At 48.0% G+C, this 269,167-nt stretch overlaps 91 protein-coding genes and 3 non-coding genes across 94 annotated transcripts in view; 53 read left to right on the top strand and 41 right to left on the bottom strand.

Annotated features, from left to right (window-relative positions):
- Nucleotides 1–166, bottom strand: part of LOZ57_002673 (uncharacterized protein) — a gene marked incomplete at both ends in the record, with an annotated part of 536 nt that extends 370 nt beyond the window's left edge. The window contains one exon of the mRNA XM_049251736.1: nt 1–166. This exon is cut by the window's left edge and continues 7 nt beyond it. Coding sequence (XP_049109541.1) covers nt 1–166 — 166 coding nt within the window.
- A 1,579-nt stretch (nt 167–1,745) lies between these two features.
- Nucleotides 1,746–2,719, top strand: LOZ57_002672 (uncharacterized protein; the record flags this gene model as incomplete). The annotated part of the gene is made up of 3 exons (XM_049251735.1): nt 1,746–2,150; nt 2,208–2,558; nt 2,609–2,719. The coding sequence occupies 3 exons, from the start codon at nt 1,746–1,748 to the stop codon at nt 2,717–2,719; spliced, it is 867 nt and encodes a 288-aa protein (XP_049109540.1).
- A 4,559-nt stretch (nt 2,720–7,278) lies between these two features.
- On the top strand, nt 7,279–7,764 carry LOZ57_002671 (uncharacterized protein; the record flags this gene model as incomplete). The annotated part of the gene is made up of 1 exon (XM_049251734.1): nt 7,279–7,764. The coding sequence occupies one exon, from the start codon at nt 7,279–7,281 to the stop codon at nt 7,762–7,764; it is 486 nt and encodes a 161-aa protein (XP_049109539.1).
- Nucleotides 7,765–8,235: 471 nt separating this feature from the next.
- Nucleotides 8,236–10,452, top strand: LOZ57_002670 (uncharacterized protein; the record flags this gene model as incomplete). The annotated part of the gene is made up of 4 exons (XM_049251733.1): nt 8,236–8,434; nt 9,309–9,484; nt 9,532–9,878; nt 9,945–10,452. 4 exons carry the CDS (start codon nt 8,236–8,238, stop codon nt 10,450–10,452), a joined length of 1,230 nt encoding a protein of 409 aa, XP_049109538.1.
- A 2,352-nt stretch (nt 10,453–12,804) lies between these two features.
- LOZ57_002669 (uncharacterized protein) lies at nt 12,805–15,399 on the top strand (the record flags this gene model as incomplete). The annotated part of the gene is made up of 1 exon (XM_049251732.1): nt 12,805–15,399. The coding sequence occupies one exon, from the start codon at nt 12,805–12,807 to the stop codon at nt 15,397–15,399; it is 2,595 nt and encodes an 864-aa protein (XP_049109537.1).
- Nucleotides 15,400–16,436: 1,037 nt separating this feature from the next.
- IRC5 (putative ATPase) lies at nt 16,437–19,251 on the top strand (the record flags this gene model as incomplete). Its single annotated transcript, XM_049251731.1, has 4 exons — nt 16,437–16,652; nt 16,711–17,541; nt 17,595–18,333; nt 18,392–19,251. The coding sequence occupies 4 exons, from the start codon at nt 16,437–16,439 to the stop codon at nt 19,249–19,251; spliced, it is 2,646 nt and encodes an 881-aa protein (XP_049109536.1).
- Nucleotides 19,252–19,513: 262 nt separating this feature from the next.
- Nucleotides 19,514–20,854, bottom strand: END3 (endocytosis defective- protein; the record flags this gene model as incomplete). The annotated part of the gene is made up of 3 exons (XM_049251730.1): nt 19,514–20,253; nt 20,319–20,553; nt 20,615–20,854. 3 exons carry the CDS (start codon nt 20,852–20,854, stop codon nt 19,514–19,516), a joined length of 1,215 nt encoding a protein of 404 aa, XP_049109535.1.
- Nucleotides 20,855–27,107: 6,253 nt separating this feature from the next.
- LOZ57_002666 (uncharacterized protein) lies at nt 27,108–28,052 on the bottom strand (the record flags this gene model as incomplete). The annotated part of the gene is made up of 3 exons (XM_049251729.1): nt 27,108–27,424; nt 27,476–27,531; nt 27,616–28,052. The coding sequence occupies 3 exons, from the start codon at nt 28,050–28,052 to the stop codon at nt 27,108–27,110; spliced, it is 810 nt and encodes a 269-aa protein (XP_049109534.1).
- Nucleotides 28,053–28,564: 512 nt separating this feature from the next.
- On the top strand, nt 28,565–29,819 carry LOZ57_002665 (uncharacterized protein; the record flags this gene model as incomplete). The annotated part of the gene is made up of 3 exons (XM_049251728.1): nt 28,565–28,832; nt 28,900–29,734; nt 29,792–29,819. 3 exons carry the CDS (start codon nt 28,565–28,567, stop codon nt 29,817–29,819), a joined length of 1,131 nt encoding a protein of 376 aa, XP_049109533.1.
- Nucleotides 29,820–31,011: 1,192 nt separating this feature from the next.
- CDC53 (ubiquitin ligase (cullin) of SCF) lies at nt 31,012–33,622 on the top strand (the record flags this gene model as incomplete). The annotated part of the gene is made up of 6 exons (XM_049251727.1): nt 31,012–31,058; nt 31,124–31,193; nt 31,264–31,280; nt 31,334–31,416; nt 31,483–33,380; nt 33,434–33,622. 6 exons carry the CDS (start codon nt 31,012–31,014, stop codon nt 33,620–33,622), a joined length of 2,304 nt encoding a protein of 767 aa, XP_049109532.1.
- Nucleotides 33,623–34,247: 625 nt separating this feature from the next.
- LOZ57_002663 (uncharacterized protein) lies at nt 34,248–37,306 on the bottom strand (the record flags this gene model as incomplete). The annotated part of the gene is made up of 10 exons (XM_049251726.1): nt 34,248–35,699; nt 35,749–35,886; nt 35,949–35,989; nt 36,043–36,214; nt 36,270–36,349; nt 36,406–36,469; nt 36,522–36,549; nt 36,622–36,867; nt 36,955–37,059; nt 37,245–37,306. The coding sequence occupies 10 exons, from the start codon at nt 37,304–37,306 to the stop codon at nt 34,248–34,250; spliced, it is 2,388 nt and encodes a 795-aa protein (XP_049109531.1).
- Nucleotides 37,307–37,918: 612 nt separating this feature from the next.
- On the bottom strand, nt 37,919–39,566 carry HOG1 (MAPK protein hog1; the record flags this gene model as incomplete). Its single annotated transcript, XM_049251725.1, has 9 exons — nt 37,919–38,024; nt 38,085–38,268; nt 38,323–38,401; nt 38,452–38,808; nt 38,868–38,967; nt 39,050–39,093; nt 39,149–39,278; nt 39,389–39,436; nt 39,511–39,566. 9 exons carry the CDS (start codon nt 39,564–39,566, stop codon nt 37,919–37,921), a joined length of 1,104 nt encoding a protein of 367 aa, XP_049109530.1.
- A 6,040-nt stretch (nt 39,567–45,606) lies between these two features.
- On the top strand, nt 45,607–46,163 carry GPA2_2 (Guanine nucleotide-binding protein alpha-2 subunit; the record flags this gene model as incomplete). The annotated part of the gene is made up of 2 exons (XM_049251724.1): nt 45,607–45,736; nt 45,817–46,163. The coding sequence occupies 2 exons, from the start codon at nt 45,607–45,609 to the stop codon at nt 46,161–46,163; spliced, it is 477 nt and encodes a 158-aa protein (XP_049109529.1).
- A 164-nt stretch (nt 46,164–46,327) lies between these two features.
- Nucleotides 46,328–46,985, top strand: GPA2_1 (Guanine nucleotide-binding protein alpha-2 subunit; the record flags this gene model as incomplete). The annotated part of the gene is made up of 4 exons (XM_049251723.1): nt 46,328–46,347; nt 46,402–46,531; nt 46,592–46,830; nt 46,886–46,985. 4 exons carry the CDS (start codon nt 46,328–46,330, stop codon nt 46,983–46,985), a joined length of 489 nt encoding a protein of 162 aa, XP_049109528.1.
- A 1,637-nt stretch (nt 46,986–48,622) lies between these two features.
- On the top strand, nt 48,623–51,671 carry GPH1 (Non-essential glycogen phosphorylase; the record flags this gene model as incomplete). The annotated part of the gene is made up of 8 exons (XM_049251722.1): nt 48,623–48,795; nt 48,852–48,864; nt 48,926–48,961; nt 49,023–49,084; nt 49,138–49,241; nt 49,302–49,379; nt 49,434–51,199; nt 51,258–51,671. The coding sequence occupies 8 exons, from the start codon at nt 48,623–48,625 to the stop codon at nt 51,669–51,671; spliced, it is 2,646 nt and encodes an 881-aa protein (XP_049109527.1).
- Nucleotides 51,672–52,007: 336 nt separating this feature from the next.
- PXA2 (ATP-binding cassette long-chain fatty acid transporter pxa2) lies at nt 52,008–54,328 on the bottom strand (the record flags this gene model as incomplete). The annotated part of the gene is made up of 4 exons (XM_049251721.1): nt 52,008–52,086; nt 52,146–53,043; nt 53,105–53,741; nt 53,810–54,328. 4 exons carry the CDS (start codon nt 54,326–54,328, stop codon nt 52,008–52,010), a joined length of 2,133 nt encoding a protein of 710 aa, XP_049109526.1.
- A 1,077-nt stretch (nt 54,329–55,405) lies between these two features.
- Nucleotides 55,406–57,394, top strand: LOZ57_002657 (uncharacterized protein; the record flags this gene model as incomplete). Its single annotated transcript, XM_049251720.1, has 4 exons — nt 55,406–55,456; nt 55,522–55,898; nt 55,949–56,726; nt 56,849–57,394. The coding sequence occupies 4 exons, from the start codon at nt 55,406–55,408 to the stop codon at nt 57,392–57,394; spliced, it is 1,752 nt and encodes a 583-aa protein (XP_049109525.1).
- A 555-nt stretch (nt 57,395–57,949) lies between these two features.
- On the bottom strand, nt 57,950–61,686 carry MHP1 (Microtubules assembly and stabilization protein; the record flags this gene model as incomplete). The annotated part of the gene is made up of 3 exons (XM_049251719.1): nt 57,950–58,578; nt 58,635–61,505; nt 61,635–61,686. 3 exons carry the CDS (start codon nt 61,684–61,686, stop codon nt 57,950–57,952), a joined length of 3,552 nt encoding a protein of 1,183 aa, XP_049109524.1.
- A 2,725-nt stretch (nt 61,687–64,411) lies between these two features.
- Nucleotides 64,412–65,522, bottom strand: RPL5 (60S ribosomal protein L5; the record flags this gene model as incomplete). The annotated part of the gene is made up of 3 exons (XM_049251718.1): nt 64,412–65,270; nt 65,343–65,380; nt 65,520–65,522. 3 exons carry the CDS (start codon nt 65,520–65,522, stop codon nt 64,412–64,414), a joined length of 900 nt encoding a protein of 299 aa, XP_049109523.1.
- A 321-nt stretch (nt 65,523–65,843) lies between these two features.
- LOZ57_002654 (uncharacterized protein) lies at nt 65,844–66,702 on the bottom strand (the record flags this gene model as incomplete). The annotated part of the gene is made up of 2 exons (XM_049251717.1): nt 65,844–66,599; nt 66,649–66,702. The coding sequence occupies 2 exons, from the start codon at nt 66,700–66,702 to the stop codon at nt 65,844–65,846; spliced, it is 810 nt and encodes a 269-aa protein (XP_049109522.1).
- Nucleotides 66,703–67,091: 389 nt separating this feature from the next.
- Nucleotides 67,092–67,964, top strand: LOZ57_002653 (uncharacterized protein; the record flags this gene model as incomplete). Its single annotated transcript, XM_049251716.1, has 4 exons — nt 67,092–67,254; nt 67,302–67,470; nt 67,525–67,587; nt 67,655–67,964. The coding sequence occupies 4 exons, from the start codon at nt 67,092–67,094 to the stop codon at nt 67,962–67,964; spliced, it is 705 nt and encodes a 234-aa protein (XP_049109521.1).
- Nucleotides 67,965–68,695: 731 nt separating this feature from the next.
- On the top strand, nt 68,696–70,024 carry LOZ57_002652 (uncharacterized protein; the record flags this gene model as incomplete). Its single annotated transcript, XM_049251715.1, has 4 exons — nt 68,696–68,720; nt 68,806–69,380; nt 69,451–69,511; nt 69,567–70,024. The coding sequence occupies 4 exons, from the start codon at nt 68,696–68,698 to the stop codon at nt 70,022–70,024; spliced, it is 1,119 nt and encodes a 372-aa protein (XP_049109520.1).
- Nucleotides 70,025–71,555: 1,531 nt separating this feature from the next.
- Nucleotides 71,556–73,457, bottom strand: LOZ57_002651 (uncharacterized protein; the record flags this gene model as incomplete). The annotated part of the gene is made up of 5 exons (XM_049251714.1): nt 71,556–72,063; nt 72,122–72,876; nt 72,940–73,047; nt 73,103–73,250; nt 73,312–73,457. 5 exons carry the CDS (start codon nt 73,455–73,457, stop codon nt 71,556–71,558), a joined length of 1,665 nt encoding a protein of 554 aa, XP_049109519.1.
- Nucleotides 73,458–77,382: 3,925 nt separating this feature from the next.
- On the bottom strand, nt 77,383–78,963 carry SSU1_1 (Plasma membrane sulfite pump involved in sulfite metabolism; the record flags this gene model as incomplete). The annotated part of the gene is made up of 5 exons (XM_049251713.1): nt 77,383–77,541; nt 77,598–77,883; nt 77,955–78,251; nt 78,322–78,690; nt 78,755–78,963. The coding sequence occupies 5 exons, from the start codon at nt 78,961–78,963 to the stop codon at nt 77,383–77,385; spliced, it is 1,320 nt and encodes a 439-aa protein (XP_049109518.1).
- A 304-nt stretch (nt 78,964–79,267) lies between these two features.
- LOZ57_002649 (uncharacterized protein) lies at nt 79,268–80,369 on the bottom strand (the record flags this gene model as incomplete). The annotated part of the gene is made up of 2 exons (XM_049251712.1): nt 79,268–79,776; nt 79,835–80,369. 2 exons carry the CDS (start codon nt 80,367–80,369, stop codon nt 79,268–79,270), a joined length of 1,044 nt encoding a protein of 347 aa, XP_049109517.1.
- Nucleotides 80,370–80,869: 500 nt separating this feature from the next.
- Nucleotides 80,870–81,922, top strand: LOZ57_002648 (uncharacterized protein; the record flags this gene model as incomplete). The annotated part of the gene is made up of 1 exon (XM_049251711.1): nt 80,870–81,922. One exon carries the CDS (start codon nt 80,870–80,872, stop codon nt 81,920–81,922), a length of 1,053 nt encoding a protein of 350 aa, XP_049109516.1.
- Nucleotides 81,923–89,544: 7,622 nt separating this feature from the next.
- Nucleotides 89,545–91,311, top strand: LOZ57_002647 (uncharacterized protein; the record flags this gene model as incomplete). The annotated part of the gene is made up of 3 exons (XM_049251710.1): nt 89,545–90,140; nt 90,228–90,970; nt 91,052–91,311. 3 exons carry the CDS (start codon nt 89,545–89,547, stop codon nt 91,309–91,311), a joined length of 1,599 nt encoding a protein of 532 aa, XP_049109515.1.
- A 489-nt stretch (nt 91,312–91,800) lies between these two features.
- Nucleotides 91,801–93,129, bottom strand: ARP2 (Arp2/3 complex subunit, actin nucleation center; the record flags this gene model as incomplete). Its single annotated transcript, XM_049251709.1, has 3 exons — nt 91,801–92,567; nt 92,633–92,858; nt 92,923–93,129. The coding sequence occupies 3 exons, from the start codon at nt 93,127–93,129 to the stop codon at nt 91,801–91,803; spliced, it is 1,200 nt and encodes a 399-aa protein (XP_049109514.1).
- Nucleotides 93,130–93,791: 662 nt separating this feature from the next.
- LOZ57_002645 (uncharacterized protein) lies at nt 93,792–95,489 on the bottom strand (the record flags this gene model as incomplete). Its single annotated transcript, XM_049251708.1, has 1 exon — nt 93,792–95,489. One exon carries the CDS (start codon nt 95,487–95,489, stop codon nt 93,792–93,794), a length of 1,698 nt encoding a protein of 565 aa, XP_049109513.1.
- A 1,732-nt stretch (nt 95,490–97,221) lies between these two features.
- LOZ57_002644 (uncharacterized protein) lies at nt 97,222–97,942 on the top strand (the record flags this gene model as incomplete). Its single annotated transcript, XM_049251707.1, has 2 exons — nt 97,222–97,338; nt 97,424–97,942. The coding sequence occupies 2 exons, from the start codon at nt 97,222–97,224 to the stop codon at nt 97,940–97,942; spliced, it is 636 nt and encodes a 211-aa protein (XP_049109512.1).
- A 221-nt stretch (nt 97,943–98,163) lies between these two features.
- On the bottom strand, nt 98,164–99,441 carry RIB1 (GTP cyclohydrolase II; the record flags this gene model as incomplete). The annotated part of the gene is made up of 2 exons (XM_049251706.1): nt 98,164–98,193; nt 98,245–99,441. The coding sequence occupies 2 exons, from the start codon at nt 99,439–99,441 to the stop codon at nt 98,164–98,166; spliced, it is 1,227 nt and encodes a 408-aa protein (XP_049109511.1).
- Nucleotides 99,442–99,980: 539 nt separating this feature from the next.
- On the bottom strand, nt 99,981–101,508 carry LOZ57_002642 (uncharacterized protein; the record flags this gene model as incomplete). The annotated part of the gene is made up of 3 exons (XM_049251705.1): nt 99,981–100,263; nt 100,317–100,824; nt 100,995–101,508. The coding sequence occupies 3 exons, from the start codon at nt 101,506–101,508 to the stop codon at nt 99,981–99,983; spliced, it is 1,305 nt and encodes a 434-aa protein (XP_049109510.1).
- Nucleotides 101,509–101,679: 171 nt separating this feature from the next.
- On the top strand, nt 101,680–103,301 carry PMI1 (Mannose-6-phosphate isomerase; the record flags this gene model as incomplete). The annotated part of the gene is made up of 5 exons (XM_049251704.1): nt 101,680–101,710; nt 101,775–101,795; nt 101,851–101,942; nt 102,004–102,241; nt 102,310–103,301. 5 exons carry the CDS (start codon nt 101,680–101,682, stop codon nt 103,299–103,301), a joined length of 1,374 nt encoding a protein of 457 aa, XP_049109509.1.
- A 979-nt stretch (nt 103,302–104,280) lies between these two features.
- On the top strand, nt 104,281–105,421 carry LOZ57_002640 (uncharacterized protein; the record flags this gene model as incomplete). Its single annotated transcript, XM_049251703.1, has 2 exons — nt 104,281–104,483; nt 104,527–105,421. 2 exons carry the CDS (start codon nt 104,281–104,283, stop codon nt 105,419–105,421), a joined length of 1,098 nt encoding a protein of 365 aa, XP_049109508.1.
- Nucleotides 105,422–106,983: 1,562 nt separating this feature from the next.
- TUB4 (gamma-tubulin) lies at nt 106,984–109,629 on the top strand (the record flags this gene model as incomplete). The annotated part of the gene is made up of 11 exons (XM_049251702.1): nt 106,984–106,991; nt 107,057–107,097; nt 107,231–107,343; nt 107,407–107,460; nt 107,521–107,703; nt 107,757–107,960; nt 108,011–108,097; nt 108,147–108,797; nt 109,243–109,300; nt 109,364–109,514; nt 109,563–109,629. 11 exons carry the CDS (start codon nt 106,984–106,986, stop codon nt 109,627–109,629), a joined length of 1,617 nt encoding a protein of 538 aa, XP_049109507.1.
- Nucleotides 109,630–109,899: 270 nt separating this feature from the next.
- On the bottom strand, nt 109,900–110,576 carry LOZ57_002638 (uncharacterized protein; the record flags this gene model as incomplete). Its single annotated transcript, XM_049251701.1, has 2 exons — nt 109,900–110,502; nt 110,559–110,576. The coding sequence occupies 2 exons, from the start codon at nt 110,574–110,576 to the stop codon at nt 109,900–109,902; spliced, it is 621 nt and encodes a 206-aa protein (XP_049109506.1).
- Nucleotides 110,577–110,825: 249 nt separating this feature from the next.
- On the top strand, nt 110,826–111,959 carry IPI1 (rRNA processing protein; the record flags this gene model as incomplete). The annotated part of the gene is made up of 3 exons (XM_049251700.1): nt 110,826–110,873; nt 110,921–110,993; nt 111,055–111,959. 3 exons carry the CDS (start codon nt 110,826–110,828, stop codon nt 111,957–111,959), a joined length of 1,026 nt encoding a protein of 341 aa, XP_049109505.1.
- A 673-nt stretch (nt 111,960–112,632) lies between these two features.
- LOZ57_002636 (uncharacterized protein) lies at nt 112,633–112,905 on the top strand (the record flags this gene model as incomplete). The annotated part of the gene is made up of 1 exon (XM_049251699.1): nt 112,633–112,905. The coding sequence occupies one exon, from the start codon at nt 112,633–112,635 to the stop codon at nt 112,903–112,905; it is 273 nt and encodes a 90-aa protein (XP_049109504.1).
- A 553-nt stretch (nt 112,906–113,458) lies between these two features.
- LOZ57_002635 (uncharacterized protein) lies at nt 113,459–114,316 on the bottom strand (the record flags this gene model as incomplete). Its single annotated transcript, XM_049251698.1, has 1 exon — nt 113,459–114,316. The coding sequence occupies one exon, from the start codon at nt 114,314–114,316 to the stop codon at nt 113,459–113,461; it is 858 nt and encodes a 285-aa protein (XP_049109503.1).
- Nucleotides 114,317–115,495: 1,179 nt separating this feature from the next.
- On the top strand, nt 115,496–115,584 carry LOZ57_002634. Its single transcript has one exon. It is a non-coding gene; the product is annotated as a tRNA-Arg (tRNA).
- Nucleotides 115,585–118,750: 3,166 nt separating this feature from the next.
- Nucleotides 118,751–119,497, top strand: LOZ57_002633 (uncharacterized protein; the record flags this gene model as incomplete). Its single annotated transcript, XM_049251697.1, has 1 exon — nt 118,751–119,497. The coding sequence occupies one exon, from the start codon at nt 118,751–118,753 to the stop codon at nt 119,495–119,497; it is 747 nt and encodes a 248-aa protein (XP_049109502.1).
- A 2,577-nt stretch (nt 119,498–122,074) lies between these two features.
- On the top strand, nt 122,075–124,235 carry PCL5 (PHO85 cyclin-5; the record flags this gene model as incomplete). Its single annotated transcript, XM_049251696.1, has 2 exons — nt 122,075–122,480; nt 122,548–124,235. The coding sequence occupies 2 exons, from the start codon at nt 122,075–122,077 to the stop codon at nt 124,233–124,235; spliced, it is 2,094 nt and encodes a 697-aa protein (XP_049109501.1).
- Nucleotides 124,236–126,329: 2,094 nt separating this feature from the next.
- LOZ57_002631 (uncharacterized protein) lies at nt 126,330–130,722 on the bottom strand (the record flags this gene model as incomplete). Its single annotated transcript, XM_049251695.1, has 3 exons — nt 126,330–127,944; nt 127,999–130,527; nt 130,583–130,722. 3 exons carry the CDS (start codon nt 130,720–130,722, stop codon nt 126,330–126,332), a joined length of 4,284 nt encoding a protein of 1,427 aa, XP_049109500.1.
- Nucleotides 130,723–131,516: 794 nt separating this feature from the next.
- On the top strand, nt 131,517–132,150 carry LOZ57_002630 (uncharacterized protein; the record flags this gene model as incomplete). The annotated part of the gene is made up of 4 exons (XM_049251694.1): nt 131,517–131,569; nt 131,644–131,732; nt 131,786–131,917; nt 131,972–132,150. The coding sequence occupies 4 exons, from the start codon at nt 131,517–131,519 to the stop codon at nt 132,148–132,150; spliced, it is 453 nt and encodes a 150-aa protein (XP_049109499.1).
- A 774-nt stretch (nt 132,151–132,924) lies between these two features.
- On the top strand, nt 132,925–133,696 carry RPL24 (60S ribosomal protein L24; the record flags this gene model as incomplete). Its single annotated transcript, XM_049251693.1, has 3 exons — nt 132,925–132,975; nt 133,121–133,264; nt 133,412–133,696. The coding sequence occupies 3 exons, from the start codon at nt 132,925–132,927 to the stop codon at nt 133,694–133,696; spliced, it is 480 nt and encodes a 159-aa protein (XP_049109498.1).
- Nucleotides 133,697–134,591: 895 nt separating this feature from the next.
- On the top strand, nt 134,592–135,099 carry rps30a (40S ribosomal protein S30; the record flags this gene model as incomplete). Its single annotated transcript, XM_049251692.1, has 2 exons — nt 134,592–134,651; nt 134,755–135,099. The coding sequence occupies 2 exons, from the start codon at nt 134,592–134,594 to the stop codon at nt 135,097–135,099; spliced, it is 405 nt and encodes a 134-aa protein (XP_049109497.1).
- An 805-nt stretch (nt 135,100–135,904) lies between these two features.
- GNA1 (Glucosamine-phosphate N-acetyltransferase-like protein) lies at nt 135,905–136,520 on the bottom strand (the record flags this gene model as incomplete). The annotated part of the gene is made up of 2 exons (XM_049251691.1): nt 135,905–136,000; nt 136,056–136,520. The coding sequence occupies 2 exons, from the start codon at nt 136,518–136,520 to the stop codon at nt 135,905–135,907; spliced, it is 561 nt and encodes a 186-aa protein (XP_049109496.1).
- Nucleotides 136,521–137,443: 923 nt separating this feature from the next.
- FUM1 (fumarase fum1) lies at nt 137,444–139,403 on the bottom strand (the record flags this gene model as incomplete). Its single annotated transcript, XM_049251690.1, has 6 exons — nt 137,444–137,630; nt 137,692–138,709; nt 138,766–138,881; nt 138,951–138,988; nt 139,053–139,097; nt 139,161–139,403. 6 exons carry the CDS (start codon nt 139,401–139,403, stop codon nt 137,444–137,446), a joined length of 1,647 nt encoding a protein of 548 aa, XP_049109495.1.
- Nucleotides 139,404–140,504: 1,101 nt separating this feature from the next.
- On the top strand, nt 140,505–141,377 carry LOZ57_002625 (uncharacterized protein; the record flags this gene model as incomplete). Its single annotated transcript, XM_049251689.1, has 2 exons — nt 140,505–140,509; nt 140,567–141,377. The coding sequence occupies 2 exons, from the start codon at nt 140,505–140,507 to the stop codon at nt 141,375–141,377; spliced, it is 816 nt and encodes a 271-aa protein (XP_049109494.1).
- Nucleotides 141,378–142,049: 672 nt separating this feature from the next.
- On the top strand, nt 142,050–143,777 carry LOZ57_002624 (uncharacterized protein; the record flags this gene model as incomplete). The annotated part of the gene is made up of 4 exons (XM_049251688.1): nt 142,050–142,080; nt 142,131–142,799; nt 142,852–143,405; nt 143,460–143,777. 4 exons carry the CDS (start codon nt 142,050–142,052, stop codon nt 143,775–143,777), a joined length of 1,572 nt encoding a protein of 523 aa, XP_049109493.1.
- A 524-nt stretch (nt 143,778–144,301) lies between these two features.
- Nucleotides 144,302–145,090, top strand: LOZ57_002623 (uncharacterized protein; the record flags this gene model as incomplete). The annotated part of the gene is made up of 1 exon (XM_049251687.1): nt 144,302–145,090. One exon carries the CDS (start codon nt 144,302–144,304, stop codon nt 145,088–145,090), a length of 789 nt encoding a protein of 262 aa, XP_049109492.1.
- Nucleotides 145,091–145,972: 882 nt separating this feature from the next.
- Nucleotides 145,973–146,709, bottom strand: LOZ57_002622 (uncharacterized protein; the record flags this gene model as incomplete). Its single annotated transcript, XM_049251686.1, has 2 exons — nt 145,973–146,350; nt 146,500–146,709. 2 exons carry the CDS (start codon nt 146,707–146,709, stop codon nt 145,973–145,975), a joined length of 588 nt encoding a protein of 195 aa, XP_049109491.1.
- Nucleotides 146,710–147,374: 665 nt separating this feature from the next.
- UBP6 (deubiquitinating enzyme) lies at nt 147,375–149,225 on the bottom strand (the record flags this gene model as incomplete). The annotated part of the gene is made up of 3 exons (XM_049251685.1): nt 147,375–147,448; nt 147,515–149,149; nt 149,210–149,225. 3 exons carry the CDS (start codon nt 149,223–149,225, stop codon nt 147,375–147,377), a joined length of 1,725 nt encoding a protein of 574 aa, XP_049109490.1.
- A 322-nt stretch (nt 149,226–149,547) lies between these two features.
- Nucleotides 149,548–150,283, top strand: ARC19 (Arp complex subunit; the record flags this gene model as incomplete). The annotated part of the gene is made up of 5 exons (XM_049251684.1): nt 149,548–149,550; nt 149,600–149,926; nt 149,986–150,111; nt 150,181–150,225; nt 150,275–150,283. The coding sequence occupies 5 exons, from the start codon at nt 149,548–149,550 to the stop codon at nt 150,281–150,283; spliced, it is 510 nt and encodes a 169-aa protein (XP_049109489.1).
- A 1,018-nt stretch (nt 150,284–151,301) lies between these two features.
- Nucleotides 151,302–153,816, top strand: LOZ57_002619 (uncharacterized protein; the record flags this gene model as incomplete). The annotated part of the gene is made up of 5 exons (XM_049251683.1): nt 151,302–152,438; nt 152,532–152,972; nt 153,031–153,093; nt 153,152–153,460; nt 153,529–153,816. 5 exons carry the CDS (start codon nt 151,302–151,304, stop codon nt 153,814–153,816), a joined length of 2,238 nt encoding a protein of 745 aa, XP_049109488.1.
- Nucleotides 153,817–154,257: 441 nt separating this feature from the next.
- On the bottom strand, nt 154,258–155,288 carry LOZ57_002618 (uncharacterized protein; the record flags this gene model as incomplete). The annotated part of the gene is made up of 2 exons (XM_049251682.1): nt 154,258–154,761; nt 154,821–155,288. The coding sequence occupies 2 exons, from the start codon at nt 155,286–155,288 to the stop codon at nt 154,258–154,260; spliced, it is 972 nt and encodes a 323-aa protein (XP_049109487.1).
- A 604-nt stretch (nt 155,289–155,892) lies between these two features.
- LOZ57_002617 (uncharacterized protein) lies at nt 155,893–159,097 on the top strand (the record flags this gene model as incomplete). The annotated part of the gene is made up of 7 exons (XM_049251681.1): nt 155,893–156,511; nt 156,589–156,704; nt 156,760–156,910; nt 156,970–157,040; nt 157,213–157,473; nt 158,251–158,391; nt 159,026–159,097. 7 exons carry the CDS (start codon nt 155,893–155,895, stop codon nt 159,095–159,097), a joined length of 1,431 nt encoding a protein of 476 aa, XP_049109486.1.
- Nucleotides 159,098–167,398: 8,301 nt separating this feature from the next.
- LOZ57_002616 (uncharacterized protein) lies at nt 167,399–168,584 on the top strand (the record flags this gene model as incomplete). The annotated part of the gene is made up of 2 exons (XM_049251680.1): nt 167,399–167,596; nt 167,658–168,584. The coding sequence occupies 2 exons, from the start codon at nt 167,399–167,401 to the stop codon at nt 168,582–168,584; spliced, it is 1,125 nt and encodes a 374-aa protein (XP_049109485.1).
- Nucleotides 168,585–171,702: 3,118 nt separating this feature from the next.
- Nucleotides 171,703–175,567, bottom strand: GIN4 (serine/threonine-protein kinase gin4; the record flags this gene model as incomplete). The annotated part of the gene is made up of 5 exons (XM_049251679.1): nt 171,703–171,932; nt 172,000–172,314; nt 172,380–174,271; nt 174,333–175,067; nt 175,122–175,567. The coding sequence occupies 5 exons, from the start codon at nt 175,565–175,567 to the stop codon at nt 171,703–171,705; spliced, it is 3,618 nt and encodes a 1,205-aa protein (XP_049109484.1).
- A 1,626-nt stretch (nt 175,568–177,193) lies between these two features.
- LOZ57_002614 (uncharacterized protein) lies at nt 177,194–178,623 on the top strand (the record flags this gene model as incomplete). The annotated part of the gene is made up of 3 exons (XM_049251678.1): nt 177,194–177,908; nt 177,947–178,275; nt 178,342–178,623. The coding sequence occupies 3 exons, from the start codon at nt 177,194–177,196 to the stop codon at nt 178,621–178,623; spliced, it is 1,326 nt and encodes a 441-aa protein (XP_049109483.1).
- Nucleotides 178,624–179,215: 592 nt separating this feature from the next.
- On the top strand, nt 179,216–179,458 carry LOZ57_002613 (uncharacterized protein; the record flags this gene model as incomplete). Its single annotated transcript, XM_049251677.1, has 1 exon — nt 179,216–179,458. The coding sequence occupies one exon, from the start codon at nt 179,216–179,218 to the stop codon at nt 179,456–179,458; it is 243 nt and encodes an 80-aa protein (XP_049109482.1).
- Nucleotides 179,459–179,735: 277 nt separating this feature from the next.
- On the top strand, nt 179,736–179,807 carry LOZ57_002612. Its single transcript has one exon. It is a non-coding gene; the product is annotated as a tRNA-Met (tRNA).
- Nucleotides 179,808–179,935: 128 nt separating this feature from the next.
- On the bottom strand, nt 179,936–181,146 carry LOZ57_002611 (uncharacterized protein; the record flags this gene model as incomplete). Its single annotated transcript, XM_049251676.1, has 3 exons — nt 179,936–180,375; nt 180,449–181,038; nt 181,109–181,146. The coding sequence occupies 3 exons, from the start codon at nt 181,144–181,146 to the stop codon at nt 179,936–179,938; spliced, it is 1,068 nt and encodes a 355-aa protein (XP_049109481.1).
- A 1,456-nt stretch (nt 181,147–182,602) lies between these two features.
- On the top strand, nt 182,603–184,153 carry LOZ57_002610 (uncharacterized protein; the record flags this gene model as incomplete). The annotated part of the gene is made up of 1 exon (XM_049251675.1): nt 182,603–184,153. The coding sequence occupies one exon, from the start codon at nt 182,603–182,605 to the stop codon at nt 184,151–184,153; it is 1,551 nt and encodes a 516-aa protein (XP_049109480.1).
- A 585-nt stretch (nt 184,154–184,738) lies between these two features.
- On the top strand, nt 184,739–186,364 carry LOZ57_002609 (uncharacterized protein; the record flags this gene model as incomplete). Its single annotated transcript, XM_049251674.1, has 1 exon — nt 184,739–186,364. The coding sequence occupies one exon, from the start codon at nt 184,739–184,741 to the stop codon at nt 186,362–186,364; it is 1,626 nt and encodes a 541-aa protein (XP_049109479.1).
- Nucleotides 186,365–186,522: 158 nt separating this feature from the next.
- On the bottom strand, nt 186,523–187,500 carry LOZ57_002608 (uncharacterized protein; the record flags this gene model as incomplete). Its single annotated transcript, XM_049251673.1, has 1 exon — nt 186,523–187,500. One exon carries the CDS (start codon nt 187,498–187,500, stop codon nt 186,523–186,525), a length of 978 nt encoding a protein of 325 aa, XP_049109478.1.
- An 876-nt stretch (nt 187,501–188,376) lies between these two features.
- GLK1 (glucokinase) lies at nt 188,377–189,990 on the top strand (the record flags this gene model as incomplete). Its single annotated transcript, XM_049251672.1, has 2 exons — nt 188,377–188,571; nt 188,695–189,990. The coding sequence occupies 2 exons, from the start codon at nt 188,377–188,379 to the stop codon at nt 189,988–189,990; spliced, it is 1,491 nt and encodes a 496-aa protein (XP_049109477.1).
- A 460-nt stretch (nt 189,991–190,450) lies between these two features.
- Nucleotides 190,451–191,228, top strand: AHP1 (peroxiredoxin type-2; the record flags this gene model as incomplete). Its single annotated transcript, XM_049251671.1, has 5 exons — nt 190,451–190,500; nt 190,562–190,717; nt 190,774–190,909; nt 190,992–191,129; nt 191,193–191,228. 5 exons carry the CDS (start codon nt 190,451–190,453, stop codon nt 191,226–191,228), a joined length of 516 nt encoding a protein of 171 aa, XP_049109476.1.
- A 365-nt stretch (nt 191,229–191,593) lies between these two features.
- POP1 (Ribonucleases P/MRP protein subunit pop1) lies at nt 191,594–194,388 on the top strand (the record flags this gene model as incomplete). Its single annotated transcript, XM_049251670.1, has 2 exons — nt 191,594–191,953; nt 192,025–194,388. 2 exons carry the CDS (start codon nt 191,594–191,596, stop codon nt 194,386–194,388), a joined length of 2,724 nt encoding a protein of 907 aa, XP_049109475.1.
- Nucleotides 194,389–194,572: 184 nt separating this feature from the next.
- Nucleotides 194,573–195,312, bottom strand: LOZ57_002604 (uncharacterized protein; the record flags this gene model as incomplete). Its single annotated transcript, XM_049251669.1, has 3 exons — nt 194,573–195,043; nt 195,098–195,155; nt 195,251–195,312. 3 exons carry the CDS (start codon nt 195,310–195,312, stop codon nt 194,573–194,575), a joined length of 591 nt encoding a protein of 196 aa, XP_049109474.1.
- Nucleotides 195,313–195,676: 364 nt separating this feature from the next.
- MRS6 (Rab proteins geranylgeranyltransferase component A) lies at nt 195,677–197,557 on the bottom strand (the record flags this gene model as incomplete). Its single annotated transcript, XM_049251668.1, has 4 exons — nt 195,677–196,032; nt 196,236–197,237; nt 197,305–197,423; nt 197,475–197,557. The coding sequence occupies 4 exons, from the start codon at nt 197,555–197,557 to the stop codon at nt 195,677–195,679; spliced, it is 1,560 nt and encodes a 519-aa protein (XP_049109473.1).
- A 715-nt stretch (nt 197,558–198,272) lies between these two features.
- Nucleotides 198,273–198,888, bottom strand: cyp1 (Peptidyl-prolyl cis-trans isomerase-like 1; the record flags this gene model as incomplete). Its single annotated transcript, XM_049251667.1, has 3 exons — nt 198,273–198,686; nt 198,750–198,791; nt 198,856–198,888. The coding sequence occupies 3 exons, from the start codon at nt 198,886–198,888 to the stop codon at nt 198,273–198,275; spliced, it is 489 nt and encodes a 162-aa protein (XP_049109472.1).
- A 312-nt stretch (nt 198,889–199,200) lies between these two features.
- LOZ57_002601 (uncharacterized protein) lies at nt 199,201–201,054 on the top strand (the record flags this gene model as incomplete). The annotated part of the gene is made up of 1 exon (XM_049251666.1): nt 199,201–201,054. One exon carries the CDS (start codon nt 199,201–199,203, stop codon nt 201,052–201,054), a length of 1,854 nt encoding a protein of 617 aa, XP_049109471.1.
- A 181-nt stretch (nt 201,055–201,235) lies between these two features.
- On the bottom strand, nt 201,236–202,438 carry LOZ57_002600 (uncharacterized protein; the record flags this gene model as incomplete). Its single annotated transcript, XM_049251665.1, has 1 exon — nt 201,236–202,438. One exon carries the CDS (start codon nt 202,436–202,438, stop codon nt 201,236–201,238), a length of 1,203 nt encoding a protein of 400 aa, XP_049109470.1.
- Nucleotides 202,439–204,679: 2,241 nt separating this feature from the next.
- LOZ57_002599 (uncharacterized protein) lies at nt 204,680–205,344 on the top strand (the record flags this gene model as incomplete). Its single annotated transcript, XM_049251664.1, has 3 exons — nt 204,680–204,755; nt 204,829–205,118; nt 205,213–205,344. 3 exons carry the CDS (start codon nt 204,680–204,682, stop codon nt 205,342–205,344), a joined length of 498 nt encoding a protein of 165 aa, XP_049109469.1.
- A 261-nt stretch (nt 205,345–205,605) lies between these two features.
- LOZ57_002598 (uncharacterized protein) lies at nt 205,606–207,867 on the bottom strand (the record flags this gene model as incomplete). Its single annotated transcript, XM_049251663.1, has 1 exon — nt 205,606–207,867. One exon carries the CDS (start codon nt 207,865–207,867, stop codon nt 205,606–205,608), a length of 2,262 nt encoding a protein of 753 aa, XP_049109468.1.
- Nucleotides 207,868–210,045: 2,178 nt separating this feature from the next.
- Nucleotides 210,046–211,113, bottom strand: LOZ57_002597 (uncharacterized protein; the record flags this gene model as incomplete). Its single annotated transcript, XM_049251662.1, has 2 exons — nt 210,046–210,999; nt 211,051–211,113. The coding sequence occupies 2 exons, from the start codon at nt 211,111–211,113 to the stop codon at nt 210,046–210,048; spliced, it is 1,017 nt and encodes a 338-aa protein (XP_049109467.1).
- An 813-nt stretch (nt 211,114–211,926) lies between these two features.
- LOZ57_002596 (uncharacterized protein) lies at nt 211,927–212,988 on the top strand (the record flags this gene model as incomplete). Its single annotated transcript, XM_049251661.1, has 1 exon — nt 211,927–212,988. The coding sequence occupies one exon, from the start codon at nt 211,927–211,929 to the stop codon at nt 212,986–212,988; it is 1,062 nt and encodes a 353-aa protein (XP_049109466.1).
- A 271-nt stretch (nt 212,989–213,259) lies between these two features.
- LOZ57_002595 (uncharacterized protein) lies at nt 213,260–214,113 on the bottom strand (the record flags this gene model as incomplete). Its single annotated transcript, XM_049251660.1, has 4 exons — nt 213,260–213,366; nt 213,426–213,591; nt 213,646–213,881; nt 213,948–214,113. 4 exons carry the CDS (start codon nt 214,111–214,113, stop codon nt 213,260–213,262), a joined length of 675 nt encoding a protein of 224 aa, XP_049109465.1.
- Nucleotides 214,114–217,256: 3,143 nt separating this feature from the next.
- Nucleotides 217,257–218,105, top strand: LOZ57_002594 (uncharacterized protein; the record flags this gene model as incomplete). Its single annotated transcript, XM_049251659.1, has 1 exon — nt 217,257–218,105. One exon carries the CDS (start codon nt 217,257–217,259, stop codon nt 218,103–218,105), a length of 849 nt encoding a protein of 282 aa, XP_049109464.1.
- Nucleotides 218,106–219,176: 1,071 nt separating this feature from the next.
- MCM1 (transcription factor of the MADS box) lies at nt 219,177–220,063 on the top strand (the record flags this gene model as incomplete). Its single annotated transcript, XM_049251658.1, has 3 exons — nt 219,177–219,515; nt 219,556–219,690; nt 219,776–220,063. The coding sequence occupies 3 exons, from the start codon at nt 219,177–219,179 to the stop codon at nt 220,061–220,063; spliced, it is 762 nt and encodes a 253-aa protein (XP_049109463.1).
- Nucleotides 220,064–221,226: 1,163 nt separating this feature from the next.
- LOZ57_002592 (uncharacterized protein) lies at nt 221,227–223,197 on the bottom strand (the record flags this gene model as incomplete). Its single annotated transcript, XM_049251657.1, has 4 exons — nt 221,227–222,747; nt 222,806–222,898; nt 222,958–223,095; nt 223,156–223,197. 4 exons carry the CDS (start codon nt 223,195–223,197, stop codon nt 221,227–221,229), a joined length of 1,794 nt encoding a protein of 597 aa, XP_049109462.1.
- Nucleotides 223,198–223,940: 743 nt separating this feature from the next.
- Nucleotides 223,941–224,783, top strand: VMA4 (V-ATPase V1 sector subunit E; the record flags this gene model as incomplete). The annotated part of the gene is made up of 3 exons (XM_049251656.1): nt 223,941–223,973; nt 224,019–224,554; nt 224,633–224,783. 3 exons carry the CDS (start codon nt 223,941–223,943, stop codon nt 224,781–224,783), a joined length of 720 nt encoding a protein of 239 aa, XP_049109461.1.
- A 260-nt stretch (nt 224,784–225,043) lies between these two features.
- LOZ57_002590 (uncharacterized protein) lies at nt 225,044–227,352 on the bottom strand (the record flags this gene model as incomplete). Its single annotated transcript, XM_049251655.1, has 7 exons — nt 225,044–225,691; nt 225,741–225,894; nt 225,953–226,019; nt 226,070–226,202; nt 226,255–226,307; nt 226,358–226,459; nt 226,512–227,352. The coding sequence occupies 7 exons, from the start codon at nt 227,350–227,352 to the stop codon at nt 225,044–225,046; spliced, it is 1,998 nt and encodes a 665-aa protein (XP_049109460.1).
- Nucleotides 227,353–229,474: 2,122 nt separating this feature from the next.
- On the top strand, nt 229,475–234,220 carry DNF1 (phospholipid transporting ATPase; the record flags this gene model as incomplete). The annotated part of the gene is made up of 4 exons (XM_049251654.1): nt 229,475–229,903; nt 229,968–232,973; nt 233,027–233,256; nt 233,311–234,220. 4 exons carry the CDS (start codon nt 229,475–229,477, stop codon nt 234,218–234,220), a joined length of 4,575 nt encoding a protein of 1,524 aa, XP_049109459.1.
- Nucleotides 234,221–244,811: 10,591 nt separating this feature from the next.
- Nucleotides 244,812–247,235, top strand: LOZ57_002588 (uncharacterized protein; the record flags this gene model as incomplete). The annotated part of the gene is made up of 1 exon (XM_049251653.1): nt 244,812–247,235. The coding sequence occupies one exon, from the start codon at nt 244,812–244,814 to the stop codon at nt 247,233–247,235; it is 2,424 nt and encodes an 807-aa protein (XP_049109458.1).
- A 684-nt stretch (nt 247,236–247,919) lies between these two features.
- On the bottom strand, nt 247,920–252,296 carry MRS2 (magnesium ion transporter; the record flags this gene model as incomplete). The annotated part of the gene is made up of 6 exons (XM_049251652.1): nt 247,920–248,523; nt 248,575–249,218; nt 249,279–249,588; nt 250,240–250,264; nt 250,322–252,020; nt 252,087–252,296. The coding sequence occupies 6 exons, from the start codon at nt 252,294–252,296 to the stop codon at nt 247,920–247,922; spliced, it is 3,492 nt and encodes a 1,163-aa protein (XP_049109457.1).
- A 1,132-nt stretch (nt 252,297–253,428) lies between these two features.
- On the top strand, nt 253,429–254,142 carry TIF11 (Translation initiation factor 1A; the record flags this gene model as incomplete). Its single annotated transcript, XM_049251651.1, has 3 exons — nt 253,429–253,449; nt 253,646–253,983; nt 254,052–254,142. 3 exons carry the CDS (start codon nt 253,429–253,431, stop codon nt 254,140–254,142), a joined length of 450 nt encoding a protein of 149 aa, XP_049109456.1.
- Nucleotides 254,143–254,770: 628 nt separating this feature from the next.
- Nucleotides 254,771–258,123, bottom strand: rad16 (DNA repair protein RAD16; the record flags this gene model as incomplete). Its single annotated transcript, XM_049251650.1, has 8 exons — nt 254,771–255,715; nt 255,776–256,892; nt 256,947–257,423; nt 257,474–257,525; nt 257,573–257,643; nt 257,697–257,784; nt 257,852–258,029; nt 258,079–258,123. The coding sequence occupies 8 exons, from the start codon at nt 258,121–258,123 to the stop codon at nt 254,771–254,773; spliced, it is 2,973 nt and encodes a 990-aa protein (XP_049109455.1).
- Nucleotides 258,124–258,812: 689 nt separating this feature from the next.
- LOZ57_002584 (uncharacterized protein) lies at nt 258,813–260,253 on the bottom strand (the record flags this gene model as incomplete). Its single annotated transcript, XM_049251649.1, has 4 exons — nt 258,813–259,666; nt 259,726–259,877; nt 259,934–260,060; nt 260,085–260,253. 4 exons carry the CDS (start codon nt 260,251–260,253, stop codon nt 258,813–258,815), a joined length of 1,302 nt encoding a protein of 433 aa, XP_049109454.1.
- A 3,819-nt stretch (nt 260,254–264,072) lies between these two features.
- Nucleotides 264,073–265,484, top strand: LOZ57_002583 (uncharacterized protein; the record flags this gene model as incomplete). The annotated part of the gene is made up of 2 exons (XM_049251648.1): nt 264,073–264,144; nt 264,264–265,484. The coding sequence occupies 2 exons, from the start codon at nt 264,073–264,075 to the stop codon at nt 265,482–265,484; spliced, it is 1,293 nt and encodes a 430-aa protein (XP_049109453.1).
- A 716-nt stretch (nt 265,485–266,200) lies between these two features.
- LOZ57_002582 (uncharacterized protein) lies at nt 266,201–268,124 on the bottom strand (the record flags this gene model as incomplete). The annotated part of the gene is made up of 5 exons (XM_049251647.1): nt 266,201–266,446; nt 266,470–266,613; nt 266,691–266,928; nt 266,985–267,732; nt 267,809–268,124. The coding sequence occupies 5 exons, from the start codon at nt 268,122–268,124 to the stop codon at nt 266,201–266,203; spliced, it is 1,692 nt and encodes a 563-aa protein (XP_049109452.1).
- Nucleotides 268,125–268,263: 139 nt separating this feature from the next.
- On the top strand, nt 268,264–268,554 carry LOZ57_002581 (uncharacterized protein; the record flags this gene model as incomplete). The annotated part of the gene is made up of 1 exon (XM_049251646.1): nt 268,264–268,554. One exon carries the CDS (start codon nt 268,264–268,266, stop codon nt 268,552–268,554), a length of 291 nt encoding a protein of 96 aa, XP_049109451.1.
- A 155-nt stretch (nt 268,555–268,709) lies between these two features.
- On the bottom strand, nt 268,710–268,799 carry LOZ57_002580. The gene has a single exon. It is a non-coding gene; the product is annotated as a tRNA-Asp (tRNA).
- Between the last annotated feature and the right edge of the window lie 368 nt (nt 268,800–269,167).

Below are 269,167 nucleotides of genomic sequence, written 5' to 3'. Positions count from 1 at the left end.
GATGCGTTTGGCCATGCGCCCTAGCGTATTTAATTCTTTCTTCGAGGATATCCTCGGCTTCCTCTACGAATTGGCCATGAAGATCAATGGTGTCGTCCGGGACGCGACCATTTGAGTTGTTCTCGCGGAAGATGAATTCCGATGCTTGCTTGTTGTATTCCTCCATCTTACGACCGTGGGATTTGCCTTGCTCCGACAACTCTTTGGCCAGAGCGCCATCGCCCGAAGCGTAGGCTTGTTTGGACTAATTCCCGCAGTTATTGTCAGGACCTATGTACTACGTAAACAAGGGAAGGACGGGAAACAAACGCGTTCAAAGCAGGATCCGCGCTTGCTGGCCTCCTGCCTGGCCAAGTCTCTGAGGCGATCATATTCGGCCTCCGCGTCGTTGTTCTGTTCGTGGTTGAAGGCTGGTAGGCGCAAACCTGTTAGTCCCTAGCACCTGTAGGTAAGTAGTTGGAGGCCACTCACCCCTTGTGCCCAGGAATGACACATTATGCGACATGGCAATGGGCAGTAACACGGAGAATCTGCAGTCTCAAATCGCTTCTGGTCGACAGACCGTTTTTTCGCAACGAGATACTTCAAGCTGCCAGGGAGGCGACGTCGGTTGCCAAGTCATCCACTAAGTAACTAACTACGCACTAGTTACGTAACCGTACAAGGCTGCTCTACGACTCTACTCCGTACTCCGTGCTCCATATTATTGCGAAATGTTCAAGATTCGAGCTTCTTAGCGTAGCCTAGGGGTCACAAAACAAAAACCTGTTGGCTCTCTGTACAGAGTACGCCGTCATCAAAGGATCGCGTTTGAATGGCTGACTAATCACTTAAGTTGACTATTGGCACTTCGTTACAGAGTACGGAGTAGTGGAAAATTCCAGCCTAACTACAGAGTACTCCGTACTCCGTAACTACTTATCTTCTACGCAATGCTCACGACATCCACAGCATCAGCCCAGCACCAACATACACGATCAGTGCAATGTGAAAGGTTTGAATCTTGTTGCGTGTCGATTAATCTACTATTATCTAGAAATCTGCCTCCTTTCTTGAAAAATTCATGTGCGTGCGAACAAACCATTATTTTCTAATATTTATTAAAGTTCTCAGACAACATGAAATATGCTAATAATGGGTCCGGAGTATTAAGCGTCTTAGAACGGCTAGCTAGCCCTCTCGATTTTCGCCACTCTCTGGAAGGTGTTTTACCACATGCCTTCTGGATACTACTACCATCCGTGCCCCCTCTGTCAGCATAATGTGAATATTACGCAGCCTGACAGCTACCGAGTCTTGCCAGTGAATCAAAAGGCCGGTAGTCTTATAGAAGAAACTGTCAAACTGACATATGTCCATGTACTCAATGTTGGAGATTACTCTTTCACCCCATACTGCGGTTATCCCGGACCAAGTTACCTTGAAAGAGCATGGCTGTTGCACAAACCATGTCTCCGGCTTGTCAATGGCATTTCGATTATGAAGCTGTATCACTTGCTTGACCTGGTTGAACCAACATTCTGCCTAAAATCGATTCCACCCCCAAGCATACATGGCGCTTTCTACCACCCTGAACCACAGGGAGAATGCATATCCTTACCCAAGACTAGCTCATACCTCACACAGTTAATGCAATTAATAAAGGCGTTCTGGACTGCTTTCACTGTATTCTTCTTTCGAACGCACAAAAGCTTGACTTTAGGGCAGGAATTTCAAGGCTACCAGAAGAAATCCAAAAAATGATCATGGAATATGATATTGGCCGGTTACTATTTATTCTAGAAACAGCGTCTCAGTTAGCGAATGAGAAACTTGACTCCGTTGAAATTCCAGACACCAGACTTACAGTTACTGAGTTGAAGTTACAAACCTCCTCAATACGAATCCATTATATCAACATCGGCAAGAGGTTATATCTGAATCGTGTTTCTGATCCTATTCTTAACGAAACTGAAGGTGGCCAATGGACTGAATATACCCTTGAAGATTACTTTGCTGTCAAAAGTGACGAGATGGGCATTGTGGACATTGCTTTTTCTCAGAAAAACAGGCGCCCATGCTGGATTTTGAACAATCCTGCTGAACCCTTTGACCCTGAGTTTTCTGAAGTAAAAGGTGTGGATATTCGTGGTCTGAGAGTTATTCGAGATGTTTGTGGTTTGAAATCTATGCCTCTTTGCCACGCCCACTAATTTGGCCTTTCAAAGTCTCGTAAATGCCGAGCGATTACTGTATTGAGCCGGACGGGAGGAGAACCCTTCTTCTACAAAACCCCCTATCCTCCCAAAGATGCGTGGGTTGATGCAGGTTTTCCAATAAAGTCGCCACTTGCTCCAACAGATCCTTTCAGTTACGTGTCAAAGGCAACATACATCCCGTTTAAGGATCTGAAAAAGATAGTGTTGTATCTCGACCCTTCTCGTGTTGGGGTTCAAAGGATTGCCCTTGATCGTTCGGGAGACTATGGAGAGCATGTTATACACTTCTCCTCCTCCCCAACATACTTAAAATTTTTGATCTGTGCTGTGGGAATTGGCTTCAATTATCCATGGCTCCAGGTTAGTACCAGCTTCCATAAGTCTCTTTTTGAATATTCTGACATGAATAGTTTGAGGTTAATGGAGAGTGGATACCTCCTATTCATGAACATTGCTTTGTTATTCATGAAGTTGTACTAAGGACGTTGAGGGATTGTGGTGGGGAAGAACCTTTTCAATGATCCCAAATCACATCAGTTTCATCTTAATGCAAAAGAACGATCTTCAAAATACTACCTTTTGCTAAATTATCTAAGAATTTATTTTCGGGAATGACGCCTATTTTGTGTTCTAGAACTAAGGATTGAATTTAGTTGGTAGGTAGTAGTAATAGACGAAGAAGTTGTAGTTTGAAGCTCAATACAAATGGAATATTAATTCCTGAAGAAAAGACAGTGGTAGAGAGTTTCCGCGACGATATTTTTCTCAGTCTCGCAGTTCAACGGATATTGTGCCAGTGGTCGTCCATCTTCCCTGCCCAGCACTTCGTAGAACTGGCATTCCATCACCCCATTTCTAGCAGCGACAAATGCAAAGCCCTTGGGAGCGCTGGCATCATAGGCATGTCGAACCACAAAGCTTTCCTGATCAGGAAATCCCAAAGTCACCGACACTGTCCCAAATACATAAATTGTTTTGCCGTGTATAATCTGTATTTCGTGATAATCCGGTACCGTATTAACGGGAAAAGTCGGCTGATAGCCCGCGCCCAGCTATCATTTTGTTGGTTACCATTGCCTCGCGCTCTAAGCGCCCGCCCCCATAACAGAAAAGAAGAGGGAAAGATAATGCGCCGACAAAGAAATGTGGTAATTTTCTAGAGGGCTTATTATTCTCGTAGGAATGGTTGGGCCAGAGATAACTCCTGAAATATAAAGCGACAGGGGACGCGCGGCACTGGAAACGAGAACGTGGGGGGGAGGGGCATTCGTGGTCCTTGACCACGGTGCTTTTTGAATGGACATAAAGAGCAGTTTAAGGCCAGTACAAAGCATTTTAATTAATAGAACACTTGGGTAATTCAGCCTCAGTGATAGTTATGGGGCCAGCAGATGAAGCACTGACTCTGACATTAACTTGAAAAGAGCTCACCGCGATGAGTAGCAGTGACGATAGCTTAAGTACCTACCCAGTATGGAGTAGCATGCTGCATTCAGAGGCGTGTATTTTTTGTAGCCAGATTCTCATTGTATTTATTCTATTTATTAATGCCTATAATCATGTTTTTGATGATTGTTTGGTATAAGTAGATAGGTTTGCAAGTTCTCTATCCTAAAGTGACAGAGTACGGAGTAGTTAAAGTCAACTACTCCGAGCTCCGTGTGGTTTTTCAAAAATACATGTAAAACCGTAACCCCAATTTCCCAATGCGCTGGCACATTAAAATCGAAGACGACCGCTATTCCTTTTTTGGGGTGGCAGCCCGTGCCTTTGAGCAGAACTGCCCCCCACAATAATCATGTTCAACTTTACTCCATACTACAGATAAACCTTGCTATTAGTTAGAACTCGCACTTTACTAGAGATCCTACGAAGTACTACGGAGTACTCCGTACTCCGTACACCTTGGGCATGATAGGCGTTGGGGTGCGGCACTAGCCGCATCCGGTTAATTATTATCTTGGTAGGTACAGTCTCCTTCCTAGTTAGCTAGCCATCTGATTATGCATACTCCGCACGGAGTACATGCTAGCTATACCTATTTGAAATAGGCCGGCAGCATATCTGTTAAGGATGCATTTTCTTGAAACCATGAGGGTGGATGAGTAAAGTTGATATTTCTGCAGTAGCTACAGAGCGCCTACTGTACCTGGAAATACAATTTTTGAGAGATTCTCTGGGAAGTTTCATATCGCGCTCTCTCTCTTCTGCAGTCTGCCCTATAAGTGTTGTTATGCTTTGAGGTATAGCCGTGACACTCTGTTGATTTGAATATGAGACTTCTACCACACCTTTACTGAGCTAGGGTTTAGGTTGGGCATACAATAAAAAACATATGTAGCTGAAATTTTCAGCCAGAGTCCTGCGTCCAATTGATATTCCTTCTGTGGCTCTGGAAAGCAACTAAATTTCTAAGGCACGAAGTGGATATGGCCTGCTATACTAAGGTATGATGTCCCACAAACGCATCTGTCAAGTTGAGCCAGCCATCCCGTGTGTTGAAGGATAGTGGACTTTGCGGAATGGAATGATACATCACCAATGGAACCTTCGTGGCCAACTGTGGACATGTATAAAAAGGCGCAGGCTTGAAAGAAAAGGCGGGAGTAAGATACAATGTAATCCTTCACAATTCCCACAGATGGCTTCGGGGTCTGTTGTGAGGATGATGCCAGCCGGGACGGAGGCAAAAACAGAATAGGCATGTGAGGGGACCCGTGTACGCGGGCTGCGTGAAACTTGAGCGGGGCGGGGCTCATGGCACGGGAAGGATCGTGACTAACAACAACATGCGTACTCTACTGTACTCCACCTCCAATTGGACAACGGCTAGCAGCACTGGACTTAGCCTATTGTTGCGCCCGACAGAAGGATTGTATATCCAGCCGTCGCGGGCTATTAGCATCGGCAACCGGAAAGGCGAGAAAATGACGACGTCAAACTGATCAGCCCAACAATTCCTGCGGCCACTGGACTCTCTTCATAGCAGCATAGTGCATCCTTCCCCCCATGTTTTCCCCAGCACTTACATAAAAAAAAAATGCTGGAAGTAAAGAGATGGGCCCCGAGGCTTTCAATTCCAGTCTCTATACCTGCGACGTCCGGGTATATAAAGGGCGTTCTGCACTCTCAAGTGTAGCCTGTATCAGCTTTCAATACAGTTCTCTTACATTGCAATCGGTCAGCCCAAGTCTCTTGATTCACAGATATTTGGCTTCCAAAACCTCAACAATGTTTAGCCATTTTATCCTCCTCTTTCTCTCCTTCACCGTGTATGTCTTTGGAAATGCGATACCGGCTACCGAAGAGCTTGCTGTGCCAGCGGCCGGCATTACATGGAGAAGTGTGCCAAAAAAAAATCAGAAAATAGCAATATTATATCGGAGCCCGGTCTTTCAAAAACTGATGCAAGAAGCCGTGGCTAAACGACAAGCGCAGTTTACACCAGACAGGCAAACAGAAGTTAATCGTTTGGTTGATATTATCAAAACCCGCCATACAATCTCTCCAAATAAGCCGCCAATCTTCGACAACGGCCACACTACCGAAACAACTTGTGATCAGGAGCGCCGCCATTGTGGGGGGAAAGTGACGTTCTTTACGCGCAACTCATTGACAAAAGTAATCAACGTTTCCGTGACTCCCAGACCAAATACGGAAATGACCCGACAAAATCACCTCACGACCGGCACCCTAAAGATGCAGCTTATTCAATCAACAGCACGCACGGTTGCTACCTCGACTGGTTGGAAGCTGGGAGGAAAGCTGACTGGGACGGCAAAAGGTATCGGGATTGACCTTTCGGCAGAATATTCTCAGAGCACTGAAAAATCCGAAACGACGACTCAACAGACATGGGATACTATCGATTGTCCGGCCAAACACGAATGTCGATTTGTAACCGTGACCTACTCGGTAACAATCAGCGGCAAATGCAAAGCTAGACCTCGTTGGACGTGTGGCAGTCAGGAAACCTATCCTTGCGAGGGCACTCCGCCACAACAGTCACAAACTAGCAGCTCGATTTCTGGTAAAGTGAAGGGACGTAATCATTGGTGGGGAACCGGAGTCTGCGAACAGTTCCGAAACAGAGCACTGCAATGCAAAAAAACATTGGAAGTCGATTGCCAGGGAACTTTCCCTCTCATCGGAGAGAATGGAAAGGCAGTTTCTCAGATTGCCGCGGTGGCAGTTCCTTTGTGATACGGCGTGGGCGTGGAATAGTAGCTAACTATGTGTCGTACCAAGCATACTTGGATGTTTTTAGACCCCGAGCTGAACAGGACCCACACTGTTAGTTCAACCTTCAGCAGTGTAGTTGTACAGGTAGATAGACAATTCAGCTTGTTTCAGGTCGCGCGTGTTGGGATTTCATCGTGGTTAAGTTTGAACTTCCGTAGCTGTGCCGTAGTTAGTTAACTAAGCATGGGTCCCTGGCCCGATATCGCCCTGATCCTATGTGAAGGCGGGGTAACTAGTTCGTTAGCAACAATCGGCGATCAAAGTGGCTGTGGCTGCAGGGCGACCTAAACGGCCAAGAAGGTGGCCCGCTATTCTGTTTTTCCCCGAATCCCACCAACCGGTGGCCTTCTATTTCTAGAACTCTCGCAGCAAGCACAGCATTGGAATGGAGCCCATGCCACTTCGATGGGCATCAGGTTCTGGAAAGGGGACGCGGAAAATAAAAGCGAAGGCAGGTTCGTGGATACTTATGGTGAGTACAGAAGAAACTTCAAGGTCTAAAATGGTGCCACTACTAGGGTTTGGGTTTCATCTTATCCTTTTGTTTTCGTTCCTCGGTCCATGTTCCATTGCAGAAACACTACGCGATGCCCAGCCCCCAAACGATACTTCTAGAGAATGGTTTGGGCTACCTCGAGGAGCCTTGACAAGAAAGTTATCCTTGAGAAATTGGTAGTGAGCGGTATCGTCTCTATTTTATGCATTCTGAAGCTTGTGTGCTTATATCCATGAAATAGCTTTGGACCTTAATCGCCGCGCCCTGCTAATTGCAACGATGTCATCCATTGGCAGCCCCAGCGTCAGACGTTTTGTTAGGTGACTTGATGTCATAACAGCGATGGCGCTGACCACCGTAACTACTGTTTCACCAAACTCTCTGAGTGTGCTCTCGCCTATTGAGTCTAAGGGTGCTAGGAGCCCTAAACATCGTGCACCTCTGAAAGATCCAAAAAAACCAGAACCTGCGGATGAAGCCGGCCTTAAATGGCCTTGGGAAACCATACCGATTCCAAGTCGTACTCCAAAACAAACGCTGAAAAGTTCCTTGGCTACTTCTCACCCAGCGCCATCCTCAGACCCCCCTACTTGGACGTCGAGGCGCCCCCAAGAAAGTTCTGAATCTTCTTTGACTTCGTCACCAACGCCTTTGTCGATCCCCAACTCCGATTCTGGACTTGATGGCCATTCGGGACTAGCAAATGGATATAATTCTGGAAGCGGGGGACGACAAGTGGCGAGTACAGGAAATTCCTTAGCTCCTAAACTTCCAGTTATACTCACGACATTTCCTTTTCTTGGAGGTTTGGTTGTCGGTTTCCTATGAAATGGATACTTTTCATTTATATATTTCTTTGGGGACAAATACCCCCCCACTTTCAAATACCTTTACCGTTGGACGACCGTTTATGAGTTTGGAGAATTAGACCTTCGCACAGCACTAATTGCTGGAATGAATTAATGGATATATGAAAGCTCATCAGCTGCCACCTGGCCCTGGGTATACGCTTCCACGCACCGGTTGAAATTCAAAAACCCCAAACTCTAAAAAAGATTAGGATCTTGTAACCACTCAATACGTCATGTTATACTGATAACAGCTCAAAATCTACCTCTTCCGCCCCTAGTTGTGAATTTGGATACTCGAAAACCCGAAATTTGAAACTCCTGCAATGGTAATAGAAAAGCTAAGGGGAATTGGCCTTTATATTTGGGATGAATTCGCGGTCTTCATGCCTTGGAAAACAATGCCACGGCTACGTTGCCAGGCAGACCCGTTTTTGATTATCTCGGCAGCATGATGCTAATCCCAGGATTACAATCGGCCAATGACTATCAAGCAGACCAGGCACAACGTGGCTTCAGAGCATTCGACATAGATGACACATTTTGCATGTCAGATATCGACGTGTTTATCCCGATGCCGTTTTACGACCCTTTGCGCACCGCACTTAAACGGATTCGTGTAAGCCTTATCGTGGGCACACGAAAGCGAGGTAGGTTTAACCACTACTCTCAGACAGCGATACCCGTAGCTTTCTAGCGACGGGCATCTGCCAATTGTCAATATGAACCCGTGGCAACAAAATGTCGTATATTCAAAATAAGAAGCTTGGGACAAGTGTTCCGGGCAGAAAATCTCTCAGCCTGCGGAAATAGTACTTATTACGTGCGCAACAGGCACCTCCTTTTTTTTTTTTTTTTTTTTTTTTTTTTTTCGCTTTCCTTCTTTCTCTCGCCTGCAGGCTACCGCAAAGCCACCCTGTTCCCCGAAACCCAAGGCGTGACGAAGTGTGACCAGGCAGTCGCCGTGGTGGCGCGAACTCGTCACATCACGTGCGCCGCCTGCCCCATCACACCGTTCCTGGCGCGCGTCTTCCCGCCTTACCGAGCGTTTATGTCATCCCGCCCATTAGTCACCGACTGCGCTACTCCGTTTTGGGCTCCGGGGCTCGTTCCAGTCTTTGATGTGCTGACATACCAACAGGTAGTTATAACTTGACTGTATCGCTTATAGTCGTTGGTCGAGCTTCTGATTTGGAATCCCCCGACCTGGATTGTCTCAGGTGATCGTCGTCTAGGACCCGCGTGAGTCCGCTATTTAGTTAAGGAACTCCGATAACTCATTTTTATCCACACCCCTGCACCTGGCTGGATAACTAGTCGAAGTTCCGCGGATTGTGCTGAAAGTTTAGTCGCTGATTACATAGTGAGTCACGGCACAGCCTTCTCTAAAGTTTCTCTTCCTGCTTGCTTAAATGGGAATGGCAAGTGTACCCTAGTACGGCGACATACCTTGTCCTTCGATTGAAATGCTATAGCACGAATACGGTTAGGCAGCGTCATTTAGCTACTAATATCTCCACTTAGGGAAACGCTCTATTGCTGTTCGTTGTGAGGCCACTACTCTAAGCGCTGAGAAGCCCTGCGGAAGGACGCGTTTGTTCTTAGAGTTTCAAATGACATTTCTCGCTCTACCCATTCTTCTACTGGTCAATAATGCCATCCGCCAGTTGAATCTGCCCACACTGATGAGCCGCATCGAGGTTACATAATCGTGCTCGATATTGCCGCCCTGTTTACCATTTATAAGGGCCTAATCGCCCTGCTTGTACCTGTGGAAATGTATCAGTCTGATATCTCATCAAAGAATACTACTCAAAGCGACCATATTTCACTCATGTCTGACGCAAGTGGAGATTCTGACTGCTCTAGTCCCCGGGCTGTGGCCTCCACGCCGATCACTGTTGTGGCCGTCATAAAAAAGACGGTCATGTCAGCGGCTTCCAAAAGCAACCGCTTAACAGGAGGGTTAAAACGCCCAAGGTTGGCAATTAAACGTGCGCGCGATCCCCCTAGAAATGAAGCAGGGCAAATTTATTGTGATCACCCTGAATGCCGAAATATTACTCCAACTTTTCGTAGGCCTTGCGAATGGAAGTAAGTACTCCCCCTATGCTCTTACCGCCTGCTTCATCTAGCCTAACAATTCTCACTTTCATACAGTAAACATATGGACAAACATGACAGACCCTATAAATGTTGCAACCCAGATTGCACAAAGCTACCCGGGTTTACATACTCAGGGGGTTTGCTTCGACATCAGCGAGAAGTGCATGACATGCACACGCCGCAAAAAAGGTTAATGTGCCCACACACAGAGTGCAACCGTAGCTCAGGAAAGGGGTTTACCCGGCAAGAGAACCTTAATGAGCACCTGCGACGACTACACAGTAGAGCATCGCAGAAAAATACGATTCTTTCAACCCCCTCAACAAAACGAAGCCCTTCTGGCTCAGAGAAGATACCAGGAAAAGTCTCTGGTTCGGCGTCACCAATTCAACCGGCAAAAAAAAGAAAGCGAACAATGAGCGATCCCGGAAACAGCTCTGGTGTCGATTCCCTGCGCGGCGAAGTCGTTCGCCTTAGAACTGAAATACAGCAGAAAGATTCTCGACTAGATGAGTTAGAGAAAGTCGTCAAAGAGTTGCGGAAGACGATTAAATGTGAATGAGTGAATGCATCTGCAGGTGTTTCTTTTTGGCAGCATAGTCAGCCTGTCTTTCTAGTTATGGGGCTGGACGGGCTTGTATGCGTTCAGCGTTTTTTTGCAGTAACAAGATCGGATGATTGATAAAATGTGGCTGCCTTCTTTTTCGGGAAAAATTTGTGTTTGACTAATTTGGGCGGCCTCGTGAGCAAGCGTTTCCGGCATTATACCCCGTCCGATGCATTCGACAGCGTACTTTTTTTCTGCCTGAAGGCAAATGAATATAACTATTTACTATGTACCCCTTATCCAACATGAGCGGTATCAGGAACGCGGGTTTCTTTGTTTGAAGAGCGATATCATATACTCTGTAGATGAAGCATTGCACTGCCGTTACCTGTATCATTAGACCTGATCATTCTTGCGTAGGGAGGTGTCAATAGCCGGTTGGCTGGTACGGGTGTGATGTTCGTGGTGCATCTAGGGCACCACCTCGCCTAACATGCTGGTCTGCAAGTTGTGCCGCCGTGAGTTGGCGGTTTAAAGGATGTCAGGGGCGCCCCTGCGACTCAAAATGAGGCTCTACAAGGGGCGCCAGATTAGGGTTAGCCAAACTCAACTTCAAGTGACCCCACTCCGGCGCCAAAAACACTTCCCACGACTTGCCACCGTCACAACCCACGGCGTGAAGCTCCAGTCTATCTGTCTTGTTACGAGACTACAAGCCTTGTATGCATACCACGCACACACATGTTCATATGAAGAAACCACCGTCATATTTGACCCTCTCTTTGCGTTCCTGAGTGAAAAAGCGAAGAGGCGACACCGAAAAAACTCGATTTAGCGGTTCCAGGACTGCCTTCGTCCCAAACAAACAAGATATATCTCTTCCTTTTTCCCATAGTCTTTTGTGGATATTGTTTATTGCTGGCACATTTGACTCGACCAACACAAAAAATGGTTTTGCTTATGCGTCGTACACAGGGTTGCGCCCTTTAGGAGCGACGACGTCCCAGTTACTCGTGTCGTCATTTCGTATATCCCAATTTTCTTCGATCCCTAGAAACAGAATGGCTAAGTCGACTATTACTCGTCGAGGCTATCATTCGACAAGCGGAGAGGCTCATTATATCCCCCTTTTTTATACTTAGCTCCTCTTTTGGCCTCACGAGACATTACCAAACCATGCAGTTTTTCCTCCAGCCCTTTAATATAAAAAAAAGCCACGTTTACTACTATTTATTACCTTTAAGTGCAGCTTCTCCTGTGGTGCATACGGTATCCGCCTTTATGAGACTGGAATCGATGAGCAGGCGTACTGATAGCATGGTGGGTAGAGCTTTAGGCAACATTATGATCTCCTGTGTCTGTACAAATGCCAAACGCCTGCTCCAAGCCCCTCAAAACCATATTAAATATTTTGAAGGTTTTTGCTCAATGCAAGCTTGGTATCGATCACCCCAGTCCCTATCCGGGAAGCCGCTACTCGAGGGAATTGAGCTCGATGCAGGACAGGGAAGGGCGTTGGAGGAAACAAAACTGATCCAAGACTGAGTCTATTATCTGTGTTGAGTGGCTCGCTCTTCCTGTAAACTGACGGGGAATTATCTTGCTGCCGTTTTGCAACGGCATCACGCGACGCATGGGTAACATCTTACATCTTGTTTTCAAGGTGAGCTTTTAATATATGAAGCAATCAAGATTTGATTTAGGGTGCCTTCATATGCCTTCGTTTTCTATTTTTACAGGCAGTGTGTCTGAATCACTGACCAAGCTCTTCCTTGGGGTTGAATTCACTCATTGCACATGTTTATAGCATATGGCGCGCACGTTGAATGACAAATTGCCCATACAATAAAAATTCATTGTATTCGTCATCCTTAGCGCATCTCATCACTAATATATGATATCTTTGTTTATATTTCTATCCCCCAAAGGGGGAATATTCCCTTAAATTACGGGAAATCTTTCTGTTCACTCTAATACAAGCGGAATTTTCTAGCATGACAACATTGGCGGCAAGGCAATCCAATATTGGCCCGTTACAGTTACTCAGAGAACCTAGTGAAGATTCAGTCCTTCACTCTACATCCTCTTGACTCTCCTTGATACCTGTTCCTTGAGGATGAGGCATCTTTTGTGATTATTTTTTACCTCTCTATCCTGAGTAACCTTATGCTCATTTAACCATTATTAAAACATAGACTCACATTTTTCCTGAGTTCATACCAACTGCTTATATGTGTTGAAGCTAGTTGGCTGTGCCTTTGCACTCTTCCATTTAAACTAGCTCCCTTTGCAGCCCTGAAAAAAAAAAAAAAAAAGGGAACGGAAGAATAAAATATTCAAAATAGCAAAACACTCGTTGGTGAAACAATGCGTCTTCGAGAGCGGGGCGCTCTTCGCCCACCTGTTCGTTTTGCAGATGACATTATTACGATCCCCCGGTCCGTAACCCGTTCGGTCTCTTCTCCTGGCACATCGCCGTCCCCTTCCGTGTATTCCAGAAACGTGTTTCCGATGAAGACTGAATGTGGTATTAATAACTCCGCTTCTTTCCCTACGTTAGACCATCCTCTCCCGGAGAGTGAGACGCGGTCTAAAGGAGAAAGGTCATTATCAGAGAAGAGAAAAAGAGGACAAGCGGCAGGAATACAGTTTCCGAGAGGCGGCTGCAGGCCTCCTCTCCCAACTCCACCAGATATGACCCCAATGCAAACACAATGTCAACCGCGAGATGAACTAGGAAATAAAATGATGGACTTTGATGGTGATGGCATCGAGCCTGAAGAAGAAAATGTTCTCGATATGTACGAGTTTGAGACGAGTGATGAGGAAGAAGACAATAACATTGTTGAAGAAGGGGATGGGAATAATATTGTGGATTACGGAATTAATCCCGATCACTTTCGTAATGTGGAATGGAGAGACCTTGGGCCCATTCTTCAAACCACGATCATTGAGAACCTGAGCGATCGGTACCACTGGGCACAGATTATGACGCTACTGAAGCTTTCCCCCCAAGACGAAAGAGATGCATTTGAACATATCACGGCACGGGTGGGGCAGGTAGAAAGGGAGAATACGTATCTCAAAGAGATGCGAGATAAGCAGCACAGGGCCCTTCTTCAAATAGATAACAGTTCATTGAAACAATCGCGCGTTCCAGCTCAGCTTATATTCCAGAATAATTCAGAACGTTATCTTCGAGAATTGACCACAGGCTCACGCCCGGATTATTGGATGAGCACAGCAAAGGATGTCGTCGCGGCAAGGTGTTATTTGCGTCGGATCGGCCTCGACCCCAGTCTTGCGGGTCAATGGAGTTCTGGTTTTGCTGAAATCCAGGCGCCATCAGGTAATAACCAATCTGCCGTGGAGGACCTTGTGTGGGTATTTGATCCTAATCACCCGGATGGGATTCAGCAGGATACTGTCTCAGCGATAGGTGCACAAAGCCCCCCACGAAGCAGCCTTCAGCGCCCTAACCCTGTGTCTCAACCTCCACATCCAGTGAATGCTTCAGAACTAACACCGAATATTCGCCCAATTGAGTCTGTAGGGATACCGAAAGACACTGACTTTAAGGAAACAAGTCCCCCTAAGGAGACAGCAGAAACGAAACCATATCGATTATGTTCCTCAGGCAAGGACACAGCCAATGACATCCTTTATAAAAACGAAACACCTTATAATACACCCTTTAGCCCTCGAAGTTATGCTGCATCAGAAGCAAACTCTGAAGATACGATCTTTCGCGTAAGTATCGGTCCAGAAGGCGCTGCGAGGGTTGATAGCTTTTTTGAAATTCCTGTGGAGTTACAACTATTCCCATCCAGTCCGCCATTGCCTTTCGTTAGCTCTGTCTCAACTCCCCAGAGGCAATCTTTTGACCCCATTCCATCCGATTCATTTTCAGAGGCATCGGCAGTATTGAACTTGAAGGAAAATGTAAAGCCAACCTCAACACCGACAAAAGGGAAGCAGAAGCACAAAAAGCCATTGGAGAGAGCACTGTCTGGCTCATGGTGGTACGATCTTCTAGCTTCCAGTTCCGTTCCCTTGACTGCAGAATCCAGTGCTCGAAAGAACCTACAGGATATATTGCTACCTGTCAGGGCAGAAAGTGAAATTCGCCATTTATCCCGGCCAAATACCCATAATCAAGCGTCAACAAAACCCCAAGCCATGCAGCTCCCTATCCGTACCTCACCACTAAAGCAGGCAGGTAATACTAGTTTCTACAACATTAGTGACATACCAACAACACCTCGAGAAGTAGGCTCCGATCAACTTTCAGCCATGCTGGATTCTCCCGACACAAATGGTGAATATAGCGAAGAAGAACAAGGCCAAGCGTCAAATACACTCATTTTGGAAGGGAAGAATGAGTCTAAGAAGGACCCACCAGATTCGCCGGTATCACTTCCACAAGCCCCTATTGAGCTCCTGAACTCTAGACAAGACCATGCTGCCAGTAACGATGACATAATTATGACAGACGAACTGGTACAGATGCTTTTAGAAGCTTCTGCTGTGGTAACAGAAGAGGAAAACATCAGTGCAGAGAGAAAATCCGAAGTCTTAATCTCCGAAACGGAGGTCAACACAACCTCGTCTGTGCTCCAAAATGCAGAGTTCAAGCGTGAGGCTACAGCCAAACAACCCGTGTTTCAACCATCGCAAATGTATTTCAATGGAACAGCACAGAACACCGAAATTGGTGGGCGAGGTGATGATACCCCAGACTTCGACAATCTCAGCTATGAAAAACTACCTGCCAGTGACTCGGAACAGCCTGGAGTGCAGAGCGAGCCAACCTTGCCAGAGTCGTTAAAAATATGCAAGACCAGAAAGCGACAGGGGAAGAGGTCTCCTACAGAGACTCAGAAAAGAAAAAGCTCAAGGCTAAACCCGCCTGGAACGAGAGCCCTGCGCCCACCCAGGTCAAATGTCCAGTACAAATTTTGAATTCTGGTATCTTGGACGATGCAGTTATGTTGGCTGATGTTTTTTTTGTTTGTGATGGTCTCAGTTTTGCTTTGGTTCAACCAATTCTTTTTGTCTTTTGAGTGAATTTGTTTGTGTAAATGTTTCATTCGTCCTTTGAGGTGTCCCTCTCTCCTATGGATTTAAAAAAGGTGGTAGGAAAACTGTAACTTGGTATGGGTTTTGTATTGAGTTAGACTCAGTTTGTCCGTTTGCAGGTCCCCAGGCGTCTTGACTGGTAATTAGTGATTCCAAGTACAGTTGTTATGAGTGTGCAACTGAGATGATGCGGGTTGAACTGTCCCCAGATGTTGCAAAGTGACTTAACAGATCTTGATATTGTATAATCAGATTAAGTTACTGAGTATTACTAATCTATCCACACAACTCTTGCCGGGGCGCCAGGGACGATCATGATATTCTTAGGATGAGGGTCATTGTGTTCAACTAGAGCGAAGTGGACCCGTTGAATGCCGTCAATCGCCTTGACCATTCGCTATCTGCTTTAGGTAACACAATTCATTGGGGAGGCGTCTTACTGATGTCTTAATCAGATTGAGCTTGACTTCTCAATCCTCCATGGCATCATTCTATTGAACCTACTCCGTACTCTGTACACTGCTGCAGTTCTCCAGCCAACTCCCAGGGCTCAAAGATTTGGTCACCTGATAAGTCCCGTGATATATCACCTGACTGACCCGACCAAGGACTTGCTTAGTCAGACGAGTTGGTTAGTTAGTTTACTAGCTTACTAAATGTTTGGCAAGGGTGAGTTAAATTGAATGCCAAACACGTGAACTCGCGTCGCGTTGGTGTGGCGTTTTGTCAAACATCAAATGCTGACCGGCTGAGAAGACAAACATCAAAGTGCTTGTACCTTTCTTGTTTGAAGATAATTTGAATACCTACAAACCAATCTGAGAGTATACATATATGCTAAGTAAGTGTATATCTATAGACATGAAGCATGAATTCTAATGCCTTTTATCCTTGTGTAGGAGATCAATTGAACTAAAGCGATGTCTTCCAATGTATCTGGTCAATCTTCCATATATCTACCTTCCACACCTATCACTAGTCCTTATTCCGGTTCCCCAAAAAAGGAAAATATAACGAACGTGGGAGGTGCTGATAATGACCATGGGGTTTCCAATTTGGGCATCCATTCGGAGGATGACGAGGAAGATATGGACCTCAAGGCTAAAGCGTTGACAAAACTATTAAAGACTAGTTCTGTACGTTGATATTATCCTACACTAGAGATTTTGGTAGATAAACTGACATACTAAGTAGGTTTTCGTTGCAATTATGGCGGAGAAAATGAAGGACCAACGAAAAAGACAACAAGAAGAGGCTCGAAAAGCAGCAGCTAAGAAGAGCGCTGCCGACCAAAAGAAGAAAAAGAAATCAAATGAAGCTACTTCGAGACGAGTGACTAGGGCTAATGAGAAGCAAGCTAAACAGCCCCAGCCCACTGCACCCAGCAAGGACTTGGCTTCAGAGCCGCGTTTACCAAAAGCACTCATCAAAAACCAGGCTAAAGTAGTCATTTCCAGCAACTCCCTTACAAATTATTTCCACAAGGCCGATGTTGGCATACCAGAGAATAACCCAACTGTTCAAGAAGCGCTTGCTCAAGCCGCAGAAGAATTCGAAAGTAAGCCTACTACACTAGGGTCGCAGGAATTAGTGGCAACTCAGCAACCTGCACTGGTCACGGGCGGGCGGATGAGGGACTATCAGCTTGAAGGCTTGGAATGGCTAAAATCCCTGTGGATGAACGGGCTCTGCGGCATTCTTGCAGATGAAATGGGTCTTGGAAAGACAGTGCAAGCCATATCGCTGATTGCGTTTTTCAAGGAACATAAAATCTCTGGACCATTTCTGATCGCAACGCCGCTTAGCACACTAAGCAATTGGGTGAATGAATTTGCTCGATGGACGCCTAAAATCAAAACTGTTTTGTATCATGGAACAAAGGAGGATCGTGCTCAGATTAGACAGCTACGAATGAAAGTACAGGACCAGAAAAACTTCGATTTTCCTGTAGTTTGCACTTCATATGAAATATGCATGAATGACCGGAAATTTCTTGCAGACTACCAATGGAAATACATTATTGTTGTAAGTTGAGGGCTGGTTGCGTTCATAATATCCAGATTCTGACCACTGAGCAGGACGAGGGCCATCGGCTAAAGAACATGAACTGCCGGCTGATACAAGAGTTAATGTTGTATAACTCCGCAAACCGACTCCTGTTGACAGGGACCCCCCTACAGAACAATATTGCGGAGCTGTGGTCGCTTCTTCACTTTTTGCTCCCAGAAGTTTTTAGTGACTTAAACAGCTTTCAAAATTGGTTTGATTTTTCTTCTATCCTCGATTCAACGGCAAAAAAAGATATTGTTGAAAAGAGAAAACAAAATCTGGTGTCAACAATGCATGCAATTCTGAAACCATTCCTGTTGCGCCGAGTGAAGACAGACGTTGAAACAAATTTGCCAAAGAAGCGGGAATATATATTGTATGCCCCTTTGACTCCAGAACAGAAGGAGCTCTATCTTGCAATAGTCCAAGGTACTGGTCGACAATACCTGGAAGGTAAAGCTTTTGACAGACTTGAGCAAAAAAATGCGTCAGGGAGGCCGTCAGGATCCCGAAGTTTGAAACGAAGCTCCACCCAGAGCGGCAGTTCTACCCCGAATAAAAGCATCAGATCCGACCAAAGTTCTACACCCGGCGCCACTCTAAGACGACGTGGAAAACGGAAAACGGATTATAGAGAGATTAGTGATCGAGAGTTTAATGCGAAACTGAGGGAGTTGGAGAATGGGAAGCAAGAAGAGTTCAAAGAGTCGGAACTCAGTGAGGACGAGTTGATAGAGATTGAACGAGTGAAGACTATGCAATTAGCGAGTATGCTGCCTTATTTCTCTACCTGGGATGGGATACACATTACTAACATCACCTACAGGAAAAGAGATTTCTACAAAAAAGCTTCAAAACCCCCTAATGCAGGCTCGTTTGGCTTGCAACTCGCCTCATAATTTTTACTGGCCTTGGGACCAAGATTCTGACGTTGATGAGTCCCTCGTGACAGCCTCTGGTAAAATGCTTCTTCTAGACCGACTTGTTCCCTTTCTGCTATCCAGGGGCCATAAGATCCTGATATTCTCTCAGTTCAAAACACAACTCAACATTCTTCAGGATTGGACATATCTCCGCGATTGGAAGTGTTGCCGCATTGATGGCGATGTTAACCAGTCGGACCGCCAACTCCAGATTGACTCTTTCAATAACGATCCGGATCATAGAATATTTCTTTTAAGTACTCGAGCTGGCGGCCTAGGTATTAACCTTACTGCTGCTGATACAGTCATTCTTTTTGACTCGGACTGGAATCCACAGCTAGATCTCCAAGCTCAAGATCGTGCTCACCGTATTGGACAGACAAAGCCTGTAATCGTCTATAGACTGGCTTCCAGGGGAACAGTTGAGCAAAAACTTTTAGAAAGCGCAGATTCCAAGCGTCGACTTGAGAGACTGGTCATTCAAAAAGGCAAATTCAAGAATTTACTTGACATGTCTTCTACTGAGCAAAAAGACACTGACGAATTACGAAAAATTCTTGAAGGAGATCGGTTGGAGGTATTTGATGTTGGTGCCGGATCTAAGCCAGAGTCGCTCTTATCAAGAAAAGAGCTAGAAATATTAACGGATAGAAGCGAGGAAGCATATAATAGAGCGGAAAATGGTCTAGATAGAAGCGCGAACACGTTTCTGGCAGTTAAGAAAAACCGCGGGGGCGATGTAACGGATATTCTGAAAGAATAGATGGCGCAGCATAACCGCCGTATCGCCATCCCATTCAATATTTGCTTGCAGTTGAAGAAGGATCTTACTCTATAGAATGTACAGTACATACCTATCTAATGCCCAAAGTATGCAATAGAATAAAATATTTAATAAAGCGCGCCGAAACATCTAAACGTTGCGTGAATGTGCTCCTTTTAAAGCGTCAACTAGTATCCAAGAATAAATCTATGAAAGTAGATATATACTATTGCCAACGCTAAAAGACTAAAGACATGATAAACTATCTATTACGCTTCTCCTCTTCAATATCACGGCGTAAGTCTGCCAAAGCTTCATTCCGCTTGGCCTGGTGTGCCTTTAAACCCTCAAGCTGCTCGCCCACAGTCTGCACATCATCTCGTAAACGCTGCAAGTTCTCGCCTTCTTTCACTCTGCCTGTGCCCTCTCTCAATTCTCTCAGCTCTCGCTCCTTATATTCTAACATTTGTAGGGCTTCTTTTTTAATTAATGCCCAATTTGGGCCGCCAGCGGTCCGTCGGCCGTTAGCACGTTCTTCGGCGGCCGTGTTGGCAGCCTCCAGCTTCTTTTCTAGCTCCGCAAGCTCACGTCGCAGCCTAACCTTCTCCCATTCTTCATCTTGAACTGTTCCACTGAAATCAGTTCCCTGGGGCTTATAGCTTGCTCTTCCACCAACACCCAATCGGCTGAGGTATGCGTCCCCAAACTTTGCCTTGCGGCCTGTACTTGTGTCTCCATCATTATTAACACCCCATCGTTTAGCGGTGCGAACGTTGTCAAGCTGGTAATCGATTTTATTTGATTCGAAAGAGGAGCGGAGGGAAGCGGGGATGGTTCGTGGGATGCGATAGCCTTCATGTCTATTGTTGAGTATATGAAGAAATGCGAGGGATGCGTCTTTATTAATAGTAGAAGAGGCGTTTGGATTAACCAGGTTCCAGGCGGAGCGGATGTCTGTGTCAGGTACGGCGAGGGAATCGTAGAGTTGTTGGAGCGAAGAGACTAGCCGCAAGTGTTCATCAGTATACTGAAGCATAAAATGCGACAATAAGATAGGAGTGGCTTACAAGCTAACTCTCCACGGTGATTTTTATTTGCAGAGTATATATCTTCATATTTGGCTTTGTCGCTAGGGCTCATGTACCAATCGAAGCCATCTTTTAAGCCTGGTGTATCGTCGTCGTCCTCTACTCTTTCGAATTGCGGCTGGTGGCCAGATAGTGCTTGTGTAGCCTGGACAAGATGAGCTTTCGACTCTGGGACCAGCCATTCTGGTAGCTGGCGTGGGACGTCTGCTAATTCCTAGTTGGCATGTTGGTCAGCGAGATGCGTAGTCTTCCTTACAGCGCGACATTGCTCATACTCCATTAACGAGATCAAAAATAAGTCTCATAGCCACGCAAAATTCTTCAAAATCCAGCTCTCCATCTCCGTCAACATCTGCAAGATCCCAGACTTTCTCCAGCTGGTCATCCCTTAACCGGCTGTTTCTCAGAACGGTTGCCGCTTGAGCGTTATTCAAGCGGGACTGGCCATTGGAGAGGGAAGAGAAGATTTCCCAATAACGCTCCACCTCCCATTGCTCTATTTTCTTTTCAGACATATTAGAAAAAAGAAAACGACAAATCACTGTGTGGGGCGCATTCTTGACTCCCAAGTCAAAAGCCGTGAAGCAACTATGTCATGGCGGATGTTGCAGATGCTTACATAAGTATTGTTAACTATCCGAGCTTGATAGGGGCTCAAAATAATATGTACTTATCGGACGACACAGGAGCACGTGATGATCATGTGACTGAGCGTCTATAATATTGCGTCTGGTCTTGCTCCTAATGAATGAGACATGGATACTTATAGATGAACATGCTATAATCAAGGCTATGGGAAAAACATATGAAAAATCTCTAGCAAATCTCTGCCAGCTCAATAGACAAAGATAATGAAATTAGTATCATGATTGAGAAGAGAAGATGATGAATCTACAGTTCTTCAGTTTTTTCTTTAAAGATCTGATCATCTGACAAGTCATCTGACTTCTGCTCAACACATCTTTATAGTTTTGACAGTGATGTAGGCAGCAAATCTCTCTCTATTAAATAATTAATATTCATGAGTCTCAATTACTTAACAAATCTTTCAAATTTCTGTCTAGATAAGATCTTTGTTAAGTCATCTGCAGACATATTATTGCTTTCAATTCAGCTAATATTCAATTTCTTATTAGTAACTGCTTGCTGTAATCAGTGATGATGAATATCAATGTGATGAAGCTTAATAATTAGTTATGAAGCTGTTGAAATCAGTAACTGTATTATTTATAAATTATCACATAAAATATCAAAATCTCTTTCTAATTTCAACATAATATTCTTAAATAAGCATTTTCACCACATGGTCTCTTTTGCTGTATAGAATAGTGCTAAAAGCTCAGCTTTTGTTGAAGACATTGTAACAGTCTTTTGTCTGAAGAATTTCCAATTAATTAAGTCTTCAAAGAGCTTGAATATGAAGTTCTGAGAGAAGTGTCTAGATTTCAAATCATCTGCAAAAGAAGAATTACTGACAATTATTAAATGAATGTTAATGATGTCAGTATTATTATTCTCTCTCTGAGTATTCAATCTGTAATCAGCACAGAATTCAAGAGCATAGTACTTTATTGAAAAAGCATATGAGATAATTCTCTCAATTGCTGTATGATGTTCTGATTCTGAATTAATCAAAGTCTCACTTAATTTTGCAGTAGTAAATGAAATATCAGACTGCATTATAATAGCAGTGTAGAGAGCTGAATCAATCTTCTGTTGATAGATATGTATTTGTTGCTTATCTTGTGCCTTCATATAAGAAGCTATATCTGCAGTTATCATTGATGTACATGATGACTTCAACTTTATAAGATTGAATTTATTAGCAATCTTCTCAATATAACTATTCTGACACAGTCAAAGCTTCTGAGCATCTCTATTGCATAAAACACAGATATCTAGAAATCACTCTAGCTCTTCAATCTTTTGAAGTTTATAATACATCTGTAGATTCTTCAATAACTGCTCAAATGTTTCAACATTCTTTCTGTGATATAAAAATACTATGTCATTCATGTAAAAGAAGATAATAATATTCTTATCAACAAATAGATATGATTCTTCATAAATCTGACAGAATTTTAGCTTCTGGAGTGTTGAAGTGAGATCTTCATATCAAAGTTGTGAAGATTCAGAGTGATCATATAAGATATGTAGAATCTTTCAAACATCTCTTTTCTTACTGTAACTCTCTGTCAGTCTGCAATAAACAGATTTATCAAATGAAGCATTAATGAATGCATTAACAGCATCAATCTGAAAGATCTCCATTTTAAAATAAGCTGTTATAGTCATTAAAAGGTGAAATATTCACACAGTAAGTGTAGCAGCATAGATGTTATGTTTATTATTGATATTCAGATCTTCATGAAAAATGAGTCTTGTCTTATAACATTTCAAAAAACTGTTAACATCAAATTTATACATATAAATTCACATTAAAGAAATTGAACATATTTCTTTCAAGCTCTCTACTTCTTCAAAGCATTTCTTTGTTTGTAGCTTCTTCATTTCCACATCCATGATGATCTTAAATCCATCAGCATATGGATGTTGCAACATTGAAAAATAATGCTTCAGAGACTTTGGAAGATTCTCTCTGTAAAGTTTAGAATTTGTAATTGTAAAAGCTGTTAAATAGTCTCTATAAAATGAATTCAATTGCACTGTTTGCTGCAGAATCACTGTATAAGCTGTTCATCTGTCAATTTGATCTGTGTTTTGACATCTTATTCTAGCACTTTGCCTAGAAGATGAAGATTGCTTGTTTGAGCTCACTTCAGCTGAGTTATTCATCACTTCTGTGACAAAATAATTGACTGTTAAAATTCTGTCATTAATGCTCACTGCTTCTGTGGCAGAATGATTGACTATTAATTGTCCATCATTTATGCTCACTGCCTCTGTAGAACTAGTGACAGAAAGTGTAGTAGATGTTATATCTTCAGACAGCTCAACTACAACATCACTCACTGCCCTCATAGCTTTCACAGCAGAATGATTGACTGTGAATGAAAGTTGATTCAGTGTCTCTATTTCAGTCAATGGCATTGTTGAATCATCTGAAAGAGATTGAATATAGATGTCTAGAGCTGATGACTCTGATGTTAACTCTAATGTTGACAATGCACATATCTCTTCTAATTGATCAGTTACTGTCTTAGTCATTGTTTCTATCAATTTTATTGACTGATCAACAGTCTTATGACTTTTATATGATGTATTCTTCTCAGAGTCTTCATCTTTGCTGTCATGCTTGCTCAAGCTTGTCTTGTTAATATCACTTACTTCAACAAAAGATATTGTATCTGGCACAATGAAGCTCTTCTGTAATAAAAATTCACTGCTAATTTCATTAGAATTAAATAGTGTATCTTTGTCAAATATAACATCTCTTGTTAATATAATCTTTCATCATACTGAAATTCAAATGCAAAAAATATTCATTGATTTGTATTCAACAAAATATTTAACTTTCACTCTAGAAGTCAGCTTCTGATTTCTTCCATATTGTGCATTCTTAATTAAAGAATATGCTCTACAGCCAAAAACTCTTATATGTCTAATTTCAGTTAAAGAAGTTGCAGTTCAAAGATATTTCTCTAAGAATTCAAGAGAAGTGTTTCAATCAAGATCTTTAATCAGAATTCTGTTTAAAATATACACTGCAGTCTTGATGCATTCTGGTCACAAATTCTCAGATAAGTTGACTTCAATTCATATTGTACATGCTGCTGTCATTATTAAAGCTTCTGCACACTCTGCAGCTTCATTTTGAGCCAGCATGTAGAATGCTGAATGTTGAACAACTATATTATATGTTCAAGTCAACACTGTCAGTTCTGACTGCATAGAGATCTCTTCATCAATTCAAATAGTCAATATAGTCAATTAATATAAATTGAGAATTACTCTTATCATTTTTGCTGTGCATGTCAAACTTTTGAATTTTTGCTGCATTGTTTCCATGTAGTGTAGATGAGTATAATCACAATATAAGTGAACCACCCATCTATCTTCATTATAATCTGAAGCAAACTGTATGAGATCAACAAACATCTTTATGAATAGATGTATAGATCTTTCTAATGATGTTCTGTGTATAATTTACTTTACTTTTGAAAGAGCACAAGATCTGCACTTCATCATTAGAGAACTCTGAGAGATCTTTTCAAATTTTATGTCAGTAGACATCTTCAGAAGATGAGTCAGAGACTCTCTTTCTAGATGATCAAGTCTCAGATGCCAAATATTCATGATTTCCAGCAAACTAAAGATCAACATCATGATCAGTTTTTTAATTAAATTTCTGCTCAATGAAGCAGTAAAGACACTCTTTGTTATACTGTCTGTTGCAACATTAATAGATCTGTATTCAACAATCATTTTTCTCTCTTTAACAGTCAAATTGAACAAGATATTTCTTGTGCTGATGTAGTAAACTGTAAAAGACTTGTTGTCCAAATAACAATTCTTCACATGCAGCAATCTGTGTGCTACTAGATTTATATAAAAGTCAGGGACATAGAGAATGTTCTTTAGTAATATCTTGCCAGCATCTGCTGATGTTTAAATATAAACTTCAACATCACTGTATCTGTGAATTTTACAATGAGTATTTCCAACAAGCACAATATTCAAAGAATCAGCATTTCAATAGTTTTGAAATCTTGTAAAATCATTGCAAATATGTGCATCTGCACCCCCATCTAATATGAAGCTGTCCCATAATGAATAGAATTCATATTTATTGCTCATATTAGTGAAGTTAAAAACTGTTACAGAAGTGAAGATAGTTGAATTAGAGAATGTCTTGACAACAGCTTTGTTAGCATCATCATCTGTTGCATTGTCTAAAGCACTAACTTCTTCAGTAGTATTTAAATTCTTCAATTTCTTTCAATTTACAATCTTTTTCTTTAATTTTCTTTTGTTCACTGGATTCTTCAATGCTTTATTGATCTTATTATTAATTTTTGGATCCAGTTTCCAGCCCATTGATTAAATAAGTGAATTAAAATATGAGCAGTATGCCCAATCATGTTGCTCTCTGCAAAGATATGTTAAGTTCATATTTCCATTATTCTTTCCCAACAGCTTATTTTGAACTATCTTTTTGATGGAGTATGCTGACAGCTTATTCTGTTGGTCTGGCTCAGAATTCTTCTTTAATGTCTGCTGAAATATTTAAATATGTCTATAAACATCCAGCTCATGCTTTCAATTCAAATTCTCTTCAGTTAGAAGCTTTGACAGATACATATAGAAGAACTCTCTGTAATTCTGAGAGATTGCTCTCAGAAATTGTTTGAAGACAAAAGATTTGTGAATATATTTGCACATATTGTACATGATAGTCTGATTTAATGCTTCTTTATAGTTCAGTAAATATGCTTTAATTACTTAATTCTTTAATTCATCTTCTAGAATTTTGAATCTCTCTACTAGTCTAGCTTTTAATTGAGAAGCATTCATCACATTTCTAGCATATAGAGCTTTCAGATGTTCTTTTGCAGTAGCTTCTATACTGCTCAATTCACTTATTGTAAGAATTTTCAGAGACAGATCTACACAGTCTCTTATTGTCTTCTGTAGCTCTTGCATTGCTAAAACTCTCTTCTTTTAAGTTCTGTATCAATCTCTTTGCATATTTCTTACATGTTTCATATCTGCAGAAGTTGCAGTTTCTTCAGTTTTTTCAGAAGAAAGAAAATTCTCTATAATGAATTTCTGAAGTTCAGAATGCATTTCTTTTGTTGAATTAATGTATGATCACAATCAGTGAAGATTTACTAAATACTTGATGTCTTCAATTCATTCTTCTCAATCATCAGAACTATTCAGCATAACAACTCTTCTAGATGATTCATTCATTTTTAATTAATTATTGAAGTGAGACATTAACTCTAGATTATGGTTTTCTGTAGACTTAGATTGATAAGAATTATATAGATGCATTAGATCTTCATAAACTCCACAATTAAGATTTAAGCTTAAATAGAGAATTCAATGTATGATCTCAAGATACTTAATAGTGATCTCTATTTGTATGAGTAACAAGAGTAAAATAAAGTATCTTGAATGTATCTTTAGATAACAATCAAATTCTTGAAAGAGTTTGGACTCATAACTATTAAATGACACAGAAGCATGTAATGATCATGTGACTGAATGTCTATAATATTGTGTCTGGTCTTGCTTCTAATGAACAAGACATGAATACTTATAAATGAACATGCTATAACTGAGGCTATGGAAAAAACATATGAAAAACCCCTAGCAAACCTCTGCCAGCCCAATAGACAAAGATAATGAAATCAGTACCATGGTCAAGAAGAGGAGGTGGCGAACCTATGGTTCTCCGGTTCCTCCTTTGGAGACCTGGTCACCTGACAAGTCACCTGACTCCTGCTCAACAGTACTACTCCGTACACGTGTCTAATAGATAGTGGAAAACGAGGTTTTGCTTTCATAGATTAATAGCCGAGGCGTCAATACGACTCCTTTAGTAGCTATAGATTATTCATTTTTAGCATCAAGGTATATTATGTTGGATTTGACCTTCAAGTCTATCCGCGTACTCCCTACCCAGCCGCCCTGTGATATGCCTCTAATTAACAAGACCAAATAATAATGTACATGAGCAGAGAGGTCTAAAGAGCACAGAATGGAGTTAATTCACCTGGCACCTAATCAAAAAGATCCAAAGAAGGCTCGAATAGCTAGAACCGTTATCTAGGTGGGCACAGTGTCCACTCATCAAAAACATCATTTTGTTCCCTTTCCATGGTTCAATAGCTTTTGTACCTGTGCAACAGCTCGCTCAACCTCGACATGTAGCTCTGGTGCATCTAACATTTTCGCAAGGGCTTTTCCGTCAGCAATGTCAAGAAGGATTTGCTCGTCCGGCGGCTCCAGTTGGGTGATGGGATCCGGCACAGCCTTTTCGTTGGCTGTTTCGACAGCACTGTTGTCTCGTATAAGACCAGAGTGTCTTGAATAGAGATGCTCCAGGGCGGGGGAGGATATCGGCTGGACGAGACGATGATTGAGGAGAAATTCGAGGTGTTGAGAGCCCCTCAGAGCTAGACACATTGAGCTTGAGAAATTGGCAAAAATAAAAAAACGAGTCCTACCTCTCCAATGTGACCATCCTCGGTATGCTAGGTAAAAAAAAGGTATATTGGGTATTCTAGATGAGGAGCGAACGTCAGACAAACGAGTCTCCAGAAAGTCTATAAAAGAGTCGCTCTCTAGAAGGATATGAAATTCTCACACTGGAATCAGGGCAATTGGTGCTGTCAGCGGAGCCACCCCCAGACTCCACCACATCCTCCTTCGATGCAGGTCCTGGCGCTCTGTTGCAAGCGTTCGAAGCATCCCAAGCACGCGGCTTTCGCGAATCACGTTTTCAGGGTAAAGCAGTTCAATGGGCTTCTGTGACTGCAATTCGTGCGCTTCCCTCCGCGCGTTCAGCGGGGGCACACTTTTGAGGCCCCATTCTTCATATGGGATGCGCTGCAGCACGCGATGGCCGTAGGTGGTCAGGGCTTTTTTCCAGCCTCCATCGGCCTCCTCCCATTTCACCCACGTAGCCGACGCCTTGTTCGTGATTCTGTCGAGGTAGCTAAGTTCTGCCACCGCGCCGGAGGTCTCCTTTTTGCAGTAGAGCAGGGTGCGCCGGGTGGAAATTGGGATCAGAAACAGCCGCATCGCAGGATTTGTCGGGGTGCAGAGCGTGGGTTCAATGGTCCGGGGCGATCTGGAGAGCACAGTCGACTCGAAAAGCAACCATTTTCAGCAGCGCGGCTGTGTTGTCGCGAGATGGACGCCGTGCTGTGCGTTGTGAGGCTTCGCGAAAACTCGCCAGGTCGCGCCCGACGTCATTAACCAGGCTGGCGCGGGAGGCTGGTGGCTGTGGCACAGCGGCCGATGTGCGGCTTGGCGCTCCGGACTCGAGATTGCGGCCAAATCAGGGATGCCTGGCCAGCCCAGCCTGTTTGATTGTCTCCTGGCCGTCGTTCGTTTTATGTTTCATTCTTGAATCGCCTCTTTTTTCTTCTTTCACATCGCCCGTTTTCGCCGCCCGTCCCTGTGTGCAGACACTTGGGAGCACATCCACCGACGCGACCGCACGGCAACTTGAAACCATGTGCCACCGGTATTGGCGACCCCGTCGATAGAATAGCCGCCACCCCCCGCCACAGACTTCTGACAAGACTGCCATGGCTGGGAATGGGGACGCCTCGTTGCGTTCTCAGCTTTCAACAACACGCAGCGGAGGTTCACGACGGACGCCGGAACTGATGCTACTCGATATACCCCTTCCAAGCAGGAAGTCTGGGCAGTCGATGACCCGATCTAGCTTAACTGATGAGAAGCGTTGGGGGCCGACACACCAGAGTGGTCCGAGCTGGCCCTCCAGCGAAAAGCATGAAATCCTCCAGGAACCCCTTCTAAACACAGGATGTCTACCCGTGAGAACTGTTCCTGGTAAGCGCTTTTTGGATATTTTTGACTTGCAAGTTACACTGTAGCTACACGTCGCTAACTGACACAGCGTGGGTGCAAAGTGCATCCCAGGCCAATAAATTGGGCATTTCCCCGCAATCGGCGCCAATTCTACCTGGCGGAGCGCGCGTCGCAGACCACCACTTTTCTATATCGGAAAACGCGAGATATGAAGGGTATGGGATTAGCAATGACGGTCGGCTCCAGTCAAGATGGAAACCGTTTGTTCAGTCCACCCTACACACTCAAACGACGGCAATGAGCGGAGAAAAAGTGGACGACAACTGGTTAGACACGCACTTTGGAGACTATTCTAGACCATGGCAAGGCAAGACTGATGAAACGGATTTGGAGAGCGGGTTCGGCAATATGAGCCTTACTCAGAGGCGGAAAAAATTCACCAAGCGTTTCCAGCGAACCATTCTGCAAAGCCCCATGGTCCCCCTTATTATCCGGCTGACCGTTTTCATATATTCTGTCGCCGCACTAGGCCTTGGAGGCTCCATCCGTCATTACGCTACAAAGTATGACCACCCCCAGGGGCCATCTGCAGAAATGGCAATCATTGTCGATGCAGTGGCTCTTGTTTATCTTGTCTACATTACATACGACGAGTACACGGGAAAACCACTTGGCCTGCGAGCGCCAAAAACTAAAATGAGGCTCCTCTTTTTGGATCTCGTTTTCATTGTTTTTGGGTCAGCAAATTTAAGCTTAGCTTTTGAATCTCTATCGGATGTGACGAGTTCGTGTACATCTGCGAAGGTGAATGACAGGTTTGATCCCAAGAACGATACAATATGCGAAAGACAGAAAGCGCTAGCATCGGTACTGCTTCTTGCATTACTTGCATGGCTAATGACCTTTTCCATCAGCGTCCTCAGGTATGCTAATTTCCTTACTTTTGTAGGCTTCCCAGGTACTAACGGTCCAATGAATAGGGTTGTGGAACGGGTAGCCGCAAAGTAGTTTCTTTCATCCTATAATTTTTCTTTCTGATATCCTACAGTTACGCGCATACTAGAAGGCATAGTAAAGGATATGACGCCCTTATACCCTTTTTTTGTTTATCTTTCTGTCTCTCAGCCTGGCTAGTTACGTTTTCTTGAGTGTATTTTTGAGGCATAATATTCGTTTGCTGTGGCTTCCCTAATTGTTTGGTTATTTCTTACCTGAAGCGAGGCGAAATGGAAAATATATCGATTGTTCTAAAATTATTTTCTTTTTTTGTGATCAAATGTATATCTCCAGAGCAAGAGTTTAACAGAACCACTTTTACATTACGTACAATCAATTATGATCACCACGCCTGCGCCATATGGTGAGCAAAATTAATACGTCAACTTCAATTTCAACATTTCACAGTCCCAATATCTAAATATATTTACTCTTTTCCTTCTCTAATATGGCGCACTAGTAGTATATGGCAGCCATTACTCCATAGATGGTTTTGCTCCGCTTGAAATTCCTGGAGGAAACGTGCCTGGACATTAAAAGCTTGGCCGTCTCTAAACAAGATTGTGCCATAGGAGCAACACAGTTCCAATTAGTATTCTAGTTTAACATTATTCTACTTAGTATAACATGTTTATTTGCTGTGCATTCTGTCCTGTAATTATTTAGCCCAGCATCACGGCCTACAACAGCCTACAAAGGGTGTAAAGAACGTCATCAGGTCAGGCCCCTTATCGATAACGGTAGTGGCGCTAGACCAATTTTACTCTAGCGCAGGAGAGTCAGGTGCGGACGGACGTGAGGTACCGCCAGGTTCACCCACGGCCTTTGAGCGCGGTGTGGTACCGTCAAATACCTCCCAACCTAAATACCCCATCTTCCCAGGCTCCCGACAGGCAATATTGACTCCAACTCCATCACATCTTCACCTCCATTTCTTTTATTCACTCCACTCCTCTCAAGCTGAGACCTACCATATTTTGCAAGGAACGCCAGGAGATCTACCTTCTACTGATCAACTGGCGTACAGCTTGTGTGTTCGTCTCACTTGTTGGGTAGTGACAACTCAGCTTAACCGCAAACCCGTTTTTCTCCTCCGAATAGGTGACCAAATATTGTCTGTATGTTGACTACAGTTCTCCACCTGCTTACTCGCCGTCCTAACTTCGAAAGTCCCTTCTTTCACGCCCAGGCTTGCTTTGCAGGCATGCCGCCCTCCAACATGTTGCCTCAGCAGAAGGAGGCTGTGGAGACGTGAGTGTCCAGATGATCAACTGTTTACCTTTATACCTCACAACCTTACTGATACTGGTATTTAGATGGCTGTTCCTCGAGCAGGGCGTTGAAAGAGTTATGAACGACCTTGAGAGTGGCATAGATATGGCTACAGTACGTCCAATTCAAACTCAATCTGAGCTTATCCCAACGCGTGCCGAATGCTAACCTACGAGATCAATAGTATATGGGCATATACACGTTAGTTTGGGCTGTATTTTACTTCCTTGAAATGCCCCGCTAACTCAATTCAGCGCCGTGCATAACTTTTGCACCTCTCAGAAATTCCAAAGCCCTGCCCACCACTCGTCGAATACAAACCACCGTGGCGGAAAATGTAAGTTCTTGGTTTCATATTTAGTACAAATAAAGAGAAACTGAATACAATTGTGAACCATTTAAGCGCATCTCCTCGGAGAAGAAATTTACACTCCCCTCGGTGACTACCTGACGAGGCATCTAAACGGTATTTATGAAGCCTCTCTCGGCCACTCTGAAGAAGCCCTTTTGGCATTTTATATTCGAGAATGGTCACGTTATACTACTGCGGCAAAATACATAAATCATTTATTCCGATACTTAAACCGACACTGGGTAAAACGAGAGGTCGACGAAGGGAAGAAAGAAATCTTTGACGTATATACTCTTCATCTCGTTAAATGGAGAGAAGATTTTTTCAAGAGAGTGCATGAGAATGTGATGACTGCAGTTTTGAATTTAGTTGAGAAACAACGGAATGGCGAAACTATCGAACAGTCCCAGATCAAAAGCATTGTCGACTCTTTCGTTTCCTTAGGCCTGGATGAGAACGACACATCCAAAACAACCTTAATAGTTTATCAGTTTTACTTTGAAAAACCTTTCATTGAGGCAACCAAACTTTTCTACGAGAATGAGTCGAGAAACTTCGTTGCCGAAAACAGTGTTGTGGAGTACATGAAAAAGGCGGAAGCTAGGCTAGAAGAGGAGCGAGCTCGAGTAGATCTCTACCTACACCCTGATATCACAAAAAACCTGACTGATACTTGTTTGAATGTTCTTGTTTCCGCCCATTCGTTACTACTGCGTGACGAATTCCAAGTACTATTAGATGCTGAGAGGCGGGATGATCTTGCTCGAATGTATAGGCTGCTATCAAAAATTAAAGATGGCCTTGACCCTCTACGAAGCAAGTTTGAGACTCATGTTAGAAGAGCCGGCCTTACCGCTATCGATAAAATTGCTGCTGGTGGTGATAGTGTGGAGCCCAAAGCCTACATCGATGCATTGTTGCAAGTACATTCAAAATACAGAAATATGGTCGAAGCAGCTTTCAACGGAGAGTCAGAATTTGTCAGATCACTAGACAATGCATGTCGCGAGTTTGTGAATCGAAATGCACTCTGTCACACAAGCTCTACGAAATCACCCGAGCTCCTTGCTCGATACACCGACTCCTTACTCAAAAAGGGCGTGAAATCACCAGAGGAATCTGAATATGAAGAATTACTCTCGCAGATTATGACTGTGTTCAAATATATTGAAGATAAGGACGTCTTTCAAAAATTCTATTCGCGAATGCTTGCCAAGCGCCTTGTTCATGTTAGCTCCGTATCTGATGATGCGGAGACTAGTATGATCAGCAAGCTTAAAGAAGCCTGTGGGTTTGAATATACCAACAAACTTCAACGCATGTTCCAGGATATTCAGATTTCCAAGGACTTAAATGCTAGCTATAAAGACTGGGCAGCAAGCACGTTTGACGAAGAGGATCGTAAAAAGATGATTGATCCGCACTTCCAAATTTTAGGAACTGGGTTCTGGCCTTTGAACCCTCCTACTTCTCAATTTATCCCTCCTGCTGAGATCCTGAAGACAACCGAACGATTCAAGAGCTTTTACTGTGATAAACATAGCGGCCGCAAGCTTACATGGCTTTGGCAACTATGCAAAGGCGAACTGAAAGCAAACTATATCAAAAATACGAAGGTTCCATATACTTTCCAAGTTTCAACCTATCAAATGGGAATTCTTTTATTGTATAATGAGCATGACACGCTGGACTACGAAGAAATTGAGAAAGCCACTACACTGTCTTCAGACATACTAGACCCAAATCTTGGCATCTTAGTTAAGGCAAAAGTGCTTCTTCCTACCCCAGAGGATGGCAAGCCCCGTGTTGGAACTTCTTATTCCTTGAATTATGGCTTCAAAGCAAAAAAAATCAAGGTTAATTTGAACATTCAAGTCAAAGCAGAACAGAAAACTGAGGCTGAGGATACACACAAAACGGTTGAAGAAGATCGCAAATTACTGCTCCAGGTTTGCTTTTCTTTCTTTCCTGTAGTTTGTGTCATTGCTAACCCATACAACAGTCTGCAATTGTCCGCATTATGAAGTCCCGCAAGAAATTGAAACATGTACAACTTGTGCAAGAAGTCATTCAACAGGTCAAAGCCCGTTTTCCACCTAAGGTTCCCGATATCAAAAAGAATATCGAGGCATTGATGGAAAAAGAATACATTGAGCGACTGGATGGTGATGAACTAGCATATATTGCCTAGCTGCTCGCTTTTTTTTTTCTTTCAGCTCGCCATGGAAGTTTTATTTGGGACATTTGCTGTGCACTCCCTGGGATTGCATTTTTAAGGAAGTGGAGAGGCAATTCAAGTGATAGTAATTTGTGTATCTTCTGAATTCAGCTATTCAGAGTCATGGTTCCGAGCCGGGTTTCCAGGGAAATGGTGCGTGGTTTTCTTTCAGTACGGCATTAGACATGCCATAGTTTTCATAAAACAAGAAAAGCGTCGAGCATTTGATGCGACCTGAGTTATGGAGTACAGCATCTCTTCTCTTTTATAGTTAATAATGAAAGGCCTACTGGCGACGATTTACTCCATAGCGGCTAAAATAAGGGTAAGGTTTAGTTACTACCTACCCTACCCACTTACTCCGTAGTGATACGGAGAATGCATAAATCGTTCAAGTAGTTCACGCAGACACAATGTCACGGTCCCCAAAAATCATCTTATCCGATAGGACACTGCATTGCAGTGAGTATAAAACCCTTCCAGTACAGAGTACGAGACTACAAATTAAGACCATTATCCATATATGTAAACCCTAAAATATACCGTCATTATATTCATGTACGTACGTATTTACTCGCCCATCCCAAGCAGCCCTTTCTTAATCTTTCGATTCTCCAGCCTCTACTTTATTCTGCTTTGAGATTGCTGCAGGACTGGCTTCAGGAATTGCGGCACGGGATTTATCTTCATCGAGAGTAGATGGGGAAATATTTGCCTTTTTCTCCGAATCTTGAGGAACTCGTGGTTTCTTGGGTGGCTGAGGGTCGGAGCTCGAAGTTTTAGAGGACATATCGGGGGCCAGTGACTTATTTGGGGCATCAGGTGGCAGTTCTGGGACCGATTTAGGGTCCGCGGTGGTAGAGCTAGCTGTTTCGGAAGATGCTGCCGCACTCTGAGAGGTTACGGGAGGGTCTTGTCGCTCGAGAATATTAGTTTTTAACTCTAGCTTCGGCACCTCTGCATCTTCTTCAAGTTCTTTAGGGAGGGAAGTAGGAGCATCCCGATGTTTGTCATCATTGCTCCGCCGTTCCTTGATAACGTCGTCGGCTTGCCAGATAAAACTCCCGTTGGGTAGAGTAGTTGACCCTCTGGGCGTTTGGGTTGGAGATGAGAGAACACTGCCAGGTCTGCTATTGGGGTCTGATCTCTTCTCCTGCCATTCTTTTCTCCGTTCCGTGGCCCAGGAGCCCCACGAACTGAAGTAAGCAGACGCCCGTTGGCCAGCAGCAGCTACACTGGCCTGGGCTTGAGAAAAATCGGCAGCAGTTGGCTTTCGAGGTGCAAAGCCCCACGAGCCAATCGTGGGTGATCGGACGGAGGAGAATGAAGGTCGCGGAGAAGGATCATTGTCCGCTGCCTTGTTGCCTTCCGTCGTTGTCGCCGTTGTCTGCTGCGGGGTTTTCTCGTCTGCCTTTTTGCGTTGGGCTTCGCGCATCGATTCGATGTCGGACCAAAAGGTATTGAATGCAGCCGTTACTCTTTTTTGCCCCGTGACAAGGTGTCTATTCAGTGCTTCTCGACCTTCTCGGACACGTTCATCGAGATGTAGCTCAGATACTTGTTGAGCGAGTCGGCGTTGGATATCATCAAACCCCAATCCACCAGCACATGGGTGACGGGGTTCGACAATAGAGAATAGTAACGAATCTGACGTCAATCGACTGAATAATGAGTAGTTGGAGGTTGTTTGCCAATGCTGTAAAAAGTCAAGATTGAAGTCCACTGCTGGATCTCCGTCGATATCTAATGGCTGTGGCTGAAATGCTGGTGATTTTGGCGTAGTGCTTGATGGTGTTGAAGGGGCCTGGTTGGCGGATTGTTCGTGGTACTTCATGGACGATAGCAAAGCTAGAAGGTATTCTTCAAATTGAAGGCGTATGAACTCTTCAGATCCTAGGTATCCATGTGTCTTGGGGCGATCTGGGTGAGCTTCATCCCACGTCTCATTGATTATCTGCGTAAGAAAATCGATCCATCGTCGATCAGCAGCTGTTAGAGCTAATGCCAATCGTAAAGAAGGAGAAGAAATTGTAATGTTATCTTCGTCAAGCTTCAAAATATTAGCAGATCTTCTTCTAATGGGAGAAATAATGGCATACATTAATCAAAATATCGCTATATCGATCCTTCTGTTGAAGAAGTAATGAGTTGGTAGATCCAACAAGATATGATTTTGTGCCGTGATCAGCGAGGAGGTCAAGTTGTTGTAGAGGAGTGTATGGCCCAAACATGCTTCCCTGATGGTCGCGTTAGTCTAGTGTTAAATGCCTTTGATCAGCGTTGCCTGTCGGTCAATTACCTTCCCAAAAATCTGGAGCGGCAAACCCATATAAGCAAGCACTAGTATCTGGTTAATGAATTTATAGAAAGTTACAGCTGACTGGGTTCCATACATGAACTTCTTTCGCTAGTTCTTAGAGATGTCGGCTTCTCCACGGTTTGCGAGTAAGTATCAAATGCCGGATCGGCGCAGTCGTCAAGATGATCCAGGAGGCCGGGTATCAACGAAATAAGGGAAAACTGTATCATGCATAATCGCTCACACCGAGATCCAAAAAACAGCATCTATGGTCATGTAAGAATTCGAGATTCTTCCCAGATAATGAGAGGTCTGTTTCACCTTTGGCTGTAACAAGAGACATTTAAACAGAACTAAGGTTTGATGCTTAAATTCGTGAATCATTTCTCGTAATGATAGCCCTTAGGTAGTTATTAGCCGAAAGTCACAAGAAACAACGTGTCTGAAAGGATCTAACCAAGATCATGGTCATTTTGGCCCGCTTCGCCATTTAGACAATCCTTAAGGCTCTCCCAAAATTTCTATAGTCCTCCAAGTCAGAAACTCGTCATTGGTAAAAATTAGACAACGCACCTTCAAGATATCGGTGTCCGAGAAGTCCCTAATAGAACATGACAGTCAGAACCCCCAAAAAAGAAATACAAACAAAACAACCACCCGGCGGCCCCCTCACCTCTGCGCAAACCAAGCCGAAGTCACAATCGACAATTTCTCGCGCAGCTGGCCAAAATGCTTCGGCTCGTTGATGATCACCACCACGGCCTTCTGCACGGTGGACCGCGTCACCTCCGGTGGCCGGTTGACCAGCGAGCTCGAGGCCAGCTGGCGCGTGCACGAGATCCCAAACAGCGAGGTCGCCGCCGCGCCGGTCGTCGTCGCGTTGCATCGAAGCGTGAAGTAGGAGAAGTCTTCCGTGGATCTGGGTCAATGGTTTCTTCGTGAGCTAGCTGTCTGGGGTTTGATCCTGGAGTCTGGATTTCTAGGGAGGGAAGGGGAGGAGGCGTACGCGTGGGCGCCGTCGGTCAGGGCCATGAATGGTAGCAGGGACCAGTCGTTCTGGCCCACGGGGTCGGTGCCATCTTCGCAGAAAGATAGTTCTATCTCGGGACCTCTGGGTCATGGTCAGCAGAGAAATTGATAGATGTCAGCGAGTGTGCCCAGCACAGGCCTAAGAAGCAAACGGGCATGCATTGCGGGGAAGAAGGATCCCGAAGAAGCGGGCTTGTTGGTCGTTGTGTGGTAGGTATTTTTTTTTAGATAACGACCAGATAAGACGGAAATAAGGGTCGAACTCACCTCGCATGGTGGAAATCGACAACCAGGAGGATAGGGTCCTGGGAAGTGCGGCGAGTGCCCATATCATTCGAGGTTCTCGTATGCTTTGTTCCAGCTGGACATGGCCGGGAATTCTCAGCAACCCAGAGCATCGTCGCGGCTCGCCTGATAAGTAGATCGGGAGATTGGAGGCGGCTTACTAAGCCAGTTGTACCGGGATGCGGCATCAGACAAGGGGCAGCACAGACACAGTAGTGATACAAATGAGCAAAAATAATATCAGCCTTTTTAAAGAATGTAGGTAAAATGCAGAATTACACAAAGATATCTCTACGTCAGTATTCCTTTTTCCAATTCCTATCCATATAATCCAGCCCCCTTTTCCAGCGACCAAAGTTGAAGATTTCCCCATAAACGGAAAGAGAGCTTACAAGCTCGGGGTATCGCTCCATCGTTACGCTCCTTTGTCAGCGCAGCCTAGGTTGGAAAATTTCAACCAGTCCATCCGTGGAAGTGCAGATAGCAGCGGTTGTAGAGAAACAGACACAAAACACCCCTCCCTTAAAAAACAGATCCCGCACGCTGACCCCGAATTACCGGCTACAGACAATTAATAAATGAACACAATCTTCATGGTCAGGATCTGTAGAGCCGCTGCAAGTACTCTTCTATAGTTTGAGCCTTGGCTTCCCAATTCACAATGGTACCTGGGGGGCAGCGACAGTGGCATCGATAGGGGTACTTTCCGGGCCGTCTTGAGTCCCCTGGTCAACATTGTGGTAGTCGAGAATTTCAGAATACCTAGATTTGAAATGCGTTAGATCTGCCTGGGGTGAGTTGAATGGGAGCTACGACTCGTACATCATAACCTTCCATGAGTCGACGGGCAATTCGGCATCATTGAAAGACCAGTCGAATTTCGATTCCGCCTCAGGTTCATCTGTTGGGTCATGATAAGGGGCTAGGTATTCATGCGCAAGACCTTGAGCAGCGGTGATTCGTTTTTTAGGGTCGAAAACAAGCATCTTCTCTAAGAGGTCAACCGCTGTGTAAAAAGAGTCATTAGTATTAGAACTGTGATTGTGAGGGTCAAAATTACCAAAATGGTCTGCATCTTTGAATTTCTCGCTTAATGGCTGGCGTTCACGCTTGGGCAGAGACTGCACAAATTGAAGGGTCTTCCGAATAGTCAGTAAGGTGTCTGGGAGGATAGCTGAGGAGAAAATACATTTGCACTACAGATAGTTTGAATAACATCATCTGGCGGTGACCCTAGTAATTCTGTGATGATTGAAAACTGGTTCACATGGTCTTTACCAGGAAACAGCGGGCGGCCAGAGAGCATTTCGGCAAAGATACATCCGGCGCTCCATACATCAACCTCGACATCGTATTTCTGCCAAGTAAGCATGATTTCGGGGGCGCGATAATATCTTGTCGACACGTAGCCAGTCATTTGAGGGTCTTGAACGCGGGCCAGGCCAAAGTCACAAATCTTCAGATCGCAATTCTCGTTGATCAGGATATTACTTGGCTTCAGGTCTCTATGAACTACTCCGGCGGAGTGCACGTATTTCAGGCCTCTCTAAAGCTGTCATGAGCATCATTCCAAGCAATACCGTCGATTGAGGGCGGAATAGGTACCAGAATCTGATAGAGAAAATACTGTATAAACTGTTTCTCTAGCGGGCGGGAGGTTAATAGGCGATGTAGATCTGTACCAAGCAATTCGGTGACAAAATAACTGTTGCCTGGTCAGTGCACCCGGATGGGGGTTTAATTCTATGGAATGTAGAGAATTGCGGGGGCGTGCGTAGGCAACGTACATGTCTTCCAGCGGCGAGATGAAAATGTCACTCAAGCTAATAACCTGTGTCGGGTCAGCGCCAAAGCATCCTGTGGAAACAGCGAGTATAGACACCCACGTTTTCGTGACGCAAATGCTTCAGCAACTTGAGTTCTCGATAAGTCCTTTTGGCAAGCACGGGGGTGCTGAACGGCTTCATGATCTTCTTGACGGCGACGGCTTGATTGGTCAATTGGTCTCGAGCAGAGCTGCAGACACGGCATCAGTCGCAATCCACACACACTTCCGCGGGCAAACACGTCGACGTCGCCGGGTGTTTACCGTGCGGGGTGGCGACAGGGGATGGATGGGAGCATACCAAACGAGACCAAAGGCGCCCATTCCAACGGGCTGCAAGTCGGTGTACCTGCGACGCCGGCATTGTCAGTTCTGGAGCAGTAGAAGAGGCGGGATGGCGGAAGGGGAGGCGGCATCGGCTACCTCGTTGTGATCTCGAAGGTGGTGCCGAAGATCTGAGCGCGCACAAACTCCGCCATGTTGAAGACCGATGGAGGAACGCGGGCGTGAATCCCCCGTCACACTCAGCGACACCTCCGTCCACTTCTCGGAAACTCAACTGCGAGGACAAAAAGGACGGAAGCGGGCTTTTGGACGGGCAGTGAAGGAGGTGGTGGTGGTGGTGGTAGTGGTGACGGGCCACGGATCGAGGAGCGGCGGTGGAGAGAGAGCCGACAAAAGAGGTGAAGTGGGGGAGGAAGTGAGGGGGAGGGGAGGGCAAGCAGGCAGGCAGGCAGGCAGGCAGTCAGTGCGGCAAGACAGACGGCGTGAGCATCACTTGCTGGATGGCGAAGCGGACGGCGGGCGTGGTCGTTGGGCGGGAGAGGCAATGCGGGCGATGGGGGGGGGCGGGCAGCGTGGCGGGCGACGGGGCGGTGGGCGGTGGTGGTGGGTGGAAGAGCGAGCGGCGGCGGCGGCGGACAGCAACAACGAGAGCGAGCGAGCGAGCGAGGCCTGGCATTCCGAAACGACGCCAAGCCTGAGTCTGCAGCCCAGGGCTCACCAGCCAACTAATAAGGGTATGCCACCGCCTAGTTCGCCGGCTAGCAGCGAACGAGCGAGAACCATCTCGCAACAGCCGGTCGCAAGTCCCCAGTCCCCAGTCCAGCGCGGGCGGGCGTGCGCTCGCCGGGCCCAGGTACATAGTTACGTACCCCGTACAGCACGTGCCGCCCCGTCACATGGCGCTGTAGTCGCTTGAGCTAACGACGTCACCGCCGGCCGGCCAAGCTCGAGCACAGCAAAGCAGGCCAGCAACGCAAGTCATCTCAACTATAAACTCCGGCCTCCTGCCGTGCAACGCGACTTCTCATTCACCGCCCCACTGCGCGGCCACCACCTGATGGCGTCAGAGGCCAGTCCAACGGCCCGTCTAGGCCCCCCCGCCTGCCAGGCGCGACAGGGGCCGCCGGCGCCATTCGTTGCTCTGCAATCACAATTTCGACGTCGTAGCATCAGCTAGTTCAACTAAAATACACGGGTCCGCCATTGCCCCTGCCGCTACGCTCCAATTTACACGGAGGCGATTGGAAACCGTTGGGGACGCTTCGCCCATGCTTGTCTGCTATGGACCAAGTAGTTACTCAATTAATGCTCGGGGGCACGCCACAGGCGAGTGTTGTGACGTGTAAACACGCCCTCAAAACAAGCTTGTGGCCTGCAGATACCAGTTTCTTCACCTCCATTATTTGCCGCCCGGGCCCTGAACACCTTAACTACCCTCCAGCGTCGGCGACCTATGAGTTAGTTATTGCCCCTCAAAAGGCGTTGCAGGGGCGAGCCGGCAGCCCCTTAGTCAGGGTCATCTGACGGCGATATTTCCGCCCAAGTTCGAACGGCCGCGCTTAGGTAAGAAGCCTCTCTTCCCCCCCCCCCCCCCTTTCACCCCAGGCGAGGCCCAGCCCCAAGGGGCCGCGTCGATTCGGCTCCAGGCGGAATCCTTTCCCACGAATCAAAACCGCCATCCGCGCCCTGGCGAGAAAAACCACTGTGCGCTGGTTCCTGGCCGGGGCTGGCTTGCCTTTCGGTATTATTATTGTCGACGAATTCCCCGATCGAGAGCTGCTTCTCACCACCCGATCTGCCGCCATTCATATCCGAGTCAGTCATATGCCGTGCCCGTTCCTGTTTCCACTACTGCCCGAAAAACTTGATTTCAATCCGCTTTGTTTAAGACGGGGAATATGCCCTCACTTCGGGAAGAAGTTCGAATTGGGCCGGGTCCATGGTCGAATAATGCTTAAACATGCCTTATGCAGAGACACATCAGCATCTTACTGGTCGAAGGATCGGCCGGTGCCGGGGCGGCTGACGACTGAAATCCCTACCCAGGCGTTCAGTGGTTGGCAGGGATCGTCCACGGCCCCATCTACGGCTTCATGGCTGAACAATAATGTTCATCTGGGTGCCTGTACTCCGTATGCTCTGTCTCTTGGTTGTGCATTGTGTGTACCTCACACAATAGCTTCGTTTTCTCGCACTATATAGTTATAGGTGAAAAACGAATAGACGCGCCAATCTCGACAGCTTCAAGTCGCAGTATCTCCCTCTTGGTAGACTACTGTGGCAACGCAAGATACAGATGATATTGGTTCTACCCGTGATCCATTGTTGGCCTAGGATACCCGGGGAAAATTTTTACCTTCTTCCTAAGTAAAAATGAGACTGAACTTAGAGCCCAATCCTTTGTTAGGGTTAGAAGAACAGTGCATCGATGATGAGATATACCTCCTGCAATAATGTTCCGTTTGCCAAATTAAGGCAAACAGACAAGACGTTCCGTAACTGGAGTATATGCAGCTTCCCCTCACGTGGGTATGTGTCTACAAAGATACGAATACGTATTACAATGGCCAGAACCCCAGGCATCTACTATTGACCTAGTAGCAGATCATATTGATTCTCAAGGAGAGCGAAGATCAGGGGAATAAGATTCAGGCCAGAACACTACTGGTGTCACCAAGAAAGCTGAAGGAATAATGTATGCCAACGTTAGTGGTATTAACACGGTAGTTCTAGCCCTGGCAGGATTCGCCCCTGCAGCAAAATCTACAGTGCACTCCGTACCAAGAGCAAAATGAAAATTACAAGTGCAAAAAAGAGACGTTTTCACACACCTACCTCTTAGAATGGCAATGCTGGGTACTGCTGACTCGGACCATACTGACTTTGCTACCAACGACGGGAGGATCAGGATGAAGGCATCCAGGGGCCTGCGAAACCACTCTCTCGGTATCATGCCACCGGGATCATGTGTTTTCTGCACCATCTGTGTCAGGGAACTGATTGTCTAGAGAAGATCGGGGGCATTTTCACGGCCCATGCTCCGAGTGACTAAGTCCACCCGGCTCTAGCGTTACCGCTGCTAGTCCAATAAATGTCCGCAGCAAAGCTGCCGCTGCAGGGTTTGCAGAGGCTTCATAGGGCTGGAACCGTGCAGGCTGGCGAGACACTCCTGTTCATCCCCATTACGTCACCATATGTGCGTGACGCAAACCGTCTAGGTCTGGCGGCTTAGTTCTTGAATGTATAAACACAAGATCTTTGGGAAACCGCTAAAATGCTGGCTTTCTCTCCGCCTAGAAACCCAGGAGATTGTCTGCTGGATTTGTGGTACGATCCTACGACGAAACCATGCCCAGCTTAAACCTCTGAAATATCACTCAAAAGGGGTATGTCCTATACCGATCTAATCGAGCTATAAGACGTTCTATAAGTGTTGTGCAGAGGGCTCGATTCAACCCGGAATTGCGCCCGACTGCCACGCAGGTTTTGCAATTGCAAGATCCTTCGTTCAATGCCGTGGCTGACGAATACTGCTCTTGATGTTTGACAATTGATAGCAAAATATTCGGCGCCCTTCACAAATGTGGCATCTTTGCGACGCAGAATCCTTTTAGTGTGGAGCTGATCTAGTGTTGATGTTGATATATGAAATACGGAGTACGGAATAGTTGGATGGGTGACCACCAGCAAATTCCGGCTGTTGCATGTGATTTATTTTTCCTTTTTTCAACAAATCAGGGATTCATTTGAACTAGTAAAAATTCAATGGCATATTCGCTGTCTAATATGAGCTAGGTAACAACGCATGGCGGGTATTTCTGCGTGTACAACAAAGGGCGTCAAGCTTCAGGATGGAATTGGGGCCACCATTCTTGGCGTGCCACGGCGGAAATTCATGATGTTGTCCCAGGACATTGGGATTGACGAGTAGCGGGGGCGGACTTGAAAGAGACAAGCAATTGTCCCGTCCGCCCAGGCGCGGGAGTCAGCACTGGCCCTGATAGGAGCTTCAAGTCTCGAGGCAACGTACGTCTTAGCTCTAGCGGAGGCCGACTATTAGGAGGTGGCTTGATGGGGAAAGAGACTTGTTTCTCACGGCGAAACAAGCAAAGACAATAATAATAATAATAATATGACTAGTGCACGGCTGAGCAGCACCGACTTCTCGTAGTATGTCGAGAGGACAGGTGCCCAGTCGGTACAACGGTAGCTAGTAGTCAAGTGTGAATGCTAGAAAGGGATAAAGACACTGCCATGCCCACCGGGCGCCATTGGCCACGGTGCTAACTAAACCGCGACGGTGGTGGTGGTGGTGGTGGTGGTGGTGGTGACAGCGAAGGAGCGGACAGACAGCCAGCCAGCGAGCACGCTCCTTCGTCACATGCAGCAGGGCCGTCAAAAACGTCAACGGCAGCACTTGCATGGCCGTGGCCGCAAACGCACAGAGCATGCGTATCGGTGGTACATACCGCGCCCGGTGGGACGCCCGTGCGACTGTCCGTGACGAGGGCTTCTGTCCACGCTGCGCGCGAACGGAGAGGCCGTGCCGGTGCGGCACGCTGCCTGTGCTGCGGCCAGCACGTTTGATGCCCAATCTTAACCAACTACTAAGAATTCTTGCGGGCGCAGGCCCAGCAGCGGAAGGATCCCCCATCAGGGCTGGACAAACACGCAAGTGGCATCCCGAACCACGGGTCGCGGGCGGTCTGTGCAGGACTCGTGGCGTGAAGCTCTAAAACGCCTTGGGTGTCGAATGCGGGTTTATATGCTACAGCCCGCGGGCGCCTTGTACGCATACCGTCAGGCGGCCGTACCGACCCGCGCGTTCTGTTCGTTAGTTACCGTACGCCGCTGCTTGATGTACCGCCGCGTACCGCATTGGCGCTGGCACCGCGGGCCGGCGGGCGTCAGCCGTCCCCCAGCAGGCGCTCTCTCCCGGGCGGGAACCTGGCGGTACAAGGACGGGGGCAGAGCAATCGTGAGCGAGCGGACAAACCCGCCACAGGCCGCCAGCGTCGCCCCAGGATTTGCGCGTACACTGCGCCGTCGCAATTCCTTCGGCGCCGTCATATTAATGATGATAACGTTATCCACGCTGTGCGGGGGAGGCAGCTCGGTGGTGGTGTAGCGGTGCTAGGGCCGGCCAGATTGCGCGCGGCGGGCACGGAGGAATGGTTATGCGGGCTCGCAGCGATGCCCAGCCAATGAAACGCCGCGGCGGGCAGGGCGAGGTCGAAACAATCATCCTCTGGCGCGAAGATCAGGGCGAAAAGGATCGCGACGGTTGCAAGCGCCAGCTCGAAACCCCAGGGTCAGGCGCCCGCGCGGGCAGCCGTCGTCGCCTCGCTCCTGCGCGATGAGCGAGCCAGCGAGCGTAGTTACGGGGCGTGACGGGACAGACGGGCGGCGTGCTGCACCGCGTGCATGCGTACGGCGTTACGTACGGTATGGCGGCTTAGTCAGGGCTGACGGATCGGCCCCCTTTTGCGCGCCGCCGCTGCTACTACTTGCGCTGCCGCCGCCGCCGCCGCCGCTTCGCTCAGCTCAGCACCTCCGCACATCCCACCTGCTGCCCGCTAGTGAGTCGCCTACCAACCTTGCTTCGTCCGCTCGCCGCTCCGCTACTACTGCTGCCTCGCCCTGCCCCGTCTGCGAGCCTCTCCCCGTCTCTCGCTCCCGCCTGCGCCCTCGCGAATCATGCCCTGAGCCTCCCGCCCCCCCGTTCCGCTGCCTTCTAGTCCGCCCTCCCCGTCTCGCTGCCCTCCGGCGCTTCCCCAAATCTCCCCGGCCCCGTCCGTCCACGCCCCCCAGCAGCTGGCTTGCCTGTCCGCCGCCGCCGCTGTTCCTCTGCTCATCGTTCACCAGCCGCTTGCGACGGGACTCTCCTCATTCTACGAATTGCTGATCGAATTGGCACCCCCCGTGCTGTGTAGCGCCGTCCTGAATCGCCGTCGTTTGATACTCCGTGTCTGGCCCCAATCGACCGTCGACCGTCCTGACCGTCCACCCACAACCCGCAGCCAACCACCTCGCGGTGCTATATCGCTAGCCTGACTCTGTGGCCTAACGCCGCCGCGGCTCGCTGCTGCTATCGACCCGGTCGCTTCTCCCTCCCGCCCCATCAACTAACGCTTTCCCATACCACTCTTTGACATCGCGACGAATTTTTTTTTTTCCCGCCCTCCGAACCGTGGGGGTTTTGCACGTTCAAGCTTTGAACTCTCCGTGGTCACGATGGGTGGGTGTCTAAGCTCGGGCCCCGGCCCAAGCTCGGGGGAACAGAAGAAACGAAGCCAGATGATTGATAAAAAGCTGGAGGAGGATTCGAAAAAACTGCGAAGGGAGTGCAAGATATTGCTTTTGGGTATGCTCTAGAGCCTGTCTAGCTGGGGACTCTTGACGAGTCCCAAGCGAATTGTGTCTGACCGCGCTGTTCTGTTACAGGTTCTGGAGAGAGTGGAAAATCGACAATCGTGAAACAAATGAAAATCATTCACCAAAACGGATATACCGTCGAGGAGCTATCCATGTGTCGCTTGACGGTCTACAAAAACCTACTGGAGTGTGCAAAATCGCTGGTGACGGCCATGTATGATTTCGACATGCTGCCGTCGAGTCCAAAAGTCCGCGATTTTATGGATTTTCTGGACGAATACAACATCGATCCTGACCCCAATATTCCTCTCGATCCTAAAATTGGCGACGCTGTGACATACCTCTGGAATGATCCTGTTGTCCCCGCCGTCCTTGACCGCCAGAACGAATTCTATCTGATGGATTCCGCACCCTAGTATGCCAAGACCTCCACCTTACCCCGATGATCTATCACTGATTGCCGATTATTAGCTTTTTTGATGAAGTCAAACGAATTGTAACACCTGAATATATACCCAACGAAGCTGATGTCCTGAGAGCGCGAACGAAGACGACAGGTATCTACGAGACGAGATTTACAATGGGCCAGCTCAGCATTCAGTACGTCCAGGCCCTAGTCTCAGACAAGTATCTTTCTGACAACTTCTTCTTTAGCATGTTCGATGTTGGCGGCCAGCGAAGTGAACGGAAGAAGTGGATTCATTGTTTCGAAAATGTAACATCAATAATATTCTGCGTTGCCTTGAGCGAGTACGATCAGGTACTCCTGGAAGAAAGCAACCAGGTATGGAGCCCACACTTCGCCTTATCCAAAACACTCTTACTCACGCTTTGAACCGTATAGAATCGAATGATGGAAAGCTTAGTCTTATTTGACTCCGTGGTCAACTCACGTTGGTTTATGCGCACTAGTATTGTTTTGTTCCTTAACAAAGTCGACCTTTTCCGGCAGAAGCTTGCCCGCTCCCCTCTCAGCCGCTACTTCCCTGATTATTCAGGGGGAAATGACATCAACCGAGCCGCAAAGTATCTTCTTTGGCGGTTCAATCAAGTCAACCGGGCGCACCTTAACCTCTATCCTCAGTAAGAGATTCCGCTCCCAGTCATGATTCCGAACCTTAAGCTAATTATCTTGCAGCTTAACCCAAGCCACCGATACCTCCAACATCAGACTCGTTTTTGCCGCCGTCAAAGAAACCATTCTACGAAACGCGCTGAAGGATTCTGGGATCTTATAAACTACTTCCGACAACCAGCATCCCTAATCTCTGAGGCTTCCCCAGCCTCGTTTCGGCCATGTTACTTTAATTTCCGTCACCATGCACCCCGTATTTCAAAACGGCACCTCAAATCAAATCTCACCCCGCCCTTTGGCCTCCATATTACAGTAGCCTTTGCTTTTTACTTACCGACGATCCCTTTATTCTTTACCATTCTCATTTGCGGCACTCAGGTTCTGGACGGCGTTATGTGGAGGGCGATAAATTGATTACATTTCCGGCGCCGTGCGGCATGAAACACGCATTCTCTTTGATATCCTGCTTGATCTGTCTATGAAATCTTCTATCTTATTTGTTTTGAAAGCTCAGTCTTGTTTTACTCTTATGTTATTGCGGTACGAGTACGCACACAGTCCCAGTTTTTTTGAGGCGATTGACTCTATACTCCTTGTTAACCACTAAATTCTCGCTATTTTGTCTTCCAATTGTTCTCTATGGTACCACCATGTAATCCTGCATCTGTCTATTATGATTGAGTTACTGGGGAGTCATTATGCGTACTCTTCAAGTCTCATCTTCCTTTTCTACATTACCTTCTTATTGGATTCCCCCGCTGTTTTGAATATCTTCCTCGATAACAGCCGTTTGCCAGGCTGTGCCATGGATGATGCAGTGACGAACTCCGTGGAATACTATTCCCCACCTCATACTCCCAGGATGTAGGGAGGACACCTGGCTGTACTCCTATTAGCTGGTGAATTATATATAGCTAGATAAACAAAAAATAATACTGCGCTGTCTCTATCCTCGCTCTCTCTGTCTCTCTTTTTTTTTCACAATGGCTTCGACCTCGATGTTGCGCGGACAGCCGCCTCGATTGCACCGGCCAAAGGGCGGCGCCGTGTCACTCGCACAGCACAACAGAAGTACTGCCTTCGCAGCGCGCATCACTTGACAGCCGCCTGAAGCCCTTACTCCGCGGCGCAGATGTCATCAGCCGGATCGTTATCGTATTATGTTCCGAGCGGGCGATCCCCGGCGAAGGTTCAAGCCTGGGATGCTTAACTCGCCTGGGCTTGCTCGCCACGACTCACTACTCACTGCTGTGTAAACTTCGTTACTAGCCGCAAACCCGCTCCTTGTCTGGCATCATGGATTGTGCCTTGGAAGCACTTGGGGCCCAGAACCCTTCGAACCCGGAGCGTCAAACCCTGTTCCGGGCCTTGTCCACATGGCCGCCACTATTGGCCCGCAGCGACGTCGATGGCGCGCTCAGGCACCGCGGGTTGATGCCATCACCAGCTCCGTCCTGGCTGTGTCACCGGAACCCCCCGAGTTAGTTAGCTAGCTAGCTAACTACATGATTGCTGCCCGCCCTCGTCTCATACCCTCTTTGTCTTTCCTCTACAACCTCCTGTACCTCTTCGACTCGACTCTATCCCGCAAGCAATTGACCCGCATCAACGTCGCCGCGAGGACCTTTGACGCTCCACACGCCTGCTGTGCAGTGAGTTTCGCCCGTCTTGGCCTTGCTCCATGAGCTCCCACCAGCACCCCTCCCCCTCCCTCTCCAAGCTTCTTCTTCCCCCCATCATCCACCCCCAGCTACTTATCAATTGAGCTCCAGAAAACTCCCCTGCCATTGATCAGGCACAATGACTTCGCCTGTGAGAGAACGCCAGCCTTCAATGGCGGCGCCAATCTCCGAGCTGCAGGGCCCTGTTGGCCCGGGCTTCAGTCGCCCAAAGCACAAGCGCACGTTCACTGGATTCGGGCCCAAAGACATCAAGAAGGTCGAGGCCAGTATTCCAGAGCCGCAGAGAGAAGCGTTAGTATCCCTGCCCGAGGATTGTGTGTTTGCACTGGTGCTGACTGGCTGTATAGATGGCGGAAAGTCGTACGTTCTTGACCTAGTATTCTTAGCTCCGGATGCTAGACGGGAAATTTACCATCTATAGGCACCTCATGGGTTTCGAACAAAAGGTGATTTCGAGGTATGTTCAATGAGGCCGAATCCATTCAATTCGAAATAGCAATGCTGACTGAATTGTATAGAGAGAAGTTGTCCGACATGTGGAAACCACGCTCGCCCGCTCTCTATTCAATTGTGATGAATCGTATGAGCTTCCATGATATGTTACTCGGACAATTGATCTAATGTCATCTTTAGAGCTGCATATTCCGGAACAGCTCTGGCCTTTCGCGACCGTCTCGTCATTGACTGGAATAAGACCCAACAGCGCCAGACCTTTGCGGATCAGAAGCGCGTATACTGTACGTGATCATACTGCTGCTCTTACAGAACTATCTTTATCTGACCTACACGTCTACTAGACCTTTCTCTCGAGTTTTTGATGGGTCGTGCCCTTGATAACGCGATGTTAAACGTCGGATTGAAGGATGTTGCGAAGGGTATTGTCTAACTACGCCACAATTGTCGATCCATGTTGCTAATTGGAAACTCAGATGGTCTTTCCGATCTTGGCTTCCGGATCGAGGACGTAATCGATCAGGAGAACGACGCTGCGTTAGGAAACGGAGGCTTGGGCCGTCTTGCTGCGTGTTTTCTCGACAGTCTGGCAACAATGAACTACCCAGCATGGGGCTACGGCCTGCGTTACCGGTATGGCATTTTCAAACAGGAGATTGTCAATGGGTACCAGATCGAAGTGCCGGACTACTGGTTGGATTTCAATCCTTGGGAATTTCCCCGTCACGATATTACAGTCGATATCCAATTCTATGGTGAAGATAAAAAGTGGCACGATGAAGATGGGAAGTTGATTCATTCCTGGGAAGGTGGTGAAATTGTTCAAGCAGTGGCCTACGATGTTCCAATCCCGGGTTATGATACGCCGACTACGAACAATCTCCGTCTCTGGTCGAGCAAAGCTGCTAGCGGTGAATTTGACTTCCAAAAATTCAATGCAGGTGACTATGAGAGTGCTGTGGCAGATCAACAACGGGCTGAAACCATTTCCGCTGTTCTCTATCCCAATGATAACCTTGATAGAGGCAAGGAGCTGCGATTAAAGCAACAATACTTCTGGTGTGCAGCTTCACTATTTGATATTGTTCGCAGATTTAAGAAAACCAAGAGGTCCTGGAGCGAGTTTCCAGACCAGGTTGCCATTCAGTTGAATGATACACACCCAACCCTTGCCATCGTTGAGCTGCAACGAATCCTAGTTGATCAGGAGGGCTTGGAGTGGGACGAAGCCTGGAGCATTGTCCAAAGCACATTTGGTTATACAAATCATACGGTTCTGCCAGAGGCGTTGGAGAAGTGGTCCGTTGATCTGATTCGACACCTCCTGCCTCGCCATCTATCCATCATCTACGACATCAACATGTCGTTCTTGCAATGGGTTGAGAGAAAGTTCCCCGAAGATCGTGATTTGTTGACCCGCGTGTCCATCATCGAGGAATCTAGCCCCAAAATGGTTCGAATGGCACATCTAGCCATCATTGGTTCTCATAAGGTCAATGGAGTTGCTGAACTTCACTCTGATCTGATTAAAACGACAATCTTCAAAGACTTCGTCCGGATTTACGGCCCTGACAAGTTCGCAAACGTGACAAACGGCATTACCCCGAGGAGATGGCTGCATCAGTCAAATCGCCACTTGTCTGATCTCATTGCTTCTAAATTGGGTGGATACCAATTCTTGAAAGATCTGACATTGCTTGACAAACTGGAGGCATATCTTGACGACAAAAAGTTCAAGACACAGTGGGCTAATGTCAAGTACGAGAATAAAGTCCGACTTGCAAAACATATCTTTGATACCACGTCGGTCAAAGTCAACCCAGCAGCACTGTTTGATATTCAAGTCAAACGTATTCACGAATACAAGAGACAGCAGCTTAACATCTTTGGTGTGATCCACCGCTATTTGAAAATCAAAGCAATGTCCCCACAGGATCGGAAGAAGGTCGTCCCACGCGTTTCAATTTTCGGTGGAAAGGCTGCTCCAGGATATTGGATGGCGAAGACGATCATACATCTCATCAACAAGGTCGGAGATGTGGTCAATAATGATCCTGAAATTGGGGACCTTTTGAAGGTCATTTTTGTCGAAGACTACAACGTCAGCAAGGCCGAAATAATCTGCCCTGCTTCCGATATCAGCGAGCACATCTCCACTGCTGGAATGGAGGCCAGTGGAACTAGTAACATGAAGTTCGTTCTCAATGGTGGGCTGATCATTGGAACTTGTGATGGCGCAAATGTGAGACCCCCTTACGCTCTTGTGGAAAAATTAGTGATACTAACACTTCCCGTCGCAGATCGAGATCACTCGCGAAGTTGGTGAACAAAACATCTTCCTCTTCGGCAATCTCGCAGAAGACGTCGACGACCTTCGCCACGCCCACGTCTACAACCCTTCAACCATGCATTTCGATGCAGACCTGCGTGCTGTCTTCGACTCGATTCGATCCGGAACCTTTGGTAGCGCAGACTCCTTTTCGGCCATCATCAACTCGATCACGGACCACGGCGATTATTACCTCGTGAGCGATGATTTCCACTCGTACATTGAGACACAGAACCTCGTCGATGAGGCATATAAGGATCAGGATGGCTGGGTGGAGAAGAGTATCCAGTGTGTTGCCAGAATGGGTTTCTTCTCCTCAGACAGGGTCATTTCTGAATATGCGGAGAGCATCTGGAACATCGAACCATTGGAGATCTCAGACTAAGCAATGAGTCCTGATAATTCAAAAGCCAAGAGGTTGTCGGATTATGAATTTCGTATGTTGTTTACGGGTTCAAATTTCGCTTTACTATAATTTACTTCTAGTATGAACAGATTGTGTTGTTTTAATGGTTGCTCTCTATCGCATTTCGTATCAATCCAATGAGAAAATTAGATTTTAGAAATGTCAAAATCGAGTATATACACACCCTAACGTGGTTGATAAGCTAATTATATGGAAGGTGGCAAACATGATACTCCACCCCCCGCCATATGCCTTTTGTCTGTACATATCTTCAGAGTACCATGCAAATAGCGAAATGACTATGCGACGCATGTATTATGCTGTAGTAAGCTCGGCGATTCTCTTCTCGATTTCCGGAACCGCACGGAGTTCCAGGTCGATCTCTTCCTTCTCGCTGTTGGTTTTATAAGTTAGTATCATTCCAAGTGAGAGAGAGGTTTTATATCGACATACTCTTCAAGTTTCAACCTTCTCTTCCAGTCCAAATCAGTAAAAACATAATGGCCTTGTCCGTCGAACTGCAAAATCTTCTTATGATATTTCCACAAACTCCGTCGATGCGAAACGGTCATCAAGGTTACTCCAAGTTTCTTTGCAGTTTCGTACATCACCTTCTCTATTTCTAGAGTAACAGAAGAAGTACACTCGTCGAGAATGGCATATTTTGGTTTATGATAAAACAAACGGGCCATGGCGATTCGCTGTTGGAGACCACCGGAAAGCACGTCGCGCCACTCTTCTTCCGCATCCCAGCCACCCGGTCTATCGACAATAGATGGGATCTCAAGGATAGTTAAAATGTCGTAGAGGTCTGAGTCTGTAACTCCTTTTTCATGCATTTCTTTTACGCCATCTGGGTAAAGTACCTGCTGGCGTAGAGTGCCCCGTGATAAGTAAGGGCGTTGTGGTATATAAAATATTTCATCAAAGGATGGTTTCTTCACGACTCCTCCATACACAGGCCATAACCCACCAAGAATTCGGAATAAAGAAGATTTTCCGCAGCCATTAGGGCCGACAATGAGAAGGTGCTCACCGGGGTGCACAGTGAATGAAAGCTTTTCAATAAGTACGTCACCATTAGGGGAAATTATCGGGACATCCGTGAATTCGATGGATTCGCTCTCGGATATTGTTCCACGTTTGCTTAAGACGGCTGCGTGGCCCTCCGTGGACGCAGAAGAAACGAGTTTCTTTTCAAATTTGCCAGCTGAGATATCATCCATAACATCAAGAAGAGAGGTGACTCGTGAGGTGTAACCAGCTAGTTGAGAGATCTCCTTGTAAGAGAACATCACACGTCCGAATGCATCGGAAGATGAAAGCAACATGCGTCGATTGACGACAAAGCCTAATGGTATAGAATTAGTAAAGGTCCCAACGACTGATATTTAGTGTATTTCTCCACTCACTCTCAGTGCGATCGCCCATAGTAGAGGAAACTTGACCGGGAATCTTGAAGAAAACAGGCACGCTGCAAAGCACCAATCCTAAAGCACCCCAAAAATATTTAATAACGAAATCTTCCATAAACCCATGGTACAGTCTCCTTCGGAGGATACGGTTAACGTGTTTTATCAAAGTGAAGTATCCCTTGTCCAACGTATCTTTCTCGGACTCGTGGCCATGATATAGGGCAATTTCCTCGCTGTAGTCGATCAATCTTGTGTGCTGGAAGCGGAATTCTCCTTCCAATTTAGCCTCATCTGCAACGTACTTTCCAAAAGGTGGTGTGAGAGCTCGCATCACATTGGCGGATAATTGAACGAGTAGTGACATGAGAAATAGCCCCTCTCCACCCACACTCTTTGAAAGCGAGTAGTTGTAAATTGCCATGTCAAGAATAGGTTTTGCGAGATTAGAGTACAATTCAGCAAGACTGTTGGAAAACCGGGCTATATCAACGGTGATAAGCTGGTCCGGGTTTTTTATTCGGTCATCAAGGGCAGATATTGTATAGAACGTCATCTTATTTAGATACTCCTCGTGGACGTATTCGGTCAATCGCTTTCTATACTGAAGTGCAAGTTGGCACTGATGATACGATAGCTGTTCCGGTCATGCCTCGAATCAGTATAAAAACCCGGATAACATTCTTCGAGATAAGAAAACAATACCATGGAATTTGTAAATGTGGCCGGGACTGCCACCATCATCCACCAAACCAAACCTAATAAGAACTCCCGTCCCCTCCCTCTGACTAGGCTGCTGACCAGCTTTCCATCGAGCTCTGCCACATACAAACTCAGTAAAGTGCGAAGCACAAGGAAGATAGAATGGCTTAGTAACAGCCTAAACTCTTTGGTCTTCCATCCCGGTATCACAATTCTGAGCAGACGCGCCAAGTTTCTAAAAAACTCCCTATTTAGGCCGATCTTCTTGCGCGGTGAAGCATCTGCGCCCTCCGCATCACCATTATCAAACTTTCGCGTCCCGGGTCGCGCCCTCTTCTCCGCTTGCTGTGATGCTTTTTGTTCCGAAATTGAATTATGAATGCGTTTGACGAGTGCAAGAAAAAGAGTCAGGTAAACGCCTCGGGATATCGTTTTGCGATGCTTGAGGTATTGGCTAGCCAGCTGCGAGGCAAGTCTCCCAATTGCTCGCTCCGCAAGCAGAGGTTTGGTTTGTAAAACCATAGTGCCTGAGCAAACGACGGGGGTACCCGGACTTGAAAGAATGCAAGTAGCCAGCCAGTCTGCAGACTCACCCAGCCGGCGCCTTCATTGTCGTTGTCGAAGAGAGTTGAAGTCCTTTCCTTCGGATTACATGTGACGGCGGCCCGCTTGCCTCTCTAGGGTCCAGCCGCGGATGCTGCTTATGTAATAACAAACTAAGTAACTAGTCAACTGCCAATCTTGGCATATTTGGCAAGTTATTTTTGCTTACTGTAATGACTTCTTCCAACATTAGACAATCCATCATTGTCTTGGTTGCTTTGACAATCAGGGCAAATATCTTTCTGCAAATTGGAAATACCCAATCAATTTGCCATGTAAGAGAGTTTTCTCCTTATCTGAGGCTGCTAGCTTTAAGGCGATGCCAGTGACAACCTCCATACCTGACAAATCTCAGAACTAATATCGGTTCTTGAAGAAGAGAACAATGGTACTCTCATCCTTAGGATGATGTGTATATTTCAGAAAGTCCTGTACGGAGTATATTTTTATGTATGAAGGATGTTTCTCTTCGTCTCGACAAAGAAGCGAAGGAGTTTTCAACTATAAGCAAACTGGCAACCCCTTCGCTTCTTTGTCATGTTCAACCTTGTTTCTTGTTCTTCCGTATTCAGCTTTCTCTGTGAGATCAACAGGGCCCCCTTTGTGAAAGTGGCATCCCTCTAGACAAACATTTAGAATCAGTCAAAATGATTGCTATTGCCTCCAATACCCTGGAGGATTTGGGGGTACATATACTCGGTTTCCCAAATCTGGACATGATAGGAGGCGGTGTTCCTGCTATGCCAAAAATATTGCGTATATATACACGTATGAATATTCATACAATGCATACTGGAATAAGGTCTCGTGTTGTCGTGGAGTTTTCCGCTCTTGCTTGCAAGAATGTTGTCCACTAATAGAAGGCTGGAATTTATATATTCGCTCAAAGCTCGCCAGGCACTCTCTTCTACTACTTTTTGAATCATCCTTTGCATTCGAGATTTTATCGTTTGATTCTTTATTTGGCCCATCACTCGCTGAGTGATCTCCGTCAACATGCCATTTCCGAATATACCAATCGAGCTCTTTGAAAATGTCCTGAGTTATGTATGTTGATCCTTGCCACGGCTCTTCGCATTTTTGGGTTCCATTAACCAGGCTCGATTCCATAGCTTGCACAGCCCGATCTCTTTGCCTTGAGCCAAGTATCCAAAGGTTTCAACGGTGCTATGGTTCCCCGATTATACTCTCACATGATCCTCAAGGTTGACTTGATGAACTTCGCGCCTGTGAGGGATAGCATGCCCAATTACGAAATCTGGCTCGAAGCTCTTCAAGGCCTGGTATCCAATACCCAAAACCAGTGCCACTGGATCCAAAAGCTCACCATTTGTGGTGAATGCACGTTTGGGGAGAATAAAGCAAATGACCTTGGCCCCTATGCCAACTTTGTTTCCCGGTCTACCGGTATTCAAGGTCCTGTGCCTGTCCTCGTGAATAATGTGCTGGGGGTAGCCGTACGGCAGATGGCCAATCTTACCGAACTGGAGTCAGTGAGCCTCCTATATGATAAAGTAGCAGGTACTAACATGATCAAAGATGGCTTTCGGGGTTCCGGCCATCCGACAGCCTTTTTAATGCTTTGCTTTCTCTTCCTCTGACGTCCATTTCCTTCAATGCCGGGCTGATGTTATGTCGCTATAAGCTTAGCTCTCTGTTTAAGCGCGCACCATTTGACTTTCGCGGGGCCAATTTAAGTAAGCTCCAGTCTCTTCATTTTTTCAACATCCATGATCTAGACAGTATAGACACTATTTGTCGCGTTATTCTTTCAGTACGTTACCAACTGAAAGAGCTGAGCCTCCACTTTAGTCGGCCGCTCCCCATGGATGAAACGTTTGAGACTCCTATAGCTGATATTTTACCGCCCTTGCTTCGTGAGCTTCTTGAAAGTGGGCAACCGTTACGGCTTCAACACTTGGGTATATATGGATGTGGTGAAACAGACCTTGCATCCTTATTTCAGGCTATTGATTTCTCCACCATTCAAAGCTTTAGCTTTGTGGCTGGTTCACCGGTCAACTTATATTTGTGGGATAATTTGCGGAGCCGTAGGGTCGCACTCACGACTCTCATGACTGATCAGCCAGGCGAAGGGATATATCATTATTTGCAATCTTTTGGGGGTATGAGGCGATTGTTTCTTCAGTATCTTTCTGCAGATCTTAGAGTATCCCAGCTCTGTGTGCAGCATTGGCACACGCTTCGAACCCTTTTCTTACCTCCTGGCAATCAAACAATGCACAATGTTCAAGCAGCTGCTAGTAGTTGTCCTAACTTGGAAGAACTTGGGTTAGTTGCATACTCAGATCACTTGGTAAGTGCCGCCTGTTCTATTCATTTCCTTCTAGTGACTGGTCGCACAAAAGCTACGATCAGAAAAGCAGGCATCATCTCCCCCTATGTCATATCAAGCTCGCTGACATTTTTACTCTTTAGTACGAGCTTTTTGAAATCCTTGAAACCTGCCATAAATTGAAGTCATTGTTCATATATAACAACTTTAAAGACCCGGATCAGCGAGAGCTCGGCCCCTTGCTTTCCCCCAAAGCCTTCATTAAGAAATTTGTGGAATACTTTGCTCGCGCACCACGCCGGAGGAAGCGTGGGTTCTTTTCTACCTTCTACCATGGCCTTGAGAAGATCACTTTCCATGACGCCTTATGGGTCATGATGCCGACGAACGAAGAGATTGTGAAGGGGTCGCTTTATGACTACATAAGCCACCAACATCACCCTAAGCATCTCAAACCACATGACACACATGTCATTACCGCCATTCATGGTACCAATCATGGGGTGCTTGCTGAAGCTAGGGGTAGAGGTGTGAATCGCTTGCCAGTTCGAGTGTCATGGGACAGATATAGGGACAACGAGACCATAAAGCGGCTTATCGACTATCTCATCGATAGAAACCCCGGGAGAAATCTCTATCCTTACGTTTCGACCAACCTGCTTGTGGAGCCGCGGCTGAGATATCTTTAAGCCGGCGCAAGACCCAGATGACCTGGGGAAGCAAGAGAGAGTTGAGTGCTGTACTTGTGGTGGATCAGGCCTGGACTATATATATATATATATATATGGAGAACAGCAGATACCTTCAAAAGACTTGGATAAAGGACTTTGGGGGTGTGTTAGGCTGAATGCTCGTGCTTCCACAGCCTTTCCTAGGGGACTTTAAGGCTTGGTGGTAGGCAGAGCCGGTGTTGGTCTGTTAAAATAATAATACAGATATGGATTGTATGAGTGTGAATAAGGATTGTAAGTTATATGGTATCAAAGCACTAAACTTGCTAAATGGAGAAAAAACATGAAATCATGATCATACATCAAATATATACAAAAGTGTCCCTGGCTATGTGCACCTATATATACTGATCCAAAAGTAGAAATGCACAAAGACAATAATCAACGTCATAAAGCACATAGAAACTTGAACAGTGCTCATCCTATATAGATTGGAACTAATTCCAAAGTTTATACAATGGTATAAAACAAAATTGAAAATTCCATCCTCGTTATGAAGAACACAACAACAGTTTACCTAGGGCTTCTGAGGCCAGCATTAATCAATGCAACAATTTGGCTATCCTTAAACTCTGCCAGGGCTTCGGGGTCATGCTTCTGCAATTCCACTAGATCTTCAAGGCTGGAAGTGCCCATCTGTTCCAGAATTTCGTTGGTCTCCAAGGCATCTTGGTATTCTCCACTGTGTAACTCTGAATCGGATTCGCTGCTGCGAAGCCGTTCGAGTTTCCTCCGTAACTCGGCGATATTAGGCGGGGATTGTGAAACACCCCCATCGCCGTTATCAAGTTCTGACTGGAAAATATCGTGGCCAAGTCGCTGCCCGAGCCGAAGGACTCGGCCTTCCTCTGAAGTCAGAGCACGAGAGTGAAGTGACGTATTCGAACTTGTCCGCGATAAGCGAACAGCATATCTGTCAACCTCGTCATCCTCTAAACGGCCGTTCTCTGAGCTCAGGCCTCTGTCCGCATGTTCGTCAACGTCGGAGCTCTTGTCTTGGTCGATAGAGGGATTGGAGCACTCCATAGCCGAATTAGCATCCATGGTAGAGTCGGGTTCGGCAGGAAGACGAGTATCGGGAAATTCATCCTCGAATCGCTGGATCATCCTTTGTAATGTGATGTCCAGGAATTGCAATCGTCCTAGTGATACTAGTTAGAACTCACTTCAGCAGCAGGCAATAGAACAGTATACTCACGATAATTAACATCATTGCCAGCCTTGTCCTCACGAACAAGAGCTGGCTGTAGTCGCACGCGTATCCTTCTCGCTGCATTGAGCAAGTTCTTGGACATATCCCGTGACTTTCTATTTACCGGGACGTGACTAACTCGTCTGAGCGGAGTGGACGTGCCGCTATGTATAGGTGATTGGTCGCCTGCAGTATCAGTCCCACCGTAATCTCTGTTGCCTAGGCAGACCCCCAGTGCTTTAACGACACCAGTACCTCCGATCACATAGTCTTCATCTGGTGCTAGCGTTCCGTCATCAACGGCAATGCTTTCATCGTCATCTGCGGGGCCGACAAGATGGGCGAGAATATCGGGAATAGGAACAATGTCTTTCTCAGAAGTTTGGCCATCCGCTGGGCTTGACAGTTGCTCGGCAAGCTCTCCTCGTTCAAGGTTGCGGAGGGAATATGCAACTATTTGCGATGCTAGAGCTTTGACTATTTCGTTATTATCAACGGTGGGCACGTCGATATCCACTGCAATGAGAGTCTTCGACACTCGAACGGCGGCCATAAACGAAGCATAGAGCGCACAGGCTTCTTCTTGAGTAGCTGCATCCTTAGCTGCAGCCAGGGTCTGAATGGCCGTGTTCTCAAGAATACTGATGTGACAAAGTTTTGGGCAATCCGGTAAAATTTCAGCCAAAGCAATAGCCTTTTCAGAAGTAAGTTCGACATCCGCAAGGTGCACCCGTCTCAACTCTGGAAATTTTGGTAGATAGCGGCGTAAAATGCTAAGAGAATCGGGCTGAACGGTAAAGAGGCTGGGGTTATGAGAAAGGTCAATGAATCGGAAATTGGGCAGCCCTATCAGGGCCTGGAACAAGTCACAAAGTGATTTAGGGACAAGCGCACAATCCGCCAGACTAAGAGCGGTGAGGGGAGATGTTTTCTGAAAAGCTGAGATGAGTAGGTCTATGTGTTCGTTCAAGTCATTACCGCCCAGGTCTAGGCCTTCACAGACACCTGCGTTGAAGTACTGCATGACGTGTTCAAGGCCTTCTCTGGTTAGGTTGTTGTTTGCAAGGCCAAATCTCCGTAATTTGATCAACTGTGCCGCAGTGCAAATCTTCTCGACGTCTTCAGTAGAGGGGTTACATTCACTCAGAACCAATTCTTCTAGGCGGCTTCCTGCAAGTCGTTTTGCCAGAGCATTGGAAAACAAGGTCGTGACATTCGCAGCTGGGCTGGCAGATTTTACCATAGATGATGGACTGTTTGTTGGTGGAGGGGGTGAAGGAAATGATATTCCTGAGAGATCGATAGCCTTGAGAGAACGCGACATGTGGATAAAAAGGCTGATGTATCGCCAGCCTTCCGGTCCGATTTTTGGATTATCTTTCAGTGATAATTTTTCAATGGCACCATATCTTTCTGCTTTCCCAAGTTTGTTCACACCCTTTCTTCTGGAGTTCCTTGCCAATCTGGCGGCTTCAACAGACTTTGTAGAGAGCAAGCCAGCGAGAATAACACGAACGCCTTCGTCACTTAACCCGCAGTTTTGTAATATTAGTTTCCGAACGGGAACGATTGCAAGCCAATCACTAAAGGTTACGATGTCTTGGAAAGACATTGTGAACCCAGTAAGGTCGAGGACACCGACGGTGCCTGGAGACTCTGCAAGTGCTGAGGACGGCGATGATATTTGTTCAACAAGCTTCTTGAGTATACCGGTTTCTCGTAACTGACAACATCTTCGATATATCCTTACGGGGTCTGTTGTTGGCTGATCCTGGCCTCGTTGAAAACGGTGAGGTGAGGGTGACTGGCTCGAGTCGTCAAGGTCCAGACGGAGAGGAACACTGCCATTCTCTTCAGCCAATCTCCGTCTCCGTTCCTTTCGCTCTTTTCGTTCTTCCTCAGATTTCTTTTTCTTTTCTTGTTTTCGCGTCGTTTCTTTGGCTGGGGGTTTATTTCCATTTATCGTCGGCGAATCCTGAGGTGGCGCATTGTCGGCGATTCCCGTCAAGGATGGGGATGACGGAGCATGATTCGCGGCTTTGAGAGAAGCAGCCTCCGATCTTTCGGCTGCCTTGAGATCCTGGTTTTCCCTAGCCTTGTTTTTCTCGATATTGTTCGGTTCGCCTTTATTTGACTTCGCGTCATCATCATCAGAAGACCGACGCGATACTCCGGCAATCTCAACGTCCACACAGAACGCAACGCGACGAAGCTTTGCCTGGTTCAGCTCTGGAATTTGGCACCTGTCCCGACTGTGATCTACATTCATAACACGGCGTTGACAGATGCCTCCTCCATGGGGTGCTGTGCGGCCCAATCCTCCACCGCCCGATGCCAATTTTCGAAACGCAGCGTGAAGGAAAGACGAATTCTTAGGCGAGTGGGAGCCAAATGCGCCTGAATGGCCGTCCTTTTCGCTATCTTTTGGAGAAAATGCGGCACCAAACGGGTTCAAAAGCTCGGTGCGAGGAGCTTGTGGCTGTGCCTTTGCGGTGCTGGCCGACTCCTTTGCTGGACCAGGGGAGGGAGGTGTCGAACCTGAGCTAAACTTGGAGCTCAAGTTGGAGATCCAGGAGTTTCTTCTGCTAGAGGGTCCAGGTTTGGGGCTTGGAGATTTGGTGGACGGCGAAATCGATGGGGAGGGCTGAGAAGGAGTGTGTTTGACTTCATCTGACACTGAAGCATCTTTCTTTGCCTTCGCAGTCTGACGACCAGGTGCAGCTACAGTCTGTGAGGCCGTAGTGGAAGCTGCGCGGTCCCTTTTGTCAGGTTTCTGAGGGGGCTTTGGCTTTCCTTCGGGTATCGGGCAGTCTGGGGCAGCGGCAGGTGGTTCATGGCTGATTTTGGAGGGGGCAGATTTGGTCCGGACGAGATTATCTAAAGAGAAAAAAAGCTCCGAATTAGCATTTTGAATGGGCGGTTTAAACATCGGGGAGGAAAAGAGGAACTCAAGATGATCCCAGCCCACATGACTCCAGGAATTTTTTTTTTTTCGGACACACGTACCTTTCTGAGAATGATGCAACCAGCTCACATCTACCGTGTCTGCGCCCTCCATTTTCGCATTCATTGATGGCAGCTAGTCTATGGAGGCGCGTGGGATGTTTATTTCAACAAAAGCGGCGAGGCGACGAAGGCAAAAGAAAGGACGGACAGAACAGACAGCGACTCCGCGTATGACTGTGCTCCGAGGAGGTATAACTGGTCGTCGAGGGCGTCTTGCGATATCAAGGGCTCAGGCTGGGTGCGAATTCGCCATCAGGAGACGAGGAGCGCAACTGTCCATGGCAAGTCACGTACGGTGGCACTGCAGAGCATTATGTTGAGCGCGAGGGCATTTTCTGGAAAAAGAAGAAACGTTGCCTGGGAGCCGTGTCGGTCAAGAGGAAAAACTCAGTGGCTGCGGTGAGATGGAAAGCGAGAGGAGCTGCACACAGAAGAGGCTATTAGTTACGGGAGTCGCTTCGCCAGCCAAAAGGAAGCGTTGAAGCTTCAGCCAGGGCTCGTTTTAGGCCCGCGGCAGGTCAGGCTCGATGAACAACGTCTGGCTCCCCGGTTGGCGGATTTTCTTCGAGCCTGTGCGAACCATGGACTGGCGGCGCGTTGTTTTCTGGACCCTTTTTTTTTTCTTTCTTCTGTGCTGGAGACGGCCGGCTCACGAACCAGTTGGAGCGTTGAGGCGGGCGTGGCCGGGATGACGAAAACCACCAGTCAAACTTGGCGCCCGCGATCAGCCTTGCGCACGCCAGCAGCTGTCTGGAGGCAGAGTTTCGCTCCCTACCGCTAGTTACGCTACTAAGCTCAGCTTGCCTTTGAGCTCCTGTCTGGCCTCCAGCCCCCTCTCATTTCCATGTCTTGTTTTCTTCTTCCCCGGATTTTTGCATGCACCGGACCGGCGGAACAATATTATTCCGGGTGATTACATATCCGCAGTACGCGTATTTTACGCGCTAGCTCTATTTAGGATTAGGCGATACCTTCCGTTCTAGCATACCGCGCATTACGCCGTATTTCGGCCGCCGAAACCTGTCGGACACACTATGCCGGTCTTTCATCGCCGGTAAATTACCGCGCTATTTCAGCTGGGAGGGGCCAGTGGTGCGTTTTTTGCTTCGGCGATGGCTCAACTTCCCGTGTCAGGAGCCATCTGGGCGCCTATGCATGTCTGCTGCAGCCTATGAAAGGAATGACCAAGAACGACCACTAGCATGGCATCCACTTCCTACAGTGACTATATGGCTAGGTATAGAGTACCCCGGGCCTCAAGCATAATATCGACGTCAGAGGAAAGGTCCTTATGACCGCTGTTTAAAGGAGGCAAGAGCTTCTACTATCTGCTTCCTTGCATCTCGGCGCACTTTGCTCAATATAAATGTTGCAGCCTCTCCTGCAGATGATGATGCTACCCCAGGTTGCACTAACTATGTGTGATGCTGGCATTGCCTTTTGGATTATCCCTTGAAATGAATTGCTTCCTAGAGCAAACTGTTGATACCACAGCTTTCTCTTTTTTTCAAAGGCGATACTTGCAACGCTGCCCTACCTATTCTTGAAGATGGTAGGCAGATTTCAATATTCTTCCACGAAGAATATTATCTGAACAATGGGTGTTGTGCCTGCTGGAACTGCACTGTAACATGCTTTATATTCTGCCTACTGCAGAATCCTAGATGTCGATGCTATTCTAGATGCCGATTAACAGCCTCTAGCACCATCAAAAAACTAGAATTTTTGATTTGTCAAATGGAAAGCTTTATTTTCCCCTGCCCTTTGATTTTGTAATGCTGACATGCTACCTGTTGACCAGAGGGTAATCATAGCTTATAGGTATCTTGATTGCCGTCTTGAGACTTTACATACTGTCTAGTATGGGCCTCTACTAGCATCTACTTACTTTCCTACCCAGATGTTACGAAGCAGGCCATCAACTATTCACAATCTGAGCACACACAGCCCCTCGACGTGGCAGTTTCCATACTTTTGGTACTAGTACATGATCTGCAAAAGGAAAGTGAACAAACCTGGGCAAAATATGAAAACAATGTAATGTAAAGGTCCTGAATTCAAGTAGCTCTTCACTGATGTATCTCTTTGAAAGATTTTGTCATATATCATAAGGAACCACTCTCATTCTACCTCTTAGCATAAGTCTAACTAAAAAATGGATACTGTATTTGACCCCCGAGATAATAATTCTGCGTCTTTTTGGTTCACGACAGTTTGCACTTTTTCTATTATTGATGGAATGCCAATAATTGTGGTCGAGAGTTCTTGTTCAGGTCGTTAAACTCAGAAATGTAGACTCCAACCTCCAGAACGAGTAATCTGTTTTGGGTGTTGCACCGTACGGAAAACGTACCAAGAGGACTGTTTTACATGCAAGACGGCATATAGCGCCGGAAGCCCACCCCAGGGTAATGCCAGCTTCTGAGGTCAGGAGACGACTCCACACGAGGGCCACATGCCTGGAAAGAAGCGGTGAGGGGAAACTGGAAACGTTTGATCGAAGGTTACCAATGTAGTGCGTGAGGGGGATTGGGTAAAAGAAATTTGATTGTTGGTGGTAGACAAATGACATGATGGCTTTCTTGCTTGAGTGGGCCATAATGGCTCTGCAGAATGGAAAATATCATCACATTATTCATTCCCCTGAGACCCAGAACCCATGGCTCAAACTCCGTTTAAACAATACATAGCCCATCAAGCCACTACCGGCGGAAACACGCCAAATAACTGCAAAGTCTCCTTTTATTCGTTTTTTGTTCTTCAGGCAGTCAACTCCCTTATGCCAATTCCCGAATCTTCTCCTGGACGCGAACTCTCCTTTCGTCACGAGTCAGCTTCTTGGCCCGGTATTTGAGACTCTCGGCCTTCCATTCTTCCTTGCTCTTCTGGGGGCCGGCCTCATCGTCCTTCTTGAAGGGATCCTCACGGATGGCCTTGTGAGCCTCGGTATACATGTCCTCGAGCTCACCAGCCTCGAACTCGTTGTCAAGGTATTTCTGAAATTGACCCTTGTAGCGCTCCTCGTCGTCATCAGCAAGACCCTCCATGTACTCTGCAACGTGTCCACCGAAAATGTATTTGCGGAGAACCTCAGCGTCAAGTTCCTTGGTTTCGATGTCATAGCCAGGGAAGCGGTTTTCGGAGTGAGGAACGAAGATACCACCATCCGAAGCACCCTTCATGGCGGCGAAGACACGAGCACCGGTCGAAGTGCGGTGCAGACCAACATCGAGGAAGGCCTTGAATGGGCGACGAGTGCCGTCGTCAGTCTCAGCAGCCTCGGTGAGAGTGAACTCGCCCTCTGGCTCCTCAACACCGACGAAGTCCTCATCCAGACCGAGCTTCTTCAAGGTGCGGCGGGCGAGGAGGAGACCGGTAGCGTAAGCAGCAGACCAGTTGGTAAGACCATTCTTGATGCCGTAGCGCTTGAGCTCATGGGCGTAGGCTGCGCAGACGACCTTGTCACCCTCGATTTCGGAGGTGACGATCTGGGTGATGATGTCACGGTTGGTGAAGCGAACGACGAGCCGGTACTTGGGCGAGTTGTACTTGTTTTTCGCCTGGGTGATCAATCGCTTACGGGCATAGTAATCGGTTTTACCCTGTCGGCGACGCTTGAACTTGGTTTGGTAACGGCTAACAAAGATTGCACATCAGTATCGCGTGCCCAAGCCGTAACATCTGAAAAGGAAAAACAATTGTACTCACCTGTAGTAAGCGCTGTTCTTGACAAGCTTTGTGAAAGGCTAGAGAACAGAAACCCCCGAGTCAGCAATTTGCGCTTCAGATCATTTCTTCATCACTCCGAAGCATCTTGCAAAAACTCGCTGCCCCGCAGCACGGTGAATAGTAAAGTAAATGCCATAGCAGGCAATTTCAACTTACCATCTTGCCGGACGTATGCTACCCGTTAAATTGGCAAAATTTCGTTCGGGGTGGTCGACTGATGAGAAAAGGAAAAAGAGTTGTTGAGCCGGGAGAATTGGCGATGCTTTTGTGGGCATCTTCGCTAAATCAGCCAAAGCCAAAGTCAACACTGGGGTCGGCGACGACCAAGACTCTCCAACACCACAACGGAGGATTCACCACCAAATGCTATCATGCCGTATCGCTTTATTATTATTCTATTTTATCGTTCAACCATTATCCGCTGATAGAATTACTGGACTTTAAACGCCATAAGAACATTCAATACATGCTATCAAGCACCTATAGCCGGGCTTTATCCCCGCTATCCAACAGACTCATACCGGTGTATTTCTCCAGTTGCCTTACGGCGTCATCAGTCTTGCCCAGGTTAACTTTGATCGTTTTCATGCCCGCTTTTTTCGCCCACTTTAAATTAATGCCGATATCGTCTAGGAACACGACGTCTTCGGGTGCAATCCCGTCCAAGCCCCTCTTCTCCGCCATTTGTCTCATATTATCCATCGCAAGTTCATAAATCCTCGGGTCTGGTTTCCTTAGTCCACAGTGTGCGCTGGAAATAAAGAAATCAAATGCCGTCTTGACGTCCTTCGTTGCCGAACTCTTGCTGTACGGGTGGTCCTCGGGCAAGATGGTTGTATTTGACAATGCACCCAGGATGAATTTTCCTGACTTTTTGAGCTTCTTGAGTGCGGGGAACATGTACGGGTCTGGCTCCCGTGCCACGCGCATCATTTCCCAAAACATATATTCCGCATCAACTTTAGGAAGAGGAAGGTGAGCAGATGTTGTCGATGATGTGGATGATGCCTGAGGGTTTTTCTTGTTCTTCTGCTCCTGAAATGCCTCCCATAAATGTTGATGCTGAAAGTCACTATTGAAATCCTCGAAGAATCGAGGGCCCAACTCGACCTCTCCTCGCTCTACTCTATGCCATGCGCCATTTGGAGATGTATTCTGGATGGCGTAGTTTATCCATCCAACGGGTATATTATTTGCAAGTTCGTAGTCAAGAATTGCTTGAAATGGAGATACAACCTGTTCATATTAGTGATGCACCTGGATGGTGGTCAGGATGGGAACATACGCAGACACCTCCGATATCAAAAAGTAAGCCCTTTGGGCGGTTGGTAGCAGTCATTGCGTAGGTGGGAAATCCAGAATTTCGTCATCAACGAAGAGAATAATGCTGGCGTTATGATTGTTTTATCTGTCCAGCTCGGCTGGATAAGCCAAGTTCTGCCGAGGTTAAGCAACGCGGAATTTACTTACCCTCCAAACTGCCTAATAGCTAACTACATGATTATTTGGGCACGGGCTGTAACCTAGTATTCTGTATCGACAATCCAAAATAACTTTCAAGCCACTAATGTCTATCTCCGTCTATCTTGATGTTCTGCATCGATGCCATCTACGGAAAACCAAATCCATCACGTGATGTATGGCTTTTGGAAACCATCCAAGGAGATCGTTCGAGACGCGACAAGGACGCGTTTAAAGCTGAACTAGCCAAGAGCCATAGAATTGACTATGGCTCATACAAGAACAATTGCAGAAATAAAATTATCATTCCTTCGGGATCAAGTACGGCTGCTATCTACTCCATTAGAGCCGTCAGAAGAATGGCGAGACTATGGCCCGGAGACTGAACACGATATCTCCGACAAAACGGTAGAAGGTGTATTGCAGAAATGTAAGTCTATTCCATATCATTTTTTTCCAGCTCGCTGATGAATATAGTCAATGTCGCTTTTTCCCAGCACACGCGATCCGTATTCTCAACCCAGGCAGTTCATCATGTTTCGCAGCAGATTGAGAGACTCTATTTAAATGCGGTTGATCCCGATCTAGGAGAGGAACATATACATGAGTTTGTGCTGGTAAAAGGAAGTGATCTTACCGCTCCAGAGTATGTACAAGAATTCGCTGGGTTACTAGGATTCCCGAATTAACTCAGAGGCAGGAGTATCGAAAGGCTTCCAACAGAGTGGATAGGGGAAAACGTTGATGCTAGTGCCATTGAAAGGTAATCGATTATCTCTCCACAGCTATTTACGCACCAAAAACGAATTTTGATGGTAAAATATATATAGGTACAAACAGTTGCGTACGGAACTCATCTCGTTGACCACAACGCGGAAGCAACATCAACGGCGATTAGCTCAGTATAAACAATTAAGAAATTTGCTAGAACCCTTTAGGGAACCAAAAACAAACATCCAGCAAAACCTCGTCACAAAGGATGGCCAATTGGCCGCTGAGCTGGGTCGAATGAGAATGCTTCTGGCAAAAGTAGCCGGTAGGATAAATCAAATCGAACCACAAGATGGCATCATGAATAAGGAGGCCAATACTTCGGTCGATATGGACGCAAAATTAGCCAACATTTTAGATATGACCTGAGGACGTTCCCATGTTCGTCGCTCCGCGTGTCCGTAGCGGACGGTCAAATACCTCTCCCCTACGTGGGCTTAGTGTGCTGGAATGCAGCAGGAATTTCTCACATAATAGGAGATCCCCACCAAGATCTACGGGATCTCTATTTCTAGGAACGTACTAGAAAAGATAGACGTCCGACCGCACTTTTTGCTCCACCAACAAATAGAAAACCCCCACTCCAGAAGCCGAAATACTGCGCAGGCATACCCACGAAATCGTCTTGGAAATCGCCTTAGAAATGGGTCACGCTCACCTATCGTCAAGGCTGCTGGTTTCAAGGAGTCGCTATTCGAGATTACGAGCTCCGTATTTGTGAACCTGTCGGATACAACCCCATTGCCCCGAAGGGTCAATACAATTAAAGATAGCACTGCATAGATGCATTCTGTACACTATAGCAAAATATGTGAATACTTTTACTTGCTGCCGAGCAGCAGCTGATAGCTTCTTGTTGACGCCGACACTGCATGTAGTATGTATGTGCGCTCAGTCAGCGATGTTCAATATAAATATCACTTAACCATGTATCCCTCTCTCATTTCCACCATCACATTTCTCCATCACAGCTCTGCACATCCCAGCCCTATTCTTACATCCTGACTTCCAGTAACCCTAAACTGTTGTTCTGCCTTGCAAGGAGCCTTTTTAGGTAACCTGGGCAGGTTAGTAACAAGCTACCGGCTCGGATAAACAAAATGGCCGATGATGATGGTCCAGAAAGTGAGTGCAACATCAGTGAATAAATTGACTTCTTCTGTTCTTTAAATATGTTCTGGAACAATTAATGATGGAAATGCATTGATAGCCTTTCCTGTCTTCGATCCCGACGTTGCTGTGGATTCCTCCAGTAGCTCTGTTTCGGGGGAGCCTTTCCGTCGGCGCCACCGTCGTAGCCGTGCTTCGGTCACCCAAGAAGATCTGGAGCAGTTTCGCGCCGGTTACTTAGGGGTCAGCCGTGAAACTTTACGCGACATCCAAGTTCAACGCGAAGCACGGGAACAGCTTCCAGTACTTGACGCCGCATTGGCTAACCTGACTATGTCTGCTTCAACCAACACTTCCAACAACGCAAATATCCCGAGCACTGGTCCTAGCACCGGCCCCGCGTTTTCTGGTCTCTTCGACAACGCTGGTAGCCACAACAGCGCCAATATGCCAAATATTCCGCGCCCAAGCCCAGGCTCTTCTGCAGGCAACCCTCACGCCGCTCCGAACGGTATGGCTGGCGGAATGGCGGACATGAACTCAGGAATGCCTATGAATGCTGGACAAGAAATGGATCTCAATTATGTCTATCAAATGATCACTGAGTTGAGTGAGGTCCTCGCCCACAATCGCGACACCACTAGAAACATTATTCGGGCCAGTGAGGAAATTGCAGTAAGTTTATCATTTACTTTTGAACGCTCTCTCACATAAAAAACTTAACTTGTACTAATGTCGGGTTCAGCGACGCGCCGCCGCCGAGGGTACTCTTCCCAGCTTGCAAAACGTCAATGGAGAGCTCACTTGTAAGTATCAACTTATGAGTAAAGGCATTATTGTATTTAGCTCACTACTATTCAGCTGCTCGCATCGCGGACCTTGAGAACGAAGTCGCCAAGCAGAAACGGATTATCGATATCTTGAAATATGAGCAGGACGAGAACATGAAACTTATTGGAGAGTACGAGGATGCCGTCGGAACTATGACTGAACAGATTCGCACCTACTGTTGCAACATCAATGACCATTTCCTGGCCCAGAAAAGTCACTATAACAAAATCCTCCAGGATGAAAAAGACGCCCATCTTGAGAGCCGTTTGGAGAAGGACTACTGGCATGCTCAAACTTTGCGATGTTCAGAAATGATCCGTACCGCCTATCGTATGCGCTGTGAGGAGGACGAGCTTCCTATCCGTATCGTCGCTGGCCTCCAGAACGAGGTGCGCGCCCTTCGTAACGCCCTTGGTATGGAACCCGAAAAGCCCGAGCGGGAATATGGTTGGGAAATTCTCAAGAATGTTCCAGGTGGCAGTGAATAATGGCATGCATGGTAATTTTCATGGCTCTGTTAAGTGGGGCCACTAGGCGGGACAGGGTACATTTCGATAACGGCTGATTGCGGCGTTGAAGGGCTCTTTTCTTGTTTATTCTATGGCATGCTGATACCCTCTTCAAGGCTGGTTGGTTGGTGGGCAAACTACGGGTTGGCGTCTGAAGGTTAGCTCTGGGCATAAACGTCGGTTATCATTCATGTTAACAAAATTTTCATGCGAATTCTATAAGTACTATACAGAAAAAGAAGTAAGTCCGTATTAGGAATCTAATTTGGCCTAAGAATGCCAGATGCTTCGAAATTTAAGAGTGAGTACGGAGTACTTCTCTACAGAAAAACAAACTCCAGACTTCCTTGCATAGTTAGTTGGTCAAGGTATGGGAAGACGCCCCCCTAGTTCATCTTGGCGGCGACTGGAAAGGTCAGAAATGAGCCAACTGCACAATTGTTCATGTTGTCCCTGAGGCCGGAAGCATCGAACGCTTCGGTGAAATGCCCGCGCCGTCTCATTCCCGGTACCATGAGGTAACAGAACAAAACTGCCAGAAGATTGGTACGGTTACACTTGGTCACCGCTGGCCATTCCTAGACGATGTCCAGCGGCATGGGTTCGGACACCAAATGTACCAGCAACAACAGTGGCAGATGGTTTAGGAGGGGAAGAAAAGATGGATTTCAAACAACTAACATGGCAATAAAGTTCCAAAGGCATTTGATTCAAGTGGGGTCTCTAAATTTGGTTTCGGATCGACTCTGTTGTCCCAGGTGGGAAAGGGAGCTGGGCTGTAGTTACGTAGTTACGTATTTATGGCGAAGGTATTGAATCACGTGCCAGGCGTCTGTCGGGCCAGGAAACTGCCGTGCCGCGCGCTAAAACTCCACTCGGTAGTTTTTCATAGCTGCAATAATACCTGCCACTCAACATTAGCAACGCTCTTACGGAGTACTCCGTTATTCTGACTAGCAATCAGATAGTAAAACGGTATACCACCTGCCATCTCACCACACCAAAGTATCCTTAAAAGTGACTATTTTGGTACAGTTTCTACATTCCAGAATCTCCTTATAGTTCTAGCAGCATCCAGTAACCCAACCTGATTATACAAGGTCAAGACCTGCTGAGCCACTGTGCAAGACCTAGAGACAGTTCAACTCACATTAAGCCAGTTGCATACTGGTAACTCCAGTGTTTGGAGCCAGTATTTACCGGTTAGAGCACCTGTGGACCACCTGCCCGGTAGGGACCCGCCAACAGATTGACTACTCTCCGTAACCCGGAGATTTCGCTGGAAGAATAATGGTTTCCAGGAGGGCTACCACAACACCAGCATTCACATAACTTCTCGGTTCATATTTCATTATTGATTTTATCTAAGGGGGGCTTTCAAATACATAAAACAGTCGAGGTGAAATAAATGGGCAGGAAATCTGCAGCTTGTTAACTACACCACCAATGCGATATCAATCGCAAACGGTGCTAACACCATGTGAAAATGCAACCCACGATATACAGACCACTATGCAATCCAGAACCATATCTTTTCAAGTAAATTTCGCGGGTTTTCTGCTGGCCACTCCACGGCATCCAGGGCAGCTTTTCCTGTGAAGAGGTCCGCGTCGGCAGCAGACACACACGGTGTGCGTTTGAAGATCTTCCAAAAGATATAAAGGCCGAAGAAAATAGGGATACCAATGTATGCCGTGATAAACGAGCGAGCAGAAAATGGAATGAAGGCATAGAAACCATTGAAAACAATGATAATACTGAAGTAAATGAGAGACACCCAAGCGGTGTATGGTTGGAATGGTGTCTTGAATATCAGGGTATTGCGGTCGACGCCCTGGGCTTTTAGTGCAGCGTGGAATTTGATATAGGCAACGCAAATTGAGCACCAGGTGAAAAGGGAGGCGATTGTGGTTAGGTTCTGGAACCAGATAAACACCACGTTGGAACCGGCCGTGCAAGACAGGTATGTGATCAACGAGATACTTGCGGTGATAAGGACGCAGTAAATCGGCACGCCACTGTTTTTCAAGAAGGGTTAGAGTCTAAGAAATATAGGATGTTTCAAAGGCCACTTACGACTTGGTACACTGCAAAAGGAATCTTGGAGCATGTCCACTTTGAGCAAGGGCATACAGATATCGGCTTCCAGTGTACAAGAAAGCGTTGGCGGACGAAGAAGCAGAAGTCAAGATCACAGCATTAATAATCGAAGGCAATGCCGGGATGCCAGCGCGATAGATAGCAATGACCCATGGGGAGGCAGCACCACCAGGCGCATCCTTCTCCTGAGCATCCAAAAGACGTTCATCGTTGAACGGGACGAGGACACCGATTGCCAGGGACCCAAGGACATAGAAAAACAAGATACGCCAGAAAACTCGTCGTACAGCCTTGGGGATGTTGCGTCTGGGGTTTGCGGCCTCACCTGCCGCGCAGGCCACCATCTCCACGCCACCGAACGAAAATGCAGCGTTGACGAGAGTTGAGAACCAACCGAGGAAGCGCCCTTTCGCGCCCTCTCCCTTGTACACATTCATCGCTCCGGGGTTTTTCCAGTATCTAAATCCCCGGCGGTCACCATCGACACCGCCCAGGTCGATGATGAGGGCAAGGAGAAGCAAGCCGACAATGGTGACGATTTTGATACTGGCGAAAATAAACTCAGCTTCACCGTACACAGCGACAGCAAAGACATTCAGGCACAGAACCAAAACGATGAGAAGAGAAATCCAGGCGGCAACGTTGATGTGCACTGCTCCGTTCCAGAACTGGATGATGACGGAGGCAGCAGCAATTTCGACGCAGAGCGTAATGGAGCATTGGTACCAGTTCTACACAATTGTTAACCAGACTGTTGCATGTCAACTATTCTGAGTGGAAGGGATTCTGCTCACATTCCATCCAACAGCGAAGCCCATGGCAGGATCCACATAACGGGTGCAGAACTGGGGGATAGCACCGGGAAGAGGAAGCCAGGTTGCCATTTCTCCAAGAGACATCATCTAGACTCAATCAGCTATCGTTTTATAATAAGTTTCTATGCAGCACTATTCCTACCATGCCAAAGATCGCAAAACCAGTCATGGTATAACCGAGTAGGATACTGAGAGGACCACCCTGAGTAAGGGCACGTCCAATACCGAGGAAAAGACCAGTACCAATAGTTCCTCCGAGAGCAATGAACTGAATGTGACGCGATTTCAATCTATGAATTACCATCAGCGACAGTCCGGTTGAATGCTAGCAGATTGTGAACCGAAACCCACCCTCGAGAGACATAACCATATCGATCGGCAGCCTCCGAGTCTCCATAGACATCGGCGGCCTCACCGTATCTCAACTCCTTGATATCAACCTCCTTCTCCGTCCGCGACTCGTAGGGAGGCGTCGATTCCAGCTTTGAGTTTTCCATGGCGATGTGCAGCGCCTAGAGAGACAGGCCAGAAGAGTGCGCCGATATGCTCGGGAGGTCTCGAGTGGCCACGCACGCTCTCGTCAAGGTCTTCCCCGGGGATGCGATGAGGTTGGGCGGCGAAAGGGAAGCAAGAGCCCTTCTCTTTAGGTTCTGGCTTAAGGCAGGCGCGCATCATCCCTATATAGTCCGCCCGCCCGATATAAATTGCATTATTACTGCTTGCAGCGGAGATACGGTAAGGGGGCAACAGAGTTGGGACGCTGCAACATCAACGCTAATCCGGCCTTCCCCTCTCGATCACACCCCTGCGCGGCATTTTGTTTCCACCCAGTGGAATGGAGAGACGGAGAAGGTACAGATACATACATGTGGCTCTGTGCACCAGCCATCTCGACCGGGGTGCGGCAACCCCACGATTGGTCGGCCATACCAGGCTTGTTTATTAAAGCCAGCGCTGAGACTGGGGGATCCTCTGTTTAGCTTGCCGTTCACAAGACTATTGAATTCTTAGCGACGGTTGGGCGACATCGCGGGAGGCATTTCTGTCCTACGGCTGCAGGAACTGGCGGCGGACCGGCCAGCGCGCATTCACGGACAGAAAGACCTCGTACCCCGTATGTATACTCCGTACGTCCTGTCCATGCCTGGATGCTATTCTTATGTCGCTCGCCGACACTTGAATCCAGGATCGTCGCTGCGCGTCGTACAAGGAAAACATCCGCGGATCCAAACGCACACGCAGCCCCCAGCAAATCCCAGCGTGATGGCTGCATACTGATAAGCAAATATATGGCCGGCTTTTTCCAGAGTTTTCCAGGCCTGACGCCCAGCATTAACGGGAGCAAGATCAAGGGCCTAGACGATGGGCTGCATTCGTTCAGCCCGGAACGAAGTACTGATACCTCTCCCCCCATGCGACTGCCCCAGGGTTCGGGGAGGGTTCAAGGTTACAGTGGCCACCGCATCGCACTAAGCCCGGCCCCAGCACTCAGCAGGGGTTGTGCCGTTAGTGTAACGAAGGACTTGGTAGGCTGGTCGTCAGCCTCTTGAGTTAAATGAAACTCTGGAGCTGGCGAACGGAGCGAAGGAGCGGAGAATTTTCATTTGCGCTCCGACGAGCCACTGCTGTCGAATGAATCTTCGAATCTCGGGGACCACGAGACCACCACGGCTGTAGCTCCCTCTCCCCGGTCAACGCCGGCTTCGTGCTGAACCACTAGAGCTGGGTGCTGGCCTGCTGGCGGAATGTTTCAAGTGACATACCTCGTAAGCCCTCCCACCGAACAAGGCAGGTTTCTAGAAAGATTCAATCCCTGATGGCTGCTGGGACACCCCTTCCGAAGCCAAGGCTTGGGAGGAAACGCTACGAGCCGCTTGTTCGGGGGACTCGATGAAGCTTCTGTCAAATTACTCGATGCAGCGTCATTTCACACGCCCCAATCATAGCGGTGAACGGCGGGCATGGCGGCCCAAGGGCAGAGCAAGATGCTTCCAGGGTTGGAAAACACCGACCTTCCCAGAGCGGCGTGCCGAAGGTGTTTTCGCAACATTCGCCTATCGGGCTTCGCATTCATGTCTGGGGACCAATGGCGCCCCGGGGGGATGGGGGAATTACCCCGAGAGCAGCTGCATAACCAGACGTGCCAGCCACAGGCCTGCGAGGTGTTGAAAGGCGCGTAGGCTTTATGTGATGCCACCGCCGATCCCGCCTCAGAGCCAGAGCGGATGCAGGAGACGAGACAGAAGCAAGCGTTCCGTATTTTTAGAAGCCCTTTTTTTTTTTGCAAACAGAAGCTTTTCTTCGCTCTCGCATGATTCATGTCGACCCACTCGCCAGTTCAGCTTTCCAGTGATCGTTGCGACTTGGCGACGAGATGGCCAGGCGGTTTCTCGGCGGTAAAAGCTTATCCCAACTCTGTGTCTTCACGTTTTGTGAATCCAATCGATGAGAGGTGTTGATGTTGGGCTGGCAGTAGAGGATACCCTGGAACACTCGAACTGCCCGTCGGCTGGCCTGCAGCCTGCAATGGCCTCTAGCTAGGATTGAAATGAATCGAGCCTACCTTGCTTGCCGACCGCGTTAACTCGTTAATAATACGAAGCCATGAGACGATTCTCGAGCAAGCACGCGGGAAAACAGCCCGCCATCTCGCAGGAAGCAGCAGAAAGTACCCGTCTGTGGCGCCATCACGGGAGTATGTATAGCAGGCGTGTCTTCAAGCCCGATTCGGACTTGGACCTCTGCAGCCCGTCACCTACATTACTCTCTCTACGATCTACCCATCTGTTGATTAACCAGGCAGGTTCAATTGATGGTACATGGCTATGTATATGCACACACAGACACTCCCCTTTTAGTTCCGGGCCTTTGCGGAAGAAAATGCTTGATTTTTCATTTCGCAATCTTGCCTTACACGTGTGTGTATACGGGACTTCGGGATTTTATTCCGTATACAAGCGCGCCAGCGGGACAGCCGAGTCGGGGATATTCGAATTAAGACCCCGAGCGGGCAGTTTCTGACGCGGCACGGCTTTTCACTCACCTGGATTCCAAGCGAAATGACAGATGTCACTCCTCACATCTACAAAACCGCCAGCAGCTCCCCATCAATTGCAGCAAGCCATTAACCTTCCACTGTTGTATATAGTTACGGGACAATTGGCTTTTCTGGATGGTGGCTGGACTCGGGTAATGGAGCCTCGTCACTGGATAGGCGACAAGTGCGAGCTGTCATGAGACTCTTAATTGGGTAGTTATTATTCTGCTCTGCGAAGCGCTGCGGGCAAGCTACCGCGCCCATGCGATACCTTGAGGGTGACACAATAATGCTCTGTTAATTGGGGATGCTCATTATTTGTTTCGAGCTGACTGGAAATTCGGGCGCATCCACCTGTCACGGCCATCACCACCACCCGCTATCGGCCAGTTTGTTGTGACATCGAGGATCGATCTGTTTCAAGACCGGGGTACCCGTCGGCTGGTGGCCCCGTAACGGATTCTTAGGTTGCAGCGCTAGTTAGCCAACAGAGATAAGCAAACTTCTGCTTTTTGTGTGGTTAAGATTCTTCCAGAACGATCCCATGACCGTAACTGGCCACACGGCGTGAGACGCTTATATTATAAGGATTCGCTAATCAAAGCTTTTACGGCTAGATTTGCGGGGGATGTGAGTGTCAGACGACCCTTGACCAACGATTTAAGCACCAATTTAAGTCACCTTAGGTGCTTGGGGGCGTCCGAGAAGCTTGAATCTGTTTGAGACAACCATTGCTTGCAAGCTCTGGTGGTGCGAAAGCCAGAATGCCCAACCACCTTTTTCCATTTTCTCAGCCCGTCCTGTTAATATGATTGTCGGCTGGCCGCATCTTCAACGGCTACTTGCTTCGAAGTTGCTCGAGCCATAGACACCCTTTGATTCTCGGCAATGACATCCCTCCCGGAAGCCGCCCTATACGTTACAAACGGCGCTTGGTTGCCTCTACAGCATTCCAAATATCTCGTTGCCAATTGATCTTTATATGCGTCATGTTTTGCGTTGCAATAATAGACCCGATAGTGTGGGAAATTTCAGCCCCGACCACCTGGGATGATTATATTAATTTCTCTATTTTATCGTTATTTATCGCTTTACTTTTTTGGCATGCTCGCAGTATGTTACCCTACTAACAACAATAGCTACGGGATATGATCAATATCAGAAGAGAGCCGTCCTGGCCTTTGATTGCCTCAACATTCTCCGATAGGTAGGTTGCGTTGTCTCACATGGCCATGGTACGCCAGAAAGGCCCTAATTTTCGGCTGCGCACATACGTATATTGTATTTGGAATTTCTTTCCCGCTGATATATTCTTGTGTGGCAGAATTACTATGCCTTTGCAGATCTTGTTTAACTAGCATCTCAGACAAAGGGGGGGCGAAATTTTAACCGGCGTCGAGGCGTCTCGCCACAGAGCGTCGCTGACTTTTGCTAACCCTTAGGTCGCTAAGGCAAGGTGCATAGAATATTTTCTGGGTCACAATACCCTTTATAGTGCCAGCTGTCACAATGAGCCACAGAATGACAACCGATACCGATATAATCTATCCAAAATCAGAACCAAAGTTGATCAGGCCAAAATTCCCGCATTTGTACATACCGTTCCAACGATTTTGAAGAACTTAGATGGAATCACTTTCGATAAAAGGACTGTTCCGTTCGAATACACCCCCAGCGGAAAAATACTGCCCCACCATCCTATCGTGAAGGGAAACCGTTTGCATCGTATAAGAGAGACGACAGCAACGAATAGCCAAACAAGCCCAAACCCCCATAGGGCTAAGGCAGTTACAAATCCAATAGACTCAAGTAACACCCCAGAAGAAGGGTCCAATGTTTTGGTTATTGGAAAGATTCTCTTTGCGCCAACACCAAGGTTCAAGATTCTAAAGAAATACACAGTTTCTCAATGTCAGCAGACGTTGGACCAACCAAGCTCTGAAAAATGGATACTAACGCATAAGCTCCCTGGCCCATTGGCCCAAGTGGTAAACATACACTCACGATTACGCTTTTAGGCGGAATTTTATGCATTGCTAGACGCTGAAAATACACCGTTAAAATCATCATAGAGAGGCAGATTCCCATTCCCCATAAAATGTAACTGCTGATGAGTGTCCAGACTGCCATCTGCAAGTTGGGTAAGGAATTCGCAACCACGGAGCCTGCCGCCGCCGCAACGATAGTGCTTATGACTGGTAACAGCCATACAGCAGTCACTGAGGACAACTCGATTTGTTTTCCAGGTATCATTCTAGAAACGTGACAACGATCGATCACAGAGCAGAACCATCGAAAACAAGTTCTCAACATAGGAAACTTACAGAAGAAATGGCAGGCATAAAGCACAGAGCACTGCGATTACGGAATCAGCAACCCAAAATCCCCATGCAACAACGGCAACCCAGGAACCCCAGGCTGGAACACAAACAGAGACCATCATGTCGATGATTGTTGCGAATCCCATGGGGAATGCCCCAAGAAACATGGCCTGGAATGGCTCGTTTATCATGACCATCCATATCTTGGGATAAAGAGTATATCGCAACGTGGATATGGCTAGGGCGAGGCAAAATAGATGCACATTTAGTCCAAAAATACCAACTGAAATCCAGTACAGCCAGATGCCATTGTACGGTAAGTCATGGAGTAAAATAGAAACTATGCCGGTTCCCATAACGACAGTAAACCACCTATGAGCAAAAGAAGCTATTAGCTAAAGTTGTTCATTGTCAACTCAGGATAACGAAGGCGTACGAAGGAGTAAAATTGCGGACTATCTTCCGCCAGCCTCGGTCATATTTACTAAGATCCAAGCCCGGAGGCGGTTGGAATTCCGGGTCTCTCTGAGCTTCATTGCTGTGCGTCGAAGGACTAGGTGGCTGTGGTGGAGGCCAATTAGATGGTACAGGTATTCTCGATCTCGAAGACTGGATGCTTGAGACGTGGGCAGGTTCAATAGGCATAGGCAAGTAGCAGGATTAACGATAACGAGCGAGATATAAGATCGAATTGATATTTCCACCAGGTCATTATGATATTCTTTTAGGCATTATGTACTCCGAAGGGTTGAAGCATACCTACATAACTACGTCATTGTTTTAATTTCATTGAGCTTATGAGTAATCCAGTCGGACAGAAGGTGGCAGTCGAGAAAAGGATGCGAATGGATATCGGTTGTCAAGAGAACTAGCAGCTTCATTGAATAATATATTGACAAAGTAGAGGAACATTGGAAACATAGAAGACTGAACGCGGCCCGACTGTCTACTAAGAGCCAAACAACGCCTTAGTTGTATCATATGTATATTTAAGATCTAAATGCCAGTAGTTTGCTGTTGTAGCCTTTGCAAGGAGCCATGCTTCATCTAGCGCAGCGACCACATCATCAGGCAATGGGCCGCCCTTTTTGATGTCTGCCATGTTTTCCTCGAGCTGCTTTAGGCTGCTGACGCCGACGATGATGCCATCGTTACCATCCTTGATAGCTAGGGCAGAGTGATGACATAGCCATCGCAGAGCAATTTCAATTAAAGTCAAACCATGTTTCTCTGCTACCGGCTCGATGACCCTGAGAGCGTCGAAAGTTGCATCCTTGAAGTATCGATTGCGATATAGGTCTCCGGTGACGCCATGGGCATCGCTATATCTGCCCTCCGCCGGAATGTTGGCTGTCTTGTACTTACCAGAAAGAATGCCTCCGGCAAGGGGATTATATACAACAATGTCCATTCCATATCGCCTGCAGCACGGGATTAGCTCGGCTTCGATGGAGCGTGCTATCATGGATCGTGTCAGCCTGAGTATGGGGAATAGTAAGAGGAAGTTTGCGCGCACTGATTGCGTTATACATTGCCTGGTAGACTGTCGGGCGCACCCAGCCGCGCTCGTGACACATGGTGACGATCTCGGCAACCTCAAAGGCCGTGTAATTACTTAGCCCTAGTTGCACGAATTTTCCTTCTTTATGCAAGTCATTTACCGCCTGCAACGTTTCGGAAAACGGTACAGAACGATCAGCGGCATGCAAGTAGAAGATATCGACGCAGTCAGTCTGCAGCTCCTTCAGAGAGGTCTCCAGATTGCGCCGGAGAACGCCTGGCTTATGATCGCCAGGGTTTCGGGGGTACCACTTGGTTGCAATCTGAAGACCGCGCTCCTTCCAGCCAGCCCGTGCAGTGAAGGCTTCCTGTTGACCTTCAACATACACACGAGCAGTATCAATCTCAAAACAATTATTCGCCGTCAGAAAATCTAAGCATTTCTGAAACTCGTCTAGAGAGGTGATACGTGCCCCGGCCTTTTCGTCAGGGCCAAAGGTCATCAGCCCAAGGATGACCCGGGGTCCGAGATGAGGAACGACAAGAGGCATGATAGACAATGGACAGCAAGCGGATTGTTGATTGAAGTTCAAGAGAGCGAAGTTTCGGGGTTAGGTAGGTAGCTATTTGGTTAGGAGGAGTAGTTACTCGCAGTGGGGCGTAGTTAACTAGTTAACTACGTCACTACCTCGAGAGTACGTTTGGTACAACCTTAACTCTGTCCCAGGCAACTCCTGGAGCTGGGTGGGAATTGCCTATTCCGTACAAAGAGTACAGCTGTGAATCATACATGAGGTAATATAAATCCAGTTCCTTGGCCCTCTTCTTCTTCTTCTTCTTCTTCTTCTTCTTCTTCTTCTTCTTCTTCTTCTTCTTCTTCTTCTTCTTCTTCTTCTTCTTCTTCTTCTTCTTCTTCTTCTTCTTCTTCTTCTTCTTCTTCTTCTTCTTCTTCTTCTTCTTCTTCTTCTTCTTTCCAATCCACGATTTTTTTTTTATTTTGTGAACAACCTCAACCCTACTATCAAGCCAAAAAAATTAAACATAATTAAAGATGGCGGCAGTCACAGTAGACGAGTTCAGAGCAACCTTGGAGGCGGCGATAAACCGCCGAAAATGCCGTTACTCAAATTTTTTTGCATTCCATTTTCGATGGGCAGACGACAACACGGGAGCAGAGCGCGATGAGAAAAGTTTTGAGGATATGGCTCGATTGATGGGGTTCCCTGTTGTGGATACTTATGTTATCCCTGACGGCACATTGGCTCCAGGGCGTGAAGTTTCGGACAGAATCTTCAAAATATTCCGAGACGCAGAAACAGCGCCAGGAGAATCCATTGTTATGATCCATTATTCTGGACACGGTGGGCCAAATAATCTTAATGAGCTGGCATTACATAGTAGGTACGGCAAAAATATCGCCATGGAAAGAATAATCGGATATATGATTCCATCAGAAAATGTTGATACCCACGTGGATGTTATTATGATACTTGATTGCTGTTACAGCTTTTTAGCAAGCCGCACCCTCAAACAGGAGTCACGCGTTTTTGAAATTTTGACAGCTGGTAGCAACAATGATGCTGCTGCCTTTTCTGCTGGTGTAAGAAATTCATTCACGTCTAAATTGCTCGTCGAAATTCATTCTCGGGCACAAGCAGGAGATACATTTGTCGAGATGGCGGATGTAATGGATACTCTTCGAAAAACCTCACCATTGAAAAAGCCTGGTTATGCAAGCAGGCTGGGTGCCGGCTCAGCAACTTTACCATTATTTCCTGGATTGGCAAGTACTGCAAATACTTCACACCCTCAGGAACCTGGAATGCTAGCTACCTTTAGTCTTCACGTATCTAAGATCTTTAACAATGTTGAGTTAGAAGATATTGCTATGTGGCTGAGCAATATGCCCAAGGTGAAAGGGGCTTCTTTAAAGCTGGAGGGTATCAAAATAACAAACTCAATGATTTTCATATTTGAAGCCAGCTGTGTGTCGTACTATCGAGTTTGCGGTCTCCCAGGAGTGACATTAATCTGCGAAAATTTGCCTGTTAATTTTGATTGGCTTCTTCACCGAGGTTATCCTCGGGCCCGCATTCCAAGTTGAAGTCAGCAAGGTGGCCATGGACAACCTCTGAGAATAGTCGACGAAAATGTACCACCAGAGGGTCAACGCAACAAGCCATCATTTCCAAAAAGAAAGTGAAATATTGAACGGGACACCAAGTTAATCCGGGTAGTATTGGGGAGAGCGCGCGCGGGGCAGATCCATGTTTTATCAGCATAAACCCCTAGCTACATGATTAGTTATAACGCAGTTGTATTCAGAAAATATGAATAACAAGCCCCCCTTCTGGCTCATGAACGTCTCTCTGTAGTATAATACACCTGATTCCAGAATATACTCTTCGTCATTCAGAGTGCCACAGCTGTATTTGGATCGTTGTCCGGCAGAGGTAGATAGAAAAACAAGACCTTCGCAAATCGGCCTGCGCCAAGCGAGCCGGTGAGCAGATAGAACTGTAGCCGATATTAATCTAGAACTGGAAACAAATTCAGGGAGGAATCTCGGGATCTGTGCGGCGCCGCTCAGACAGAATTTGTTGCCTCATACCCTCAGACCTGTTGAGCAGTCAAGTGAATTATCAGGTGTACCAACTTACGCTGTCGGAGCAACACACTTTGTAATGCACTGATGCTGTTCTGGTAGCAGTAGAATATAATTCCCAGCTATTTCCGAATACAAAGCTCTATAGACATGCCCAATATCGATACTCTTCAATATATACTGACTCGTTTTAAATGCTTCCAGGATGGGACCCTGCGTTCGCTATTGATGAAAAATAGCTGGCGCGCTCGCGGAATCCAACCGCTCCCGATCTCTGGCTATGGAGAAGGGCCGTTCTATTGTCACCTTCAGTAAACGAACCGTTCCATATTGTACTGTAACAAGCCAGTGCTAGCACCCAGAAAGGTATAAGGAAGTATTATCGTAATTCATTTTCTAATCGAGAAGCATAGAGGGGTACCGGCATGGGCTGACTGCCTTGTGAAGTACTATGGTAGACCAATATACCTCTCATATATGCCGTCTTGCTTCTTCAAAGTGAGCAGTTGTAACGCAAATGAATAAAACCTTCACCTTTGTGACACTGAGGTTGCATTTCTCGGATTCAGTAGGTATTATTCTTTGAATATTATTGCCACATGGTCGAGAAGGAATGCTGACGACTACCTCCCGCAATATATAAGATATAAATAAGTTGGCCCTCTTTTTCTGGATGGCGTGAATTATCCAATATTTCAGCTTATCCCAGCATACACTGAGGAACGCGCATGTAATATTCACCATTGAAGAGTCCATATTCAACTGGTGTAATTCGAACCTATTGCTGGTTTCCTAGAAGGGGAGTAAAACTATCTGAAGGTCGCATTTAAGACAAGATGCTGGTCTTCTAGATACCTCCATATAGTACGTGTAGGGCTAGGAATTGCAGCATAATGGAAATATTTATTCTTGGAGTTTGAAGATTTGAAGCTGTTGAGCAGGAGTCAGGTGACTTGTCAGGTGACCAGGTCTCTGAAGGAGGAACTGGAGAACCATAGGTTCGCCACCTCCTCCTCTTGACCATGGTACCAATTTCATTATCTTTGTCTATCAGGCTGGTGGAGGTTTGCTAGGGGTTTTTCATATGTTTTTCCCATAGCCTCAGTTATAGCATGTTTGTCTATAAGTATCCATGTCTTGTTTGTTAGAAGCAAGACCAGACACAATATTATAGACACTCAGTCACATGATCATCACATGCTTCTGTGTCATTCAATAGTTATGAGTCTGAGCTCTTTCAAGAATTTGATTGTTATCTAAAGATATGTTCAAGATACTTTATTTTACTCTTGTTACCCATATAAATAGAGGTCACTATTAAGTATTTTGAGATCATACATTGAACCCTCTATTTAAGCTTAAATCTTAATTGTGGAGTTCACAGAGATCTAACACATCTATATATTTATCAATCTAAGTCTACAGAAAACCATAATCTAGGGTCAACATCTCACTTTAATAATTAATTAAAAATGAATGAATTGTCTAGAAGAGTTGTTATGCTAAATAGTTCTGATGATTGAGAAGAATGAATTGAAGACATCAAACATTTAGCAAATCTTCATCAATTGTGACCATACATCAATCTGACAAAAGAAACACATCCCAAACTTCAGAAATTCATTATAGAGAATTTTCTTTCTTCTGAAAAAATCAAAGAAACTGTGACTTCTGTGGATACAAAACATGCAAGAAATATGCAAAGAGATCAGTACAGAACTTGAAAGAAGAGAGTCTTAGCAATGCAAGAGCTACAGAAGACAATAAGAGATTATGTAGATTCATCTCTGAGAATTCTTACAATAAGTGAATTGAGTAATGTAGAAGCTACTGCAAAAGAACATCTGAAAGCTCTATATGCTAGAAATGTGGTGAATGCTTCTCAATTGAAAGCTAGACTAGTAGAGAGATTCAAAATTCTAGAAGATGGATCAAAGAATCAAGTGATTGAAGCATATTTACTGAACTACAAAGAAGCATTAAATTGAGCTACTGTGTACAATATGTGTGAATATATCTGTGAGTCTTTTGCCTTCAAACAATTTCTGAGAGCAATCTCTCAGAATTACAGAGAGTTCTTCTATATGTATCTGTCAAAGCTTCTAACTGAAGAGAATTTGAATCAGAAGCATGAGCTGGATGTTTATAGATATATTTAAATATTTCAGCAGACATTAAAGGAGAATTCTGAGCCAGACCAACAGAATAAGTCATCAGCATATTTCATCAAAAAGATAGTTCAAAATAAGCTGTTGAGAGAGAATAATGGAAATATGAACTCTGCATGTCTTTACAGAGAGCATCATGATTGAGCATACTGTTCATATTTTAATCCACTTGTTCAACCAACAGACTGGAAACTGGATCCAAAAATTGATAATAAGATTAAGAAAGCATTGAAGAATTCAGTGAACAACAGAAAATTAAAGAAAAAGATTGCAAATTGAAAGAAATCAAAGAATTTAAATGCTAATGAAGAAGTTGATGCTTTGAGTGATGCAACAGACAGTGATGCTAACAAAGTCATTGTCAAGACATTCTCTAATCTGACTATCTTTGCTTCCATAACAGTTTTTAACTCCACTAACATGAGTGATAAATATGAACCCTATTCATTATGGAACAGCTTCATATTAAATGAGGGTGCAGATGCACATATTTGCAATGATTTTACAAGATTTCAAAACTACTGAGATGCTGGTTCTTCAGATATTGTGCTTGTTGGAAATACTCATTGTAAAATCCATGAATATGGTGATGTTGAAGTTTATACTCAAACACTGACAGATGCTGGCAAGATATTACTAAAGAATGTTCTATACATTTCTGGCTTTCATATAAATCTAGTAGCACATGAGTTGCTGTGTGTGAAGAATTGTTATTTGAACAACAAGTCTCTTACAGTTTACTACACCAGTACAAGGAATATCTTGTTCAATTTGACTGTTAAAGAGAGAAAAATGGTCATTGAATACAGATCTATTAATGTTGCAACAGACAGTATAACAAAGAGTGTTTTTACTGTCTTGTTGGGTGAAGATTTGATTAAAAAACCATTGACAGCATTGGCCTTCAGTTTGCTAGAAATAATGAATATTTGGCATTTGAGACTTGATCATCTAGAAAGAGAGTCTCTGACTCATCTTTCAAAAATGTCTACTGATGTGAAATTTGCAAAGATCTCTTGAGATTCTCTAATAATGGAGTGCAGATCTTGCACTCTTTCAAAAGCAAAGCAAATCATATGCAGAATGCCATTGAAAAGATCTATGCACTCATTCATAAAGATGTCTGTTGATCTCATATAGTTTGCTCCAGATTATAATGGAGATAGATGGGTGGTTCATTTATATTGTGATTATATTCATCTGCACTACATGGAAACAATGCAGCAAAAATCTAAAAGTTTGATGTGCATAGCAAAAATGATAAGAATAATTCTCAATTTATATCAATTAACTATCTTGACTATTTGAATTGATGAAGAGACCTCTATGCAGTCAGAACTGACAGCATTGACTCAAACATATAATATAGTTGTTCAACATTCAGCACTCTACATGCTGGCTCAAAATGAAGCTGTGAAACATGTGGGAGCTTTAATAACAACAGCAGCACATACAATGTGAATTAAAGCCAACTTGTCTGAGAATTTATGGTCAGAATGCATCAAGACTGCAGTGTATATTTTAAACAGAATTTCAGTTAAAGATCTTGATTGAAACACTTCTCTTGAATTCTTAGGGAAATATCTTCAAACTGCAACTCCTTTAACTGAAATTAGGCATATAAGAGTTTTTGGCTGTAGAGTGTATTCTTTAATTAAGAATGCATGATATGAAAGAAATCAGAAGCTGACTTCTAGAGCAGAAGTTGAATATCTCATTGAATACAAATCAATAAATATTTTTCACATTTGAATTCCAGTACAACAAAAGATTATATTAACAAGAGACATTATATTCAACAAAGATATGCTATTTGATTCTAACAAGATTAGCAGCAAGCTTTTATTACAGAAGAGCTTTGTTGTGCTGGATACAATATCTTTCATTGAAGTAAGTGATATTAACAAAATGAGCTTGAGCAAGCATGACAGTGAAGATGAAGACTCTGAGAAGAATACACCACATAAAAGTCATGAAACTGTTGATCAGCCAATAAGATCAATGGAAACAATGACTAAGACACTAACTGATCAGTCAGAAGAGACATGTGCATTGCCAACATCAGAATCTACATCAGAGTCATCAGCTTCAGACATCTACATTCAATTTCTTTCAGATGATTCAACAACATCATCAACTGAAATAGAGATGCTGGATCAACTTTCATTGACAGTCAATCATTCTACTGTGAAAGCTATGAAGACAGTGAGTGGTGTTGTAGTTGAGCTGTCTGAAGATATAACATCTACTACACTTTCTGCTGCTAGCTCTATGGAGGTGGTGAGCACAAATGATGGACAATTAATAGTCAATCATTCTGCCACAGAGATGGTGAGCACTAATGATGGGATTTTGACAGTCAATCATTTTGTCATGAAAGTGATGAATGACTCAGTCAGCACAAGCTCAAGCACAGAGCAACCTTCTAGGCAAAGTGCTAGAATAAAGCACCAAAACACAGATCAAATTGACAGGCAAACAGCTTATACAGTGATTCTGCAGCAAACAGCACATTTGAATTCTTTTTATAGAGACTATTTAACAGTTTTTACAATTATAAATTTTAAACTTCACAGAGAGAATCTTCTGAAGTCTTCAAAGCATTATTTTTCAATGTTGCAACATCTGCATGCTGGTGACTTTAAGACTGCAATGGATGTGGAAATGGAGAAGCTATGAATGAAGAAATGCTTTAAAGAAGTAGAGAGCTTGGAAGAAATATGTTCAATCTCTTTAATGTGAATTTATATGTACAAATTTGATGTTAATGGTTTTTTGGAATGTTATAAGGCAAGACTTGTTTTTCACAGAGATCTGAATATCAATAATAAACATGACATCTATATCACTACTCTTGCTGTGTGAATATTTCATCTTTTAATGACTATAATAACTTATTTTGAAATGGAGATCTTTCAGATTGATGCTGTTAATGTGTTCATTAATGCTTCATTTGATAAATCTGTTTATTGCAGACCAGCAGAGAATTATGATAAGAAAAGAAGTGTTTGAAAGATTCTACATGTCTTATACAGTCATCTCAAATCTTCATGACTCTGATACAAAGACCTCACTTCAACACTTCAGAAACTAAAATTTCATCAGATTTGTGAAGAACTATGTCTATTTGTTGATAAGAATATTATTATCTTCTTTTACATGAATGACATAGTATTTTTATATCACAGAAAGAATGTTGAAACATTTGAGCAGTTATTGAAGAATCTATGAACATGTTATGAGCTTTGAGAGATTGAAGAGCTAGAATGATTTCTAGATATCTGTGTCTTACACAATAGAGATGCTTAGAAGCTTTGGCTGTGTCAGAATAGTTATATTGAGAAGATTGCTAATAAGTTCAATCTTACAGAGTTGAAGCCATCACATACATCAATGATAACTGCAGATATAGCTTCTTATACAGAGGTGCAAGATAAGCAACAAATACATGTCTATCAACAAAAGATTGGTTCAGCTCTCTACACTGCTATTGTAACACAGTCTGATATTTTGTTTGCTACTGCAAAATTAAGTGAGGCTTTGATTAACCCAGGACCAGAACATCATACAGCAATTGAGAGAGTTATCTCATATGCTTTTTCAACAAAGTATTATGCTCTTGAATTCTGTGCTGAGGAGGAGTTGAATACTCAGAGTGATAATAACAATGTCATAAACACTCATTTAATAATCATCAGTGATTTTTCTTTTGCAGACAATTTGGGCTCTAGACACTTCTTTCAGAGCTCCATATTCAAGCTCTTTGAAAACTTGATTGATTGGAAATTCTTCAGACAAAAGATCATTACAATGTCTTCAACAGAAGCTGAGCTTTTAGCACTATTCTATACAGCAAAAGAGATCATGTGGTGGAAACACTTATTTAAGAATATTATGTTGAAATTAGGAAGAGATTTTGATATTTTATGTGATAATTTATAAATGATATGGTTACTGATTTCAGCAGCTCTGCAACTAATTATCAAGCTTCATTATGTTGATATTCATCACCACTGATTACAGAAAGCAGTTACTAATAAGAAATTAAATATTATCTGAATTGAAAGTAATAATATGTCTGCAGATGGCTTAACAAAGATCTTATCTAGACAGAAATTTAAAAAATTCATTAAGTAATTGAGACTTGTGAATATTGATTATTTAATAGAGAGAGATTCACTGTCTATGTCACTGTCAAAGCTATAAAAGTGTGTTAAGCAGAAGTCAGATGACTTGTCAGATGATCAGATCTTCAAAGAAGAAATCAGAGAATCATAGATTCATCATCTTCTTCTCTTGACCACAGTATCAATTTCATTATCTTTGTCTATTGAGCTGGCAGAGGTTTGCTAGGGGTTTTTCATATGTTTTTCCCATAGCCTTGATTATAGCATGTTCATCTATAAGTATCTGTGTCTTGTTCATTAGGAGCAAGACCAGACGCAATATTATAGACGCTCAGTCACATGATCATCACGTGCTCCTGTGTCGTCCGATAGAAGCGCCGTTGAATGTCTTATATAATCTGCCAAGCTTATCCTCAACTAGCTGACTAATCGAAACATCCCGACACGATTGGATGGATTAAGTAAGCGGGTCTGTGACATAATGTCTCGTTTCCCCCTTGCAGGCCAACGCCATTGCCGAGTCGATGGCGATTCGCGATTCACGGCTTCATGCGAATTTGGCTGTACATTTGGTTCGATGACCCTCGGCCTTGTTGAGGTTCTCTTTCGCTCCCTTTCCAACCAGAGTTGTAACGCCCTATCCGAAGCTAGTCCACCCAAATTATCTACACACCTTATCGAACACGGCCCAGACCGACATTCTTTTTCGCATCGGGCGCCAAATGCGTGTACGATTGTCATTTGAGGATTGAATGCCGCTACGGCTTTTTTTATAGCGAGCAGGTGATTAGCCATACGCTGCAGCCTTAACTTGGCTCCCGTATGGATGAAGCCTGTTCCCGAATCCCCCAGTAATATTGTTAAGAGATACGAAGAACAACAGGCGAGTCGGGTGGCTTTGGAAGAGGGTTCATCTTTGTATCAGGGGCGTATTTCAGACCAACAAGAACCTTCTGTCTTGCCGTCATCGTCAAAGGCTGCGCCGGTGAAACACGTCGAATTTGACAGCAATCGCCCACCCGACGCCCCATCCACTTTTTTGTCGCACACAACTCAAGGAAGGGACTTGGACAGGGACTCGGAAGACGAATTAACTGATGAAGACATGACGATTGAACGCCCATCGCTTCACGGACCGGTAGAAAGCCAGAGTAACGTGCCGTTGCTGAAGGAAGACCGCCGTGGCAGACAAGAGAGTGCGACGTTTGCTGGGTCGGCGGACGGCAGAGGTGTCTCTGGTGCCAGCAGGAGATCTTCTTTTCGGAGCAAAACACCAGACTATGATGCCACGCGAGCCACCCGTCGCAAATACATCATTGCCTCTTTCTTTCTCGTCCTAAGTTTGATCAGTTTCACCGTGCAAACGCAGACTGCTGTCTATATTCAGCAAGTGTTGGGATGGGATAAACCATATTGCATGCTGTGAGTCCTTACAGACGCCGTGAAAGGCTTTCTTCCCCCTTTATCCTATGCTTCTGAATAGTATTGTTAATTTTAATGTATAAATAGCTATATGACACACGGCTCGTGGGTGTGCCTATGGCCTGTCCAACTCCTGATTCTCCGAATCCAAAAGCGACATATGTCCTGGGCCGCATTCTGGCGCCGGCATGTCTACCTCCTGCGAACTACTGCCCAAATGGTAGAGTCTCAAGACCTCCATTTAAGCGCCCGCGAGTCCCACAAGTCCCCGATCGCGTATATAATAAAAACGACCGCATTTGTCACCAGCGCCCTTACAATCGCTGGAGGCTCTTGGTATGTCGCGGTCAATTTGACGACAGGCAGCGACTTGACTGCCATTTACAATTGCTCTGCGTTCTTTGCGTATGCATTTTCGATTCCCCTACTGAACGATAAACTGCGATTCGATAAAGTCTTTTCTGTCGGAATTGCCATCATTGGTGTCGTCATCGTCGCGTATGGTGGTGGTCACCCTAGCGGCGCTCCGTCCGAATCAGAAGCCGAAAAGGCTTCAAATCGCACTCTAGGGAATCTTATTATTGGTGCAGGAAGCGTGCTATACGGTCTTTACGAGGTGTTGTACAAAAGATTCGCTTGTCCTCCGGAAGGTACAAGCCCTGGTCGTGGAGTCATTTTTGCAAATACATTTGGCAGTCTTATCGGTGCTTTCACCCTCCTGGTCCTTTGGATTCCATTGCCGCTGCTCCACATGCTGGGATGGGAGAAATTTGAATGGCCGCAGGGTCAAGCCAAATGGCTGCTATTCGTTTCAACACTTTCAAATGCTAGTATGTTTTTTTATCACCCAATTATCCCCGTCGCGGTCTTGTATAATGTATGATAACTAACCAGAATTTCTCTTCCCTCAGCTTTCTCCGGTTCTTTTCTCGTTCTTATTTCGCTTACGTCGCCTGTCCTTTCGTCCGTTGCGGCTCTCCTGACCATCTTCATCGTTGCCCTGGTCGATTGGAAATTAAACAACAAACAAATTAGCGGTGCTTCGATAACAGGCGGGATCCTCATCATCATCGCTTTCTTGTTGTTGAGTTGGAGTACATACAGGGAGTTGGATGAAGAACGAAGACGTAGATTAGAGGAAGAAGGATCAGATACAGACAGTGACGAGTGAGGAAGATCTTACTCGCATTTTCCCTTTGCTTTTGACGAAAAGTACATACATTTACACTTTCGATTCTCCTTATTTTCGTGTCTACTGCATAACCTTTTAATATGGTTTTGTCATTTCCTTTTTGTTACCTTGTGCATCAGCTCCTTGATTGTTAGGAGCTGAGAATGACTTGGGCGGCTATTCTTTCTCGACTTCTATGGAGTACGGACATATATTTGGTTATGTTCTGGCGATTTTACAGGGGAGGATACGGCTATATCGATAGATCATGCCGCCCGTCGACGTTCAGGCGGTGGTGGAGACATAGAATGGACCCAATTGCAAAATACTTGGGAGGACGGACATCTTGTATATTGTAGGAGTCAATATATATGCTTTTGCGCGATATTTATCTTGGACCCAGTTTCGAAAGAACTCGAGGTCCTTGCTCTTGCCACTCTTGCTTGGATATCCACATGTTATCTTTATCGGCCAGCTGGAGAAAGTGCATTAGATGGGATCGACCAAGACGGGGATGTGAATGGATTCAGGGGTATTGCTCACCAAATTAGCTAGCACAGCCCCGCCCAAAAAGACCATATGCCGTCTTCGAGGAGGATCTTCGATGCGCACTTTGAATTTCTGTTTGGGTGAAGGGATTTTATAATTAGTGGAGTCGATACAAAAAGTAGGAATCGCCAGACTCCTCACATTCAACCTCTCCGGATTTCCACCCAGCACTCGCGTCAACCACAGCTGCTTTAATTCCTTCTCCAGCCGCGACGGGAGACCGGGGTACATGCTGCTTCCGCCGCTCAGCACGATGGCCTTGTACAAGCTACTCCGAACATCGACATCCGCCGCTTGGATCGTGTTGAACAAAAATTCGGCAATGCCCGGCTGTTCCACGTCGACCAGGTGGGGTTGGAATAGACACTCCGGAGCCTCGAACCGCTCGCTGCCCACGCGAATCACCCGGCCGTCCGGGAGCGTGTAGGATTCCACTAGGACGGTAGTGTCTTCGGACAGCCGCTGATCAAGCTCCAGGCCGTAGGAGACGTAGCAAAGTTTCTCTTTGATTTGGCGGACCGTTTCGAAGTCAGCCGTACGGTTGAGGGCGTACCCGCGGCGGAGGAGGAGGGCGATGAGATTGCGGGTGACGTCTCGGCCGGCGACGTCGAGGCGGCGGGTGAGGTGGTTTAGGACGGTGGATTCGTAGACGGGCACGATGTGCGTGACGCCGTCGCCGGAGTCGACGACCACGCCACTGCTCAGACCTGTGCGGAGCGCATGTGTGTAAGCGGCCAGGAAATTCCAGTCCCAAACGCCCAGATCATGATACCTTGTGCGTAAAGCGCCAGCACAGCCTGGATGGCAACATAGACTCCGCCGAAATTATATCCCTCGAGCATCACCTCGCACATCTGCTCGCGATTTTTCAGCGGGTTCATCGGCGGCTCAGTGAGCATGATCTTGCGGCCGGTCGGATCGATCTTCATCTTTTCATAAAACGTGTAATTCCATAGATGCTGCATATCGTCCCAGTTTCGCACGATTCCGTTCTCCATCTAAAGATATACGTCAGGCATTCCCACCAGAGGCAGTAGAGGGGTTGGTTTCTGCGTTGCGTACGGGATAACTAATCTGTAACATCGACCTCGCAGCAGCAGCTTCATCACCGCACATGATATCCTTAACAACGATGTCGCCAGCCTGCTCTTCCGATCGTAGGATAGGCCGCCCCACTATCGATGGGAACTGGTGCTCTGGGAAGTTCTGGGAATTGCGTTGGACATTAGCTTGCCGAAGTAGATCCTGTTCGATATGCAATGCAAACATGCCTGGCCTGCATATCCGACTTTTAAAAACCCCGTTCCGCCATCGAGAACTGCGATTCAAGCAAGCATCAGTCAACAGCAAGTCAACATTGGAGAGGTGAGGGGCGCGGTACCAATTGGGGGATCCGACGCCATTTTGCAGAGGATTTATGGGGTTTCTTTAATGTGATTGAATAGGAGTTAGAGGGAGGAGATAGCGAGTAAATTGGGCGTCGAAAGCAGCTCGTCTGCTCTGTTGCTGTCTTGGTACCTGCGAGTTGAAGCGATGATGATGCGTCGCCCGATGAGGCTTAGGCTGATATGCCTGACCTCAACGCAAATAATGGTCTCAAAGACCACAAGATGCAAAGAAACTAGGCAACAGGCAGCTACTTTGTTAAGACAGGTAGTATTGACGCTTGAACAGTTTTATTCCTTGAGGAAAAGGTATGTCAACAAATAGACACCTTATCTAGCATACATAGAAGAATATTTTATAGAAAAAAAAAAACTGTGGGCGAAAATAGGAATTTTCAGAGCCCGTGGGTAATAGGAAGTAAACAGGATGTATCCGAAAGCACCCCTCACCAACCCCTTTCCCGCTATTATAATCAAATCAACGCCGCACAAGATACATAGGAAACGCTCGAGAGAATGGGCAAGATGCACCACAAAAGATTGACTTTATGCGCCATTGGTAGCAGTGTCCCACGGGTCAGTCTTCACACGGCAAGTGTCGACCAAACCGGGGTAATGTTTCGCAAAGGCTGGCCCAAGGGACCAGTTATTTAGATTTCGGAGATGGCTCTCGAAGACCGGGTTGATGACATATTCCTCTGAGTTGGGGATAGCCAGCAAGCAGTCCGAATCGGCGTAGGGCCAGTTGATGCTCAGGGTCGTGGTGTAGGGAATAAACCAATTGCCGAAGTCGTAGTCGGCGTAGGAAGCCACCATACGGTCGCGCATGCGTGGCCAAGGAAGGTAGTCCATCCAGGCGGGATGGGGAGTAACAAGCTGCGAAACGCGCGGCGTAATCCACTCGGGGAGGCGATCGTAATTTTCTCTCGTCGGGTAGATCTGCCAGCGCATGAGAAGGAACATAACGTAAACGACGGCAACTTTTTCTGGGAGATCTCTAATGTCGGGGAATTTGCTGATGATGTCCGTGAACACCTTGGAGAGGGGGTGGGACATGTCGCTTTTCTCGGGGTTCAGGAGGGAGGAGACGCTTGGATAGGGGGGGCCGACAAGCTGGCCTTTGGACACGCCTTCAGCAGCTTGTCGCTGGCGGCCACGGAGAAAATTAAGAAGAATGCTGTCTAGAGGGCAAGTAGGTTCGACGTTTCGCACTGGGATGACAAACGGTGGAAGCGACGTATCAAATAGATTTGGGGGTATCTGCATCTGTAGATGGTTCTGATAACGGTGCTGGACCTCCTGGGACGGCGACGCCGCATGGAGGCGGAGCTCATTAATCTTCGGGACCTGCCGAGAAGAATCCAGCAAGAAATTCAAGCCCAGTCTCTCGCCAGAGCCAGAAAACTCCAGGCCGTGAACGAGGTTTCGTTTTTGGAAGTCGAAGGGGTTGCAGGCGGAGAGGCCGTTGTCGTTGACCTGAGACGGCCAATTCTGTCGATAGCTGTTGATTGGGCCCGACAGCGACGGCGACGGGCTGTGCATGCCCTGCGGCGAGCCGGCGTACGATTCGAGGCTCACGGGGGTTCTGACGGTTTGCTCGAGCGAGAGCGAGCTGCGCCGCTGCGACGACGTGTCGGAGAGCGGGCCGGCGGGCGGCGACGGCATATCCGACTCAAGGCTCGACGCCCACACCCCCAGCGGATCAGGCGGCGGGCGCGAGCCGATGGCAGCGGCGGCAGCCGCAGCAGCAGCAGCAGAGCTAGCGGCGGTGCCGTTCAGCGTGATGCTGCCGTTCCCGTTCAGCAAACTACCGGAGTTCAGGATGGGATGCAGGATGGCCATGACGGAGCCCAGGCGGCGGCGAATCTCCTCGTTTTCGGCCTGGACGGCCTGTTTCTGGCGTAGAGCCTCCTGGAGGTCCTGGTAGGGCTGCTGCGAGGTCAGTTCCTGCACCTGGCGCTCGAGGGCTTCGATCTGGGCCTTGGTGCGCTTGCGGATGGCGCGCTGAGCCTCGCGGTCGTTGGCCCGTTTCTTCGCGAGCTGCTCGGGCGTGAGGTTGGCGACGCCGCGCGAGGGGCCGGTGGCCTTGCGCTTCTTGCCGGCGGCGAGCGAGCCATTGGACAGCGAGTCGGTGGCGGTGGGCAGGTCGATGGAGCGCGGATGGGCGGGCGGAAGGCTGTAGGCGTGCGAGGGCGTCTGGCTGCGGGAGGCCGCGCTGGAGGTGTGCGGCGAGAGGTCCATCATGGCGAGCGAGTGGACGGAGGGGCGGAGCAGCCAGGACAGCGGCGAGCGCGCGAGACTGAGGCAGCCGTTATGTAGGCGTGGCGTCGTCGACAACGAGGAGGCCTGGGAGCGGTGCGGAAAAGGGTGACGGGCAGTTGCGTGGACTCAGTGGGGCGCGGGCTAACCGCGCGTGGGGGTGCGAACGGCAGGGCAGATCTGGCTCTGCACGGCGGGAGGGGAGGGGGGAGCAGCGGGCGGCAGCACGAGCATCAAAAGCAGCGCAGTAGCAGCAGCAGCGCAGCACCAGAAGCGTCAGAGCACCCAACAACAGCGACGGGCGGCCGTTGCGGACAGGGCGGCCGTGCCAGTGGGCGGGCTGGCGGATTCGCGCGTTGATTGGCCGCGCGCCGGTTGGGCCGCCACGGCGCGGTAGCCGCTTCGGGCGCGCTGGTCCCAAAGCGGCGGCGCTAGGCTGGCGGCGGTTAGCGCGCGGCCGCTTCGGGCTAGGCGCGCGCCCGATGGGGCAAGGCGGCTTGGCGGCCCTGCGCTGAAGAACCGCGCTGGGCGGCCGATCGCGCCGCCCCCCTGAGCATGGGCGCGCAGCCGGCCAAGCGCTGGGCCACCGCGCCCATCAATCCTTCGGTGCTGACTTGTACCCTCCCGCAGGATTCCCAGGAACACCCCATGTCCTGACTAAGGCTCCCCGCTGCCAGTCGTGCCCCGGCGAGAACTCTGCGGGTTATTTTTGTTTGGCTCCAGCCTAGCCTAGCACGCCCCTCCCCCCCCGGCCGCCAACAACTTCCCGGTTTTGCTGCCACCATCCCGGCCGGTGGGCACTGTTTCGCCCTCTGACATGTTCCCTACTCGCGTTACACTGAGGCCTGGAGCTCAGGCGGCAGTTGATCCAGCGCCCCCAGTCGTTAGCCCCGCGCCAGGAGCTAGCGGCGTCTGCCCAGAAGGACGCATATATTATTGTTATTTAGCTCAGGTTCGAGCACCTTCTCTTGCCTGTGCCGCTGGACTCCTGACGGGGGAGGGGAGCAAAGGAGCCAGATGCATGCGGCTGTTATCGGATCATGCACGCCGGCAGTGGGCCCTCCGCCCCGGGGGCGGAACTCCGCTCACCTGGGGTTGCCAAGGCGCCCGACGACCACCGTCACGCGTGCTGCCCGTTCGTCGTCCGCCAGCGAGTCAGCCTGCCACGCGGAACATCCGTCAGTGCCCGAGCGGAGGACCGCGTGTACGGCGCTACCGCCGGCCCGGCGCGCGGATTGGCCCGGAGCCTTGCTGACTCAGCCTTCAGGCGAGCCGGGTTAGTCAGCCACCCCCCAAAGGTGCAAACGCAGCCAAATGTCTCCGTAAAGTCGCCGCAGATGTTGCCGCCCGCGCAATCGTTTCCAGAGACAACGAGGGGCAACGCCGCGGGGCTGTGGGCTATAAGTACCGCCTGCCGGCCCGTCAAACTGACCTGCGCTCTCAACCAACATTCTCCACGGAGATACGGTCTCTGAGAAGCTCTAACGTTCATGGCTGATCACCCCCACCACGCTCACCACCAGCACCACCATGCCCACCATGCCCACGGCCAAGGCCATGCCGCTGCGAATAAGGATTATTGGAGGTATTCCAACCCCAATGCCAGGATCCATACGCTGTTGCACATGTAACTAGTCTAGGCTAACCGCCACGCGACGTCTGGCTACACAGTGAAAACGCAGAGACCGCCTTCGATCATGACTGGATTCGCTCCGTCATGCGGCAGATCGAGGAGCACCTGAAGGAAAATCTTCCGTGGATAGGCATTGATGCCCAGACCACCGAGCCGAAGAGAATGCTTGACTTTGCCTGCGGAGACGGGTTTTTGTCTCATGTATATTATTCATTATTATTTCTCTTAACCATCTTCGTGGCGAGTGTGGTGACTAATACGCCGATGCGCTTTCTTATTCGTTTAGGCTCTCCGCCCGTACTTCTCGGAAATCATCGGCGTGGACCTGGCCGAAGGCATGGTCAACAAATACAACCGCCGCGCCCGCGAAGCCGGCATACCCGAGTCGCAGATGCGCGCCGTCGTGGGCGATCTCGCTGCAGCGCAGCCCGACGCCTCGCTGATCCAGAACAAAGACCTCGCCAACTTCGATCTGATCATCACGTCCATGGCGCTGCATCACATTGAGGACCCGCAGCGCGCAGTCAATCGACTTGTGGAACGCCTGCGCCCGGGCGGCACGCTGGTGGTGATCGATTTTGATGCCGCGAAGGACGGCCAGCAATGGATCGCCGCTAGTGCTCCTGCCGCCCATACTATTACTCACCATGGCTTTAGCAAAGCGACAATGGAGAACCTTCTCGCCTCTGCGGGGTGCAAGGATGTGGAATACGTTTTGCATAAAGAGATTACCAAAATTCCCCGCGAGTTTGCGCACTTGGGCGAGGAAAAACAATTGTTCTATTCCCGTGGGCGGAAGGAGTAAGTAAGGCCTTGCGCGGTTTTCGCTGTCGGATGTATGATATAGAACCTATCATTGCCCGTCGATGTCTTTGAACTGCATATATACTGTCACATAAAGCTCCCAGATGCATGTTAAACAGAAATGATCTAAATACTACAACTAAATTATGGTAACAAGAACGCTGCACGTATAAAACCATCACCATCATCATGTCCAAGTTGATAAATTTTATGCGTGGAAAATCAGCCCAGTAAGTGACCCATTTTTCCAATCTAGAGCAAACTTTAGCCAATAGTGCAATACAGGGGGCACATATAACTCACCTTTGTTTTTAAATAACCCTCTATCTCAGTACTCCGAATCCCTTCCGCCCCATTCGTCCTCCAGGCCAGGGGAACCATCGCGACTCTCTCCTTCACCACCACTTCCTTATTCGGCCCCTCCACCGCCGCGATCTTGTCCGGATTATTCGTCAGCAGCCGGATCCCCCCGTTCCCCGACCCAGCGCCCAGCCCCAGATCGACAAGCATTGCGGTGGCCAGTCCGTAGCTGCGCGCGTCCGCAGGATGCCGAAGGAGTAGGTTGGCTTCCACGGTATCCGAGCCCAAGTCTTGTAGATTGTATGCTTTGAGCTTCTCGCCCAGGCCGATCCCTCGGCCCTCTTGACGCAGGTATATAATGACGCCGCCGGTGGAGGACGGGTCGGACATCAGCCGCGCTGCCTCGTCGAGCTGCTCGCCGCAGTCGCAGCGCGCCGACCACGCCGTCTCGCCGGTGTAGCATTCTGAGTGTATTCGGACGAGCGGAGCCGCAGCCTGCTCATCGCCCGCGCTCTCGTCTGATGGTATCTCATCAGGACTCGATTCTGGAAAAGGAGCCTCCGAAGAAGACGAAGATTCAGCGCCGGCAGCAGCCGTCGTCTGCCCCTCGCCTTCGTCGACCCGGCTACTAATCCTGCCCGGCCGTAGTCTCCCCACATATGCGCCGCGAATCATGCGGTCCATCTCCGTCTCCCCTTCCCGTACCCTGTCAAGACTCCGGCTGCGTATGGTATTTCCAAAAACAATCGCCAGGTGCTCCTTGCTATCCACGTCGTTCTGAAACAGGTGTAGAAACATCTCCGACCCGCCCGTCGTAGGGATGCGCGCGCGCACGATGCACTCGACGTGCGGTAAGCGGGGCAGTAATCTCGGGGGCTTGCTGAGCGCCGCGCCGCGGTCTTTCGAGCCCGGGTGTGGTGAGAGGAGAGAGGGAGGGATGCCGCCGGGGGTCAAGGGCGGCGTCGGAACGGGAGAGATGATGGATTTGGGTAGAGCCGGCGTCGGCGCTGCGTCGGAGCCATTGCAGCTGGAGATTTCGCTGTCGCCGGCAGGATTGGTACTTCTAGGAACGGTAGTGGTGTTCGAATCGCTGCCGGAGGCGGGAGAGCCGTCTGCTAGCGAATATTCTGTGAATGGCCGTTTCCCGTGGACCGGCTGCGGGGCGAGATATGGAGAAGCATGGGAGGGGAAATCGGGCATCTCGGTCGCGTCATCAAAAGAGCAATTAACAGAACAATCCGACTATTGAAGGTATCCCAGGTGTGACAAACAAAAGACGTGGTCTCTATGGCATATGATCAAGCCCTGATTGTCTTGTGAGATTTGACTCGGTGCGGCAAAAGAGCCTCGGCCGGAAGCTGAGTAATCGGGCGGAGATTTGTTATCAGCACGACGGCGGCTCCACATCACATCGTTGATTTCACGAATAAGACAGGGGAGGTGATTATACTGCAGGGACGAGTCAGTGCGCTAATGCTGACGAATAGTAGGCAGTAATATAAAAAGAGCAATAATTAGTGCAAGAATATAGTCCCAGTATACTACAACGTGGAGTAAACGAAAGCTCAATCCAAAAGGTTCAAAATACTGAAACAGCATGCCTGAAAATCCCCTGCCTAATCCGTACGCCTGGTAATGCTAACTTGGGTCCAATCTCTAAGAAACTTGAGCGCCAGAGCTAAGCCAGTTAAAATCTCGCCATAATGTAGTCGCTATGCAAAGCATCGATAGTCGTCCTACTATTTGCCAGAAATGTCTAGGACGAAACGGCGATCGACGTCCATTTCCTTATCGTCATCCTCGCCCTCGAATTTTAATCGATATACGTCCTTTTTAGCACCCATGACTTCGGCTCGATAAAAGGTGGTTGTATCGGGATATCTAGCCAGCACCTGCCTTCCGGGCGCAAATACAGGGAGAGGTGCTTCGATTTCTGGGATGGGAATGAGACATGCGGCCGTAGTGCGATACACAGCGCCCTGCTCGCCTTTCTCATTTGGTTCTGGGTCTTGTACATCATAGCTATAAGGATGTTAGGCTTATCCTATTATATGAAAGAGGGGGCTCAGTCTCACCGCTTCTTGTGTCCATCTCCGGTGATATTTTTAATAATGCACTGAATACCTTCACCTTCGGTTCCATGCTGTTTCTTATTTTGTTTAAAAACCACTTCAGCACCGACGTAGAGCTGTCCGCTCTTGCCAGGGGCGGTCCCCTTGAAACTTTTGACACCTTCAGATCCTTCTTCAACTTTCGTAGATTCACGAGTCTGGGCACTGGATACGCTGGTGCTCCGCTGACCGCTGCATTTTAGACGGTTCATTTTGTCCGTCACGGTAGCAGCATTGGGGCCGGGAGAGTCCGCAGCCCCACCGTCAATATCAGGTCTCCTCTTACGAGGTTTGGCCGCCGCAGAGCGGCCATGTGGATCGGATTCACTGGCGGAGCGCAGGGCCATGAGAATTTCTACATTCTTGATCACATCTGCGGGCTCATTTCGCAGGATGTCGTTTTCTTCCTCCGCAAGTTTCATCAACTCGCGGTGCCATTTGTCAAGCTGGTCAATTTCCTCAATACTCGGTTCTAATATGCAGCATTAGCATGTATTATATTATGAAATATACTCCGACAATGTTGTAGGGCAAAACATGAAATAAATGAAAGGTGCACGCTGGGTAGGAACTCGATTCAGAATGAAAACTCATTGAAAATGGTGAAATCCAAGGGGTGATCTTAGGGAGATTGTAACATACTGCTCCCATTCTTCGCAATCTGCTCGTTTTGATAAGAAATCAAGCCGCTTAGGACTTTTTGCCGGTCGTTCTTTTCCTTTGCCTTTGCCAGATCGGCGCGAATCCGGTTCCACATTTCGATTTCTTCGTTGGCGGCCTGGCCATTATCCCTAGCGCCGCCCCGTGGTCGATTCCGCGACATTTTTTCGGCCTTGATCTTCAGTTCTTCCCACTCGCCTTGGGTTTCGTCAAAGTACAGAATGGGCACCTTGCTGCGAGTGCAGAGCTTGCGTGGAGTGGAGTCTAGAGGTTGTATCGGCGAGACTTTTACAGCGGGATTAGCGGCGGCTTTTTCGCCAACATTGTAGCCCCAGTACACGTTTTGGGTTTTCTTCTGCGCGACCGCCGGTATTGCTGCGCTTGCGGATGTCGGCGGCTCTTGAGTGACGTCCTGATGACGCCGCCTTTCCCGGGACGCCATGGCTAGCGCACGGCCCGATCGCGGCTCGGCGTCATCTTCGTCATGATTGGCCATCTTGGGACGTTGCTGAGGCACGTGAATTGCAGAGGCGAAACAGGTCTGGCGGGGTGAAGCTGCTGGTCAAACAGGGCACACACAACACAGAAGCATTGGGATAGCAATCAAGACTGTTGTGTTTGTTTCTTCTTGGATTGTCATTGCTGTTGCTCAGAACCAGTGCTCAAAATGCAGGTGCCACTCTTCAAGCTGCAGTGCGGTATGTGAGCCCAAGTGTCTGTCAGAGATGTCAACAAAAGCTCACAGTCATTCTTGCATTGTAGGTGTCAATAGTTACGATTGGGGTATGTGGCTACGCGCCTTTGTCTAGCTGAGCTGGTCTCTGATTTGCTTGGATAGGGAAACTTGGATCCGAATCTGCGGCGGCGAAGTACGCTGCGGCCACTCCCCCCGCCGGTTTCTCTGTCCAGAATGACAAGCCCTATGCAGAGGTATGTACACAATTCCTGTTCTTTGTTCTCACTACTATGTACTGATTCATACCGGTATTAGTTGTGGATGGGCACTCATCCTTCCCTCCCTTCTAAAGACATCGAGACCGATCGAACCCTCTCCGACCTTGTCCAGGCAAACCAAGCCTTGCTAGGCCCTGAGATCTATGAGAAATACAATGGAAAGCTCCCGTTTTTATTTAAGGTTCTCTCCATTGGGAAAGCTCTTAGTATCCAAGCGCACCCTAATAAGAGGCTTGCCGAAATACTCCATCAGAGAGACCCCAAAAACTATCCAGGTACGTTTTATATTCTAAAATATGCCATTTGCGTTCTACTTGCTATAGTGCTGATATATTTTGCTTAGATGACAACCATAAACCCGAAATGACTATTGCCATCACCCCTTTCGAGGGGCTGTGCGGTTTCCGTCCCTTGGCTGAAATTGTGCATTTTCTCCAAACCATTGAGCCCCTGCGCCAATTGGTGGGTGAGAAAGCTGCTGAAGATTTTGCAAAAGTTATTAATACCGGAGATTCTGCTGCGAATGAAAAAAATAGGGCCGCATTGCGTGTCCTTTTCACGACACTAATGCAGTCATCTCCAGAATCCATCAAACATGCCAGTGAAAAGCTTGTCAAAATCGCAAAGGATTCACCTGACACCTTTGCTGTTTCTGAACGTTCACCAGCCACAAACCCCAGCAATCCCCCTGAGCTGGCAGCGCTTGTTGTTCGACTCAATGGGCAATTTCCCAATGACATTGGGCTCTTTGTTCTTTTCTTTCTCAATTTCATCAAGCTGAACCCTGGTGAAGCCATGTTTCTGAAGGCCGATGATATTCACGCATATATCAGTGGCGATATTATTGAATGCATGGCATCTTCTGACAATGTTGTGCGAGCAGGCTTCACCCCAAAATTTAAAGATGTATCCACTCTCACCAGCATGCTCACGTATTCGTATGCGCCAATCGAGGAACAAAAAATGCACCCCACCGATTACCCATATGTGACGCTAAATACCACCTCATACACTAGTAGCTCTTCGTCTCTGCTCTATGATCCCCCAATCGAGGAGTTCAGTGTGGTGAAGACGGATTTAAACCGCGCGGGCGCAAAGGCTACCTTTGAGCCTATTAGCGGGCCAAGCATTATCATTTGCACCAGTGGCAGTGGCCGCATTAGCATCGGAGATTCCAAAAGCGAAGAAGTCAAGGCTGGGCACGTCTTTTTTGTTGGGGCCACTGCGGAATGTGTCCTAGAAAATACCGGGGTTGCAGGAGACGATGCCCCTTTTACGACCTTTAAAGCTTTTTGCGAAATTCATTTGGAAGAAGGGAACAAGACGGCTGCTTAGAGGGTTATTTTGTTTGACCATTCATAATAACGATGCATGTAGAATGCCACTGGCTATGAGTTGAATGATTTAGTCCGACGGATGGTATCCAGTCACGGGTAATAATAGTACGGAGTTCACAGAAGGAGTACATACTGGTGATCTGCACGTCCTCAGACCCCCTTAACTCAGCATCCTAGACGTGTGTTGGAACAACTGAGACAACGAACCCCTGGACAAAGTGTTTTTGACACAGCTAAACAGCAAGGCGACTGTAACTATATTGTGCCAGGGATGATCATCCTTCGCGGCCCTTGTGTATTCTCATAGAACATGCGGAGTACGGAGTACTTCCCCTGCATGCGATAGCTGAGTCACTGGGCCCTATGTTTGCCCTGTTTGCCTCAGCATGTGCAATCTGACGATCTCACGCGCCGATTGGCTGGAATTAATCAGGTGTACGCATTTCGGATATCAGTCCCTTGTTCGTCGGCAGATATTTGATATTCTGCGTGTTATATTCGCTCTATACTCCGTTCTTTCTAACAGCTGGCCTGGGCTGGTTGGAAATCTGGTTGATCTGCTCCGTAAACTCAGACTTAACTGACTAGGCAGTTAACTAGTTGAATGGACGGAGTATGGGCGTCGCCTCATCGTCACAAGGAAGACGGGGAAATGGCACAAAGCCGCTTGTCCCCACTAAACTGCAGCCTAGCCGGCTCACAAGCTTTGGTGGGCCGCGGCTATAGTTCCGACGTGTATAATGCGGGGAGAACCTATGTGGTGTCGGTCACATTTCAGGCTGGCGAAGAGGCTGCTGCCACTCGAAGCTCTTCAAAATCGGCTTCAATTCTTTACCGTACATATCTGACGAGATACGCAGTATCTAGCTCTTGTATTAGCTTGTGCAAAGCGTGTATTACCCAATATCGTGTCTCCTGCGTTAGCTTGAGACCTTGTTATCCTTCTTCGTTGCTGATAGTTCGAACGATTTCTGGGCATGGCGAACATATACTCCCCACAGCTCACCCTACTCGAGAAGCTGGACTTCTTACCTGCGGGCCTTTCTCTCGCTGCTACTGCAATTGTAGCTGCTGTCACCGGTATCTTTCGCGGCCAAGAGGGAGCAAGTTCGTACCCGAAGCACGTCTGCTATGCTGTGCTTCGCCAGAGTCTGTGGAGACTGACCCCAAGGCAACATCAGTATGTTTTAATCCTCAGCCACGCGTTGTATATTGTGAATTAGTTCTATGTGGATCATTGACAAAGACCCAAGAGCGATAAAACCCGCTACTAGCAGCGTTTATAAAGATTTCGCAAAAGCAAATGCCTTCACTCCTCAAACAGTAGACCTAGTTGACGGTAGCCAAGGGCATTGGATTGGAAATAAGGATGCAAAGAATGTAGTCGTATATTTTCACGGTACACTACCCTTCATTCTTTTCTACCACAGTATCAAACTCACTGGTATTCCTATAGGCGGTGGCTTTGCCCTCTCAGCTTACCCGGCCCACTTTCAATTTTTCCGTGAAATACTGGATGGACTCAACGCCTCAGGAAAAGATGTTGCTTTTTTTGTGCTCTCATACAGTCTCTGCCCTGATGCGGTATATCCCACGCAGATGAAACAAGCCGTGGAGGCCCTTCGCTATGTTATTTCAACGGGCCGCAGCCCTTCTAATATCATAATTGGCGGCGACTCTGCAGGTGGTAATCTCACATTGGCCGTACTTTCTCATATATCTCACCCGCATAGTGCTATCGCTCCACTGGAGATCTCGACTCCATTAGCGGGTGCATTTACAATGGCTCCATGGGTCACATTCTCGCATGACTTTCCATCAGTCAAGACGAATGCTTCTAAAGACATGCTGAGAGAAGATTTTACTACAAGATGGGGATTGAATTACTTAGGCGGCCAGGCGAAAGATTACTATAACCAGCCATATCTCGCCCCGACAGAATGGTGGAAAGGCCTAAAAACAAACAGTCTGCTTGTATTGGCAGGCTCCGACGAAATTCTACTTTCTAGTATTGAGGAGTTTGTGAAGAAAATCAAGGTATTTCCCCCCTATTTTTTTCCGGTCCTATTATTTAAATCCTATGAAAACGTACTGACGACTCGGATTCTCTTGCAATGAAGCCCGTGGTGCCAGATCTCACCTTTATCATTGGTAAAAATGAGGCCCATGACGCCCCTATCGTTCAGAGGATGGTCGGGGACTGGTCTCAAACACAACAGGGCGAAGGGTTGCGACTATGGCTTTCGTCTCGCCTTTAATGGAGCTATTAGTATAATTTCAATAATTGTTCGGGACTGACTTTGCTGGTGGCTTAGGGGGTTACAGGGAGGAAGCGATGTACGTGTTATAGCCTACAGAGTGTATATCACTACTTATTACTCCATAACTCGATAATAGTTATAGTAGAAATTTTCAACCGCTTCATGATTATCTATAAATTACGAAGTAGCCATCCACTATAAAGCTTCCGCCAAAGTCTTTATTGTCATTTTGCTCTCCCCAGCTATCTTCTGTTTCACTCGCTGTTTCTCTACCCATCTTAAATCTAACCTGTATCTTTTCTTTGCTACTATCATGAGTTGAAGAAAGCCTAGATTGCTTGCGGACGAGTTCATGGATCTACTACTCAGCTGAGAGGGATATTACAAGGAACTTAAAGAGATGATTATTTGATTTGGATAGGAGGCTATTCTCAAAATCCGAATTTAGGATGTATTCATTAATTCAGTTTCTCATATATAGTATAGGTAAAAGTTGAAGCTGAAGGCGACGGTGATGCCGATGGTAACGGACCAGCTCCATTTTGTGAACGGTGCTAAGTTGGGACAAGAATGGGATGGTACTGGGACGGGCAGAGCTGGGACGGGACTGCCCCGGCCATAGGGAATTCCCAACGGGGACCACTAGCCCCAACAGCAGTGGTCCCAATGGGATCATTAGTCCCGGCAATAGTGGTCCCAATTCCTGTCGTGACTTTCAAGCCTCTGGCTGTTCTTTAACATGGAGCTTTGACTGGCATTCTCTCCCATTCTCTCCACCAGCCAGTTTTCAATTGACCACACTCCATGTCCACCCTAACTGAGATATCCTCTCAGAAAGGACTCGACCAAAAAGGCTTCTCTATGGCTCTTCGCCTTGTGTATGCGATCTCCAAACCCCTTGAGGACGTACGAGTGCCTGTAATTGGGGCCACATGACCTTATTGTCGGAGAACAATCCCAGCGTGATTCCAGTCAGACTCGATTGCTGGATGTGGAAATCCGAGAAGAGGGGCATAATGAAAAGGTATTTTGTAATGGTTTCTATGTTGTCAGCCACCAGTTTTGACAAGCATGCAAGCCTATTTAAATTGAGGCACATAGTTTGAATGGGATACTTATAGCATTGATCCAACGCCGATTACTTGGAAGATTGGGCTGTATGGTAGAATTTCTCCTTGCCAACTTTTTATGGCATGAAGTGGGATAGTAGATGATGCCATATTCTCTCGATGCCGTGTTATGTGTTCCAATAGAGCTGTGATACTCGTGAAAAATTGCCATGGTGAAGATCTGCTTTTAGAGTTTGAGTAAGGAAGGGGTTCGATGCCAAGAACTGCCCGAAGTTCACTAAATGCTTCTCATCCAGGCACGACGCGTCTCCATGAACTCCAACACAGAGCACACCGCAATGTTAAAGAAATGCCCAGGTATGGATAAAGTGCCACTTCAAATCAACCATGCCCATGAATATCTGCTAATATCGACGTGTCAGGGAGATAATAACGATCCAAGCCGGCCAGTGCGGCAACAACAGTACGTGCCTCTTTACAGCTCACCCAAGTGGAGTTCAGGGCTTTAATACCTGTGTCGGGTTATGTCGCAGCGTTGGACAACGTGATAATATGCGAGTCGTGGAGCTCTTCATGCTGATTTCGTGCCTTTACAGTTGGAACCCAGTTTTGGCAGCAGCTATGCCTTGAGCACGGAATAAACCAAGACGGAAACCTAGAAGAGTTCGCTACAGAAGGAGGGGATCGCAAAGATGTGTTCTTCTACCAGGTATAATTTCAGCTGTTTTGACCCTTTGGGTCCATTCAAATGCTAATTTGCGGTTTCCACTAGAGCGATGATACTCGATATATCCCCCGTGCTATTCTCCTGGATTTAGAGCCTAGGGTATGAGTCGATCAATGACATAGACTTACGCGTGCTCTATCTAAACTTATTTGATTTCAGGTTATCAACGCAATACAGACTGGTCCATATCGCAATATATATAACCCGGAGAACTTCTTCGTAGGGAAACAAGGAATTGGTGCTGGGAATAACTGGGCAGCGGGATATGCCACCGGGGAGACTGTACACGAGGAGGTATTTGATATGATTGATAGAGAAGCAGATGGAAGCGATTCATTAGAGGTATGTGACGAATTCGATACCAAAGCCAGCGCGCTTCCTAACATTGGCATTAGGGGTTTATGCTTTTACATTCAATTGCTGGAGGAACTGGGTCTGGCCTTGGAAGCTTTCTCCTTGAGCGCATGAATGACAGATTCCCGAAAAAATTAATACACACCTATTCCGTTTTTCCCGATACCCAAGCCGCCGATGTCGTCGTCAACCCCTATAACAGTTTACTGGCAATGAGAAGATTAACCCAGAATGCTGACTCTGTGGTAGGTTTCAATTAGAGTAATTGGTATACGAATGCTTACTTTGTTTATAGGTCGTACTTGATAATGGTGCCCTGTCGAGAATCGCTGCTGATAGGCTCCATGTACAGGAACCCTCTTTTCAGCAAACTAACCAACTAGTAAGTTAAGTTCCCATTGGTTAATGTCTGCATCTCTAACAGTAAGCAGGTATCTACCGTCATGTCGGCCTCTACAACAACATTGCGTTACCCTGGTTATATGCACAACGACCTTGGTAGTGTCATCGCCTCCCTTATTCCTATCCCCCGATCGCATTTCCTTATAACATCGTATACTCCATTCACTGGAGATATCGTTGAGCAAGCCAAGACTGTTCGCAAGACCACTGTTCTAGACGTGATGCGCAGACTGCTCCAACCCAAAAATCGTATGGTTTCGATAAACCCAAGCAAATCAAGCTGTTATATCAGCATTCTTAATATCATACAAGGCGAAGCCGACCAAACAGATGTGCATAAATCATTATTGCGCATTCGAGAACGCCACTTGGCCACTTTCATTCCATGGGGCCCTGCAAGCATCCAAGTTGCAATTCCCAAAAAATCGCCATATCTTTCAAACACACATCGTGTAAGTGGGTTAATGCTTGCCAATCATACGTCAGTGGCAACTCTCTTCAAAAGAATCGTAAGTCAATATGACAGGTTACGAAAACGCAATGCCTTCTTGGAACAATACAAAAAAGAGGCGCCCTTTGCAGATGGACTGGGCGAATTCGATGAGGCGAGGGCTGTGGTTATGGATTTGGTTGGCGAATATGAAGCCGCAGAACGAGAAGACTACCTTGATGGCGGGGATGTAGGTGGTGAAGAAGGCTAAAAGGAGTCTGGGCGATGGCGTTGTTGCTTTATACTCCGTACATTGTACCTTTCTGTGTCCTGGTCATACGAAATTATGAAAGTAATGAATTGCTAAGCTCTCCAAATGTACCCTATTCCCGCCACCGACAAACCAGTATTGCATCACACCAGGCCGGTTTTGCAAAGTGTAACAGAGCACATGTTCGCTGGCGCAGTGTCGTGTGGCCTTGCGGGTTTTTGCGGGGTAAGGCAGAGTTGCTGTGATACGGAGTACTTACGTCAATGACATCGGTTGACTTATATAAACCATGCGGAGGTGCGGGAGCAACACTAGACTTCGTTACAACCCACAACATCTTGAAGCAAAGCACTCTTAAAAACATCTCAGGTATCCGCACAGTACGGACACTGGGGAAACGCTGAATCGCTCTAACAAATCACAGGAAATCTACAAATCGCTCAATATGGCCGACAAAGGAGGACCAGGCGCCCAGCAGCCAGGTGCGTACAATTATACCGTCGCCCGCAGACCGTGAACTAACACGAATCAACACGAGTCTGTAGGCGATGCCAAAAATACTGCGGAGAGACTTTCCGACACGATGAAGTCCGGCCCGGAGGGCATGAAGAAGTCTGCCGAGGGAGCAGTCAACCAAGCTAAGGAGTCTGCGACCAAAGCAACCGATTCTGCATCAAAGGCTATGGGAATGGGTAGGTGGTTTAATTGGATACATAAGAGGTATAGCGCTGATACGTCAAGCAGGCCAGAAGTAATCCTGCCCTACAGCGCATCTTCGGTGGTTGTTCGGGACCTTGGCTTTAAAGATTGATGTGTATAGGTCCTGGAGCCTATTTGGTAGAACGATCATCAATATAATAAATGCTCTTTTTAACATGGCATCCATGTCATCGAAGCAGTATTGCCCTGTATACGACTTCCAGTTCGGTCAAGAAAAATCATCCATCGATTCGTAACGTGTTCCTTAAGACATTCATTCGCGATCCTAAATTGAGAATTGTTTGAGTCCCCGCATAGTCTTAGAATGACAGGAGTTGAAAAAACACCCTATCTTAAGTAGATTCTTTCCACGAGTCCGAAATCAGCGGTGTGTTGTTCCGGGTCCCCCACCGGCAGAAACATCATGTACGACGCAGAGGAGGAAGTTGCGGTCAGGATAGATGATTATTTCGTGACTTTTTGTTCTTAACCGCAGTAACTTAACTTCATCGTCTTCGTCGTAATCCGTATTATTCGCGCTGTCTTGAGACTCCTCGGTGCTATCACCCTTCTGTCCATTATCTGGTATTGTCTGCTTCGGATACTCTGGAGCTTTGTTTATGTCTCTAGCGGATGGATTGGATAACACTCTGCTTAACGCTGACCCTGAGGAGACAAAGGCGAAAATATGGGCAGCTAAGGTCTCCGCCTGGCTGGGCTTGTATGGGACATTTTGCGAAGTAGCTGCTTCCCCTTCCAATTGTGGCGGAGCTTGCGGTGGCTCTAAGCCAACTGAAGATATCGCCTCTGTATCCGATGCTGGGGTTGCTAAGTTTGGGCCATTAGGAGTGGGTCGTGGGGCAAGTTCGCCGGCAACTTGGATGATAGAGCCATCTTTTCGCGATAGAATGAGAGTAGACTGTACTCCTGGACGTGAGGTAAGGTACGACAACCGTGCACTGACATGCTGGGGGATTTGGGAAGCCTGTCGCAGAACATTAGCAAGGTCAAGCTCAGATGATGCGGACTATCACAACAAACAGATATAGTTTCGGCCATTGTCGAATCGTCAAGGTGATCCAGGACTTAGTAATACAATGCGCTCCTATCCGGTATGAAGCTGACACTCAAGCTTTTGCCAGATATTAGATTCTGAGATCTCTGGGTCGGGCAAAACATCCCTTTCATGACAGCTCTTCGTAGCATGATGACTAAGCACAACATTTGACGAAAATTATATTGAAGTTTTTTTGCGCCTTCCGCAATTCGAGGTTAGCTAGACGAATATATGATAGTTTTAAAGCCAGTATGGGATCCAGCCAGAAGCGAAAGAAGGAAAAAAAGAAAGACTTCCAGGTATGCGTGTTTGTCGCCTCTAGACATCCACTTCTAACAATTCATAGAAACCAAAATTAAAGGTTGGCAAGGCCAGGCCTCAAGCTTCAAACTTCACAGATACAAGCTTCAAAGCAAGATGTAAGTATAAATGCCGGAGTTTGGCTATGGCAACGTGTCAATTTTTAATATTGGATCATAGCCATTGTTCTGAACCAGCAATCTCTTTCTACCACTGCCCCTTCCGCCACAGCTCAATTTTCTCACTCCCTGTCACTATTAAATTCAAAATCAGATACCCAAAGAAAAGAGGCACTGGCAAACTTGGCAACAGCTATTTCTTCTCGTCCAGTTAATTCGCCTCTCCCTCAGCCTGTCAGTGTGATTTTGCCATCTCTGGTTCCACTGGTTCTGGACGGCAGCAATGGTGTACGCACACAATTGGTGAAGCTACTCAAAGTACTTCCAGCCGCTGATATTGAAGGCCATGCGTCATTTCTACTTCCATATATCCGTGCTGGAATGACGCATCTCGCAGCAGACATTCGCCTCTCTGCCATTGACATACTTTCCTGGTTGCTGTCCGTCACAGGCCAAGAAGTGGTAGCGTGTGCTGGTGGATGGATCAAAACACTAAACTGCTTTCTTTCTATTCTTGGATGGCACACAGAAGAATCGGCAAAGTGGTCATCGAATCGAGCTTCGTTTGGAAAAGCGGGTAGTGATGGCAAACCGATGGCAAGGGTGCTCCAGGCTTTCGCTGATTTCCTGCGCGAGGGGTTGTGTGCTCCTGATAATGAAGCCCAGGATGCTGCTGGGAGTGATTTCTATGGAACGGCATTTCCACTTCGTCAAACTTTGCAGCATCTGCTGCCTATGAGCTCCTCTCCGTATGCATATCTCGATCTGTTTGGTCGACCAAAGGATGAAGAAGGCGAAATGTACGAGTCTCGTGAAGATAGACTAAGAGTATTTACGCAAAAGTTCCAGCCGGCAGTACTACGAGGGATAAACGCTGCAAAAAAAGACGGCGGTGAAGTTGGACGTGTTTCAGCCAGTGTTAGCAAGGCTCTGAAAGAGTCTCGAAACAGTCGGGGTTCGCTGTAATAATCGCTGAAAACAAAACTAAAACACTTTTACCAAAGTGTCTATAGCATGTTGACGCTGACAGCTGATATTGTGTCATATAATGGCATTCATTCTTACTCGGCAGCCTCTCATTCGCGAGGAGATCAGAGACGTTGCAAGTCAAGTGGGATTTAAAACGGAATATGGACTACGATACCTCGTACCAGAGTTCGAATGCATCGTCACGCTTATGGGTTCGACACTCTAGCATAAGATCTATCGGTTTCTATCGTTTAGATCCCTCAGCATCTGCACAGCATTTGTTGAGCGGATAATCTGGCGCTGGTGTCTTGCCTTGCTTTTCTGAAGTCGTCAGCAAGTATACTAGAGCCTGATGCGCCATACCAGCTTCTAGCGATTCGTTGAGAAACATTCAAGTGGATCGTCGGCTCCCCGCACCTTGTACGTTAACCCCACGATAAAATGACGTACACATACTTTATAGAACTGAGCTCTCAGCCCGGATCGATACATCATAAAAGACCAGAGCTAAATTATTTTTTTTTTTTTTAAATTGAAGATGTCTTACAACGTTTACCGTGTTTCTTCTGTTGGCATGCCCCGCGATCACCATGCTATTTTCATCGAAACGAACAGCCGCTCCATCGGCTGCGGCCACGCCTATTAAGTTACCGGAAACATCCAGGACGGCATGGTCTACGAAGACAAACCTGCTACCTCTCCTCCAGAGGACGACCCGTCCTTTGTTGGAAAAAGCCTAGTTGGCACTGTCAAGGAAACTTCACATCCTGATAAAGTTAGGAAAGTTTGCCGCTCTGTAGAAGCCCCGAAGAAACAGTTTGACGGGCCCCGCAAACTATATCCTGAAGAAAAGGTCAGACGTTGCCAGGAATGGACTGCCGAGGCCGTTGCGGCCCTCACCCAAGCTGGCCTTCTGAACCAGGACAACATTATTTCTGCGTAAACCGCTGCAGTTTTTTAACGTAGCAAGTGGGCTGAGTCCTTGGTCCTAAATGGACGACACCCTAAAAGCTACCAATATTCCCCTCAATTTTCATGCCTTTCTACGCGACCTTTCGGCAACGCCGTGTAAGTTCGATATGAAGAGCACGGCTCTCTATTTCCGGTCATAAGCTTATGAAACTGGATCGAGCTGTTGCCTTGGAAATACACCACGAAACCACGACTCACGATAGTATATTAACAAGGAGAAGGAATGCCATGGCCGCCTACTTTCGGTCTAAAGGATGGCGTTCCAACCTAGTGAACAAACTGATTTACGCTCACATGGTATTTTCTAGAAATATCCAGTTCAAACGTACTGCTCTGTTGTTACCTATGTACATACGTCACTTGAAGTCCCTCGAGCACGAGGGTCCTCAAACGGGAAGCCCGTGGTGTTCCATTCGCACGCTCCAACTAATGAGCGCCATAATTCATAAAAGGTCGTCAAAACATGATATGCAGAGTAAGGATGTATGCCACGTCATCTTCAATGTAATATGGGCCGTTTCTTCCTACGGTTTTTCTCCAGGTAGCCTAACATCAGCCCATCCTCTTTTACCGTCCTTGCCGTTCTTCTCGATATCTCTCCAGGTTCTGGGATTTAACCATCCAATCCTCGCCCGGTCTCCGAATCCCCCGACCCAAAAAGCCTTTTCTACAACGATTCTTGCCCAGTACCCAGAGTGTGCAGCATCGGGGGACCCGGGAAGCCAATGTTTAGCATCGGCATGGACAGCCAAGAAGCATTTCTCGATCGCTTTCTTGGAGGCGGCGGGCAAAGTAGTCGGGATGGGCTGGAGGGACCCGATCAATGATAGCCGCGGCAAAGCCGAGGGAGACGTGTCCAGGCTCCCGTCGTTGTTCGAGGGACCTTTATGCCACCAGTCGATAGCCAGAGATATATTCGAGCCCGCCTTTGCATTTCGAAACGAGGTGCCGAGATTCAAGGCCAGTATCAACGGGTTTCCCAGACCCAGAAGGTCATGCAGTTCTGGGTCGTCTTGGCTGGCACAATCGGCATAATAATCGGGCAGGCCAACGGGCACGCCAGCTAACGACGGGTCACGCCCGGCTTTGGGGTATACGGTAGATAGGATTCCTGTAGAGGAGCGAGCAAGGAGTCTTCGGGCGAGAAGGTGGGTAGTGGACCAGTCGGGCATGGAGAGGGGGGATTCTTGGTGGTTATCGTCATATTTGATGGTGGTCAAGTCGTCAACAGGTTTCGATTCGACAAGGAACTGGTCTGCCGGGGCGATAGGGAGCTGGGTCCGGCGCAGCGCGTTGTTAATGGCAGGGGAAACCGGAAAAGAGGCTCCGGGAGAAAGGTACAGGCACAAGGAAAGGAACAAAGAGAGACACGAAAGCTTCATCATGCTCGAGGCGCCAGTTAGGCCATGCAATAGACGTAAAGAAAGTGTCAAGCTGAGCCAAATTCGCAAGCAAGAAAGAGGAGTTGGGGGTTGCGATAGTTTTAATGCCCGCCAGCAAACTAGTCAAGCTATTGATAGCACGAGGGGTGCAGAGTGGGGTACCAGCTTGTCCAAACCGCACATGCACAGCAAACGCGAGGATGACAGAGAACGAGGTTGCACAAACAGGCCAGCGGGCTGCTTGACCATGCCAGATGAGCCGAGCGACTGTGGTGGTGTCAGGGACGGCGCGCGCGGCTAGCAGGTAGTTAGGCGGTGGTCATGCTCGATGTCACGAGGCGTCTGGAAGGCGCGGCGCATGGCCATCAGATAAGATGATCTGATAAGATCGGACGATAATTTCTCGCGATCGCGAGGAGAGACCAGGAAGAATTCGGGAGTCGGTAGGAGCACACAGCCTCACTTCAGGAATTTTTTCGGCGAGATTCGAAGAGTGTGGTGCCACCCAAGAGGATGGCCCTGGATTACCCTTATCCTTTGGAGGTAAAATATTCCTGGTTAGCAATATTTTATCCTGTTGTGTGGCTATTGCCGAGGCTAGCAAACTAGGCTCCAGCAAGGGCTTCCCTATAGAAGTTCTAGAACGCTCGCAGTTCATATCTTTGGCCTTTCAGCTCTGGCATATACGGAGTATCTGATATGCCCTTTTGTCCCATTTCGATTTTCTAGGAAGTTATGGTCACTAATCTAGGTGACAGATCAAAGAGAGGCGTAATACTTCTTGCTATATTTTGCTAGATGAACAAAGTGGGCCTCAACTATAAGTTAATAACCCAGCAAAATGCTCAATAATATCAGCACAAGATTCAAAACAAGGTTTTCGACGAAGCTTGAGTATTGCTTCATGCAATGTTTCTATAATACTGAAGACGTGTTTATTTTCATTATCGCCAGATCCATGTATTAAGCCCCTGGCAATGGATTAGCCTCAAATTTGTAATTCCAGACTGACAACCTCGTTTAACAGTCCGCCGGTAAGGTCCCTTTCACCCCATAACACATTGTATGGGGGGTTGGAGACGTTATGAATTTATAAGGGTAGAATTATCATTGGACGATTTGAGAAACAAGATGGGCAAGTGGATATGATAATATTAGTGGGCGTTGAGTATTTGAATTGGCCGTGTAGCATAATGGCAATGCGCTTGACTACGAGTCCTCCCACCGGTGAAATCAAGAGATTCCAGGTTCGACCCCTGGCACGGTCAAATTTTTTTCGTCTGGGGGTTTTTTTAAACTTAAAAGATGATTTGCACTGCGTAGGACGTCATTTGAGTATTGCCCAATTTAACAAGATCCTTTCATTTGGCAGTGTTCTGTCCCCGCAGTCAAGTTACACGATCATGTCAGAAAGCATGAACTGCAGTGGGCGACGCGGTGCGATGTGAACAACTGGCCCAGCCACCTCGTCATCCAGCGATCGGCCGTAATGATTGACCCTTTTTATAGCCATTCTTGCAAATGCCTCTTCGACTCACTGCCATTCAATGCGCGTTTCCCCGTGCCGTGCGAGACGGGCAGGTTCCCAGTGGCCCGATACCAGACCCGGCGCAGACATGGGCGTTGATCGACCGCCTGGCCAACGCCGGGACGTAGGTCGCTTAATCTCCACCTGCATGCTCTTAATTTCGAAGGCCGGCTTACGGAGCGCATATGTATAATGCACGGAGGTACGAAGTACATTACATCTTCGCTGGCAGCGTGGCCGGTTTGTTGCGGTGAAGATCTGACCGTCCCATCGGAAGCAACCGAGCGATGCCGAGCGAGCGGGAGCGTGAAACGCGTCAATAATGATGATGGTAATAATAATAATAATATACGGAGTATCCGTATCGGTGCAAGTAATTGTCAGCATCAATAGAAGGCATGCCAGCCTGGTATTGGGACGATCGTCCCCCTGCGGGAGAGAGAGCGGCAGCGGGTGTTTCGAAACGTACTTGGATATGGTTATACTATTAATATTGCAGCCGCATTGTTTAGGCTGGAGATGGAAAGATTTGCTATCAGGTTGTCTGGAGTAACTACTAGTTACCTAGTTAAATGTCGCGGTTGCACCGAAGGAACGCGCATCCCTTAAGAGGAGGAACAGCTGCTCCCATCAAGGTAGTGCGAGGGCGGATGGATGATTGATTATTGATCACAGCGACGCCGCTGTGGCACGCTTGCGATAATGACAGGGTCGGGCGGTGGACATGATTACAGACGCAGACCTGACAGTTTCAGGAGGCGAGCCGCACGATCGATCAAGCAGAAAGAAATAATAAATAATGCATTCATGGAGACCCTCCTCGACGTGGAGAAGAAGATTAGTTTAGTAGTATTTAGTACTCCGTACGGCGCAAGAGATCTGGGAGGACGGACGGGCGACTCCGGGTCCTGCTCGATACGGTTAACTAACTAACGGGAGGATTGCATTTGAATTTTATTATTACACATTGTAGGGCTGCGCGCGGGCGACGGGTGGCCAGGGAGCGGAGATCGCGGCTTGGGAGATCTCAGCAACCCAGACGGAGCATTTATCCAGCCCTCTCACACGGGCCCTGTTGGCCGCCAAGGGACGCGCCCGTTGGATTGTTTTTATTTTATTATTTTTTTTTATTCAGGATCGCTGACTCGGAGCGAGAAGAAGTGAGACCTGCTCCACCCGCCGGGGCTGGAGTTCGCTGCTTCAAAGACGCGCACTACTCTCTAACTAGAGTGCGACGGAACCACGCCGCGACGCAGCACGCGTCGGCGACACGGCGTGTCAGGCGATGTCTGCTTCGAGAAGGTCGAGGGTCCTCGTATGAGGAACGATCTCGAATAATAAAAATGGCCAGAGAGCCACACTTGCGCGGACAAGTTGCCCATATCGGTGCGGAGCGCTCCGTCGACGTCTTGTCTGTCTGTACGGAGTATATGCCTGGCTGGAGCAGGATGGGCATGCGCTGCTGTCACAGTGGAGCACAGGGCCATGGCGGCCTCTTGGTCGTGGGCGGGTACGGGGTCGTTGTCACTGCTCTACTACTGCTGTCCTCGCAGTGAGATGCATGCGGCGCGCATGATAGACACAGTGCTGGCCCATCGCCGCCTTGAAACAGCGCCGGTCTCGATAACTATGCTGTAGGTAGCTAGCTAACTAGTTAGTAGTTCGTTGGCCTGGTTGCGAGAGCGTGATATTGTGATGATGGCGCGGTGAAGCAGATGGCGATCCGGGCGGCGAGCAACAGCAGCGCACAGGGCCCCGGCGCAGGTTTTGTTTCTTTTTCTCCTCGCATGCTGTACGGCAGCAAGAGTACGCTGCTGTACGGAGTATAGGAGTAGACTACTAGCCAGCCTCCGACTCGCCACCGCAATTTCATGCAGGCGGAGCCTTCGCTTGCAAACACGCCAAACCGCCTTCGATGTGTCAGGTCCGTCTTCCCTGCCTGCCGCGAGGAGCCCCGGATCCCTCAGCCAGAACCGCCGTCGTTCGTCGCCAGGCTGGCTCACTACTGCTAGCTACTAGCTAGCTAGCTAACTAACTGTCCTCGCCTGTCTTCTTGGACCGCTGCCCCCGCCGGAGCCCAATCGACCACGCCCGTATAACCAGACAGCCTCCGGCGCGGACCAAGCCTGGCTCCCGACCGAAGACAATAGTCGCGATCCTGAGGGCCTGAACCGCTTTAACTCCTGTCCCTGGCTAATCTTAGAGATTGGATTTCCGAGTCTCCATCCCACGCTTGGCCCGCACACTGGCATTCCCCCCCCCCCTCCCCCGCCGCTGCGCGCATGATAGGCTGCGAGAATGTCCTGCGCTGCCAAATCCGCTAGGTTCCCGGTGGCTTTGATAGCCTTGATCACAATGGATTCGACTGGTCCCACGTATTCACCCAGTGCCCGTTGCTTTTCTTGCTCTCGCTTCCTGCTGGCCATGAAAGGGCTGGGTCAATCCCCGTTGGCTGCTGCGCCGTGATTTGCGGGGTGGGTGTGCCTGCCAGGTCCTTTCTTTTTTGTTTCTCTGGCTGATGCTGGCATAACTAATGGGCGGATAGGCTAATTCCAGGCTTTTAAGAGCACCGCACTGGCCCGCCGTGTGGATGGGCTCCTTGGGCTGTTCGGCATCGGTCAAACCGCCACAACGGCTGTGCCTGTCCTAGCTCCCCAGAGATTATTTCTAATTTTTTTTTTATTTTGTTTCCCATTTTTATTTTTATTTGTCCTTCTGTTGCATTGGTGCGACTGCGGCCCTTCGTATCTATATAATCAAGGGACTCCCCTTCAAGAGGCGGGCGTGCAATCTACGTGATAGAAAGCCTTCCCCCCCTCCCCATTTGCTGCAGTCCCCCCAGCCCTGACCCCGGCCGCCTCTCCTCGATATCGCCGCCAATAATCACCCCAGACTGGCCTGCAGAGATGGAACGACCTGACATCTCCATTGTCGCCGTCGAGCTGAACGGCCACAAACCCCCTAGGACAATGGTGCTGCGTGGTGAGAACATGGGCCCTCCACCCCCCTCCTCCAAGACCCGCGGCGCATCACACCACCCCCCGATGCGCAAAGCACCGCCGTCAACGGACCGCCCGTGGGAGTATCTCCCGCCGCCGCCGCACAATGGTAGTTACGGCATAAGACTGCCGCCCTCGCGAGGCTCGGAGCGAGGAGCGCCCGCCCGCTATGCCCGCCGCGACCGCAGCCCCAACACCCACCACGCCGTGCAGCCACCGTCGCAGGCGCCCTCGATACGCAGCGGCAGCGAGTACTCCGCCGAAACCCGCGACGACGAGCCGGGCATGTCGTCAACGACGACGACAACGACACCGGCGGACGACGACAAAGCCAAATCGGACGGCGACTCGCAATCCTCAGCGTCTTCGTCGGCGGAGGCGCTGCTGCCGGTGGTCAAGGTCGACGTGGTGCCGCCGCTCACCAAGGTGCATTTCGCCTGCTACCAGTCGCACCGGTCGTTCATGGCGTCCAAGAACGCGTACTACTCGGTGCCGTGCATGACGTGCCTCAAGACCGACCAGCTGGCGCGCTGGCGCTGCACCTTCTGCAGCCTGCGCGTGTGCGGCGACTGCGCCAAGGGCATCGGGAAGTGCAAGAACCGCTCGCTGATGGAGTTCCTCGAGCACCTGGTGCAGGACCTGGAGGGGGCGTGACCGAGATGCGGTCTGCTGAACAATACAAAAAAGACAAACTTTATATATATCTTTCTTCTCTCGCCGGCTTGGCTGGGTTTGTATAGCGGCAGCGGCGTTCTAGGACATATCTCACCACATAATAATCTCTCTTTTTGGGGATAATCGGGGGCTGTCTATCTATCTCCGGGACTGGCGGATTTTACGCTTTATTCGAGGTCGAATATCTCTACATATACCCTAATGCTTGATGGAATTTGGTTTCGGTATACACTTTATCTATCTGGGTCTCCTTTTTTATTATCATTATCCGTATCTTCGGCGCACAGCGATGGACGGCGTTGTTTTTTCCTGGGAAAGACAACTTCCTTTTCTTTTTTTGGCATGCTACAAGCTGTTTCCGTTTTTTTGGCAAGCTGTGGTTTCGTGTGACAGCTTCGCTGTGATATTGACGGGGATGTTGGTATATAACTGATCTATGGACGGAGGCTGCCTAGGGGGGTCGCGCCCCCCTTTCGGTCCATGGGACGACGCCAGTCCCCGAGCCTCGTCATGTGCCAGGCTGACGGGAAGGGCTCCCCGATTTGGTCGTTTTGCGTGATCTGGGTGGGTGTGGTTACTGGTGACGATGGATGGGCTCGCACGAGAGAGTTTTGGTGCTTCCCAGGCTGTTCCGGGGCGAGCCACAGATATCGCTTTCGTCGGATCGGTTTTTCTTCTCTCCTGCGTTGCGTTGCGTTGCCCGGGCAGGCTGTCCAGCCCGGTGGTCTTCCTGGATTTTTCTGTGCTTTTGCTTTTCTGAAGGTGTTTTCCTGTTCCCATACTGCGATAGACTTGCTGTATATACCACCGCGTCCTACATCTCTAATTAAGGCCTCCACACCATGGGTAGATCTATACGACAGCTGCCGGGAATCCTGACTAACACGAAGTGCTAAAACAAAGGATGCTTTCGGAGTCCTACCAGCCCCGGCCTCGGGCGATGGCGAGGAGGGGGGGGGCAGCCATTATTTGCTCCGATCAGCCTCGAACGGGCAAGTTAGTAGCTATGACTCACGCGGCGGTGGCGGCTGGTAACTAACTAGCCAACGAGCGCGACGGCGATAATAATAATAATACTGCTGAGTGATTGATCGATGGCTGGCCAAACGGCGTCGCAGCATCGCCGCCCGCCAATGGCCCATCATCACGCGCCGCCCGGCCTGCATCGCTGCCTGTGCGAGGCGGTTCTTCTGCCTAACCGCCCGCCCGCCGCTTGCGTGCTCTTAACCTGCACGCTCGCCCGCCCGCGCTGTGTTGTTGTTGTAGAGTCATCATCGCCCTCGCCACTCCGTTGATCCTTGCGCTGTGTGTTTCGGCCTGTTTGCTGGTTGCTGTTTGCTGTCTGCCCTGCTCTCCGCTCTGGTACGTATCTACGTGGTCTTTGTCGTCGTTGTCGGCTTGTCCCCCCCGGCACTCGCCCTCGCCACTTCGCCACCGCAACCACCATCAACTCAGACGTCGTCGAGTCATCGCGAGCAAACTCTTCTTTCGCCTCCCTCCCATTCTCTCTCTTTCTCTTTCTACTCCCTCGCAGCCATGTCTGACTAACTCACCAGTCCTCCTTATCCCCGTTCTCGCCGCTCTCTACTCTTCGCCTCCAGCGTCGCTAGCCACTTAGTTAGCTCGCTGGCATCGCCCTCCTCTGACTCCCTCGAATGCCGTCGTGACCTCAACCTCAAACCTCGTCCTCTCCTTCTCGCCCTCCAGCCTCACCCGCCTCTCCTCGCCTTCCTTTTGCCGTCAGACTCGCGTGGTGCCGCCCGCCTTTGCTGGTGCTGACTCCCAGCCCGCGCCCCCGGCTCCCCTCTCCCTTCGCTCCAACAATGACGAGGCTCCCTGCGCCGACCCGCGACTCCATCACCACCTGCAAAGATTCCAAACCACTTGTCTCGACTCCTTTTGCCATCGCTATGCCTGCTATTGTTGCTGCCTAGAGCGCCTGGCGGGAGTCCTCTGCTCGACCTGTGTGTGTCACTTGAGCGCGCTGAGTTTCGCCACGCCACAATAATCACTCCACCTCTGTGACCGAGCTGCCCGCGCCTTCTGCTCGGCATATATCTTGCGTAGTTGTCCCAGACACGTCCCTGTCGCCCTTCCTTCATTTACTGCTCTCCTTTGTGTTCCGCTTTGTTTGCTGCTGCATCCCTTGGAATCTTGCAGGTGGTGATCGGCGTCATCGTCTTCCTCCTCCTGCTCCCACCCACCCAACCCCAAACACTGAACGATAACCCTCCCTTCCTGAACCATATCCTATCCTCTGTAGCCTCTTGCTCCTCTCCTTTTTTTTTTTTTTATTAAACCCTCTTATTCTACACATAAACCACAGCTGATATCCATCCTGGCTATTGGTCGCTTCGGTTAGAGGCCCCCCCGTCGCCTTTGTATCCAAGACGGGCTCTGTCCAACGCTGCCCCTACACGGTCCTCTCCCAACGGTCTTCCCCCCTTAGTACCCGGAATCTATATCGTCCACTACCCTTCATTTCCGTCTTTACGTTCAGTCGACGTTGGTTATCCTGACACCGAGTGAGCGTGATTGTGATTGGAAATGTCAGTAATGGACAACCTGGGTTTCAATCTTGCGAACCCAGGTAACCAGAAAGTCTTTCAGCAGCCTTACATGTGCTCTGATTCAGTCTCCTCTGCGTCGTCCTCGTCGTCTTCTTCGGTCTTTTCCTTCGGCTCTTTCTCGTCGCAAAGCTCGGTTTCGTCCGGTTGCGATGTCGTCTGGGAAAACGTCGCCTCGGACAATCTAGACGGTATTACCGATCAGCTGAAAGAAGGCAGCGCACTATGCTCGCGTGGATCCTTTGCGGCTACGGCTGCGGAACATGCTGTGGCGCCAGAGCTGCGCCAGCACCCGCGCCGCTCCAAGCCAGGCACCGACGCTGCTTACCCGCGAGTGAAACCCTCTCTGGTGCGCCAGTCTGATCGCAGAGTTAATTTTGTCGACAATCTTGTTGGTGAGTCATAATATTATATTTCTATTTTTCTCGTTAGTGCCTGACTTTTTTCTTCTGTTTTGTCAAGACTCTGCGTCGCAGATCGTCCAGACTGTATGGCCGCTTTCTGCCGCCGCGTCGAGGAGCGACTCCGCGATGGGCTGCAAAGGCGTGTTGCCTCTGCGCGGCTTCATCCAGGAGACGCTTCGCCGCTCTCGAACGAGCTACTCGACGCTCCAGGTCGCTCTATACTACATTATTATGATCAGACCTCGACTTCCAAGGCTTGATTTTACCATGGAACAGTCGCAGGTTCCGCAGTGCCAACGTGCCATGCAGTGTGGCAGGCGCATGTTTCTCGCTGCCCTTATTTTGGCATCGAAATACCTTCAGGATCGGAACTACTCAGCTCGCGCTTGGAGCAAGATTTCTGGTCTGAGTACCGAAGAAATCAATCAGAATGAGCTGACTTTCCTCCACGCTGTTGGATGGAAGTTGCACATTTCTGAGCCTGTTTTTAAGCGCTGGACTGACATTGTGTTGAAGTACACGCCCTCGTCCGACAGCGCTTTCAACGGTGAAGGTCTTTCTTGGCGCTCCATCATCCCGACTCTGACTCCAGAGCTCGATAATCTCGAACTCGGCCCGACTCGGGGCGTTGTCTCGATCCAGGATCTCCTTTCGCCCTCCCCTTCGCCTTCTCCAAGCCGATCTCCCGTTTATGAGAGTGGAAGTACTGTTAATGCGCTGACGTCGACTTCGGGTCTCGACGTCCTTTCTATTGAACCTTCATCGCCAATAATGTTACCGGTCCTTCCCGTTTCCGACCTCTCGAGCCCACAACTGAGCCCGCAGACCATTCCCAACACTACCCCTGCAGCGGGTGCTGTTCCGATCCTTCGTGGGCCTTCTATGTCATGTGCGATGCGTCACGCCCAAACGATTTGTTCCCAGCGTACCATGCTCGATCAGCGTTTATTACCACGCCAGAATATGATGAAATCGACTTCTTTTGAATCTTACACTCGTCGCTCTTCCCTGGCTCGCTCGTCTAGTTCCTCTCCGGAGTCTATGGTATCTGACGTCCCATCGTTGACCTCATCGCGGTCAAGCCGGTCTTCTCGATCCTCTTCCATTTCTTCCGTTGCGTCTGGAACGTGTCCGACTTCGCTCCCTCATTTGGCGATGCGAACGACGCGTCGGCGCTCCAACATGAAGGATACTTGGAAGCCCCCCGTGATTGTTTCCCCGATCAACGAAACAGAATACTCGGATATCTACGCCTCCCCTGAGGCCATGTCCACTACTAGCACTGATGTTCCAGACATGTCTAACTTCTCTCTGGCATCACCCGTGGATCTGGCAAGAGAAGCTGCCCAGAGCCTCTGTGATCTGGCTGGTGCTATTCCCCGATCTACCCCATCGTCCGTCATGCACTCGCCATTCAGAGTGTCGAAAAAGCGGGGCCGCTTTTGCTCAAATGACGGTTCTTTACACCACAACGTCCGCCATCTGGTAGCCTTGAAAAACCGACAGAACGTGGATGATGGCAACCTTGTTGCTCGCGACGTACGGGTTGCCGACTCGTTTTTGCTGTCAAAGTGTACAGTCGGCCAGGCGGCCCCATTGCTGGGACCTCTTGGCTCTCTCAAGACCCCGTTGACGCGGGAGAATGAGGTCGCGAGGAAACGAACTTGCTGTGGGCGAGAAGCTGCCAGATTCCTCTGGGGCATGACCAATGCATCGACGGACAATGTTGTGGATATGGTGGAATAGGCACTTGGCCTTTTCTACGCTCCCCCGTTCGTTATAGGAACAGCTTATCTCCTTTTTCTGTTATGGACGGCTTGTCAGTCTCACTCGCCCAATCTTGTGTGAGAAAGTTTCCCTTGAACTGTATACCCTCTTTTCACATTGCATAATTCCAGCCATTGTCGTGTAAATCGTGAGTACTTTTCATGTTTTTGCGAATCCTTTTTTGTAACAAAAGGCTCAAATTTTCTCATCGATCTACCATGGCTGGTATTCCTGTTTTCTCACTACCTTCTACTCCATAACAAGGGGAAGCTTTTGTTCCCTCTTACTGTCACTTAATTTCGTACCTGGCCTTTTGCAAAGTTTTTATGTCAACAAAAAAACAAAAACAAGACAGCACAGGGGAGCATTTTGCATCATGTAAGAGTGGAGAATGAGCAAAGCTTGCATCTTCCCCCCAAGTGTCTTTGGCTAGTGTGGAAAACATCTGTCCTCTTTGGACACACACATACAATTGTACATAATTTTACCTCCTTACCGCCCCGCTGGACGTCTTCTTGACTCCCCCCCCCCGTTACATATCTTAACCCGAGAGGCCCCCGGCCAAGCCTGGCCTATTCTCCAATAATCAAATACCCCCTTACCACCACTTCCAAGTGGGTTTATAAAATTCTTTTGAGAGACTTCGTAAGATACTCCGTATATTCCGTCGAATCACCGTGAAAAGATCGAGAATCTCGAATTCACGCCCACATTTTTTTCTTTTCCATTTTCAGTACGGAGTACGGGGTTGTATTTTTATTTATTTTTATTTTTTTGCTTTTTACAGGTAGACCGTTTCTATTCGGAAAATCCCGGGATTACGGCACCTCAGCTGCATCCTTTGGTGCTTTGTTGTTTGTAGAAATGGGCTCAGCCGCAAGGGTATGTTGCATATTCTGGCTGCGGGCTCTAAAAGGAGTTACGTGGACGCGACGAGTACGAAAAAAAGTGTTGTAAAAGACTAACCTTCTATAAAAGAAAAAACAACAACATCGGTGAATATACGTGGACTCAAAAGAACAGGATAAACAAGGGCAAAAAGCTTTCTTGTATTTTTGTTTGTTTTTTGACTTTTACAGCTGGCCTGCCTGTCCGGCATTTAGCGCTGGCTAATGGCTCATAGATATGAGGTAGGGATATTATACCTAACGCCTATCTCTCCGTATTACTGGAGAAAGCTTGTCACGCTGGTGAGTAAAGAGAAATACAATATTGAAGCTTCCCCTGCTTCACGAGGTAAACTATCAGTATCCATCCCACGATTGATGAAAACCGATCCGCTGGGCCATGAAGTGCGGGATATTCGCTGAAAATAATCCTAGTTTAACAACCAGAAGCTGATGCACATAGAAAAACCAATACTGCATATAAAATTCCCTGGAAATACTTATTTTGTTTGTCAGGATGAAGGAGGCGGGTTTGTACTTGTTCGGTAAGCATTTATAATACTCCCAAGGACTAGAACAGCTCTCAAGCCAGGCAGATCCACAAAAAAAAGAAAAAGACTGTTTTTCACGGCCTTGGCTCGGGGTTTCGTATTTGGAATTGCTCATGATGACGGAACATCTTGTTGTATGTAAGTGGCGGGCCTGGTAGCACTTCGTGATACCTCAAAACTGTGTCAAAGCAAGGAAGACGGGAAAGCTTGAATCAGATCAGTCTTTCTAGAAATTACCATGGCAAACACAATTCTCGCGGCCCCATGCCACAGTCATGGGGATCGGCTCTCACTCTCGTATGAAAAAAATTATATTCATATGTTAGCAGCAATCTGGCTCATATAGCAACATTTTATATAGCTTCATGTAATCGTAATCGTAGTATGTGCAGTATATATCAAGGAAGTATGTACAGTGAAATTTTTCTGGTCAACCAGATCAAATGCGTAGTATATTAGGAGGAATGCTGAATTCCCTACTCCATACGAGTAGTTGGTGAATGAATTACTCTTCACTGGCTAAACGGAGACTTGCTTATTTTGCTCATTGGGCGCCCCGTAAAGTGCAGTGCAAGCTGACCTGCGATTACCACAGGCGCAATGTGGGAAAATCCACAAACATATATTTGTCGATCTCAGTTGCCCGTCCTTCCATCAATTAGAATCGGTTTCAAATGCACTCGTTCGAAGTTGATGCGGCTCTGGCCACGCGCCGCAGCTAGCGACCGTACTTTGAGGCAAGACCTCGATGATTTGCGTCCAGTAAGATGTATATGGCTAGAAGGCCTTTTGATGTATATATTCAGGAAATCACACGCACGCTTGAACTTTCGTCGAAGAGCATCTTCTTTCCGAGGCTTAAGTTCTCCCTCAACCACTATTTTGGGCGGTTGAGGAACGGCGACGTGGTTTGTGATATGTTCGGTACAAATGCAGCCGCAGCCCGCTGGGCAAGCTGGGGTCGTGCCATTTTCAGATATTTCCTGGAATGCTAACCACTTCTCATGACATAAACGACAGGCAATATGTCCACAAGCTAAGCATGGTGCAAATGTTCCTGCAGGAGATTTGTCACAGACAATACAAGGGAATTTCCTTTGTGGGTTTTCCGTTTTGCAAGTAGAACATGTCAAAGCCAATCTTTCGGCTTGTGATTTTCCATTCTGGAGTTCTGGTTTGGTTTTTGGGGCCAAATCTAGAGGCGAGTTGCATGTGGAACAGTGTTGCTGAAAACCCAGTCCTTCTAGGTTGTCCGATTCTTCGGGCTTTGGGTAGGAGAATATTGCAGCAGATTTCGAGCGTTTGGTGTCAACTCTCAATACAGCATATTGATTGTCATTCGAAGGCTCGGTTTTCAGGATCTCCCTTCCGGCAACCGGGGTGTCCCAAGCAAAAAGCAATGCGGCGTATGCGGCACGATAGACTGGATAGAGTGGTTGATGTTTGTTATCAAACGGCGGTAGATCTCCAATACCCTCGGCGTCAAATTCTTTCTGGTTCTTTAAAACCACTCGTACATCTCGTGATGGTTTTATTGACGAACGTGGTTTCAACGATGACTTGATGGAAGGCTTAAGAGGTTTCTGTACAGATAGTGCTTCGTTCTCAGTATCCGAGGGAACCTGGGAAGGAGGAGCAGTGGAAGTCTTGATATGATCTGGAATGGCGGAGGGTAGTTTGACAAGAGAAATATTTCCTGCCCATCCGCTAGCTGCGGTCAAACTGCCGGCGGGACTAGGTCGTTTTTTAATGCTCTCACTTAGTGAGGATGGGGCTAGTGGCTCGCTTGGAAGAGATTGAGATAGCGAGGAAGAGAGAGGCAGGCCATTGTTTAGAGTGCGAAGGTGAGTGTGTTGATCAGGAGAGCCTGAAACTGGCGTTGCGAGCTTGTAGGATTTCCGTTCCAAACTCGTCCTCCCGCTTCGCACTACGTTAGGAGGAGTTGCTCCAGTAGAATATAAGGGAGGAGTTTCAGAAGGCCATATATCCGTAGAGGAACATGCAGAACTATAAGAAGTTGAGATGAGAGGCAAGTCTTTCGTGGGGGATACAATAGGCCCTCCTGAACTTGAATTTTCTCTTCGAATCTGCAAAGGAGGTGATGTTTGACTTAACACAAATGCTGGATTCTGTAGATTTGAGGGTACTTGATCCGCTTTTTGGTTGAAACTATTGGAAATCGGTTCGGATAGAATATAGGACAGCATGCCTAGCATTTGAACATCGCCCAACTGCTCAAAATACTCAAACCTGAAATGAATAATTAGACGCGACAGAAGATGTATGCAAGATACGGATACTTACAGAGCTGGAAGAAGCCACTTCGACCCGAGGGGATGCGATCCCCAGCCAACTGTTCCCATATGTAATGTCTCAGTTGAGCAATCATCGTAAGTAAGATCCACCCCGCTATCTTTTCTTCTATTGTTACCCATAGCTTGATAAACCATGTGAGACACATCTTCACGTTTTGGAGTGCTATGGAAGGGCGTCAGACTTTCCAACACCAATTTCAGTAGACCCCAGATATGAGCTAGTTCCATGTGCCCAAAGTCGGCCGAAACTTTCATGTTGTGTGTACAAACATCGGAGCAGGCTCCATGAATACGATATTTGGTGGCTAAATATGGTTTTGAGGGAAGAATGTGTGTTAGATTATGGATAGAGATGGTGTTATGGCGCTTGCCAGTAGTTGACCTCATAGCAGAAACGCCCGTTGTGGATTTTTGTGAGTTGTCAGTAGATCTAGCACGGTTCACACCAATATTGCTCGTCCGCTGAAGATGGAATCGTTGTGGAAGTGCTCCTAACATGTCTGAGGAGCCTGAGGAGCTCGAAGAATCGTCAGAATTGTCAGAGTATTCCGAAGCATCATCATCTGTTAACAGGTCATTGCTTGCCCCCATTCCCAGGGGATTTCTCGGGCCAGGAGAATTAGTCTTAAATCTACCAAAGGCTTCAAACACTCTGTTGGACCGAGAAAGCCTTGTCATCTCGCGAAGGCCTACGGAATCCAAAAACGACGCGGGTACCTCTTCCTTATGAGGAAAGAAACATACGAGGCGACCATCATGTGTCCAGATTGCACCGCATACTCTTGCAATAGGCACCATTACGTTCGCGTTCACTGGGCGGAGAAGCTCCGAGGAGCTCATAGCGAGATCATTGCCTTGATACTGGCCAATTTCCTCATCTTCGTCACTAGATTCGCCGTCTCCGAGTATATCTGGCGATTTGAGTGCCTCACAGACTTCGTCCTGTACCATATCGACAATTTCTTCCACCGTGTATTCTCCAAGAAGATAGCGAAGAGCACCCTCTAGGCTTGGTCTCTTTTTCAAAATGTATGCTTCGCATATACTATGTAAACCTTTCGCCACTGTCTCTGAGGCGTGTATACTTATGGTGGAGCTCTTTTGCAACGTAAAAGCGGGCGCCGCAGATCTCGGGTAGTTGGACGGAAATTTGATATCGACACGAAGGAAAGTATTTGTATTTTCAGAACCCCAAGGGCCGTGGAGTGACACAGTCGCCTTCCGTTGGTTGACATTGACAGACTCAAAAGATACTTTTGTAAACCGCTCGCCGACATGGGTAATTTCGTCTCCAAGTGTTTCAACTTCCCAGCCTGAGACTTTAACGCCACGCATCCAAGAAATAGGATTCATGTCGGTTCGGAGAGGCTGTCTTCCATGATCACGGAAGTGGCCGTTAGGGCCACCCTGCCATTGACGAGAATAAGGCATGGTGATGCCACTTTTTCCTGATAATGCACGACGGTATGCAGCTGAGGAACGACTAGATTCTCCGGGGGGTCGTTTCATAGATCCTACGCCGGAGTTTTCATCATGGTATGTTTTATAGACTGCTCCTGCACGCGTTATGTTGAGTGATGGGTTGAACGATCTCCCCTTCTCGAAGCCCACACTTTTTAGTATTTCAGGGCTAACACGATGCAACCGTAGCTCCCTATCTGTTCCCCAAGAAACAAGTTGGAATTCTCGATGATCTAAACCATTAATAACGCTTCCGCGAGGGCGCCAGAGAAATTCTTTGACTTGGCCCTTATGACCAGGGAAACTGTATACTAGCGGAGGCATATCGGGATTCTCGGCTGCATTTTTGAATGTACGACTGTATAAATGTAGATCGCTATTTCCCCGCTGCGGCATAGCAAGAACACCCCATCCAAACGGGGTGTGCCTTGCCCGCCATACTGGAAAATGAGTATGAATAATCTTTTCCGGGAGATCGCTTTCTACAGAATAATCCCAAAACTTTATTGTTCTATCCAAGGAGCAAGTCACCAAAGCTTCGGGGCGCATTCGATTCCAATCTAGCCCATAGATTTTGGTATTATGTGCCTCAATAGATCGAACAGGTAACGCTCCGTGTCGATCGTCCCAAATATGTAGAAATCTATCGTGGGAACTGGCAATAATGTGGGAATCTTGTCTATTCCACTTGACCTGTGTAGCGCCAGCGAACCAATCGGAGAATGAGATGGCAGGTCTTGCAGGGGCTCGCAAATCCCAGCAGTGCACAAAGCTGTCGACTGCACACGTCGCTAGTATATCTGGATGATGTGCAGAGAAATTTATATCCGTAATGGCTCGGGAATGAGCATGCAAAACGAGCTCAATCGAATTTTGGCAAGATACCATTGCAAGGTTCCACACAAGAGCTTTCTGGTTGGAAGTGCTCACAACCCACATATCGCGAGCGGCAAAAGGTGACCACTGGACATCGGCAACTTCCCATGGGGTCCTATGCGCAAGATAGCGTGGGGGGGTATACGGGTTATCTAAATCGATGATATGGAGACCTTCCTTTCTGAAACACGGTCAGTTGCGGTGGCTCCCGTATGCATGGCATTTTCATAACTTACGAGGCAAGGACAACATCCCTCCCACAAGGGGATATTGACATTGACCCAATTGGCTGCTCGACATGAAAAGAGCTATCTTCTCCAAATGTAGGGCTGTCATAAGCGGAGCTTAAGACTCGTGTCACTGGGGGGGTTGCCATTATTCCGTTTAGTAGGTTTCACCGTTCCACACATATACCGGATGGGGCATAGATAGGATGAAAAAAAAAAAAAAAATAAGCCGTTTGTCAGGTAAAATTGATGTCATGTAGGCGTGATGATAGATGGAAGAATGCCAGGTAAGGTATAGGTAGTCTTGCAAATCGTTCTCGGGTTCATTTTGAGATTGGGATTGCAATTGAAGCAATCCCTATAGCTAGCTGAGTGGTTATCATGCTAGTTCCATGGCTGGGGGCATGTTACAAGAGGCGACGGTGCCGTTGAGGGATGTTGGAAAGCTGCTCCTAGTCTTACACCGCCTGGTGCCTCTAATGGCAGAATTCCTAAAAGAGATTAGCGTAAATTAGTTAGAGAGCTATCGGCTTAATATTTCATCCGAAATCCGGAATTCTCATCAGGCAGGCCATTTGCTTGGCGGCATTGTGGGATCATTGCGGGGTTGATATTGTTGAGCAGTGGGTTAACTCGGCTGCCCCTACAATATTGAATTTTTAAGTCTGATACTGTCAGCTACTCTGTTTTTAGATGCTGAACTAAGCTGATTGTCTTCTACGCTCCTTTCTGGCCGGGAGTTGCATTCGTTGACTAGTTTTCCAGCCCCTTAGTGATCGTCACAGTTGCATTTTCTCACGAGGGGCAGGAACACCCTCCTCACCAGCTCCAGAGCGAACCCTACGCACTGTCGAAATCGATATCTGTACCGGAAAACCTGCACACGAGGCATATATCCTTTTTTAGCCCGAAAGCTTGGGTCATCAGGCCCCTACCACCCAAGATGGCATTACCAAAAAGGATAATAAAAGAGACTGAGCGTTTAATGGCTGAACCGTAAGCAAAAAGGAACTATATAAATAACAGTGCTTTTCTTTCTTAGTCCGCGCTGATCTGTTTGTTTCTGAAAGAGTTCCTGGTATCAACGCCGTTCCCCATGAAGATAACTTGCGATATTTCGATGTTAAAATACATGGCCCTTCTCAATCTCCGTACGAAGGTATTTTTTTTTTAAATGGCCTTTATCTTCCCACTAATCTGACATCACCGCAGGTGGCATATTTTCATTAGAATTATTTCTGCCTGACGATTATCCAATGACGCCCCCCAAAATTCGTTTTTTGACAAAGATATATCACCCAAATATAGACAGACTAGGTAGAATTTGCCTTGATGTGTTGAAAAGTAAGTCTCAAGTATTTCTTTCTGTTAAGAACGTATTGCTAACTCGCCTCCCAGACAATTGGTCTCCCGCGCTCCAAATCCGCACAATTCTCTTATCTATTCAAGCTCTACTAGGAGCTCCCAACCCAGATGATCCACTCGCAAATGATGTTGCTCAGCGTTGGAAAGAAGATGAACCAGCTGCTATTCAAACAGCTAGGGAGTGGACAAAGCAGTATGCTTCGCCAGCATGATAAACGCGCAGATATTGAAAGAAACGATTAACCCACAAAACTGTCAATTTGATATTTTTATCGAGCCAAATACTACATAGCGATTAGTCGAAACGATCGACTTGAGGAGCTATTTTCTGAACGACTGTGCCGCGGACATACTAGAGTAGGCGCGGCTATCATTTATCGCAGTTTCAGAAGAATCGGAGACCATTCTAAATCCCATGCAATGCGGGTTAGTCTATGTTGTCTCCCTTACCACCTTCTTTTGCTGTTTTCAGCGTCCAAGTATCTTTTATATCACTCTCTTGCGTATGTCCATACATACTATGTGCTGAGCTTGAACGCAAATCAAGCCCCTAGCTCTTATTTTTCATGTAAATGTAGCATATAAACTATCATCATAATAGTCATGCTCTCTTTGGGATTGCAGAACTCCAGTCTTATATACTGTTAATATGTTGACTATTTCGTGGTAATGGTTATTAGCTTGTCTGCCATCTTACCCTGCTAGACTTTTTGGAATTGAAGGTGAGCTACATTTTGGCCAAAAATTAAATAGAAAAAAAGGGAAATATGGAGCGAGTTGTAGGATTGTACGGAGCATTATCATTGTTCTTTGCGTCAATGGTCCATACTCGCTCAAGGGCAGTGCCGGTCACGTGTCACACATTAGCGAAAATGCGTGCCACACCAACCTCACCAAGTTTGGCGGGCCCTTGACGCAACGAGTAATTCAACGACAACGCCTACCTCCAACTCGTCCACGCCCGCTGCGCATCCTCACGATCCAAGATGCGTACCTACGACGATACCTTCAGTGGTCAGAAAATTTACCCTGGCAAGGTATGTCAGACCTGCGCCTGAGCCTTCAAGTTCGATCTCCATCCGTTGCAAGTTGAATGCTACACCCCGATACGCGCAATTCAAGTGAAACGGAGAGGACACGGGCTATTAGTGACCAGAACTGACGGTTTCTCGGCTGATATAGGGTAAATTGTACGTCCGCGGTGATAGCAAGATCTTCAGATTCCAGAATGGAAAATCCGAATCGCTCTTCCTTCAGCGCAAGAACCCTCGCCGAATTGCCTGGACCGTTCTGTACCGAAGACAACACAAGAAGGGTATTTCTGAAGTCAGTACAAACAATCCCGGTTGCGTGATTCGAATGAGCGGGGTCCGCCTTGAGATTTATAGATATAAAGACACGGACCATTTCCAAACTTGATACATCAAGAATAAGCAGAGTGGGCTGACAGTGTATTTTTTACGTGAACTATAGGAAGTTGCTAAGAAGCGCACCCGCCGCACTGTCAAGCACCAGCGTGCTATCGTTGGCGCCTCCCTCGATGTGATTAAGGAGCGCCGATCCATGCGCCCTGAAGCTCGTCTCGCTGCCCGTCAAGCCGCCATCAACGAAGGAAAGGAGAAGAAGCATGCCGCGGAGAAGCAGAAGAGAGAGAAGGCCCGAGTCGCTGCTGCATCGGCTAGGGGACAGACCTCCAGAATCCAGAGCAAGCAGGGTGCTAAAGGCTCGGCACCAAAAGTCGCCGCCAAATCTCGTTAAGCATGGAATGAAATCGAAAGGAGAATGGAGAGGTGTTACTTTTTTTATCATCGGAGACTGAAAAGTCTGATGTTTGTTCTCAATTAAAGAGCCCGGATGGTCTAAATAAGCCGGGGATTTCAATTCCTTGCAATACGGGTACGCGTGGGATGATGGATTCTACGACAGAGAGACTTGAGTCATGGTTCTTTTTTCTTCGTGGGAACGGTCTGGATGCCTTTTATTTCTGTGTAGCTTATCATGCCTTATTCTCGCATGGAACCAAGAACATTGTCGTATCCTCAAAGCCAAGAGGCGTCCACGAATACTACTATCGTATCTCTCGATTTCTTATCAGTGTCATAGGTTTCTTAATAGCTCTCGCTGGATACTAATAACCCTCCGCTGTTCACCTTTTAAGGATATGTGACTTGCGTATACTAACTAGGCATATGTATTGGTTGTTGGTATCAGAGTACTCTCTTTCATTGTCTTCAGGACGGAGTACGGAGTACTACTCTTGAAAGACGGGATATAAAAGCCAAATCGGGTACTAGGGCAAAGCCCTGCTGACTCATACCATATTGCAACCACGGCCTTGGCGGTCGCTAAAGCGGGTTGGAATATCCTCAGTGACACATGAACAGGAAACGAACACGCTCACTGAATTGATTCCAACACATCGCTCAAAGCTGTAAGTGATCCACTTGACCTTACCGTTGACACTTTCTTGAAAAGTGCACATGCTGCTCTCATCCTCGCTTAGGCGGCTTATCTAAGCAGCTCACCAGAAAAGTGGCGCTAACATCTTTGAACCCCAACTTCACACAGACCAGACCTCAGTTTGTCAACTTCGAAGTGATCCTATCGTCGTCGATAACGCAAATACTCATCGACCACTTACCGATCGCGCATCATGGGTAAGGTTCACGGTTCGCTCGCTCGTGCGGGTAAAGTCAAGTCTCAGACTCCAAAGGTCAGTCATCATAAGGGGAAAGCGTTATATGCGATATCAAATATGGCGGATAGGGCTATTGGCAAGTTTGAACGTACGGAACTGACGGAGTATTCGAAATTAGGTCGAACCCCAAGAGAAAAAGAAGACCCCAAAAGGCCGTGCTAAGAAGCGCCTTCAATACACTCGACGATTCGTCAATGTTACCATGACTGGTGGCAAGCGCAAGGTGCGTACAAAACTTGATTTGACGAAAAAGAAGAGCAATATGTCTAATAAGACCATCGATATCTTTGCAGATGAACCCCAACCCAACATCATAAACGCCACTTTGCGTTCGATCCGCTTTTTCCTTGAATTTTCGTCCATGTGGTTTTGTTACTTTGATTTGCTTGGGATAAGCACGCACGCTAGGCGATACGCCGACCCCCGAAGCGACATGGAGTGGGAGAGCTCTTTACCATGGTAGGAGGAACGATCGGGACAGTGTGATAAATAGATAAACACATGGAATTCCTGGTCGGGTGAAAGGCGTATCGTCATGATATTCAATGAATATGAATTACGCTTGTCTGAAATACTGCTCAAAATATGTATTCAAAGAAAGCTTTGCTGCCAGTTTTTACAAACCCGGAGACCGAATTTTGCTAAGGATTCTTTTTCACGCCATTTGAATATCCAGTCAACATCCGTCGAATCTTTCAGTGGAATGGTAATCCCTGAAATGGTACCATGACCATGCCTCGTTCTACCTACAACTGACCTATTTTTGGTCACGTAAATGGAAGGGCGCGCATAGCCGTAACTCTACTCCAGGCATTGGTAGCCATGTTATTTTTTTTTTAACAAACCAGCTGCAAGCGTCTATTTATAAAAATTACCAAACCCACATCATCCAATGACGCCCATCCAAGTAGTCTAACGTGGCATTGACAAATGTGGACACCCAATCCCAAAGGAAACCTCAGATTCAGAAACCCAAGATTAGATAGTTATGGCAAGAAATCGACGGACACGAGGCTTTCTTCAACAAAAGCAACTTCGGTTAAGTCGCAATGGTTGCTCTGGTCTAAATCTTCCTTGATCATAAGAATTAATCGGCTATGCACTTGAATTGTGTCAAGTGGAGCTAAGGCCTGCTTCAAACCCGATTCTATTATTTTCCAAGCAAACAGTCGCATATATTCAGAAAGTAAAAGGTTGAACTGTGGTAATAGGGTACAGTGTAAGGTGAATCGCGTGAAAGCCGTGGTAGTGGTGACATCACGTCGGCTTTAGGCGTTGTAGTAGTGAGCCATTTCGAGGCCAGCCCGTTTAAACCCGCATTTGATGTAAAAACCTTCGTTGGCTTCAGAGCAATCGAGTATACTCTATAATTCGTTAGTAAAAAGTGGCGGGGAAAATATTTAAGAGACAAAGTTATACCTTGTAACATCCGACCTTTGCGGCGACATAATCTAAGGCATGAATCATCCTCAACCCTAGCTTTTTCCCCTGTTGATTTTTCTCGATAGCAATATCTTCAATATGCCCTACCAGGCCGAGGGTATGAATGAATTTTCGTTCAACGATCAAACTGCCTGTTCCAACGACTCTTTTGTCCTCATCGCAGATAACGAGTAGGTAGTACTCATCGTTCCGCTTTGCCATCCAGTCAAACCGCTCGCTCCATTGTTCAAAAGAAAACTCGCCAACAGTTGTTAGGACCCGAAGGACTTCAAGATAGCCATTGTGATAGTCCGATCGACGAAGAGGACGGAGTGTATACCCTTGTGGTAATTGCGCAACAACCTCAGGGGAAATCAAATCCATAGAGAAGAGTGGCTTCTCGTCGTTATTTTTTGGCATTGCAGAGTCGTTTGATGTGCCGTTTATGAACGTCATCGTCATGGTAAGATGTGGGTGGGAGATTAACGTTTCAACCTACCAGGCGAGCTGGGCGTTGGTAGAAGGAATCGGGTATCAGATCAAACAGTACTAATGGCAGTTACCAGGGGGGAAAGAGAAAGATAAACGAGGGGACTGAAGAATTAAAACAAGCCTTCAGGACTCAAAGCGGCCTTGAAGTGAGGAGGGGCACAGCAAGCTTGGAGAGCTTGGTCGTTCCTGGCAAGACAGGGGTACTGGCACTTTTCCATTTTCGGTGGCTGGCTTGGCATCGATTTCTATTCTTAGGATCAGGGGCTCCTTGGCATGTCATAGGATATTTTTTCTTTAGAGCAATACGGAGTATATTGAGCCTTGCCATGAGGGCTGCTTTGTCAGGCCGGCGATTGGCAATCATGGATGGATGCTACTGCGTCGCAGAAATGGGACATTTGTGGTATCAATGCTGCTAGATTTGTTGTCTTCTAAACAGATAACTAATTGCCAGCTGGTCTATTATGGTGTATAGAGCGGTTCACTAGGCTCTTGTTTTTGCTGCATAACAGAAGCTGGAGAGGAGATTTAATGCTTAAAGAGCAAAACCTTGCACAGAAGTAACACCCGGTGCATAGTTACTCCGCCCCCACAACCTATGCGGTTGAGTGTTATAACTTTTAGAATAATAAATAGCTTTAAGATCGTCATATGCAACCAGTACGTCTAGATGCGAATATGTGTATCAGGAAAGCCAACATGTATGGAACCAAGCTCGACAAATCCTCCATGACGACAAAATATGCCTTTATCAGCCTATGACTGATAATGAATTAGCTAAGTACTCTCAGGTCAACCATTTATATACAATTGAGAACGCAATGAAAATGAGAAACCGCTAATATTGAGGAGGTTTCGGCGCGGAAAACCTCTAAAATTTCAAAATGTACCGTCTATTTCTTTTCTTTTGGGCTGATCATCAATTCAGGGCGAACATATTTGTCAAAATCTTCCTCACTCAGGGCCTTGAGTTCCATTGCACTTTGCTTCAGGGTCAAGCCTTTCTTATGAGCGTTCTTGGCCACCTTCGAGGCCATGTCATACCCAATCACAGGGTTCAAACAGGTAACAAGCATCAAACTAAAAAGAAAATTAGTTTTTCGTAAGACGGATTTAGAATTAACAGTGAAATGAGGGCTACCTTTCGTGAAGAAGAGATCCAATTCTCTTCTCATCAGCCTCAAGGCCAGCAACCAAGTTCTTTTCAAAAGACTTCATTCCATCACCGAGAATACGGATGCTATGAAGGAGGTTACGGATCATTAATGGTTTGAAGACATTGAGCTCAAATTGTCCGTTCATTCCACCAACCGTCGCGGCAACGTGGTTACCCATCACTTGGGAACAGATCATGGTAAGGGACTCGCACTGTGTAGGGTTGACTTTTCCAGGCATGATGGAAGATCCAGGCTCATTTTCGGGGAGAACCAGCTCTCCAAGACCGCATCGAGGGCCCGAGCCAAGATATCGGATATCCTGGGCAATCTTGAAGAGGGAACAAGCAAGTGTATTGAGTGCACCGGAAGCCTCAACAATTGCGTCATGAGCAGCAAGCACCTCAAACTTGTTAGGAGAGGTCTTGAACTCAGTTCCGGTCATTTTCGAGACTTCTTCGGCAATAGCCTCATCGAATCCCTTAAACGTGTTGAGACCCGTTCCTACAGCGGTACCGCCTTGAGCAAGCAATCGCAGGTCAGGCAAAGTATTGCTAACCCGTGTTATGTTTCGATCAAGCTGTGCTACGTATCCAGAAAACTCCTGTCCAAGGGTTAACGGGGTCGCATCCTGCAAGTGGGTTCGGCCAATCTTGATGATCTTATCAAACTGCTCCACTTTCTTTTGGAGTGCATCTCTGAGGCTTTTCAAAGCTGGGAGTAAAGTTTCCTCCGTTTCGAGCACGGCGGCAATATGCATAACGGTAGGAAAAGTGTCATTTGAGGAGGCCGACATGTTGACATGGTCATTTGGGTGAACTGGCTTCTTGCTGCCCATGGTTCCGCCGAGAATTTCAATGGCGCGGTTGGAAATAACTTCGTTGGCATTCATGTTTGATTGAGTACCGGAACCAGTCTGCCAGACAACGAGCGGGAAATGATCGATAAGTTTAAGGGACGCAACTTCGGATGCGGCTTGTTGGATAGCTTTTCCAACCGTTGGATCTAGACCTCGATGAGCCCAAACTAATTCTCCGTAAAAGGCACGATGTGTTAAATACCAAGGCCGAATCTCATGTTCACAGTAGCAGCGGCGCCTTTGAGGATACCGAAGGCTCTAACGATCGGGGGAGGCATGCGGTCTTGAGGCTGGTTGATGTTGAAGTTGCCCAGAGACCTATGTCATTGCGTTTCTCATTTAACATCGATTCGTAACTTTGCATCAAGCTCTCGAATTTCCCCTCACCTCTGCGTCTGCGCACCCCAATATTTGTCGGCAGGGACCTGTGCCAGTCACGACTGTCAACGCCTCAATTGCAACTGACGTGGCATGGACTCATAAACGCACCTGAATTTCACCGAACGCATCGGTCTCAGCACGAACGCCAGAAGCCTAACAAGATACTGTCAGCTAAAGCTACCCCGCTAGGCCTATCCAATTATCGACTCGACACACCATGTTGCTCGTTGTACTTGCGAAAGTTCTCACGCCAAATGCACAGGGCACGCGGCTAACAGAGAAGGACGAAGGATGGGGAAAATACGTCGAAGAGCGAGTCGAGACGATCGTACGACGGGACAGGCGGAGGGTGGTAAGACTGGCAGCTGAGGGGCTCCATCGGGCAAAGGTCAACGGCTTAGAAGCATGTGGCAGCGCGGCGGCTGCCCGGAGAGAGCTGCGGGATGTGGAATTAAGCATGGCCTGGCTGGAAGTTGTATCAAAGTGAAAGATTGGAAACCCAATTTGTATGGAAAAAAGAGAGATAATATAGTACAGGGTCTAACAGAACGCAACACCAACAGCAAGTCTATAACTTTTGCAGACGCAGCTCTCATACAATCGACCAGGAAGAGTTTTTGAATCGCGATTTGTGTCGCCGATTGGAAGCAAAACGCCAGCCCGAGTATTCCCGGCGATCGGGTACGGTATGTAATGCCCGGTACGCCGCCCTGCCGCCAAAACAGCCTGTTCAGAGCTTCCCAACCGGTAATTACCGATACCAAATGCTCGTTACCATTTAATTGGGCCAATTCCGTCCATCTCAACCCTGCACGCTGTTGACACTGAAATGATTCTAGACAAATAGTACATGGGTCACTGGTGCTGAGAAAGGCGAATTGAGGCTTCCATTTTGTTTCTGAAGCACCATTGGTCCCCCGACAGCTAACACCATGAGATGTAGCCCCAGACATTTTCCCATCAACCGATTGAGGTTTTTCCAGCTTACACAAAACCAGCACATACTTCACAGCGTTTCGTCGCCCACAGCGGTATATCTATTCAGGCGTCACACGTCCGTAGCTAGCTCTACGCCACCACCTCCCGTCCAAAACATATATCACCCTGGATTTGACGTGGAGAATCTCGAAAGGTATACGCCCGGTGGGTTCCATCCAACACTTATCGGCGACACATTTTGTGGAGGCCGCTACACCATAGTCCACAAGCTTGGCTTTGGCGGCTATTCAACGATCTGGCTAGCACGCGACCGACCAAACCGACGATATGTATCACTGAAAATACTGGATGCGGACGCAACACGAGAAACTTGTGAGGATGAAATACTTCGTGTTTTAGCGAAGGGAGACCCAGCCCATCCTGGGAAGAGATTTATACCTCGCCTATTAGACCAATTCGATTTCGACGGGCCCAACGGGCGTCATCGGTGCTTGGTTGGAGAGCCTGCTGGCTGGAGCATGGCTAAATCAAAAGAAGAAAGCACAAATTTTATGTTTCCGCGGGAGGCGGCTAGATCGATCGCGGCTCAGTGCTTGATGGGACTGTCATACTTACACGCAAATGATGTATGCCATGGAGGTAAATAAAATTCACATTGAATATTAAAACCATTTACCTATCAGATACTCAAGCAGAACAGACCTCCACCTTCATAACTTGCTCCTACGGGCTCCAAACTTTGACGATCTAAGCACAGATGAATTATACAAGCTTCATGGAGAGCCGTGCGAGGCTCTAGTTCAACGATTAGACGGGAAACCCAGCAAGCCACATGCACCACCGCATGCTGTCTGTTCCATGGCTTGGAACATGCCTGCAAATGCAATGGCAGAACCGGAGATTGTCATATCTGACTACGGAACGTCATTTATTGTCTCCCAGACATCTTCTCCGACACTTCATACCCCACTCCTTTATGCTCCTCCAGAGGAACTCTTTGATGATACCATCATTAAACCCACTGCGGCTGACATATGGACACTCGCGGTCAATTTATATGATGCTCTGGGCGAACGTCCACTGTTTGAAACGTTTACGTGGTGTCCAAGTGATATCATTGGGGAGATGGTCAATATGCTTGGACCGCCGCCTGAGAAATGGTGGAATGCTTGGGCCAATCACTCCGAACTTATTAAGATAGATAGCTCATGGGTTGCCAACTTCCGACGCTTTAATGACCCTATTTCCCGGCGCCTTCCCAAGCGCATCTGGCAAATGGGTCGCGGCGAGACGCCAGAAACATGCGAATGGGATGTTACAGGCGGCGAGTTTCAAGCATTAGAGAGTCTTTTCGGGGCCATGTTGTCATTTGAACCGACACAAAGGCCAACTGCTGAACAACTCTTAGCTTGTGAGTACACTGTCAAATGGGCGATGCCGGCATGGGAAAGACAGAAAAAGAGAACTTGTGCCTCTCCTACAAAGATGAGATGACGAGCTACGGGACTTTTGCAGCAGCCAGTCAAATCTGGTATATGTGGTCTGTAGTGAATGAATTCAATACTTTCTCACAATAGTATTGCAGAGAAAATGAAAACTATAATGGGATTTCAAAGCTATAGAGAGCCCTTTTCTCCACCAGAGTTGGGGGTTTCAACGGCTCTCGTTGTGTCACTATTCTAACATTGAACTCCTCTCAACAAATCCTATGTTTTCAAACATCCCACGGGGATTTCATCTCGAAGAGTAGCAGTTGGAAGCGCTTGAATTACTCTGCACCGAGTAGTGTACGAGTAAATTGAGTAGAGACATCACGGACCAAAGGGGTAGTTCAAAATTGGCATGGTTTTCATTTACACTTTTTCTTTGGAGTTCTGACAAAAATGAATTCTGCTGGATTATTTGCAGATCACCGTATCGTATCGCTTTATTTGTTGCCTGGAGCAAGAAATAGCTTCTACAAATGTTATCGACGAAAGGTCCTGAGGCCTGTGCTGCTTCCTTTTGCGCTACGCGTCGCGAAGGAAGACCGACCGGCCGACTACAATAATACCATGAAGCCCCTGCCAGTTCACGCTCCACGCCTCAGTTAATGACCTTCACCTCAAGGACCAGGCTACAGTCTCCTCTTCTATCCTTGATATTAATATCGCATTCTTGTACCCTATGGCTCCGAAGGTCGCAATCGTGGGAGCTGGTGAGCAGCATCAGAATTTATCAGATCCTAGGTTAATTGAATTCGGATAGGTCTCTCCGGCTTGACCGCCTTGAAACATTGCCTCGAGGAAGGCTTCAATGCGACTGTGTTCGAAACCCGCCACGCTATCGGCGGCCAATGGCTCTTTGAAGAACCAGATCCAGTAACGGGCAAAACATCAACTTCAATTTACCCAGGAGTGTTGCTTAACTCGTGCCGGGACACGTCATTTTTCAGCGATTTTCCTATTGATCCAGCGCAATACCCGGATTATTTCGGCCACCTAAAAATGCTACGATACTTAGAAAGCTACGCAGACCATTTTGGGCTCAGAGAGCATATTCGCTTTGGTACGAAGATTCTATCCTGTTCGCAAGGCAAAGATGGGAGATGGGATGTCAAAATTGCCCAAGAGGGAGCAGACACTATAGAAGATGCCTACGATGCAGTATTTGCATGCTCTGGTGCTTTATATCAGCCGGCTGTACCTGAATTCGAGGGCCTCCAGGCATTTAAAGGTAGGGTATTCCATAGCCGCACATATAGAAGGCCAAGCGGCTTCGAAGGTAAGAGGATTGCTATAATTGGCTTTGGAAACTCTGCAGCCGACTTATCGTCGGAGCTTTGTTGCCAGGCGAGCGAAGTTCATCTCATTACTCGGAGAGGAGGATGGGTCATACCTCGATTTTTTCTTGGGAAGCCCGTCGAAGCATATGACAGTAAGACTCCCAGTAGAATGAGTGACCTGCGTCGTCAACTTACATTGTATAGATAGAGTTTTTGAAACATTGCTGCCGCACAGGTTCTCACAATGGTGCCAAACACGGATAACTAACCATGCCCAGGGCAAACTTCCTGGTGCAATACAGCCGGAACATGGGCTAATGGAAGCTAACGTTACAATGCGAAGTGACTTAGTCGAAAACATCAAGACTGGTCGTATCATTCCACATCGAGCCGGTGTCGAGAGAATTACAGAGACATCAATGGTCTTGACTGATGGGGTGTCTATCGAAGTTGATGTCATTATCTGCTGCACTGGATATCATCTTAGCGTTCCATACGTTCCAGAGGAGAGCTATCGGATGAAATACAACGAAATCCTTAACACGAGCAATTCAATGGATTTGTATAAATTGGTCGCTTCGCCAGATTTCCCCAACCTATTTTTCATTGGTTTTGTGGAACTGGCTGGACCCGTGATACCCGTTTCCGAAGCACAAGTGAGATGGGCAACTTCAGTAATTGCCGGTCGAGTTAACCTGCCTTCAGCTAGTAACATGTATGCATCCATAGCAAGATTTCAAGGCCATATTGCCTCAAGGGTATGCCTCTATTTCGCCCCAGGTTTGATTTTTTTAGTAACATCGATGCTACAGTTTGTCAAGTCGGATAGGCATGCAGTTACCATCCGCTACCTCCCCTATTGCGATGACCTTCTAAAAGATATCGGCGCCAACCCCACATTTTTCCGTCTTTTATCCAAAATAATGACTTCCAACCCTGTTGCAGCGACCAGGTTACTTATGGCAGTATATCTAGGCGTGAACTCTCCTGCTCAGTACCGACTCTTTGGACATGGGAGAAAGGCCAATCTTGCGTCTGCGATTTTGTTGAGAATAGCCAGGGAAGCTGGAGAGTTAAGTGACAAGGAAAAGGAGTATCTTGAACTTGATTCCCAGCAAAGGGCGCAGTGAGGAGGCCGGAATTCGCAAAACTATTCCTATGAGAACCTAGATTCCTAGTTTTCCTTTTTCAAGCACTCCTAAGAAGCAATGGGACTTCTCAGAATGCTATTGTTACCTTTAAGCAGATGTGCTTTAGCCACAGAATACCCTGATAACTGCTAAATCCATGTTAGCTGGAAGTCCCTTTTATTGTTCATACCCTCTACTATCTTAATATCATTCTATTTTGAGGGCGTGCTTTGAGAACCCTGGATGATCCATACACACCAATGCGCTTGGACATCAGAGTTCGGGACGACCCGCAGTCGCAGCTTCCTGATCGTCGGATCGGAATTGCCAAAACCGTGACAGGCATCCGCGCCCCTTTTAAGGACCGCATCCCTGCTGCGCATTCCCTGGTGTCTCGTTCATACTTGCAAACATATTCTTACCCAGCATATATAAGCATCTGGGTTTTCTATTTTTTGTGTCTCAAAGTAGTCTATACGTTCGTTTTTCTTCTACCTAAGCTAATCTTAAAATAATACCCTACCATGGGTCACTCCCAGTCTAAGCTTCTTGGTTCGGCCGACGAAAGGGACCCTTTTTTTTCGTCGTATGCCAGGTCTGTCCGCAGAATACTTCGAGACTCAACTCATGCCAGGGGCGAGATGTCCATCAGCGCATATCTGTTGCACTCTGACCCTTTTAGGTCGTCCACTGTTGAAGAAGCAGTGCCGTACCCAACAAAGTACGAACTCTCAGACTCTACGCTTCAAGCCAAGGTTCAACCAGTCATCTCGATGATTCGGGAGCTTGTTTCTACTTGCTTCCGTTCCTGCCATATTGAGCTACACAATGTTTCTAGACCAAGTGCTGGAGATAAAAAGCGGAGCATCGACATTCTATATCTATTTGTCGATGATGATAGCTGCCAGGGCGAGTTCGCGTCGGTGAGAGACGAAGTCAAATTTCTACTAGAATCAGAAGGTTTGAAGAATATAAATGTTGAAATCGTGGACGAGGCTAGATGCTTTTGCTCATCGGCGTTCCCCATAATGACAAATCCTCTGGCTCAAGAGCAGTTTAAAAAGGCGGTATACGACATTGTTCCGGTACTAAATAAGCGACTTTTCAACGCTTGGTGCTATCTAAATCTTCACCAATATGGCACAAAAGAGCGTAAAGCGGTACCTGTTATTATCATAGGCGTACCGCCAGCTGCAGTGTGTGACTGGTCGGAGTTGGAGGCTGATCTCCTCGACAGCTTGAGTAAAGTATATCCTTGGACCCTGCCTGATATTGAGTTTTTCCCTGCCGATCCAAGGGTTGGCCTGCTCTAAATACACCGCTGTTATATTATTTATTGGCAGTGGTCGGTGACCCGTCTACGAGAGGAATGCGTATTTCGGTATTATTACGTCTGTGCCTGGCGGCTTTGGCCTGTGTTTCTCGAATATCAATTAACTTTACAACAACAGTTTTATAAAGCTATTTAAACTAAGGCTGTGTTAGAGCTGGTCAGCTACAAAAGGAACTTTGCTGGGCTCTGTCCATGATTAATTCTGATCAGTGCCTATGGCTAAGCAAAAGAATGAGCTGGCTATACTAGTCCTCTTTTTTACCTCCTTCAACACCATCTCACCTGTTTAGAATTATCAAGTGTAATATTGGGACCAGGTTTAAGGTTCCTAAGTCACCAGCTGACCAACATCCCCGGCTATGATGATAGTCGGTAGAGTGGCTTTCCTAGGGAACAAGATCCTAATGATAGCCATGCTTTTGGTGGATAGCTAGTACAATGCCAGCACTTCTGTGCCCTCCTAGATCAATATCTTCTTAGATACTCTAAGTTAAGTTCTATAAAGTGCTCATACTACAAGAGGATTAATACAATCCTGCCTAGATAATGTATCTGATCCACGCTAACATCACAGAAAAAAACAACCAGACTTCTCATTATCATTTTAATCTCAGCCAGCTCAGGTGTCATGGCGCTGGAATGACAGCAACTGCCAGTGACAATGCAATATTAGTGTTCTGGCCAAACATGTAGCATCGTTTGAATTACTGCTGCTACTGCAAATACTATCCAATTCAATGGTATATGGCGCAGTCTAGGTCAATTCTATTGACTATCAGCTGATACAGTGGAACACGGCTTCTTGCCAAAATCGGGTATCCTAGTCTATAGTTATTTTCAGCCCATTTTTTCCCTGGCATCCTCAAAACCCATCGGCTAGGCTCCTTAGGGTCATATTGCGTGGTACAACAAAAACAGAGCTGGCTTCAGTGCATAGGCTGCCGGCCGAATCACGGATTTCTGCCTTGACTATAGCCTTACGCTCGTTACTCTGTTCCGGTTCACATTTTGCTGTGATAATGCAAAATTGGTCTGCAAAAAAGGGCTTTCGGTAATTAACATTTAGATTGGCTGTGACACCGGTACGGGCCGGAAAACTCCGAAGGGCGACTCTGCCCATGGCCTCGTCAAGCAAGGTTGCCAGCGCGCCACCATGGACCAGGCCGGGCCAGCCGCCAATCCCAGCACCAAGATAAAGGACTGATGTAGCTGTTTTCTCTTGCTCGTTCCAGAAGATTGTCTGCAAAATCGAGTTAGTTGGATTTACGATCTTCCGTTTTGATGGACACGTTTGCAGTTCAACTTCAAATAGTGTGCATTGTTTCACGGTAGGTAATACGATAAAACCATGGAACCAAGAACCTGGCAAATTGAAAGATGGCCACTCACCTGCGTGGAAATGCCTCTACTTCCTCTTAATGGCCCAGTCGTAAGTCTCCTAGCTTTCTCCTCAGGAGAGAAGTTACTATACGCTTCCCATTCCACATAATCTTCACTGGCTCTGAGTTTCTTTACAATCGGCAGTTTGTCGAACTGCTCTTGGATTTGCCTCAGGTTTTCTACATCCTCGGGGGTATCTGGTTCGGCGACAGGGCCCATGATTGCGTCCACAACCATTTTACTGCAAGAATAGCCGAGAAAGCCAAATGCTAAAGCGTAGAAAACCGAACGAAGGTGACGAGGCCAATTGGATTGTTTTTGAGTGGGCACAGAGGGTGAAGTTGAGAAAGTGCGTCTTCTCGAAATTGGATGACAAAAGGTGTGCAGGGACCGTGGGCGGACAATTCGAGGAAACGGTACAGAGTTGGAAATAGACAGAGTACCTCTCATACAGAGAACAGCAGCCATAATATATCTGGTATGAGGCCGCAGTTGGCTGTCCTCATTTCTGTTGATATTGATGTATCTTTAAGCCGCGGGCCGCGGCTTGAGTGGGCTTGAGCGGCTGAGCCAATGATGTTATTGCTGGGCATATTAGTAATCTTGAAATTACATAATAAAACTACAGGCTTGGCATATTGCTCCGTACAGAGTAGATTATCTGACATGCAACTAGTTATTTCAATTCAACGGATCTCGAGGAACAACTCCATCGATTATTCTAGCATTCAGAAAACTTTTATAGAATAGGTCTTGTGTCATAGAGCAAGGGGTATTATTTAATCCGGCGGGCAGCATCACACTGGACTAAAATACTGTAGGAAGCTGTAAGTCTCTGGAAGTTTATAGTTATCTATAATGGTGCAATGTGATACCAAAGTACGTTATTCCTTGATTTCCTCGGTAGTTGGTAGGTCGATAGCGCGATATAGGAGTATAAGGGCAGAATGTGACTCGCCTACAGGAAAGGCGGTTCAGTAAGAGCAGGGCCAACGAGCAGGACAACTGAAGGAAAACCACATACCTCCACCAGAAAGCATCTCAATCTTTTCTTCCCCTACTTCAGACACCTTTTCGTCGTTGAACCACCACCATTTCCCATCTTCTTCTCGTCGTTTCCCATTGGGTGCTTGAGGGTCATTTATGTATTTTCCTTGCTTTTTGACATAGGCAGTGTAGTGACCGCTATCTGCACTGGCACCTTGATGAGTAATTACACCACGTAGTTCATACAGCCCTGACTTGTTAGCTCCTTCATCACTAGCCAAAGTCGGGTCGATGAGCCTAAATAGCTCCTTTTTGGCTGCCAGAAGGGCCGCCGCTTTCTCGGCTTCGTATTCGGCGTCAGTTTTGTAAACTTCAACCTGGTCAGTTTCTTCTTTCTGACCTGCATCCGCGGCCTTAGATTCTGTTTCCTTCTTTTTCTGTAGGGGCTCCTTCACGGATGTATCGGCCGGTTTCTCTTGCTCCAACTGATGCTCTCTTTTTTGGCGCTTCCGAGCCCTTTCCATGTCGTGTTCGTCCTTTCGAATTTCTCGAATTTTATCCCTAACGGGAACCAAGTGTTGCTTCAATTCGTCCGTACAAAACTCCACAACATCCAACTCTTGGGGAAAGGTAACTTTGCGCATAATTTTGGCTTTTTTCTGGGTCTCCCGCTTCCAGTAGAATCGAACGAAATGCACAGCAAGGTATTTTGGTAGCCTGGAAATACGGGATTTTTTGGTGAACACTGCGTCTCTGTCAAGTGCCTCCGAGCGTTTCTCAATCTTTTCCTCTAGGCTCGCCATAATACCATCCCGTAAGTGATTTGTGTCCTTACTTATATGACAATTTAATTTGAGAAAGATATCGGTTGATTCAATAGGCATATCACCTGCATCAGCCGCAGCCGGCTCATCACACTGAAGTACCGTATCAAACCTACCAGAAAGGTACTTATCAATAAAGGACACCTCTTTATTAGCGCCTTCATCATCATTGCTCTTATCTTTGATCACTAGTTTCTGACGAAGCTGGGAAACAATTTGGGACCAGGCTTCCTCCGCATCCTGCTGCGCATATCCATGGCCATCTCTAGCTTTTTGCGCGAATTGGGGGAAAGCAGTTCTCAGCGAATTCAGAAATATCATCGGGGGGAACCCCTCCTGAGTTTCCGACATCTGCTTGTATAAGTCTCGCAGCGATGCTGTGAGATCTGTAGAGGATGAGGATCCAAAAATAGCAGCTTGAGGACGTGAGGACGTTTTGTAGTTAAAGAGCTCTTCTTGGAGCTCAGGAAGCGCTCTCAAAGTTTGTAGTGTTGAGTTGAGGTAACATGTATTCCCAAGATTCTGCAAGCCGGCTGGGGTAGCACCTTCGACTTTCGCAGCCTCAGCCTCAGTCATATCTTCCACAAACTTAGTTGCTTCTTTGGGCTTGCCTAACGCTAAGGCAGCATCACCAGATCCGGGTGTTCCCATCATGATGAACGTTTGGCCGTGCTTTGCGTTTATCGTGGAGAGCAGCGTGTCATCCTTGAGCTGCCCACCCTTTACAAGAATTTTTTGCCGTTCCGGTTCTACTCCTGTGAGCGAGTATAGCTGGAATTTGAAGGTTTCGCCATTGGCGGTCGGATCGAGCTCCACATCTAGGCGTTTGCCCTGATGTTTAACGACAACTATTCGAAATGGTCAGGTTAGTCGGTAATATCTAGTTATGTTATGCGCGAATTACTTACCAGGTATAGTAGCCATGTTGATTCTAACACAACTGTGTATCGGATGGAGTTATGAACAGAAAGAAACAACAACTAGAGTTCAGGTTCAGGTAAGAAGGATTACATAATCAGGTCGACTGGTGGATGCGGGGGTTGTGATGTAAACAGTGCAAACTTTTGAAGGCCGCAGCATTCAACATCATCGAACCCAGCTGGCGGAAAGGGACGGGCCACTTATAAACAGTATATTGATCCTCGTCTCTACTGTATAGCATTTTCTTAAGATTTCAAAAAAAATTACTAATTCTGCTGTGAAAACTGCGCTGGTCTATAAGAATCAGTGGTTATCTCATTTCGTCATGGTGAGTCGCTCTGCATGTAACAACAAGCCTGTAGTTAACACCGCAGCAGTCTCAATCCTTACGCCCTTATCTTCAATGCGTTCGATCCTCCTTGACTGCTGCACTTGCCGTATCAAACTTTGCTTCGCAGACATCAGAGAGACACAATGTTCCAGAAATCGAAGCCGCTACATCCCCGGAAGTTCTTTTAAACCCTCTCACAGTTGCACGAAACGAAAACGAAAAAGTTTTCATTGAGCCTAGCGTAAACAGTGTTCGAGTTAGTATCCGAATCAAGCAGGCCGATGAGATAGAACATATTCTAGTACACAAGTTCACACGTTTCTTAACCCAACGAGCTGAAGCCTTTTTTATCCTAAGAAGAAAGCCCGTAAAGGTATCAGAAACATATTCCAATCTGCGTTATATTGCAAAATTTAACATGTTGCAACTTAGGGTTATGATATATCATTCCTAATAACCAACTTTCACACAGAAGCGATGCTGAAACATAAACTTGTCGACTTTATAATACAATTCATGGAAGAGGTGGATAAGGAAATATCTGAGATGAAACTTTTTGTACGTTCATCTATAGCTCTCATAGAGTGTCGAGGTCGCAATTTCCTTTGCTATGCTAACAAATTCTAGCTGAATGCAAGAGCGAGATTTGTGGCAGAATCCTTTTTAACTCCAGTCAGTATTCCTAGTACCTTTTTAACATGCATATACTGATAACCTGCAGTTTGATTAGCGTTTTTGTTTGAATATTCCAGGTTTCCGGGCAACAGTCTGCGGAGTTTGGCAGCAACCTTCGGAGTCGTGTATAGAGTTTTGTCTATTACCGGATATCAATTCTTGCTACTTCCTTATCTAAAATAGCCACGATTCTTTCTAACACTGCAATTACCCAAGTGACAATGTCCTGAGACACCTTTCAGTTGTCAGATTATCTTCGGACGCAATCGTCATCACCCAACAGCTGCATTGGAATAAATTCTAGGGAGTCTATACCTATTTCATTTTTCCCGATTATTCCAAGATGAGTGTGTGTGCACTTCATGATGTCCTGCCGTTCTGGATATCTGACATAGCCCTTTGGCCTAACTGGATTTTACCTGCATTTTCTGGGACCGACACCTTCAACCTATGAGAGCGTAGGCTGATCTCATGACAATCGCTGTTTTCTTTTCTTTTTTTTTCTTTTCCAGCATTTATATTGAATATATCGACCCTTACTAAAGATATATTTTTGCATTAAGCATTCTTCCAAAGGCAACTTGCAGTCCATCTGTGGAAGAGGAAGCTATTTCTCCATGTGTGAATTCGAACATTATATACTGTTTGGCTATCTTTCAATCACCATAGACATGTCACAAATATGTTTATTGTATCCAAGAATCCAGTGGAACTTGCAATAGAAACAAGCGTCAGTTTCTTGTTCACTGTCGTCATGATACTTGCTCTATGATTCCTTATGAATGGCCTATCTTAGCATCAGCGTTCCATTATCAACGACTAATCGCAAACGACTAAGCGTGCATTATTTCCCCCAGTTCTTCTTCCTTCCTCTTTTGTTTTTCTGGCTCTGTTGTTTATCAATATTTCACATTCATTCTTCGCAGCTTGCTTCGTTCAATTCCTCGTTTTTATCCCCTCTAGACCAGTGTTTTATCTTGAAGGGTAATAAGTCAAAAGAGACGCGATTGCCAGTCATATAAGCGTAAACTCTTGGCTTATTCGAATCGCCTGTTTCTCTAACCTTCGTCGCCATGGCGAGACATCGTTATCGCAAGACCCGAGTTCGTGGGAAGAAGAAACATCACCGACTGTCAGGTGTGAAGAAGTTTATGCCGGTATCTTGTTTGGAAGTACTGTTGCATTTGCATCCGACATCATCGACTTCTCGAAATGATAAAGAAGGTAGTGAGATACCAATATTAGGGGGTGGAAACGTTGCCAGGTGTCTAGATGGAGGAACAGGCGGAGTTTTCCACCAGCGGAGTCACATGAACCCCAATGCCGCCCCTTTTATACCTAGCAACGAACGACAACAAGTCGCGCCGGTTCCGGAAGACCAGCCTTCGCTTATGCAGTTGACGCCTTTTCCTTCACGTCTCCCACCACCTTCCTACGCGCCCCTCTCTACCTATCAACCAGCCCACCCATCCTTTGGCTCTGAATCCTTTTTTGGCCCATTGAAAGCTTCTTGCAATTTTGATATCCCTGCCTATTACTTCTTTGCTCAAGAATCTGCATTTACGCCTTTCCGCTGCGAGTGTACGTTCTGTTGCTACGCACAAATGGCTCCACCTACTGCAGACGCCCGCAACTGCCAAAGCTGGGCTCCTCCCGCACCGAATCACGGATATCATGGCCCAGCAACCTTTAATCGTCTACCTACGCAGATGCAACCCCAAGGACCAGTTGTTTCCCAGCAGCAATTGAATTCGTCCTCTGCCAACCCAACTGCTCGAGGATATCAGACCCAATTTATCTCAACGCTTGCAGTCCACCAAACCCCTTGTGTTCAGGGAAGTTTCCAGCCAGCTGCTTTGCAAAATGACGCGTCTGCTGCACCAAGAGAATACAAAGGTCCCTTGATTGTTCCTCCAAAATCAGTCCCATCTATTGCTGGTGCAAATACTCATCAAGCTCTTCATCATACAGAACCTTACGAAAGAGCTCCACGCCTACAAGTAGCACACCATCAAACTGTAACTGCACCATCAGCTTACACCTTAGCGCCAAATACGTTTTCAGGCACAGACCCTCGCTTAGCTTCAGTGAACAATATTTCTGTCACAAGCAGTACTATCAATCTTAACGGAAAAGTTATTGATATTCCCATTGATGATGGAGCAAGACAAAGCTCCATCCCTACCGCTGGTGTTCTTAAAATTATGAATGTAAGTGGTGCTTTGCCCTGCTAAATATAGATCAGCCTTGAAAAGGCTTCTCCTAATTTCTCTTGTTTTATTTTGCTTGTTTTGCCATCGTAGAGACGTGAAGCTGATACCTCTTTGAAGATCCCCTATGGTATTTCGAAGCAAGAAGTTCTACACCTAATGGGTCGACGAGCCAGGTTGTTGCCTTCTTGTATTGGTACTCCAGTTCATATCATTATGGATCGATCTACTGCGAAAACTATGGATTGCTATGTTGAATTTCTCACCTCTGCAGACGCTAAGGAAACTCTTGAATGGTTGAATCGCGGCCTCCCATCATCACCCCCTCACCTTGGTGACCGTGTTGTTGATGTTGAAATAAGTTCTCAGGATGAACTGTTAAAAGATCTCTTTCCCCGTGCTAATTGTATCCTTTGGAAAAATGGACGGCCAATACTTACTCCCAACAATGATCCCTACTCTGTAGGATTTAAAGGGTTTCTTACTACAGAAGAGATTTACTGCATGATTCGCAATGCCGAGATGCCTAGACGAGTATGTCACATTGCCTCTAATTCCTTTTTTTTTTTAAATCTAACAGAGATTACCACAGGCTCCTTTCGCTAGCAAATGTCCTCAAAGGACATACGAATCGCTTGCAAGTACTTTATACAAGGTAACTCTCGCACTCACTTCTTTGTTATGTACATATACTTATATCCGTGTTAAAACAGTTTCCCTGGCATGCAACGGCACTATACACAGTCGAAGATCGTAACGCGCTTTACTATGCTTGCTATCGTCAGCTTGAGGCATTGGTACCTCGTGTTGCGGAAAAACAGACACTTGGTTTGGATAGTCGACTTGTTCTAGATCTGCTTGCGGCTGGGCTCCGTTGCCCGACATTTTCAGATCGTCAAAAGGCTGCTTTGTATGCTGCTGCTGGCGACATGAATGCCTTTAATGCTACACCTGCTACTGCTAAATACTGGCCCTTTGATACCCTCATTTGCAAGTCAAATGCAAATGAAGAGACAGTGAATGTAAGCTACCTTTTTGAGCTGCTGTTAGTACAAGTGAATTTGGCTGACTAATGCTTTTCTATTTCTAGAAGTTTGCTCGCCTCGTTGCCGCCGGCGTTGGACAGAAGAACCCAGGCAACAAGGTTCTTGCTAACAACTGGGTGCCCCGCCAGGGGGTTAGCTCTCCTTTTGGCTGTATTTGGCTGGAGTTCGGCCGTGGCCATGCCCACCTCAAGTGGGACATGGCCATCCAATATGAAACGAAGGTCCTGCGGGAGGTAGTCTTCGAGGGCCTTAAGGCCACCCGCGAAGGGCCCCAAAGGGGTTCTTCTACCCCCAGAGCGGCGGGGAATAATGGCATGGCTCGTCGCCCTTAGGGGCAGTCTTTTTCTTTTCCCTTTTCTTTGCTAGTTTTGATGTTCCTGGCTTTTCCAGGTCTTAATGGTCTCCAAGGCCTTAAACCTTGGAAAAAGTGTTTCTTCTTGCATTTTTCTTTTGTCGCTGACCTCCTACCTATAACACCCTGCATGGCTGCGGGTATCGATAGGGTCGACGAAGTATGGCGGCAGTCCATGCAGGTGTGTTATAGGCAAGGGGGAAGCATTTCTCCGTAGGCTTTTCCTTCTCTTTTTATGTTTTCCTCTTCTAGTTGGAGGATGGGCTCTCTTCAAAGTGCCAGTCCGGGCAAGGGCCCGTAATCTGCCCGGCTGGAAATGCGTTTGACTTTGAAAGATAGAAGAAAAAATAAAAATAAAAATAAAAAGTAACGTTTCTTCACTGCTTTCCTATGCCATTGATTGGTCCTAGAGTCTCCGTACTTAAGCGGCCATAAAAGCTAGAGGTAGGCCGTCCTCGCTCTCGTGGGTAGGAGAGCCTGGCTTAGCAGCTTGCCTGAGCATTTCTCTTTTTTTTAATCCCTCAGCACGCTTCCTCTCCCTCCTAAGGCTGGAATCCTCCCAAGCTGTATGCCCAGGTTGAAGGCTTGATGACCCTAGGGACTGTGCCAATAGTTTTGTTCTAAACCTGCCCATGCGCTCAAGATTGACTTGGAATCTTTGGTTCGCGATTGAAACCATCATTCGGAGATATGATTCACTAACAAGGCTGTGGGCAACCTGTTTGTGAGAAACGTTGCTTCTCTCAACATAGCCAATTATCGACTCCAGTGCTAAACCGGATGATCTTACAGCGACAATGGGGCAAGCGGTCGAATCATCCAAGCAGCGCAAACTTTGAATACCACTTTCACGAAATCCGGCGTTGGAGGCTGCAGCTAGTACAGGTTTAGCATGTACAAGTGACTTTGCCATGACATGGAGAATCTTTTGTCGTATGTTAACAGCGAGCAAGTTCTTAGTTGACATAACGCAGCGTAGCTTACCATCGGCTCAAAATGAAAGCGCACAAGGGTCAACTCCTTGCTATTTTCCACATCGAAAGCCCCGTTTCCGGGGTGTAGGCCGAATAGATCATGGAGAAAGGATTCCGAATCACCAATAGTGACGGGGTCGTGCGAGACAAATTGCCATGTCCCACTGCCTTTCCCACCCGTAGAAGCAAATTTCCATGACTCTTTGCGTATATCGGCATCACCGCTTGGGCCATCATCTTGTCTCTCATCATCTTCTGGGGTTTCCGTAGGTGTGCTTCCCCCTTCGGCAAAAACACTGACTCGGCCAGCACAACTACTTGTTGTAACCAGGCCGTCTAAGCGATTTATATCGCGGATCAGATCGAGAATCCCAGCATCCACAGAGCCCTTGGGAGATAAATCTACATATTCCTCGTCGGGAAGAGCTAAAGCTTCAAGAATTTTCTGCTTCCTGGACTCAAACGACTGGGATGCCATGGCTGGCAACCGTTGACGACAGCTGATGCAGATATTAGCATGGTTCATTGCCAAGTGCAGCACACTGATGCAGGTCCATACGTATTCATTCAAGATCTTTTTTTAAAGGTATCAGCTTCGCGACCGGGCAATGTGGGCTCACTCGACTATTTCGTGTCGATATCAGCAGTGCCGTCGGGCTTTCCGCTTAAAATCTCTTCAAAATCAACCTTTTTTTTAAACTCGCGTGCAAGATCGAGCTGAAATATCTCAATGCCATAAGAAGCACAGGCCGTTCAAGCCAAAGTCTTTATGTGCTTCATTTCAGCGGCCGACATGATCTGATGGCGGTCGGTTCCCTGCCAATGAACGCTGTTTCAACGTCACCGTCTCGCGCTAACCACCAACTCTCCGAAGACTCGAGGTGAACGGCCACCTCATAACGACGCTCTCTACTCCGTATGCAAGCAGCCAGTGCTGGATGTGAATAGCGGATCCTAGTATTGAGGGAAGGTACATTTTAACACTAGTATTTCTGGCCTGTGTGTATATAACTACGTCTGACAGCCACCCGAATTGACCATAGCCAGACAAGACAATATAGCAAGTTAAATACTTCCCTGCCATGCCTCGCCGATCAAGCCGTGTTAACCCCGGCGTGTCCACGTCACCCGATCAAGGCGATTTGGACTGTGCCCTCAGCTCCACAAAAAAGAGCACAAAAAGACCTCGTTCAACAGACAATTTACCGCAGAGAAGCAGAACTAGAACGACGCCCAAGAAGAGCCGGTATTTCAAACGCGCAAAGAAAAACCCCGTCGACGAGCTTTCAGCATCTGGGTCGGACGTAGCTTCCAGCCCGACCTCTGCAGAGACCGCTACCGCCGCCGATTCTTATGTCCCGGAAACAGACGACGAAGAGGAGAACGAGCAGTCTCTGGATGATGAAGATGACCAGGAATATGAATCTGAAAACGGACCAACAGCTAGGAAGCAAAATATAAAAACTCCCAAGGGAGTACCGCGCAAAGGGAAGGAATTGGAAGGAATACCAATATCAAAGGGAAAAGAGCTATGGAGAGAGGGTGTACGAACTGGCCTGGGTCCTGGAAAAGAAGTCTTTATCGAACTTCCGCAAGCAAGAGACGCTGGTGACATACCATACGAGGATCATACTATTCACCCAAATACGCTTCTGTTTCTGGAGGACCTGAAGGCAAACAACAACAGAGAATGGCTGAAGCGTAAGCCAGTCTCCTTCCTTGCCAGACATCTCATTCTGTTCATTCTTTACTCGAAACCTCCAACTGATACATGCCAGGTCATGACTCTGACTACCGCACGTCAAAGAAGGACTGGGACACGTTTGTGGAGCAATTAAGCGAAAAGATAATCGAGAAAGATAGTACTATTCCTGAACTACCAGTTAAAGACCTAGTAAGTAGGAATCTAAGATATAGGATATGTTCTCCCGGGACACTGACATGACCAGGTATTCCGGATATATAGAGATGTTCGATTCACAAATGATCCTACACCGTACAAGGTACGTGACGACTTGAACTGGTTTCAAATTGCAGTTGTTCGAACCGCCTTTCTGGCCGTGCTTTCTGACGATGTCAGCCACACTTCTCAGCAGCGTGGTGAGGCCGAGATTGTAACCCCCAGTCTATATTATCCGATTCTAATACGTCTCCAAAAGGTCCCGTACTGGCCGCAAAGGCCCTTATGCGGCTTATTATGTCCACTTGGAACCGGGAAAGTGTTTCATCGGTAAGCGAAGGCCGTTCCCGATTCCATGCTAGCATGTATTTCACGTTCCTGCCACCTTTCATTTATATTGTTTTCATATTGGTGGTCCGCGCAATTATGTGCGTCCGCACAGATGGACAGAGACCAACCATAGTATTGGGCCAGGGGAATGGTGTTCTCACGGCTCTCGAAGACTACCCAGATCGAATTTAATGTCTCGATCTCTCCATCTAATAACATTGTCTCCCCAGGGTCAGGTTTATGGATGCCAGATGGCGGCAGACTGGCACGTTTAAGACGGGACATCGACAGTCAATCGGAACGCATCAAGCTCGTTCTAAGTCACCCAGACGTGCGAAAAAGCATATTCGACGGCATTCCTAATGAAGAGAAGAAGGTAGTCAAGTCGTTTGTCAGTCAAAACCAAGAAAACGCTTTGAAAACGAAGCCCAAGGTAAGAAGCTGTTTATTTCTTAGACCTCTCTTGACGTTGCGAGCTCGAGTCGCAACGTTGCTTTCTTTCTTAGATTTCCGTATGTTTTCCGGCCCTTTCACTGCTGCTCCCCTACGCCGAAGGGAAAAACAGGACTCTGGGCAATGCGGCTGGCTCTTCGCCCAAGACGTCGAGACACTGTGACGGTATAAAGGACAATGGGCCAGAGCCCGGCTTGTCTCATCGCCCGACTCATCACACTGCCTGTAGACAGGCGGCTGGCTGTCTCAGCTGGCGGTCGATGCTTCAGGGTTAGGTTGGGGGCGTCTCTCGCACGAATCCCGCGATGATCAACAAGCCACGGCCAGCGGGCGCGCAGGACGGTCAAGCAGTGCCATGGCCGCCGGCCGTGATGCCGATTGCATGCAGCGCCTGCTGGGGATGGGCGATCATCAGAGAGAGCTGTCTCAGCGCTCCTCCCCCCCCCCCCCCCCCCCCCCCCCCCCCCCCCCCCCCGTTCTCTCCGCCGGCAGGCGGGCGCGCGCGGGTTTGCCACGCAGGCCCCTGAGCCCACAACCCTGATCAGAGTTCACACTACCTGGCCGACCCCGAATAGGCTCGTTATTCGTCGCTGCTCTTGCTCGAGAGGGGGGGGCCCGGATTTCGCGGCGGGACCGTTGCAACGCAAGCGGGCCTTTTTGCCGGTTCCATATTCCAAGAACCACACACACACACAAAGAACCGCTTCCTTTCAAGGCGGGCTAGCCAGCTAGCTAACCGATTCCTTGGTCTTTCTAGGGCTACGATTCGGACAATCCGAACATCGACCTGCTGCGCCTGCGCAGTTTCACGATCAACAAAAAGCTGCGAGACCGGGAGGTGCTGGGCGGCGCCGCGCTCGATGGGATTGCGGCAGTAATCGAGACTATGGTTCCTTTTGTGAGTACTCCGTGTATTGTTATTATTATTATTATTATTTTCCAAGGCCCCGTCCCTTTCTTTTTTTTCCCTCCTTTTTTTCTTTCTTCTTCTCGCTCGGGGGATTTGCACGGGCCTTTCGCAGGTGAAGCGGTCTTTTGGTCTTGTGCATCATCCCTCACGCTGCAAGGACGGGGGGCCTCGTTGTTGGGCACACCAGCGTTCGGACTTGCGTCTGCTTTTTCCGGCCACTTTGCATACAGATTTCTGGGGGGGGTTGGGGTGCTCCTTGGCTGGAAGAGGCCCAGTCCCTTTTCAGTTTGGCGACGGTTGGGTATCCACACCCGCGTCCATCTGGGCCCTTTTTCCGAGATTGATTGCTCCCCCCAACCCCTGCCTTACCTTCAAATCGCATCGCCCGCCACACGATTCTTTGCGCTGGACCGTGCTTCAGGCGTGTCTCCATGTGATGTGGCATCGTCAGCCAAAGAAAAAAAAGGAAAAAAAAAAGAAAGAAAAAGCCCCAACGAAAGTATATACGCGTGCCGGTCGCGAAGTCTATCTATTATGTTTCCCCCACACACCCTCTTTGATATCTAACTAGCATGCCGTGTTCATTTTTTTTTTTTTTTTATTATTATTATTATTGCTTTAGACGCTGATTGGACAGGTCACATATCTGAACAGCGTGGTGATGCCCGATGCAGAAACGGACGAGGAGAGTTGAATCGGAACGACGACGGAGATAACCCGGGGCGGGCGGCGTGAGAAGCAGAGAGAGTAGGTGGTGGTGGTGACTAGAGAGGATCAGGGAAGCCAGGTTGCGATTCCCTCGGCGATCATCGTCAGTCAGGTTGCTCCCGCCAAATCCATTGCATATGATTCGGCTCCCGGGCGGCCAGTCCCGGTCCTGGGTGACGGGGGGACTACTGCTACGCAGGAGTTGGATTGGTGCCGGTGGTCATTTGATTCTTTGTGTGTATACTCCGTACCAAGTTTTTTTGAGCCTAATAAATGTGTTAAGAGACAGGAGAAGAGCCTAGCGTCGGTGGCCATGAGGACATGAAACGGAGCGTACCAAACATCGGAATATGGCCCGGTTACGAGTCCTCCGCTAAAAAATCAAAAAATAAAAAAAAAATACAAAACATACAAAAAAGAAAAGCAAAAAAGCGTAAGTTTGATGGTCCGGCGATAAGGCCCTTGCCCGCCAGTAGTAGTAGTAGTACCACTACCACTTACCACACAGAGCCCCAGGCAGGCCTGGACGCCTTTGAAACAGGCATATGGGAGGGGCCGGCTCGCGGATCAGCCCTTGGGCAAGAGGGAACATCCCTTTTCGGAAACATGGGGGGGAGAGGGTCGTCCGGCGGTCTTCCCTGGCAAAGCCAGCCCCCTGAGTCAGGACAGAACAAAAAAAAAAAAAAAAAAAAAAAATTACCCGCCAGGCCCAATCGAGGGATGGATGCGGGTGGCGGGACGGGACCAAGGCGGTGGGCGATGATAGCTACGGAGTGACTCTTGTGTCTTTTCGGTTGTTTCTTCTTTCTTTCTTTCTTCTTGTTTTCTGGATGAGCTAGGGTGCTTTGAATGACAAGGCTCGCAGGCCGAAGACGGCGTGCTGGCCGCTGGGCATGGTGAAAAGGGATGATGGACGGTGGGATGGGATGGATTATGGTGATGATTGCGCTGGTGCCAGCTCCTTTTTAGGCAATTCGTTCCCTGCGAGCGCGATGGGTACGGCGGCCGGTGAGCGTCACGTCATTCCGTCGCTGCTCTCGAGCGCACAGCCGCGCGGCAGGATGGGCAGGCGGGCGATGTGACGGTGGAAACAGCCAGGCACGGGCGTGAAGGGAGTAGTGGGAGGGCGGCGCAGATTCGGGCGAAGGGCGGCCCCTGGCGCGGCGCAGGGATGGCGTGCAACCCAGGCCGATCAGAGCCAGCCGGCCGGGGCGCGCCAGACGCTGGGCAGGCCGCGGCGGCGCGCACGCTGACTGGGCCGAGCTTAAGGCACATGACCGCCTGCGTATGCGGGTCAAGCGGCCGCCGCGCCAGGGATGATTATTTGCGCAACCGGCGGTGTAGCTGGCTGGCTAGCTGGCTGGCTAGCTGGCTAGCTCCCCGCTCCGCTGCCTCTGCGCGCTGCTGGGCCGGTCCGTCTGCGCGACGGCTGTCTGGCCTGCTGGGCACGCGCTGCTGCCTCGCCTGCCCGGCCCTGCCCGTCGGCCACTACCGCGCCGTACTCCAATACCAATAATACACCACAACGTGGGCCTGCGTCCACCCCGGCCGTGTCGTGGGCCGAACCGCGTATTCGCCGTACCGTACCGTACCGTTCCGTCACGCCGGCGTACGGCCGCGCCCCCGGCTTCGTATTTCGCCCTCCGCGTCCGCACCCGCTGCTTGCTGCTCGCTGCCAGTCAGTCAGTCAGGCCGTCCGTCCACCGTCCGCGGGCGAACTAGCTATGTCGCTCATTCATGGAGCTTTTCGTGCACCGCGGGCGCGCATGATTGTCTGCGTGTGCTGCTGCTGCCCGTCGGAACCCGTTAACTAGTTAGTGAGTCCCTCACGCAGGAGCGGTGTGGATTTGAATTCCGCAGCACATCGATCGCAATGTCGCCCAACAACAAAGTCGGTCAATCATCACCACCATGCCATGCCAGAGGCCGTCGCGCGCTCGGTTTTTTTTTTTTTTTTTTTTGTCCTTGTCCGTCGCACCAGGCCCGTCCGCGACGGTTGGCGGTGCGCGGGCCTGCTCCTGATACGGGCAGGCCAGGCTCAGACACGCATGTCGCAGCTCGTCGGGCGGGCGCGCAGTCGCAATCACAATGGCAATCATCGTCGTCGTCGTCATTATTATTGTGTCATCTTCTCTTTCGTCTCTCTTTATTCTTCTCATCCGCCTCGCCGTCGCTGCCGGCCACATGACCGCAGCGCAATGCAACGTGCCGCGCATGCATCGCTAGCTCGCGCATCCCGCCGCGCGCGCCCGTTGGGGCGGTGGCCAGCCAGCCCGCCAAAACAAGCCCGCAGCATCGGCATCCGGCCGGTGGGGTGGGGGGGGGGGGTGCAGCTGCACGCCGCGCACGCCGCCGTTCTCGCCTCAATAATAATAAATAATTTAAAATATTTCCTGTTGGTTTCGCTGCCGGTGCACAGCACCAGCCCCCCCCGAGATCGCCGTTTCAAATCGGCGCGGCCCGCCTCCCGCCCAGCTAGCTAGTTAGCTGTTAGCTTGTGGGCTAGGCGATCGCCGTCGGCCCATGATGCCCTCTGAAGATATCCCCGGCTCCCGGAAGCCTTACGGGCCTGTCCGGGCGCACAAGCAAGCAAGCAAGCAAGCAAGCCTGCCAGGCCGCAATCCTTTCCTTTTTTTCTTTTGGTTTTTTTTGTTTTTGTTACTGTTGTGGCCCTAGAACTAACTACCTGTCCGCAGCCGGCTTCCCTTCCTCTCTCTCTCTCTCTCTCTCTCTCTCTCTCTCTCCTCATCCCGGCCGTGCCTGGTTTCAGTTCCGATCCCAACAGCGCACACGCCGCCCAGCCAAACGGGAGATTACGTGCGATGGCCCAGTACCCGATGCTCTGCGCGGATCGGCCCCTCCCACACAGCCAGACAGCCAGGCTGCGGCCAGTCGGTGGGTGGGCAAGTAACGACATAGTTAAGTGTTGCCCGGCGGTTCGCGCGCGAGCTGATAGGCGGACGGGTGCCGCGGGCAGGGATCGGGCATGCGTGCGTGCGTGCGTGCGGGCCAGGGCGAAGGCGAGAGGGGGAGTGCAGTAGCCTCCAGACGGGGGTGACGTTCTTCCCCCCCCTCTCTTCGATTATTGGCATTCCAACCGCAGACACGTACGGTCCTGTGACTGCGCTGGCGCGGGTGTGCAGGTCGCAGCTCCTCCTCGTCCGTCTGTGGCCTGGCCCCGGAACACGAGACCGGGCGCGACGCGGTCCCGCGCCGGGTTGCGAGTGTCGTGCGACGGAGGAGGAATGATGATGATACGTGGCCGGGCAACAAGTTGCGTCGCGATCGCTGGAGCGGGCTGCGGTCGCGATGTAACCGCAAAACGGGCGGGCGTGCATCCGTCCCGGGGGCCGTCATGCGACTGTAAGTAGGCAGGTAGGTAGCCAAACACCGCCTGCGAGGGTATATTAATTTTTCACTGCTACTTCATTTCCAGAGTTGCACGCTCCGGGCGAGAATTAACTAAGGCGGGCAAGGCCCGCGGACGGGCAGGGCTGCCGCCGATTGGTGGCATTCCTGATTAGAGTAGTGACGATGATGATGGCGATGATGACGGATAGTTATGCGGATGGGCGGGCGGCGGCTGAGTCTAGCCGGGCGGGCGCTGAGAGGGATCCCGTCGACCGCCGCATGTCTGGCCGTCGCCATCATCCTGGTCTCCACGTTTTGTATGCTATCTGAATGCTAACAGTATACTAATCATTATCTCGACTCCGGCGTACACGCCGGAAACGGCAACGGGAGGGCAGTTAGTTGGTCGAGAGCGGATTCGGACGGGAGGCGTCGCGCAAAGCTGGACAGGTATTAATTGGTATTGTTTGTTTTATTTCTGGAAATTGAGAGCTGCAAACAGCCGGGGGGGGGAATAATAAGACTGGATGTTATTATTTTATTATTTTATTTTTTTGGTTTCCCGTACACCGCCTCCAATCCCGTCTGAATATTGTTATTTTATTTGCCATTGCATCATCCACGCCGGCTCGGCCCCGTGACGGATCGAGCAAATTAGCCTCCGCCCGCTGATACGGCAGCTTCACAGAATAAATAAAATAATATAAAAATTCCCCATTTAATCAAGACCCCAGTCCCGTCGCAAAAAAAGCCAAAACCCGCGCGCGCCGCTCAGCAACACAAGACGCAGCTAGCCGGTTCCCTTCCCTTCCCTTCCCGCCACGGCCACTACTTCTTTTTTCTTTCCTCTTCTCTCTTCTCCGCCCGGCGGTCCCAGATGTTCGGTTGCGGCAGACAATTGGAACCATCCACTAGTAACTCCGTAGTTAGTTCGCTGGCTAACTAACTAACTAATATCCTGAGCCGCGTTTTCGGCACCGCACACGGCCTAAAATAAAATACCAATTGGGCGAACTCTCTTTCTCTTTTGATGTTGTTGTTGTCTGGGACCGGTTCCACTGGCCCGTTTGCCACGCGCCGAATGACCCAGCCAGCAAATTATTATTATAGTGGTGTGCGTGGACGGAGATAACCCGCCCGTGGTTAGTTAGTCCAACCCAGCGAACAGGGCTGGCGCGGCCCTCCGTCCAAGCCCCGAATGACATGCAGCCCTTCCCGCGCCCGCCCTGCCGGCCTGCCTGCCTGCCTGCCTGCCTATCATAAACGGCGCTGGCTGCTGACGTGGATGGCGTCGCCTTGTGCTTATCGTTCGCCTTTTACGGAGTGCGTCGGCTGATACCACCTTTTTTTCGTTTTTTTTTTTTTTTTTTTGACACCTGCACGCCGGATGAGGTTTATGCAAGGGGGGGCGGGCGGGCCGTGGTTTTTTTTGGGGGGGGAGGGGGGCGAGAGGCTTGGTTTGCGCCTCTTCCCCGTAAGATTGTCATTCTTTTAGATTTTGAATAAATGTGTAAGGACTTTGTGCGGAGTAGTCACTGGCATCATCATATCATCATCATTATCATTTGCTTGGAAGGGAACCCTAATGGGACTGACTCTGTGGTCGTCTCTGAACGAGCAGACTGCTTGTTACGGCTAGTCCATCAGGCCCAGCCAGCCAGTCCTGTTCTTCCAGCCAGTTCGACTGTCTGGAGACAACACTTTTGTCGCAGAGTGCACACAACAAAAAATCTGCCCCCTCACTTTCCTGGTCCCACACTCCTTCTAGACCCTGTTTTGTTTTTGCTCGTTTTTTTTTTTTTTGTTTGTGCCCAGTTTGAGGAGGCTCTCCTGAGATCATATATCTGCTACAAGCCCGGGGGCTGGCCGGGCAAACCTGGCATTCCAGCCCCACGGTTTAGTTTTAACTAATGGTTTCTTGCCTCGCCAGACGAAAGAATACGGTACCACCGCAGCTACAGTACTTACGTGTCCGCGGGTGTTGGCCACGGCATAGTTTTCTTATGAAAATACTTGCGAGCAGGCCCGGTGTTCGCCGTCGGAGCCATGGCATCATGTACGTAGTTCAACCTGCAGCGCCGCGCGCCGCAGAACGGATAAGGCTGAAAAGGGGGAACGCCGCCGTGCATGCACTGACGATATGTGCGACACACGCGGGGAACAAACCCCATTATTACTGGCAGGTGTCGGGTGCCTGCTTCTATTTCAAACATTGTTTGTTGTAGTGATAAGACGGTGCCGGTAGTTGACTATTCCAGGCAGCAAATGCGGCTGGACGGCGATCCGGGAGCAGATCAAACATTGGGGGTGGGAGAAAGAGTGTTGCATATAGATTGATCCTACACACCCACTCGGTCACTCACACAAGCGTTGGGGAGCTGCAGTGACGTTGAAACCCGCGGGTGTGCAGCCGCCCGCCATGGCGTCATGGCGTCATGGGGGGGAGGCGGCGGTTGTTTGGCTGTTGGGCGGCGACATGGCCGGCCAGGCTGGTGTCCCGCTGGGCCGACGGGTGGCTCGCGCAAAAGGGCGCGCCTGGTCCGTTTGATTGAGATTATATTAATATTTTAGCAGTACTAGTGGTAGTGAGAGAACGCAGCTAGCGACGGGGCGTCGCTCCGGGCGCGGCGGCCTCGTGCTGGGCGACGATCCGATACCCGCCTCCGTGGTTCCGCGGGCGGGACCCTCCCCTCGCTCACGAGGGAGCAGCCGGGTTGAAACTGGGTTCGACACGATGGATGGAGGGAAGGAAGGGAAGGGAAGGGAGGCGGCGGCGATAGCGGTGACGGCGGCGGCGGCGGCGTGTTCGGGCCAGATTCTGGGCGAATTGGGTTTGTTGGTTTGGGTGTTCGGGAGGGGTGTGACGACGGGTTTGTTTTTTTGTTTTTTTTTTTTTTTGCCTCCGCGAACGAGCGAGCAGGGCAGACGAAGTGGTAGAGGACATGGGCAAGCGAGAAGAATATAATATGTTGTACAGACGGCGGCGGGTCGGTGTGGCGCGCGGCCCAAGGCAGCGGTACCTTGCGTGCGGTACGGAGCGTACGGGGCGTGGTACGGGGGGGGCGCGTACGGAAACACGGGCTGACCGTACGGTACGGCGCAACGCTCCCTCGCGATCCCATCCCTCGCTAGCCTGCCGCCGCGACGCCCGCGCATCCATGGTTGGGCTTTGCCGCTGCGGGCGCGCCAATGCACGCTGCACGCCCGCTGGCAGACGGCGAGCTAGCCGGTTTAACTCACTAGCTATGCCTGGCTCACACGGCCTTGCTCGCTATTTCAGCGAGGATCCTGCTCTGCTTTGCTTTGCTCGCCCTGCCCTGCCTTGCTGCCCCTGCTGCTCTGCGCTGCCCGCCTCCTGCCTCGCCTGCTGCCTGGCTGACCGCTTTAGGTAACCCTCCCCCCCCTCATCCTCCTCCCACCTCCCACCTCTCCCTCTCCCTCTCCCACCCTCTCTGCTCTCCCACTCTGCTCTCCCACTCTGCTCTCCCTCTCTGCTCTCCCTCTCACCCTGCTCGCCTCTTTGTCCGCTGCGCTGCATGCGTAAACTCTGATTGTCTCGTCTCGTTTCTTTTTCCCGTTGGCGAGCCCGTCCCGGCCAATTGGCGCGCGTGCTGCTCCAGACTGTCCGCAGCGACCGGCCCTCTCACCGCTCCCCTGGCCCGCGCGAACGCGGGTGTCTCAGCTGCCTGCATTCTTCTTCTTTTTCTCGCCGCTTCCGTTTTCTTTCTCCCTTCTCCCTCTCTCTTCCTTTCTCACCCTCGCCTGCGCTGCTCGCCGTGTTTTCCGTCAGTCCCCAGAGCACGGCCACGCCCGCCGACCCGTCCCAGGCCAAGCACAAAGACGTGGAGATAAATAATATTAATAACCCTTAGAACAGTCCCCAAGGCACCTGCACACGGCCTGCATCCCCAGCCTGCTGAACGCAAGCTGCAGCTGCATCCGCCCACGTCATCTGCGCCCTCTGCCCTCGGCGAGGCTAGCGGGATTGCCTCTGCGTTGACGTGCAGCACGCCAGGCCCTCCCTTCACGCCCTCTCCAGCTGCCCGGCATACCCACTCAGCCGCGGCACACACTTGCTGCCCTGCTGCACTCTGCTGCTGCGCGTTTCTCTCGTCTCTCTCCCCCGTTGCAGGCCCTGCGTGTCCCAAGCCCCGGCGGGCTATGCGAGATCCCGCGAGTCATCGCGCCCATCCCCCCCAAATCGTTGCGGCCCTTGCCACGGAGGCAGAGCAGCAGCCCAAGAACGCACCTCGTCCAGCCCATCCCGGCCACGGCCTCCACCTGGTCTTGACCCTTGTCCCGAGCGTCCCGCTTTTTTCTGCTGTGCCGTCATCCTCCAAGCTGCGCCGTCGTTGGGAAACGGCCCAGATTGGCAAATCCTGCAGCTCATCCCTGCCCCCCCAATTGCATCACAAGCTCGCCGACCAAATTAGGTTGCTATATCTATAAGAAGGATTTGCTTGCCCCCCCCCGCCCAATCCGTCCCACCAGGCCGCAACAAATGTCCAACGAGTCCCACCGTCACGGACAGCTCCCACCGCCACCCTGGACCGCTGGCCAACAACAACCTACACCACCTCCCCAAACGCCGTCGCAACCCTCATCTCAACCCCAGCCGCCGCCGCAGCCTGTCTTCTCGCCGTCGCCGCAATATTCTGTCCGTATTTGCCCTCCTCCCTCCCTCTGTCCGTTGCCTTGACTCCTTTGGCCTTGCTGCGTCTCCACTTCCGCCTCGTCCTGGCCTTGCCTTACCTTTCTGAACTTCTGATACCCAACCCACGCGTCCTTCAACTTGTTTTTGCAATTACTTTGCTGCCTTACGTTTCTCGCTTTTGTTTTATCCGTCTAACTTCCAATCCAAAAGGGCTCTTCCCCCAAGTCTTCATATCAGTATCAACAACAGCATCAAGATCCACAGCTACCTTCCACCGCCGGAATGGCTACCGTTCAGCACCCCCAGCACCCCCAACCCGATGCCTACCGTCTACCCAATCCCGGTGCTTTCCAGCGCCCCCCTGAAATGTACGGTCCTCCACCTCCCGTCGCTGCCCCCGTGGTACCTCCAGTCGTCTACCCAACGGCTGCTCCCCGACAAAGAACGGCCATCGCATGTCGCTACTGCCGCAGACGGAAGGTGTGTGGACTATTCCAGTCGTGGTTTTTTATGTCTCCGTTCCCCCCTAACGAAGTTCTAGATTCGATGCTCCGGATTTGACACGTCACAAGATGGCCGATGCAGCAACTGTGTGAGATTTAACCAAGATTGCATGTTTACTCCAGTGTCTTCGCAGACACAAGCCTTCGTCCCTGCTCATGCAGCATACCCACATCTTCGCAACATGCCCAACGGACCACGCATTGGAGGTCGAGGAGAACCTGTGATCTTGTACGGTGCCCACGGCCAACCATTGCCACCACCCCATCTTGGCCATGCACCGGACAGCACGCTGCCCATGCCTCCGGTAATGTACCCACACCCGTACGGAAGGTCAGGACCCATCCCAGTGACGCTACCAAGTGGCCAGCCTATCCCCCTGGCCCATCCTGTCTTGCTTCATGATCCTGTGAGTCGCAAACGCCCCCATCCTGACGAGGCTGCACTCTCCCCATCCCCTGGCCATTCTCCATCCGTGTCTAGCTCTAATTCCTCACGCTCCTCTCCACAGCGAGCACCCCAAGGACGCCGTGAATCAGTTATCGGGTACGATTATTCTGGAGCTCCTACCCTCCCTCCGGTGCCTGCTGCCACCTCTGGTGCAGGCTATTCGCCCCATCCCGCTGCCGTCGGCCAAGGACCGTTCTACTCCCCTTCCCAGTCGGAGTCAAGGAGGCTTTCCTCTCATTCATCCTACTCGTTTGACCAGTCAAACCCGCCTGCCAACGCTACCCTTCCAGCACCGAACCTTCCGTACCCAAGTATTCAGCAGCCACCACCACCGCCCCAATCTCCTTCCAGTGGGAGAGATTCTGATCGCACTCCACCACCCGGACAAGCATCCAATGGGAGACGCAGCGGGCTTAGCGTGACGGACATGCTCGTTCCTGCGGAACCACAGAGCTTCCGCAGCGATGCAGATAGTCGTATGGTCAGCGCGCTCGACAGGCAAGGCCTGAACCGCTAGGCGAATGCACCGCCCCCACCCCGGCTCAGCTCGATCTTGAGCGCGGAATAAGACTACGAGGAGTAATGAGTTTACAAGAGATATGTATGCCTTATGGAGATGATGGCCCGGAAAAGCGACAAGTTTTGTTTTTTGCACGATTAGAATAATCCATGCTGGTCATGGGCGCCTGGATAATTTGTGAAACGGCTGGCAGTATGGACGGTGTCCTGCGAATATCCCGTTGGAAAAAAGAGACTCTCATGCGTACCGCAGTGGCGGGGCAGTTTTTATGGGCAGGATGCCTACCTCACGACAATGCGCTATCAAAGATGTTTTGTGGAGACATGAAGATCAACGACGAGGGGCAGGGAGACGATTCCAGAACTGAATCTAAAAAAGAGAAAAAGGCTCTCGACGAAGGAGAACCTTTTGTGTTTGGAAGATCTATGTATGCTCGCGTGCGTTCTGCGGGCCAAAGTTCGAACCATGGAATGCCGACCGCCAATCGACTCCTCACCCGCCAATAAGTTTCGGCAGCAATTGCGGCTCACGCGGCTATGACGTTTTTTTTTTTAGATCGCCAACGTTACTACTCCAGCGTTTCACTTTTTTTCTGAGCCGTTTTATAGAGTTATGTTTCTGCCTTCAGCTTCCTTCTCCACAAAAGATTTATAAACTATCCGGGGCAACCCACTAATTTGTTAACGTTTTCCCTTTATGTCTTGGGTTTGATTTTTTGCCTTTTCCCCTTGCTTTTCCCCTGCTGTCTCTGCGAGTGGCTTGCCGACTCTTTTTGTTTTCTCCCTTAATACTTACGATCCATGCTCTGTTTGCGTTATGTTTTTGTTGCATTAAAAAGCAGGCAATTATCCGGGCCTGAGGTGGGCGGCTATCTGAATATCCTCTTTCACGCTTTGCACGTTTTCTTTTTGCATTGCAGCGGGCGGATATCTTATCATTTTCTCCCGTAACTTTTGATCTGTTAGCGGACGGCTGGGATGCTCAACTTTGTTTTTATTTATATTTTTTACGTCTGCGAAGTCTTCTCCGGTTCTTGGTTTTTCTTAATAGATTGCATTTGAAAGCGACGCAGGTGGAGCATAACAGACCACGTTTGGAGAGCGTGAAATGCAAACTGGAAATGAATACTAGGATATGGATGGGCGGGTGGCTATCTGAATTTGTCTCGATGAGAATTGTTAGTGTATGCTATTGTTTCTGCTCTCTCTCTCTCTCTCTCTCACGCAGCCGGACTGAAACATAGTATGAATGTACTTTTTTTCCCTCGCTCATTCTCCCGCCCCCTGCCTTCCCGTTGTGTTTCTGACACGGCGCAACGGGGGTCCCTGCTCTGCTGGCTCCGAGATCGCTCATCCCAGATCGCGCAGGATTCGCCAATAAAGCCGGGAAGGGGGCTTGGGAATCCGACCGCGCCGCGCCGCGCCGCCCCACCCCAGTAGTAGTAAGTAGTTACTACTAGTAGTAAATCGGAGCGGCGGGCTCTCGGCGCCCGGATAAACATCCTCCTTTTAAGGTTGCGTTCCGCCGCCCGCCGCCCGCCGGCAACCGCGCCCCCGCCCCCCGCTCCGTCCGTCCGGCGTCCGGGCCAATCACCGCCGCTGCCGCTCCCCGGCCGCGTCGGAGGTTTTTTTTTTTTTTTCTCCACCCAGCCCGTCCGCCCGTCCGCCCGCCGTTGCCGCGCGCGCAAGCGCTAAAACGGGAAACAAAAAAAGATTATAGGAGGAGGAGGAGGATAAGAAGAATGGTGGAGTAGTATGGACGGATCGGGAATATGGTAGGGAAATTAGCTAGTTAGTTACGTAACTAACGAGACCGGTGACGTGCATGCGGGAAATGCAGGTTTATGATGTGTGCTGGTTGGTAGCTCTTACGTATCTACTCCGTAGTAGTTAGTTAGTTAGTTAGTTGTACCCCACACACATTTTATAACTAGTAACTACTCAGCCAGCAAGCTAGCTAATTGCCTGGTGGATAGATAGGTGGCTTGCCTTTTTTTTTGCCGCGGCGCTTGGCCCTGGAGGCTCGAGGGTAACTTAACTAGTTAACTAACTAGTCAGTTTGGTTGCAGATGAGAAAATTACAAGGAAAAGGTCGCGCAGATGGAGTCGTGATGTGTGCGGCAGATGCGTGGCTGCATGGGAGAGAGATGGGGCCCGGTCCCAGGGGAAACCATGTCTCGCCCCTGTGCATGTATGATAGTTAGTTAGCTGGTTGGTAGACGAGTTAGTTGACTTGTGGCTGTTTCTGCCTCCGACTGGGGTTTTCTTTTTGCGAATGTAACTATGAGTGAGCTATGTAACTACTTCTTACTTTCCTTATGGAGTAGTTAGTTAGGTGACTAGATGGCCAGGTTCAAGGTGTTTTTGCGGCCCGCGTTGGCTTGTGGCTTCCCCCCGACAACGGGTGACGGCGTGGCATGGCTGGATCCTTTGCTTCCGATGGCGTTGGTAATGCCTCAATGTACATTCCTATCACTAACTATGGCTTGGTGTGTGAGGATTTTGGGTCGTATGATGGTAGGATGGCCCAAGGCTCTCGCGGCTGATGCTGCCGTCTCCATCTTGTTCTTCTTTTCTCTTTTTTTATCCCGGGTCTGTTTTTTGGGCTAGAATATACTCGATACATAGATGCACACTCATACATAACTACACACAATGCCAACGCTGGTGTTGGGCTTGTTATTAGTTGGAACAGGTGTGGGGAGGCTAAAATAGGATACGGGGGCGCGGTGCGGGCTGCAGTATGGGGAACTTTCAGAGACTCAGATCCAGCGACCTAACGCGAGCCGAGGATGACTTTTTTCGAGAAGGGAATAGTTTAAGCAACCGGTGATCAAACATAGTCAAGTCTGTGGTGTGGTGGAAGCGCAACAATCCAGGCGAAGCAGCTATGAAGCATAGCCGCCGCATTCTTGCAACAAAAAAAAAACAAAAAAAAAAAAAAAAAAAATACAAAAAAACAAGGCCCTCAAAATCCAGTCCAAGCTTTTGAGAATCCTCTGCAAGATCTGCCGCAGACTCCAATCAGAGGAAGAATGAACGGCACGCGCGTTCTCCAACCCAGCTAACTATTATTATTCTTCTTCTTCAACCTGGAGCATCCCATCCTTGCCTGCCTACTGAGGCGCGAATTCAAGGAGTTTGGCCATCTTCTTGGCTTTGACTGCGTCTTCAACAAGCAAGTTGCGCTGCTTGAGGACCGTGGTCAGCGTATCCACCACTTTTCGGAAAGACGACGCCGCGCCACGCTCCTGTTTGAACCGGATCAGACTGAGATCGGCTTGGCGGCCGAATTCCAGCACCGTGAACAGTTTTGCGGAGAAGTCGACGGGGCGGAGACGGAGGACTGGAAAGTAGAAAAGTTGGTTAGTTAGCTAACTAGTGTCCGGTACTAAATATTGTTGGGGACTCACGATTCAACTCTCCCACCCTCCCGCGGATGACGCCATTCGGTCTATCATAATAGATATCCTCTATGCCATACTTTCTCCATTCACGGATGATCTTGAGGATCTCCTTTCTTGCGCGTGATTTGGAGAGACTCAGCGCAATGACTCTTGAGGCAGGCTTGATATGGAAGAATTTCATAAACCAATTCTGGCTGGGCGGCGGAGAGACTGATCGTTCGGCTTTTCTTTCGCGGCTGGGAATGGTGTGTTCATTGGAGTCCGAGCCGCCGCTGTCGATTACGCTGGCTAGACTCGTAAAAGAGAAATCGGGGTCGTTGACTGCCAGACGATCCAAGTTAACAAAAGGAGAACCGTTTCTACAATGATTCAAGATAGACACTTACTGCCTCTTCCAATTTCATGGATTGGTTTTTCATGTTTCTTTCTGCCAAAGAGTTTCAGCAGCTTCTTGCCCGTCTCTGCAGGACCGCTTGGGAAAACTCGTTTGATTTCAGGGTGCTTTTCAACCGTGTTCAGCCCCTCAATGCTGTGAGAGCTAACGTTTGCAATATTGGAGAGCGAAGACCTGCCAGATGGAAGATTGTCCTTTGGTGGCGTTGGAGGGCCGACGTCTGCATAGCTCGCAGATTTAGTATGTTTAAACCAGGACCATTTCCTGCTTTCTGCAGGGTTGCGAGCTTCGCTTTTCTTTGGGGATTTTGGATTTTCTTCAATTGGCTCAAGCCCGCTGAAAAACCGTGCAGTCGTGCTTCTTCGACCTGCTGCCCGATCAGGGGGAACTGACTCGCTGGCACTCCGCTGTGATTCCGAGTCTCTTGAGTCACTGGCTGAAGTTCGGAATTCGAGTGTCGTGCGCTTCTTTCTTATGGTCAGCGGTTTTATTGTACCAAGATTGTTGGTCGAATCTGGTACTACTCGGATTGTTTTCTTTCTTTCCCAGTCATCCGGTCTCAATGGAACAGTCTTTGAGATTGATCGGCCAAAATTACTCTCACTGGATAAGAAATCTCGCACAGGCGGCCTCTCTTCCGAGATAGGAGGTAGTTTATTGTCGAAATTCTGTGATAACCGGGTGGGTTCCTTGACTAAAGTTGAGTTTGTTGCTGCGGAAAGCGCCAATTCACCTCCAATCAGGCGATCCAGATGAGCGATGACTTCAGAGAGATAGGAGGGCAAGTTGTCCGCGTTAGCCTGGCTTGAATGCTCTATCAATCGACGACGAGTCTCAACCAACTCCTTGGTCGCATAGGAGCTGCAAGACTCAAAATCTTGCTCTCGCGAAGATCGTTTGTTCTTCTTATCGTAATATCTGCCAAGATTTCCAGGGGTAGAGACGGAAGTCACAGGTGACTCTGGATACTTGAATCCAGCGTCTATTGTCTGGGAAGATGAAATAGACGAGCTATTGAAAGCCTCTTCGCAGATTTGTTCGAGCTCTTGCGACACCTTTCGGGCTTCTTCTTTCCAGTATTGATAAGATTGACGTGGCTTCACTTCCACTTGAATTTCCCCTTCCTTGGTTGAAGCTCGTTGTACGCAGGCCGGCGGTGAAGGCAGAGATGGGCTGCTGAATCTATCAGTGGATAGTCTTTTGGCCCTTTCAGATTGACGCCTTTGGGGTCTCCTTTTCTCTGGAGGCAATGAATATTCAGCGTATGATTTGGTAGTGTTGGCACTTTGATTTGCTGTTTTCATATTTTGCAAATGTCGGAAAGAAACATTTCTCTTATAACCACGAGTGGAAGCTCGGCGTTGGCGCAGACTCCCCATTGAGCTACGCGACTGGAAAGATGCGATAGAGCTTCGTCTTGATGAGGACCATGGTGCAGCGTTTGACGATGAAAGGATAAGTGAAGATCCTCTCTCTCCGACAGGCTGAGTCCCGACGTTGAGCATATCCAAAGGCACGCCGGCGCTAAAGCCACTTGAAGGGTGCCTGTGGATGACAACATTTGCATACTCAACCTTTGGTTCGGTAATGGCGGTTTGAGATGATCTATAAGGGTCATAGCTGGCAATTGTTCTGACGGATAATGGCCCTTTACCGGAATTCTCCCTCAGACTAGATGTGTTTGTAGCGATTGAGAATCTGGAACGTTTCCACACACTGCTTTCACTGTAGTTGCCTGATATCCGTTTGTGTGGTCGAAAGAGTGGCCTTGAGATGTGATGGTAGTCACTGGACGAGTACTCTAGTGGTGGGCCTTCGTAATTTTCAAGCTGTTCTTCCCTGAATTTCAACAATGCTTTGTAAAACAACTTTTCGTGGTTCGCTCTATCGAAACAGAATGTTAAAATATAGGAGAAACAGACGATACAACTCTCGGCTAACTTACTCGTCATTTAACAGCATTTCCATTAGTTCATCTTTCCTTTTTCCATGCCATAGTGTTTGGAGGCTTCTTAAAATTTCCATATCAATATCACGACGATGACTCACCATCTTTCTGAAATCTTTGGACGACAATGGTGATGGGGGTCCTATAGCATTTAGTGGATAATCCGCGAGGATGGGATGAGTCTCGTATTTTTTCAGAAGAGGATGTTGCCACATTTCATTCATAGAAATCCTGTTCTCAGGCTTCTTTTGTAAAATTCGTTGGATCATATCCACGGCTTCTCGGCTGAACCAGGGAGGAAGTATGTACTCTCCTTTTTTAACAAGCTTCAGAGTACTACCAAGGTCGCCACCGTCAAATGGGAGGAATCCAGCCAGCATAGCAAAAAGAATTATCCCACAACTCCAAATATCGGCTTTGTTGCCTTGATATCTGTGTCCATAGATTATTTCGGGTGACGCATAATGGGGACTCCCGCATGACGTATTTAGCCAGTGACCCATCGGCTGCAAAGCCGCCATACCGAAATCAGCCACTTTGATATTTCTCTGGGAGTCGAGCAGAATATTTTCGGGCTTGAGATCACGATGACAGATATTATATTGATGGCAATACGATAATGCAGCAATAATTTGTCGAAAAAGTCTGACGGCTTCGACTTCTGGAAGAGGACCGCTTTCCGAGACGTAATCAAATAGCTCGCCGCCTTCGACATACTCGAGAACAAGGTATCTATAGGCGAGTTAGCTACTGCCTTTCTAGGACGGGCTACACCACAATTCGTACAGTTCACCTCTATTCTCCCAAACATCGAGTAAGCTGATAACATTTGGATGCTCAATAAGCTTCATGATAACAACTTCTCTTTCGATGCCAGAAGGAATTGTACGAGAACCCGGTGCAGTGCCAATGTTTTTATCCATCGCAGCAATGCTCTGGCTTTGGGATAATGCTGCAGATTTCTTAGATACGATTTTAATAGCAGCAGACTGACCCGTCACAGAATGTTTCGCCAGACGGACGCGGCCTGTCGAGCCTTTCCCAAGAGTTCTTCCCAGTCGCCATGGACCAATATGCGTCTTTCGCCTTCCGGAGCCAGTGGAAGTTGTCGAGATGGCAGAGTTACGTTTTGAATCTGTGTGGTAGTCTATAACTGCAGATACGCGTTTGTTCTCTGCAGTTGTAAGCGAAGATACCTCGTTCAAGGAGCCGAGAAGACTTGAAGACTTCATTTGTTTGTCTAATGGGAGCGTTTCAAGACGTGCTTCACTTTTGAATGACTTAGCGATATTGGCCCGATTGCTAGCGTCGCAAAGAGGTTGTCGCTTCGATTGACGACGGCTATGGATCGCATTCTTCTCCATATGAAATATAGATATATGTCATTTGTAAACTACTCCAAATAAAAAAAGAGTCAACAATGGCCAGAGCAACAAGTTTTGGAAATTCGTTGTTTTGGATGATTAGGAAATACCTTTCTATAGGAATTGAGCCTAAAGGCTGAATCACAGAATTAGAGGCGGCTAGGTGGAGGTCAATGATCTACTATTATGACCGGGCACGCGATACGCGGGAGATGAGAAATAGCGGGGGGTGCACGTTCTTCAGAATTGCAGATAATACGAAATGTAAAGAAGGAGATATGGCGTGTTTTTCGCGTGAGACGAAATATTATCCTACCTTCGAAGGTTGTTTGTATTCGAGAGAAAATAAATAACTTCAAGAACCGTGTTTGGATGCTTGATAAGAGATAGGGTAGGTTTTGGTATCTTGTAAAAACACAAAACTGCACAACCACTAGCGTTTTCTATGGCCTCGAAACGCGGCGTACCCCGATATCAGAATCGAGAAAAGGTGCTCCGCAAGAAAGAACGCTCTACAGGGAAGAATGAAATTGAATCATGATCAGATAGATTCTGAAAAGTATAAGAAAAGAAAAACAATTACGGGGAGTTTTTCTTCCATAAGTGCCTCAGCTGCCTGCTGCACTACATCTAAGAAGAAAAACCGTGTAGCTTGCCAGCGCGATATCAATTCCACTTCACTATTTCCAGTATTCCAGTGGAAAATCCAAAACTGAGCTATACTGTGGATTGAACCAGGCTTTCGAGGTTCAGTCGGAGAACATATCGACTCTTTGACCACCAGGGGGACTGGGCGGGAAATACATATTGCGCAAATCCTCAGAATAGTCTATTTGACCAAATGGTCAGACAAGCCTCTGGGCTGAAAGACTCAATATCTTATATTCTCAGGCAGGCTTCTTGCAGCCTGCAGAAAGAAAAAAAAGGACAAAACGAAAATCTTGAAGGCAGCATATAGATACAAACCAAGGTGAACAACTGCACAAACTGGAATTACAGATAATCCTAAGCCACATTACCAAACAGTATGGGTAAGAAAAGATGGGACGCAATGAGCTGGACTGTTTTCGTTTGATGTTTGGACGTTGAGATAGAAACAGCGTTGCCAAGACAAGCTATCTGCTTATGTAACTAAATCGGCCAAGCCACTAGTCAGAGATCGATTTTGCGGCTCAAACTTCAGAACTTGATGTCATCAACCACTGTTCCAACATGACAACAGACAAGAACGATAACAACCTGTTTCTTGTGCGAAGTTCTAAGTGCCACATAGCTGAGATAGAGACTTCCACCAGCCTTTTGGATACTCAATCCCAGATTTTAGCTCAACTGTACCAACTCTACTAGGTGGCGGGTCAGCTTGACGCAAGTGGCCAGTATGGACCTCTCGGTCTGATCAACTGATTCTCTTTCTTAATCACATCATAGCTTTACATTAATCCAGACATAACTCATATATACCCCTAACAGTTTTTGAAAAAAAAAGGAGCCAACATGAAGTCATTATTTGTTTTAAATGCTGTATCTGCTGTTGCAGGTTTTGTGATTCCCGAGCAAAATCTACTTGGCTCAGTGGTAGAGGATGGGTTTGAACCTCCATGGGCAATCCCAGGACCCGAAACACAAGGGAACTTTGCTTCAATGGTGTCTTACGCTGATGAATTATCGAATAACTTAGAATTGACATCGTCATGGTCGCTTCACCGGTCATATCTGGCAGAGGAAGCTAGCGCTTGTGACCTAGGCGCCCGTATTGAGAGCTGTGGTCACTGGAATGATCACCATTACTCTAATAACAAAACGGTCTACCAGATAATTACCTCTAACAAAGACACTAGTCTATTTGCAAAATCGGTTTCGCAATTCGATGACATCGTGAAGATTCTGGATTCCCCTGACAAACATCATACAGTGTTGGTCCCAGGTAATAGAGCCATGGAAGCTGCAATGAAATTTCATCCAGGAAAAGAGTTTACGAGACAAATTGTTGAATATCACATTCTGCAGAAACCTAAGACGGCGAAACAGATATTCCATTCAAGAACCATCCCTACCTTACTCGAACAGAATGAGTTGGGAGACCATGATCAACGGATCAGTACTCAGTTTACCGCCTTGGGCATGACTATCAACTACATGGCCCGTATATACAAGTCAAATCTGGTTGGTCTTGCTGAGCACCTTGACTACATGAACCACAGTAACCTAAGTGAAATTAGTGCGCAGATAATGGCTTCGTCCATATAGTCGATCACATTCTACTGCCTCCCTTCCAATCCTCCGACACATTAAGTCTCGTCCCTTCGGTCTTCAGCACTCTAGATTTTGGCCTAGCGAAAACAGGACTATATAAAATGATAAATGACACATCGAGCCATACGGGAGGCACATTTTTTGCCCCAACCAATATCGCATTCCGAAAGCTTGGTGCAAAGGTCAACGCATTCTTGTTCACTCAATGGGGAGAAAAGTATCTCCGAGCCTTACTTGAATATCACATCGTTTTTGGCCGCACATTGTACTCAGATGCATATCATAAGGTAGAGAAAAAGGGAAGCGGAGGCAAGACAATTCATGTGAGATCTTTTAATCTGGGCTTTGCCTGGCCTGATTTCAAATTTGGGTACTAAGAATTCTATCAGATCGACCTCCCAACGCTACTTAAAGACCATTCTTTAAGTGTCGATATTTCTGGGTTTGATCGTTTTGAGAAAATGAGAGTGAACGGATTTATCTCAGTTGCCAGTCCGGATATTATTACTAAGGATGGTGTCGTCCATATTGTAAACGACGTGTTGATTCCTCCAAAGCACCCTCATCACCACTCCCTCCCATTTACCCCCGGAGATGGACTTGCTGAAATCTCCGAGATTACAGTTGAAGATATCATTGAGCGGCTTGATCCTTGGGTAAGGAAACAGTGAATATTCCAGAATAACTTCGGCATTTCTGGGTTCAGTCAAAAGTCTTCGTTTCCTATTTTGATCTTGGAAAGTGTTGAGCTTCCTCAGCTCCGTCTTAATTCTCATAATTCGAGGCTGGAATGTTATACCTTCATTTATGGGCAATTTTTGATGATATTCAAAGGCAGGCTTTGAAAATGGAGTGGTAATGACTATCATCATAGGTCTGAGTGCGTTCTTGTTGTAGTTGGTCCAGGTAGAAAAGTATCACTCCTGCCTATATACGTCCTCTTCATCTCCTTTGCTTTATATCTCTTGCTTTGAGTGCCAAAAGACCACTATATAAGCTCTCCACTCCCATTCTCCTCGCAAGATCCTGAATTTTATATAGAAACAGCAGGATTTTCATTTTTTTTTAAAAAAAACAAAGGTGTCATTGCATGCCTATAGTAAGTTCTAATTAGTGGGAGGTTATCTGTTGAAATTGGGTAAAATTTTATTAAGTAGTACTCTGCATGTGGATTGGATCCCGCAATGGAGCTGCGAATAAATATTTTATAACTTCGCCGAATAGATTCCTGTAGGCGGTGAGTTGCGTGTATATAGGGAAATTATGGCCGAGAGAGCCAAGTGGAATATGGCGCTTGAGTGCATTTACACAGTCGACGAACGCAGGGAAGCTTTCAAGGAGACACGATATCTTGATTTCACTCCAAGGCAGCTTACCTCTACCAAATCTGTATCAAGAAGCCAATGGACCCTTATCGACGGCGAGAAGGTTTATCATCTTGGTAGGCAACTAGGCATTGCCTATGCATGGAATTCCATCGCTGGAAATAACGCTCAACTAGCATAAAGTCAAGCTACGGTTGATCTTGCACACCATTACTGGGTCCAAAAGCCAAACCTTCGCTTTGAAACAAAATCGAGAAGCAAAGTGCTCGATTGAGCCTTTAGCAATTCGCCTTGTGTGGACTAGATACTATCCATAAGATGAATGCGCAAAAAACAAATTTTTCCATGGTGGTGGTGCATATTTCCTTTTGCGGCAAACTCAGAGTTAGCGTGTGACTTATTCCCACTTGGTGCTACCCACTCATCAACAGCTCTGCTGGGAAAAAATCCCACCAGCCAGCATGTTGGCGCAGCGGAAGCGCGCCGGGCTCATAACCCGGAGGACCTTGGATCGAAACCAAGACATGCTATCAAATCACTTTTTGATTTTTTTTCCTCCATTTTCCAATGTATTTTTCAATTTTCTTTCTCCTGCTCAGTGCAGTCTGGAGCTTCTCATTTCAATCGAGGTATAAGCTAACCAGTTTCAGCAGCTCCGTTAGAGCCGGCTGTGGCTCGTCTGCGGCAAGCTATCCTGAACCATTTTCACCACCTCCTCCGCAACCCCCCAGCTGAGTTCAACACCACGTCCGCCGGCGCCATAGGCGTGCACTACCTTGCGTTCCAAAGGAGCAGTGCTAGGCAGGACCTCGACTTCAAGTCGCAGGCCTCCCTCACGGGCGGGACGGCGACCAACAATGTCACGTATAACGTCAAACTTCCCTTCGCTGTTCAAAATGGCAGGATACAGCTTCGCGGCATTCGCAAGTAATGTTTCTCGTGTGCTTTCGACTGCCACAGCGCTCCAGTCGTTTGGCTGCTTTGTCCCGCCAACGATAGTCCCACCCCCCAAGGGCCGGGGAATTAGGAAACTCCATCCCTCATTATCTTGTCGCGTGATAGTCTTATTGCAAGTGTTAGAAACCAAACATGTCTGGCCTGTATAAAGATAGCGAAAATCAGTTAACTTGTTTTTGGGATAAAGGTATAGAAACAGACGGGCGGAACCCACCCCGGATGATAAATGAGTGAGGGTCGTTAAACCCCATCCCGGAACAGTTAATAACCAGAGAAACGTCATGACCCTGCAGGTCAAATGCCTCCTGCAAAGACGAGAGTCGCGTTCTTTGCACTTCACCGCCATCCAGCTTGAATCGTCTTAGTAAATGAAAGAGGTAAACATCAGGGTCCACAGTGTATGTGTCATAACGAGCTGCAAACTCAACGCCGGTAGGTGTCTCATTGGAGTCCAGCACACGGAACCCGGTTAACTGCGCATATTCAGGCAATAGTGTTTTATACGCTGATGCGGCCTCTCCGGAGACATATTCGATACCCTCCATGAACTGGATGATGGATTCAGGGTGCTCCAACGAGAGCTTCTTGAACCGCTCACACGTGGTGTTAGCGAGCCCCGCTTCATATTTCAACTGCGGCGTTGTGGCTGGAATTGGGCGGTAGTGCGCACCGGCTGCCGTGCTCGCATATCCAAGGTTGGGCCCGTCGAAGGAAAAGTCCGCCGCTACAAGTAGGATCCGGTATTTCGAAAACCGGGATGACTTCACCAATAAGGAAGCGGAGGAAAGGCCAAGGATCCCGGCACTGTGAGAAGCTTAGAATAGATAACACCTTGAGATAGCGAGTAGTTATTCGATGAAAACTGTGGTCTTACCCAACAATAACTATCGTTCTCTTTTGCTGGGTCTCCATGACTTGTTTTCCGCAATATCAAAACCCGTGGCGTTTATTTGAGTAGACTGAAGTCTCCAAGTGACCAACAACGTGTTGACGGCATCAGTGCGGCGGGGTAGAGCTCGTAGAACTCATCCCGCCTGGTGAAAGCGGAGAAAATACCCGGCCAATGGCATTTGGTTGGCTGAGAAGGCCTGGATGTGGCGGCGGATTCGTGGAAAAACGCCGTGAATTGACGGTAGCCGAGGAGTGAAGTTAGTTGGCTATAACTGACTAGTTAAGTTATACTCCGATGACGGCTTGCGGTGCCAGCCCAGGTATCCAAACCAGCAAGCAGACTGGCGAAGTTTGTGTGGCCATGTTTCGGAGGACTGGCATCCAACTCCGCAGGCCCACGCCATACAAGAAGCCATGGTTGGCTGAGCTGCGCACGTGTGAGGAATAGCGACCTATACTCTCTGATGTTAATACCGGCAGTGCTGATCAGCAATTTCGCAGTAGTTGGCGCAGCGCCGGGGATGTTTGGCGGAACCGGGATGAAGCCGGCGGAGCCCCCTGCTCCACTGCAGGCTCTGGCGCGTCGTTCTCGACTCAACACGCGGTCCCAGCCGCAGCAAACAGGTTGGCCGGTGGAGTGTGGCTCCCTGCGTGTCGCAGTGCGCTGCAAAGCCTACCGGCCAGGGGCTGCTGGCGTTTGGCTGGCCCACGGGGGGATCGTCAGGGATGGCGACATACGTAAGGCCGTCGCTGCAGGCTTTGGGGGCGCGCGTGAAGGCGAAACACTCAATCTCTGCTCGAGCTGGCTGGTTTTTTTTTTCGCTCCTTGCGATGAGACCGAGCTGGCTCATTCCTTCTCGATCCCACGCATCGCTGCAGTTGCTTGTTGGCCTCCGGAGGCGCGACAGCTGCGCCAGTTCTTTATCTATCATTCTCCTTTCTCTCCTTTTGCTATCCACCCGGGGCTGTGTCTCCTGACGACAGCTGCACAGACCAGTGCTTGATCCAGATCTTGGCCGGACCTCAGGTACCTAGCATCTCTGGAGCCGAGTTGCTGAAGCAGCGCCTTGTCGTTGTTGCTGCTGCTGCTCGTTCCTGCGTCGAGAAGTGGTGTCCCGAACCCCAACGGCCTCAAGTCTGTCGCTCTCTGTCTTTTCCTCTACTAAACTGCGGACTTACCTGTCCCGGGCCGCACGTGCGCTGGTCAGTGATGCCCTGAACCAGGAGGCCTCTCTCTCTATCAGAATCTCCCGGCTTGTTCGACGCGTCTTCCATCTCTTCTCTCACGTCTCTTGCCTTTCGCCTCATCCTTCTTTTGGCCTATTCTTCTTCATTCAAAAACTATATTTATTGTGGAACTCCTTTACCAGGACTCTATTCCTCTCTTATACTACATGTTGTTCATAACCTAACTAGAGAGAGCTTGCATAAAATTATTCACAGCTTTTAAAACCGCGCTCTCTATTGTGTGCCTATCATGGCTCCCATGAGAGTACGCCTGCTGATCCCCATCATCACTATTGCTGCTGCTACTTTTTTCTTTTGGCGGGTTGATCAGAGTGAGTATGCCGCGCTCACCAAAATTGAACGTCCAAGACCTTCACTGGCTCCTCCACAAATATACCACTCGCAAATCGACCCCCTGCAGAAAACCCCCGATGAAATTTGCCACAACGACAAGGCCACTGCTCCAGCTATGACGATGGGAGAATGGCTCACCCGCAAGAACTATAGCCGCACGTACATCCGCCCCAGCTTCCAATCTGCAGAAACAGCTTTCGGGCCTATAGAAAGAATTGAGGGTTACGTCCTGCCTCCACTTCGGCCCGTCAACCGCGGTTTAAAGGTATCCAATTCAAGTGGACACTGGCCTTGTTCGCCCATCCTCGACGTTAACGTTGTTGCTGATATTCCTGCCGACCACACTTCTCAATTGCTATTTGGGCTTGCAACAACTGTTGAACGACTCGATGAACTTCTGCCATCTTTACTGTATTCATACGGAAATACCGGTGCAACTATCCTTGTGCTCGTTCCTGACAATAGAGACGACCTAGAAGCCCAGGAGGCTTATTTTCGAAACCGAGGCCTTGATGTCAGACTCAGACCTTCTCCCTTGCCATTTCCCTCTCGTTATTTTGGCTTGGTGGAAGCGTTCCAAAAGTTCATTGATGAAGAACGCCCATATACAAGATGGGTTAGCTTTGTAGACGACGATACCTTCTTTCTTTCTGTGGCCAGAATCGCAAGTCGCCTAGCGACACTAGATGCCTCGGAGAAACATTACATCGGCGCATTATCGGAGGCTAGTTGGCAAGTCAGAACCTTTGGAGAAATGGCTTTTGGTGGAGCAGGCATATTTATTTCAAGAGGGTTGCTAGATGCTCTACAGCCAGTGTACAAAAGGTGTCTAGGCACCCGTTATAAGCACGGAGACCAGAAACTGTCACAGTGTATCAAAACATACGCAAAAACAAGATTAACCGCTTGGGATTCTCTATTTCAAATGGACATGAGGGGAGCTCCCGATGGAATTTTTGAATCCGGACGAGAGATTGACTCATTACATCACTGGAACACATGGTACAAGAAAGATGTCGCTAAGATGAGCTCTGTGGCAGTGGTGGCAGGGCGTCGATCTGTGCTCCGTCGCTGGCTCTTCAACGAGACAGTGGCATTGGACCATACAGGAGTCGAAAAACGCACCTTCTGGGTACTAACCAATGGTTATTCCCTTATTCGATATACTATGGACCCCAGCTTGACGGTAGAGAGTGTTGGATTTGACCGTACCGAGAAGACATGGAACGAGGATGGAAAGGGATTTGAAGCCAGACTAGGTCCGCTGAGGCCGACCGTACAAGATGGCATCCAAAAGGATCGATGGATGCTCTCTGACTCGGTTATTATCGGCAACAATGTTCATCAAACATATTCCTTCCGAGAAACGGACGGACACAGTGTCATTGAGCTCGTCTGGCTTGGAGACAAGGGTTGGGTTGAGCCGGCTGACGCGTACCATTTCTAATATCACACTGACCTGCATTCAATCCCCACCGGGTATTGGTGGTCTTGTTACTCTTTCATGGCTTTTCAGGATTTCCCTTCTTGTACATGTGCTGATTGGTTTTGGTGATTGAAACTTCCAGGTGTTCTGCGGTAGCCACGGGGTGGATTTAGTTATGTGCATGCATCCTGTATAGCAAAATGGCGTTCCATGAAAAAATGACTGGGAAGGGAAGCTTTTTAGAATATGGTTTTAGAAGGTGGTTTGTAAAAGAGTATTAATCACAGTTACTTGACAGGATAACTGAACTTTATGAAATCCACAGTCCAAAATATAATTTTCTGCAATAATAAGCATGTACATAACTACGGAGTCCCGTGTGAGGAGTCGGTTGTGGCCTTGTCAGGGCGCTCAGGGCGCCCTAGTTAAGGCTTGTCTGTGCCCCCCAACTGCCTAATCTTAGCGTGCTTTGACTGGTTAACAAACAAGCTAAAGTTAATTAACCTAAGGACCGGGGCATCACTGGGCCCAGCATTGCACTTTGTAAGATCATTATCATATTTCTGCCTCTCATACCTATTCCTCCTCTCCACAGAACCTGCTCTCATGTCGCCGGCATCCTTAGAAACCTGGGCTCTCCCCCGTCTCGCGAAACTTCTCCCCCTTGACGACGATTCGCTAAAGCAAATCATCACATACACAGCCACCTTATCAAAGGAAGAGAGCGCTGATCATTTGCGGAATCTACTGGACGATTCGGCTGCCTCACTAGAGTTTATTTCGGGTTTTAATTCAAGAAGAGGTGGAGAACAAGCACAGACGCAAGCAGGCCCCCAACGGCAGCCACAAACACGGACGCAGACTGGGAGGTCAGGGAATGGGTCGAATGCTAGCAACACGGGCCCCAGAAACAGCAAAAAACAGAAGAACTCAATACATACTCCAGCAGCTGTTAGGAGGCCAGATGGACATGGTAATGTGGGTGGGGGATATGTGAAATCCCGGCAGGCAGAGGATTATATACCTGGAGCACCGTCTCAACCCCAAATATCTCCATCGCCAGCAACTTCAGCTCAGCAACAATCTTCCTCGGGGAAAAAGGCAGGAAAAGCTCCGCCGTCTGCATCTGGACAGCTAATATCAGAGTATCTACCGAATGTGAGGTCTAAAAAGGCGAAAGCTACTGGGGCGAATGCAGTATCGCGGGGGGGCAACACTCAATCAACCAAGGCAACGGGTGCGGTAGGGGCATCCACTACGACCAGCAACATATCTGATCTCACAGCCGCGATCGCGGCACTTGAAGTATCTACAAACCCCAAAGACCGCAAGCAACGCAAATGCAATTGCAGTGCGACTATCCACCCGCTCTTCACACCAGCCCCGAACTGCCTGTATTGTGGAAAGATAATATGTGCGCTCGAAGGGCTACAGCCATGCTCGTTTTGTGGGACGCCGCTCCTATCGACAACGGAGATGCAGGATATGATCCAAGAACTACGGACTGAACGTGGAAACGAGAAGATGAGAGCACATAACGAGAGCCATCAGCGTGATAGTGGCAGTGGGCCCATGCCAGTGGACTCATCAAATAGTCCTACTGCCAACAGCAAATTGGAAGCAGCCAAAGCTCATCGTGACAAGCTACTTGCATTCCAGTCACAAAATGCACAACGAACACGGATCGTGGATGAGGCAGCGGACTTTGATATACCTACTAGTGCATCGACGCAGTGGATGACACCGGCACAGCGTGCGTTGGCGCTGAAAAAGCAACAACGGCTACTGCGGGAGATGGAAGAGAAGAACCGGCCAGAGTGGGAGAAAAAGAGTGTGGTCTTGAGCTTGGATATTAAGAAAGGGAAAGTGGTGCGGACTTTTGAAAAGATAGAGACTCCCCGGACGCCAGATGCGGAATTGGAGGAGGAAGTTGATGAATGGAACGAAGCAGAGGGTGCAGGTTTATCGGAGAAAGGTTCGAATGGTACGTTTTCGCGGAACCCTTTGCTCAAGGGCGCCGGCTTGGTGAGGCCAGTATGGAAGCCAGCTGCGTCTAAGAACAGTGGCGATGATGGTTCAGGGAGCAGTCAAACGACAAAAAGAGAGCAGAGACAGGCATGGAGGCGTGTGCAGGACGATAACGAGGACAATGAGAAATGGATTTTGGATGGAGGCTTACGTGGGCATGGCGATAATGACAATGCCTTGCGATGTAATGAACTCATGTCATAATATAAAAGTACGTCAATTCATGAACCACATGTGAACTATATCAATTTCCCAACGCTTCTTGGGTATATACATAAGCTTGAAAAGGCGGCACCTCCTAGGCGTTTAAGCTTGGCGGAAAGAACCCTGTCCGCTTTATTGAAATCCAAAATATTATAACATCAGGTCTCAGCTCTGCTGGCCATTGCTAGCTTTTCCCTTTCAAGCCTTTTCTGTCTATCGTCCCGGATGGCCGCACCCATATTGTAAAGGAAAATTGAGGTAAAAATAGCACCGACCAGGCCCAGAAAGAAGGCCACTAAGACAATGGAGAATATGACAAAGCCATAGGTTGCATTAACAAAGGACTTGTTGTCCTGCAGGCCCGGTACGTCCATGGCGACCTGCATTGCGGACAACACCAGAGAGAAGTATGCGAAAACGACAATTATCCAGCCAAAGTTGCGCTCGAAGAACACCAGGTAGCGATTATAGCCGTACAGGTAGCCACGAATGAAGTGGGTGAAAAAGTACTTGATGCGATATATGGTATTTATGCGCCCAAGACGGAGCTCGCCAAAGTGATAACGCTTGTTAACGGTGTCGAGGGCATTGATGTTGATATGATCGAACACGTCGTTCACAAAGGCCTTCCACCAGGTCCAGTCAAGCTGGTCTGGAAACAAGTGGTAGTCATGGGCGATTTTCAAATCCAGCGGAGAACAGATAAGCCAGATGTACGACACGAGCAATCCGCTGGCAGACTCATGCAGTTCGCTGGAGCCACAGAGATGCTCGGCCCAGAAGTCGTAGTCGAGAATGTAGCTTGGTAGCGGCTTGACGAGCAACCGGTTTGAGAATTTGAGGAGATGGAGATCAGACTGCTCGGTGGGAAGGAGTTCGACGCCCATCATGCGCTGCCGGTGCAACGGGCGGGCATTCATCGGTCGCCCGGCCATCCATAGCTGGTCGTGTATTCTGTTGAGGCGAGAGAGGTCCAGGTCTCGACGTAGAAACGCATTGACATCGGTCTCCGTGAGAAAAGCCTCATGGGCTGGGGTTCGTGATATCGTAGGAAGGGAGTCCAGCACACCTAGATCCGGGCGGGATAGCCCAGCATCGGGTGCAGAGAACGGGGGTATCAAGCAACGCTTGTCCATGATGGCGGATCTGAATAGTCGAGTCGAAGAGGTCTTTGATTCTGGCGACACCAGTTCCGTGTCCTCGAGCTTCTGCCCATTCTAGGGCGCTATTTATGTAGCTATGAGAGCTTTGCGGCTGAAAACAGATGTCAGTGACCGCGCTTAGTCGCAGCGGCATGGAAGACCAGTCAATCACCAGCAGGCATAGCTAGATGGTCGCGCTGGTTCAGTCAAGGGTATTTATGTATGTCGCTTGCCGTCACTGGCCTGGCGGTCTCCGTTCAGCCTCGCCTAAGCCGCCGCCGTCGAAGTGTCTCGCCAACCCATGCATGCCTGCATCGCCAACCGCCAGCTGACTCAATCACGCGAGGACATAACATAGCTACCCCCAACACGGGCTTCAAGACATCGCGACCTTGACAGTTTGCTCGGTGGACGGCCCAATAGAGTGTCCGCGAAATGCGTTTGTCCTCTCGGAGACCGTGGGTTCAGCCAAGGCAAAAAAATCCGCCCCTGCTAAGGCTGGGGTTGACTTTGAACCAAACCGCAAGGCGGTTCAACCGTGGTCTGACTCCCTTCCCCAGGCCTTCCCCGCTTCCGGGGGCTCTTGGATCGCTTCTCTGGACGCCCGATGGGCTTTGAGCGAGACTCTCGCCATTATTATTATTTGTTGAGCGCCAGAATCCAGTGCTGGCTGTGCCGTCTCTCAGCTTGAATCCTCCTGCCCAGCCTTACTGGTTACTGTACCTACATAACTACGTCACCAGCGCCAAAGTGCTTGCCTTCAGAGACCGAGAGGCGTTTGGCCCGTTCGTCGCTGCATCCATTCTTGTCCTTCTTTTGTCTCTTCTCCCGTTCATTTACAGTGATTTACGTGCCCGCTACCATCGCAAGATGGCCTTCTCTTCCGATCCTCCAGTGATTGCCGCCGCCAGACAGATTGCCACCGAGTTCGAGTACCCCGCAGTCGATGTCAATCGGGGCGTGAAGGAGTTCCTCTCCGAAATGGAAGCTGGACTGACATCGAAGAACTCGACCCTGAGCCAAATCCCATCCTACATCACTTCAGTGCCCAATGGCAGTGAAAAGGTGTGACCGCCAGTTGAAAGCAGTCCGTTGGAGCCGTTAAGAGTGCCTCCTAAAAACGAGCAAGATTGTTGTCTCAATTCCGCCCATGAGTCCCGTGCTAACTTGTTCTTTTGGTTGGCATAGGGCGTTTATTTGGCGATTGACCTGGGTGGAACCAATCTTCGCGTCTGTTCCGTCCACTTGAATGGAGATTCGACGTTTAGCATTGTGCAGAGCAAAGCAGTGGTCCCGCACGAGCTGATGGTGGCCAAGTCTGGTTCAATGCTTTTCGACTTCATCGCGGAGAGAATAGAACAATTCTTAAAGGAGCACCATGAAGAGCGCTATGCGTCCCATGTTACAAAGCAGAAACCTGGCGAAGTAAACCGCAAAGACGAGGAGACATTTGATTTGGGCTTTACCTTCAGTTTCCCCGTATTCCAGACAGCTATCAACAAGGGCAGTCTATATCGTTGGACCAAAGGGTATGATATCAAGGAGGTGGTTGGCCAAGATGTGTGCAAGTTCTTACAAGACGCCATTGACAAGCGACACTTGCCAGTTAAAGTCGCTGCCCTGATCAATGACACCGTAGGTACCTTGATGGCGCGATCCTATTCCTGTCATGACTGTTCTAAGGCTCTGGTGGGCGCGATCTTTGGAACGGGGACAAACGGCGCATATGTAGAGAAACTGGACCGCATCAAGAAGCTGGAGCAAGAAGACGGCAATTCATTTGATAAGACCACCGGCGAGATGGTCATCAACACGGAATGGGGTAGCTTCGACAACCCTTTGAGTGTGCTTCCGGATACTCCCCATGACCGCGAGCTCGACCGTATCAGCAATAATCCGGGTGTCCAAATGTTTGAAAAGCGGGTATCGGGAATGTTCCTGGGTGAGATTCTTCGTTGCGCTATGATTCATATGACAAAGAACGCCGGTCTAGAACTGTGCGGTGGGCCAAGCGTGATCCCAAAAACTTCCGCGCTCTATGAGAACTGGGGTATCGATACGAAGTTCCTTTCGACAGTCGAAGGCGATACTTCGGATGATCTCCGGGACGTCAAGCAGGCGTTGAAGGCCGAACTCGCGATCGAGCACGCCAGCACCGACGACTGCCGGGCCATCAAAATCATGACCCACGCCATCGGGAGACGAGCAGCACGGTTGAGCGCCGTACCGCTCGCCGCCATCATCATCTCCAGCGGGCAGCTGGCGACGGAGGACATGATCGACATTGGCGTTGATGGCAGCCTGGTCGAATTCTACCCGGGTTACCAAGACTACATCCGTGAGGCATGGCGCGAGATCCCTGAGATCGGCGACGCGGGAGATAAGAAGATCCAGATTGGGATTGCTAAGGACGGGAGCGGTGTGGGCGCCGCCTTGGGCGCCTTGGTCGCCAGCCAGGCGGAGAAGAGACAGCGGGCGCAATAATGAGTAGTGAGGCATCGCGTTTCTGTACTGCAGGCGATGTGGCTGTTTTACTCGCATCTGCTATAGCTAGCTATCTACATACTATCCGGCCCCTTTGCGGGCGGCGTGCGATTGTTTGAGAGCATTATCAGTACTTCTGCCGCGGGGCGTGCGGCCGCACAGCGGGACCCAGCGTAACTTTCCAGAGACAAGGAGGGGCAGAACTCAATCACCCATTTCCAGTATCGTGCCATCACTTACGTTGGATTGCCGTGCGCTGTAAACTCTGTTAGTTATAATTAGCTATATCATGGCTTCTTCCCGGGCGCTGACGCTGTTCGCTCTCTCCCGCCGCTCTCTCCCGTCATCCCTCAACTGCAGTCGATTCCAACCTGCCACCACACTCCTCGCCCACCAACAGCTCCCGCGTATCTCGCCTCTGCACCGCAACCGGTTCAATCTTCCTCGATCGTACGCAACAATGGCGCCTCTTGCTGCTGGAGATAGCTTCCCCGCTGGTGTCGTCTTCTCGTGAGTGGACGTCCATTGCTGCGGCATGCTGGAACTGAAGCTAATGAGGTGTCAACAACAGCCACATCCCCTGGAGCGAAGAGAAGGGAGACATCAAATCATGCGGAATGCCCGTTAGCTACGAGGCTTCCAGCCTCTGGGCCGACAAGAAGGTCGTCCTCGTCTCCGTCCCTGGTGCGTCCTCCCCCGACCAATTCCTAACCCTCAACTCTCTCAAGTACTTACTCTTCTGGCCGGAACAACAGGTGCTTTCACCCCCACTTGCTCCGCCAGCCATCTTCCCGGATTCCTTGCCAAACTCTCTGAATTGAAAGCCAAGGGTGCTGATATTGTCGCTTTCCTTGCCTACAATGATGCCTTTGTCATGAGCGCTTGGGGCAAGGCCAATGGTGTCACTGGAGAGGATGTCGTAAGATACACCATATTTTCCCCGCCGGGAGAAACCTCCTGGCGCTGGGATGAATGGTCTGCTAACAGGAGATTTTTGATAGCTCTTCTTGAGCGACCCAGAGGCCAAGTTCTCCAAGGACAGCGCCTGGACCTTGGGCGACCGAACTGGCCGATATGCCATGATCATTGACCACGGAAAAGTTACCTATGCCGAGAACGAGCCTGGCCGTGAGGTTACTGTAAGTCTTATAACTTTGGTAGTAATGTCTCCGACCGAACTATATGCTGATGAATCTGTCTAGGTTTCGGGTGCCGATGCTGTTCTTTCTAAGTTGTAGATTGAGAATAATCATTGAAAAGCCCCACATTCACTACTGAATGCTGTATAGATCATGAATTTGTTGTATAGTTAGATGCGTGTAATGACGCCGACTGGGATTAGACAAAACCATGGCCAGTCTAGATGAAAGGAACAGAACAATGACTTTAATGTTTTTGCTCTGGATAGCAAATAGATATTACTGCACTTGGCCAACTAGCAAGCTGGATTGCCAATACTTTCGTTGAAGCTTGCATAACTATCTATTATGTAGTGCTAGATGTTAGGCTGAGAAACCGAAGCTTTGGAGCAAAACTTTCGATCTACCCGCAAAAGCTTCCACTCCTCGCCCGTCTGCATGTAACGAACCGGCTCGCCAAATCAATGGCTCCTCCCAGCGCTCCGTTGCAGGACAAGAAGCGGCCGCCCACAAACCGAGAAAAGCGCAAAACCTCTACCAACCCCGCTGGTCGAGCACGAAAACGCGTTAAGATTCAAGATGCGCGTAAACTGGCTGCCCAGAGCTCTGACGCCGCACTCTCCAAGACCGGAGAGCTAGATGTCTCCGCGTTTGTTGCAGCAAGGGAATTCGAGATTAAAGCTCTCGAGGCCGGTATACAGAGTGCAAGGAATGCATTGACAACTCGCGCTTTTCAAAAGGTTCCCAGAAACCTGCGGAGGAGAACCGCTAGCCATAATGTCAAGCGAGTGCCGAGCAGGTTGCGTGCAAGGGCCAGGAGGGAGGTAAGAGAGCTGGAGTTGTTTGATTTACTACTAGCAATCGCCTTAACTGCTGAGTGCTGATTCTGGTGTAGATGATAGAGGATAACACGCCTACGGTGACTGCTCGACGACGTAAACCAACAACACACCTCCGTCTTCGTCTAGAACGAGTACGACGGCTACAGTCTTTAAATACTCGCTCCAAAGAAAAGCGACAGGCAAAGAAAGTGGCGGTAGAGAAGGAAAAACCCTCTGCGGAACATACTGTAAATATTGCGCCCCGTATTCCGAAAATTAAAAAGAATAAGATTTCACACCCTGAGAAACCGGCATCAAAGTATAGAGGACGCCAGCGTACAAAGACATGGTTGCCAACGCATATATTTCATGCCAAACGGGCACGCATGACTGAGCCAAAAGCACCACTATGGCGATTTGCACTTCCTTTGACACCCACGGAGAAATGCTACAGGCCCACGCACCGTGCCAGTGGGTCCAGAGGTGCTATTGCGTGGGACATGAGCTACATGTCGACAATAGGCCTTGAAGGCGCTAGGGAGAGTATCGAGGGTCTTCTGAAATCTATGGGTGTTGACGGAGATACTGCTTGGGGAAGCAAGGGCAAGAAATGGAGGCTGGGCACTAGGACTCTTGACACCTGGTTGTTTGAGCGAGATGGTGAGAAATCGCCTATTGCGCCCGTTACGTTAATATGGGCCGCCCAGAATCCTGAAGACGTTGGAATGTCAGATGCCGCGACGTCGGTAGCGAAGAAGCGGCCAAAACAAAAGATGTTCCTGCGGGTCCACCCATCTTCCTTCTTGCAACTTTGGGAGGAGCTATTAAGAGTGTCAAAAATCCAAAAGCCTCCAGTGATGGTTGAAGACCTTCGTTTTGAGATTGGAAGCATTGAAATATCTGGCCCTGGAGCCACAGAAGCTTTGTGTGCTGCGCTGGAACCAATTCCAAATCCACAGAACAAGAATAAGCCAGCCCCTGAAGATGTCTGGCGGTCTCTTGCAGGCGTAACAAACGCTGCTTCGTTGCCACTGGGTGCGATTTTGGCGTTCAGTGCATCCGATCCCCGTTTACACTATCCCCCACGAACCATGAAACCGCAAAACTCGCCAGAGAACCTTAATGCACTCGCATTGCTGCTATCTTCTTGGCCTCTAGACAAAACACAGCTGGCCCCTGAGTTGTTTAGCCGCCCCTCGCGGCTATTGGCGTCACGCTCCCTTTCAAGTCAAAAAGCAATCAATAGACGAAAGGCACTTGCACCTCCTGGGGAATATCCGCAGCCGCAACCAGCTGATCCCAAAATACCCGTAATTATATTTGCATCACGGCCTGATAGTTCATCTGAAGGAATTTCCTCTGGTCACTGGACAATTCTATTACCTTGGAAGTGTGTGGGTCCTGTATGGTATTCTATCATGTACTACCCATTTGCCTCTGGTGGTAATCCGAGATTTGGGGGCGTTCACGAAAAGCAGCAAGTTATTTTTGAGTCTGGAATGCCCTGGTTCCCGGGTGATTTTCCTGGAACAAAATCCGGATGGGCATGGGAAATTCAGCAACGGGAGCTGCAGAAAGACAAATGGCAGCGAAAACCAAAGGGCAAAAGAGTAGAATTTGATAGCGTTGACCTTGGCAAAGGTAGGCGCGGCGAAATTGGCCGTGGATGGGCATGCGATTGGGAGAGGTTGGTCACTGGCACTCCAAGTCAGGGGGAGGAGAAGCCAATTGGTACATCGAGTGGACTTTCTGAAAAAAGCCAAACGCAAACCGACGGGACTCTTCCAACAGATATTGATCTCCCCACGAATTGCCCTATGTCTCCCATCGAAATTCGGCAACTCGCGCCAGCTACTGCTTCACATATGTTAGAACAGAGAACCAAGCCCGGTAAACCATCAACACAGTTACCCTCAAAATTCTCTCTTGCGACGGTATGTATCAGGCTCCTTAACCGGGGAAACGTTTACCCTCGATCTCGAATATATCGCCTTCCAACTACAGACCTTAAGCTCCGAAACCGGTGGCTTTCGCTACTCTGCCCATCGTCATCCCCTTATAAGCCAAATATACAAAAACGATTACACACACAGAAGGGGCGAGCCGAAGAGCGGATCGACGTCCCATCTCTCAAAGAACTTCTGTCTATGTCTGCCTTAGATGAAGAACCGGGTCAGAAAATTTCGCCCCCGGTTCCAGACGAGGTCGACCTTATTGGGTTTATAACAACGGGAAATTATAACCTCTCTGCTGGCAAAGGAACAGGAGTTGGTGCGATATTGGTTGACAAAGTACAGAAATATATACCCCCCATTGATCAAGTAAAAACTGGAACACAGGATTCCCTAATACGACTAGGAAAGGAAAAGTTGATGCGGCTGTGTATCTTGAGACCTCCTGGAGAAAACGTTGGGAGGCTTTGCTTCTGGTCAGCTTGACAGGTACTCTGTAGATTTCAGCTTAAACAGGAACTATATCTATATCTTTATGATGATACGTCAAAAGTCGACCACCATTTGAAAAAAAATGTCAATATATTTTTCGCCTTGTCTATATGGCGCTTCCACCTTTGTGTATGATACAATGTCCCATGCAGTAAATCTGCCAATGAAAACCAGTCATTCAATTAATGACTTTCTTGACCCAATCTCTCTCCAGCCTCGCAACCTCCATTTTAAAAGTATTTACCTCTTCCCAGCAATCCAGTGGCCGTTTCTGATTCGCTCTTAAACAACTAACAACACCTTCCCTAGCCTTCTCAACGCCGGCATCGACCTCCTTAATTTTTCGTCTCTCGGCCAGTTTTTGGCGCAATTCTTCAATCTTCTGTGCTACCTGCTGGCTGTTTATATCGCGCTTAGGGATATTCTGGTCTGCTAGCTGGGAAGTAGTCTCTAAACTGGAGAGTGGGACTCGCGGTGCATCAAGGGACAACAACGAATGATCAGTAGTTTCCGATGATGAGGTCGCGTCAGCTAGTCGTTGTTCCAGGTCGGCAAGTGTCTGGCTTTCACGAGCTTGGATGCGCTGGAGCTCTTCCGCAACGCGGGTTTGGATATGGAGTTCTATGGTTTGCGCGCGGGACGAGTCGGTCTAGGCGATTTGGTTAATCAAGTAAGAGTCTAAAATTGGCCGGATGTAGGCTACCTCCGAGCTACATTGTAACGATTCAACGAGATTCTGGGAGAATTGGACTGGAGTTTCACTATATGATTTATCATTGTAGTTAGCGATGCTCTCGCAAATAAACCGTACAGGCATTGACGGACTCTCGGGCAGTGCCAATTGGGAAGATCAAACCTTCGAAAGACAAGTTTTGAGCTTGCGCTCTTCTCCACGGGTTTGGATCCCCCAGCTCCCATGATTATTCTTTGTGGGAGGAGGGCCGGTCGTTTTGTTGGAGTGAACGGTGTCTGAAAGAAGGCAGATAGGCCAGAGAAAATTGAGAGGGGGATGCGAAGGCGAAAAACGAGTGTACGTAAAATAGGTACACGTCGAAGAGAGGGAAATAGTGCCTGTTTGCTCAAGGCTTCTCAATAGAGGATGGGATCGAAGTTGCCATGACCGCCGGCCAGCATTGACTTTTGCCAAGCCAGATTGGGCAAATTCTCACAAAAACGCGATCAACGATAAGAGAGCTTACGATGCTGCTAAAACGAGGCTTCCCGCACGCCGAACAAATAGTTACAAGAGAAAATTCGAATCAAATCACAAATACGCTGTTCATTATTGAATATCTGGAGGCTCTTCACTAGTATCTTCTCTATCCTCGAATAGGAGGAATTTGCTTTCTTCTACATCCTCGCCCATAATTTCTTTCCAGACATGTCGCACTTCATCAATCATACAGTCATTAAATTCCAGATCCAGATAAGGTGGCGAAAACAATAGTATCTGATCGAAAGCTCCTCTCAAAACATCTTGCCGGCTATTGCTGGTATCTAAGCAGCCAAGTTGCGTATACTGTAACTTCCAAAGGACTCGAGCTGTAGGATCCATGGAGTCAAGTAGGGTTTTCACTGCAGAATCAATACGGGGCGGGCCCTTTTCAGGCGCCTGTAAAACGGCGCCGTATATTATACCTTTGGAGAAACATCATTAGCCAGCGATTTCAGCAAAATATGTCTTGTCAGAATAACAAAGTGAGTGCTCTCATATCAGGCTGTCAGAGGAAGGTTTATCATCAATGTTGTTACAGACAATGTAGATAAGTATTCGGAAAATGAATCATCCTTGAGAGGTACAAGAAAATTCGAAGCATGTAGAAAACGTTGTAGGTACTTACATTGGCCTAGGGGGCATTCACCGGTGTCGCTGGAATGTAAGGTTAGATATACTGGAGGCTCATCCATTGTTCCAGGAGCGATGACAACAGTCGCCGCAGAAGCCGGTCCATTTTCGGACGTAGACGGAAACACTGTATCCAGGGGTGAAGACACAATTAGGATGCAACGAGATACCTTTTGCAGAGTCAATAATCGCGTCCGTTGAGCACCCGCCGGAAGATCCCATTCGGACCCAACAAGATAGTTGGTCGATACTCTTTCTCCATCGGCAAAATAAGCATCGAGCAACCCATGGCTGCCGTCCACAGGTTGTACCCTTTCAAGCTTTTTATTTAAAGCGTATATCCCTCCGCCAACCGCACATGCTCGACATGCGACCTGCGCAATCTCAGAGCAGCCACCCCATTTAGGGAGGACAGAAGAAAATCCCGGTCCGAAAACCCCGATTGACTGTAAGTGTCTTTTAATTTTGGGGATAGCAGATCCAGCAGAGGTTTGGGATAAGGAAAGAAGGGATAAACAGAGCGAAGAGAGGGGGTCATACAGATCCGATGGAATCTGAAACATGGAGTGAAGGAAATCTGGAAGGCTTAGGCTTGATTCTTCAGAAGGAACACTATCGCCTTCGTCAGAAGAACTTAAATATCTCAAAAGTTTCATAAGGGAACGTTTTGATTTCATAGTTAATGTATCATCGGCAAAGACGTCCTCGCGGCTGCCAGGAACACGCTGCAATTTTCTAGATTGAGGTTCTGTTTGGCTCTGTGCACCGTCATGGCCTCCATGTCGAGATACCCACCAACTGCCAACTGCTTGGAACTCCAGTTGACGGTAAATCCGAGAGGAAACTAAACTAGAAAGTAGCTTAGAACGTGTGTATATGATTTGAGGCGACAATGACAGAGTGTACGCCCTTGAAAAAGATAATGATGTTTTATCTTTTGTTTCCAAGGTAGGTAAGCGCCATACTGAAGCACACTCAAACGGGCCGAAAGTAGACTCTGACTTAGTGTCGTAAAGTTAGTAACACATTCAAGCTTAAGTTCAAAGAGACACTTGTATACCCACCTTCATTTACCTTCTTCGCCCAGTCTTCGGCTTCTTGCAAGCTTAGGGCAGCATCAGGGCCACCATAATGATCATTTTTGTCAGTGTGGAGAACCCTTTTGCCTGACCGAGATAGTGCCCTAAGCGACGTCAATATGGCTGGTCCGAATAAACTATTGAAAACAGCTTACAGTGCAAGTAGAGACTGGGGAAGGCCTGTTCCTGAAATCAAGACGTCCCATGTAGTATCATTCAAGGTGTTCATTTCAAGCATTTTGAGCAGTTCAACCCAGAGATCAGGAGCACTAGTGATTGTCTAGCCTATGCGAACGGCAAAAGCATGATGTCACGGTTCAGCTAAAACACCCGTGAGCTTATTTGCAGAATTCTCGCTATCATTGTCGAAGGAAAGAATTGAGAAGAGGTGAGATTGAATTTATTCCATGGCCGATGCGCTAGCCCGGATTGGCTCTAGTTAGTTAGTTAGTTAACTAACCAAATACTCTTGGCATTGAATACCCTTCCTGCCACCGAACGAAATCTCTTGCTTCCTCCATTACACCACTCGTTGCGCTTTGCGTGGGCAAACTGCTATTCTTTTCCTTTGGCAACCTTGTCACAGGGTGAACCCTTCATTGGGATCACCTTTACAGAGTGGGATATTGGACTATTTCACCCTGTATCTGCCGCTCAAGATGGCAACATCTGATCGATGCGGTTCGTTTTGTGGTGATACATGTTGATTATTTATAGACTGCAGTGTGCCTGCAGTTGGTAGTAACCGGTAACTTTTTCTAAATATAATCAACAGCCACATGTGGTAGCAGTTGGGTTTAACCCAATTGACTGCCAGTCTGCAAGCATGGAGTTGCCCAACCCGACTGCCAACCACAACCTGATTTTGACGCCTATCGACTTTCGATGTCAGATGGGCAAGTTTAAATATATGAAATGACCCGGTAGTACCGAATCTATATTTCAAAACAACTTCATTCTTCAACCCCATCTTCTGCCACCCTCGCTTTTAAGATCATAACCCGGTCCACGGGTCTATCGTCGCCGTCAGTCTTTACAAGTCCCATCCGTTGCACTACCCTCATCCCGCTTTTCACTCTCCCAAATATCGTGTGTTTTCCATCCAACCAAGGCGTAGGAGCGAGGGTTATAAAAAACTGGCTACCATTTGTATTGGGTCCGCTATTTGCCATACTCAAAACGCCCGCACCAGTATGCTTTAAAGAAGGATTGATCTCATCCTCAAATTTCTCGCCATATATAGAGTCGCCACCGCGACCCGTACCAGTGGGATCGCCTGTTTGTATCATGAAACTGGGAATGATACGATGGAAGACAACATTGTTGTAATAGCCCCGTTGTGCTAAGGTGGAGAAATTTTTGCACGTCTATGCACAGTGAGAACAGATTAGCACCCCATAGAAAGGAAAATAGACAATTTGAAAGGGTACCTTCGGTGCGTGGTCGTTGTACAGCTCAACTACAATTGAGCCCTTGCAAATGCCAAATGTAAGCTAACGTAAGAAAACAAACCCATCGATCGAGGTCCAGGTTTACCATGGTAGTATCAAGCACTATGTCTGTAGCCATTGTTGCTATTGTACCCCGTAGCTATGAGAAATTGGATATTGATAAAAATTGTTGATTTGAGAAGGCATATGATGTCAGTAAAGCTAATTTGCTAGTTTGCTAGATCGTGTCTTTCTAACTTCAGGAGGATTAACATCGACTCAACAGCCATGAATCTCAAAGAGTGAATAATTTGGTTTTGAAGCTTGCACCTGACCCAAAATGACCATATAAAGCGTATCATCTGCCCGGCTCTCGCGTCAGATATTCTACTCGACCTTTATCCCACACAAAACGTCATCCTCAACACCATATGATCCTTCTCCGCCCACGATGCCGCTGCCCACCTCTGTATTCGAAGTCCTTGATGGTGCTCTCCATTTATTTAAAACTACCAAGCCCCTGATTCCAACATACATTCACCTAGTGATCTCTGCTCTGTTCTGCATCTATATCGGTGCCCATGCCTCCCTATCAAGACCGTCGTCTGCAGCCAAGCCAGCTGAAAAGGAACACAAGGGCGAAGAAAGTGAAGATAATGAGGATAGCGATGATGAGCAAGGCATGATTCAGAAAATGGAGGGTCTGGAACCTTCGGATGCGATCATGTTTCCTATACTCTCTGCCCTAACCCTAGGAGGCCTATATTTCCTTCTCAAGCATTTCGACCCAGCAATATTGAACAAGGTTATTAATTGGTATTTTTCGCATGCCGGCCTTGTCTTCGCAACCGCATTTGTTAAGGATGGTCTTGCCGTACTCAAATCCCTGGTTTTCCCTAGACATTACTCATCTGCGGGCTCCTTGTGGAAAGTTGGCCAGGAAAAGCGTGTGTTCACGGAGGTTAGTGGCGCAGTAGAGGGTGCTACGGGTCCTAGAACGCGCACTTCCCCCCTTCCTGGGATATTCAGCACCATTCATCTCCCACAGTCAGTTAGTTCAGGGCTTTGGCACATTCGTGGAGCTGTGTATGGAAAAGCGTTACTTCGCGGTCGTATCGGTTCTCTTCTCGATATAAAAGCTCGCTTTACAATCCTTGACGCCTTGAGCATTATTATTGCTCTCAGTGCAACTGGATACTCCGTGTTTGTGGGCAGGCCATGGTGGCTTATTAATTTTCTAGGCTTTTCCTTTTCATATGGTGCTCTTCAATTCTTATCACCAACCACCTTCTCGACCGGAAGTCTGTTATTAGGGGCTCTCTTCTTTTACGATATTTATTTCGTTTTCTATACCCCCATGATGGTCACGGTTGCAAAGAAGCTGGATGTACCGGTCAAACTTCTGTTTCCCCGGCCTCCATCGCCAAAAGATGACCCAAACCTGGCGTCCCTGGCTATGCTTGGCTTGGGTGACATTGTCGTCCCTGGAACGATAATTGGCCTAGCTTTGCGATTCGATCTCTATCTGCATTATCTTCGACAATCTTTACCCCAGAAAGAGAATGAAATTGATATTGACCGGAGACCCAGATATCTCAGCGCAACTGGAGGATGGGGAGAGCGCCTTTGGACTAAGTCCAACTCGTCTTTAAAGCTCCCTGTAAAGGAAACTTCGTTCCATAAAGCAAAGTCATTTCGCAAAACGTACTTCAATGCTGGAATGACCGGCTACCTTCTCGGAATGCTTGCCACTCTGATCGCGATGCAGATTTCCAATCAACCTCAACCGGCATTGTTATATCTCGTTCCTGGCGTACTTTCTGCAATTTGGACAGCTGCACTCATAAATGGGGATATATCAGCCATGTGTAACTTTTCCGATGGGGTGACTGATGAGGATGATGAAGCAGCAGAGGTTGCCCAGAACACTGACAAGGAAAAGACCTTGCAGGAGCAAGAACAAGGGACATGGGTCGAGTATTTAAGAAATCTTATATTTGGCAGCCCTGAGCCGGTTTCAGCGCGAGGTAAAGGGAACCGAACCGGAAACAAACTGGCCGATGATGAGAACGAATCAGTAAATAAAAAGGACCGAAAAACGAAAGAGTTAAAATCCCGGGAGCTTGTTTACTTTTCCATTTCCTTACCTCCTAAAAGGGGCAATAAGGGTTCATCACCTTCGTTCAAGGCCGAATTCGAGACAGGATCCGAGTCTCTCGTTTCGATACCAGATAGCGGCTTAAGCTCACCTGTTATTGTTGAGGATGTGGAAGAGAACCCTGTTAAAAAAAGGAGAACTCGATGAACCCCGATTTTGGGTACTTTCAAATGTGTCTAAGAAAGTTTGGAGTTTCATGGTCTAGAATATTGTCTCCGGCGTTTGTTTTGGTCAGTACTTGAAGTTCATAGTAGACCATTTCTAACAGAACACTAAAACAAATGAATTTATTTTCTATATTTTCAACCCATCTATGATACTTAAATGCTCATACGCCATCTAACAACCCTCGCCACTCCTCCCATCTGCCAGCGGCCGAATTTACGAGTTCTTTCAGCTCGTTTTTACCGATATAAAATCCCCCGCTCTTCTCCATCCTTATGATTTTTACTGGATCCGACGCTCCTGAGGACTTATCGACGACAATACAGGCTCGCTCTTGACACAGAGATTCTTCAAAGGCGTCTGGATCGGCGAGTATCCATCGTTTTATTTTCTTTGGAGACTCAGTCTTGTTGTCATCCTTCATTGAGTCCTCAGAGTTAGACTCTACATGCTGACAATCAACGATGATCTTTCTCCAATCGTTGACAGGATCGGCTTCAAATACGGCAAAAGAGCTAGATATGGGCATCCCACGTAGCTGCAGCGTAGTCGATTCTGATACGCAATCCGAGCAAAGAATCATTTCGTTGTCTATATCCCACCACGCCTTTGGAAGGCGAGTGTCCCGCAATGCTGCCACAACAGCCGCCCAAGCTGCATCAAAGGGATTTCCCGCGAGTGAAATTATTAAAACATCAATGTATAAAGTCCAAAAAGCCTTTATTTCTGGGGCATCTAATGGTTCTGTGGATGCGGGTGCATCTTCCATGGTGACGTCTGAATGTTCCTGAGATAGAATTGGTGTACGATTCGGACTGGACCAGATTCGCAAGTCTCGGGAGCGTATTAATCGAGACGTGTGAAGAAGAGAGAGCAGCTGGTGGGATAATGACTGTGCGAGAGAGGAAGGGGCGGAACTAGCGGCAATGGCAGGCGAGCAGCCAGTGCTCAACGAGAGATTTGGGACCAGAAGGTTGAATACCTGGATCTCTGTATCGTCATCATCTTCAGTGCTCTCCTCTCGTGGAGATTTTGCAGTGGAACCTGAAGAAGTATTCGATATGCTCCACGCAGGGATATCATCTGTAGATAGGATCTCTCCTCTCACGCCACATACTGCTGTTGTCTCGCCAATACGAACCACTGCACTGCCGTTCGCGTGGGTCAAAGAGCCTGTGTTCACCGTTGCAGCACGAAACTGAGATTCACTTCGTCCGTTTATGCGCGTGGAAGGTCTTGGGTGGTCAGATGAGGGACTCAGGTGCGCGTAGACATAGGTGTGGGGCTGAAGTCTGGCGAATTGTGCAGGAGTCAAGGATAGCAGAGGCGCTGAATGTGAAGATTCTTGGTTAGGGAAAGCGGACATCCTCAAATGAATTCCAAAAAATGGTCGAATTTCAGGACACGGCAGATCCACGACAGCTTTTTGCACTTGTCTCTGGTTGTTGAATGAAGCTTAAGACCGGCAGAATCGGCGGCCTGAAAAGGCGGTGAGAAGCGCGCCAAGACTTGGCTGGTTGACTGGTTTGATTCGTCGAAACCGTGTCAACAACAGACGGGGAAGATGGACGCAATCAAAATGTGCTCGATTTCTCAACAATCTCTAGCCATACTTCTTACGGTATGTCAATTCCCTTACAACCGCTGCTTGTGCACCTGTTTGCTACGCGCAAGTCGTCTGTGACACGCATGCCTTGCCGTATTCTATTCAATAGTCCAATGTTCAGTCTTCGATATTACCTAGGCTACTTGGTCAATGCCAAAAGCTCAGCTGGGGCCTAGCAACACCATTAAACTAGCAGGCGCTCACAGCAAATTTTAGCAATTGAAGTGCTCGCTAGGCCATATTGAGCCTCAGATAGAATGTCTGCAGCGGCAATCCAGGGGGTTTGAGGTAGGATGAGAATATGACCTTAGTGTTGGTTGCAGGTGATGAAACATCCCGCTTGCAACGGTACTGTCAGCCAGTTTTGTTGTATACCTTAGGTTCCTATTCTAATGGGAAACTTCCTTTAAAAGTCTGCAAATTTTTGGAATATTGTTAAAATTCTTCCGATGATACGGAGTCATGGTATCAGCGTATCCAACGCCTCCCTCTACACTCGGTAGTCTTGAAACAAGACCTCGATGTCATGAAAGCACTTTTTGAACCCGGAAAAGTCTTCTCGGATGATCTGAAATATACCACAAAGAGACGTATGCTGCGCCTTTGCATAGAGCAACCATAATCCATGAGCCTGTAGCGCACTGCCCAATAGAGAGGTGCGCTGAGGTAGACGGCTCCGTACGAGTTTGGATGTCTATACCTACCCATTCTCAGTCTGTGCATGCGTTCCTGAAGCCAGATATTTGCTGGTAAAGAAGCTTTTCTGGTCTTTCGCTCAGACAAGCTGCTAAATGGGATCATGGTGGGATGGTGAATATTTGCTTTAAAGGTTTAGATATTAAGGGCTATCTACACACGATGGACCTAGAAGCTACGTTCCAGGGTGCTGTGTATGTCCTACAGCTAAAGGTTGTCGATATTCTTCTCAATTTGAGGCGATATTATTTGGAGAAAGTCATCAGCGAACAATTATATTATGTGATAGAGCCTAAACATAATAGAAGTCCTGGACCAGAATGACAAAAAGCTCAACAATCGTCAGTTAGCTACGGTGACTAGGAGTTGACATTGGTGCAGACCCAAATGTCAAAAAGGTATGTTGGCAATATGATAGAACGCTACTATTCTCTACAGGCCTCTTTAATTATTGAGCATAAAACAGAAGTGCAAATGTTTATGTAGCAATATCTAACGAAAAACGTGTCTGCTCAGTAACCCTTACGGAAAGAACCGTTTGAGACTACAAATACAGAGTGTCTCTTAATAGAGTGGATGAAAAAACAAAACAACTGCACTGCCGCCTAGCACTCAACGCACAAAACAATTTACCCAGAAAAAATAGTTTCATGCCTAGGTACGGCTACAATATTGTGAGATCAGCCGATCTGGATGCAAAAGATAATGAAAGGAAGACCGCATTGGATTGGGTTCAAGATCAGGAAACGGAACATGGATCAATATTTGGTCAGCGTACGGAGTACTTGAAGGAAATTTTGATTTCAAATGAAACCGAAAGTTAGAATGAGCGATGAAGGACTGATTACTGATCTCTTCCATGATCGCAACCCTAAATACGAAGCATGGATGGTCAAGTTGCCCAATGCCGGGTGTTCACCTGACTTCGCGTCTCCTTCGCGTCTCAGCCAAGAGGCGCCATGCCGAATACAGTTATATTAGAACGCGGTCTGCGTGTCGAGCCACCCAACTTACGTCTTCTTCTCGCCGCCAAAAGTGAGGTGTCCAGCGCTCATTGGAATTGATTTTCGGGATACGGAAGAATTCAGCGAGTTTGAGCTGAGTTTCGCCTTCGATGGCAACTTGAGCGGGGTACAATGATCTATCTCAGTCTGCTTCTTATGGAGATATATAAGAGCCCTTCCCGCCTCTACGGAGCCCACAGCTTTCACATAGAAGATTAGTTCTGGGGCTTGAAATTCGCCTTCACCCTATACTATTTAATCTTATTCAAATAACAATATCAATTTTATAACTTTGAAAAAGATGGCTTCAACCTGGACCCCTCCAGCTACCGGCACCCTTTGCTGGATTGAAATTCCCGTCACAAACCCTGAACGAGGTAAACCATAAACTTGGACCTGTCAATACCCTTTTAAATTCCTATCTGTATTCTAACATCTCATCCTTTTCAGCTAAATCATTTTACACCACTGTTTTTTCCTGGACTTTCATGGCTATGCCACCCAAAACCGATGCTCAGCAGGCAGCCGAAAAGGATAATCCATGCAACAAGACTGTTGCTCTCTTCCGCTTCCCAGACGAGAAGTTTAGCCACTTGGGTGGTGGTCTGAGTCTGGTATCGGAAGAGGAGATGCAACGATACAAGCAGGGCGATGGTAGCGAGGGTTTTTCTACTCGCAAAGGCGGAAATCCAGGTATTACCCTATACTATATGGTGGATAATTTGGATGAGTGCATGAAGGTGTGTATTGTGTAACTGGCTTTTTTCCTTTCTTTCTTTCTTTTTTTTTTTTTTTTTTTTGGTTTATGGTTAGTGCTAAGTTTAAACAATGCAGGCCATTGTTACCAATGGTGGGAAGCAGCTGAGTGGAGAATTTCCCGAGGGTGATCATGGAAAGATTATGTATGCTGAGGACTCCGAAGGGAATAGGTTGGGTATTTATAAATTTGTTGGAACTGGGTGTTAAATTGGTTATCTCATACTTTAGGCAATTATATATTCACTATCTTTCAATTGGAATATTACTGGGTGCCTGTTCACCAGCACAATCATATAGCTAGCCTCAATATTAAGTTGGAGTTCACCATGCTCAACAGGGGCTTGCGGTGCTCATACGTATGTATTATATATTTCCAAGCTCTCCAAAATATGGAGACATTAAAAGAATAACGTAGGAAACAAGGGTATAATATAACAGAGGTGTAAGAGATAGGAGCTTAAGGAAAAATTAAATGGCATAATTTTCTGCATGTAGAAACAACTCATCCTTGTTTGGGTCATTTATAATCATTTTCTGTAAGCTTGCCACAGTGTTGGCAACATCCACCCTCATACTGGGTGGTCCGCAAACGAACACACATGTCCTTCGTCCAAAATCTCTTGAATACTGCCGTAACAAAAAAGGGATATCCGGCCTTCCATATTCCGTTCTCCAGCCATCTCGTTTCTGTGATGGAAAGAATGCGAAGCGCATTAGATTTTTCTGTAGCATAGTTGGAGTTGTAGGGAAGCCAAAATTCATATTATTGTGGCTCTGTTCGACAGCAGCTGGGATGGGAAATTTCGATTCTGGGAGCCGTTGTTGCGGTATGTATGCAGATGGGAGAGCGGCAATTGTATCTTCATTTTCACGGCGAAGTTCTTTCTCTCTTTCCTCATCCCCTGCCGCTTCTTCACGAATATATGCGGAAGTGCGCTTACTGGCAACATCCTGAAAAATTTCGTTGATACGGTCATGAAAAACACCGCTATGAGGTCTAGAGAGGGTAGCTTGCTCCCCGTTATACCTCTTGGCATCTGTAAGGTAGAACTGGCAACGAAAGGTGCCTTCGGGTGCATATTCTCGACATATCCGTAGCTCCTCCTTAAACCATTCCATTGTTTCCGGTCGTTTCAATGCCCATACTACTCGTACCGTGCGAGTCAAGGCCTTGCTATCTCGCATCCTTTTGATAAGATCCAACAATTGGCTTGCAATGGCTGTAATACCGCTCCCACCAGCAAAGAAAATGACGTGGTCGAACGCCGACAGTTCTCTCCTCATCCCACCGTAGGGCCCGTCGATGAATGCTCGATAGGTTTTGTATGGCCCCTTCATGAGAGCAGTATTTAGAACCTTCTTAGTAAACCCACTAAAAGGTCGGAAAATGAGCGTCATGTCCCTATACTGTTCCCCATAACTAGACGGAAAATCGTCGCTGCATAGAGACGCAATTGTGAACGGGTGATTATCGAATATTGAAATGCCAGGCATTCGCAAGTAGACATATTGCCCCGGTTTCCATTTCACTTCAGTAGGTATTGTGACTTTCACGGCATTTTCAGGGAGAATTGTCACTGCTGATTCTTCGCCAATCAACCAAGACATGCGCAGTGGATGTGTCCAGTTTGAATAAAATAGCCGCGAGACATATGATGTTAGCCAAATGGCTATTGTTGCGAATAGATAGTTCCAAGAGGTTAAAAAGTTTGCGCAATGCCAAAACATTATGCCCACAAAGAATATAGATATCGGGATATGGAGCAGAACGAACAGTTCGTATACTCGATTCCTAAATATAGGTAGTGAGTGGATGCAAAGAATTCCCAGCGGAATAAGTGCCGCTATCCCGGAGCCATAGATATAAAAATCTCCTTTAATTTGCTGACGAAATATTGCGAGAGCCCCATCATTCCAAACGGGAGTGATATAAAACGGAACTGTATGAACCAGTGCCAAAAACATACAGAGATAGCCGCCCCATCGGTGGAGAACGTTCAACCGTTCGTGCCCTATTCCTGTAAGCCAGCTAATCAGATTGGCCTTCATGCTAAGAGCGACTATCCATGGTACTAAAGAGATAGCGAGCATTCCAGCTCTCACTGCCAGGGGTGGTGAACCAGCTCGGATGCTTTGATAAAATAGCGGACGTGGAAGGAAGCTGTAAAGGGTGACGAAAATCAAGGCAGAGCTAACTAGGGCCATTGTTGCAAGCGATGGCGGCACGATCTCAATTTTCCATATTTTTAGTACAGGTATGGGCCGATAAAATATCCATCGCGCCCACGCAATCAGGCTATTAAACCACCGGATGTTCACGACGGATGAGTCTCTCTTCGGACTAGAAGGTAGAGTGCCATGAGATGGAAAAAAACTGCGAGTGGAATTTCCTGTTGCAGGCGTGCCCATTTCATAGTCGGACTCTGGTGAAAGCGCATTATCAAATCCTCGGATCTCTTCTTTGTATAACGCAGCCCTGATTTTATCCCCCCAAAAGTGATACGATCGTATAATTATGGTAAAAACGAGTAATACGATCGCGAAGTACACCCAACCCAATGCATATTTCGAAGATTCAATCCATGGATCTTGCTGGCTTGCCGCTATCTGATCGGGGGTACTGGCACTCGTAATGGGAATAAATATTCGTTTCGCCAGCGCGGCTGAGAGTTTATGGATACCCCATGTTGGAAACTTAGAAAAAATAGCATTATTTCTCGATAAAGGCATTGTTATCCAAAGTATACGCTGCTAGACTTCTTCAGATTGTCTAAGAGGTATGGGGAGCGTGAGATAGATGGGCCAGTTTCAAATGGTTCCGATCAAAAACTGGCAAATAACTGCAGAACTTAACAGCTCTATGCTGTCATTACCCACAATCAGCCTGCCAAATAATAACGCTGTTGCCAGACGGTTATTCGAAATTCATAAATGTTCAGTAAGATCTAGTCAACGAGGTAACTCCATAAGGAGTGATCCCCCCCAGTGGCTCAAGGAGTCCAGGTTAGGCTTTTGGTATAGCATTCATAGAATAACACGAAAAAAGAGACAGGGCCTGAAGAAAAATGAAAAGCGTTCTTGAAGTGTAAATAGACGACAGGCGAGCCTGACTGCACCATTTCTAGAGCAAGTCATGAGATGGGAGTAACTATTCCATAAGCACCAAGGAACAATGGATCTGGAAAGTCAACCCTCGAGTAAACAGGTTGACGTACGGCAGACCCAGTCTCACAGAACCAGATCCTTGGGAGCCAAAGCGGTTGAAATGCGGTCACGCAAGGGGTGGGCAGAGAATGCCCCGTATACACTTGCGATCTCCTCGCCCTGGCCGCAGTGCCAAGCAGGAGAACTTGCGACCAGATTGGCTGAGGGATGGGGAGCAAGAGGCCCATGTTTTGAGCGAGAGAGATTAACGTGCCCAGCATGCCTGGAGGGGTGATGCAAGCCAACAATGGTGTTATCAAATCGCCAGTCGCGATTTAAAGCGGTGGCTGATTACATAGCACGGGCTCGGGCCACTTTACTTGCGGGGTCTCGAGCGGTTTCTGGTCGGTTTATTGGCACTAATGGATCTTGAAGAGCTCGGAAAAATTCATATCGGACAGTGGAGGAACCAGGCGAAGGATTCGCTGATTTAGTGGAGTCCGGGCCAAGGTAACTACCAGAAAATAAAACGAGGAGAGGCCCTCGGAGAACAGCCAGGAACAAAGTAGTGACTGAGAGTGCTCACCTTGCTTCAGCCACCGGTTGTCTCCGTTCTGATGTGCAATCCAGTCCAAGCAACCCTGCACGCCACACCGGCACAGGCCTTCTCTTCATCAAACCCCATCAAGCAGCTTCAAAGTGCCGATATCCCGCTCCCAGAAAGTGGGTTGACAAAGACAACAAAATGGCGGAAAAGAGAATCATCCGTTCTTATCATACCTCGTGACCTTGATATCGCAATGATTTGTCAATCGGCCAAAGCTTCATGCCAAAAGTCCCTGCCATGCATCTCTATTGGCCAGGGCCCAGCCGTTGACAAGGCTGTGCCCGGCCAGTCACAGCATGCCGCTTGCCACCCACTATTGTCGGCGAATGAGGGTTCGATGACTATCAGTGATTGTCGTCTTGTTTGTCCAGGTTGCTTCTGCAGGAATTGCCGGTGTGAAGCCTTGCTATCTCGTGCATTAGCGGCCTCTGATTTGCAATTTAACTCTTTTTCGGCATGCAAAGTACTAAAGACCCCGAGCGCGGCTGGGATTGATCTGTGAGCATACGGAGTACAAGCATCAGAACCCTGCCGACATCCTAGAATTTACCCAAAGGTCAACTGGGGGCCTTCGTCGCTTCACAAACATAATTTAGATAACCCAAGCTTCAGCGAGCATTGAGCCTTACTTCAGACTATAAAACCAGAAGAAGCAAAGAGCTTGTTGAAAAATGAGGAGTTCCAGAAAACTGGAGATAAAGAGGCTTGGGGAAGTAAATTGAGACTTATTATCATGCTATACTTCAAATCTTCACAGGCATTTCAGGTCGGCCCCAAAACGCCATGAAATATCCAGATTTAAAAACAAAAAAACTCCAAAGCACGTAAACTGCGGGCACATAACAATGAGTATTCTCAACACCTAAAATGCTCATTTCACCTGCCCAAAAAACAATATGATCTTGCCCCGCCCATGAGTTATCGATGAGAGCCTGGCAGCTAAAAAAGCCCGCATGCCAAAAGAAAAACAGACAATAAAAAAAGTAGCCTGATATCCGCATCCTAATTCCATTGTTCCTCAAGAACAAATGTAGTCAGCAGCGAAATCAAAATAATCATCCGACCATGACAGTCATTTTGGAGAAAGTGAGAAATGGGTATAAGAAAATTCAACGATCGCAACCAGGTAGTCCCGCAGAAGAGGTGCAGATATTACCCTATTTCGAATCTCGGTCTTTGCTAGGTTTGTTAAGTTTCGTCTTCGGTGTCGCTTTTGATAAATTAACGGACGTTGGGGAAGCTGGAGGCGCCATATCGGGAGTTGTTCCGTTCTTTAACTTGCTAGGAACAGCGGGCTTTCCAGTCTTGAATTTGACCGGCATTCCTGTCTCCTTGCGCTTTTTAACTGTAATTGGCTCTTCTTCATCCTGACGAGCTCGTTTCCGAGACGCCGGAGCCGGATTAGCGGGAGTGTTTGTACCATTTTCAAATGGAGTTCTATTTCGACTTGATTGTCTGGTTGATATGCCCAAGCATCTGTCTAAATGTTGGGCACTCTTGGTCAAAAGAAAGTACCGAGGGCAATTCGGACACTTCGTTGTCGGAACATACATTTTGTCGGGCAATTGCTTGAAGGAGTGGGATGCTGAAGCTGGCTCTGTGCCTGACGGAGGGCTCGATGCAGGCGTATTGTTGCTGTCTGGTGCCTGTGTCTTTTTCTTTTTGGTAATCTTTTCAATAGCAAACGGATTTCCATGGACATCGCGGCCAGGCATACGAACAGGTGGGTGTTTTCGGCAGTATTCTTTGTTAATGTCTGGCGGTGGACGAGAGCCCTCGCCAAATAATGGGTAGAGTAAACGTGGAAGATGACAGTTCGAGCAAAGGATCTCTTTCGTAGTGACTAAGGGGTTGCCCTTCAAATACACAAGACCGCCGTCATAAACTGCTGCTTTTGTTTCTGCTTTGACCAATTCAGGTTGAAAGGTGCCTCCGGATGGTGCATTGCTGGTATTATCCTTTGATACGCCATCTGTCATGAATTCTCTTTCTGCAATCTGTCTTACTGCGATGACGGCGGATGTAGTTCGAGCCACTTTTTCTTCCCGATGAACCTTCGCAACGATATCATGAATAATATTATAAAACGTATCGTCTAGAATGTCCCGAGTCTGCAAATAGTGTTAGACGATGAGATAGAGCCACTGTCTAGAGTAACTGACTACTGCCTCTAAAGTACTAGAGCTGGTCTCACTCTGGATTTTATCCACCTCTGGACCCGCCATTTTCTGGTCTGCTAATGTGCCTATTTAAAAACGGATTAGACTCTGAAAAAAAGATGTATATACTCTGACTCCCAATATTACCTCCAGAAACTTTAGCACTATCAGGCCGTTTGCGTCATGCATCAGCTTCGCTTGTATCAACCGGACATGCTTTCGGTCTGCGGTTTATGGACGAGAATGTACAATTGGAAGGGTCTAGCGATCGTGGCACCGAGAAGCCTAGAGTTGCTTTGAGGAAGAAAAGCCTTAGTCGATGTAATACGTTTGCCACTGAAACGGTTAAATATCTGGGGAAGGCGGCAATGTGAAAATGACTGCTGTGTATGAATATTAGGCAGATCTGCTTTCGCCGAGGCAGCTCAACGAGGTTAGCAAAAGCTTGGTTCAAAGGTGCAGGAAAGGTAGACAAGGAGGTACCTTCGAGTTACTAAGAAAACAAGTAACAGGCAATTATTGCCAGCCTGTGTGGCCTCCGCTGTAACTGTTCGAGCTCCCCTTGATGTGTTGCTCCAGAGCTGCCAGCGGCTTCCGCGGTCAAGCGAGGCAGATGACATAATAGCTTCCATCTTATCTTATCGATCTCCGCAGTCTCCTTCTCCTCCTCAACTAACTAACTTACCGCGGCGGCGCGTCAGATGGCAGACACAAAGAGGGCGTGGCAAGCTGCCAGGGCCTTTCACACATTAACTCAGCTATCAACCCTCATTACCATGTTTTTATAAACTTCTGAGCTTTGGTGTATTGGCTTGGACTATCGCACCACATATTTTTGGAACTACTGTCTCCTCTTCACCCCTCCCTACACCCTCCATCATGGCGTCTCGGGCGAATAGCAAAAGCACCAAAAACCACAAGCTCTCCTCGTACTTTATGCCGCTTGGTTCATCTCATACGTCTTCTAAACAATGGCAACCACAAGCTCTCCCACCCCCTCCACAACAGTTGACACCCTCCAAGCCCAGCTGCCCAACTCAACCCACCTTCGTGTCGCAACTCGCGCCCTATCCTCATGCGCCACTATCTTTCCCAACTCCACACCCACAGGTCACTATAGAGCCTGTGAAAACAGCTCACATTCCCTCATTGATGCGTATCACTGGATTACTACTGCCGATTCGATATCCGACTTCCTTTTATTCAGCAACAATAACCGACCTACTCGTCGCGAGCGTGTCGAGGGTTGCGATATATCATAATCATCCAGTGGTGGGATCGGACCTAGCTGAAAACAAATTTGCAAGAGATACTTCTGCAGTTGGCAACACAGAAAAGGTTATCGGCGGAATACGGTGTCGTCTGGAGCCGTTGCTAGACACCAGCATTGATGGAGATGGACGGATGGCCACAAATCTATACATCCTGACTCTTCACTTACTTTCGCCATACCGAGGGCAAGGCATTGCAGCATCACTTCTAAACTCGCTCCTTTTTGATGGTATGTCGGGTTTACATGATCTGGGTTCAGCAAACACCCGACCGCCAGTATCCGCGTTGGTTAAGCACTATAACATCCGAACAGTAACCGCTCATGTCCACGAAACAAACAAAGAAGCGTTACAGTGGTACGTCTCTCGGGGCTTTCGGGTCCAGGACGGGGTGATACAGGGATACTATCATAAATTAAAGCCTGGAGGTGCGAGGATTGTCAAGCTGGATTTGAATTGGGACCAAGAGCATCAGGAACAGTGTTCTGACCCAGAATTCTCTCAACAGGCCTTAAACTTCAAATTAACATTTCAAAAAGACGAAGATGATGAATGGGAAAAGGTCGATGCTTTAGAGTATCCGATGCCCGAGGCACTTGAAGATTATGAGAAAGTCGATCGAAACGGAGAAGACGAGGGGAGCACAAATAAGAGGATACGGAGTACTTGAACATGGCACCAGGAAGCATATTTAATGACTGTGTCCTTTTCCTATAGATTTCATTTGTTAATTGTCTTTGTTTGCTAAGAAGAGATACCCAATAATAATATATAACAAGCAAGATTTATATAATATGCCATTGATAAATTTTGAAATAACATAGACACAAAACACGAGTTGTTCATGTATATGTCTACGGAAGAAATCATCCAAATTACCACCATCTTGGATTGAATTGGGATAAGAAGAATTGGTTGGATGAAGCAGTCACTGCCCTTCTTTAAATCGTACCGAAGCCATTCTTGGAGTCAATCAGCCGGTATCTCGCCCGTTCCTTACGATCCTTTAGTACCATAGCTACGCATAGAAGTAAAACGGCATCGACGGCTAGAAAAAACAAAAGTTAATGACACGGCTAATTACTCAACTGCAAAAGGGGAACCTACCAACGATTCCAAAATCCGTGGTGAAAATAACATCCAAAAAACTATTGGCGAAAGTCGAAAATGGGCCAACACAGCCTGGCTTTTGTGCGGCAGCCAGGTCGGTTGGACAGGTTGCATCGACTTGGAATGGGGGCGAAGTACTATTGTGGTATCCACAGCAGTTAAACTAAAATCAAAATTTAGCCATTATATCTCGAATCAAGGGCAGGCCATGACCTACTCGTTGTTGCAGTAAACTCTGTACTCGTGCAGGCTCTTTTCCCCATGCAAGGTTTAACATTGATCTTGTTCTCAGTGTCAAGAACCAAATAACAAGGCCAATAAGCAGAGTCGTGAAGGCGGAAATGACGACCATCCAACCGTGGATTTTTATCCATACTCTGTCGCCGGGCTGAAGGATACCAGGTATTGAAAGAATGAATGTGAAGAATACCAATCCGGCACTTATTATCTCGCCTGTAGACACACGTCAGAAACGCTAACTAACATTACCCCAATAAGGGAGAAAGGTACTCAACCCACCTAGTTGTGGGCAGTGAGCAAAGAGTAACCGCTCAGCAACATTGTCGATTGTCGGTTCGGATTGAATCTTTGCTTTGCCCATCAAAGCAATTGTAAGCATTACTACCCCACCACCTAGAAACAGGGCGTCCACAAGCAGGTAGGTGATAAGTAGCTTGTCCGGCATCTTTCTTATCACGACGTTCTTGGACTCTCGCGGTGAAGGGTTCGTTCATTCGTTCTCCTGAGACGAATCCGAATGGGCGTAATGAAAGACAGACGACCAGCGTCGACAGGCCTCAGGCAGGCAATAATAGAAGGAGTGTCAAGGCAGTTCAAGCCAAAAGAATGCAATGCTGAGAGCTGAGTCTACAGCTGTTCCTCTATGATGCGTCCCATCATAACGAAATGGTGGAAGAGCAAACAGGAGATTGACGGGAAGGACAACGAAACAACTTGGTAATATTTCCATCTTGACCTGGACCGCAAGACGTCGCACGAGAATTCGTTCTCTGGCACCCGAGTCCAGGGTGAGGCAGATGTGTGACCAGTCATGTCTCAGATCGCCTCTGGTTTCTGGATAAGCCGGCGCTTAGCCAGATACCAGGGAGGTACATACATACATACATATGTACATTTGTCTCTGTACACTGCGCACCTGTCAACGTGGGCTCAAAGCAAGTATACCTAGCCCTACTGCGCTCTGCCTCCGGGGCTGTGGCTTTACTGGTGCGTAAAGCATGGAGAGAGGGTCAAGCAGAAGCATTGAGGGGCAGAAGAGACTGTCTGTTCTTGAACTGGGTGTTTGCTTATGTTTGCTCGTGGCTGGCTTGGTACGTCAAACTCTAAATATCATCTTATCCGGATTTTCTTATTGGTCTCCCCTTTTTGTTTGCGGTCTAGTTCCACTCCTTTGCAACCTGTTTGGCTTCATATCAGAGACAGATAACCGAGCCGCCACCAAGCACCAATGCCCCTTCTCCATCCTTACTACAACGTACGGAGTATGTGGCATCTTACACAACTACATAGTGAATACTCCGTACTCAGAAGTACCTATGAAATATCAAAATAAAAGTCACATTACCTTCCAGACACCAAAATACCAGATCTCACCACTAGTTACATATTCCTTGATATGCAACTTTTGAAAGATAAACGTCGGGGCAATTTCGGTACAGTCAAAAACAATGACTCAGATTGGTGAGCACGGAGCACATTGATCCCCAAGTGCAGCGATCAATCCAGAGAGATTGAGTGCTGTATAGTGTCGCATGAGCTTTGCCAGCCACACATCAATCTTAAAAGCCCAGATGTTAAAAATATAGTATTGCGGGAGCACTCTATACAGCTGTCATAATGGCGCCACACCCCCTTTAATGGTAGACATTTGCTATTTACTGGCCCTCCGCTTCTCGAAGATACCCACGCTCCAGAACTGAAGCTAACCCACAGATTTGGTCCTGCTAGAATGGGGTTCATTTCAACACTCTTTGTTTGTCTCAGGCCTTGCTATTTGCGATATTTGTCCCAGTTAGGTGCTTTTCTTGCTCCGCAACACATGAAGATATATGTATGTTCAAGTAGCACTTACAATACCATTGAATTACTCCTTTTGATGTGAACACCACACAGAGACTATACCAATACTCTCATATTTGTTGTTACAATCAATTCCTATCAGAATTCTTGTAGACATTGCTAGAAAACATATCACAAATTCCCTCGCTGCATCCCAGACCCTAATAATCTATAGCTACTCGACAATGGTTCTCAGAAATAGAGGCGGGCATGCTTTATTGGATAATTCAGACTTGTCAAACTACAATGGTGAAGACTTGACCTGGCCATGTGGAGGAACATGAGTAGTAAAAGGAAGAAATGACTTTTGACCTTTGATTCCAATGTCCAGAAACCCTGGGTTTTTTTGTTACGACATCTGAAGAATTGGCCAGCGTAACCCACAGGAGCATGGCTGTCGCGGCTCTTCTTAGCACACTGATACTGATAAGTGGTAGGATCTATCAAGAGGTCAGATTCAGTTATCCAGAGGCTACAGGTTGATTATAGTTGTCGATGGTATCAAGAGTTCATCAACTTCATAATACGTATTGTAGCCTACTTCTTGTATTCACATTGGACGGTAGTTCGTATTATACTCTCGAGTAACGAACTTCGGACAACCAACATCAGTAATATTAGTGCTATGGGCAGCTTTTCCAGTCAAATACTTTGTGTCTTCTCGACAATTTCAATAGATAGCGAAAGCTCTGTATCTGGTGACATGACTTGCTTCTGTTCACAAAATCGAGAGTTATTCGAACTGGAATCGTCTAAACCTGTACAGTCAATAATATCACTTGTACTCCGTAACAGCAAATTACTATGGCGCAAAACTAGATACTGAATGCCTTTTCACCAAATGCCTGTGCAGATGGGGTATTTAGGGACTCCGTGCTTCAGTGAGTTCATGTGTACTCCGTAGATCTTCGTGGTCATCTGTAAAAACATAAACGATGTTCCGTCCAACGGTTTTTCGCTGCCATAATAAAAACAGCACCCAGAATAATAAGGCTCCTATGTCTTATATAACTTTAAGGTTGAATGTGCACAATCAAGAAAGGGCGGCTGGATCATAGAAAAAGTGTCAATATACTCCATCCAACTATTCAACTATTTAGGATAGAGACTATCCTTCTTAATTGTTGCCTGTGTAACTATTCTCCCAGATCCAGTAGCAAGACTTGATCCTGAACAGGGGATGGGATTTGGAGAGAAAAGAGGAAAATATTCACCTTTTAAAGTGACACCCCTCAATATGTTTATGGGAAAAAGAAAATCCACGCAGAAAGCAATGCAAGTAAGTAGGCCACGAAGCACTTCGAGGGCGGTCTATGTCCTTATTTGTTTGGGTAGGGCGCAGTTGTGGTAGCATCATAACAATTAAACGCTCCAATTCCTACAGTTAAAGTGTGACCTAGACTAATAGTAAGCATAGACACCAAGACTATGATAGTTACTCCATGACTACATAGTTAAAAAGTTAGCAAGGTAACATGAATGTGCGTTCATCTTCGGTTTTTTAACACATTCTGGCTGCTTTGCTGCTTTAGGGCATCAATCTCCATACGTACGGAGTGCCACAGCGGATTTATGTGAGCCCGAAGAGTGTGCAGAACAACCTTGTAGTTACCTATAAAACCCCACCTTTTTCTGCGTAGCAGGCTGAATGTTCTATCTCGCCCCGAAACACTCTTGAAGATAGTTGGAAGATAGCCACTAGGGCAACTTATCTCTTGAGTAGAGACAATACTGAATACCAGAGCAAAAATGAGCGCTGCCGAGCGAAAATTTCCGGGACTGCATATTGTTGAGCCGCAAACTACGCACACGCACACAGCGATTTTATTGCACGGCCGAGGAAGTAACGGTCCAGAATTTGCTGAGGATATTTTCTCCTCGGAGACGTCGATGGGGAAAAATCTAGAGTCGCATTTTCCTAGCTGGAAATGGGTATTTCCATCATCCGGCGAGAGATGGAGTACCATTTTCCAGGAAGATTTATCATCTTGGTTTGACATCTACTCACTGACAGAACCCGACGACCGACAGGATCTTCAGCTTCAGGGTCTCAGGGAATCATGCTTTCATGTGCTGGATGTGCTCGAGCAGGAAATAAACCTGCTAGATGGAAAATCAGAGAACATTGTGTTTGGTGGAATAAGCCAGGGTATGGCTACGGCATTGTGGACACTACTTTGCTCTCCAGTACGGGTTAAAAGTAGACTGGGGGGATTTGTAGGATTTTGCGGATGGATGCCATTCACGCAGCACATCGAGGAAGCGACCCAGAAGTATAGGTCGCAACACGGGTTCGATGACAGAGGAAAGTGTGTTAACATACCAGCCACTCTAGTTGAAGTGATGGGTTGCGAGCAGTTCGAGCAGAATACGGATGAGGTCGATGCTCTCCTGTCCACGCCTATACTGTTGATCCACGGGATTGATGATGCAATGGTGGATATTTCTTTGGGACGGCAGGCGTGTCGACTTCTCGAGGGGATCGGCATGGAGGCTGAATTGAAAGAATTCTCAGGGGCTGAAAACGAAGGGCATTGGATCAAAGCGCCACAGGGTTTTGACAAGATAGTTGCATTTCTCAAGACGAACACAGGATAGGAGGAGCGGCAGAGGGGCGTTTTCAAAACACCGTGACAAGGTAGCGAGGCTGACGGATTCAGTGCCTTGAGCTTGTATGTAGGTACTGCAGGGAGTCGAGACGATGGCGATAAAATAGGCAAAGGCATCCGTGTGTTTTATCCTGTTCGTTGTCTTTGGGGGGAGGGTTTCAAAAGTGCCGCTTTCGAGACGGCAAATGCAAGAGGTAAGAAAACGCGCGACGAGAACAAAGCGTGTACCCCGTACTCCGGCCGAAGGGTCTTGGTGACGGGAAAAAGCAATGGCCGTTGGGTGTATTTTTGGGCTCAAACTGAACAGTTTCGCCGATGCGGTGCCTTTGCACCCTGGCGCCACAAGGCCGTGGGAGACCAGCGGACGGATGCGTCTGGGCCTTGTGACGGGTAGAAACACGCAGTTGAAAAGGGCTCCCGGGGCTATGGTCCTCATTCGGACGGGGCCATGAAGGCGCAACCCCGGTGCAAGTGCTGAATTGGCCAAAAGGGCCGACGGGCGTGTATATACAGAGCATGATGGCCGATGCAGAGGCGGAAGCAGGCTTGGCCAGCGAGGCAGGCCGGGGCGGCTGAGTCAGCGGCTGACCGAGGTGTTACGCGGCGCGTGGGGGGCCAGCCAATTACCAGTGGCAAAAACACAGCTGACAGTACGGAGCTAGTACGAGTCAGCCCGACGGCCGATCGCGGTCGGGGGCCAATGGTAGGTGGCGCAGCAGGGAAGGAAGGCCCCACCAGAAAGCAAATACGAGGCGGCGGTATTGTAATGTTGGGTGGGCGTGCAGCATGCGCAGAAAGACCGGCCCGCGCGTTGATCCGGCGTAACCGTGCGGTCATATTTTTCCGCGTCTTCCCCCTTCAGGCTTGAACTCACTTTTCCCTTTTCTCTTCCTCTTCCCCCCCATCGCGACCTTACCCAAACCTGTCATCCCCCCCCAACCTGCCAGCGCGTTACTCGATTCGGCCGCCTCTTGATCCTCACAAACATCATACCTCTTTGGGTATCTCAGCTCGACCACCCCGAACCCTCGACTCCCCAGCGTCGCTATTGTTACCAGCTATGGCCGATATCACTGCTGTCGCTGACGAAAACCCTTCGCCCGCTCAGGACGAGCTCGTCCCTGGTGGCAATGGCGTGGTAGAGAGCCGCGGCACCAAGCGCCCTCGCTTGAGCACCGCGGAGGACGACGACGACGATGAAGACAAGCCTGGTCGTGAGCGTCGCAAGATTGAGATCAAGTTCATTCAGGATAAGTCTCGCCGTCACATCACTTTCTCCAAGCGCAAGGCCGGAATCATGAAGAAGGTGGGTTCCGACTCCACTGCCGACGCAGCAATTGCTGGCTCCCCTTCCTCCTCCGAGTTCTCCCCGATACAATGCCACTATCCCCCGCTTCATGTTTATTTGATTCTTTGCTACAATTGCTAATGTATGCTAGGCCTACGAATTGTCGGTCCTCACTGGTACTCAAGTACTCTTGCTTGTCGTGTCCGAGACCGGTCTTGTATATACTTTCACAACTCCCAAGCTGCAACCTCTTGTTACAAAGGCAGAGGGCAAGAATTTGATACAAGTAAGCTTCCATTTTCTATCTCTTCATCCCAAGCATACCAGTAAAGTAATACTTGAGAACATGTCCTAACTGCCCCTTGCTCTAGTCTTGTTTAAACGCCCCCGAACCCACGAGCGCCGAGAACGGCGTAGACGCCCCGGAAGTCGCCCCAGAATCCGCCGACGACGTTGCCCATGCTGCTGTAGGTGCCCAACAAGCCCAGATGCCCCGAGGCGGCCCAATGCATCCGGGCTACATGACAGCCGACCAGCAGCAACAGATGGCATACTATCAAAATCTCCAACAGCAACAGCAGCAAGCACAGGCTGGAGGTCAGTATCCAGGAATGCCAGTTGGTGGTCGTATACCTCAACAGCACCAACCCACAGCTTGATCTGCCTTGTCGCGTTCCCTATCTTTTTCTCAAAGGCCCTCTTATTAAGCAACCATGTACCGCCGTATCCCTTACCCATGTTATTTTAATGCGGTTGCCGATACCTTGCTCCTAACATGTCCCTTCGCTTTTGTACACATCCCTCTTCCTGTATATCTGATGTGCCTGGAACTGTGGTGCTCTATACTATCCTCCATCTTGGTTTAAGGATTTATCCACCAGCCACACATTCTTCTGTATACCCTGTTTCGTCTAAAACACTCTTTCGCTACTCGCTTCGAACTCCCACCCTACCACCACTGGCACTAACTGGCCTCTTGCAGAATATTGAAGGACAAAAACACAAAAAAACACTTCGCCTTTTCCGAGTACTGTTGCTCTGGCTTTCATTTTGCGGGTGTTTAGACCTTCGGAGATTTAGGTGTTACTGGTGTATCCGTGGCGGGTTCATGTTTTCCATTTTCCTACGATCTGCGACGTGCTCATACGCGTGTCGTTAATTACAACTCTTCATCACATTGACCAGGCGCCCGAAAATCTACCCACTCCCTCCTGGTCACTCTTAACTATACTATGTGAGCACATCTGCTCCTGATTAGCCTCGAAGATTTCGGTTGAGCTGGATAAGCGTTTCCTTTTCGCTCTCCGGCCCTTGCTGCTGTGCGCAGAAAGGCTCACTAACATATCACATTGTTACTTTTTTATGTTATATCCGTGTTTACCCTGGCATATGGGGATTTTTTTCAATCCGGAACGAAATGGGGTGGCGTTATGCATTTTTTCTCCGATAGTTGCTGTTATTCTGTTTCTCTTATGTGTTTATATGGCCCTTGCCTCTTTTACTCATTGATCCTTTTTACCATCCGCCAGGAATTAGCAGATAAGATAAACGTTTGGGTGGATAGGGAGTGCACTTGTTCAATTCCATTCCCTGCTGGTTTAAACTCGAACTTCTCATCCTGTTATCGTATACTAGTTGACGACATATGGAATTTAAAGTTATATTTTATTCACTGAAATTTATAATCGCTACTCTCAATTAGGGCTTTGGAGATGTAGGCTTGGATTTTCTGTGATGGAACGGTCTAGTAAGCCATGTTGGAACGAATATCATTAAATTTGCCAATAGTTAACTATGTTATTATAATGGGAAGTTCTAAAATTCAACGAGTATGAAAGAGCCGACTAAGCCACGTGCCTTGAGCCCCTGTTCGTTGTTCATCGTCGTCGTCCTGCTCCCCTACACTTACACCATCCTCGGGTTCCCTAGCCCGACTTGGCCTGCCGGGGGCAGTCCCATCTGCAACATCGGCATTCGCACCAGCCCCCACATCTACCTGAAGTGCAAAAATCGGCTCCCGAACACCTCTTCCCACAACGGGTGTCGACGCACGGCGCCACCCAGAACCGGCGTCGCAGCGCAGGCGACGGCTATTGCTGCTGGTGTTATTTCTCAACACGCCTTGCCATCTTATGGACCTCCGTCGCTCGGGAAAAAGAGATGCTGGGGATGTGGGGGCGGTGTTGGGGTGTCTGGCTGTGAATGGGATGGTGCCGCTCGTGCTTCGCTGTCTTTGATCTTGGCGGTGGAGTGTGGAAGGGGATGCAGGGCATTGGCTGGGGGATTTTGGGGCCATAGCATTGCTATCGTTGCCGGTGCTGCTTTCGTCGTACAGGTCGGCCCAGATTTGAGCTGTTTCGTTGGCTAGGCCCATGCTGTGCCGCTCCTGCGATGACGGGGGTAGAGCTGTGGTGTAACGGCGAGATGGGGTCCGTTGTTGGCTAGGTGTTTGCAATAGCAGCGGTTGCCGTTCTGCAGGGTATGATTCTTCATCAGACGGGCAAATAAGGCCCGAGTAAGTCGGTGACGGAGCCCGTTCTTCCAAAAGTCCAAGTCCCGGGGTCAAGGCACTAGGTGCAGGCGCTGCCCCTGTTTCTGCAGGGCTCATGGGTTCTTCCAGTCTCCATGATAGACAAAGAACGCCAGAAAGCAAAATAACAGTCCCCAAAGCAATAAGTCCAGCATGTAGTCCTGACAAGCGCGACGTTTGCCGGAAATAAATCAGACCATCCAAAATCGCAATAATGTTATAAATGCAAAACACAAATGGATAAAGAATACTCGTGCTGCATAGCTTGAGGCCACGATGCATGTAATATAGTTGGGTGAGAGCGATGGCCACCAAACCTAGTAGAATGACCCAAGATTGCCATCGGTTAAATTGGTTGACGCGATCAAGAATGGTGCGAACAAGCAATTCAACGGCGGTTTTCGCTACAAGCAGCGAGTGTGCAGAAAGTATACCGCTAACTGCGCCATACAAAACACCTCTGAGCGTTTTTAACCGCGGGCTGTGGTAGTGGTGGTGATGCGACCCGTGTGTTTTAGAATTCGAATGGCCCCAGCTACCAGACCAGCCAGAAACCGAAGGACCTTTCAACATATGAGCACCCAAAAGTGTAATCACAATTATTACCGCCGTTCCTGCGATCCATTGGAGAAAAGCCGATCGTCCTAAAAGCTTAAGAAGCTGATCTAAGGTATGCGCGGGCTCACCGATGGCCCCAAAAATGGCGATCAAAATCGCGCCGATACAAACGAGAATAGTACCGCCGAAAGAGTAACGGGTGAAAGGCTCTCCAAGAATCAGCGTTGCAAAGATCGTGTTGAACACCAGACCGGACTATCTTTATAAGTTTCCATCCCAACACAGGTATAGAAGATAAGGGCCTATAACATACTGCCTGTAAAGTCGAAAGTACCGGTAGTGGTAGGGTGGTAATCTGAATTGTGCTACCGACGATATTCGAAAGGACAAACATAAACATGCCAAGCTATGCCCTCATCAGCGTCCCGTCGCAGCCGGCCGGTGGGGGGTCGGTTAGAGCTATACCTGCCATCTTCTTCGTCTATATGGCGGCCTTCTAATGTCGTAAGGGTATTTCTCATCCTCAAGTATATGCGATTTTCGTTGAAGGGTTAGCCCGATAGCTTGGAGGCTGGTTGACACCAATCCGACCAAAACACCAATCTGCAAGGACTCAAGAGTCAGTACAGCTTATTAAAAAATCTCTGCATGGCCCATACGTACAGCGATACTCCCCTGAGGCGATATATCACCGAGCTGGCCCATTTCGGGTGTCTTCATGCATGAGGTGCTTCCAGAATACGGCCCTGCGGAAAAGCCCTCAGCGAGAAAAAATGGACATGGCCACCATATTGAGCCCAGAAAACATAAATATCGAGAGAAGTGTGCCAGCTAGTGAGCAGCTACGGACAGCACATATCATTGTTGACGGTATGTCGCGGGGATGGTGTGACTTCCGACTCTGGCTGTCAGGTGTGTTGGTTTGGATCGTCCCGTTCCCACATGTTGGTGCAGACTGACATCAGCGTTTCAGACGCGTTCTTTCGAGGCCAGCAGCACAAGCCCCTAACAACATAGTTTCTTTTTACGCTCGAAGCAGCAGACTGGAGGTCTGGCTTGCACATCTTACTCGAATCTAAATATTATTAATATCTATCGACGTTCTCGGAGTGCTGCCCTTTTTTCTATATGCGAGAACGGCACTATCAGATCTTATCAGATCCCATGACATAAGCAGCACGCCAAGAAGCGCGATAACAGACCTGCCTGGATGCCTACCATCCCTTCAATTTACCGCCATAGCTATCATCTGACACTCGCTCTTCTTGTATAGCTGGTGCAGGCTTCCGTAAAGAAAGCGATTTCCTACTGTGCAACCCTTTTTCTGCTGCATAGGTGGCTTTCATCCTCCGACCCCGTGCTCCTCGTCGTCATCCTCCCAACCTCACACCACTTGACGCTGCCGTCAAGCCTTGCATTCAATTGTGATACACAGAGCTTTCCTTAATATGTCGCAAAGCCATGCACTCTCCGACGATCAGGTATGTTGAGTAGTTATTCATAATTATCTAGCTAACCACTTCCAGGTCGCGGGCGAGCTCCGCAAAATGACCGCGTTCATTAAACAAGAAGCCCTAGAAAAAGCTCGAGAAATCCGAATCAAGGCCGACGAAGAGTTTGCTATTGAAAAATCCAAGCTCGTTCGCCAAGAGACAGCTGCCATCGATACTCTCTATGAGAAGAAGTTCAAGCAAGCCGCCATGTCCCAGCAGATTACACGCTCGACGCTAGCAAATAAGAGCCGTTTGCGAGTACTGTCTGCTAAGCAAGCCGTACTAGACGAATTGTTTGAGAGGGCGAGGGAAAGCTTGAGTGGTGGTGTAGATGGAGGAAAGGGAAACTCCAAGGGGAAGGAAAGAAAGCAAATTGGAGAAATTTTGAAGGGGTTGATTCTTGAGGGCATGTATGCGCTGAATGAGCAAAAGATCCAGGTGAGATCACGAAAGAAGGACTACGATGCTGTCAAAAAAGCTGGTGAGGAGGCCGGGCGGGAATTCAAAGACAAGGTTGGAAGAGAAGTCTCGGTCAACATTATCGAAACTGATCCTCTCCCTGAAGAATCGTAAGTTCTATTTTTTTTTTATTTTCCATATATTATTTTTGGGATAGAAGGTGTATTCTAATTCGGATACTTTCCCAGTGCCGGAGGTGTCATCATAATCGGTGGCGGCGGCAAAATTGAAATCAACAATACGTTTGAGGAACGACTGAGATTACTTGAAACAGACTCTCTTCCGGTTGTACGAGAGTTGCTTTTCGGGAAAAATGAGAACCGCAAATTCTATGACTGAGGTTTGATTCAAGCACGGCAATTATTTTTTGGAATGTACTCTTTATTAGCTAATGCGGCACTTTCACTGGTTACCAATTTCTAGAGCGAAATACTGTAATTCCGAGTATTCTGTACAGGACAATATTCAAGTATTGAACATGATTAGATCATGATACTGCATCTATTGTGTAGTAGCAACCAGTCAAGTTTCGAAAATAAAGGCAGTTGTCATTAAATAATATAGATGGGGTATATGCACAAGGACGGTCTGTGATCAAGTTATTTTAAACCCTCTTTATTGGAGCCGTTATTTCTCCCCTGGTTTAAAAACTTTTCCATCAAATTCTCACTTTTGTGGATTCCGCTCCATATCTCGTTCTTTCCCTTAGGAGACAGAAACCAGGAAACCTTTGGCTGTGGCTTGGTTCGAACGGCATATATCAGTCTGTAATATAGAGCCTGCAAAAATTCCTTTGCTTCTGACCGTTTAAGATGGGAAGCCCCCGTGTCTTGTATCGCAGAGAATATTATTTTAATCTGCCCAGCGAGTTTATCCACCTTCCTATTGAATTCTGCTTCGCTTTGTTTGTCGGGGAACGTCCTTTCGCCTGTGCCCGAGTCGATAGCAACATCTAAAATAGAAATTAAAGAAGTAAGCTCCCAGTAATCAAAAGGTTGCCATCCCGTAGAACTTGGGCGGTTGGTCTTGAAGCGATTATCACGCAGTTGAGAAGTCATGCGGGTTAAATCAAACACAAGTTCCATCGGCTTTGTCAGGAGCGTTTCGTCATCGAAAAAGAATGCAGCGGCCAGCCGGCACCTAAACACAGCGATTTGGGGAGCAGGATGGCGAATATGTTTTAGTACCTGACTTTGGAGCGCAACATCCCGAATTGTTTTGAAAAGGTGCAGAGATAGTTCATAAAGCTTTATTGATAATTAGCAAAGTAACATGTGGCATTTAAAGAGTCCTTACATCAATATCTGTGACGAAAATGTCTGTGTCCCCAAAGAGAGACGTTATCGCCCGATGAGTCGCTATTGACGAAAGAGAGTCAAGCATAAAGGATTCATCTAGAGTCAGACGGAGAAGAACCCTTAGAGTGTGATTTCGAGCTTCCGAATCTAATCTATATGTGGCCGGCTTTTAGTACTGGGATCATCACAACATTAAATGGATGGGCGTACTTTGGAGACAGGCAGCTGATGAGATCTAAAACCGAGAGAATATATTTACACTCGCCCGCACTCAGACCTACATCAATTAATAATGGTACTACAGAGAGAAAACCAAGAATAGCTCACATTTTGATCGAAGGAACGTCGGAACCACAATGTCTTCGGTTGCAAGAGCCTCCTGACGTGCGCCTAGGTCGCCAAATATTCGATCAATGCTAGCAGGATGGAAAAGTTGCGCTATTCGGTTTGCTGGCGCAATCTAACTAAATTAGAATATGGCAAATAGAAGTGCGATGCATAATCTTGCGTACCTTGAGGGCGCTGCAAAAAGAAAATCGGATATCGTCTCGAGGTTCTGATGTGCCTGATAATCAATTAACGAAAATTCATTCCAATAGTGCCGGAGAGGCATACACGATTGGAGTATCCAAAGGAGAACTTCATCAGGAAGAACACTGTTGGACAAGGACTCCCCTACTAAGCCGGAGAGCATAGCTCTATCGCGAGAAATAGGCACTGTAGCATAGGTTAAAAACCTGTAGGTCTAATATAATTGCTATGAGCTGACCTTTCAGAGCCGCCTCCCAAGACCCAGGAGAAACTGACTTCTCGGGAAATCTAGGAGGGGTAGTTGGCGATATCTTCTCAGAAAAAAAGCTCCAGCTCTTTTCTTGATCAAACGCCTCCGTTCTATAAACAGCATTTTTTAGCTTCTGCAGTGTATCCGTGTTGGATTCTTCGCCAATGGCTGAGGCTAGGATGTCTTCACGAAACATTCTGCTCCTTTGTTTTGGAGTTCGGTTGGGATTGGATCTGTCACGATTGCTGACTGGACTTTGAAGCTTCATTTTTAGCTCAGAAATTTTTGCTTCTGTTTTCCTATCGTTAAGGGTATCCGCCACTAAACTTTCCAAAGAAAAGTGGTACTTTGGAGATGTCAGTAATTTGCGCTTGCGAGTATTGTTTGTCTGCGGGGGAAGAGTTGGTGGGTCACGACGAAGGAAGTTGTCTAGCATGTCATCAAGAGATCCAACTGAACAAACAGAATCGGTGTCTTCCCCATCTGAGCCTGTCACAATGACTTGGCCATCCTTGACGACCCGCTGTGAGCTTCCTAAGCTAGTTCCGAATGACGACATATGTTGTGAGGAAATATTAGGTTTTGAGTCCTGGTTGATAGATTCATCGTCTAACGGTAATAGCCTGCTTTGGAAGTTAAATTTTAGCGGGCTCGGGGGTCTTTTCGAAGTTCTGGTCGTCTTGGGCGATAAAAAGTCCTGTGAGGAAAGGTTTGATGGACATGAGGAGAGGGGTGAGGATGGGGCGCTCTGGGATGGATCGTCCTTGGCAGGGGTCTCAACGCCTTTGACTGCTGAGAAGTAGCTGGAAATATCCGGTTTCCTTGCCATTGTCAGAAGAAAGCTTCACGATTCTGAAGTGCCAGTATCAGCTTTGATCGCGATGGTCGTCCCGGGCCGCGTCAAGGCCGATCGCGAAATCACATGATCAATTAGCAAACTGCCAAGCATTTGTGCACCGTGCAGTGCTGCTTTAGTCATCTAGTTAACATCCGGATGCCGGCTTGGCGGGGGCCTTGTGGTGGTTGTGTGGAAGCGGAGTTGTGATGAATTATCGCGGGAATGGGCTCTATGTTTTTAATATTTACCTTTTTAAGAATACAGATAGGCTATAACCATTGACTGTCTTGTTGGCTGTAGGAACCTCAGCAACCCATGCCCCCTGCTCCAGTTTTATGAATTTGCCCAAGCACTGGAAAGATCCACCCAAAAGGCAGAGGGTATTATACCGGCACCATACAAAGGCCCCTCGATATATGGGATAATATGGAACTGGTTCTCATAAAATAAATTTCATCCGGATACGGAGCATGCCGCTGTGTACTGAGTAGTATACTAAACATGTATAAGGTACCTAGAATCTTGGAACTCCATAAGCCCTTGCTAGTTTCCGAGCCATATGTCAGCTCTAGAGTCAAAGCCTACACACAAGTTCTTACTTGCAGATGCACGAGATTATGAACTTCCTATAAGCTTAAAACCATCCTTGATTCACAAACAAAAAACTTAAGATAATTCTTCGGAAAGGTGTGTACAGTCAACGCACAAGACTGCATATCAAAACAAAAGCCTGGGATACAAGCCACAAACAAAGGACAATGAACTAGTCCTTTGTTTCTTCAGAAAACTCTGTACCGAGTTACCTTCGAGCGAGCCCTAAGACGGGAGACAATGGAAGGGCATGGGCTATTGGCGCTGCTTTTCGGAGAGTTACACGAGGGAAGCCCTGTCTAGCCACGCTGCTAGTTCGCAACTACGTAGTTAGCAGACGGGGCGGAAACACGGCTACTCGCAAACCCGAAACAAAAGTTTCGGTAGCTGTGACACGGTTCCGTGGAAAGGCCTGGCTAGCTGGCTTAGCACGAGCGAAGGATATGTATGTAACGACGGAAGAGAGGAGGTGCTCACATGCACTTGGGAGGAGGGGACGAGAGGAGCAGGGGTAAAGGCGATCTTCCGTCCGATGACAAATGACCGAGTCGCCGGCGAAAATGGCACTGCTGGGGCTGTCTAGGACAACTTCGCCCAGAGACGGGCGGTGAAGCCTCGCGAAGCACTGTATAGTTAGGCCGGAGAATAAAGGACAGAATTGTGTTGGGTATCCGATGCGCCGAAGGTCCAGCCATCGGCCGTAAGCGCAGCGGGAGCCAAACCATGCGGGGTGCGCGCAGCGTATGTCTGCGTGTATGCACTGCCGGACCCATGCAGCGATGAGGTCAAGGCTCCATCGCGACTCCGCACAGCGACTCCGCCCGTCCGCCCACGGCCACGCACGGCACGCTGCAACGACGACGTGCAATCTGGCCCCAAATCCTGCAACGGCGCCGTCGCAGCCGCCCCGATCGGGAATTTGGCTGCCTGGTCGACTCGGGTACGTGCGCTGACTCAGCCTCGCGCTGCGGATGACGAAACAACATTTCCTTTTCCGGCCCAATTGCAGGGCAGCCGGCCCCGGATCAATGTTCTTCCGCCGTAAATTAAGTGCTCTTTGCGGTGTCAACTCCAGCTGAGCGTCGTCCACCAGCCTGTTTGATCCGCTAACGCTGTCCTCTTGATCGCCCACCCACGGCTCTCGAGAAGAACTCGGCTGCTGAGCCGTTCTGCGGTCGTTGCCGCGTCGTCTATCTCGCCCGTCCGACCCTTACGCTGCCTCGTCACCTGCCCCCGGACCACCCTGGCCTGTAACAGCCCGCTCCTGCGATTCTTATCTCCCGCCCGGAGGCGACGTCGCCATTTCTGCCCGCCCTCACTTTGCCTGCATGTGCCACTTCTTCGCCCGTCTGCTCTGATCTGCTGTCGTTTCTGCCAGCCTTGGCCCTTGTCGCGTCGCCGCCTTGCTCCGTCATTCCGCCCCATTTGATTCGCCTGAGCTCAGCATCTGCCCTGGATGTCAAATCCACCCGCTCCCCGCCGCTCCTAGAACCGTATGAGACACCCATCGACCTAGCCCGTCATGGCGGTGGTTCAGTTTGGGGAGGACGGCGAACCGAATATCTCGAAGCCAGTCCGACGAATGCGATGGGCCACGCAGCGACATACAGATTCTGGAGGGCTGAAGAAACGAATTTCTATCGTCGACAGATTCCAAAAGAGACTCAGTTTGAAGGAGGAAAAACGCGAGTCCACTGCCAGTAGTCTGCCTAAGGGCAGGCAATCTCCTGAAGGAAGTGCCTCGACAGATGACTCTGACCAGCGGAGGATATATTTCAATACTCCTATCGCTCCAGAAGATAAGGACGAGGATGGGAATTTGAATGCTAGCTATGCAAGGAACAAAATCAGAACTGCGAAATATACCCCATTAAGTTTTGTCCCCAAAAATTTATGGTTCCAGTTCCATAATATCGCCAATGTGTACTTTCTTTTCATCATTATTCTCAGTGTAAGCTTACCCAACTGATGGTAAGGCCCATCCAGCAATACGCTAACTTCCCGTGATGCTTTAGATTTTCCCAATTTTTGGCGCTTCAAATCCGGGGTTGAACGCCGTACCTTTAATCGCTATCCTCACCATCACCGCCATCAAAGATGCTATCGAGGATTGGCGCAGGACAGTTTTGGACAACGAATTGAATAATTCCCCAATACATCGGTTGGTTGATTGGAATAATATAAACTCCACGGAGGACAATATATCTACGTGGCGCCGGATAAAGAAAGCATCAACTCGAGGTGTTAAGAAATTATACAAGTTTATTCAACGTCTTCGGCATGGAGAGCCGGCTAAGAAGGAAGAAGATGCGCCGACCAGGCGTAGTTCCATCGCAACGTCAAGGCGACAATCCACATACTCTCAACGAGCTTCCATGCAATCGAATCGCACTGAGGACGTAAATGGCGCCATACCAATGACGCCTATTCCTTCCCCGTCTTTCGACAGACGACGGGCTGAGTCCACTGCATGGGGCTCAGATGATACTACCCGCGTGGATGAAAGTCCACCTTTATCCACTTCGAATGGAACTTTGCCACCCAGCGCAGCGCATCTGGCCCCTGAAGCTCTAGGCTTGGCAGACGTCCCCATTGCTCCTAAAAGCTATGGCAGTGTCCTCGACAAGTCGAAGCAAACGCCAGGAACGGCGAGGTTTGCCCGAGATTACTGGAAGAATGTCCAGGTGGGTGACTTCGTGCGTCTTTACAACGAGGAGCAAATCCCAGCCGATGTGGTAATTTTGTCAACGTCTGATCCTGATGGCGCTTGCTACGTGGAAACCAAAAATCTTGATGGAGAAACGAATTTGAAAGTGCGACAGGCTCTTCACTGCGGACGTGGTGTCAAGCATGCGAGGGATTGTGAAAAGGCCTCTTTCATCATTGAAAGCGAATCTCCCCATGCGAATCTCTACCAATATAACGGTGCTATTAAGTGGGAGCAACGAAACTCCAAAAACCCGGATGCTACTCCTGAGGAAATGGTTGAACCCATAACTATCAACAATGTTCTTCTTCGGGGTTGTAACCTTCGAAATACCGAGTGGGTTCTTGGTGTTGTTATATTTACAGGGCTACAAACGAAAATTATGCTTAATTCTGGCGAAACTCCGAGAAAGCGTGCCAGGTTAGCAAGAGACCTTAACTGGAACGTCATTTACAATTTTGTTATCTTATTCTTTATGTGCCTTGTTTCTGGTATCGCACAAGGCGTAACCTGGGGACAGGGCGACAACTCACTGGACTGGTTTGAGTTTGGTTCCTATGGTGGCTCTCCTTCTGTTGATGGGTTCATTACTTTCTGGGCTGCCATTATCCTCTTCCAGAACCTTGTACCGATATCACTTTACATATCACTCGAGATCGTCCGCACTGCTCAAGCCATTTTTATCCACAGCGACAATTTTATGTATTACGAAAAGCTACAGTATCCCTGTACGCCAAAGTCGTGGAACATTTCTGACGATCTCGGCCAAATCGAGTACATTTTTTCCGACAAGACCGGAACCTTGACCCAAAATGTCATGGAGTTCAGAAAATGCACAATTGCTGGCGTATCATACGGAGAAGCGTACACAGAAGCACAGGCTGGTATGCAACGCCGAGAGGGAGTTAATGTGGAAGAAGTTGCCAGAAAAGCTAGAGACCAAATTGCAAGATCGCGCGTTGCGATGCTCCAACAACTTCGATCTATCCATGATAACCCTTATCTTCATGACGATCAACTAACGTTTGTTTCTCCTGACTTTGTTTCTGATCTCGCTGGCGAATCTAGCTCCGAACAACGAAAGGCGACAGAAGAATTCATGCTGGCTCTCGCTTTGTGTCACACTGTTATCACTGAGCGGACGCCAGGCGACCCTCCGCAAATTGATTTCAAAGCTCAGTCCCCTGATGAGGCAGCATTAGTTGCTACAGCTCGAGATTGTGGTTTTACTGTGCTTGGAAGATCAGGGGACGATATCAAGGTGAATGTTATGGGCGAGGACAGGTCGTATACTGTTCTCAATACATTAGAGTTTAATTCGTCCAGGAAAAGGATGAGCGCGATTATTCGACTGCCTGATGGTACGATTAAGCTGTTCTGCAAAGGTGCGGACAGCATAATTTACTCCCGACTCGCTCGCGGTGAACAGCAAGAACTAAGGAAAACAACCGCAGAGCATCTTGAAATATTTGCAAGAGAAGGCCTGCGCACCCTTTGTATTGCTGAGCGGGTACTTAGTGAAGATGAATACCAGACATGGAATAAAACACATGAGCTTGCAGCTGCGGCCCTCATTGATCGTGATGCCAAGCTTGAAGAGGTTTCCAGTGCAATTGAGCAACAACTTACATTGCTTGGTGGCACAGCAATTGAAGACCGGTTACAGGAAGGTGTACCAGATACCATTGCTCTACTGGCTACCGCTGGTATCAAGCTTTGGGTGTTAACGGGAGATAAAGTCGAGACGGCCATTAATATCGGATTTTCATGCAATCTGTTAACTAATGAGATGGAGTTGATTATCTTTAACATTGATGGCAACGACCCAGTGTCGGCGTCAAAGGAGCTGGATAGATACTTGTCCGGGTTTGGCCTTACTGGGTCTGATGAAGAACTCCTTGCCGCTCGAGACAACCATGAGCCTCCAGACCCAACACATGCCGTTATAGTTGACGGTGATACCTTGAAACTGATGCTGAGTGATGAGCTGAAACAGAAATTCCTCCTGCTATGTAAACAGTGCAGGTCTGTCCTGTGTTGTCGAGTCAGCCCAGCTCAGAAAGCTAGTGTCGTGCAGCTTGTTAAAGAAGGATTAAATATTATGGCACTTTCTGTTGGCGATGGCGCCAATGATGTTGCCATGATTCAAGAAGCAGACGTTGGTGTTGGAATTGCTGGCGAGGAAGGCCGACAAGCTGTCATGTCGTCAGATTATGCTATCGGCCAATTTCGATTCTTGCAAAGATTAGTGCTCGTGCATGGAAGATGGTCCTATCGCCGGTTAGGTGAAACGATCGCCAATTTCTTCTATAAGGTATGATTTCGCATAGCGTGGCTCCTTGCTAAACTGATTTATCTTCTATTTAGAATCTTGTTTGGACCTTTGCCCTATTCTGGTATTGTATATACAACAATTTTGATGGGTCTTACCTTTTTGACTACACTTATATCATCCTGGTCAATCTCGCGTTTACCTCGTTACCTGTTATTCTAATGGGTATCTTGGACCAAGATGTGGATGATAAGGTGTCATTGGCTGTGCCACAGTTATACAAAAGAGGTATTGAGCGCAAGGAATGGACCCAATGCAAATTCTGGTAATATTACCCAACTGTCTGTCAAGGAAAATTAATATTAACTTGTATCAAAAGGTTATACATGCTTGATGGCTTTTACCAATCGGTTGTCTGTTTTTTCATGACATATATGCTTTATTCGCCGGCCCAAAATGTATCAGAAAATGGGCTGGATATCAGTGACAGGATGCGAATTGGCATTTTTGTTGGATGCTGTGCCGTCGTTTCCAGCAATCTCTATATTTTGCTGAACACATATCGTTGGGATTGGTTGACCGTACTGATAAATGTTATTAGCTCTCTTTTGATCTGGTTCTGGACAGGGGTTTACTCCTCAGTCCCTGCGTCTGGATTTTTTTATAAGTCCGGTGCCGAGGTGTTCGGTAGCCTTGCCTTTTGGGCCTTGACACTGCTCACAGTCACAATGTGCCTGGCTCCGCGGTTTACTGTTAAGACTCTTCAAAAGATATATGCTCCCAGAGACGTGGACATTATTCGCGAACAAGTAACGCTTGGCAATTTCAAGCACCTTGACAATTTCGAAGCATATGTCCCTCCTACCGCCGGCTCCATGTCGGCCTCAGGAGCAGCTCCCCCAAAGCTAACGGACACGAATGGCAAGAAAGGCGTCCCCGAGGATGAGCGCCCCATCTATCCCCCATCTGTGGCGCCTACAGCCAACACACATAACCCTCGTAGCCAAAATGGTAGCGATGGAACCGGATATTCCGCGAGTTTAGAAATGCGACATCAGCCGCAGCAGTCCCTCGATCGCACTCGACACTCGTTTGACTTCCGAAGTCATCCACGACATTCTGTTGAGCGAGTACGACAGTCATTTGAGCAAGGACGACCCTCAGGTGAACGTGCAAGGACTAGCTTTGAAGCCAGCAATGATTTCACTTCTGCTGCAATGTTGGCCCGAATGGAATCGACGCACGGCAGATATGGTCACCAAACACCCAATCCGATACCCGAACACTAAAAGTTAGGCGTAGTTCAATGTCGCGTTCTTCTTTTTTCACCCCACTGCTATTCTCTGATTGCAGCGATTACGTTCATCGCCTTCCGTCTCCCCTTTTCTTTTCAACCCATACCCCCTGTATATCCAGCCTTCTTACACGCCCTCAGGATCTCTACGAGTTATATGTGCTATTTCCTTACTTCTCGTTCTCATGAAGTTTCTATTAAACATTTACCTGCTTTATCATGAAAACATTAGAGGCGTTCCACCAGGTTACTAGTTTCGTCTGTTCGGTTATTTGCTACTGTTTGGACCCCCCAGACAAAGTTTTTCCGTTTCGCGCTTTTCTTTTGTCCAAGGTCATTTGAAATTGAAGGGCAAATACTGCCATGGTATATATATATATACTGATTGCTAATTGTTTTTGGTGCCTCCTGTTGAAAGTCATGTATAAAACCCGCTATTTCCCGAGTACTTCTAGTGGCCCTGGATTAGGTTCGAGTGAATGCCATTTCAAATCCTTATACAGGCTCACTTTCATTACATTTCCTTTTTTTTTTTTTTTTCGCTTTTTGGGGGATTGCTGGAACTCAGACTTGTTTTGATGTTGGGATGAAGTTTTGCCTGCACCTTCGCTTTAGAAGGTTGGTGAGTATCTATGCTAAGATATGTATGTATGTAACAAGTTGCTACCTAAGCCCTTGGGCTTTGATATGAGAACCCAAAGAATGGTCATCAAGCTACTGTAAATTCCAGCTTGCCATGGACGGAGTATGCGCTGCAAAATAATGCCGCCATCCAGACTTTCGTCATTGAAGTCGCTAGTGCCCGGGAGACGCGCTAAAATTACTCCGTAGTTAGTTAACTAACTAACTAACTAATTGAGTGGTTAACTAGCGCGTTCTGCCTTTTTCTGGATCAAGCGGAGGACGACGCGGCTGTGACTGTCGCAGTATCGAAGCCTGACAGAAAACCGACCTGTCCTTATCTAAATTCTGTGGTACAGTTTCTTTATAACTCTCCCAATTTCCAATAGTCAGGATAGCTTGGGCTTCCTTACAGATAATAGAGTATAAAATCACTTCCCTCTTCCATCTTCCAGAGTGTGAGCTTCGAGATAATACCGCACTGCTCTGAAATAATGGAGTTTTCATGGAGAGTATAGGGTACCACTTTTCCAGTGATTGGGGCTCCGTTAAAAGATCGCTCCTTGGGCGCTCAGAGTCGTCCACTGTTGTTGTTCTGGGAAGACGCCCGCTTTCTGGGGGGCGCTTCTCAGAATGGCAGAGCTGTTAAAGCCATTAGGGTATGGTTACAGTGTCTATTATTTCTCTCTCGTCTAGTGGGATGCTTTGCGCTTTGGATGCTTCTACTGATGCTCTGTGCCTTCATTTACAGCGAGATTCGAGCCCTGCCGAGTGAACTCCATCTTCTTTGCCCACGCCAGAACGACGATGATAAATCACGCTACAAGGAGGAGGAGGTGGATTTAGAAAAATGCAAGAAAAAGGATGAAGAAGCCTGCAAAAGACTTGCTGGAATTCGAACAGCAAAGGAGGAGTCGCGGTTGCGACGAGAGAAATTCCTGTCCTGCCTTCCTCTACTCGCCTTTGACGGGGTGGAGCTCCCTGAGTGTCAAGACTGGATACGAGACCGTCTTAAGCATAGTCTTGAGACTTGTGAACTATGTATTATGGAATACTACAAGGGAAAATCATGGTTATGGGAAACGCTGAGAGTGAACTATGATGACACCGAAGTTACTAATTTCAGCAAATATCTGGACGACTGGGATATAAGCCGTATCATAGACCATTTGGATACAGCAACTAGGGTACTAGGCTCGCTTGACCCATCCGAAAGGGTGCCGGATGTCTTAGATGGGCCAACCGTATGTTCATTCTTTGAGGCACTGAATTGCGAGGCGTTCATGAAGCAAGAGGACATGTTTCGACAGCATTTTGACGGGCCATTCAGAATGGCACAGACTCGCCGAAGGCTCCGAATCCCCGAGTATATCCCTGGAACAATCCGGTTTCTATTCGATCCGGATCCACTTCGAAGTCGATGGGCTGTCTTTACCTGGGAGAAAATACCCCAAGCCTTAACGAGAGAAGAGTTTGACCAAGTTATCAAGGAGCCACTGATGCCAATATTGGTCCAAGCTAATTCTCCGCCTTACATGCCTGACGTTGCGGAGAGATTGTGGCGCGGGCTGTACCTCATTGTTTCTAGGTGTGATGATTTCATCATTACCCATAGCTTACGTGCTCTAGAGGTCAATATCTATCAATTATGTTTCAACCATCTCGAAATTCAGGCACCCTGCCTTCGACCCTTACTAAACACAATTCGCCTTCTCCTCGAAAAAGCGCCCAAGGTATTCTGTGACGCAATGTCGACTATCCCACCTGAAGTTATCCTCCAACGCATATTTGGCAACCCACAATACGACAGATTTCTAATGCAGACCGATGAAGATGAACCATTTGAGACTTCACCTTTAAAAGACTTATTAATATTCTTGGGTCCATTCGTTTCGTCGCTGATAGATGCAGACCGCCCGCGGGCATGCAGATACTTGATTCAGCAGCTTCTTTCTCGCCTTCAAGGCTCCCAGTTCCCAGAGCGCGTCAGGTATTACTGTGTTCACGCTGGATTGTCTGTTTTGCGACTTTTACTAAGAACGTTCACCGATAATGCATCTGGGAGAGGCTCAGTGGCTACCATTTTCTTGTCGGAAACGTTAGAAATAGTTGTTGGACAACTAGATCTTCTTTTTAATCCTCCTGATTTTGTGATGCATGGAAAATCTGGTGACCTCGCATCGTTGTGTGTTGATATCATCCGGAACGTCATCGCATTCGAATGCCAATCATTAAAGGCAGACTATGGAATGATCCTTGAGCAGAAAAGTATGGTCCAAAACGTGAGCACGTATACTCCAAAATTCTGGGACAAAGTTGTTCGGCATCTCCATGAAGGTAATGTTGCGCTTTCCCGCGCAGTATTAATCGGCTTATACCCGCTCCCGGGGCTCGAAAAGTTCCCAACTAAAGGTGAACATAACGCCGAAAAGACCCATTATAACACTATGTTTGGCCACATAACACACTGTTTTTGCTCGATATTAGAACGATTGGCAGACTTTAAACCTGAGCATCTTGATCAGCTTTTCCAAGATTCTACGACCCCTTTAGCGCCTATCTCCGCCTTATTCTCTGCCGACCTCAATACATACCAAGCTGCGGTTGATCTTATCAAAGCTGTTAGCGGCCAATCTGGCCGTAAAGAAGCCATATCCCATCTATTTCAAGCATTTTGGACTCCAACCTTATATGCATTTAGCTGGTCTTATCGTCGAATTGCAAAAATGAAAACTTTTGCGTCAGCACCTAGAATGGTAAAGACAGGGGCCGATATTATTGAGGTTCTTTGCGATTCTCAAACGGGCATCTTGAGAACTCGCCAATTAACAGAGGATAAAGAAATTGGTGCACTACAGAAGCTTTGGGAATACCAATGGATCGGCTTAACTACCGTATTTAATGAAACAGAAACATGGCACCGCACAGGGGTTGATAGAAGCATTATGATGGAATTTTGTCGGGATACTATGCAGTTTGCGGATCTACTTTTTGATCAATTCCCCATTTTTGTTGCTTCTATTGCAGATTCAAGACCAAATTTGTCTCAATCTGCTAAGGAGACCCTTCTCAAAGCACCGACTAGCACAATGAGCGGTATGGTCAAATGGCTTCGTCTGAAGGATGAGTATCTGGCCACCACTTTAGGCGGACTAGTGGTAAAACTTCTACGCCGACTAGGGGAGCTGAACGTTGAGCTGCCTGAAGATGCACTTGATTTCATCCGCGGTGTAGCAGTAACTTCAGAGGTTAAGACAATTCTGACACAACGAGAGAAGGCCGAACTCGTTAGGGCACTGGAAGCGTACTATGGAGAGTCATTCTCGGGTGTGCCAGCAGCTCCAGTTCCAGTCAAAAAGCAAAGATCTATCACCGATTTCGCAAGACCATTAGACAAATCTGCTACAGCTGCTCCGAGAGCGTCCGGCGAAGATGACCTGGATGGCAACATTTCTGATGACGTTCTCTTACAGCTTTCTTCATCTGTCGAGCTCAACAAGGCAAGGTTGGCTATGTTGCCAAAAAGAGTTGAGAAGCGTGTACCAGGGCCTCAAAAACCAGTGAAACCACTCGCGCTAGATCAGAATATTGCAACTTTCCGCGAGAAGCGAGAGAAAGAGAGAGAGGAGAAGAGGAGACGTGACAAGCTAGAGGCAGATCGTCGGAAGAGAAATCTACCTCTGCTTGGTGTCGCAGAACAGACAATGAGTCAAGGCTCTGGCCTTGATTCTATCAAAGTCAACATAACTGAACCGAAGCCAGCTGATAGTATGATGGTTTCGCAGACCAGCTCTGAATCTGAAAGCGATGAAGATGATCAGGAGACATTTGGACGAAGGGCACCCATGAAGCCAGATGCTGTTAGGGCATATGAAGAAAGTAAGAAGATGAGGCTCCTACAGCGGATGCCTGTTAGAAAGGTTAAGGTTGCACGTTCTGCAAAAGACATGCGTGCCAGGCTGTCGCCTGACTTGACGGAGCTTCACAAGACAATCTTAGATTGGGACTTCTTCGCCACTGGTGACCTTCCGCCGAATTGTGGTCGAACAGATTACACCCTTGTCTCGAACACTTTCACGGATGCTTTGGACTACCAGCGAACGTTCGAACCGCTTTTAGTCCTGGAAGCGTGGCAGGGTTTTCAATCTTCTAAAGAAGATGGCACCTTCAAACCCTTTGAGATTAAAGTCGCTAATCGAGTTTCAGTTGACAACTTCGTAGAAGTCAGTACCTCCATGTCGCCGCAGGTGGTTAGAGACCTTGGCGTAGGGGAAGCAGACCTAATCCTCATGTCCAAAAGTGACAATCCAGCAACGGATTCCCGCTCTCCTCATTGTTTAGCCCGAGTAAGTGGAATTAGCAAGAAAAAGGGGCAGATGGAGATAACGTATCGCGTAAACCCCATGAACCCGTTGATCAATGCTATCTCGCCCGGCGCTACTTTGTGCTGCATTCGAATTTCCTCATTGACACCACTTGAGCGAGAGTATGGTGCCTTGTCAGCCTTACGCTACTACGATCTGAGCGAGGAAATCATCAAGGCAAAGCCATCCCCCATCCTGAACTACAGTACCGAAACTCTAAGGAGCATTGTCAACACATATAGCCTAAATATGGCCCAAGCAAAAGCCGTAAAGTCAGCCATGGACAACGACGCCTTCACTTTGATACAAGGGTGAGGTTCACAAATTTTTTCATTTATTTAGCTGATGCTAACTCTTTCTACCCAGTCCTCCGGGTTCGGGAAAGACAAAAACTATTGTTGCGCTTGTTGGTGCCTTATTGTCTTCCCAGTTATCCGACGATCGAATGACCCTCATCCGTCCGAACGACAATAAAAATGCACGCCCAATGCCAAAGAAACTGCTGGTCTGTGCCCCTAGTAATGCCGCAGTGGATGAACTGGTGATGCGTCTTAAAGAGGGGGTTAAAACGCTGGAAGGTAAATCGCAGAAGCTTTCAGTGATTCGCCTCGGCCGCAGTGATGCTATCAACGCTAATGTTTTAGATGTCACTTTGGATGAGCTTGTGAACGCCAAACTCAACCGAGTCAATCAAAAGAACGGTAACGAGAGAGACCTTCAGAGCTTTTATACGGAGCACAAAGAAACATCGAATAAATTTAATGAGACTCGTGAACGCCTAGATCAGTGTCGTGCAAAAGGCCAGACTGTTCCGCCAGAACTAGAGAGAGAGTTTGATTTGCTGAAGCGAAAGAAAGCACAGCTCAGCCAGGAAATTGATTCTGTTAGAGATAAGAACCAAGCAGCTGCTCGCAATGCAGAACTTACACGCAGGAAGATACAGCAAGAAGTTATCGATGGCGCCCATGTTCTCTGCGCCACCTTGAGCGGTAGTGGGCATGAAATGTTTCAAACATTAAGCATTGAGTTCGAAACAGTCATCATCGACGAGGCCGCTCAATCTATCGAACTAAGTGCGCTTATTCCTCTCAAATATGGCTGTTCAAAATGCATTCTGGTCGGAGATCCAAAGCAACTGCCGCCAACCGTCTTATCGAAAGAAGCATCTCGATTCCAATACGAGCAAAGTTTGTTTGTTAGAATGCAAATGAATCACCCAAACGATGTTCATTTACTTGACACTCAGTATCGTATGCACCCAGAAATCAGTCGATTTCCCAGCGCTGCCTTTTACGACGGTCGTCTCCAAGACGGCCCTGATATGGCAAAGCTACGGACTCAGCCATGGCACAATACAGCTTTGCTTGGGCCGTATCGCTTTTTCGATGTTCGTGGAATGCACTCAAGTGCCCCGAAAGGTCACTCCCTCGTTAACATAGCAGAACTCAGGGTAGCAATGCAGTTATATGACCGTTTGATTACAGATTTTGCTTCGTATGACTTTACAAGAAAAATCGGAATTATCACTCCATACAAAGGCCAGCTAAAGGAGATGAAGCAGCATTTCTCAAACAAATACGGCAATGCAATATTTACCGCAGTTGAGTTTAATACGACCGATGCGTTTCAGGGAAGGGAGTGCGAAGTAATCATTTTCTCTTGCGTTAGGGCCTCCAGCCGAGGTATTGGCTTTTTGGCTGATATTCGACGTATGAACGTTGGGCTTACCCGTGCAAAATCGTCTCTATGGGTCTTGGGAAACTCACAATCACTTACTCAAGGAGAATTCTGGCGAGGCCTGATCAACGATGCGCAGGACAGGAACCTGTACACCAGCGGCGACGTACAGAAACTATTACAAACTCCCCAAAACTTACTGGTACCAAATGACATTGAGATGGTGGATGCCCCAATGGAACCTTTGGGTCCGCCCCCGAGACCGAATTCCTCAAACTCAGGACCTGGAAGTAATGCGCCGTCCTCAAAGCTTCCTAGTGGGCGGCATGTTGACAGTGACGTGGCCGCGCCCATACAACTTCCTGATGGAATTGGCGGCGGCGCGAACGGTTTTAACGAAAAGCTGGCTTGCGGGTATTGTGGAAGTCTACTCCATTTGTCCCATAACTGCGATAATCACGAAGCAAAGACGGTCACCCAAGGAGTTTGTCATAGGTGTCATGAAGAAGGGCATGCTAAGAGAAATTGCCGTGCAATTCGATGTTTGCAGTGTGGCATATTCGGCCATATCTCTGAAGCTTGCAGGTCTACGCGGGTACTCTCAAAGGCAGAACAAGACAAAATTTTGAAAGAAGAGCACGCCTTCAAGATGATGCGGAAACATATCGAAGAGCGCCGGAAGGAGAGACAGCTTGGAGATCACGATCCCAAAGTTCCCACCATTCATGTTCCTTCGAATCAGCCGTCTGCTGTCATAAAACATTCCCGTCAAGATCAGCTTACGCATGAAGGAGGAAAACGGAAAAGAATGCCTCCAGACGCCCTCGATGTGAAACCGTCTAAGACGATGAAACACAGCGCCAGTGCTTCAGCAGATACGACCAAACCACCGAAAGGGAGAAGGTTTGATCCACATACGGTGGCTCCCCCTGTTAGTGTAAGTGACGAAGCGCCGCATAACAATGATGGCTGCGCAAATGTATGGGCACCGCTCACCTATCTACTCTGTAGGACCTTGTGATACCGTCGAAGGACATCCCGCGCAATCGTCCCATTGACCAAGGCAGCAATGATATACCTATGGTTCGTGTTCCATGGCTCTACTTTTTTTGGTCTTTTATTTAGTATCGCTTTTCAGATGGGACTAACATATATCATTCAGCGAATACCCAATCCAGCGCGCGCAATGCCCCAGAGACCACAAAGGCCGCCACCAATACGCAAAAAGAAACCCGTGGATCCCTTCATCCGCCCAAAACGAAAATGAATGACATCGAGTTTATAGAGCGAACAGTACCGGCATTGCCCCGTCACATCTAAGCATTTCTCAAACTTCACATGAACATATTTGATTTTTTTTTTCAGAATTATGGAGTATCTGTTTTTTCCCTCCATAAGCCACGCCGACTTTTAGCCAATATATCGTCTCCTATGGATTCCTTTGGGAAACTTGCATTTTATGTTTTGATAACTCGCATATAGTTTCATGGTGGTCTACAAAGGTTGCATTTATTGGTATTTTAAAAGGAATGTCGCACCCGGCCTGAGCTTCAATCATATCAGGATTTTTCGCATATGCTCTGTCACAGGATAGTGGAGTTAAGGATTGTGTTGGAATTGCATGCATACACGTATGGAAATGCTACGGCATCCTGTCATTTCTTTTTTTTTTTTTTTTTTTTTTTTTTGCTCTTGACACTCTTCACATAAATAGCAACGCATCTCCAAGCATACAGTTCATGCCATTGACCGACTTTCGCTTCTGTCACTCTCTGTTGTCAAACCAAGTAAGATTCGCCACTTCTCGCCACCGATGTCAGCTAGCCAGGCGTAAGGCTTGCGCAGGCTGATGCACAGTCCAATCCCAGTATCAAGTCATCCGGAACACAACGGAGAAGCTCTCGTCCAAAAAGACGAAAAAATTTCGTGGTTCAGCATGACATTGCGTGCACTTGGTGTCTTCTCTAAACCACTAACTAGTTACTCTGGCAACTCTTTTGGACAGCAAATGAAAGTCATCAGTACTCTAGAGGCTTTAGAACCCAACGGGCACGATGTCGCATGCTTGTTAGACGGTGTTTGGTGGCCCGAACGAAATGCACCTATTGAGGGAACTTCGCATCATCACAGTGCAGGAAGCCAATGGGCGGGGAGAGGAGCATGGATTTGTGCACCCAAGAATTAGACGTTGATCGACATTTGGCACCGAACGGGGAGACGGGGAGACCACGATGCCCTGAGCTTGGCTCTCTCCAGCATTGAGTAATATGGTTCTCTGTATCTGAGCCCTTGGGTAAAGCCGCGCGTGCCGGCTGAGGGGTTTGACGAGTTTTTCTGAAAGGATATCAATTGACTTGTTCTATTCCGTTTTCAACTCGCAGCCACCCTGGAGCTCGGCTCCTGCGGGTGACTGCCGCCCCAAGGTTTCACGGCATATCAGGGGCGATTTCGGTGAAGCCTTTTCGAGCCTGGATGCCCCTCCTCGGGAATTTCGAAGCCGCGACGCAGGCAGTGGAGTTAGCTAAACAGGCGCAAATACCCACGGCCTCGGGATTCCCAGAGCGGCATTCGTTGACCAGCCTACGGAACCCCCCGGAGCAACCAAAGCGCGGCCAGTCTGAAGGCTAATAACAGCGCGCCCTCGTAACAGGGCAATGGAATTATGAATCCGGCCTACAGTCTGGGACGATTCTCAACACATAGGGAACAATCCCTTGAAGTCAGTGGGTCGTTTCATGCTCGTGGAATCGATCTATTGTTATTTTGTGACCTGTCCACTCTTGTGACGTCCTCGACTCTTGGTGAATGGAGAACAACGGGTTGTCCGTTGCTACTCCGTTATTTAGCAGCCCGGAGGACAGAGTGAAAAAGCAAAGGGCAGGCTTCCTTATTTCGGGCAGATCACTTTATTGTGCTGAGGTGTCTCAAAGCATTAAGGCTGTGTGGTCCCCTTTATACTTCGGACTTCGACTTAGGCCCAATCTTCTGGGCACCTAGCGAGTGAGCTTCGCACAATGCCGCCTGAGCCTGAGCCTTTCAAAACCCTATCGTCGTAACCTCGCTGTCGGATTCTCATTTCAACAGTAAATGGTCGGGGATCCGCGCGTGCCAGCTTCGATGACCGATACAAGGGCATCAAGTCTGGTCACGGTACCTTTCCCGACGGGGGAGCTTCAAGAACAAGACGATCAGATCGTCTTCCGGTCTGGCTTCTTGTCGTTGCTTTTTCTGCCCTTTTTCCTGCAGCTAACTAATACGAGGACTCCAGTCCTTGCTTTTTCCTTCGAAAACCTTCAAACAGGTGATCAGGAGAAATAATTCCTGCTGCGGCTCAAAGAGAATGTATATATCTGCGAGAGCCCGCATTGTGTGCTTGTACTGAGCATATACGACGTGATTGTTAAACGTCTGCCCTGTGCCATTGTGATTTTCAGCGATTGAATCCATTCAGCGTTGCTCCTGAGGTCCACCCCAACAACGCCGGTCGCGTCTCGATCCACAAAAGACCAGGGGTATTATGCCGTTGTGCAGTTATCTGAGGTTTTCCCGTGCATAGGCACGAATGCATATGTGAGCCTATCTCGGAGCTTCCCCGCGAGCCGTGTCCTCATCAGCTCACCTGGGTCTTTGGTGTGATGTATGCGAGCGCACCGAATGAATATTCGATGTGACTCGTAAATGCATCCTACCGTCCTAAGTCCACCTTTTGCGTCGTACCCCTGCATCTCACCGCTGCTTTTGGTAACTTTCCACTTATGTGATATCAAATAGGGAAACAACCTTTGTCGGTCAAGCAGCATGATTAAAGAGCCCAACTTTCTCCCTAACACAAACGAATTCTGAGACCCCACTGTTTCTTTTCTCAATTTCCATCCAGCCTAGGAATCCATTTCAGCTTATAAAGGCAGGGCGATCCTAGCAAGAATGGAGCGAGGCGAAACCTCTCTAATATCATCAGGAGAGTCCCTATTAACCGAGTCCCTCAAAAGCCGGGAAGCAAGCAAATATACCCCTAGATCGGCGGGATCGGTGCAACGACCCCAACGGTCCGAAGACGTGCTTGAGCTAGTCCGATTTTTCACCGACTGCGACGGATCTTACCCGGAAGGCGACTTCATGGGGTTTGGAAACGGCACTGTTTCTGACTTCTGGGTCAGCAAAGATGCTCCAAAGGCAAAGAAATGGAAATCCCAAGAAGATCTTTCTCGTCTGAAAGGATGGCAAAAGCCCGGCTTGAAATGGAGAAAAGACAAAAATAAACAACAGAAAGTTGAGGAAAATCGACCGCCTCCTATTTCTAAGGACACGAAAGTTCCACAGTTGCTGTTACAAGCAACACGTTCCAAAAGTACGGCTGGTGATGTAGACTGTGAATGTTTTTATCCTGGCATTGGGACTCTTCCAGCCGTGGATTTATCTGACGATTTGCCTAAACGTCTAGGTAGCTTGACATCGATGTGGACACCGCCGACGTTAGAAGTACCACTAACGCCGTCTTCTTCTGAATTCAGCCCTACGAATGAAAACCGGAACAAAGTTGCGTCTGACAGTGTAGGAAACGATGGTGATAGCCGTTCTCCTACAAAGTCAAAAGAGGAAAAACAGCACATGGCATCAGAGCCGTGCCATAGCCCTGCGATAACCGATAAAGTGAAAGGCCCAGTCGGGCTCCGCGATCGCAACATAACTCTCAACGGCAAATCAATTGAAATGGATGCGGGTAGCAACCAACGCCCAATCATTTTGGGTAACGCATTCGATTCTCAGAAGCGAGGTGGTGTTTGTGTCCCCAATTTCCAACAAACAGAAGATATGTCTGATTCAGCATTTCTTCTTGCCGCGTCTCAGAAGCAATCAACCTATATTGATTCACAATATCTTCCCACGAGAACTTCAAGTCGAAGAAATTGCCCTCAAGAACGGGTTGAAGTTGGCATCCGGCAGCCTCGCCCTGAACAGTGTGCTGTTTCGTCTTTCCAGACTGCTGCTAGTGGAAACAGATCAGCTTCATGCTTTTCAGAACCAGAGACTTCCTCTACATTGATTACTTTACCAGCACGAAAACAATCCCGGAGACCTGCACCCCTTATCCTGTCCCCTGATCACCACAGCGAAATTTTTCCCGAAACTTGGCCGCCAACACCAGCAACTTCCACCATGGCCCCATCTAACAATGATTCGTTATCGGGATTGTACCCGTCAACCAAGTCCCTCCCATTGACACCAACTGAAGCAGTTCCACCAAAGGGTGGTGAGAGCAAAGTGCATCCCATCGCTGAGTCAAAACCCTCTTCTCTATGGCCTGCAAGGCTGCATCTACGCTCATCACATGGCAAGATAACACAAGGCGATACTATTAATGGAAATGCCTTTGCACAAATGAGCCTGCCGACAAGTCCGACTACTTTGTTGGATCCTTCAGCTTTGAAGCAAGAATCACAACGGCGTGCAAGTGAGGCTCCCCATAGTTCTTCCTCAATTCAAACTGGCGAGGTGGTTGCAACAATCATATCTGAGTACGCAAGCCATACAAATCGGGCGGATGAGGGAGGAGTCAGCCCAAAATCAAACTTAGCGCATAGAGGCGGGTTTATCAATGGCGCAGCGCCTCGCCTCTCTCTGAGCATCCGAAGCAGCCCGGGGGATCCTCCCCAAATCCCACTTCCAGCAAATCCTCCTATATCTGATAGTCCTCAGTCTTCATTGACAAAGGTTCGAAGGGAAACATTTGGCTCCGCGAAACAGATTGTTCTCAGCGTTCCAGCAAGCAATGATGAAACCACGGGGGAATTCCTAGGTCAGAAGACACCCAAATCGGCGAAAGGCTGGTATTCAGTGGCAGCTAGTCCCAGAAGCTCTCAGTCCTCGGATTGCCCTCGCCGAGAGAGAAGTACCATACCACACGCCTCCTGGGACACGGTAGATCTTGGCATCCCCTCTCGCAGCCTGACTCCATCTTTACCGTCGTCAGATGACGAAAATGGTGTATATGCATACTGTGGCAGTGTATCGCGGTCTGGCAGGCCCCGAAGACGCTATCGCCAAGACACCCTGAGTACAACAGTATCTCCAATTCAACGAAAGAAAGATAGAGGTGACCAAGACGGCTGTTTCGTGAATTCCCGCCCTTCTACTCGGAACTCGTTGGACGAGCGAAGACAATTAGGCTTCGCCTCTTTTCGGTCTTCGGGTTCAGAGTCCGCTTTGGTCCAGGAGCTGCAAAGCAAGATTATCGCTTTAGAACAACAAAATGAGGTTCTTCGTGCTGCGTTGTCTGCCGCGATTGATACGAGTAAGAACCGTTGTATTGGTGAGAATGGTGATGAAGAGCATTCTTATCTACCATAATGTCTAACATGTTTTGTGCACATATTTTTCGTAAATTAAAAAGTACTTCGTATCGCCTTATCTTTGGCTGGAAGGAGCCCCGAAAGCTCATGTGGTCGTGTACATTTCCTTGAAGTTGGTGATCGCAGGCGATTTTGTCCTTTAGGTGCTACTTTCAGGGCATTCAAAAACCTAACTGGCAATGCATTATTTGTAAATCCAGTTGTGTCTTTTCTAGTTAGATAACTTTGCCTTACTCTTTGACCCTATAAGCGCCGGAATAGACGAAAGCCGCGAAACTAGCACGCACAGGCAGAAAAGTAAGTAGTTAAGTGGTAGTCACGTACATTAATCAGTAACTGGCGGACTGGCAACAACAGGAACCCTCCGTAGAACCTGAGATTCTGTTAAGAGGTAGCTCTGTATATGGTCTTGATGGTGGGTTGTCAATCTTCGCTGTTGTTTTTGGAAGGATATTAAGTCATGTGCCTCGTCATATTGCCTTCACTAACCGTTAAATGAGATTTGCCTCTATAAAAGCCCCTGTTGTTACTCCGTATTATCTATCCCGATTATACTGCGCTAATAAAAAAGCAATCCAGAATGTCCCCAGAACGCACAGATAACACTTGAATAAGGTACGTACATACATACATAGAGAAGGAGAGAAATATCCCACATAACGCCCCGAACAAGCAATGTGGATTATCGCGCAGTGCTGTAAGCCCCGGCGCTGCTAACTGTAGAATCAGTTTCGTCAGAGGGGGCCTGGTCACCTTCAACCTGTCGCCCCCCAGTTTTCTGCTCGCCTTTCGCTGGCTTGGAGTCGGTCGAAGTCAACTTTTCACTATTTTTATTGTTTGAATAAATGCCTGATGCTGTGGCTCCTCCAGTGGCCGCCGCACCTTTTGCCCTGCGCATCCTCTGCATACGGCCTTCAATAGGCAAGCCTGCCCAAGCCGCATCCATTGAGTCGGAACGCCAATTTCTTCGAGCTGGCAATTGGGCATGACCTCGAAGGCCCAATGCACCCATATAGGGGTCTTGGAGCCCACCTTCGCCCCACATTCTCACGCGCTGAACTTTTCGTAGTTTCATGAGCCCATATATGCAAACAAATGCAGAGGAAGCGAAACAAACAACAGAGACGGCACCAAACCCAATGTCCGACTCTTCAATGAAGTTTTTGAGATTCATGCCGTAGAGTGCCGATAACAGCGTGCCCACCGCTAAGCCTAGAGTCCCAATACTCACTTTAAGCTCCAAGAGCATGAGAGAGTTGCGGTTGGCATCAAGAATGGCTTTTACGCTACAACCCTCGTTAGCAATGCGCGTTTAAGACGAAGGAATATATCCATACATCTCTTCAGTGTTACGAATATTCGTCACTAAATTTCCGCTAGCTTGAACTATTTCATCACATACTTTGTGATATGACTCAAGTAGCATCTCTATTTCCTGATGATCGTGCTCGTCTCTCCGAATGCCGTTGGACCGCTCGGTAAGGTACATTGCAGTGAGATCGTCATCAGCTTCCAATAGATCCTCAATGGCGTCGCGGACCAATCTGGCCTTTTGCTCGAACGTTCCAAGCCGCTTTGAATAAATCAAAAGATGCCTCAATTTATCCCGATCAATATCCTCTTCAAGAGCCCTGAGAACTCGTACCACAGGCTCTCGGACGCCTTCGAACTCTGCCTCTAGACCGCTGGTTACACTAATTAGGATTGCTTCAAGCGCCCTAAATTCATACGGCAGTGCTCCCGTGGCAGCAGCCTGTCTCGAGGTCGGTTCTTTCTGGCGTAGTTTTCCTTCAAGGTCATACATAAAGAGAGATTGGGTGTATGTATCCGCTGAGCCATACGCATCAAAGACTAGTACTCGATTTGCCTTAATCAATACTCGGAGGTGAAGAAGGCTGATGAGTATGGCGGTATGACGAACAAGAATATGAGGAAGAATGGAGGAATCGATTTTTCGAAGATCACGGGGCAAAAGGCCATACTACAAAAACCGTTAATCCCAATCAGCTTATGGGTTTATACTAGTAGGCTTAAGGAGTACCTTTGCGATCAATTCGCTCTTTTTAAACTCCTCGCTCACGAGCGTAACGTTCCCATTCTCATCGAACTCTGTGCACCGTAGCCGGGGTTCATTTGAAGCTTTCAAGGCTAAATTCCGTCCAGAAGTAAATGGATTATACTCCTGTCCATCCTCAAAATGCCCATTAGAAGGCAGATCATCTGGATTTAAATGGGGTTTTGGTCTTGGTGAGGGAAGCCCGAAGAGTCGGCGCAGAAATGTTCCTGTTCTCTTGGACGTAGTGGTAAAGGATTGGCTCTGCTGGAAAAGCGGTTGCCTCACATGTCTATTGCTGCGGGAAAAGTGACATGCGTATAGGAGCGTCAGGGGCTTCCTCGATCTCGGTAATATGGATGATGGAAAGGGCGCCTTAAGCCCCAACAGGCCACGCGTAGATGGCTCGGCCCATCCGTAAACAAGTTGAGTGTCAGGTGTTTGTAAGTTGTAAAGAGAGTCAGGACACCTCCTGACACTGTTCTTCGAGAAGCGACCGACGTTCGAATAGACGAAGCAAAGACTGGATTGTGAGCGAAGGAACCGAAGGAGGGCAGTGGATGGAGCCGATGGTTTGGCAATAGACAGTGGCACCATCTCTCGTCCTCACCCAGGGTCTAGGATATCGAGACCGTGACGATGCACTCTATATGGTGTCAGCTGAGCTGACATGGTCAAGCATTCCAGCTTCTGGATAGCGTGCGCTTCGAAACAATTTTCGTCGTCATTGTCGGCGCCGGATTAACATTTACCCGTACCCCGTCAAGGCTCTACAGAAACAAACAAGTCTTCAAAGCAGCATAGATTGTAGCTAGATATTACGGCTAAATGATTCTACGTAGGTGTATACAGCCAAAAGGGTTGCCATAATTGGCTTCTAAGCCAGGAATAATCATGACTGCAAAACAGCTGTGAATTACTATATCGATGATTAATTGGATAGGATCACCATTCATCATCGGACTTTTCATCATCTAAGTAAGTATTAGCTCTAGGACTAGAGGTATATCGAAAAGTATGGCAATACGTACCACTTCCACTAACTTTCTGTTTTCGCTTCGCAAGAGCTTCCTGCAGGGCGCCCATCATTCCACCAGCAGCTACTCCAGCACCAACACCGGCTGCTGCAGCGGGCGCACCATTGGAGCCACCAGGAACAATAGCCGCACTTCGGTCTCGCTTATCGGAATCTTTCACTTTTCGAAGACCGCTGCCGCCGGCGGCACGAATTGAAGCCAGTAAGTCATCATTTCCGGCGGGAGGTTTTGGCGTCGGCGCACCACCAGGCGGGGGAGGAGGAGGGGTAGGATGAGATCCAGTAGCACCAGGGAGAGAAGGAGGAGGTGGAGGGGGTGCTGGCGGAGTCCCGGTAGTTCCAGGGAGAGCGGGAGCTGGGGGGGGGGGGGGGGGGGGGGGTGGAGGTGGTTGTGCTGCTGGGCTTGAGCTCGGAGGCAGTGGCGGCGGCGCTGGTGCTGCACTTGGTGGAGGGGGAGGAGGAGGCGGCGGCGGTGGAGCCGCAAAGGTAGGTGAAAACTGTTGACTAGTAGGCCTTGGAGGTGGTGGAGGCACAGCAGCAGCCCGAGGAGGTGGAGGCGGCGGAGGAGCTGGAGTAGGGCTAGCAGCATGGGGGGTCTTCGGTGGAAGAGGCGGCGGCTGTAGTGGGCTAATATTGCGGCGTGGCGGGAGAGGTACCGAGCCCCTGCTGGGGGGTGCTGGGGGGGTTGCGGATTTGGTATCGTTATGAACTTGGGGAGGAGGTGGAGGTGGATGGAGTCGAGCTGGGCCATTGTCAGGGGTCTTAGGCGGTCGTGGTGGAGGCGGGGGGCCTGGTGTTGCCAGATGTGAGGTAGATGAAGCTCGGCTTCGTGTACTTGGCGCTGGTGCATTTATATGGGCGTACTTCCCGGCATCCGCGATAGGGGGGGGAGCTCTGAATCTTGGTCTTGGGGGAGAAGGCTCTCTTTTAGGGGACGCTGGAGGAGATGCCGGAGCTGGAGAGGGCGAGCCATCGTTATGAGGTTTTCGAGATGGAGGAGGAGGTGGCGGCGCGCCTCGCCGGCTCGTGCCACCCGTATTTTGTGGACTCAATGTTGATGTTTTAGCAACTGGAGGAGGAACGGGTGGAGGCGCAGGAGGCGCGGCTTTAGGTTTTCGAAGAGGTTCCTGCGAATTTGTCTCCACGTTAGGTTGAGACTCCTCATTCTGTTTTGATTCGATGTAGGACTTGATAAAATCCGCGTTCTCGGCTATCTGCTCTTCCGTTATTCCCATAGCCAATAGCTCATCTAGTATGCCTTTCCACGATGGGTCTACTGTATCCATAGGCGAGGGTTTCTTCTCTGGGGTTGCACTGCGCGCCGATGCAGTGGAAATGTCCGAGGGTATGGGCCGTGGAGATGTAACGGATTCTGCTGGTTGAGGAGTAGGGGCAGACGACGTCCGGTGCCCCAGAAGGCTTCCAAAGCCAAAGCGGTGGTGAGTCTTGCCATTGCTTACATGCGGCGGGCCCTGACCTTTCGTCGAGGAGAACGGGGTCCCTCTTGTTTCCTTGCTCGCATTCTTTTCCCGCTCTGAAACCTTTTTCAAAAATGTCTTGGCTTCTTTCTCGTCTGCGAAGGATAAACCTGCAAGGCATACTTCTAATTCGAAGGTATGGAAAAATGTCCTATCTTGATTGTATGAGAAGCCGTCGTATAGTTCTTGGTCCCATAAAACACCTCTGCCGGCGGGCTGCAATTGCAAGAATGCCATGTATTAGCTTGGGAAAGAAGAAGGAGGCGTAGGCGGGCAACATACCGATATATCAACCAGCTTAATCCAGAATGTATGTCCAACTAGGTCGTTCGCAAGAACTGCAGCTCCCTGCAGACCAGTAAAGGCCCATTTGCTTGGGCTGGGGTATGCCACATATAGCCTTGCGACTGCTACGGCGAGGATCTTGTTTGCAGGTTTGGGAACCGTGCGTCTCACGATTTCTTTATCCGCATCGGAGAGAATGGACGGCATTATCGAAAGCCGTGAAGTCAAAGGAGGATTTGTGGTCGTAGGAGAAAAGGGGAAGATGTCAAGAGCTAGGAGGCTGGGTCAACCATCGCCAGGAGGGCACTTAACGAGCAGGCAGCGATAGCGTGACCGTGCGCGCTTGCAGACCGCAGCCCAAACCTCAGCCACAGCGGCAACTTAGGGATGCGACGTGCGCTTTAAGGGCGCTTGGGGGTAGTAGGGTTAGGGCGAGCGGTGCGGCTGGTGTTGGGATTCCTGGGATGGTGTGGCCTGTAGTATGTAACTATGTACGGAGTAGTGAGCGTCGAAGGTTGCAGGCGAAGAAGTCCAAGCAAGCATCATCGATCGTCAGCGCTTTGGTGTTGCGAGTGCCAAGGCTGCTCTTAACCAACGTCAGCAATTCCACCAGGCTGACGATAGCATCGATTCTCATTGTTTGGTGGATTGCATTCCTTGTCGAAAGAGATCTTCCGCTTTCGACTGGTTTCGAAGTAAGACCTGGATTCTACGGCAAATCAAAGAGACTTATGGCCGCAAGGGTGAACAGGGCGGCGATCTGGCCCTTCAACCGCCTTTACAAATCTAGACACTGCCGATAAGGATAATCTGGCTGTTGAATGTCCGTTTACTCGTGCGTGACCTTTTGCCAGATGTGAATAGCCGTTGTAGCCCCGGACGCTTCGCTAGGTGACTGTGTGGAAACACCAGCATCGGCTTAAGACTAGCTACTTATTGAGTGCACCGGGTCTGTAAGCACCTGAGAAGTGAGAGTGGAGTTGAAGGGTGCATTGTATTCTGCAGGCATTCAATAAATTCTTCAGGCGCACTCCCAATGATATCTACACAGCCCGTCCATCGCCGCGTACTGCATATCTTGCTGCCCAACAAAGCTTTTCTTGCCACTTTAACGGGCGTCGCGAGCCTGGCTGGAAAACCTTAATAAGCACGCTAGAGTGGCGAGGAATCCCTCCGTTATCTAATCACACCCACACCCCGCTAACGATTGTGAGAGATGAACGGCGCCAGCGCTGAACATCTTCGAAGCAGACCACAGTCCACCCCAAACATAGACATTTGTGAGCTATTTGCCAACACTACGCTTCTTGAGTACAGCAGATCCAGTAACTAAACCAAAATGCCGAAGAATAAGGGAAAGGTACGCTTTATCCTCTTGACTGTGATGGCCGGACCCCACTTGCCACATTCCTAGAGTCGAGTATTGTCGCGTCACTGTGGGCTCTGAGCATAGGGCTTCCCTAACAAATACTTATCTGCCTAACATGCACTATGCTTCCCCTTGAACGTACCGGACTGCATCGCAGATAGATAACTAATGACTCCTTCACGCATAGGGTGGTAAAAATCGACGTCGTGGAAAGAACGAGAATGACAACGAAAAACGCGAGTTGACTTTCAAAGAGGAGGGTCAAGAGTACGCCCAAGTTGTTAAGATGTTGGGCAACGGACGTCTAGAAGCCCTGTGTTTTGACGGTGAGAAGCGACTGGCACACATCCGGGGAAAGCTTCGAAAAAAGGTCTGGATCAACCAGGGCGATATCATTCTTCTGTCCCTGCGAGATTATCAGGATGAGAAAGGCGATGTCATCCTCAAATACAGTGCCGATGAGGCCCGAAGTTTGAAAGCCTATGGAGAGTTGCCTGAGAGTGCGAAGATTAACGAGACTGATACGTATGTTACTCCTTTTCCTCTTGCCGCCGTCTAGAGTACATATAACTAACCATGTTATTCGCCTATAGTTACGGCCATGAAGGTCTTGATGACAACGTCGAGTTCGACGAAGATCGCGAGAGTGCCGATGAGAAGGAAATTGATGTCGATGAGATCTGAACGATCTCCCCTCTTCAATCTCGATACCGGCGGGGTCATATTCTTACCTTGCGTGTATCTGGCTATGTCGCCAAAAAGTGGACGGTTCTCCCTCCCTATCTTATAACGGGCTGTCACTACATGTTGAACAAACAAGAGTGTTCCGTGGACCACCGTCGCCCCAGTCATCGACAAGGTCAAACGACAACCTTCGACATACGGCCGTTTTTCGTCGGGTTGGTAATCGGTCAGTTTTATATGGCAAAGCCTGCCAGGATGAAAATATGACTTCAGCCGGCCAGCTGCCCCCTCCTCAGCAACTCGATTCACTTCTCCTTCCACGGCGTTTGGGCCGCTTTATTCGTATTTGTGACTTTTTTGTCCATCAGCTTGGACAGTCTGTTATCACAAAACTAGCCAGTCTTGTCGCTTTGCTCCGTTTAACTAGTTTCATGCCCCATTCCCAGCACTAGCCTTACAATGTACTGTTCATAGCCCTTTGCTTGGTTTTGCAGTACTATTTCTCTTATTCAGCTTCGTTATGGTTTAGTGTTATTCCTTTTTCGAATTCTAGATTGAAGCATAGAAAGTGTGAGCACAAAAATTGAACGGACTTCATATTTGACTCATGTGTTTGAAACAATATGGTTTACGGTTCCTCAGCTCTCTCATCATCGAATACACTGCGCCGAAAGAAGTCGACAATCTTCTTGGCCTCTTGTTTGCCAACTACATTCGCCAGTTCCTCCATACTCATGTTAGCAATTTCATGAATGTTGTTCGTTTCCAACATCAAACTCTCAATTCCGTGAGGCGTTGTCCCTGGTACTGACTCCAACATGTCCTGAGGCAGCTGATTGAATACCCGATACTCGAATCCAGCTGCCGCCATCATGCCTCCCGATTCGGCATTTGGAAATCCACCAACAGTAGAAGATATATCAAAATCTAGACCCATTTGGACTGCCCGAATTGGATCTGGTTCGGAGCTGTTTTTCTTCAACTCGGCAAAAATTTCTGCAGTTTGGTGAGGGGAGGAGGACCAAATCACTTTTAGGCGTGGGAATGCGAGTGTAAGCAGCACAAGAAGGTGCTGCGTAGACTTTGGATTTGTTGGGTTGATTATATTGCCGGACGAAAAAGACGGTGCTGAGAAGGAGGTAAGGTTATCTGCAACAAAAGCACCTGGTGCTGTAGAGGATACAAAGGCATCGAACGTAAATGATTTGTTTTGATCAAATTCGATCAGAAGGACGGGGTTTTTATAATGCTTAAGCATGGTTTCGGCTTGGTTATATAGTCTTCCGTTTTTCAGTGAGCTAATCAGGTCACGCACCGATTTTCGTTCGACACAGATGTCTGGAGTTAGTATGTAATCGCCTATTGTTAACTGGCAAGGCACCAATACCATGCTGTGGCCATGTAGAAGTGATGCAAGGGGACTCCTGAATTCCCGGACATCGACAACGACTGTTGGAGGAGCAGCAGTGGCAGCGAGTCGGCCTCCACCAGCAATACGAGTATTGACCGTGCGGAGAAATTGCTCCTGCGGGTCTTCGAGGCTCTTGTCATGCATGATACTCATTGCCATGGACTATCGAGGAATTAGGACCGGTACTAATGAGGGAGACAAAAAAGATACACGGGAACATACCCCTTTTTCCTTGATAAGTTTTGTAAATGCGTCCTTTTCTCGCCTTACCGCACTAAGATATCTTTGCTCTTCAACTGAGCCACCATAATACATGAAATAAACCCTAACGCTCCTATCCGAATGCGAGCTGCGGTACACTTCGACTCGACGGATGAAGGCCGCGTCTGGCTCATACATAATTATATATCTCGGTTTCGTTTCTTCCAGAATGTGCCCATCCATGTCTCCATCGTAAGCATGAATGATGACTAGGTCCTGCATGTCAAAAAGCTCATAATATTCTTCCATGTTTTCCAAATCATCAACCACCGTGTCTCGCTGCTCCGTTTCCTCCGGCCCGGCAGGCTCAAGTGCGCTATTGAGGAGCGTAGAAACTTGAGTTGTGTCATCCAATTCTTCCTGCACAGTGGAATTAGGGGCTCTACCGGTTGTAGAGGCCGAGGAACTGCCACCACGTACCCTCCTTCTTTTATTAGGTGGTGCTTTCTCTGACTTTTTACTTACAGTCAGGGATGTGTAGCCAGGGACAGCGATTGGCTGCTTTTGTTTTGAATTTATACCATAAAGGCTCTGCCTAACTTTTGTGAAGTCTCTTTTCCAGACTAAATATTCTCGAAGTCTCATCCGCATCATAAATTCAGCCGATGGCTCTGTGTCAATATCTTCGACAGTAATAATATTTTCTTCCTGTGTGTTCTTTTTTGATTGCACCTTGATGCGCATGGTCTGTAGATATTCACGGATCTGTCTGCACGCTTTTCGATCGCTACACATAATAAGGATAGTTCGATTTGAATCGCCCGTCGACGTTGGATTAAGATAAAGATCTCGTTCAATTTCGTTTAAGACATCCACAAGAACAGACCATTTTGGCTGTTCTTCGAGAACCGGTTCCAGGCCATCCGGTATGCTTGGCAAGAAACCAATACGCTCAGGACGGTTATCTAGTTTCCCACGGTAAACTCGAGATCTCGCAGTTTGAAGAAGAACGTGAGCAGCTTCAAGGTAGAGCCAAGGAGAGTAAGTTTGTTTTGTATACCCAGGAGGAGGGGAATGAGCCGCCACCACAGTGTCGAGGTATTTCACCAGCGACACCGCATCGTCGGTGAGCAGGAGGCTACGAGGTCAATCAGACAGTTTTATCAAATGCTCGACAGAAAAGAGACCTTACTGTAAAATATTTTTCAGAACAGTTAGGTCACTGATAATCTGCCTGGTCTTTGCACTCACACGGTGCCAGTTTGGGTCCAGCTGCCGTTGAATAACAATATCAAAATTCTTCCGCAGCGCACTGTCCACGGTCCAATCCTCAATATCAAGTACTGGATTTGCCTTTTTAAGCTCTCTTATGCTAACTTCAACGCATTCTAGCACAGCATTCTGTATTTCTCTCATTTTATCTGTCATTGGAATTTCCAGTTCAATCACTTCGGCCTTTTTGCGACCCTCCAGGGATTCGGCAACAGTAACCTGGAAACGTGGCCATAATGATGTCTTCCGCAGAAATAAATTACGAAGCATATTAGCCAGAGGAGCAAATCCCGTTGTGAAAGGCTCTGGGGTATCTGAAAAGGCCTTCAAAAACCCGGCTTTGTTAAACTGACGGTATACTCTGACAATGAAGGCTTCCTGTGAAATGGAAATGACCCTGAAGATAGATTTAGCAGATCATTCTAATTGATATAAGCTCTTTCATACTTCTCAGCGTGGAGAATGACCATTCCCGTAATGGTCCCCGCATCAAGTAATTCTAATACCAGTCAAACTTAGAACATCCCATAGTTTCAACCAACATACTTGACAGCAGGTCCACAATTAGAATGCGTGAAGTTACGCTCAATATACCGCCTTGAGTGTAAAGCTTCTGTCTTCATAGCACTTAGATCCAAGTCCGAGCTTCAAAAGGTTGTGAATTTGATACCTCATGGAGACAGTGGCCTTATCGGTATTGATAACTTTGAGGCCCCTCGCCATCGGAGTCTTGCTGACAGCATAGTGCTCCGCCAATGCTGTTTATTTTTGAATGATGAGAATCAGCATAATCTGCCAACAATGCTGCAATTAAATGTGCCACACCTTCGCCAAGCCATTCATTCTCACGATCAGTCGCACCAACGACGATAATCAAATTATTACCCGCCGCATCATATGCGTGTAATAGATTAGTTACAATGTTCAGGAGCCCCAGCCCCTGAGCAAGAATGACAAGCTCGTCTTCAGATCTTAGCTCTTGGAATATATCTTGCTGATATTGCTTTACGAAGGGTAAGCTACTAGTGTAAATAGCAGGCAATGTCACTCACTAAGGGCAAAGATAGCTTCACCAGTGAGCCGAGCGTCTCCGACATCTGGCTAAGGACGAGAATGAAGGCATTTGCATAAGTTAAACCGTTTAAAAAGCGTTGCAATACGCTTACATCCGTGGTAGCCGGCCTCGTGATGCGCAGTCACGTGAAAGTTGTCTTGCACGACATCTTATTAAACAGCAACATTTTGCCACTATATTGGTTCGGGTGCTCCGTCTCGGATGCAGAAACGCGAATATCTCCGGAAAATCAAAAATCAATGTCAATCATTGCAGCATATACGACCCTTAGTGCGGCATCCAAGGCGACGGTCTTTTGGAGAAGTGGGATGTATTATGATAGCTCCAGCCCCATGTTGGTTAGGGGCTGCATTTCTACAAGGTATCGAAACCTTGTTTGATCTGATCTTCAAAAAGGTTGTATGCGTTGTCAACACACCTTCTCGGCACTACTGCATCCGTATGTAACGCATTTAAAATGAATTTGATTTTCCTGAATCCCACAGAATTAAAAGTCACGAATATTTTCCACTCAACCACAACGCCAATATACACCAAGGTACACATGCCAATCCAACCAGAGACACAATGAAATTCCCAGGTATCAATATAATCGCCAGCGGTATCCCGCCTAGGAAGCAAATCACATAAAGGGGCCAGAAGCCAGTAGATAGTTAATAACAGAGTAGCACATCAGACATTAGTCACTTATCTAGAAAAGCCATTAGGGTATCAACGAAGCTTCGGCCCGGACCAGACTGGCAAGAAAATAAAAAGCAAAACACAAAGGCAGGCAAAGATTGCCCCTCCAATCATACTCTGCCAGACAATTTTGTGTTGTAGTTTTCGTAGGTTAGCATCTTTCACTTTGAGCTTCCGATCAAAAATCATGATGCGGGACAAGTGTCTTCGAAAGAAAGAGGGCTTTTTCGTATTTGCTGCTTCATCCATCTCTGCCCGCTCCCATGGCAGGGGTTGCCTGCGGGTGAAGAGAAGTAGGAAGAAGCAACTTCCCCGAAGGCCAGAAAGAATCAGACTCATCCCAACCCACCACATCGGCCAAGAAGCAAAGACATCCCACCTAGGGTGCTTCCCCACGGTAGGAACGAAGGCGCGCAGCATCACGGTTAAAAATCCGGCTAAAGTAAGAACGATGCCAACTCCGGTAGCCATGCATAATGTTTCATATGTGCCGTTGGCAACGGCGAGGCGAACGAAATTGCGATGTGAACAGTTGCGGATCAGTTGATAGACGTGTTCGGCAATAGGACGAAGATGATTGGGGTCGGTTGAGTGTTGTATAGCGAGGAGAGCTTGATCGCGCATAGCAGGCGGAATGTTCAGTTCCTTGTCGGCACCTGGGGTGAGGAACATGGTGACAATTACGTCAAGTTCGGCCCGATCATCGAAGTTCGAGTTGACTGCGTGGTGCGAATTGCTGATGGGGTTGATTGCTGTTGTGAATCTGGAATGGCTCTTCGCGAAGAGCTTGATTTGATCCTGGAACGAGCGGCCGCATGGGGCGCCCGATGAGCACACCGCCTCAGCGCCTAGAAGTTGAGAAATTCGACCAAGAGTTTTGTTGGCTAGGCGGGGCCGAGTCAGGAAAGAAAAAGTAGCAAATGGGAGGGGCGAGGAAGCTTACCAACTTCGACATCCGGATCAAGAGATGGCGTTTCAGGAGCCTCTGTGCTCGACGCAATGCTCTTCTCCGGGATAAGGGGAAAGCCATCGTCCTTTTCTGTTGAAGCAGCAATGCTTCGGTTCGAAGAATAGTTCGCCTCATAATCTTTAAACCTGAACATCCTATTAGTTATTAAGTCCGGTCGGCGATACTGATGGCTAGAACGAACCAGGTATAGAATTCGAGATTTTCTGTGGAAAATTCGATGTACTTCAGGTACATGTAGAAGTCATAAAGGGACATGGGACTGCCTGCGTAGACGGCAAGAGACAAATCAGTATTCTGTACGCTGAATGCTCAATGGGAGTGGTTGGCCTAACATGTTTTGTTCGCCAGCACCCTCTCCAGCTTCAATTGGCTAGGAATGGCACTCTTGCTGCGTCCATCGGGACTGAGGGGTCGTCTTCCAGAGCTGACGGCGCTGGAATACTCTTTGATGTCTCTGTATTCGGGCTTCTTGTACCACTTCAGCCACGAGGGGAACATCATGGTGATGAGAACGGACTGTCGGGCACGAGAATCGTCACAGCCGGCGAACGCAAGCTGCAGTGAACTAGCTTGACCGGCTTGTACATGCAATGACGCAGCAGTCAGGCAACCGAAAGGTCGGGTAAAGATAGGGCGACAAGGTGGGAATCATATATGATTCTTATCGGTCATCTTTTTCACGGAGGCGAACCGGTTTCTTGGAACGTGCTGGAGGTTCCACAGAGAGGTTTAAACCCCGTTAACCATGAAACAATTGGACAGGTGACAGACGTGCGAAGCTCGCAGAACCCAGCCAGGCGGCGTGGTGCAGAATAGCATTTGGCGAGTCGATGGGGTGGCGGCCGCTATTGAATCGACACTTCTGGACAGGCGCCCGGGGCCCGTTCGGGCTTAGCGGATCGCAGCGCAACATCTTCTCCACGTGGACGGCGTTGCCACCGACTCTGCAGGGCCTCCACGGCGCCCATCGAGTGATGCATCCGATCGTGCGGGCGATCCGCCGTGCTTTGCCTGCTGCTCTCTGCCTGCCAAGTACACCTGCGTGTCTACAGCTCGCACGCCGCCCACTGTCTGTCCTGCCTGCGGTTTGCATCTTTTTACCGCTCGTGCAAGCGACCTCCTTTGAAACACCCCCCCTCCCGATAGCCGGGGCGCGCTGTCTGCACCATGGATGGCGGTTTTGCGCCGTCAAACCTACCCTAAGGCCGCAGATGCCCAGCAAATCACCGCCAGGGACAAGCATCTAGGGCGTCTTACTATGATCAGCCCGCTCGCCAAGAGCACCAAGCTTCGTTTCGCGCCAAACAAAAAAAAAAGGCCGGTCTTGTTCCCCTCCCATAACAGACCTTTTCTGATTTTCTACTCCGTACCATCCAGCCAAACCTCTTTTTGATCCATACACACCTAAGCGGCCGAGCGATCGATCGGCTTCAACGTTCGGAATACTCGATTCTGCCGGTCGGGTAAGTAGGCTCCACTGACTCGTGCCCACCAGGATATCCCATGAAAACACCGTGGCAAATCAAAGAGACAAGGCGCGCCGAAAATGTCACAGTCCGCGAGGAGTTAATTTCCGCCACGCTGTCGCCTCGTGAAATTCCTAAATCGGTCAGGAGTCTAGCAGAGCCTGATAGGCCATTTTTATGTTTTGGCGGAGGTTTGGGACCCCAGGCCGTTCACAAGCTAAAGTTCTATGCGCCTAGGCAACGAGAAGGAAGAGGAGCTACGGACAGGAGAGCGCTTCGCTTCGTACCTGTGCGGCATAGCGCGCGGCATATGGGTTCCGTGAGCGGTACCGTAAATATGTACTCCGTACCCAGATAACAACTGAGTCTGCTATCGGCGTCATCCAGCTGCTGAGCCATAGCAGACCAGCCATGAGTCGAATAAATGCAGTTTTTCAAAAGTTTTCCGGGGCGTCGGCTCCCCTATTAGGCGGCTCCTTCGTTCCTGGATGCCCCTGTAAACGAGGCTCGTGCTAGCAACACTCTCCCCCAGGATATAGCCTGTCGTTGGAGGGCAGATCCAGCCTGACAAATACATGCGCTCGCCCCTGTCTCTTCTTTTCGTATTCCATTTATTCGTGTTCCTTTCCATCATGTTCCGCGATTTCTCCTTAACCAGCTTATTATATTTTGTTCAGCAAAGCTCAACAAGATGGCCTCCAGGGCTTTTTTTGCGACTTCGTCGCCGGGAGATACAAAAACTCTATGGGAATGCTAAGAGTGACAGGGAAGCACATCCCACAGGAAGAGGTGAAAAAAATCAAGGTACCAAGCATTCGGCTTAGGGATGATTCGCAGTTTGCACTACTCTGTACGGGGTAGTTTCATCACGACACAATGGTCTATTACATTGAGAGAAAGATGCACATGCGTCTTGGAGAAGCACTCTAGCATGTATTTCCAGTGTCCTTCACAACGCCTCGTCATGGCTTTTTGACTATCCATGTAGCCCATTCTGTGTCTATCTCCTAATACTTTTTGCGCCAGTTTACGGGTTTCGCCTACGCTCCTTAGGTCTGACTCCCTATTTTTTGAACACCCCAACGCTGGCTGACATGATTAATATTTTTCCGTGCTGAAAAGTCAAAGGCCGTTATAAAGTCTGGCTAGAGAACATCTATAGAAGCTTACTGAAAGGCACAATTGCGGGCTAGACCCAACCCTACAAATGGCATCATTGAAAGACTCTTCCCTCGTGGCCTGGCCGTCATTAGTGGCATCTCGGACCCAAGGCAGCAATGACTTGACGCCACCCAAGCTCGTTGCCTCACACATTGCTGTATTTCTGGTTCTACCTTTAGACTATTATTATTTTCCATTGAATTCGAAGCCAAACGTCTCCAAAATTTTCTGAATGTTATCTAACGTCCGGAGCTACCGATTGACCATGGCCTTCCCACCACCTCCTATTGATCTCGCCCTACCACGCTACGCCTCTCCAGCCACCACCCATTTCTAGGTAAATGTGATTGATCAGTCGATGCATGCTCAACTCGGTACAGAAGTATGCGGATCTTACGTTTCTGTCTATAGAGTACCCCTTCCATAATTGCTTTTGCATGCGTCGGCTTCATCACTCTTGCTGTTGCTACCCCCTAACCATGAACTTGTTGACTGTTATCTGGACCTTACAGCTTTGTTTGAATGGAACTGGCTAACACCAAGGAAGAAGAAGGCGCCTTGGACCCCATAAATCATACCACAATCAGTACATAATGCCCTTAGATCTCATACAAATGGATGGAATATCCCGGTTCTACTTCGGACATTATTCGGCAATGGTCGGGTGGCCAGCCTCCAACCCACGGAGCAACTTTTTTCACCCACAGCCACCCACCAGAACTCATAAAAGGGGCTATATAATATCAGCATTCGTCCTTATGGAACCTCGCCGCGGGCTATTTTTGAAGTGCAAAGGAAGACCCTGAGCATTGGTGTGGATCGTGATGCCCAGGCAACGCGCGAAATCTTACCAAATGAATTAGACGAATTCAAGGCGCAACTATTCCTGTTTTCGATTTTCTCATTGGCAGCAAGGTAAAACATAGCCAAACCTGCCCGAAAATGGAACTAGACATAAGCAGACGTCCGTGGAAACGACGGACAGAGAATGAGGAACATCATGCCTTGACCTTTTGGTGCTGGAGTATTCGCCTATTAGTGCTATCATGAAAATGCCATCTACAAACTTGCCCAGGCTTAGCACTACGTCCCGACTGTCTTTTCTCTTTCCTCGGCCATCATGTCTTTCCAGGATTTCATCCTTTGAGGTATATTGTGCTTTCAAAGCACTAAAAGGTCCCATTTGCCTTGTTGGTGGTAATTTGGCAACTTTCCTGAGAAATCGCACGGGCATCCTTGAGAGGATCCTATTTTCGTCGCACTAGGATCTTGGTCCACATAGGTTGCTATATAACGAATTAATTACCCAAGTGCTCCATACATAATTCATGATAGCTATAATAACATTATGAACTTTCTTTCTATTCATGATTGTAAGGAATTATATCAGCCACTGGCCTTTGCATGTAGTATTTTAATGCCCTTTTGTTCAGCCCTGTTACCTTGAGGCGCACAGGCCATGTTTGTCACGTGCACTGAGGGTTAAAGCGGCGTGGCGCAGCTCCCTGCATGTTGTAGTTACCCTGTAGTTCGCGCTGCAAGCCAACGGCCCAACATCGAAACAACAGCGTGTTGATAATCACTTTGATTCATCTGATTGGACTTTGTTTTACGTTTTGCATATTCATAAATGAATAAATGATCAGTTTCTCGAGACTTCATATTCCAGCATCATTTTGTCAATCACCTAAAGATGCTGGTGTCCCTGACAGTCGGGAAGGTTGATGCAGGCGTCGCAGTCCTTCTCACACAAGATAATCGACTTGTATGTATCTAATTTAATGCTAATTTCACTGCCCATGCGCGTCTGAAGCTATTACAAAGCTGAAAGACCCTTTTCGCGTGCACTAAATCTATCTGGCCTGTCTAACTTTCTGGTTCTAGATTGAGTTTCCTTCTGTCCTCCTACCTGGCGACATCACCTCTGGTAGCATTGTTGATATTACTGTATCTCGAAACCTAGAAGCTGAGGCTGCCGGCGTATCGGCATTCCAATCTCTCCAGAAACGCATTCTTCACACATACGGCATCAACACTCCCGCACCTCCTGTCTTGCGCCTAAAGAATGCGACCCAAACATCACTCGTCCTTGAATGGGACCCCATCAACCTAGCCACAGCTTCCCTTAAATCCCTCTCGTTATATCGCAATGACTCCAAAGCCGGTTCGATACCGCGACCGCTCGAAATGCGCAGCACGAAAATCAGCGGGCTCGCCATTGACACCGAATACACCTTCCACCTCGTCTTACGCACGTCTGCCGGCACATTCAGCTCGCAAAAATTGGTGTGTCGGACCCACAAAATGACGGATCTTTCAGGCATAACTGTTACTCCTGGCATCATGTCCCCAGAAGTGAAGGTTTCCCTCGAGAACGCGATCGAAAGGATTGGCGCGAAAATGGTGGACTCGGTACAAATAGATACTACGCACTTTGTATGTGTTGAGGGGCGCGGCGCGGCATGGGAGAAAGCCGTTGAGATGAACATCCCAGTAGTTCGGCCAGAATGGGTTGATGGCTGCGAGCGTGAGGGCACTATTGTTAGTGTTCGCGGGTACTATTTAAATGCAGATCCAAAATTGCGGCAGATAGGACCTGGGGTTGGTGCGCATCAAAACCGCCAGCATGCTATCCTGAATTCGTCTGGTGCCGGACATGCGAAATCTCAGAATCGGGGGAGCATATCACAACCACTAAATGAGACAAAACCAGATCACACCGAGCCCCCAGTGACTCCATTTCCGTTTGGCCCGAACAGTAGGGTTCCTAATGGCACTGGATCAGATGAAGATGATTCTGTAAACCCACCCTCTGTCCCACCTAAAGACGGCGAGGGAAAAGAAGCCGATTCCATAGCTACGAGCACCGCCACTACCACTGATCACCCGGCACCTGAAGAGGGCGATGATGCGAAAGAGGAAAATAAAAACAATATTGAAGGCACCAAAGATATCCCTGGAGAGCCTGAATCTCTCGAATCGGAAAAGAAACAACAGCAAGATCTACCTCTTAGGCCCTCGGATTCTACCCCTCAGCCTAGCAAAATCTCTACTAAATCAAGCGGAAATGGGTCTGAAGGAGAGATGGATGAAGTTCCCTTATAACCTAGATATGGCTTTTCTCGCTCTCTTACTTCTTCTCTGCCGTGCAAGGGAATTTGATGAACTTTGTCGAGTCTGTTTCTATAAAATATTACTGGTTTTTAATGCAACGGCCGTCGCAGAATATGTTTAGCCTTGTCGTGTCTCTAATGCACTGCCCTTGCTTGTATAAATGCTTCAAAGACTAACATACTATTGCTCTTCTGTGCATATCCTTCTTGCTTGTAGCATAGCTCACCTAGACAGTTTCGGGCAAATGAATCTCGAGCCGAAATCATCGCCCCCTTGTAGGCTATCATAGGTTTCAATACGCTATGTACTATAAGAAGATCTCGACTCTACTCAGTATTCATTGCCCTATGGCGCCGTCGAGAGCCCTGTACCATTTACTACGAACGAACAGGGTTCAAAGGATATCGATAGGACCCTTTCACCCGAAAACGAAAAGAAGGAGAGAGACTAATAGCTCGAAATTTTCACCATGTATTGATATAATATAAGCTGTACAGAGGGAGGACCCTCAGTCATTTCCATGTGTCTGAAAGTCACTACGAACTGTACGACTTCGTGCAAGATTCAAAAGGATTTTTTGACACCAGATCAGAATCCCATGCCTCTGAAGTACATGAAGACTTTCAAGTAATTCAAACTAGATGTATATGGCTTTCCATTTTGACTTTGCAGGCCTACTCCGTAGGGAGTACGTACGCCCATATGTTTTAAAGTTTAGCTTTATCTTCCTTTTCTAATACATCAGCGTCCCTCACTGCCCATTCTCGCAACAATTTTCGAACGATTTTTCCGCTAGCTAGCCGTGGAACTGCATCTACAAACGAGATTCCACCAGCCAGCTGCTTATGTCTAGCGATTCGCGAGCTCAGGTAATGATGAATGTCTCCTGGTGTGATTTTGCCTTGGCATTCGGCCGGAGTTGAATGTATGCACGAGGATACTCCTCCCCATTCCTAAATGATGGACATGTTAATACAAGTGTTGATTCCTTGGAGGCTGCTTCAAGGGGAACAAACAGTATGATTCTGACTACGCCGGCATCTTCAATATCTTCATGGCTTGAAAGTACTGCCTCCAACTCTGCAGGTGCAACCTGAAAGCCATTCACTTTTATGAGTTCCTGGGTGTAACATATGTCAGTATTTCAAGTTTCATGACAGAACGGGCTAGAAATACAAGATAGAATTAATGACCTACTTTCTTTCTATCGACGATCCAAAACCGCCCGTTTCGTACGACTGCAATATCCCCGGTTTTCAGCCACCCATCTTTAGAAATTGTTTCTGCTGTAGCTTCTTCGTTTTTCCAGTACCCAAGACAGACCTGGGGGCCGCGAATGTATAGCTCTCCAGGCTCGTTGTCACCAACCTCACAACCGTCGTCATTGATCAATTTGGCTTCCGTGTTGGGTATCAACTGACCAACACTACCCGTGCTTTGGAAGTGTTAGCAAACCTGAGGTGCTGCCAAAGAACCTGATATGTTACGCACTCATCTCGCATTCCACCAAGGACAGACATTGCTGCACAGGTGGTCTCAGTCATACCCCATCCTTGACTTATTGGAAAGTTGAATTTCTGAGATGCTTCGTTTTGGGCTTCTTTCGAAACCGGAGCTGCACCGCACAGAGCATCAGTCACGCTGCTGAGATCATAATTTACAGTTTCAGGTCTTTTGATCAGCATTAGTAGAATCGGAGGAGCAATCTGCAAATTGGTTATTCTGTACGTCTGGATATGGCGCAGGTATGCCTCATAATTGAATTCTTTCATGACATACACTGGGATGTTCAACGGGACGACCATTGATATCGTGAACAGCTGACCATACGCATGGTATAGCGGAAGAAGACCTATAAACCGCTCCTGGGGGCGGTTTCTTTTGTATAGAAATCTCGCAAAGGCACTCTGTTTGATATTGGCGATGATATTGTAATGGGTGATTTTCACTCCCTTTGGGAAGCCTGTTGTTCCAGACGAATAATTAACAGTGGCCAGCGCAGACTGCGATTCCTGCTCGGTCATTGGGACCCACGTCCATTGCTGGCCTTGGTCAGTCGTCCCGATCATTGATCGCCAGTCTTTCAGGCCTTGAATGGGGTTGCATGGCTCATCAGAAAACAAAAAAACACGATCTAGTCCAAGACCAACTTTCTGCGCTGCTTCGATCGCCACTGTTGCGACAGATGGGTGCACAAGTAGGGCTTGAGCCTCCGTATCTCGGAGCTGGTACGCAACCTCTAAGTCATTTTCAATGAGTCAGTGGGTTCGTGCGATAACCCGTCATCAGGAGATAAGGCCGCGCATACTCCGTACCATTGGCAGTGAACGAAGGGCTTATTCCACTAAAGAGTCGCCTGGAACCAACAATGCCTAAAAAGGCAACCGGGACAAAAATATGATTTGGTGTCAGGGTCACCACAACTTCTCCAGGCTTGACACCCAGCCTGTCCAGCCCAAACGCCAATCTTCTGACCCATTGAAGCAGCTGCCTAGGTGATAAGCAGTTCTCTGGGTGTTCTGCGTCAATCCAGATGGGTTTGTCGGAGACAGGGGTGTTGGGCGGAAACAAATAGCTCAAAAGGTCGACCTTGGGTATCTGCAGCGGTGGGAAGGGAGATGAAAAGGGCATGTTTGCTTAAGGAGCACGGTGGAGCATTGCGATTGCAACGACTAGGAAGCGAAGACAAGAGGGGAAATGAGCTTTGCAAGGTCACTCTGACGCATCCATAACATGGTACTTATAGGCGCCCTCGCAGCGTCCCGGCAATATGGCGGATCGTGCAGGAGGCGTTCGCCCGAATAAAGCCGCACCACAAGGCCCAACAAATGAGCGATACATGAGCAGCACGGGCCTCGAGGTGCTCGAGAAGGACAATGGATTCTGCGAATCGGCTGCCAGGCTTCTCAAGCGAGCAGGGCCAACGAGGCGTGCCAGGGTGGCTCGCACCAAAGGAAGCGATCAGAATGCTGCGCTGCAACAGGCCCTTGCGTATCGCAAAATTGAGTATCGCCTGGTGATACCGACTGTAGCTCTGAAACAGGCGAAGCCGTGTGGATAACAGGAGATTGTTTTGAACGGATTGACGATGGGTTCTGTCTCGCTCATGGAGTCAATCCAACTTGCGACGCCATGGTCGACCCAAAAATGAAAACTGAATGAATGCGTAAGTAATGAATGAAGGAAGATGGAAAATGCAAAAAAGCAAAAAGAAATCTCCCCGACAGGGAGTCGAACCCTGGTCTCCCGCGCTTGTTAATCACAAGACTTGACAAGCGGAAATCATGACCGTTAGACCATCGAGGATTTGCTGGTGGGTGGGCTGGCGCTCTCGGCCTTTTGTGCTGCATATGCCGACCGGCCCGGTGGCGGGCGGCAAGCCGCAAGGCTCGATGCCAAGCGCGGGCCGGCTGGCTTAGCTGAACGGAAGCGAGCTGAGTTGACCTGGGCAGCTGGGCTTCCCTGGCACGTTCTCTCAGCAGTCATCCATTCCTGCACTGCTACTCCGTCTGCCGGCTCACTGCTACCACCCCCGTTCTCACCCACATACAAGCCGCAATAGCCCTAGCGTGGACGTTGCAGCACGATGGAGCCTAACCTGGCCTGTTCATACCCCTGAGCAGCATCGAATACTGGATACTCCTTATTTCGATCTGCACTTTGAGACTATTTTC

This window comes from Ophidiomyces ophidiicola (assembly GCF_022830035.1).
Source record: "Ophidiomyces ophidiicola strain CBS 122913 chromosome Unknown scaffold_7, whole genome shotgun sequence".
Classification (NCBI taxonomy): Eukaryota; Fungi; Ascomycota; class Eurotiomycetes; order Onygenales; family Onygenaceae; genus Ophidiomyces; species Ophidiomyces ophidiicola.
This window is presented reverse-complemented; position numbering and strand designations above follow the sequence as displayed.